Genomic DNA, 288358 nt, shown 5'->3' with positions numbered 1-288358 from the left:
AAAGACCAGCACTGCTGTAATCAAACTCCCTCGACAGACATGACGTTTAATTTAAAGCCTCGATCTACGTGGCGCAAGAAAAAACTCGAAGCCAGAAAAGCCATACCCGCAGCAACAGCAGACGGCCGGCCGGCTTGCAAATGGCCCTGTGGAAAGTAAAGAAATATCAAAGCGGGCGCCTCACTTCCATCACCAGGACGTCGGCTGGAGGAGGCAATAATCCCTCACAAAAGCTCAGATTAGAGAGCCGGGGCTATTAGGGAAGTGCGAGGGTCTACGCTGCTACTGGTTTGAAAATAAATCGACTTGAGATGCATATAGATGAAGCGTCCAATAACAGCTGTCGGCTAGTGCGGCTATTATATTCATAAAAGATTTACTTTTTGTTTCACCTTTTAATTTATCTTTCAGACTGCTCTATTTATGGACTTTATCGGCCAGGCCGTTTTGCATTTAGACACAATCTCGAAGTTGGGACCTTAAACACATATTACTTTATTGGTCATGGTGGCGGGCCAATGCATAAACACCTGAAATTTGATACACTGGGAACTCAGTTCCGGTACATCTGGGTATTGCAGGAAGTTTTGCAACTGGTCGAAGAGCTCCAATGGTAACTACTGTTTTGCCCGTTCCACTCCGTTCCTTATTTCCCGGTTAAAGAAAAAGCGAAATACATAAGTTTTTGGTGACGTCACCAGTGAGCCGAGGCTAATTTAGGGGGAAAAAATGCGTCGCCTCTCTTAAACGTTGTAAAAATGGCACTCCAATTTTATAGGGCCATTGGCGCTGCGATCAAAAACTCCTTAAAGTGGGCTGCCAGTGGCGACGCCACTTTGACCGTGCGGAGACCCTCACCGATTGCTCTCTCCATTTTATTTAACTGTATCACAGTCCTTAAATGAGACGGCTTCGTAATGTGCTCTGTGTGCTTTCTAATACCGAAGACGGTCTCTTGAATTTCCCGACTAAACTTCAAAAGCCAATCCTTAATATCTGCTCAGCTTGCACTGTTTATCTTTTAATAAACGAACTACCTTTCTTGTCGTTTAGTAAGCGTCAGCAGGGCTTCTCGTGCAACCGCCGGCTCCAAATTTGGCATTTGTTTATGATGTCAAAAAATGAGCACCTTTGAAAGGGTGAACCTCGCAGCATTGTGGTTGAATTGCATGGAGAAAGCGCTCCGCATTATCATGACTTAGTAGCTTCTAATCAAACGAAGATTCGCCCTGTAAAGTGCCAGACGCAGTGCCTTCAGCCACTCATCGTGCGCTCTCTTCGAGTATTAATGTTTTCACCGCTTACGGGAAGTAAGCCAGCTGTGTTGCACTACAAACCTTGCTGCGCCGCAGCATCTGCTGCTGCTTGCACCCAAGTATATCCAGACACGATCCACGCTCAGTTTCCATCCAATATTAGACAAATATACTGTGCGACGACTGCGTCGCTGCCGATATGTTCACTGTTTTTAATGCCAGCGCTGCCAGCATTGCCAATATACATTCACTCCCAACTTAGCTATAGCACCCCATAATAAAAAAAATTTGCCCAGACTTGAACTGGAACCAATACACTGTAGCGCAACAAAAGACGAGGACACAAGAGACGAGAGACGAACACCACGAGCGCTAACTTCCAACAAATGTTATTCTCCTGAAGCATCACATTTATACACCAGAAAACAGTAATCACATGTGCGAACAGTATCAATTCCTTAGGAATTGATTGATTGATTGATTGAGCCATGAGGAAGTTTCTTAAAAACAGATACAACCGGAGCAGAATTTTTCACATGTTGCCCAGCTCTGTGGTGACTTAGATCCTGGGCTGAGCGCATGTTTGCGGTTTTAATCCAACCGCCGCGGCCAAACATCTATCAAGGCGAAGCAGAGAGGCGCTCAAATTCAGCTTTTTGTGGATTTCTCCGCTGGTCTATGATCCTCACAAAACCTAGTCTTGCGATCATGTAAAAACTGATTAATGTACCTTTTTTCTGTATTTGGCATTGCACACCGTTGCCTTAAAGACGGAGGCGCTAATCTCAAAATTTGGGTTTTTGTTTGCATAATTTTATACGAACCTGCGTTCAAGTTACAGAACGATGGGTTTTATTTTATGCTAGCGCCTATAAGGCGCACCTTAAGTCACTGGAGACTGAGCATGATTGAGATGGTCTTAAAGAGACGCTAACCGAGCTGTACGCAATTTCTCTATCCTAGCTCAAACGAGAACGCAAAACGAAAGGATTAGGCGATGCATGAGTCGGCGCCCACAAGCAGACGATACCTGTGCTTTCCTTAATTACGTGAGCAACGAAAGTAACACTCGGAAATATTGATAGTTCCCCACAAATCCGATTATACCGCAGAGTTTTAGGCAGAGTGACGCTTTTAGGAAATGTCAGCGTGTTGTGCAGAGTTTTAAAAAGGGGTGGTTTGTTAGAGTCAGTAAGGTAAGACGGGGTGGTAATCGGTGCATTCATACCATTCATACGCGAGCACGTTGCCCTTGCTAATACTGCGCGCTTTCCCAGCTGCATTTGTGGCACAGTTACCACAATTAGCGTGTTAACCAAACAATGGTGCTAAAACTTTTTAATTTATGGTTTTTAACTTATTCGTTGATAAATACGTGTAATTGCCTATGTTCTGACTTCTCAACAAGTAGCCGCCCTTCACTCCTACAGTGGAACCTTTGCCAAGCAGCACAGTTAATCGGCCCTTGGGTTACGGTTTCCCCAACGAACAAAAGGTATTGAAAGACTGAAAAAAAGGCCCTTGATAAAGAGAATTATGGCTCTAGGAATGGCGCAAATTCTCCACTATAGCAGTAGAAAATGGGAACACTCGCCAAAAAGAAGAAAAAGGAAAAACAAATTTGTTTTTCCTTCCTTTTTCTTCTTTTTGGCAAGTGTTCCCATTTTCTACTGCTATGTTCCCTCCTCGCCAGACGGGATTCCGTCGAACCCTCGACTACGTTATTCTCCACTATACAATTTAGAAGCAAAACATCCAGTCTGATTGTTTTCGCAAAACCAATACCAGATATCGCTAGTAATTTTTACTGAAAACTCGGTCTGCGGGTGTATGTCTTTCACTGGCTCACGAGCATTCAGACTTGTCGGCGTTATTTCTAGAATAACCCGAAAATTTCTTTGATTTTAGTGTCTGCGCACTTTGAAAAGTGCTCTCGAGAGACCACGCCTAGTTGCTGCACCACTAGCTTGCAACAGCGTCTCTGCTAGCTATTCCATTTTAGACGCAAAATATTTAGCGCAAGTTCATCCGTATCCTTTATAGAAAACGCATTGGTGGCTTAGACGAATAAAAGGTCATAACCAGAATAGAAGAGTAACATGTCAGGAACATTAAAGGCCGGCTAAATACTCTGCTTTCTTTATTGGTCGCGGTGGAAAGAAGAGAAAAAAGAAGTTTAGAATGAAAGAGAGACAGAAAGAACTAAAGAAAGGAAGCAGGTAGGGTACCAAGAAAGAAAGAACCAAAGGAAGGCGCAAAACAATGAAAAGCAAAAAGGGAAATTAAACCAGAAAAGAAAATAAAGAAGGAAAAGAAAAGGAAAACAAAGGAAGATATATAGAACGAGATGAACAAGAAAAAAAGAAGAAAGGAAGCAAAGGAGGAAAAGTGAAAGAACGAAATAGATATGCGAAAGAAATGCGAAAGAGAAATAGAGAGAGAGAAAGCAACGAAGAGAGAAAGGGGCAAAGAAAGAAATAAAGCAAGAAAGAGAGACGGAAATAAAGAGAGAAAAAGATGTACGCATGTACTTAACAAATATAAACATACCACAGATTTCAGATTCTTAAAAATTGCGACGGTATTTTGTTGATATGTGATGTTTTTGTTTTCTTGCACTCATTATGTATTTCTGATTCTCTAGATGCACTATGTTGTAAAATTTTTGATCATTTTATACAACTTGATGTGTGTACTCTGCTTTAATGTATGTATAGTTCATTGTAAGTGTATTTTATTTTTTGTATTCAAATAGTGTGTACTTTTGTTCTCCTTTTGTTGTATCTTGTTTATGTTTATTTCAATCACCTTAAAAGTCTAAGCCACTGTATGTAACGGTTTTCCGGGCCCAGTCAAGCTGCGAAAGCAGCTTTTTGCCTGGAAATCCTTCCAGTTGTTCTGGAAAAATAAATTCAATTCAATTCAATTCAAATAAAGCAACGAAGGAAGGGAGAAAGAGAGAAAGTAAGAAGTGAAAAAAGAAAGAGATGAAGAAAGAAAGGAAGAAAAGAAGAGAGGAAGGAGGGGAGAAAGACGGAAAGGAAGGAATGAAAGAATATAGGACGTCTGGAAGGAAGGAAGGAAGGAAGGAAGGAAGGAAGGAAGGAAGGAAGGAAGGAAGGAAGGAAGGAAGGAAGGAAGGAAGGAAGGAAGGAAGGAAGGAAGGAAGGAAGGAAGGAAGGAAGGAAGGAAGGAAGGAAGGAAGGAAGGAAGGAAGGAAGGAAGGAAGGAAGGCGATGTAAGTGCGAGCGAAGTTAAATTTACAGCTAAATAGGAAAGGGTCGGAAGGACGAAGAGGGATCAGAGCCGAGGACTCAGACGACACGGTTTCGCCGAACGTTCCTCATACAGCTGTCGCTTTGAGATTGACTATAGCTAAATGCTCTAAACATTCACTGAATGCAGACTTGAAATTTTTGAGATTGTTTAGCTGCAGACGTCTATCAAATTTAGTGTCGCTAAGTTTCCTTATGAAACCAGTGGTCAGCTTTTTAAAGTTGTCTCCTATATGAAAACCCCATAGAGTTACCTTTGGATAATAATGAGTACTTTCCCAGCCGATCTTTTCCGTGCCTTGTGTTTGATACGAACCGCTGCCCAAGCCCTAAGCTATTTGAAGTTAATGCATTCTTAGGAGCGTAAGAAAGAAACATTACATTGCAGAAGCCATATTTTAAAGTCCTGCTTGTCTTACAATGTCCACCAACGCTGCGCAGTACTCAGTGATCTCGACGCTTTTCCGAACGAAAAATGTCGCGAGTAATATACGGCTCAGCGCTCTTCCCTTGAATTTTTCATGGCCTTCTACAAGACCTTGCTTCTTGATTTAGTGTATTAAGGTAAGGATGTTTTCGCTCCGGCTTAGGCATTCTGCAGGGGACGTTTCAAAGAAATTTAAAAAAAATGGTTGCGGTTGAAATGACAGCAGTGCGACATTTTCTTTAAGCAAGATATATATCGCTGCTTTCTGCAATGCGACACTCAATGCTTAGCCGCTTGTGTCGTGAGTGGTAAAGCTGATGCAAAATACGCAAGAATGAATAGCAGCGGCCCCTGCAGGAAAGGACCCCTTTCTAAGAGACCGGTCCGAGAATCGAAATACGTGAAAATTAATGGTCCTATACAGTTTAAAAGACGCACGTGAAACATGACCTTTGTTATTGCCAATAAAAATGCACAGACAAGGAATAGGAAATGCATCCTGAATAATACAGTCTAAGAAGATGCAATCGAAGGCAGCGTGCATAGTAGAACTTCTTTTTATCAATGTACTGATATCTTTATTTCAGGCTTTAAAGTATGAGAGGCTGCAAAAGAAATAAATGCACTAGGTGCGACAGCAGGTATTGCAATAACTAAGGTGAGCACAGTTTCTAGATGTTATTTATCGGCAATATGATTCGAAGCACTGGACATGAATATTAAGCATTTTTGGGCTCGTTCAACTGCGTTTCCCTTGTTTAATTTCTTTAAATTTGTGTTGCTGCGCGTAGTATCGGCGCCAAAATAAAGTTAACAACTTCAGCGACAACAAACAGAAAAACCACGTCTCTATTTGCTTCCACAAATGTCAGTGACACCATTTGGTAAATTTGCATTCCGGGAAAGCCAGCTCAACAAGCTTTCAAATGCGCATTTTCGACGGTCTACGTATATTTCACCCACACGGTCAAAAAAAAAAATTAAAAGTGGGCATCTTGCAGTGTTTACAGATATCAATATTTGCTATATTATCTTTCCAACTGATATTAACAATAACAAACTCTATTATCGAATTTTAGTTAATTAGTCGTCTTACAATTCACCTCTATCACGTCCATAATCCCTGCTTTGCTGCGGAATCGACCTCCTTAGATCCCACCGACGTATCCATGACAGTTTTTAAGATAAAATGTTTAAACTTAAAACGCTAAAATAAAAAGGCGTGCTCATAAAACACAAGGCACAAACTACCTGACCCACGCAAAAGCACAAGCTATCAAGTTCAGGATGCAAAGCAAAAGTTTTCGTGCAGACAGTTCTGAATATTTATATGAAACTAGTGTTCAGTTGTAGGAAGTTCAAAGAGAGCAAACCGTTCAGGATAGAATGGTTTCTTTTAGGCTTTGAAGGAAAACCGAACTTTTCTTGGAATTGGTTTAACTCAATGACGAAGTGTTCGCAGAGACACGCATCAGTTCAGGACACACCACACAGTTAACTGGTAAGTGATTGTTTGCTATGAATTTTTTTTGTGTGAAGCACTTAGAAGGAAGCAATGGACAACTAAGCGAACTGTAATGCTGTGTATTTGAACAAAATTTTTTCTGTAACAGATTTGGCCCAGTGTCATATCATGCAGAAACTTTGCCCTGTAAGGAACAAACCCCTCATTGTATTGCACATCGTACTACTCACTGTATTACGCAGTTGTTTTGTTCGCGGGTAACTTGTAACGCTTCAGCGTCGATCGTTTTGCTCTATAATAGTCCCGTCGGAGATATTATATGCAATTGGTTATAGTTGCTTTACGATAATAGTTTTAACAAAGAATCGCGCCTGTGCTCATATTATTTGCCGACAAACACAGCTAGTGCTGAATTTTTTCAGCTATTCTTTTCAGACGGAATCTATATTTCCGTTAAAATATAATGAAATTGTTGGCACCAGTTCACCGATCATGCATTATGTAAGCTATTTATTTGCCATATTTTCCTGAAATTTCAGGAAGAAGAAGAAGCCCGAGCTGAGACGTGTTTGTTCTGAGTTCCGTGTTTCATTCTCGTTTCTCTTGTTCACGGACATCTTCTGGAGGCTACGAACTGCCTTCTGTACCACCGGAGGTCAAGGACACCCCTCTGGACAGATTTCCGGCAAGGTGGGCGACATCTCAAGTACGAAAACATAACCGACAACCCCAGGCGCAAGCTAGGCTTAGCTCGGCGCTGCTGAGCGAGGCCGCGCTGCGCGCCTGTGGCATGGATTCGGCGTCATTGGTGGCGGCCACGCGGCCGCCTGCTACCTCCACGTCAGTGCATGACTCGGCGGCTACAGACTTGCCCGCTGGAGCGTCTTCCGATTCTGCGACTTGCGACATGGACTGCACCACCGCCCCCGTGTCTCTCGCATTGCCACAAGGAACTGTTCCCGTGGCTGCAGTTTCGTCTCCCCTTCCAGGGTCAACTGTACCGGTTGAGCCCGTGACACCTCGTCAGCTACCGCAAGGAACTGCGCCTGTAGAACCAGTTGCGTCTTCCTTACCAAGGCCACCCGTACAGATTGAACCGACTGAGCCCCTGCCACCTCAACTGAAAGCACAGGTGAGTAGCGCCTCAGGTGCGCTTCTACCGACCCCAAAACTGTTCCGCGTCACCATCAGGCCTACACTGCGGTTTTACATTACTGCCATCCCTCCCCGTTATGTTCAGGCCACTATTGATCACGTTCTCGGCTCGTCTAACTATTGTGGATTTGTTGTGCATCGTCCTTACAACACTATCACAGTGAACCTACCAACCTTAGCGGCCGCTGAGAAAATGTGCAGTGTGACGCAGGTCCCCCTGGACTCAAGCAAACATGTCCCCGTACAAGTCTATTATGCATCCGGGTCTGACACCCTCCGATGCATCGTCTACCACATCGACAGCACTAGCCCTCCCCAGGAAGTGAGAACAAATATCCGATGTTCTACACACACAGTACTCCATGCCCGGCCTATGGGGCGCCGGGGCACGTAACTCCTCACCCTTCAAGGCCCGTCCAATCTACCAGACTACATGACCTATTACGGCGGCATTGTCAAGCCGCAGCCCTTCCGTCCACGCCGTATCTTTTGCTACCACTGTCATAAAGAAGGGCACATGCAGACTACCTGCCCCAATCCTGCAGCAGTGGCCGATATGGACCAGACAGCAGGCCTTTGTGCCCTGTGCAAATTACCAGGCCACGACATTCGTTCTCCTAATTGTCCAAAGAAGAAGGCAAAGAAGTCGAACAAGCCGTCCGAGAGCACTGGCATCAGCACAAGCAATCGCTTCGCTGCTCTAGCGTGTGCTGAAGACGACTTCCCTGCACTTCCTACACCTGAGTCCCCGACTATCAACGTGCCTGCTCAGCCACTTTCCTACGCACAAGCTGTTCACCGTCGAGGAAGGAAGCCCACATCAACACGTAAAGCCACGGACCCCACAGACGAAGACACCGCTCTCGACAATGCCATCGCAGAGGCTCGTCGCCACTTAGAGGATCTCACTAAGCGTCGAGAACAGCGACGCTCACAGCCATCTCGAAGAAACATAGCGAACGAGCTACCTCCTCACGAATCCTCTCCAAACAGCACTGAGCCACATAACGGCGCCGAGGTCTCATCTAATGTGCACTCCCCGGCAGTGGAGAAAATAATGGCACTCATGCAGCAGTTGACCACCCTGATCGTTGAAGCTCTTCGGCCTCGCCATGGCTAGTGCATCATCTCTGGTGGTGCAATGAAACTGCCGTGGCTTTGCCAATAAGTCATCTGAAGTGAACATTCGCCTGCGTGACGGCAAACTCAAGGCCTGGGCCTTCCTTCTTCAAGAGCACAATTCCCTTCCTCGCCTCTCTGGTTTCTGCGCGTACCATTCTCCTTCCATCCCTGATCGCCGCTGCATCGCTTCCTCCCTCCATCCCGGTAAATCTGCAATTTATGTTCATCGTTCTGTTCCCCATACACCGATCGATCTTTCACGGTGGTGCAACACTCGCCAGGAGGTCGTTGGCCTTCTCGTAAAACCTGCACATACACCACTGATACTTGTATCTTTCTATGGTCGTCCGGGAACAGTGTCTCCCATCCTAGGTTGGATTCGTTTTCTCCGTAATAACTACTCGGGCACCCCTATTTTAGTTGGCGGAGATTTCAACGGCGCTCACACATCGTGGGGCTACCCTTTGGATTCCTCCCGGGGTGCTCACATTCATGGCACCTTTCTAGATCATTCATTTCAACTACTAAATCAACCGCAAACTTAACGCGCCCTCGGGGTGGTCCGTATTCGCCTGATTTGTCTTGGTGGTTAGGGCCCGGCTACCCTCGTTGGAATGTTGAACCAGACACTTGGGGCAGTGATCACAGCCCTATTTTAATCTCCATCACAACTTCGCGTCTCCGGAAAATACGCCGCAGCGTGCGCTTTACATCATGGGATTCCTCACGCGCAGATAATAGGTTGTCTACGCTGAACCCATCTACTGTTCTGTCTACCCTCTCAGCTGTTTTGTCGACTCATACATTCGCCACTACTGTAAATGAGGATGATCCGAACCCGGACATGCATCTCCTTAATCTCTGGTCTCTTCGTCGCAGGGCGGATCATTATGCTTCTCGTAATCCCGACGAGCCTTCAGCTCTTCCAGCTCTTCATCGGGCTACTGCACGTGCGCGGCGCTACTCAAAGCGACTTAGCAGACAACGCTGGGCTGCATGGTGTGCTCGCCTCTCCTCTACACAGGATAATAGACATCTTTGGCAGGTATTTCACGCCATGGAACGCACTTCTCAAGTAGCTGATTATACCGAAAGCATTCGCTTGGCTCTGAATGTGGATGAAACTTCATTTGCACAACAAGCAGCCCGTCAGTTTTTCTCACATCATGGTTGCCTCCCTACCCCTTCTCCCATATTATCGATTTCTGAGCCCCCCGATGAGGTTACTTCAGATTTTATCATGGCAGAATTGCTGGCCGCCATAGATCGCCTCAAAACAAGCACTGCTTCCGGGCATGACGGTGTACCTAACTCGTTGTTTCGCAACTTGGAAGGACCTGCTCTACATTCCCTCCTTGATACATTCAATGAGGTGTGGCATTCTGGAGTTATTCCTGCAGAGTGGAAACATTCCATCGTTGTCCCAATCCCCAAATCAGGTCAGCCGCCGGTTTCTCTTTCGGGCCTCCGCCCTATTTCACGTACGCCTACTATCTGCAAGCTTTATGAACACATTCTAGCAGCTCGCTTGTCGTGGTGGCTGGAATCGAATGATTGTTATCCAGAATCTCAAATTGGGTTCCGCCCTCACATTGGAACAGAAGACGGTCTGGCTGTTTTGGCTGCGGACGTACTAAACCATTCTCCCCATAGTCATCTTGTTCGTACGGTGATCGCTACTGACATCACAAAGGCATATGACAACGTCCTACACTCTTCTATTCTTGGCACCCTTCAAGATCTCGGTCTCCCGCATCGCTTTCTCCTTTCAAAGCGCTCATGTTTAACAAACAGAACCTTCAGTGTACGTATCCATGGGAAGCCTTTTGGTCACTTTACCTCCAACCGCGGTGTACCCCAGGGCTCCGTCCTCGCCCCCACATTATTTAATGTAACTTTTATACCTCTTGTCCGAGCCCTAGAGAAAATTCCTTCTGTGCGCGTCCTTGCGTACGCCGACGACATAACCTTGTGGTCCTGTAATCCAGATGCGTCTGTGCAACAGTCGGCGCTTCAGCAAGCGCTGGATGCCTTAACATCACGACTACCCCCTTTGGGTCTGACCCTCTCGTGTAATAAATCTTGTTTCATTCGCATTGGCAACAGAAGTGGCTTACGGAAAGCAGCACCTTTTACCTTCACGGTAGATAATTCTCCAATTCCTCAAGTTGAAAGTGTGCGTGTTCTAGGTCTTCTACTTCATACATCTGGGACTGGGACTCCGTGGCTAAACGCGACCCGTAGATCGGCTCACGCTACTCTCGGTCTGATTCGACGCATAGCTATGCGATCTGGCGGAGCGCGTTTTGATACTGCCCGTCAGCTCGTGCGCTCCATCCTTCAGCCGCGGATAGTGTACCAAGCGTAATTTCATCGCCTCACCCGCCGACAGTGGGACTCCCTTGAATCAATCAATCGGGAGGCTATGCGCGCCATAACTTATCTTCCGCGTATCACACCCATACCCATTCTGCAAGAGTACGCTCAACTTAATACATTGAGTGAACTTATCGACCAGCGTGAGGTAAACAGACCACGCAAGATGTCGCTTCAGCTTCATCGTTTACAGACTCTTCCTCCATGGTCATACTGTCAGCTCACAGACAATCGCCCCTCTGCTTTGACGCCGATATCAGCCGCCCATCTTCCTTCAGGGTGCATAATATACACCGATGCATCACACACAGCAGTGCAGGGAGTTACTGCAGTTTACAGTCCCTCACATCCTCATCTCAACTCCCGCGCTACATATAGCACGGATACTTGCTCCCCCCTGGCCTTGGAGCTTCAGGCGATACACAATGCCATTGCTTCCCTTCCACTCGTACCTACTTTCGATATTGCACACATTTACACCGACTCCCTTGCCACCCTTAAGCAGCTTAAGGCTGTCCGGCGCACATTCCAAGTTACACAATTCATTCACCAACTTTGCACAAAATACCCCTGTCCTGTGCGTATACACTGGATTCGCGGGCATGCCCAGGGTCCGCATAATATTCATGTGCATGCAATGACACACCTTCACACATCCGATATCCCGCCACCTTCCCCTCTTCCCTCAGATCCGTTACTGTCCCATGTTTCCGAGAAACAGTCTTTGCGTCAGCGAACACGCGCTCTAATTCCTCCGTGTTCGTACCCTCTCCCCCGGAGTCTCACTCGGGAGGAGGAGGTATCTGTGCGCCGTATTCGGGCAGGAGCGGCTCTGACTCCTTCTGTGCGTCATCGGCGGCGTGACAAACGTTACGAAGTGACAGACAAGTGTCCCCATTGTGGTGCTGCGCCCGACAAGTGTGATGAAAAACACTTGCTGTGGACTTGCCCGGCTACAGCTTCCGTGAGACTACGTTTACTAAGAAAGGTTGGCCTGCGATGGGACGTTGCAGACGACTATACCAAGTGGACTCTAGATAATCGCTATATCACGAACTTTTGCCGCTTTTTAAGCGAGGCTTGTTTCCACTCCTTTTTATAACTTTCTTTCCTTTTTCATTATGCCTGATGACAAACAGCTCGAATAAAAAAAAATTGCCATATAGCCTCCTTCTTTTCAATATAATATCACGTTGTGTGGCTAGGCGCATTTATACGAACGACCTTAACTGGCATAAAAAGCGGCACGCTGGGAAATGTTGTTTATCAGGAATACCAAAAAAAAAGAGTCTCATTCAAGAAAAATTTTTTGGAACGAAAGAGGCGTGATCCGGCTAAAGTTTGTGAAATGTTTTCACAGGAACTTGGGGAAGAAACTGGTAGTTCTACAGCAGCAAATATTTTTTGCGGTTTTCTAAAGAAAAGTTTCCGTTTGCGTTTGCGCAACACTACGGCGCTGATGTAGGCGAACATTAGTAGTTTTTCTTTGTCAAAAGCGCAGTAAAGAACAAAGTATTAGTGTTTGTTACAGGCAACTTAACAGAAATAAACCAACCAATGAAGCCCTATTGCTGCAAACACAATTATCTGCTGGCGGTGACTGAATTTTTTTTACAAATTAGCCTTTTTAGAAAACTTTTAGGGAATCCAAACGCACCTTGTTCACAACAGGGGGCGCTGAAGTAGAAGTGAGCTTTCTGAATTTTCGAAAAACAGATTACTCACATAAAGCTTGCAAAGCCATAGTAAGTTCTTGAATGCTGCCCGCAAGAGCCCAGCCTGTGTGCCCAGGTTACACAGACATTGGGGACCATTGGTGCCTTTTCGGACGATGAACATTTGCAAGAGAATGTCACCACTCGCAGATGTCTTGCATTTTAGTTTAGATATTTCTCAAAGAAGACTTAAGAAGCTTTTTTGCAGGGTTCCTAGATATGAACTGTGAACTGCACTATTTTGTGCCTGAAACAAATCTGGTTCATCTCAAAGGCTAACACTCACTTTTGTTTTGAATGAGTTCACAGTTCTTTTAAACCAAGCAGTTACACATAAGTATATGAGTATTAAAGAAACTGAGGTGATGTAATCAGGAGCGTCACTACTGCACCATCAGAGGAAACGTTGAAAAACTCATTTCAGTCACATTTACTGATAAGTCTCGAACCATGCCTCTTTGAAAGGTGTGTCGATAAACGTGGATGCTCTGATCAAACAATGAAGCAGAACGGAAAACATTGAAGGGTTTGAATCGTGGCTTTGTCCTTATACTTTTTCGCGTCCCATTATTGATTCCACCATGGACAACTCATGATTCTGACTTGCGTTCTCTGCTATTTGACGCCGAATACAAACGAAATGAAACCGGTCATATTTGAACTAGTGCGCAAAGACAGCTCTGAGAAAATTGTGAAATTGTCAGAGTTATCTTAAACTGCTTAGCTCAGCTTTTCAGTTCAAAAACACTGCTTAAGCATCATCTGCAGGTATTATATAAATTGTGACCTAGAAATTATGACATAGTTCCGGTAACCAGACTGAATTTCACCCCTGCGATTGCTCTCTTCTAGAGCGCTACTTTCACCTTTGCCTTAGATGTTAGTCATGCGAATGTCTACACGCGTGATTAGCTCATGACACAGAAGCTAATTTGGTCTCATTATCACGATGACAGGTTTTATAAGATATCATTGTTTGCTTGCTCGCGATTAATTCCCGATGATTTGCCCCGCCAATTCCAGACACATGCGACAAGACATACGTCTTCACTCGTCTGTGGCAGATGGTACCATGCTATGTCCAGCTAAACGAATAATAACCAAGCTCTGCCCACGCCTGCAAACATGAGAAGGCTATCCATCTAGCCCTTTGCGTCTCTTATAGCTTAGTTCACACAGATGTTCGGTGAGCAAAATACTACGCAGCAGGATAATTGGCCACTGGGAGAAATCTGCACGTCTGTTCCACTGCCTGAACAATCACTGGGGCTGGGGGGGCTGAAGGCATTGCTCCGCTTGTTCTACTCAAAAAGCCTGGGTGTTCTCATGCTACACTGAATAGAATTTTTTGGGCTATTTATTCCCCCTCTCTCCAAAATCGCCTCTCCTCTGGGCCCAAAAACTTTCTTCCCACAAAGGCACGCCTCCAAGATCAGATGAACACCACCTAAAGGCACCTCCTCGGGGCACCGGCGGCAGCTTCTGGCGTCTGTGTGGCAGAGCTTACGAGCGGTAAACATTGCGAGAGGGAACGCTTATGAAGAAGGAGGGTTACAGAGCTAATGATAATCAAGGAACAGAAGAGAAAGTTTTTCGAAAGAATATTTCTTTTCTTGTCATGAGATCCGAACTGCCGAAATGCACTGACAGGTTCACAACACGCCTTTACTTCTTCGGGTAGAGACGTTCTCAAATGTCTGCCGAAGAAATGGTGAGCTAAGGTTCAGGGTATCGGCCCTATTGAATCTTTTTTCTCTTTTTCATGCGCCTTCGTTAAGAGACAAGGCAATCCCACACGCTCGTCTCTCCTTCAAGATATTGCTTGTTCTTTTTTTTTCTTGCGTAATTTTATAAAATTTTCTGTATTGGAGTACTCGAGTTGTACTCCAACAGGCCTTGTTCTTCGTGTAATTTGTAGCACTGTACAAGGGTACTGCTACGGTCTAGTTGGTTGCACATAGCGGAAAGGAACAGCGTGATGACGGCCCCATGAATAGTGATCAACAAATGAAGTTTATTTTGGTGCTGCGCATATGACGTTTATTTAATATGAAACTACAGCTGACTATCTGATAAGTTCTCTCAAAAATGCACATCCCGTGTGCAGCTTCAGAAATAAATTTCGCTTCCTGATCGCGTCTAGTGTCGTCTCTTTTCGTCATTCCATATTTGCAGTGTGGCTTTGTAAGATATAGCACGGCTATAGTCTTCAGAAAATAGAGAATGCTACTTCTTTCAGCGCTTCCTGGGCATATCTTCAGAGGTACTGCAAGAATAAATTCGTGCAGTTGTGTTCGACATCAACATTCTTCGTGAACAAAACAAAAGTGAGGACCAACCATTTTTTTCGTTCTGTTCATGCCGTAATAAATTGTGCCCGTGTGCTTTCTGCATGGCGTGGCAATAAAATCAGGCAAACGTTCAAAGGGGCATGCACCGACAGCTACATCAACTGTGCCGTCGGATGAGTTACGACGTAATATCGGGCCTACACGTTATGACAAGCAGCTCGGTGGCAGGTGATACATTTTGGTAGCTATGTAGCGTGTTTCGGCCAGAGTCAAAGACCGAGCCTGACAAAAGGGTTTGTTGTTTATGGTGGTTTAACGTCCCAAAGCGACTAAGGCTATGAGGGACGCCATAGTGAAGGGCTCAGGAAAGAATCGACCACCTGGGGTTCTTTAACGTCCGCTGACATCGCACAGTACACGGACCTTTAGACTCTTGCCTCCATTGAAATTAGACCCCAGCGGCCGGGATCAAACCCACGTTTTCGGGTCAGCAACCGAGTGCCATAGCCACTGAGCCACCGCAGCGGCTTCCTGACAAAAGGGAAATGGCTGTCGGCGGCATGAAGTATTTAAAATGCAAGCAACAAGTGCTTAACCATCGTTTCATCGCTATTTTAGGATTGTGAATTGTCTGATCAAATTAAATTTAAATCAAATTCATTTTCATTCGTACAAAATACAAGGATAGAGCAAACCACAAAAAGCTGCTCCTTCCAGCATCCCCACTCACAACAACAGCGTTGGCCCACTATACATCGTCTCATTCACAGAAGTAACATGAATGTGAAATGAGTACCTCACAAGAGGAAAAAAAAAGCGTCAATGGCTACATACGAGTAAACAGGAAAGAAAAGGACCAAAAGATCACAAAGGCCGCAAAGAATTGGCATCATGCAGACACAGTCAGAGGCTTTTCAAGTAAAATTCATCACAAAAACATTTGTGTCAATGATTTCCTTGGCAGTTTGATGACATCAATAGACTGGCGGGCATATTTATTGAGGATGACTGGAAACGTGTAGGTCATTTATTGAAGCGAATAGCTTTTGCGGGGAGTTGGTATATGCCACATATCCGGATGACGCGTGTCTTATGCGATTGCATTTTTCTCTAATGTGGAAATACTTATGAAAAAGGAATTATTATTCCTTACTGCGTTGCGATACGATGCAGTCAGTCGATGCTTGCAACATTCCCAAACAGTAATGATTGGCAGATTTTTAAAGAATTGTTTTGTGTGGGAGTCATACGATACGTTAGCTATTATTCTTACTGCTTTCTTTTGTAAAAGCGACAATTTGTTTAAGTTTGTTCTGCTACTTGTTCCCCACACCAACTGCGCATATGTAAGATGTGGAAGAATTAGGGAATTATATAACAGTAGCTTTATCTTTTGGGGCAGTATATACCTACAGTTGCTCATTACGGCGATTGCTCGGTACATTTTCTTAGGGATTTTATTAATGTCGTCCTCCCAAGTCAATTGACTAGAAAAATGAACCCCAAAAACTTTCATGCTATCTACTATTTTGATCGAACGCTTATCGAACACAACTTTAAGTGAGGAAATACACTTGTTTTTAGGTCGATACAGGACAGCTTTAGTTTTTTCCGCATTATTATTAACGACTTTTGCTTTGCCCATACGGTGAAATGGGACAGTGACTCATCACATTTTTTTTTCCATTTCCTGTGTTGTCTTGCCTGCAATCAGTAGACTTGTGTCATAAGCGTAGCATACTAAGGAAACCTCCGGATTGCGAAATAGGCTGTACAAGTTATTAATATACAAGCAGAAAAGCAGCGGACCAAGAATACTTCTTTGTGGTACACCTGTTTTTATCGCCTTAGAATGTGAAGAAAACCTACCAATTACTACAAACTGTTGACGTTGACTGAGATAAGATGCCGTTAACTTATAAACAACTCCGCCTGTACCGTAAAATCTACTCCGCCTGTACCGTACAATCTCAGTTTCACAAGGAGAGTTTGATGCTGCCCAGAATCGAAGGCTTTTGATTGCTCTATATATATATTCCAAGTGTTATGTTGTCAATTAAAAAACTATTTATTTCTTTCTGCACTAGTATTGCTGTTTCTGCAGAACATCGTTTGCAAAAACAGTGTTGAAAGTCACGCAGCACGGCGTGCTTGATGAGGTAGCTGGATAATCCAGAGTCAATCACTTTTTCCATAGCCTTAGAAAAAATAGGCAAGATGTTGAACCGTCCGATGCGACACATTGGCTATGAGAGAGGCCGTAGTGAGGCGCTCTGGACTGCTTAGAACACCTGGGATTCTTTAACCTGTGCTGAAGTCGACCAGCACACACGCGCCTTTTAGTGTTTCGCCTCTATCAAAACGCATTCTCTAAATCTACGAAAAAGCATGTTCAACACATTAGGTTTCCTTAAGAGAGCGCAAAACCATACACTATAGCTTTCTACTTTATTCACTTTTTTACACCTGAGTATAATATTCTCTCAGGGACGCGATTTTTGCACGTTATATGTGTCACTTGCTCTTTTTGTAAAAGGGCTCTTCAGCACATTTTAAGTGTCATAGTACTGTTGCGTTTTTAGCATCACTTGCAGTGTAATAAGCTTTTAAATGTTTTTTCCTTGTTGCTGCTTGTACCTTCATTATTACAAAAAGAAATGCACATTCAATTTGAACAAAAACAAATAAATATTACAACAAATTTCATCAAAACATTTGGTAAAAGGCTTGAGGAGTTCATAAACTATGCGGTTTAAGACGAGAATGCATTCAATACAAAAATATAGTTAGGGAAGATACAACTGAATACTTCGAATTTTTATGTATAGCGGTTAATCTTTCTCCAGGAGGAAAGTAATTTGATGGACCAGAACGTATCTAAGTTCACTTTATTTTTTACACAAAAACTATTTACAGAAATGGTCCTTATGCGTAATGAAAACAGCACCCCAGGTAACTACACTACAAAACACGCTGCCACATTTAATGACGGTTACTAAATTTCATACATAAAACACGAACGTACTATCTTCCATTTCTTATCGTTCGAGTAGCGGCCTCCCTTGGCAACTTCGTTGATTGGCCTGTAAATCTCTGCGAGCTGAAAACCACTTCAATGCATTTTCCTAGCACCTTAAATTTCACAGTGAGTTGATGGCTCAATTATAGCCTAACCACGTCAAAATAATTGAGAACTGTTCTTATAAATGTCCTTAAGGCTTAAACCGTTGTGCTTCCTGTCAGGCGCAACTAAGTTGCAGGACAATCAAAATTTAATGTTTAATGACCTGTTTAGCCTGACTTCATCACCTGTATGCTCGTATCTGGAGCATGCTTTTTAGAGCGAAATCTGAGATAGCTTCGTACAAGCTACTTATTACAATCCGTTTACGCCGTACAAGGGCGCCTGTGTAATAGGTTAAACGTTATTTAGGTGGACGCCACCGCCACCTCCTCCCGTTATTGAACGTCCGTGGATCAGTCAGCAGGTCAGCTTAGGTGTGCCAATTCTAGAAAAAGAAAGGTGCATAATTATCTCACTTTGTAGGTGACCACGTATGCCTCAAAGCAAACGGGTGGTTTCAACTGCGAATACAACACCCCGAACTAGGCTCTCGAACGTGCTTCCTGGAAGCCAGCCGTGGGGTCCGTTAAGTGTGCTGCGAACGCGCTGAAACCGAAGACAGCAAGCGGAAAAAGGCTAAGTATGCTCCTGAGCATACAGAAGGCAAAACAAGTCTCTTATACGTCCAATCGGGCAGTCGCCAGTGAAAAATCAAAATGGGCCTGCCAAGCCAGGCCTCTCGGCCACAAATGCCAATCAGCTATCGCTGCGCGTGGACGGTAAGCTAACATCAATTTCTTGAATCTTTGATAAAACAGCACATCTGTTATCGCTAAAATTCGAGCGCTAATTTTTGCGCTATATGGATACGACCATTCAGTTGTTCTTTCTTGATGTCAGATTGCAATCATAAGCGGGAAGTGTTCAGATCACGCGAAATACTTCAGGCAGATACCCAATAAAGGTTATCGTAAAAACTCCCTCCAACACGTGAATATGCACAACAACTGCTAACTTTAGAAATTAATTTGCAAATTACAGGGAAGAATTAGAGTTTAACAAAAAAATATTAAGTAAGCATATGATACAGCGCTGTGTTCGTCTTGTGCAGTAAGACAAGCAAGCATAGTAAAAAAATTTACTCGACATAATAAGCAAGCACAATTTGCCTTCCGTTAGCAAAGCAGTTTTAAGTCTGACAGCAACGAGGTCTTGACTTTCTGCTAATTTCGGCATTGAACGGTAATAAGGTTAGGTAAAATTCTAAAAAAAAGCACAGGAAATAAAGACGCTGCAGAACGTATGCCCAAGATCATGCACCCGGAAAGAACTGTGAGAAAGTCTGTGGGGAGCAGGAGCAGTCGTAGTCTGATCTAGGTTATGAAGTTCTCAATAAAGTTGTAAAAATCAGGCAATGCTAATCTGCTCATTAGAGAACAGACGTTTCCAGACACCTAAGAATTTCTTGCGTAGTTTTTTGTAGATAAAAACATGCTAACATCAATAACCCAATTTAGTCGTCACTGCTGCACAACATGCCAACTTCCAGGTCTCGTGACGAATTTTTTTTTTATACTTGCATTAAACACGACAAATATGTTCGGTCTGGAAGCAATCATGAAAGACGCATTTTTCTATTTTTGCTTCAATTTTGCACCTTACCAATACTGAAACAAACATTTACAATTTATCGATACTTTCTGCTCCTGAAGCAAAACTTCTGATGCCCACACTACCATCCAAATATTTTACGGCGTTGTACAGAAATAGTGTTTATAAATAAACCTTTAGGCCCGAATTTCCGGCTCACTTACATTTACTTTTACACCACGAATACAGAAATATACATACCCAAAGAAGAATATGATTACCATGGCATAGATTGCTAATTCATACAAAATGGCATATTACTTGGAAAGTGTAAGCATCTGTGTACGTGTAAGTAAAACACCATTCCATGATGTTCGATGTGCAGAGCTAAGCATGATGCCGACATAGTAAAGATTACTACTAAAATGAAAACATGGACAAAAAATTGACAGCGTAGAGCAGCAGTATTTCTGAAGAAGAACCCAGAAGGAGCCCAATTTTGAATTTTTTGAGTGAATAAACTTTATTGAAACATCAGTTATTGAGTTGGCCTCATGTCAAGCTTATCGTTGATCAAGGTCCCTATTTCAGTGCTCCGCTGTTTTACACAAGCCTGTTGGCGCTTCTAACCAGGCTGATCTTAAATAAACAATTGTCTGCGTTGTCGCAATATATCGCACGTTCATAAACTAATTGCCTTCAGGTGCTAAAAGCATGAAGCCAATTTATTTCATTTTGAATAATCTCTATTTTAAACATCTCCCGCAGCAGCTCGTGCCAAGAACAGTTCTAAAATCCACCGCACATGAAAACACCTGATCTTTATGTTACGAGCCAAGAGCTCATAACTGTATCCTTTGTTTTTCTTCGCTACGCTGAGCTGCATTCTTGAGTATTTCTTCAGTTTAGAAAGCAAAGAAGTTTTGAGCGTTACTTCTCGCGCAATAAAAGAAACAAAGAATCGTTTCAGCCGACCGCACCGCATTAAGCGTAGTAAGCACAGCAAACTAACTAGAGCTAACTTCCAAGAACTATTCATGATTCAAAGATTATCTTGCTTTCGGAGTTTTTTTTATCTTTCCAACTTGCGATTAACCAAGCTTTCATCTGCTGGGTTTGCTGTTTTGTAGTCATTGAGCGGAGGTTCACTTTTAAGTTTTCCCCGTTAAGTGAAAAGAGGGATCGCGTAGCAGCGTTATCCTTCGGCTTTGGACGCTCGGCATGCGCCAGAATATTTGTTGTACACGGAAACTATTAAAAAAGGAAGTAGTCCAAAAAGCAATTCAAGAATCAAAAGCCAAAGTGCCGGAAAAAATTTGCATCTGTATTACCTGTTTGCGCGTCGTCGAGAGTTCTACAGTGCCAGGATGACAGAGACACACAATGACAGCGTTCGTTAAAATGCCACTGGTTTCTGAACCTGGTAGTGCCACTTAAGAATGAACTAAAGCATTATAAATATTTAATGTTTCGTTTCTGCGAGAAAATTAAAAAGAAACGCTCTAAATCTCTGTCGCACCCAAATGGGTCCGCACGAGGGACTTTTGATACGCTCATATATTTATGCGATCAAAAGGGACTAGATAAAGTCGTTCGATATTTGTTTACGTTTCAGGAAGGTTCATCCGCATAAAATGACCTTTAATAATATTTGTTTTTTATATAACTATATGAATATAGAAAGAGAAAGACAGAAACCTTTTAATGAAAAAGCAGTGCTTTTATCTGGCGGTTAAAAAGCGCTGGCATGCTACTCTGGGTGGGGAAGAGAATTTGGAAGATAACGACGAAGGAGAGCAGTGCGGAAAAGGTAAAATAAAAGAAAAAGAGGAGGAGGTAAAATGTGGCCATGAAATACATACAAAAGTGCATCGACGGAAAATAATGTAGCACACGAAATGGTGAAGTGCATAGTCCGACAAATGGGATAACAAAGTTCACAGCGTGAAGAATGCATGAGGGTAAGATTCAAGGTGAAATCAGAGCTTGTCAAGATGCCCAAGCTTCTTTATATACGCAAACAAGAAGTTCATTGGTCTATGTCGACTAGGGCAGGCTAAGGGACCTAAATCACTGTCCATGATTAGAGGCACATGCGATATTCATAGTACGCACGCGCGCCAGCATGATGCTGGCTTAACAGCGCAAACACACACAGACCAAGAAAGAGACAAGAGACACAAAATGGTGGATGTTTAACCACCATTATGAATCAACTCAAAATAGCCCAATCTGAAGTTCTTCTTCAGCATATGCAGGGCACTCAAGCAGAATGTGTTCCTGCTTGAACTCACAAAACAACACAAACAAAAAAGCAACCAGAAACGTACAGCAGCCAGTGTTTTACAAAACGCTACATTCTTCACTTCTTTTTTTTTTTGCTTGCCGGCTTCACTTGAACTCCCCTATGCTCTGCTCATGACCATTTCTGATCTTGCCTTCCAGTAAATGAAAACGCAGGAATAGATGGCTAAAAAAGAAGTGTACGAAGGAACACTTTAGTCACCAGCAATGCACAACTAGTTGGCGAGCAACTTTGCTGAAAAGGGCGCCCATCCTCGCGTGCAGATGCATCGCGCAAGAGCGATATTTTCCGCCAAGCATCTTACATGCCGAATCGGTAGTAGATAGGAGGCAACGCAAAATGAAAATGGAGGGTGCGAACGTTGACAGTATTAGCAGAATTAAAAACAAAAACAAGTGGTTTCGGCTAACTAATCCGCCGTCGTCAACGGAGATTACAGGCTGTCTTCTTTCCTGCCGGGCCACTCAATCAGCAGCCGGCTGTCTACAAGCACAAGGGGGATGTGCATCGAGCAAGGATGTAATAGGAAGCGATGTAGTAGATCCGGACACCTGTGTGGTGTGGGTTATCCCTCTCCCTTTCGGTTTTGATGGTGGATGACAGGGCTGGGCAGGGGTACAGGACCGAGCTTTGTTGCTTTTTGCGAGGCTGCCGCGTAGATTGAAGTTTCTACGTCATTAGAGCAAGCACATAATTTATCACTTCATTTGCATATTATCGTACTTACCTCGCGGCAAAAAAAAAAAATCTTCCCAAATTCTTCGCGTAAACTGCGTCATATTTCTGCTTCCACTAATCATTTTACCTGCAATTAATGCACAGCTTATAGGGTAGAATGCCGTCACTTGATTTATAACAGACAAAGTTTGTACGTACCTCTTAATCCTTTAATACTTTTTCAGGTATGATACGTGTTGATAATTCCGCAAGCGTTAACTCAGTGCGCAGTCTTGCCTCCAAAGTGGTGGAGCAATAAGGCTAGGAAGTTGAGATAACTGGCACATCCACACTCATTGGCATAAGCAAGAGTGTAAGAAGCTTCGGAATGAAGTCAGTGGAACCAGCTATGTGAATCCAAATGGACAGAAGTTGGAAATATCCAAGCAGTTCGCTTCAAAACCCAGTATAAGGAATGGAAATCACCTCTTTAATTAAGCCAGCAGAAGCGTAAAAACTTTTTTCTTTATTATAGCACGTGCTTGATCCCTGACTCCAACCTTAACAACACTTCATGAAAGAAATGTCAAGAAAAACGGGCAGTGGCCAATTCAGTCAGCGCAGTTGTGCTACCAGTAGAAGAAACTGATGCGTAATTATGTTCATTTACCTAGTACAGTAGAAAAAATTGGAGGCTTATCAAGGTTAAGCCCAGTGGATGCGAAGCATGTTAAGCAGCTGCCTCAGTGTGGATGGGGCTAAGTAACGGAGACGTGGTTTTAGGTTAATCATCGTACTTTATTCTTTGCAGCCCGACAAACACACTCTTATAGTCCGTAAATGCATGACTCTTGGTTTGCACGTTTAACGTCCTTAGCGTTTGGAGGCATCTTGACCGCATACACGCCCGGCGCAAAGACGCTGGCGCTGTTGCTGGCACAGAGACTGACGCGACGGCGGGCGCGCGCCGCTTCATCCCTGGCGTGACGTCACATATCACGTGATGCAGCGATGGTGGCGCCGTGCGACGGCGCGAACCGAAGCGTGGAGGCCTCCGCCGGGCGACGTCCGACGGCGCGACATGAGGCCCCATCTGCAGCCGGTGTGACGTCATCACGTGACGTCACATCATGTGATCTCACTTCAAGGTCAATGGTGGCCACCGCCGGGCGTCGCGCGAAGGCCCGAAACCTACGTTAATATGCTTCGCATAATAAAGAAAGTACAGGAGAGAATGCTCAGAAGGCAAATCATTGCAAGAGTATCGAAATCAGTTTGGTTTATTTGATTCTTGCTCCCGAACGCTATCGCCATTATCCCATCATATCCTAAGGTTCAAAAGTCACCGCATAGATGATCATAACGGCCACGTGTTTTTCTTTCGAAATTTGTCCTGTGTGCGGGCTTTACATGAAAGCGCCATTTTTTCTGCCCATTCTTTGCGACTACAGCGGAGATTATGCGTACCCTGCACGTGTGATGACCGGTATTCTAAGGCAAATTACCGCCAGCCGGCTGTTGAACGCATCGAAGTCTATGTTATATTTTTACAATCTGCAATTGCCACGCAATAAGACATGCTGTCATGGCACAGGAAACCTTGGCCACTTCAAGTTATTTCGAATAAGAGTTGACGCCGACACATGTGCGTATAGTAATATGATTTGGCGCTAGACCGTAATGACGGTAAGGAAGTTGCTGTGGAACACGACTTTGAGTGTGTGACCCGCGGCCGTCAGTACTAAAGGATCCTCGCCCTGTGTGTTTTTCCGCTCGCTTCACAGTCTGAAGACTTTCGGGTATCAATTGAAACTTTATTTTTGTGTCAGCTTTTCTGTTTCTAGGAAACACTCAACAACTTATGCTGTTATGGCTGGGGTTCACTCCAAAAATGCCCAGAAATACTTGCTTTCCTCCAAGGCATGTTTTATGCGACGGTTCTTCTAGGGCTATGACTACATTTCTTCATGTCTAGATCACGCAAACAAATTGAGAGCCTCAATAGTTACACGGAAGTTGTTGCTCATGTATTCTTTTCCGTGATTAGTCAAGGTACGAAACAACCTTAATCGGGCGGAGACTACCTTGTTATTCATCTGCATCTATAATGCTTTAGTTTGTTTCATTCCACCACCCTTCCCCATAACACCATAACCTGATGCTCCGGCCGCCGCGGTGGTTCAGTGGTTCTGGCGCTCGGCTGTGAACCCCCAAAAGACGCGGATTTGATCCCGGCCGCGGCGGTCGAATTTTGATGGAGGCGAAATTCTAAAGGCCCGTGTATTGCGCGATATGTGCAAGCTAATGAACCCCAAGTAGTTGAATTTTCCGGAGCCCTTCTTTGTGGTGTCCCTCGTAGCCTGAATCGCCTTAGGACGTTAAACCCCTTCATAAATAATGAAATGCTGCTGCGGGTACACTGATCAATAAAAAACATGTTTACTCAATAAATAAATGATATTAATAGGACTAGCATCCATGCCCGTCGAATGTGCCGCTTGAGGAAAATCATGCGCACGAGAAACGTGATTACACTTTGCATGTATTTTTGGCCTTTATTTAAAATTATCGGTGGCGAAGGTGCACGGAGCGGCCCTTGCTAAAATGGGAATGAGAAATGTTTTTTGATAGTGCACGATATTACGTTAAGCATACAAGTGAAAAGAGGTGCTGGTTATTGCATACAAGCCGGAAGCCGACTGACACGGAAAATAAGGAGCATAGGGGATGCTTTTTTTCTAATATGTAGTTTCCATGAACGCGATATTAATCAAAGCAGAAGAAAAAAACAATCACATGCCGCCGGTGGAGTCCGAACAAGTGACATCCAAATTTCGCGTCCGGTGTTCTACCAACGGAGCTGCGGCGACGGCTGCCCTATCTCCTGCATTCGGGGGTATTCATGTGTCGTGTAAGCGTACCTTGAGAGTGTTCACCAGCGCCACCCTCATCCGTGAGCTGCGGACGTTGCATGCCCTCTATGAATGCGAGTGCCACGTAGGAACGAGGTCGAACGGTGAGGGTGAAATCTGCGAGAGGACACTTTTATGCTACCAATGGCATCAAGGCTGCCAGATTGGAGGCTTTAGTTACAACTATTAACCCTACAAATGAAATGTGCTCGTTACGGCACACACAACGGAAGCGACCAGGCATCGAAACTAAGAAGCGAAATTCGAAGGTTGTGGGTGCCGATCTCACCGGCTGTATGTGGCAGTTTTTCTTCTGCTTTTATTAATCTCCCGTTGATGAAAAACTACAAATGAAAAAAGACATTCCCTATTCTCCTTTGTTTCGGTGGTTGTTGGCTTCCTTTGTGTATGATGTTACGTTGTACCGTTATGCAAAGGGAGAACGCCAGAATATTCCACGGGAGTTTTTTGACGAGTCTTAAAATCAGGAAAGTGAATAACCTCGTTGTTGCTTTCTTTTTCGAAAGGAGTCAAATGCGCTAAAGAAAAGCTGAGAAAAACACGAGATTTTTAATCCCCAGCAATGCATTGCGTGCGGTTAAGTGACAACCTTTAAAAAGGTAATTGTTTTGTCCATTTCATTTTGCCAGTTTTGAAGGGGAAGGATTTCTGGATCAATTTACAATTACACCTTAATTTCATACGAATCCGAGTTCAGGATTTGGCCCTTTTAGGAAAGAAAGTTAGTTGTGGGTTAGCTAAGGTTAAGGCTGCCCTTAGCGAAAAAGAGGATGTGCTAAAAATGCATTTCAAACGTACTGTATTAATTTCATATTTATTTCGCATTTTTTGTCCCTATGCTTAAACTGCAATACGAATGCTTTCTAAGTATACGAGCAATAATATTTTAAACGTTCTTAAAAATACGTGAAAAGTACATTTTTGCCCGCTTAGCATATTTGTAATGCATTAAAAATATAATAAAAATATACATTAGAAATATACTAAAAATATACATTTAATACATTAAAAATGTGTTTACTCGGGTGGAATGACACGGGTTAATTCTTCAACTGCAGAACAAATCGTACACGGGTATTTATCATTAATCAACAGGAGTCTGATATTATAAGGTCACGTGACTGTTTTACGAATTGGAAAAACAGCGCAATCAAAGACGAGACACAAGAGAAGGACAAAACACCAGCCCTTCTCTTGTGTCTCGTCTTCGATTGCGCTGTTTTTCCAATTCGTAAAACATGTACCAACCAGCCCGTATTTGCCCTCTTCTGGAATTCACGTGACTGAATGGGAACGGCATATACCTACACACAACATACCAAGACGACAGTCACACACCAAACAACAAATCCTACGACAAGCGCTGTACTTGGCTTGCCGTATATACCCAGCGAAAGCGACGCAGTATTTTGCACGGTGAGGCCTTTTTTTGCGCAAATACTGTGGGCTGCCAAATTATGGCACAAGTACCCTACTGGTCGCGTTCGAATCTGGGGTTAATTTAGAACGGAATTGCTAGTTGAAACTTGCGTCAGGCACAGGTCAGGAGTCGAACTGTCCACCAACAGATACATGGGTGTGTAAGGGAGCCGGTCTGCCCTGCCAGACGGGGTCCTTTCCGCTGGCTTATTCGGACCCAGAAGTACCCAAGGCGCTTTTGCTGGTATAATGCTATCACGTTCTCACACGGAAATGTTCGAATGACATTGAGTGGAATGACATTCGAGAATAGGAATGACATTCGGACTTGACGGACTGCCGCGGTACTGCACGACACTTTCGAAACGCATTCGAAAGCCTCAGCTCGTTTTCAGTGTACAGCGACGACGACGACGGCGGTCACACTAGTCCGACAACGACAGTATATATCACGCTGAACAATAGCATGTAAATATAGTGAAATATCTAGTTTACTATAATATGATTCTAGAGGGACATGTTTTTCAGGCCAACGACAACGACGAATCCGGTCGGCGGACGGTCAGCCTTGTCGGCGGCTGAGCGAGAGCACGGTGATGAGGCGGCGGTGTGCATATGCTCGCGCTTCTAAATGAGCGAAACGGACGGCTATATTTCACGTGTGCACACCTGAACACTCACCAGCGATAAGCGCTTGCCAAATAAATTTCAATCGACGACGGCTCTGTTCCCTTCCCCGACGACTAGGCCCAGCGAGTTCGCAGGGTTGGATCTGTGATTTTGGCGGTTGTGAAGAGCGAATCACAAGCTTTAGCGAATGCAAATGGTCACCAGGTGTAGTTTTGGCAACAGTGACCTGAAATCAACTATTGCTTACATCGCAGGGCACGCGTACGATGAACGGGAATCGCCGATGTGACCCAGACTGCCGAGCCGTGCTTTACGGCCAGCAGCAGTCGTCGCCGTCGCTAGCTTGTGGATAACAAGTTAGGCCGTTTCAGTTAAAGCGAACAGCCGCCAGACATACTTCCGAATAAAGTAGTTTAAAAAAAAGTACTGGCCACGTCGGAGAAAGCCGGGACAAGAAGCGAGAAGCGCCAGTCCTGCGCGATGCCAACAACCCGGCTTTCTGAGGCGTGCGATCACATCATCGCTTCCCCCTTATTGTCGCACTGCGTAAACAAGCACGAGTACAACCAGTAAAAAAGAAAACAGATTGTTTAATAGAACGAAAGCGCAGATTGCGTTTTATGTTATGTAAACAAGCGATGTAAACAACAGTATGAGTGCAGTCGTCCTCATCGGCGCACTACCGGGGAAATTTCATGCTGACGCGGTTAATATTCATTGGCGTAATTTTATCTTCAACACTCCCTTAGACAGAACACGTGTAGCATCGTTAGACGACATTCGGCTGGAAGGCATTCGAAGCGCCCGTGCAGCAGGGGTATAGGGAACGTGCGCTGCCCAGGTGGCACTGCAGTTATTCCACTGTTCGACTAAAAACTGCTGCCGTCAGTCGCTTGGGCCGCTACAAACGCGAGGGCACATTCTGAACGATTAGAAGCCCGCGTTTGGTTGATAGCACTGTCTGCCTCGCTTCTGTAGACATAACCCCGATAACTGACACGCACCACGTGTGGCTTCGACAGCGCGCAGAAGCTCACGCCAATAAGCTCAGGAAGGTGGCGTGGAATAGCACCAAGAGCGCCCCCAGAACTGCTTGCTCCTCTCGCTATGCTGTGTGTTAAGGCGCTGCAGTCGACACGGCAAAATTGAGCTGCGGTTCCCTATAAGTGGTGATCACCTTCCTGCTAGAAGTTACCATAAACGAAAGGATGACAAGAAAGGGAAGTTTTCACTCTTCGCTGAAACGTCATTTCGAGCCATAGATTGTTCCACGGTAGCTTGAAGAGTAATGGAGATAAGGTTACGCGGACTACCCATTTGTTAGAATTTAAATATACTTCAGACGGATTAATTGCGTATTTACGAAAGTACACTTTAAATAGATGGCCAGCACCAAAATGCGATGTCCCGAAACTCGATTTTGAGCATTAGATTGTTCAACGACAGCTTGTAGTGCGCTGCAAACATGCTAATGCGGACTGCCAATTTGCTAGAATTTCAGTGTTCTTTGGACGAATTAATTGCGTATTTACGGAAGTACACTTCAAATACATTGACGACACGCAAATGCCATTTCCCGAAACGCGATTTCGAGCACTCGACTGTTCAACGGCAGCTAGAAGTGTGCAAAGACGTTTAAAAGGACTGCCCGTTTGTTAGAATTGAAGTATATTTCGGATGAATTGATTTCATATTTACGAAAGTTCACTTTTAATACATTGACAAGATGCTAAAACTGCATACATATACGTTTACAAGGGCTGCCCGTTTTCTAGAATTGAAGTATACTTTCGATGAATTAATTTCATATTTCCGAAAATACACTTTTAATACACTGACAAGATGCTAAAACTGCATACATATTTTTTCACGTATTTGAAAAGTGCTCGAAGTATGCTTTAAGTGAGGTATTTTTGGCACATTTTAAAAATATATTTCGAATACCAAGCATGAAATTTCAGAAACGTATTTCCTACATATTTTTAGTCCATTCATGAATACAAAATATGTTTAAAATACATTTTAAATAGCCCACTGTATATTCCAAACGTATTAGTTTTTGCTAAGGGTGGATATCTCGAAGCGAAAAGCTCTCGCTACTTTACAGCCAACTCCCAAGCTACCACTTCTGGATCGGTGTTTCTGCGCCGTCTGACTGTTGCTTCTTCCTCTCCTTCCATGGCGAGTGTCTGCGCCTGTTCTATGGGCAAGTGCGCCTTATATACACCTCCTTTCAAATGTGCACTGCCCGCGGCTGCGGCGAAAGGTCAAATGGTGGCGAGGGGAAGAAGCGGCGGCGAACATGCGTAGTAGCGCGCGGCGGCGGCGAAAGGTCAGGCGACGGAGTCAGCGGAGGCGGCGGCGACGGTGGCCAACTCATCGTGCGTGACGTCACTCGGTTTCGCGCATGCCCAGGAGTGACAAATCTGGTCTCCGGCTCACACGAAGCGCAGTGTTGACTAGCCTAGTGAAGCTTTTCGCTTCAAAAACCTCCTTCAGAAGCGACGAGTGCGATAGAGTACACTTGAAATGAGCAAAATAAAAACCTACAGAACAATGATAAAAAGTTAATCGATTATTATTATGCTTCGGGTAAAACGCTGGAACTGCTTCTGTGTATGAACGAACAAAGTTTCTGGCGTAACAGTTAGTGGTAACGTGTTTCACTCCTTTTAAGCAAAAAGAAGAAAGAAATATCTTCAATTCCGTGAAAAAAGCTGGTGCTGTTAATGTGCGGGAACAGAGCGCATGCGTTCGTGGGTGAATTTATTGCATTATATATGGACAGCCCTTAATGCTATGGATCAGTTTGTAAGTTAAGAGAATGAGGGAAATGATGCATTTGCTTCGCGGCTGAACATAAATATTACTTGCGCTGTTGTTCATTGCGAAATTTCTCCTGCTATTATTTGGATTAAAAGATAATTACATACGGAAGTTGTCGATTGTAGGTAGTAGGGTGATTAAGCTGCCATATCCTCATTGAGGAGCACTAAAAAAACAAATTACTTTAAGCTTTCCTCCATTTTCTGTTCTTGCCCCTGTTTGCTTCTAACGTATGCACAGTCCAGTCCACAATGTCACAGAGGAAGCTACGGGGACCAAACTTCTCTCAAGCCTTAAATAGAAAAAATAAATATTTTGTACATATGTTACCACATGGCTCAGGTCTGTTTGAATATGAACCAAATAAAGCATCATATCTTCTCTACGGAATGACTGAGCAAATTACAAAAGTCGATATGTGAACCTCAGTATTCTAACAGCACCTTCGCGTCATAACAGGCCCTTCATTTCTCCACCTTTGTGTGCTCAATAGCTTAACCACAACCTCAGTTCTAGATGTATTGGCTCCATTATAGATATCACAACAGATTTTTTGCCGGATTGAGGCCCTCACTGCTCGATCACGTTCCACGAGTGATTTCCAATATTGCAGGACGTCTACGCGCGCCACTATTAAGAGGCGGGCGCTAGTGAAAAAACCTAACAAACGCAACACAAATACACTCCTCAGCATAAGGCTGAATCACCGCGGCTATAGCTCATTTGGTAGAATCCCGCACACGACATTAAGAGGATGTGGGTTGGGTTCTCATTGGTCGCTTGAGCTTACATTTTTCCTAGTTTCGATAAAGTATATACCCTTCTTGAAAGAGATCGGCCATAAAAATGTTTCCTTTAACGAAGCGTGTATACTTCGCCATATATACGTGTGTGTGCGTGCGCGTGTGTGAGCGTGCTTGCGTGCGTGCGTGTGTCTGTAATCAGCCGAAATGTTGCCTTTAGGCTCAGTTACCGCCATGGCCGAATAGATGAGAGAAAGGTCGGAAGATCGGAAAGGTGAAAGAACCATTTACTCGTACTTCACGACTTGGCCGCAGGACAGGCGCCCGCAAAAGCGAGGACTGCTGCTGACAGGTCAAATAAAAAGTTCTTTGACCCGTTCGAAATTTTTTTATTATGTATATGTATTGTTTTAACCACTACAAAGTAGCCTTTTCAGCAGTAATAACCTAAAAGAAAACTCGTCTCTTTTTCTGGTTGTATAACAATCTCTTCAAAAATTCTCTGTAGCAGAGACCTTTGCACTTATTTGGAGTGGTGGGTCATACTCGAGGAAAGAGAAGTAGATCCTAAGTAACCACCACATACACGAGGGGAAAGACCTTCAGAACGGGTAGGCCCAGAATTCGCCGGACCACTTTATTTGCTGCGTGCTGCTTGCTTTCAGAAGATTTAACTTTAAACCTCCGCTAAGATTGTGTCTTTTAAAAGAATATTTGCTTCTTAAATATCTCTAACCCACTACCATTTGCGGTAAGCTATATGCACTGGGATAATGAATCAGTTTTTGGAAAAGTCGAATGCGTTGCCCTGTCTCCAAGTCCTTTTTTCCAGTCATCTTTTTTTTTTGTAAATGTAATGGCGACATACTCTTGGCCGGATACGATTTGAAGAGCAAGCACTTATTTCTTTTTCTTCGTCTTTTCACTGCGTTTCTCGTGGGATCGACAATAGAAGTGGAGATACCAAGTTCCACCTGTAACAAGGCACCGACACTGGGGACAGTGTCCAGAAGAATCTCAGAAATAGAGAGATTTTCGTTTGCAGCGCTTTCCAGTTGAAGCCATAGCAAATTCGCAACCCGGCAGCTCATGTAAGGCTAGCTCAAAGCTACGCACATCCGATACTAGATAGGCCACCCTGAACACGCGGAGAAGACTCGAGGCCATCTTCAGTAGAATAACAAAGGCAGGGGGCTTCTTAGGAAAAATAAGAGCTTCTGGTTGCTGCTTATCTCTCTCCGGGGCTCTTTTCTACCTTTTATTTGAATGTTCTATGAGCGGGCTGTTTGTCTTCGTAGGTTCAACCCCCTAAGCAGTATGTTGTGAAGCGGAGAAGGTTCCAGTATTATTTAAGCCGTCTGAATGTCCCCTATTTTGCCCAAAGCGTTTGAGGTGGTTTCAAAGTAAAACTTTACCAGTATTTCTTCTCAGGGTGAGTTGGTAATTTAATACCACAAAATTGTTGTCAGCCACAAAATGTCTCTTCTCTACTGCGCTTATTATTGCGGGAGCATTTCTAGGCTATGTCGGCGGGGTCGTGTCATCAAAACAAGTCCGCAAAACATGTCCGTAGCAGTTGTGACGTTCTTAGAAGTGGTAGCGTCAAAGGAATGGCTGTGATTGATATGCTATGGTGTGAGGCTGATGCGCAAAAAACTGTCACTAAAATGATTAGCTAATTAATTGCAGCAAGTAATTAGAGTCAGAATGTATAAACTGAATGTCGAAATGGCGCGGACGGCAAGCAATAGCAGGAAATTGTACAAATTGAGTGAAAAAATAAAAGTTAGAAATGGATTGAAACAGGTCTGATGAATGAAATCTAAAGTAATCGATTATAAATACTTCATTAATTTCGAGCTTAGTTAAACAATTAGCAACAAAAGCAATGGAGGACTGAATGGATTGAACGGGAATATAGTAAGCGGATGGAAAAGCAATTAAGGCGTCGAATTTGAGCAACGAAATGAGTAATGATTCATCGACCAATCAGGTTAAAGCATCGATAATTGATCAATAATGTCACGTTGTAGTGACGGCAGTCCACCGGTCAGGAACACACCAACCAATCTTGGAAACGAAGCTCTTTATTTGGGCTGACTTGCGCCCGCAAAAGAACTGGATCACTCGGCGGCGGCGTAAGCAACAAACGTGCTCGTCGGTCGTTGAACTACGAATGCGCGCTGCTCGCGGCATCGTTCAATTTAAAGCCGGCAAGGAAACTTCGAGATAAGAGGTCGAGATCATCTAGAGTAATCTGGAAACACGTAGATGCAGCTCTTCATGGCTGTGATCAATCGAGATTAGTCCGGTCGTTTCTCGCGTCACGAACAAAAATGATAACACCCTTTTCCTGCGGCCTTGCGCGGACACTACAATGATACGTGGCAATATACTGGTAAACATTATTTGACCTATAATTAACCATTTCGCCAGTAATTAATCAATTGATCAATAATTAATCAATTAATCTATATTTAGTCAATAATGAGAGACAAAGGAGGCGACCAGTGCCGAGGAGGCGTTAATGCTTTCGCATTCTCCCCATGCGGGCCCCCGCAGTGATATCTTATTTTTTTACTAAAAGCGAAAATAATTTTCCGCGCCTCCACTATTCATGTACTTGTAATAAGGGAGTAATTACCCATTGACGTCCATCCAAGCGCAGCCATATGGCTACAAAGGAAAGCTATACAGCTTTCTCAGAAACTTCGCACTTAAAGGAAAATTCGTCCTGGGAAATTTTCTTTAACTACGAAGTTTCTGTGAAAGCTGTTTAGCTTTCCTTTGTGGCCGTATGGCTGCGCTCGGGTGGACGTCAATGAGTAATTACTCCCTTATTACAAATCTACTCCACCTTGGGGGATTCCCCTAAACATTTGGTCAACATTATTTTATGTACTTCTGTTGCTAAGGGCACAGAGCGGTCTTGTACGTTAAAATCCGTATAATATACCTTCAAAAGCCGAAAACATACAGGAATTTTGTTTTTCTAGGTATATGATGATGTTTTTTAAGGTAACAAAATATGTATCGCTTCTTTCGACTGTTCATTCAGATTGACTGGAGAAAAAGTTTGTTAAAGAGAGGAGCCCTTTCAAATATCGCGACGTGTTATGACCATCATTACCACACACGCTAAAATGTGCAGTTTTGCCCTAAACGCAAAAAATTCAGACAAGACACCGAAGGAAACAGCTATGGAAAAGAAACGGGCGGTAATATCAGCGTTGGCGCTGCCCTGCGCACGGCCACTTTCTAATGTCTCGCGTTCCTCGTTCTCAGAACCCTGAGAATTCTCGCTGTACTCGAATCTGCGGCCTCACTCGCTTTTTTGCAAGAATTCAATTTACACTTCCCGGAAAATATCCGCACTTTGGCCAGTAAAAAGCACATTGGTGAGTGGCATCAAGACATCGGCTATTGTGCGTTCCCTTAAACCCCTGCTAAATCTCCATCTCGCAGTGAAATCTGTGGCTGAAGGAAGAACGCATTTTCCTTATTGGTTCACCAATCTTATTTCAACAAGGATAAACGAAAAACCTCTGGTGTGGGACACATGTTGCAAGCCAGGCGAATGGGCGCTGTGTTGGAGAGTACAATTCAGCTCCCGCGATATTTCTGCAGCCACTCATGACAAGTTTCCTCGAACCACGGATTTCTAATCTAGGTGTTTCTGAGTGCCCCCCTTTGTCCTTTTCGGTGTCCTTTGTCCAAATGGTGTCTTCTGGATGAAGCTTCTTTGTAGTTATGTCATCTTGGTTGGCGTTGTACACGTTGGCTTAATTTTGTAGCTCCTTAACCAGTCAGCATCTTCGCTGCCTATTTTTTTTTTTGTTGCTGCGCTTTCTTCGGTAAGTAAAACATGTTGATGTTATGATGAGAAACCATTTATTACTAGCTTCGCATGAGAAGACGACACCAAAAAGTCGTTTACATGATGAGTAATTTGCAGCACATGTAATTTGCAGCACGGCATGCGTAATCGCAGAATTTGAAAAGCGTATTGTTATACACAAAGTACAATACTACTACGTTATATGCAAGCTGCATCTTGCACAAAAATGGTGTACCTAACGGCTCGCACCAATGAAACACGCAGTTCTTACCATCAGTGCTCAGTGGAAAATTTTCTTCCCCTTTGCCATTCCTACGGGCACAGCCCCATTGAGGCCCAGCGGGAGGAAGCTTTCTTTCGTGAAATAAGTTCTATCCGGGATATCAAAACTGCGATTTTCTCCTCTCCGTCATGATCTGCATCCACTCATGTGAAAATATTGTTTCCACTGCCCATTAATGAATAAGGCGATGGATCGTTGGAAATCTGAGGCATTTTCTGTTGCTACTGATTCCGCTGTAGCATCCTGCTTAAGAGTATGGCGCGATACCTTTGACGCGCAAAGTTGGTAGTCATTTCCGCTTGCGGAGACCCTTTTAATGGGAACACATTAAAAGTGAGACTTCGTTTTGCAGTCCGTGACATTTACAACCAAGCCGTCCGATTTAAGAGCGATGCTGAAAGCGACAGGCTGAAAGCGCAAGACATGAGGGATCCATCGCCATAAAGGCACGTTATATACCGTATTTTCCGGTGTACAAGACGCACCCTTGTATAAGACGCACCCGCCATATATGCAGGCTGTCATTGAAAAATTTGGTATATAAGACGCACCCGTGTATAAGACGCACCCCAATTTACCCAGTTAGGCTAGTGAGGCTTAATTAAACATGCTTATGCGACCATCGCAAAATGCACCGTGCGTGTGAGAAGTTCTTAAGCAACGCTGAGTGATCGAAAAAGGCAACACTCACGCCATACCAGCCCACGTCTTAGCACAAAAGAAAAAAAGCGAAAGAACTCTCTTTATGTCCATAACAATTTATTTTTACATAAAACCTTCAATGTCTTCATCTTCGGATGCGCTATCGAAAAGGCAACACGTCTGAAGCATTCTCTTCGCACTTCGTACTTGCAAAGGGTGACTAAAAAAAAAATATCGGCTTCTCTTGGCTTGTCTTGACAATGGCGAGAAGCGCGACTGTCGCCATCTTTTGGCACTTCACATTACCTTTGCTTGGGGCCTCCGAAACAGCCGCGTGTTTAAGATCCCGGAAGTGGTCAACCCCGCCGTTTCATGATAAAGTTCACCTAAAAAAGTTGCGCACGGCGGTCTCCGTATTGAAGTATTAACCATGTTACAACCGCGTTATTGGTAGTAATATTTTTTCGGTGAAAAAAGCTTGAACATGAACCTGAGTAATTTCTGAACTCGCAAAAAAAAAACGGAAAATTCGCATATAAGACGCACCCTTTTATAGGACGCACCAGCAAGATTTTTGAAAAAAAACCGCGTCTTATACACCGGAAAATACGGTATACGTTATAATTGTCAGAACGCAGTTGGCAACAAATCTGTAACACCATGCGAAAAGTATTAGTGCTATTCTGTCGGCGCTTATTAATGACTTTGTTGGCTTACGAATTCTGTAGACCAACACTGGTCACAGATCCGTGACGTATGCAAGATGCGATGGCGCTGGTGTCCCCGACTGGGACGGCTGGGTTAAAACTGGAAGTAGGCTTAGCGCTGATAGCAATATACGGAAGCAAATGTTTTCGCGGGAATTTTCTGATTTCACATGGCACCTACGATGTCGACCATTTGTGAAGAACAGTCAAGTTCATCCTTGCGCAGATTCTGAAAGTATGAAGCGCCATTTCTAAGGCCGTGTATTTTTAAAACACCGCGTTAAGTGCGCGTGGGGCGATTCCCGGCTGGGAGTACGGAACGGGAGCAGCGCCAATTGAAACACAAGCGAGCAAAACTTTCAGAAATATTTTATAATTTTATAGAGTACCCATGCAGGTAGCTGTTTGTTACTATTTGGCTAGCGCTTTAAAAAAAGTGCTAGAAGGCACGCTTCTTTATTTCGAAGCTACATTTATAAAACGCCACAATAAACGCGTGTTGGGATGCCGGATGTACACACAAAATGTGCTCGATCCACAAGGTGTTTCGTCAGCTCACGCAATCCGCTCGTGTAGACCGATATAATGCCGCGCGAGCTACCTTTTCTCACTTCTAGACTTCTTCAAACTGAACAGCAAAGGCATAGTTACATGAAAAAGCAGTTCTGAAACCCCTTCACAAGCGCACTAAAAAGAAGCATGTGCTGCAGCTGATGGCTACTCAGACGATACCTCCAGCCTCACGAGACTCCGGCGTACGCCTGTGCCACGTGTGCGCGTAATAACGGCGCCTTCCTTACACAGTGCGCGATTCGTTTACCATGCTGTTTAAGTACTGTCTTCAATTTAAACCTTGCTATCCTTTGAACTGTTACTATTTGTGAGGGAATGTAGCTCGTACGGCAGAAATGTCACACTACACCACAAGCTTGTACGATTTGCGGAAACGCCCAGCTGATTGAACGCCCTTTGGGACTATGATCTGTTGCATAGCGCGCATTTATCGCGGCGTTTTAAAAAAGCTTCGATATGACGAAGCCTACTTTATTGCCACACTCTTTCCTTAAAGCACTCGCCAAGCGTTACCAAACGGCTGCCTCCAAGAGTGCTCTGTCAAATGAGAAATATAATAATTTGCTAAGTGTTGCTTACATGCCTTTCAAGATACTCCAATGCGCACAGTTCGTGGTGTTTTAAAAATATGTCGCCTGCGAAATGACGTTTTATGCTCTTAGAACCTGTTCGAGGATGAATTTGGTGGTTCTTCAAAATGGAGGGCATTAGCAGTGCAACACAAACTTAAAAAAGTGTTTTGAAGAGTTTTGCTTCCATGTATTCCTAGGGATGCTAAGCTTACTTTTCACCCCGTCGGATCCGCCTGTCGCGAACCCCACCGCTTTGTTTGTAAAGAAGATGTTGGTCTACACTGACGTAGTAAAAAAAAAATGGCAGCGTTTTATTGTAGTTAAAACGAGTATACGTGCGAAAGCATGTGTTCAGCCTGATAAGCTCATGGTTTTGCTTTTCTGGGTTGTCGGCACGTCTGTCGACGATATGGAGTAAGGTTGAGGTTTGATCGAGGTTAAACTCAACTGATCTGTTCGTGCCGTAGATGGAAGTTGATAATTGAGGTTCTTCGGGTCTTGCTGCGGGTGGGGAGTGAGAATAACGGGAATGCACAGCTATATAACTGTCTCTTTAAGTAGGAGCTACTCCAAAGGAGCAGAACGAGAGGGAGGGATTAAAGCGAATTGTGAGAGAAGGCGTGTCGGGAAGAGGAAGGAAGGAAGGAAGGAAGGAAGGAAGGAAGGAAGGAAGGAAGGAAGGAAGGAAGGAAGGAAGGAAGGAAGGAAGGAGGGAGGGAGGGAGGGAGGGAGGGAGGGAGGGAGGGAGGTAGGGAGGGAGGGAGGGAGGGAGGGAGGTAGGGAGGGAGGGAGGGAGGGAGGGAGGGAGGTAATGGCTTAAGAAGGCGGGTGACGTGCCCGCAGGATTACATGCGGGGCGAAGGTGTGACGTGGCTAGAAACCGAAGCAAAAGTTGGTGTGCACTGGATTGTGTACCAAAAGCCAAACGCACACTTGGGAAATGAAACGACATTGAGGAATGCCGAAGTGGGCCCCAGTTTACGAAAGCCCTCCCTCAAGATGGCTCGAAGTTGGGCGTATAGAGGGAACTCACAGAGCATGTAAAAGTGTTTCAGAAGGGTCACCGCACTTGACGCACCCACAACTGGGAGCACCGCACTGGCGATGCGCTCTGTACGCCTTTCAAACACAGCCAATGCGCAAGCGGAGCAAGCAGGTGTGGAGGTTTCTGTGCGCCGGATTCGGGCAGGGGTGGCTCTGACCCCATCTGTCCATCATCGGTGGCTTGAAAAAGTTCTGCCAGTAACTGACAGGTGCCCTCACTGTGGCGCTGCGCCAGACGTTTGTGATGTGACGCGCTTGTTCAGGACATAACCAGTCATGGCTCCTATTAGAAAACGGCTCCTCTGGTAGGTAGGCCTCTGGTGCAACCGCGAATGAGATTATAAAAGTGTACTATGAACAATCACTTCAGTTCAGTTCAGTTTATTACCTTAAAGATCCTTAGGGGTACCAGCAACTTATGCTTCTACATCAGCGAAACGGTCTTGACTCCTTCTTTCTATCTCCTGCATTCCATTCCCTCTTACTCAACTTACGCCTCATGGCACACTTTTCAAATAAAAAAAAAAGTCACGACGAGTGACAGATGGCACGTAATGAAGGATACGGTGTGCAGTGCATAACACGAGAGAGTGTCAGTTTAACACGAGGCGCGATCGGCTGGGTCGTCCTTGTCTATGGGGTTTATTCTTGGGGTACACTTTCCTCTGCGTTTTCTGTCACTGCGTTCATCAACAGAGTTCTTATTTTCAGTGACGCGAAAACATTTGTACAAATACTTTATTTTCATGATTTACCCTCCTCCTATTTAGCGCCCATTGTTATTTGGATTTCCAGGGTGTGATGTCCTTGATCGGGTGCAAAAATTGTTACTTTCACCACGCACTAACTCTTTATTCTGAAAGTTACAAACAGAAACACTGCACGTGAAGACTTGGCGTCAGAAAAAGTGTATTTCTGTGTCATCTGTGAACTGCCGCATCTATGATCTTCCAGAAAGAACTGAACATAACTTCTTCTATTCTTAGGACGCAATTCTGTTCTGAAGTGTCCTGCAATGAGTCTTGAAAAAGCGAAGTTATCTGACTTCTCGTACCATCCGATAGCTCACCGGAGTGCAATATGTTGACGAAACTCTTGATCTGGTTGTTTCTGAGCAGACACAGCTTATGGAAAACTAGAATGATGAACAGGCATTATGAATCAGTTTCCACAAAAGTTCATTTTGTGCCAAGTGGCGGTCAATCTGAGGGAAGTGTCCGAACAGACCGACTTTAGTTGCGCTCCCTCTTGGTCACGTGCTCATCTTCGCCTCCTGTCTGGTGCTCCATACCCGCGTTACATTGGTGGTGTGGGGAGTCTACTTCAATTAGACTCAACTACACTCTGTCTAGTGCTCCGTGGCTCCTTATTTTTGTGGTCTCTTTCGGGACGTCTTCCGAAAGTTTTGTAAATATTTCATGCAAATTGAACAGAATTCTAGGGTAATAAATACGTTGTTTAAAAGAAATGCAGCGATAGCATAGTCATCACGTGCAGTGCCCAGCGAAGCTGATCTGTTCCTGCCACCACGAGTTCGAATCCCCGACGCCGGAATATTTATTATATATTATTTATTCAAGATCAAGGCTCCAGCAATGTCCTGGTTTTTGTACCTACCGTCCTGAATTAGAGCTTTAGCTCCAAAAGGACTTCATGTCAACATGTCTCTTCCAGCACCAAAATTTTTAGAGGTATGGACAACCATCGATAAGTAACGGCAAACATCAAGTAAAGAAACTACCGAATGCTTATACTTAAATTGCTTTCCTGATAGAGCAGTAATATAGAATTGATTCTTTTACGTTAACAATTTTCATCGCAATAATGACTCTAGTTTAGTTTAGTTTAGTTTAGTTTATGGGGTTTAACGTCCCAAAGCGACTAAGGCTATGAGAGACGCCGTAGTGAAGGGCTCCGGAAATTTCGACCACCTGGGGTTCTTTAACGTGCACTGACATCGTACAGTACACGGGCCTCTAGAATTTCTCCTCCAAAGAAATTCCAGCCGCCGCGGCCGGGATCGAACCCGCGTCTTCCGGGTCAGCAGTCGAGCACCATAACCGCTGAGCCACCGCGGCGGCGCAATAATGATTCTGTGAATCCATCGAATCAAGGGTACCGAGGTAGTTCGCGGTGGTATTGTGATCATAACGTAGCAAACACCATTAGTCGCAGTATGTGTATTCTTCCGGTAAAAGTTATGCAGTGTTCGGTGTGATCCCATCAGAACACCAATCTGTTTGTTTAAATCCCCAATTATCTTGAGCTAAATCTATACATCAGTATATATGTCTATGCTTCCTATAACTGCTCAAATGCTTGAAAAAGTGTAACATTAGATTTTCATCCAGTAGCTGTCAGAGAAACTGCGGCAGCGTTCGGCATATCATGCTAGTAATAAATCATCGGCCTGTCATGCGGTTCATCTGACGTGAAATATTGGAAAACGATGCACCAAACGTGGATCCTTTGCTGTTGAGATGTTATTCAGCCCGATTGGTAAGTTGCAGTCCTCGATTTTATTCCAGGGGCGGGCGTTTGACTAGCATTTCCTTTGCTACCCCGATAAGGCTTCGAAAAACACTGCCGACATACACTGAGTCAAAGCATTCGTAAACATTTTTTGTGCGTAAATATAATCCGGATGTCTCTCATAGCAGAAGAAAATTATATTACTTAGCCGGCATAACTATGCTGCAGGGTACAGCCCCCACATTTTCTTGGCTTCAGTGATGAGGCAGATAGCTTTGTTCTGTTCTTCGATTACATTTCTCACTGGCATGACAGAGAAATGTTATGTTTCCAGGAAAGGGGAAAATCAGCAGGATAACCCATGCAAGCATATTTCTGTCAGTTTTGATGGCAAACGCAGGTTTTCAAGCACGGCTCTGAATGTTAAAAAAAAAGCTTCTTAATTTCATACCAGGAAGTTTTGTTTGAGAAAAGCGAAATATCAACAGATTTATCATCATAGCTTCAAGGCGTTCACATTAACACACTAAGCGACTATCCATCGCCATGCGGGCTTTTACACATCTTCAGAAGCTGTAAATGTGTGTTTCATTAGCGAATATCTCTGCAAACAGGGGAGCTCGCGGGAAACCTCTAAAAAATACTACAGAGAATGTCTACTACATTTGAATCGGAGCGAAAGCACGGATTTGTGCTACGTAGAAGACGACGGTGAGCAGGCAGCGCCGCGGGACAAAGCAGATGGAAGTTGGTGAAGACGACGCTCTCCAATGGACAGTGCGAGAGTGTGATGCAGTTTAACAGAGGCGTGTTGGATTAGTGGCATGTTGAGGGGGAAAGAAAGCGGTGATAGCCTATTGGTCTCGCTGAGCGGCCATTAAACGAGAAGTGTTTGTTTAGCCATAGGCTCAATTCCCAGTCATGAATATTAACTCAATTTCTTTTTCTTTTTTTCATGGTTTGGCCACTAACTCAGCTGAAGATCAAATTATCACGGCCCGCGATTGAAGCCTGAGGTCCCGTAGTGAAGTTTGCGTTAGAAAACTCGCTCAATACAGGCATAAGTTGTTTTGGTTTATATATGACTAACTTCCCAAAGCCACTCAGGCTATAAGGGACGCCGTAGTGAAGGAATCAGGAAATTTAGACCACCTGGGGTTCTTTAACTTGCACTGACATCGTAAAAATCCTTGTCGAAGAACAGTTTACTAATACCATGACAATAAGGTAATCTTTGAATGCTCCATGTTTGTTCTATTAGCTAACCCGTTGAATACTTTTTATTGACTTCTGCTGTACTCTTTGTATGACGAGTGGTGCATTATTAAAACCGAAATAAGCGTAACTCAAAGATATTTACTGCAGCCCTTTCAATATTGTTGCAGGTCTTCATTCGCTGCCACTTAAGAAAACACTTTTCTTCATTCTTACGCTATCTGCATCTTTTGGTTCTTTGTGCCTCGTGTAAAGCATGCAGTCACATAACTCTCGAAAATTCCGTTAAGTGCGCGCTGCGTCATTTCATCGCTCCGAAATAAATTACGAATTATATACTTTCTCCAAACATTCCTCTTTGATCTACCTAACGCATGATACAATTGATAGGAGAATTTCTAATGAAGAAGCTTCCGTGCGGAGTGCAGTGAATACAGCCTCATCCCACGATCGCCTGCGCGCCGTCTTAACAGGGCGCGAGTAAGCGAACGCACTTTCAAACCGGCGCCCAGCATAGCGCAAGAAAAGCAAACGGGGCGCCGATGTTTACGGAGCGCGGGACCCAGAAACATGTTTGAGTAACACTTCGTTTACATCTTTCGCCAGCTGCCACGGATTCCTCTTTCAGACGCGGCACGCCGGGCGCCTCGACCGCGTTTCCAATATTACTCAGCGTGGGTTGAAATAATGCGCACCTTACGCTGGCTTGCCCGTGTGGAGTTAGTCGAGCTTGGCCATGATTTCATCCCTGGGAATTTCTTCGAAGAGAACGGGAAGGGTTCTTGACGCTGGTTCTTATCCCTCGTAGTAAACCCACGTCTTGCAGCGTATAAAGAATGCCAGATGCTCCGCGCCTCCCTGAAATAAATTATGCCAGAGCATGCATTTTACAAATCAGTATCCTTTCGTTGTAGAACCGCGTGCGTGGGAAGAGGACTGGCGTTCTGCCATAGTTTAATTGTGACACTAGTTTTCTGCACACTCGTACAGTAAATATGTCCGTTTTACTGTCTTCAAGGCGGCCTCATGGCGGATACTGAGGGACATGCTTAAGAAAGAGCGCCAACGTTTCGTTCCTTGAAAATAATTTACTGCAGTGACCATGCTCTTTCATTTAAAAAAAAGCATAATGTTTAGCTTGTTAGCACACACGAATAAATGTATTTCTTGAAAAGGAGAATCTCAAACACCGTACATCAAGATTAAGATGTATAAGGGCAAGCGCTGACTGAAACCTGAAGGAAATTGCAGAAATATGCTGCAATTAGCGGCCGCCTAATGTCCGATACCGAAGTTTTAATTGCAAAAAAGGAATCAAACTTGGTTCAGCTCATAAGAAATGGTCAAGTATAAAGCTCGCAAGCCGACGCAAGAAGTTAGTTTCGCACTTTTTTGTTGTTGTCGTCTCCAGCAGCCTGTCAGGTCACGTTTAATTCATTCCTTGTAACTACAACGTGGTTGCGGAATAAAGATTTATACTACTACTACTACGACGTGGTTGAGAGCTTTTATTTTCGGAGTGTGTTTTTACGAAGTCTTTTTTATGTGATAATGGTGTAATTTCTGCAGGTTAGGCACCTGTCAATGACCGGTTCCTTTTTCTTCCAGATAATTTGTGTAAATAAAAAAGAATGATCACAAGCACAATTCATTAGAACACGGCTTTGTCTTAATAATGCAGACGCTGAAGTTCTCAACTTTATCTCTCATGACTCTATGATATATAGAAGCTCGAATGAATAAATACCACTGAAAGGCCGCTGTGAAATGAGGCTGCATATTGTTGTTTGTGGAGTAGATTATGCTCTGTTTTTTTTTTAAGTGTTTTGGAGTAGAGCGTATGGTTCCCACTCTTTCCTCACGGAAAGGTTCAAAGTTTTATATTTTTTGTTGCCTTGCTTAACCATTGAAGTAATGTCTAATATATCCCTGATAGCTACTTTCCATCTGAGAGCTTTCTTGTTCCAACGCAGCTCGTTTTCAACAGTCGCTTCAAATTTATGGGATGAGGGAGTCATTTTTGTAGGCTGCACACGTGCCACTGGTATGCTGCTCTTTCGATGCAAATTAGACCCACGAAACGGCATGGAATGGCGGCGTAAAAGTGGGAATCGCTCGGGCTTGCAAATTTTCTCGCCTCAAAATTATAATGGCCAGACATAGTGTATGGGCTTTTCATTTTACTTTGGTTGACACTGCTGGGGTCAAATCTCAACGCAGCATGGAGAACAACCATAAAGGCTTTTACAGTCGCGCCGCGTGAGCGCAACCCGTCTTAACGGGCTGAAAAGCATTCGACCTCACATTTCTTCGGAAATAAAAGTTGTCATTTTAAACCATTCAGGAGGCTGTGCGGATATTTGCAAAACATCAGTTGTGAGTTTACAAAATCCGCCCCTCTGCTCCAGAACTGAAGCAACTTACAGTGTGAAACGGGGTTAACATCTCTCTATCTGATATTGCTCGTTTGAAAAGGCTGTCCCTGTGTCTCAGAGTTCTTGCAACTTAGTATGAAAGCAAGGATATTATTTGTTTCTGATAACTATTCCAACTGTGCTTTTTGCTCACTGAAGAGGTTAGGAAGGAAGAAGAAAATACTACAGGACTACTATCACAATCGAGATGCTTTAGAAACTGTCCACCTATTTACGCGTGATGGGTGGTGCGTGATGGGCGGTGCATATACCCAGCCTAAGAGGGTTTGTCCCTACATAAATTTAGTCGCTCTTATAAGGCATGATATTTGCAATCAATGAAGCACCACCACACGTAACGTCAATCAAGTTGCATGACACGGAAATTTGCACGTGTTCTCATGCTACAAGGTGAATATTACAACTGTGACTCTGCAAAACAGCTTTAATGCAAATTGACGTTGCTATGAAGTTGCCTCTCAGCCTCCGTAGATAATAGTTCCGGCTCCTACGTCCGGCTGCAGTGTCACGAGATCCCTTTGAACGAACTAACCTCAGGAACAAAGATTTCAACCCAGGTTACTCAACTACACCTCCTAAACTTGGCCACTTCTTGTCTAATAAACGTTCAGCCTTCTTTTAAAATGAAGTTCGTTATATGGTTCCTTCGCAACAAGCAGTTTGTTTGAGGCCAGCTTTCTCTGAAGCAGCCCAGACGTGTTTGGCAACAAGCAGTGGTTAATGTCTAAAGGGCGCTGGTCCGGACAGAACATTCGATTTAAAGATGAGCGTTAGCCGTGACGTTTAACTTCACGTATAGCTAAACACAAATATATTTGGGAAGCACAACTTATTTTGATTATTTCGATGAACTTACTGGAATAAATCAGGACAAGTAGGAATTATGAACCTTTGCTGAAGACTAGCCATAGGTAGCCTAGCGCGCAGTCATCCGGTTGTAAAGACTGGCGTCAGCGTGGGCTCGTCTGATGCAGTGGATTCAAGAACCGGTTTGTTAGCCGCCCTTAAAGCACTTTGAAGTGGTGGTGTTTACACTCTATGGAAATGGTGCGACAGGTATGCGCATCTAGGAGCCTGAGGAAAAACACTAGTCCACTTGAATTCGATAGCCTCTAAAAAAAGCGCTCCCCGACTAATCAGCTTCAACGGGAGTGAATTTACCTCACCGGGAAGGAAGACAAACTAGAAGGGTCCTATGATAATTAATCTCTACGAAAATTTCTTCGTGGTAAACCGCATCCTAAACGAGTTCACTCCTAGGGACCATAAACTAGTGAATAGACACCTTTAGCATAAAGTCTATCGCGTTACCGTTACTGTTATTTGAGTACTGGCACAACGCGCGCCGTCAGCGCGCATATTCAGATCATACAGAGGGCACCAGATGACGCCAGTTACCCGGCAGCTGCAACCTCGCCTGTCGCATACAGGCCAATCAGCGCGTGCGCACTAGCAGTGAGCTGGCTTCCAGTACCTCTGTAACGGTAGTAACACGACACATGATACGCTAACGGTGCCTACTAGCAGTAAAATCTAGGTGTCGTTAGGAACCGAATCTCTTAGAAAAAACTCTGCATGAAGTGATGTAGAGACGCCTAACCCAAGTGATTCTAAAGAAGGAGACTCTCTATTAGTTGAATTGGTGTTGTACAGTGTCATTATCACTTCTCAGAAACAGAAGGAAATAAGTATTGCATTTAATGCATTGTAAACTTTTTGAATCTTGCATGCATGCCCTTTTTCGTCTGCCTGTAGAAACTGCTACGTTTCTGTGGCGGGTATAAGCACTTTCAAAGGCGGAATATTATTAATGAAAAAATAATCAGGTGAGTAGCGGCAAATGGAGCAACATTATTCTCAAGGTTTTTCTTTCAGTACTCACATTATTCACGGGATAGGTAGTTTTTCTTTACTCCCCCTATACAATCAAGACTCGAAAGCACTCTCTCGAGTCCTGATGACATGGTTGTTGCTACACTAGTTTTTTGGGCGGGTGCATATGCTATAGGAACTTTTGAAGAAATTTGGTTTTTCCATTTTATTAAACGCATGCCAAAACTTTGTTCTGAGCTTTTCAGCAGATATCGGTTCTGAGCAATTTATGTTTTATTGCAGGAATGCATTTAACGGCTACGTTTCTGCCTCTGCTTGCCCGCAAGCTTTTGTCGGTTTATCCATACCACGAGAAAACTGGGCAAAATAAAACAGGCGCGAAAGAATATAGGTTTGAATGAGCTTCGAACCTTCGCCTTATATATACCTACCGTTCCTGCATACGCTCGACTATCGCAGCATTTCTGCCTTAATTATGGTATTTACTACAGTGAAATAATGTTCGATGTATATGAACTATTTACGAAGTTTCAAGAAAGTAGGAATTACAGGTCAAAACAAAACACGTACTGGCTGCAAAGCACTAGAACGGGGGCAAGCCTAAGGCAATGAGCGAGAGGAAGTGACAGTTTGGTCTGTTGTCTGCCTGGGCATATACTCGTATTTCCCTAACGTTAAATATCATTCGACTTAAATGAGATGTGATTGATACAGCAAATTCACAACTCCGATTCATTATGCCAGTTTTTCACAGACTGCGCAGTGAAATCGGAACATTTCGAGCTGTTCTTTGACGTGCTGAAGAGTAGTAAGGCAGCGTGTAGAAGGAGCAGTAAAGTTAATTCTGCCTTTTCAGTATCTGCAGTAATAGATCCCACAAGAGTATCGCGTATTTACGAGTGATGAAACAATTCTTACTTAGTGCCAGCGCATCACTGAAGTGGAATTTAACAGAAGACATAAAGATGTCGTTATTTCTCTAGCTATGCTTTAACGGGCAATGTCTTAGTGTGCGGTTTGTTGAAGAAAGCTTTTAACAAGGCGAGAGAAGCATTTTGCATACGTTTCAAATTCCGACATGCTCAGCGAAGTCAAAGTTTCCAGAGTGGTATATAGACAGAAAGGAGAACATAGAAATCTTACCTTCATGCAGGCGCTCCTGTGACACTGAAAATCAGGCGTCAGCAGAAAACAAAACCAGACAAACGCACAGCAAAATACACATCATGCATTAACTCTCATAATCAAGGACGATATAAATATAACAAGACTTCCAAGAACATCAGAATATAATGTCTTGAAACAATCGACGATCTATCAAGTGTGAAGAGTCCAAAAAAAAAAAAACGTGTAACTTAAAACATTATGTGGCATAGAAAGATGAACTAAACGAAGGCCACCAGCACTGGCAGATTGGAAAAGGTTATCACGTGTCTTGGATTCATTGGGCTTTGTAAACTTTCTTTAAAAATGTTTGTTATATTTTTGTATAATATACGCATTTTCAACAAGATCTTTCATTGCCAAAAAAAAAAATGTGTGCGTTGCCAAGTTCTTCCGGAAATTAATATTACGAGGCGCCACGGTGTTTTGTTATTGTCACATCACCAGATGAGCAGTTCCCTAAACTGCTAGCCATTCAGAGGACGTTCTACTTTAATTTAAAAGTTATTAACCACTCTGCACTATGGTTTACATTGTCTGCTAACCTTCTATGCGTGTAAAGAAAACTTTTTCGCCGCGAGTGCCAGTCATTTGAGCTTTGTTGTAAGATTCCGCTGCTCTAAGCGTCATCAAAAGAAGAAAGGAACAGCAAAACGCTGATAATTAAAAGTAGAAACACAAACTCTGGCTGACAACTGAAGGTTTTATCCAGTGTTCGGGTTTGTTTTTCCAAGCGTCCCTACGGGATAATTCACTCGCACGACAGAGAAAAATGCTTGATGTGAAGCACTCAATCCGCAGGAAACAAAACTATGCAGCATGTCGCGGCAGCACGGTGAAAGAAGAGGAATGCGGGCGGGCCTCTCGTAAAACAACAATCAGACAATCTCAATAAGATGAGTATTTTGAAGGGAGAGAAAAAAAATGGAGGTGTAAGACGCATTTCCCATCAAAGCAACAACTGCAGCCAAGTGAAAAAAGAACGTCGGGCAAAGCTGGTAAAAGTATAGCAGCTGCTTAGTGCCGAAAGTTGCAACCAGGGCGCCATGAACTCCTGGAATATACAACAACGCCTTCAAGGCAGAAAAGGAGCGTTCAGAAGAGAGAAATGTAGGCAAGACAAAACCGCTTTGAAGTGACAGCAGGATCGCATTCTCATGCAGCGGCCAAGCAAGAAGATGTGTGGAACGTTTTGTACAAAGGCATTTCCAGTACAGAGTGCAGTCAGACCTTCGTGACTCTCTTGGGTGCACGGCGGCGGGGGAATCTTTACCGGTGGATGAGGTTTCTCTTGAAGTTTATGTACACCACTTGGCCGCCGCCCCAGGAGGCGGCACGAAAATCAAGTGCACTTAAACGGAAGGAAAAGATTATTTTGTTGACAACGTTGGAAGTTTATGCATGACAGCAAAACAGGCGCATTAGGCATGTATTTCTCCAGGGATATAGTATGGCGTAGCATGGACGCGACAGCAATTTTTCCGCTTGAACTTTTCAGAACTAGCGAATATCGGGCATGAGCTTTTTCATTATTAAAATCAAAGGCGCCAAACCATACACACACACACACAGGAGAAGAAAGAAAGACGAGACAGAGCGCCTGTCTTTCTTTCTTCTCCTTTGTGTGTGTGTGTGTATGGTTTGGCGCCTTTGATTTTAATGATGAATAACTACCAACTAGCCGAACAACAAGTTCTTCTATGAGCTTTTTCGTACGTCGTTTCAACCTTTTTGAATATAATAAACGTGATGAAATTTTTGACGCACACCGAAAGGCACTTCCGTCTCGTTTCTGTTTGAGTATCTTTGTTCGTGAGGTACTCCTTTTCCATCTGCCGTAGGACTTCCGGGAAGCAATTTTTAATCATGTAGTAAAAGAACTTGCACGATAAGCTCCCAAGTTTTGTTTTTTTTCTGCCTGTTCACCCATACTTGAAGTACCTCAGAGCCCGGGAACGTAAACGACTCGTATAAAAGTGTGTAGGGCTTAGTGGCAGGCAGTAGAGTTAAGTGTGGAAGCTTGAAGAAGAGCTTTCGGTCGATAAGCAGCTTGGTAAAACGTGAGCTCTGCGGAACCCAAACCGTGCAAGGTGTTGAGCCATGGATACAGCGAAATGCTTTTCCGATTGCCGTAAGAAAGATGTTTTGTATTTTACTTTTAGAACGGATATTTTCTTGTTTCCCAGCACGTGCGTTGGACCACCAGGCAAACAGTTGTCGAGGCCGCATGCCTAAAAGCTCGTCTTTAAGTACGGATGATGAAGTGTACGAGCGACAAGTTAAAGTTACGCTTGCAGGCTGATGCAGGCACGGGGTAACAAGCGATGATTTCAGGACAACTAAAAGTATTGCTCGTTGCGGCATTGTTACAATTACGTTTATAATAGGCTTTACAAAGAGGAAACCTACCTCTGTGAATGACGAAGCTTATTCTCGGTGAGCGTTGTTACCCTGAACTACACTCAAACGTTGTTTTAGTGGAGGAAAAATAACCTGCACTGCAGGAACCGGTGAAAAAAACTCGCTATGAAGAGCATGTCGTTTCTTTCATTTTAATTTTAATGAAAAAAAACTTTAGGTTAAAAACGATGACACAATAATTTCTCACTAACCATTACCACTAAAAAATAATGATGGCCGATTTGCGTTGGTAAAAAAAATGTCAAATACACAATCTCCTCGGTTACAGTATTCGGCTCATTCTCCACTTCACATTCATAGATCCCTGGGAATCTTCATACCGCTCGTGGTGCAGTGGTGCAGCGGTTGAGGGTTGCGCCAGGGCCCTGCGATGGTAGGTGCTGCCGTCGATGAAGCTTGTGAGACCCAGGTTCCTCTTTCTGAGCAGCCTCTCGCTTCCAGTCATAAACTCAACTGCCCCTTGCCACAATGGACCGTTTACTGACAAAAGTCGCAATCACAAACCACTTCTCCGCTATGACCGGCATGGCTGATAACTCTGCATATGGCATCTGTGGCCGTGATCAGACCATACCTCATATTCTTTGTCAATGCCCAGCGTACAGATCTGCAAGATATTCTCTCCGCCGTTGGCTGGAACCCATCGATTCACACCAGCTAACGGAGTTCAATGTTCTTAGACACTGGCCTCGGCGATCATCGGCAGTGAGGGCCTGCCTAGCCCTCCAGCGCTTTTTAAGAGTCTGGGGCTTGCACGACAGGCTGCGACTTTTCCGAAGCCTTTCCGCCTTCACCTTTTTCTCACCTCTGCCTTTCCGCCTTCGTCCTTTTATCCTCTCATTCCTTTCCCCTAGTGCAGGGTAGCAATTGATTGTAAAACATTTTATTCGCCGGAAAGAGCTTGGTAAGAGGTCGCGTTAAGTGGTCTGTCTGTTTTCAGTATCTGCAGTAATAGATCCCAGAAGAGTATCGGGTATTTACGAGTGATGAAAGAATTCTTAGTGCCGGCGCATCACAGTAGTGGCGTTTAACATAAGACATAAAAATGTCCTTTTTTCTCTAGCTATGCTTTAACGGGCACTGTTTCTGTGTGCGCTTTATTGAAGAAAGCTTTTAACAAGGCGAGAGAATATTTGCATACTTTTCAAATTACGTCATGCTCAGCGAAGTTAAAGTTTACAGAGCGGTATATAGACAGAAGGGAGAACATAGAAATCTAACCTTTATGCAAGTGCTCCTGTGACACTGGTGTCTTGGATTCAAGTGTCTTGGATTTATTGGGCTTTGTAAACTTCGTTTAAAAATGTTTGTTTTATTTTTGTATACTACACGCATTTTCCACAAGGTGAGTGAGTGAAGAAACTTTATTTCCGCCAGAAGAAGACCCGTGCCCCTCCGGGTCCGCACGCAGGCGTCCGGGGAGGGGCAGCGTCGCAGCTGGAAGACTAGCAACGGTATAGTCGCGCAGCTTCTGCTGCCAGGCGGGTAGCGTATCGTTGTATGCTAAGGTCGGCACTTCTGAGTATGGTCTCCCATTCCTCTGCATTATTGATTCTGCCATATCCTGGGGCACTGGGGCATCTCCATAGTATGTGTTCGAGTGTAGCGGTATGCCCGCAGAACTCGCACACCTCCGCATCCTCCCTCGTGTCACCTCCTGTCCAGCTCCTCCAGAGCGGGGATGCGAAGTTTCTAGCTTGGAGTCTTCTCCAGTCATAGGCCTCAGCCGAGCTAAGCGATCTATCCGGAGGAGGATAGATCCTTTTGTTCTTTTTCTGAATGTCTGTGATGCTATTAAAGGTATTGGTTTCCCCTTTAGTGCTGAATTCGTATGAGGTGTCCACGGCTCCCCGAGGTAAAGAGGAGCGGGCGAGCCTGTGGGCGGCCTCGTTTCCAACCAGACCCGAGTGGGCTGGGGTCCAGATAATTAGAATATTGTGGGCTGGGATAAAGTCTTTTAGATATTTAGCCGCCATTTCGTGGATGCGTCCCTTGCTGTAATTTCTAATTGCGGCTTTGCAGTCGCTTACTACGTATTTGGTACCTGGCTGAGTTAGAGCGATCGCTATTGCAACCTCCTCCGCCACAAGGGGTTTTAAGTCAAGGTGTCTTACAACGCGTAACGTTCTGCCTGAGTCCCCGACGGCTACGGAGACGGTGTCTCCTAGCGTGCCTACCGCGGCATCAGTGTAGGCCACGGTTCCCTGTGGCATCTTGCCTAGCTTAGCAGTCAGCTGTGCGACCCTGCTTTTCCTTCTGCCTTTGTCGTGGATGGGATGCATGTTTCTAGGTATGGGAGCGATAATAAGATGCTCTCTTATTTCTCTGCCCAGATCTGTTCTGGTGTTCACTGTGCTATCTACGGTTGCCCATTTCGCTAGCTCTAGGTATTTCCTTCCTGCGGGTGTGGATGTTAGCCTTTCGATTTGCGATGTTCTAACCGCTTCAGTCAGTTCTCTCCAATTGTTATGCAGGCCCATTTTGTCCAGTATATCATTGGACGTGGAAATGGGCAGCCCTAGCGCTCGTTTGACACATTTTCTGATGATTGTGTCTAATGCCTTTTCTTCGGTTTTGTTTATTTTCAGGAATGGGGTTGCGTAACATATCCTGCTAACGATGAAGGCCTGCGTGAGTCTTAGTTTGCTGGACTCTGAGAGTCCTTCCCCCCTTCTAGATACCTTTCTGAAGGCTCTGACGACAAGTTCAGCTTGCGCTTTGAGCTTGTCTAGCGTACTTTTGTTTTTCCCTTTTCTGTTAATATACATGCCTAGGATTCTTATTTCCTCGACAGTTGGTATCGTTCTATTTTCAAGTGTAACCTCGATTGCCGGTATCCTTTGACTGCGCTTGCTCATTGCTACAAATAGCTCAGACTTTTGCGGAGAGCAGCTGAGACCCACGCATTTCGCATGCTCGTTAATGATATCCGCTGCCTTCTGTAGCTTTTCTTTCATTTCTGATTCGCCTCCTTTGTTTAGCCAGACATTTACATCATCTGCGTAGAGGCTGATGTTTAAGCCTTCTATCTCTCTAAGCTTGCGGGGAAGGTCCCTCATTACCAGATTAAAGAGAAATGGGGAGAGGACAGCCCCTTGTGGGGTTCCTCTGCATCCCATGGGGAACTCATCGGATGTGATGCCCTGAAAGGTAATGATAGCAGTCCTGTCCCTTAGGAACGATCGGATGTAGTTATAGGTGTTTTTTCCTACAGCTATCTCATTTAACCCATCAAGGATGCCGTCATGGCTGACATTGTCAAAGGCTTTCTTAAGATCTATACCTAAGATCGCCTTCAGGTTGCCGAGGTCCAGCTGATCTACTATATCTCCATAGAGTCTTAGCATTGTATCTTGGGTGGTGAGCCCAGGCCTAAATCCGACCATTTCATCTGGCCAGAGGCCGTTATCCTCCATGTATTTGGTCAGTCTGGTCAGGACGACCTTCTCAAGCAGTTTCCCTACACATGATGTTAGTGAGATCGGCCTGAGGTTCTCCAAGCTCGGAGGTTTGCCCTGCTTGTGTATAAGCGTGATCTTGGCCTTCTTCCACTCCTCGGGGACAGCGCCTGCTTTCCACACTTGGTTGAGATACCTAGTGAGGATATTTATTGATTCTTCATCCAGATTTCTCAACATTCTGTTTTCTTCTCTGTCGAGCCCCGGGGCTGACCTTCGTTTTAGCTTCAGCAGTTCCATTCTGACCTCGGCTCTTAATATGGGGGCATCCAACTCCTCATTTGGTTGTCCCTTATAGTCTTCATATTTAGCGGCCCCATGGGGAGCAATATACAGTGACTTGAGCGTGTCAATAAGTTGCTCATCTGTGCAATTAAACTTATACCTAGCTTTTATTTGCTCAGTTCTCATAGCCGTCTTAGATTTATTTCACCGTCTTAGATTTATTTTTATTTAACAAGGTATTTCACCGCAAAAAAAAAAAAATATGTGCGTTTCCGAGTTCTTCCGGAAATTAATATTAGGTGGCGCCACGGTGTTTTGTTATTGTCACATCACCAGATGAGCAGTTCCCTAAACTGCTAGCCATTCAGAAGACGTTCCACTTTAATTTGCAAGTTATTAATCACTCTGCACTATGGTTTACGCTGTCTGCTAACCTTCTATGCGTGTAAAGAAAACTCTTTTTCGCCGCGAGTGTCAGTCATTTGAGCTTTGTTGTCAGATTTCGCAGCTGTATGCGTCATCAAAAGAAGAAAGGAACAGCCGAACGCTGATAATAAAGAGTAGGAACACAAACTCTGGCTGACAACTGAAGGTTTCATCCAGTGTTCGGATTTTTTTTTCCAAGCGTCCCCACGGGCTAATTCGCTCGCACGACGGAGAGAAATGCTCGATGTGAAGCACTCAATCCTCAGGAAAGAAAACTATGCAGCATGTCGTGGCAGCACGGTGAAAGAAGAGGAATGCGGGCGGGCCTGTCGTAAAGCACCAATCAGACAATCTCAATAAGATGAGTACTTTGAAGGGAGATGAAAAAAATAGAGGTGTAAGACGCATGTCCCATCAAAGCAACAACTGCAGCCAAGTGAAAAAAGAACGTCGGGCAAAGCAGGTAAAAGTACGGCAGCTGCTTAGTGGCGAAAGCTGCAACCAGGGCGTCATGAACTCCTGGAACATACAAAACGCCTTCAAGGCAGAAAATCAGCGTTCAGAAGAGAGAAATGTAGGCAAGACAAAAACTCTTTGAAGCGACAGCAGGATCGCATTCTCAAGCAGCGGCCAAGCAAGAAGTCTGGAACTTTTTGTACAAAGGCATTTCCAGTACAGAGTGCAGTGAATACTTCGTGACTTTCTTGGGTGCATGGCGGCGGGGGAATCTTTACCGGTGGATGAGGTTTCTCTCGAAGTTTATGTAGACCACTTGGCGCCGCCCCAGGAGGCGGCGCGAAAGGCTAGTTCACTTAAACGGGAGGAAAAGATTATTTTGTTGACAACGCTCGAAGTTTATGCATGGCAGCAAAACAGGCGCATTAGGCATGTATTTCTCCAGGGATCTAGTATGGCGTAGCATGGACGGAACCGCAATTTTTTCGCTTGAACTTTTCGCAAATATTGAAAATCTGGCATGAGTTTTTACGTACGTCGTTTCAACCTTTTTGAATATAATAAACGTGATGAAATTTTTGACGACACCGAAAGGCACTTCTGTCTCGTTTCTGTTTGAGTATCTTTGTTCGTGAGGTATTCCTTTTCCATCTGGCGTAGGACTTCCGGGAAGCAATTTTTATCTTGTAGTAAAAGAACTTGTACGATGCGCTCCTAAGTTTTTTTTTTGCCTGTTCACCCATACTTGAAGTACCTCAGAGCCCGGGAACGTAAACGACTCGTATAAAAGTGTGTAGGGCTTAGTGGCAGGCAGTAGAGTTAAATGTGGAAACTTGAAGAATTGCTTTCGGGCGAGAAGCAGCTTGGTAAAACGTGAGCTCTGCGGGACCTAAACCGCTCAAGGTGTTGAGCCGTCGATACAGCGAAGTGCTTTTCCGATTGCCGTAAGAAAGATGTTTCTATTTTACTTTTATAACGGATCTTTTCTTGTTTCCCAGCACGTGCGTTGGGCCACCAGGCAAACAGTTTTCGAGGCCGCATGCCTAAAGGTTCGTCTTTAAGTACAGAGGATGAAGTGTACGAGCGACAAGCTAAAATTGCGCTTGCAGGCTGATGCAGGCACGGGGTAACAAGCGATTGAGTAAAGCAGAAATGTGGGCAAGTTGGTACGTATTCATTTTTGAAACAGCGCAACAAAGACGGGACGTGGAAACTGAAGGGTAAAGACAAACAGGCGCTGACTAACAACTGGGTTTATTGAAAAAAAAAACACACAAATATATAGACAGAGTTAGGAAAGATTAATCGCCACCATAGTCAACTCATGCCACATATGACGCCAGATACCCAATCTCCCCTTCGGAAAGGGCGACCGATGGGCAACTATATATTTGTCTATATATTTGTGTGTTTTTTTTTCAATAAACCCAGTTGTTAGTCAGCGCCTGTTTGTCTTTACCCCTCAGTTTCCACGTCCCGTCTTTGTTGCGCTGTTTCGAAAATGAGTAACAAGCGATGATTTCAGGGCAACAAAAAGTATTGCGCGTTGCGCCATTGTTACATTTAGGTTTATAATAGGCTGTACAATGAGGAAATCTACCACTGTGAATGACGAAGCATATTCTGGGTGAGCGGTTTTACCCTGAACTACACTCATACGTTGTTTTAGTGGAAGAAAAATAACCTGCACTGCAGGAACCGGTGAAAAAAACTCGCTATGAAGAGCATGTCGTTTCTTTCATTTTAATTTTAATGAAAAAAACTTTAGGTTAAAAGCGATAACACGATGATTTCTCACACATCAATGCCTAGTAAAAACAATGATGGTCGATTTGCGTTGGTAGGAAAAATGTCGAATGCACAATCGCCTCGGTTACACTATTCGGCTCATTCTCAAGTTCACATTCACAGGTCCCTGGGAATCTTCATACCGCGCGTGGTGCAGTGATGCAGTGGTTAAGAGATGTGCCAATGTTCTACGACGGTAGATGCGGCCGTCGATGAGGCTTGTGAGACCCAGGTTCCTCTTCCTGATCAGCCTCTCACTTCCAGTCATAAATTCAACTGCCCCTTGCCACAATGGACAGTTTATTGACAAGAGTGGCAATCACAAACCACTTCTATACTGTGACCGGCATGGCTGATAACCCTGCATGTGGCATCTGTGGCTGTGATGAGACCATACCTCATATCCTTTGCCAATGCCCAGCGTACAGATCTGCAAGATATTCTCTCCGCCGTTGGCTGGAACGCATCGATTCACATCCCCTAACGGAGTTCAATATTCTTAGACACTGGCCGCGGCGATCATCGGGAGGCCTGCCTGGCCCTCCAGCGCTTTTTAAGAGTGTGGGGCCTGCACGACAGGCTGTGACTTTGCCGAAGCCTTTCCGCCTTCAGTTTTTTCTCATCTCTGCCTTTCCTCCTTCACCTCCTTATCCACTCATTCCTTTCCCCCAGTGCAGGGTAGCAAATGGGTTTGACCTAACGCTTAAACTCCCCGCCTTTCCCGCTCTTCTTCTTCCTCCTCTTTACTGACAGGAGAGTGGACTGGTCGCCAGATATTTGTGTGTCTATATGTTGCACCCGGAAAGTATGAGGCCGGCACGATGAAGGAAATGATTGATTTACTCGCCGGAGTGCTAGAATGTAAGATGGCGTGCAGCCGAACGGTGCATCTCGCCGGCACGAGAGTCGAGCTCCATTCGGAGTAACTTCGGCGTCATCGTCCTCGGCGGCTGGTGCTGCTCCTGCTGCGTAAGGCCGCTGCTGCTGCTACAGTAGGCATCCCGCTAGTGATGGATTCCGGTGAAGCTGGAAATCGGAACGATACTTTCCGCTGCTGAGGGGTAGCGGGGAAAGATGGCGGAGGAGGGCAGCCGGCTCGTTGGAGCAGAGAAACCACACATGTAGGGCCAGTGGGCGGGGCGTCTTCTGTGAAGGCTGACTTCAAGCGGTCGATTGAAATGGTGTCAGTGCGCCCATAAATGTCCACGATGAAGAACTTCGGTGTTTTTTCGAGCACGCGGAATGGGCCGTCGTAGGGGTGCTGAAGCGGCTTGCGGACAGAGTTTCGGCGAACAAAGACATGCATGTGTGCAAGTCGCTAGTTCGGATGGAACGTGTGAAGATGGCCGTGAATGTCGTCGGAGATGTGGGGTTCGGAGATGACGGCAAAAATGGCGGAGCTGCGTCACGTAATCGGTAGGGTCGGAACTTGTGGCTGAATCGGTGGATTCGAAAAATTCCCCAGGAAGGCGCAGGGGCGAACCGAACACAAGTTCTGCTGGAGTGCAACGAAGATCTTGTTTTAGCGTAGCACGGAGGTTGAGCAGAACTAGTGGTAGGGATGCAGTCTAGTCGGTAGTGTCGAGTTGGACTTTGAGGGATGTTTTTATCGAACGATGGAAACGTTCGATCATGCCGTTGGCGATAGGCTGGTAAGCAGTAGTTCTGATTCGTGAAGTGCCAAGTAAATTCATAAGGTTATTAAAAAGAGAAGATCCAAACTGGGCGCCATGGTCGGTGGTGATGGTCGAGGAATCCCGTACCGGGAGACCCAACCGGCGGCAAATGTTCTGGCGATGGTGTCACTGGTGGCGTCAGGCAGAGGGAACGCTTCTGGCCAGCGAGTAAACCGATCGATGCAGGTAAGAAGATATGAATGTCCCGCGGAAAGTGGCCAGGGACCCAAGATATCGATGTGGACGTAGTCAAAACGGGCTGACGGCGGAGGTAAAGAGCCGAAGGAGAGGTCGTGTGTCGCTGAGTTTTAGACTGCTGGCAAGCCAGGCAGGCACGGGCCCAGGCGCGCACGTCCTTGTTGATGCCGGGCCAGACGTAACGTTGTGTGAGAAGATGCTGCGTGGCGCGAATTCCGGGATGGGAAAGGCTATGGAGGGCATCGAAGACAAGACGTCGAAAGGCAGAGGGGACCAAAGGGCGCGGAGTGCCGGCCGAAGTGTCGCAGATGATGGGAACAGGGCACGAAGGCAGGAGAACTGCACGAAGAACCAGCGAGCCAGGGTCCTTGCGAAGGTCCATAACTTCCGAGTCACGTTGCTGTGCTTTTGCACAGCAACATGACTGTGCGGTGATGGAGCAGAAGAGGCGAGGGAAACAGAAACACGCGACAGAGCGTCCGCCGGGGCATTGTCAAAACCCTGCGCACGTCTGATGTCGGTCGTGAATTCTGCCACGTACGAAAGGTGACAAATTTCACGAGGCGAGAATTTACCGCTTCCAGATTTGATGGGAAAAATGAGTGGTTTGTGGTCGATGACGATGTGGAACGGCCGACCTTCTAGGAGGTGCTTGAAATGCCGCACGGACATGTGCACGGCAAGAAGTTCACGGCCGAAAGTACTGTAGCGGCTTTCTGCAGCGGAGAACTTGTGTGAGAAAAAAGATAGAGGGCTCCAAGCACCATCCACGAGCTGGTGTAGCACGGCTCCAACGCCAGAGTCGGAGGCGTCGGTCATGAGGCGTAGGGGTGCATCAGGGCGCGGATGGGCAAGGAAGGCGAGGTCGGAGAGTTTCGCTTTGGCGGCACGGAAAGAATCCAGAGCAGCTGAAGACCATGTGAGTTGTGCGGAGTTTGGTTTCTTGCCTTGAAGCATGTCTGATAATGGTTTGATGAGTGCAGCACAGTGAGGGATGAAACGGCGATAAAAATTGATAAGTCTGAGAAATTCACGGAGCTTGCGGATTGAGGCAGGCTGCGGAAAATCTTGAATGGCCTGGACTTTTGATGGGAGAGGCCGGATGCCGGAGCGGTTGACACGGTGACCAAGGAAGTCAAGGTCCGACTTGCCGAATTCACATTTTGCTCTGTTGATGATCACGCCGTAATCAGAGAGCCGTTGAAACATATACGGAATAAAGATTCATGCCCACCTGGGCACTGTGCTCGCAACCCTTTGCGCCGGTGGACAGCCTGCCACGCAGCAGGCTTCAAACAAACGCACAACCTAATGATGGGATATGCCACTCAAACGGTAGCGCACTAAATAAGAATTTTCTACTATGCTTTCCTTGTTTCGATCGCTGTTTATTTCCTTATACATAACTCTTTCGTCATTTTCTTTTCTATGCGCCGCAGCTACGCTATTTATATTCTGGCATGTGATGCTCCTTCAATTATTTTGTTTAACTAAAGGAGCTGCTTGATGCAAACCTATACAAATATTTATCGGGCTACGGAAATGCAAAAATTCTAAACTCATTTTCAGAAAAAGCGCTCATATACCTCCATTACATAGACAACATTATTATGTTATGGGAACACGGATCTGAGACCCTACAAGCTTCGTCTTCCACCTTAATTCGTTCCACTGAAGCATTAAATTTACTGTCCATTACTCTACAACTCGTGAATTTTATTGACACCATAGAGTGTTTAGAAAATGGGCAACTTAAAACCACACTCTATGGGAAGCCGACAGAGCGACACAAATACTCAGATTTCACTAACTACCATCCAAGACACTCTAAACAAGGCACATCGGTACAACAGGCAACTCGCCTGAGAATATGTACCGACGACGACGACTATTTGAAGCACCTTCGCTTACCAAAAAAAACACCCTAATTGGCAGAAACCATTATCATATTTTCCTTAATAATGCTTCCCAATGCGTAACCACTCTAAAACGTGGCGAGGTGCTTAAAAATAAATAAAATCTAACAGCGAGAGGAAATGTTCTTCGATTTCAATCAGGCAAGTTTTGAAATTGGATGTCGTTCTATCTGCAGAAACCATGCGCCCTTTTATATCTTGAAGCTAAGAGATTAGTGCTGTCCCGTCAGCAGACTGCTTTTTCAATTCAGCTAGCACGAAAGTTTGTTTAAATATCACCAGCAAGTAGTAACAAACACCATACACTGTGATCATGTTCGGCACAAATAGCGGTGAAACACTGCGGGCTCGGCAGCTGTATCAGGAAATAATTACTGTATGTTTTAGCAAAAAGGCTGACCAGTTCCCTAACCTACATGATGAAGGAAACTGGATTCGATAACTTGACATTTGCACAGATGCCAAGCCCACAGATCGAAGGAGGTGAATGACGATCCTTCATAGGTGTCTCGCTGAGTGATGTTGCTGTCAATGACGCTTTGCAGTCCAAGCTGAGGGTCCAGTGGTTCATGTAAGGTAAAGGGGCAGAGAAGATCATGGCACCGATGAAGGGATCGTTTTATTTGGCGACACTCCAAGAAAACTCAGCTGGAGACCGGGAAGCGTTCAGATTCCGGGGGGTATCGATGAGTACGGGCAGCTAAAAACAAGCGAAGGCATGAAAGCGCACGTGCGTGATGAAGAAAGCCGGATTCGATGATAGCGCCGTGAACAGCTGCGGCTCCCACAATTCTTTTACAGGCAATCTATCATAAGCACCATCTCGAACACAGGATGGCCTTCAGACTATAGCTGTTGAGTTTCGCCTTTCAGTACGCAGTATAGATCATTAACCTCGTCTTATTTAGCGTAATCTTTCATGATAGACCACGGCGTGTGTCTGGCATAGAGCAGCTATGTGAAATAAATGGTGCCTAGTTAACGGAAGAATGCTCCTACATTTCAAGACGTGGCTCTTTGGGTCGATTGCAGCCTTAAAATTAATGACCAGATGGTTTGTCAAGTAGACTGCCAAAGGATGCTTGGTTTTTACTAATAAATTTTTTTATTATTTTAAAAGTTATTTGTAAACAGAACAGCGGTCAGTTCTTAGACGCAAGAAATGGCTCTGAATAAAAAGCGGTAGGGGTTTAACGCAGTTGAATCCAATAGACATGCGAAAGCAGGTGTTCATTCTTCAATTAAAGGCGACAGGTAAATCTCCGCCTCAAGGCTGTGATGCGATATCGGTAGTTGATTAATGGCCATATATGCAGAACTGGTGATTCTCTACTTCACATTCGTAGATGGCGGCCAGTCTTCGTACCACTGACAGTTCATTGGCGTAGCGCTTAAGCGATGCATCACTTTACTGGCAGGTAGATGTTTCCATCTCATCTACCGGTAGGGATTGTGTGACCATGGCGTCTCTGTTGCTAGGCAACGCACAAGAAAGATCGGTGGGTTGAAAAGATAGTTGGTTGGTGTTTGTGAGCCTATGAGTGTTTTCGCACTAAACAACACACGGACAATCTGTCTACTGGGTACTGGTGAAGTGGTCCTACAGTATTAACGAACTACATACATAGCTACATATGTTTTCCATAGTTCCTTTTGCTCACATGTAATATTATATATTTTCCATGTTGTGTCACGTCTAATTGCCAATGTCTGTATTTGCAGCCACCCCAGAGCAGCCATTAAAATAGCGGCCTATGTCAAGTTTCTATGATAAACACCGTCCAGGTAACTCTTCTCCGTTTTATATAAATCTGCGTAAGGCGAGGGAAGTAAGCTAGGCTGACAAAAATAAATGTAACAAGTTGCCAACGAAATGTTATTGAAAACACAGACATAGTTTACACCTTGAGCCATCATTTCACGATCGCAGCGCCTATATTGCGAACACTTTCATGAAAGGAAGCAAAATATCACCGTCTTTTGCAATAAATGCAAGAAAACTAAATAGAGCATAAAAACGAACGTTTACGCCATACCGAAAAATAAATTTTAGGGCAATATTTGCCGGCGTTCACCAAAGTGAGTAGATTTAAAATAACGAATAAATTACTAGTTAGCATTACTAGTTAGTTAGTTTCCGCAGAAACATCGTAGGAACAAATTCTTCCTGATCTGGGGTTACAAGTCATCGCATGTCCATCGCAGTCGCTCATCTGCTAAGCTAACAAGGGCGGCAATTACACAGCAGGGCGGGACTGAATTTATCAATAACTCGAAATGTGAACGGTACTACTGCACTCTTAGAGAGTATCACCAAAGGTGGAGTATACTTTTGCCAAGGAAGTAATTATTACTTAGCAACCACTGAAGCGGAACCATACGGGTACCAAGAAAAGCTATACAGCTTCCACGGTCCTAATTCTCCAGAACGCTCCACTGAACCGTTCACACTTCGAGTTATTGATCAATTCGCTTTCGCCCTACTATCGACTAGCCGTTCATGTTATCGGAGCTTTTTCTTTATTGACTGCTTAGAGAAAATAAAAAACAATGAAAAAAAAGAAAGCTGACCAGGGTGGTTAGCCGATAGTAGAACAAGCAGAGCGAGTGTCGCGGACAGGCGATAGTCCCTGGTTCGAAATCCGGACAAGAGCGAATGTTTCTTCAGCTACGGTGTTTTTGTGAGACCTACATACGTTTTCTTTGCAGCCGTATGTCTACGCATGACTGGATGCAAAAGAATGATTACTGCCGTAATGTAAGCTTAATTTGTTTTTCTAAATAGTCAACTAACTTCATGAATCATCTCATGTGGCTGAATTTCTCTGCTGCAAGCCTCTCTACAAATCCAGGCAAATATTTTGAGCGAGCAAAAGTAGCGATTCATTGAAAGATGAAGCATGCTAATATGTGTATTGGTTACGATGGCGTCTCCTGCTTGGTAACTTGGTCGTTGACACCGCAGCTTCTTCGTGTTCTCAAGCAAATAAACCACTGGCGGAAAAGACATAAAATTGGCCTGGAATATAGCTAAATCCTTGAGAAGCAACAACCACTTCAAAAATTGTTCTCTACGACCAGCCCGTAGTCCGACATAGAGCCGCTGCTTGCACTGTGGAGCTCGTAGATGACAAGGGACGCTGCCTTCCAACTTCGGGAGCTGAGCGAAAATTTCTGAATCTCATCACGTTTACTACAGTGATATAAATGCAGACCAATAGTTTGGACGGAGATAAAAATCAACCATGAACTTTAGCAGAAGCGCCAACAAGGCAGCAGGCAGATCGGCATTTCGGCAAGCAAGACAATTCGTCTTTCTTGAAGCTTTTGACTTGCCTTGATCCTACTTCACTACATCCCTGTGTGTGCACGTAATAACTTTTTGACGGTACTGAGTTTCAGCTTGTCTACCGGCAGCCTACACACCATGGACTCTATGCATGAGCTGCCAACTCCCACAAACGACTGAGCCGGACGAATTTAATCTCTTTCTACGTGCCGTGCCGGGCGCTGAATTTAATCAACAAGTTCGCTGCGGCAGGTAAACGTCGACGCCGGTGCCTGCACTTCCGCTAATTGCACGTCAGAAGCAGCGGCCATTTGCAAACTCTCCCGAGTTACTGTTAATCGCTTCCTCGTCGACCCACTAGGACGCCCTTGCCTGCGTGGGTCTCAGCTCATGCATGTAAAGAAAGTAATACCTATACCACCAGCGCATTTTCAGAAGAGGAGCGCGCATGTGAAGGAAGTATTTATTCCCGATGTTAAACAAGTAGCTTGCCCAATTTTTCATATAAGCGTAGCGTATAAAGCAATAAGAGAACTATTTGTCACAAGATTATGTTCCGTGCAAATAAAATGAAACATGGATGATTCTTTTTAGATATATAGCTCAAACTGAAAGATCCTTGCTTCATCAACAGAGGTATTAGAGGTCCTTGAAGTTACAAAAAATTTTCGAGTAGTAAACTGTGAAGCAATAATGCAGCAGTGTGCACAGATTGATATAGGGTGCCGATTTCATGCATAAGGACAAATAATATTTTATGTTTTCCTAAACAAACACGTAACAGTTTGAACAATAGTAGAATCTTTCTCATTTGATCTCCATTAGTCTAGAAAATAAGAGCAGTTTGATTAAATTGGGAAAATTAAACACTCAAGAAAATCATTTCGCAATACGCATTTGGAGAGAACCGCGTAAAAGCGAAAACGGGGGACGTCGCAGGGAATCGTGCTACATTATTTTGTGTGAGGAAAATGGCAGAAAGGTTGCCACTCGCAGGACATGATTGAGTGCACTGTCCGCGTGATGAAAGACCGTTCTTTTTTTTCTGTGCATTGCCATGAAAGGACAGCTTTTCGAGCACGTGATGTAAAGTTCTTTATTCTACAGGGGCGATGGAAAGAAATTCGAACAAAGCACAGCCTAGGCGCTTCGTTATTCGTATTTTTTTTGATCGCGCTTTTACTTTGGTGTTAGCAGAAATACGCTAGATTATTCCGTGATGCATTCTAGGACACCTTTAAGGCCTTTTTCTTACCACCCAGGTAAAAACGCTATGAAAAAAAATTCGAACCGCAGAGAGCGTAGGCGTCGCATTGTTCGCGTTTCTTTCCATCGTGATATTACACAGAGCGTAATTGCTGACTGAGACACATATTTTTTTCTTCTACACGCGCAAATTTTCTGCCTTGTAATAAATAGATTTTTATAGATCGATTTTTATTCCTCATGGTTGCACTGTCGAATATGTCAGACATCGTTCTTAAACGCTCAAGGTTAATTTAGTCCGCTTGAGCGTCTTTACCGTCCGCCTAAATGTAATTAACACATGTTATTGCACTTCAACCTTGTAAAGGTGACCTGCGTAGCTTGGAAGCAGAATCCATGAACTCATATCGGCATACTGTTAGGTCCTGTGTTTTTTTTATTTTTTATTTTACAAACGATCACTTGGAAAAAGACATCAGCATAGAAGTCTTTGTACGTGTCGTTCGTTGATCAGGTTTTTTTTTAATGAAAACGAGTCACTGCCTTGTTATTTACATGTAAACCAATTAACCCTGCACATGTCCTTAAATACTCACGCTATTGTTGTGAACGCTATATTTATTGAGCAAGCTTGACGGAGGCTTTAACGAATTTCAAAGCCAGTGAGAAACTATTAGAAAATGCTAAGAACAAACGGGAAAGAAGAGCGAAGGCAACGAAGGGCAGGTGGCGCAAGAAAAACCTTTCGAGAAAAAGGTAATATCAAACCATCAATTTTCGACCCTGAAAAAACGAAACGTCATGTGAAATGAAAAAATGTGCTGATAATTTACTGCGTTTAAATTGACAGCGCAAGGAAAAAAACCATTGAGCGCGCATTTCTTGCCTCAAAATTACCTCCGCGGCAAAAATGAACACAAAAAAAAGAACAGTACGCGCGTTTCTTCATTTTACAAATGCCTGAACGACAAGAACTTCACCTGCCGGCAGAGGAGTAGCCAGGGGGGAGGGGGGGCTTGTAGGGCGACAGCCGCCCCCCCCCCCCCCCCCCCCCGAAGTTTTTTCGAACTGTCATCGACCGCAACATGGACCAAGTACATATTGCGACTTCTGCTATCATAGTTTTGTTCTTCCCTGAATCGTCTGTCTTTCCGTGTGCAAAGTTTACTATCTGTGATTGCGCAAGATGTTTATTTGCCTCGTTTGACACATTCTGCTTAGTCACTTCTGCTGCTGAGATACGTATATTTGATACAGACATACGCGTATTTAAATATATTATTGCGAGGTTTTGTGGATACCTACAGCCACTTTTTTTCCAGTGACACCTTTTTGTCTTTTATCAAGTTCTGTCTTCGCATTTCCAATACCGGATGTTATCTTCGCATTTCTAGTGCATGTTTTGCAGAACTCGTTTATACATGTGCTCGCTGTTGCGACTAAAATTTCCGTGCAATTACCTGCAATACATGACTGGTGACAGCTGCTGCTGCGCAGTTCACTGGAACGAAGGACAGCGTCATTGAGATTTTTCCCTGCACGCGGCATGTGTACAAAAATGTAAAGGTTCTTGAACGATAAACGTTAATTAAATATTTGTCCTCGACTTCCTCAGTTCATGGCCTTTACGTTTTTTATATTAGCGGCACTGCTTAGCTGGTTTCGGATTGATGTGGTTCTAGAGTTCGTGTGATATTTTCTTATTAACTACGCAAAAATATGGAAGCATTGCTGCCAGTTACGTCTTCCACGATTTTAAGACATACGAATTCATTCTTTTATTTAAAAAAAATATATATACATCACTTGTCTAGACAGTGCGTAGTATTATCTAATGCACAATAGCATTGTCAAAGGCAATGCAGTTTTTATTCTTGCGTTTGATCCCTCCACAAATTCTATGAGCAGGCCACGCTGCAACATGAGCCGCCCCCGAACAAAATTTCTGGCTATGCCACTGCCTGCCGGTGCTTTCCTATCAAAAAGGTCGGTGATGCCCGTTCATGCTCTTGTAATGTGTGAATGGGTAGGATAAAACTGATACACAGATAAACAAACATCGCAAGATGGAAACAGTTCAGCACTGTAGCTAGTCCAAGCCGCATACCGTACATTCATGCCAAGAAACTCGTTCGCCAAGTGCGGCAGCCAGTGACTCAGCTTCGCTTAGAAAGCAAGGCAGCAGGAGACGAGCTGGACGGAGTAAGACTGCTGCCTTGAGTGACGCAAGCTTGTGGGTGGTGCTGCATACCCGCATCGGCCACATGGTTTCGATTTCGTGCGCCGCGAAGACCCAGAATATCTTGCCGCGTAGCGACAAGGTTGGTTTATGGTTGGTTTATGGAGTTTAACGTCCCAAAGCGACTAAGGCTATGAGAGACGCCGTAGTGAAGGGCTCCGGAAATTTCGACCACCTGGGGATCTTTAACGTGCACTGACATCGCACAGTACACGGGCCTCTAGAATTTCTCCTCCAAAGAAATTCTAGCCGCCGCGGCCGGGATCGAACCCGCGTCTTTCGGGTCAGCAGCCGAGCACCATAACCGCTGAGCCACCGCGGCGGCTCGTAGCGACAAGCAGATTCGCATTTCCGAAATTGCAAAAATAGGAATGAAAGAAGCCAACAGCCACAGAAACCAAGAGGCACAGGGGATTTTTTTAATTTATTTATTTATTTTCTTGTGGTATTGATCAAGTAAGAATATTACTCAATATGTTATCGCTTAAAGCTAATTGATTAGAAAAGCAGAAGAAAAAACAACCACATGCCGCCGGTGGGATCCGAACCCACGACCTCCGAATTACGGAATGGTTATTCCTAACGGTCGGCTACAAACCATTAATTTCAAGCGACCGCCTATCGACAATAGTTAAAAATTTAACCATCACAATTTAATTAACAACTTTACTAGTTACAATAATTCGGTATTTTTTGACGTCCGCCAGAACTACAATTACTATACCGCAAATAGTTTCCCTTTACCTCAAAAACCCGATTTTTAAAAAATACTGATCATAACCATATGCCACCGATGGGAACCGAATCCACAACCTCCGAATTACGCGTCCGGTGCTCTACCAACGGAGCTACGGCGACGGCTGTCAGATCATCTGCTTTCGGGGGTATTTATATTTACAAGTGACGCAACCTTGAAAGTGTTCTTCAGCCAAGATATCGTTCACTCACGCATACTGCCACCGCACTATTAACTTCCTAGATGTTGAGATTTCGGTAAAGGAGGGATCACTTACCACTAACGATATATAGAAAACCGACGGCCCGTCAGCAATACTTACGCTTTCAAAGTTGTCATCCTCGTCATTGTAAACCAAGTATTCCATACTCTCAGGCACATCGATTCAAATGTCTGCTCCCAAGCTCAAGACTTCATAAGGAATTCCAACCGCATGCGAGAAGTTCTCACCAAGCAACGATATCCCACGCCATTGTCGACGATGCAATTCTAAGGGCATCTAAACTCAACCGAGAGGAAATACTGGACGGACGTCGACGCAGCGAAGAACGAGATCGCAGGGCAAACTTGGTACTTACGTTCACAAGTAACCCCCCCCCCCCCCCCCCCTAACCTAAACAAAATCCTTAAAAAACATTTCAACATTCTCGAACAAAGCGAGCGCCGCGCCAAAATTTTCACTACTCCCCCTCGCGTAGTCTACAGGCGACCGAAAAACATTCGAAACATTCTAGTACACTCAAAAACATAACTACCTGGGGTTAGGGTGCCGACCCCGCGGAAAAAGTAGATGCCAGGTCTGAAAACATATACAAACAACAAGCTCTGCAATAAGCACAGCCTCAAACTTTAAATTGAAAATCAATGGCAACTTTAATTTTGATTCCTCCAACGTTATCTCCTAGAATGCAGCGTGTGCAGTATGCAGCCCATTGGGCAGACGGCTAACCCTCTACGAATTCGCTTTAATAACCACCGTTCTTATGCCCAAACTCTACCCAACCTCCCCTTATCAAAACACATTAATGAGAAAAAACACCCATTTGACGCATTTAACTTAACAGTCTCACAGGTGGGTACAACAACACCCAGGAACGGGTGCAACGCGAGTCATACTTTATTTATAAGTTTGGAACGATTTCCATGGCATTAACGAAAGCCTGGGCGTTTTTTCTTCCATCCGCCCCTTGCAAAGCCAGTGCTGACATTCTGAGTACCGGCCTGACATGCCTCGGCCACTCCTCCCCTTCCCAATTCTTTTCAAGCTCCCCCCCCCCCCCCCCTTCGCCTACACAGATGTCTTAACCCCACGGCGCACTCTTCCCTTCCCCAGTTCGACCATCTTCACGAGCGCGGCGCAGTCAAAGAACCCTCGCTTAAGCACTCCCGCCATTCATAGTGGCCTCACGCGACTTTTCTTACCCAAAGTCGCGTCTGTTTCCGGCTTTTTTTTTGTTTTTGTGGGTGCTTACATGTGTCCGCATCTACAGCCAACGCGTGTCTAGTTAAACTCCACTGTGTCCGCCTTGACTGATCCTGCCGAAGGAGTTCCACATGTCGGAAGTCCTCCGCCTTTTCCACATTTGTTTCGTTGCATTTTGTTTGCTCGTTTCCGTCAACAGCACATGAGTGCATCTCAGATCTATTCTGTGCTTCGGCCACTGTTGGTTTCCATACCGTTTACTCCCTGCCACTGTGTTGCGGCCCAAGGCGCCAACCATTCTTCCATCCCGCCTTTTTTTTTCTGCCCCTTTGTTTCCCGTCTTGCATTTCTCCCCGCGATCGCAGACGTAGGTGGCGGGCGAAGACACTTATTCTCCCCCCTTCCTATCCTGTTTTTTTTCTGTTTCTTATCCTTTTTTCTTTTGAGCCGTACTTCACTGCCACATCATTTGCTTTTTGTTTTGGTTTATGTGTGGGATACCTGTACAGATGTCAACCCTTTAAGAAGAGAGGAACCGTGTATCTGCGTTCCAGCAAAAGTGACCAAGAATTTTTTAATATAGGCTTTTTCAGTTATCAAGATAGCAACGGCGACGTTGTAATCCTAGCGTTCGCGAGCATCAGAAAACAAGTGAATTAAGTTGGCTAGTATGCTGGTTAGCTAATTTTGAATAGTTTATTTTTAACTATTAGAGTTAGGGGATTGATTGTAATAGGAGATCTGTAGAGCGCCACCAGTAGTATTCATATCAGTTTTTCGGAAACATTCATATCGGAAACGTGCCTTCCCTCGTGAAGCGCAGTCAATCACTGGCGCAAGGAATACGCGATCTTTCTGCTGTGTTGTCTGTAGAGCGAGCAATGGCGCCCGCCGGTGCTCTGACTGAAGTCGGCCGGGTTATCGCGAGCGGCTGCACGCGCTTCATTCAATGGGCGCCTGAGTTGGTTGTTCCAGGCCAGCACAAAAACAGAACGTGCGGCGTAACTGTCTGTGGGGAACACCGGTCGAGCTAAGAGGGCCCACCCTCTGTCCAGTTTTTAAATTGTTTGCACGCAGGTCTCGGCCTGACATGGTGGCACTTAGTGCGCGTTTCAAAATAGCATCTTCGAGTCCGACATGGTAGCTACCAACATAAGTACGGGAAGAAGCGGGCGCTTAGCTGCTCAGCTTTATGCTGTACAGATGTCCGGCTGCCGTATTCCTGGAGAATTGTCCTTCGAGTGTGTTTTTCTCAATTTTCTCTCCACGGGATCAGTAATGCGGAAGAAGCGGCGCCAAGTACGGGCTGACAAAGAAATCGACATATTGACTTTCGTAAGAGTGAAGCCGGAGGCGAGCATGAGAGAGATAGCTCAATGCGCGGGTGCTAGCGTGTCGGCTGTATGGAGGATTTTGAAAAATCATCGCATGCATCCTTTTTATGTAAGTTTGCACCAATGGTTAACCAGCACGGACTTCCAGCGACGTGAAGAGTTCTGCAATTGGGCACTAATCCAAACAGAAATAGACCCTGACTTCTTGAAGAAAGTAATATGCACAGACGAGGCACAGTTCTGCGGGACTCCGTTGTAAACGTGCGCAATGCACACTTACGTGCGCAATGCACACTACTAGTCGGACGTCAACCCTCATTAGCTACGACAGCATAAACATCAAGTGAGGTGGTCGCTGAATGTGTGGTGCTGCATCTTTGGCAGCAAAATATTGAGACCGTACTTTTTTGAAGGGCCACTGACTGAAAAATTTTACACAGAGAAAATTTTAAAGGGAGTAGTAGAGGATATTTTTCTTCGCCTAGATTTTTTGCTTTGAGGTTATGTGAAGAATGAAATATATGCGACTGAACCGGAGAGCCCTGAAAACCTCAAGCGGAAGATCAACTCTGCATGCGCTGAAATACAACCGCAGATGATAACCAGGGTTCTCGATTCTATGGGGCACCGCCTATAGATGTGTATTGGTATGGAAGGACAGCACTTCAAACACTTTATGTAGCACATATTTTTCTTGTTATGAGAAGAAGTTGATCAGTCTTTTTTGAGGCCAACAAAAAGTAAACAACATGTTATGTCACAATTTAAAGTGCTGTATTCCTTGTTAGTCTTAACTGCAAAAAAAAAAGAATTGTATTTTATTAAGCGGGCTAGTGTGCCTTTCTTAAACACATCACGTATAGAAAGGACTCATATCACTCCGAATTTGGCGGTGTAAAATCCCAATGAAGGTTAGACCACCTCATAATATACTTGTGGTCCTCGGCTTGCTAATTTTCTGTAATGGTATGGAGCATGACGCGCCGCATGCACACGAGGTAATAGAGCAGTCGGCGCTCAGCCTAGATGTGGCGTTTGCAGCCAACTTTCTTGCTTTGTGATGCGCGTAATGGCATAAAACTTGGACCCACAAGTATAATTTAGGCACACAATCTGCCTTATGCCGCATGTGGAATAGCGTAGTAATGTTATTTCCTTGTTTAGGTCAACTAACTACAGTTTATTCTCCCTCCTTTTTGATAACAAGTTGAGTAATATTTTTTAACGTAATTAAACACCGACACCACGGTTATAAGGGAAAATGGAGGACAAGGGTAACCCAGCAGTGCACCAGTCTGGAGAACAGGAGTGATCGACACGTGGCGCCCTCATGTAGCGCGGCACAGTTCGGAACTAAAAGAAGGGGTCAATTACTTTTGTTCCCGGTAGTACACGTTGAAATCACCTTTTAGAAAAGTTTAAACGGGCTCGCCTAAAACCGCATACTGTGCCGGCACTTTCCGCGAATGGTGTGGTACCAAAGGCGTCAAATGAGCAGTGAAATGCAGCTTAATATATATAAGTAACTCACACACCTTCAAGCCTATACCATCGACAGAGGACTACATAAAGAGCTACGAAAGAAGTCACATAAGTGGAAGAGGTGAGTTGATGTTTTCTCACTCAAGTTTAGCATGTTATGCAAGCTATCGCATGCAGAGGAGATTTACGCGCAACACACATTTAACTGCTGAAAACGGTTACTCCACCAGCACTAGAAAAGCATCTGGGAAGCAACGCATGAAATAGGATGCTGTTGTTTACTTAAGTTCCTGCTTTGAATATTACATCAGCACTTAAAGCATCACTCTATCATTGTTTACTTTAAATTTTGTAGATATGTTTATGATAAACTAGAACTTTTTGTAATTTTATGATGACGTAATGTTTTATTCTCCTCGTGTTATGTTAAGGAACTCACAAACAGTAAGGTTAGATTGCTTGCATGCCATATGACGCGTCAGGATGGTCTCGTGCACGGCTGTAAATAATGGCTGAAACGCACTGCGCAATAGCGGTTTTGGCCTCACCTGGCATTTTTGTTCGAAACCTACCACCTCTCTTTCAAAAGAAACTCGAGCGATGTGTTCCTGAAAATTGATTATAGAAATCAAAAACGCATCAAGCGAAAGGTCTTCGCTAAGCTACAGGCATATATGACGGCGCTCTTATACCTAGGTTCTTCTGCACCGAGCCGGCTTATCACCCAGGCAGGGACGCCGCTCGCTTTGTTTTGACGCTGGCACTCGCCGCGCGCTGAACGAAGCGCTGCAGCCGGTCGCGGTATGCCTGCTCAATTACCGCGCGTGATCGACGTCAGCCGCGTCACGAAACGAAAGGCGGAGTCATAAACGTCACAGGCACTGTTTGCCCGCTCAATTTGTGTTTGGAGGCTGCAGGCTGAAAATTTGCCTGCAGCTGTTACTACAGTGAATACATGGTGTGTTTCGAGAGGTGTGGTACGAACGTAGTTCTAGAGCATTGTTTTTGGTTAGACACGCAATTTATTTTTATCTGCTTACAAAAGCTTGCAGACAAATCTATGTGATACACTCGGGTTACCCTAAGGCTCGGAATACATACATGTCGCGCCATGTTTATGTGCCCTGCACGAAAACACAGGGAGGCCTCATTTCATTGCGTGTTGGCAATGCGACAGCAATCGAAGCTGTTTATGCCTTTGCCGGGAGTGAGTGGAGGAGCTTGTGATACGCAGGTTGCTCTTCCCGAGCTCTCCTCCTCACCAGCTGCCACCCAGAGTTCGCAAAGACGGAACTGATCCCGTGACGTCACTGCTCCTATGATGACGTCACTTCCTTGCAGTCCACAGGATTTCCCTCGACAACGCCGTATCATTGTCGCCGGCTTTCTGCCCTGATGATTTTTTGACTCCCATAAAAACTGAGTATGAACAATTAAGACGCCGAGCTACGAGACGGGAGGGGACTTCGCAAGGCAGTTACCGAGCCTTTCTCTTTTTTTAGGGGTGCTTTCACAATAATTAATCCATTTCATTTTGTCTTTTAATACGACGGCATTTAGGTTCTCGTCCAACGAAAAATTTATGACATCTCTATCACGAAATTCCCGAAATCGTCACGTGAGTTCACTTGACCATGTGACGTCATCACAAATTGGCTTGCGGTTCTCAGTGCTAAGCATGAAATATTATGAGAAAGCACCGTGGCACACGCATATTTTCGGGGAAGTCCAAACCTGTCCTGGCAGTGTCCGTTCTCGATTTCGAACATAGGTAAACTCAAGTGTCAAATTTTCGGGGATGAGCCACCCAAATTTCGAAGGTGGGCCAAATCCATTTTGTAGGTGTCAAAAATCAGTTCTTAACGTGGATATACTCATTTTTCAAATTTACAAGGCTGGGCCAAGACAATTTTGGGGGTATCCCAGGCTGGTTTCGAACGTGGGTCAACTCAATTTCCAAATTTTCGAAGGTTGGCCTCCCAAGTTTGGAGAGTAAGCCAACCCCATTTCATGATGTGGTCAATTCCATTTCGAGTCCAGGTCAAGCCTGTCTTCCACCCGATCACACCCAGAGTCACCGGCACTAAAATTAGGCCAAGGTGATTTCAGGCGCATATTTCGGTGTCCTAACCGTATTGCGACATGTCTCATGCACCATACTAGCTGTTGCCACCTTACCGTGCTGGGCCATAACCAATCTGAGCGTTCCTTGGTGTCTGGCACGTTTTTAAATCGGCAAAGGGAATCCCAAAGTCGAATTTCGGGTGGTCCTAATCATGTTTGGGAAATGCCTTATGTGCCATACCATGTGTTGCCATGCTTGACCTGAAGGGCTAGCCCAAAAATTGAGCTTTGCTTGGTCCATTGCCATGCACACACATTCCCAAACTGAGTCTGACTGAGGCTTCATTTCCTCCGCGTGAGACATCATCGAAGTTGTTGCGGGTGGCCCAGAAGGAATTTCGCTTTAAAATTAAAAGCAGTTGGCACCGACCCACTGTGTCACTGCGTACGAGCCTTTCGGGAGCTAGGGAAAAACAACCTGAGTCTCGCAAGCCCCATCGGTGGTTGTATTTGAAACCGTCACGTATTGGACAGGTCGTAACGTCATAACATCACCTGACCACAAGTGGACCAATCTAAGGACACGGCGAAATTTGGAAATCTGAGGATCCCTAAAGTTGGAAAGTTGGCCCATCCTCCGAAATTCAAAAAAAAAAAACCTGATATTTTTGAAGTAGGCTCCACACCAGAAAATGAACTAATACGGGTTGGTGGAAATTAGTTGGTGGTATAAAGGTGAAATACTGGGTCGGATTAGTTTAATCTCTCATGACAATGAAATAGAAGGAAGTCAAACATCCTAGAAGCTGATGACTCCCGCATACGATCTAACGGCAACGAAACCGGTTCTGACTGGATTCATGGGGAAAAAATCGCATGAACATGAGAAAAAAAGTAAACATCATAGCAAACAACCGAAATGCTATCGCAGTTTCTTCTCTAAGAACGTGATTAAGAAGGCCTCCCAAGGTTTCCTTTTCCCAGCTACCTTCACCTCTTTTAATGTTTTTCACCCAAGCATCCAGTGGTAACATCCTCTTCTCTTCAAAAAAACCTCGGTAATTCTTAAAACAAACGCCGGCGTAACACTAGGATACTGTATCTTGTTGCCCACACAGCCCTGTCTGCCCCTCGGGTGCCATTGCTGATTGTTTTCCCCTCATTGCAATCCGAGCTTACCGAGTAGGATTACGAATCTCAGAGAAGTTCCTAAGGGGTCATTGGATAAAGGTTCTTAAGGCATTCCCCGGCGCTTCTTCTGAGCCGTTCGCAAGTGGGCAATCAAGCATTTCGCAAGATATTGAGAGCTGTGCTCTGGACCTTAACAACCACCAGCCTTCTTTAATGGCAAAGAGGTCTGCGTACATTTCCCTGGGGAAACAGGGCACAGAAGGTAAAACAAAAGAGGCAAAAGCAAACACAAGACAGACCGAAGAAACAAAATTATCCAGATTGCCTGAGCATGCTACGTTACACCAGCTCATGGAAAGATGTGCAAAAGGCAAAAAAAGAGAGAGATAACTGTAACGGAAGCTCTTGGATCCATGCCCACACCCGCATTCACGTTTACAGATGCCTGCGCAATAATGTTTCAGTGCAACGTAAGCTTAGTTATTTGTTTCGGTGATAGACGATTTGGTTACGCACACTGCCTGACTCGTACTTTCTAGCAAACGCCGCTCTCCTAGAATGTTTTTTTCAGTCAGTTCTGGGTTGTTGAGACGTGTCAGATAAAATAACGCAATCAGGATCAAAGAAAATATACAGCGTGTAGCTTTTAACTTGATCAAAGCTACATGCTGGGTTTCAAGAAATGCTGATTTCATAACTGAAACCTTTTCAAAGAATGATAGAATGAATTTTGTGCTTAAGAAATCCTATACAAAATGCATGAGCGAAAAGTATACAGAGCCTGCCATCAGATAAAAATAGCTAGTGCCCTTTGCCGCTTGCTTCACGCGAACTTATGCGAATAAATTATTAACATTTCACCCAATAAGCTCATGTTTTAGCAATAGAAAAAAAAAACTGGAAAGTCTCAAAACAAACTGAACTTAACGGCAATTCCTAACATGTTCTTTTTATTTGTATTGTATTTGTAAAGATCTCGTAAAATTACAGTAGCGAAACAGAGCAGCAACCATCATGCGCTGACCATTCCTTCGGTAAGCCTAATAAACTACTAACAAGAATGCGCTGGCAAGCGCTCTTTCTATTTATATAGGCTGCCTTCGGAGGCTAAAATTAAGACACTATTTGAGTTCAAAATTGCGGTCAGGTAGGGCTGTTAGTGCGTAAGCACTAATCCGATGAGAACCAATCGCGAGTAAAATTGTCCGCTGTCTATTGTTTTCTGTTCGCCTAGCACGAGCGCTCCGTCCTGCAGCATAGGCCGCATTTTGTCGTCTTCTGCGTGGCAATGGCACTAACCGGTCGTTTTGACCCGAAAAAAATTGTCACTTGCGTGTCCGCAGCTAGCCTAGCGCGAGCAATCCGTCCAGACCCCCCCCCCCCCCCCCCCCCCCGCTCATCGTCGTCTTCTACGCAGCAAAAATCCGTGCTTACGTACTGATCGAATGTAGTAAAACATTCTTTGTAACTTTTCAACAAACAGTATCGTAAATATGGCTTTTAGGTGTTCTTTTCCTATGTAAAAATAATTGATCATTAGCGCTTCTTTTTATGTAGTGTTGGAAATGCTGCCTCTTTAGCTTATATCCTTAAGCAGTTTAGTACTGACAGTTTGCACCAAAACCCTTAACAGAACAATATTTTGCATGTTTTTTTTTTCATTTCTTACAGTTATTTCGTAGCATATCACTATGCCGATGTACAGCAATTTCGCGCAATTGCTAGACCTACGTTTGTTTGTTTCTACTCTTCGAGAACCAGAATTCAGCATCAAAGCTGTCATTTCGCGCGCACAGCTACCTCGCAGAGCTTCCCTCCCATTTCATTTCCCCTCTCTCGCCCTTACTCAGTGCCCTGAATTAGGACGTCGTTAGCTTGGGTAGCGCTAGCACTTCGCAGCCGGACTGTATAGGACGATGAAGCTGCTGCGAAAAAAAACATGCAGCACATGCGCTGCGTGATGCCGCGTGCTTGTGGGCGTGGCTGCATGGGCTGCTCTGCTCCTTCGTTTCAGCCCCGAGCGTGAAAACGCTCAGGATTCTTTACTATGCAGCTCCGACTAAAATGTTCTTTTCGTAATGTTAAAACTAGTTTGAATATTACTAATGTGAATATTCCTGATGGCTGCCACCGGTGACAACAGTGTGCAGCTGAAAATCCTGTTGTGCCTAGAAACCTGCCTTCCAAAATTATTAACAGTCTTTGGTGGCAGACCCTCTATTTATCCAAACGCACAGAAGAGCACCTTACCCATGTAGCGTTGTCAGAATGCACTTGTAAGAAAAGTGCCTCGACCGACTTGCGCTACTTGCAGTGCATATTACGGCGCCTTACGTAAGCGGCGCCGTACAGTCGGGACGCTGCTGCGACGTGTGTTGAGCCAGGCTTCTCGAAATCCTCGCAAGAGATCTTCTCGTCAAGTTGATGTCACATACGGGGCTTCTATCACTAAGACAGCTTGGATAATTATTTGGTGCCATCGGAGGAGCAGCTTCTCATCCTGCGAAACATCTACAGTTATTGCGCAGCGATGCGCTCAGCTGCGGACATCATAAGGATTGAGCGATCGTTTTGACAATGACAGTGGCGACCTCTAAATACCCCAGAATGAGACACGGTAGCCTGTTAGTGACAGCAAAAGCAGTGGAACCCCTGACAGGTGTCCCCGTAAAGTGACAGCCCGTCGGCACCGAGGGGATTTGAACGAGTGAGCTTAGGAGACGAATGTGGCCCGACAGTTGCCTAGGAGCGCTATGGAGATCTTCACAGCTGCCATTGACAATGAAAGCAAAAAAAAAGACACAGCCTAGGGCAGGACATCTTGTGCATTGAAAGAAATTTGTCGTGACAAATATAAGCTTAATAATCCCCAAAATAAATATGTGACAAAAAACGAAACATTTGTGAACAACAACAGTGAACAAATGAAGCAAAGTTACCTGCGGCAGGAATCTTCCTGACATTGAGGTGCCATCGTAGGGAAGCCAACGTTCTCGTATTAGTTGGTACAGCATACCGTCTTTATAATAGAATTCTTCGTCTAGCAGCCGCATTTTAACGAATCTAAGAAAGAGTATTTAGAGCACAATGGTTGGTCCCACTTTCCCGCCATTTTCGTACGCATAAAAGCTTTGAACAGGAAATCCAACACAAACGGCTTGTATGAGGTCAGTAACAAACGAGTGGAAAGTTCTAGAAAATGGGCAAAGGAGTTCCCAGACTAGGATTAGCTACATATTTGAACACTAAGCGAAATCAAGCTTAAAACACTTGGAATCCAAGTTGTGTGCAACTCTTTACGAGCACGTCTCAAACGCGCCCCAGACAAAGTAAACGGTAGTTCTTCGCATATGCAACCTTCATCTGCCGTTGAGTCCCCGCCTGTCGTGGCTTAACGATGTTTAGGTTCGAGAGCGTCCGACTGACTTATGTTCCTCGGCGAGTTGTTGTCGGCGCTACTGGAACACAGCCAGGACCAGCATGGCGGAGTTCTAAACTAGAAGCGAGGCTCTCAAAAGACACAACGGAACGCAAGGAAGCTGGGGTGGGCTGCTGGACAAGAGACAGCCTGGTGGGCTGCTGTTTACACCGTTACAATGAACCCCTAAAAGGACTTGAATTTTTTTCGCCTATGCTGATTGCTTGATAACTGAACTTTACTGAAATACAAATGCGAACATTTTTCGAGCGGATCTAATAAACGTGAGAATGCCACCGAAAATGCAAGCAAGAAAAAAAGTGCAAATACGTCAACGAGCACAAACGAGGTGCGGGGTAATCGCTTCAGAAGCTTTGTTTTTTTTTTCTCTCTCTTTCTAGGCGTAATATTCTCTGTCACCTGCAATAGTGCCATGTGATCATTCCGTCCCTAAATATTGCTGTTATTTTCCTATTTTCCTGCAAACACCGCGTGAGACGCCCTATGTAGTATAGTCATAAGTTAAACTCAGCTTGTGAGTGCCACAAACACGTATTTTGCAGGTCCTAACAACTCGCTCAGTTTTCCGGGACTCTCACTCAACGTGCATGTAGAGAAAAGAAGCGGACAAACTGAAAGTACGCAGATATGCAAACTCAATCTCGATTAGCGATTCAATATGTGTTAGGCAGAAATCATTTGACTACGACAGGATTTAGTGTGGTGGTTTGAGCAGCATGATGCTAAAAACTAAGCGAAAGTTGGATGAAATGAACAATTTTCCGCCTTAGAAACGGCTCAATGTATAGAAATAGCCTTACTGCTCATGACGCTGGCCATTCTTTAATTTTAGCTTTACCTACACCTTCTGCTGAGTGCAGTTTACCTTCATCCATGTGCACATTGCCGAAACGGTGATCGCTTTGAGAGGGATGTCCGTCAAGCTTTAGGAAGCGACTGGCATTAAGTTTATGGTGTTGATTGCGCCATACATTATTTTCAATTCCTGCTCTTTTCACACACCTTTATTCATGTTGCTATGAATAAACCCCTAACCTAAGACCACCCACTTGGGCCGCACCGTGCTACAACGACAACATCCTTTCCATAATCGACTGCCAGCTCACATGTTCTTGTCTTCTCTGCGCAGAGGGCGCCTGTCGTCTTCTGCGCTCTCCGCAATAGCGACGCGCAGAGGAAACGACGTAGTTGGGAAGCGTTAATGAGAGCTAGAATCGCAAGCTGAGACAGCAGCTCTGCTTGCCACCAGGGAAGGAAAGAATGAGACCCGATGTAATTATGCTGCGCGAAAACACATACAGCGCTGTTTCCTCGTACTGGACTCTGCTTAGTGAGAAGCGACAAGCGGGCAGCCCCGTCTTGAACCCCTAACCTGGTTAGTTGCGGTCAGAGAAAGCCTTTCTTTTCCTTCTCACAGCGTCTTTGTTTCCCCGTTTTTGTATACTGCAGTTCTTGCTCTAGGCTGCTTTAAGTCTTGACTATGCAATAATCAATGCATCACTAGATATCTAAAGCATGGCTCGGGTAACCTCTCAGTTTCCCGGGTGAAGCTATAAAAGAGAATTCTACAAGCCAGCATATCCACCTGAATATTAGAGAAATTTATGATGTATAAGGGTTAAAATTCCGCAATCGTTTTGTCTGGACGACCAGTATAGTTCAGAGCGTGAGGCAGCGTGGAGCTTTCCTCTTTCGGCGCGTATTGCTGCCTATTTTACTCATACGCTCGGATGGTACTGGCCACGAGGTCTCGGGAGCGCCCCTTCATTAATCTTCATCATCTATCTGCCCTTTCACCTCACTTAGCGAAGTACAAATGATGGCGCAGTACTTAGCGGCGAAAAAAGATAAAGACACAAACGACGGCTGACCGGATGGCAGCGGAACTCCCTTCCGGCAGTACGCGATAAAAACCGGTTCTCGTCAACAGCAGCACAAGCAGAAGCGCGCACAAACACCCCGGAAGAACTGGTGGAACTAGAATGCTGTGAAAGTATCTACTTATAACAGGTCAACTACGAGTATAAAACGAGTCGAAAGGAAAAGAATAACATAACTAGGGACTTAATATGGCGCTGCAAATAAAACGAAGCAAGTAGACAGGGTCCGATAGGGAACTGCGGAAGAATGACAAAAAGAGTGAAAGATGGAGTCATAGCAGAGGGGCGCTCCTCTTTAGGACGGAGAGAAAGCGGGCAATGTGAAGGCGAGAAGGTTGAGAGAGAGGGATCCTCGCTCCGGCAGCGCGGCGGGAGCGTCGGCGACGGCGGCGGCGTTAGCAGCGTCGGCGGCGTTGTGGCCCGCGGTCCGTGGACCGGCGCTCAATCGCGGGCTCCCGACTGCTCCTCCCGGAGGGCTCCCACGCTGCTCGCGCCGTCAGCGCTTGCCGCTGCTCGAGCGCACGCCTGACGCGATGCTTGCGTCGTGCCTCAGCGCTTGCCGGATCGTCGTCGTGATAGCTGCTCTGTGCTGGCCCGTTGCTCTGCCCCTGGTGCCAGGGTAAGTCTGACGGTGACACGACGATACCCCGAGGGAAGACGAGTAAGACCGCCTCTTTTGGGTGCCGCCTTTCTGCGTTGTCAAAGGGAAGGTTTATGAGAAGTTTCGTTCGAGTTGCGAAAAAGCGCCCGAGTAGAACTGAAGTTTGTTGTCGCGGTAAGTACGAACTTCCGCGTGACTGAGACATTAGGAAGCGTTGGCGGCAGTTTTTAAGTAACGTGCAATGTGACGGAATGCTGTCACCGTAGGTATGTGTATAAGTTCGACGACATCGAAAGCTTTTGCGGCCAAGTTCCCCTCTCACTTTACTTGTACGCTTTCCATCTTTTTGGTGCCTTTTAACGAAGCTACTTAATATTTTTATTTTCGGCTGTCATCAACGGGCCCCATCGTTTAAGCTTTATCTTTGTGTCGCCTCACTGAAGGGGGGCTGAGAACTTGAACTATATTTTCTGTACGCCTTCTACGAAATGAGAAGGACCAACAACTTGAAACTGAGTGTAACTACAGCAGTATAAGAGGTTGCATTTCTTTGGTCTGGGCTCTTCACTTTTGAAAACGCACCTAGCGTATGTCTTGTAAAGGGTATTAACTGCTGACCTTATACCAAATTATCTGCCTAAGAGTGTCACCAGCATAATTTTTTACACGAGTGATGGCAACTAAATGACAACATTTCTCAGGTGGCGAACATTCAAACTATTCTAAACCTTCGCGGCCCTCATGCAAAAAGCTTTCACTTGTTTCGTAGTGTGTGAGCAAGCGTATACAATTTAAGAAGAAGAAAAAGCACGTAAAAATATATTCTTATCACGTTTGCCAGTATGAGTGGCGCTCGTGGTGGCAATAGTTCTTAAATAGCCGGCATCTAATGGAAGAGGAGGCATAGGCTTATGAGTAGAGCACAAAAAAAAATTGAATTATGTCGCAGGCGAATAGAAAGTCATTAATTTCGCAGCACAATTCTCGCAAGCAGCGTATACAAGATACATTTTGGGGGGATATGTGTCAATTTTTCAGCCCAGTTTTGTTTTGTGTTTTGTGTTGTTTCAACATAGGACAACCTTGTGCGGCTATATGCCACGCATTGTGCAACACCATTTCCTCTGTCATCCAAAACGAATAGAAGATAATTTATTCTTTTGCCAAAACTGCATTTTCCTAACCATGCATGGCACAATTTAATTACTTATACTGGGCGCTAAAATGCCATGCAATAACGACCGCGAGACAAGTTGCGGCGCGCTCATTTCAAAAAGAAAGAGTATAATCTGTATTAAATTTGACAGCTGGTTTTGTTGTCGCTGGACGCCGAAGCAATAATCCATAATGTTTCGAAGAAACTATTCAAGTTATTCAGAAGTGTTTGTGTTCACGCCGCTGTAACGCAAATTTTTCTCACACTTGTAATCGCAATTTTTCTATACTCGTTACTTACAAGCTTGCATCACGCAATCTTCACGAATTTCGGAATTTCTATTGCTTCACACCTTTCATGCGTTCACTGAAGCTATACAGGTGCAATCCTCGCCGTCGATTATATTCTTAGTTTTTATCAAGAACTAAACTGTTCGCTTATACATCTGTGCTGTGAGTCGATTATTAAGAAGAGCTCGCGGTAGTTGACTAAAGGGGAAAAGATTTTGTATGGTTTACTATTTTTCCAAAATTCAAGCTGCTCGTTATGGCACATCACAAGACAAAAGAAATTCCAGGAATGCAGTGAGAATACTTTTTTACTAAGAAATGCATTGTTTTCTATTATTCATCAGGAAAGCACGTTCAAATTTTTTTTCATTAGAGAACGCATGGGCGCTAGTTTATTATTCACGATTGATAAATACAGATAAACAGTTTTTACATTCCGCATAAAAACAAGAAAAGAAAGTTTCCATATTATAAGCAGGTGCAGATTTTGAAAACTTCCCAGTCGTATGAGAGTTTTTCTGCTTTATTTTCACTTCATTGATATTGTCTATAACTCTGCCGTCGGAAAAAGGGTTGCTACCAACGTGTTCGTTTAATTTTCCAGAATATTCCAGCGCACCACACATGTTAAATTTACAAGAAAATATGTAAAGCGTATGCAAAGATACGTTAAGAAGCAACGAAAAAGCTAGTGCGATTGCTCTCAACCAAATAGCTGACACATTGAACTACTACTTTTGGGAAAAAATCATAAACCGTTGATAACCGTATTACAAGTTTTTAACAGAAGGAATACTAAAATTATGTGCTTAAACACAGAGCGTTTTGTGGAAGTTGCCGTTATCTGATATATGTGCGTGTGCACTGGTGAAAATAACCTCAGCACTCTACCATAAGAGATCAACATGTGTGTGTATATATATATATATATATATATATATATATATATATATATATATATATATATATATATATATATATATATATATATGTATATATATATATATATATATATATATATGGTCACGCGGCTGGCACTCTGCCGGCGCCACCTGGTGGCCGAAACTTGGCTCCCAGCGCATGGCCGAGCGTCGTCTTTGTTCTGCAGGAGCTCGGCGGTTCGGCGAGCCTCGTCCTAGGAAACGCTGTGCTTCCCGCGCTTTTCTGCTGCGTTTGTCGGTGACAATATATATAAAGTAACGAGTATATACAGTAACGAGCATATATATATATATATATATATATATATATATATATATATATATATACTCACGATCCAAGAGAAGAAATCGCGTTATTTCTACTTAAATAAGTCTCGCCGATGAAGTTGTTGAGAGAAAACTGAATGCGGGTTACCGTTGTCATCACAGGATACATTCTATAAAAAGCTGCTTGATAAGAGTTCATACTAGAAGCTGAACTAAAGTTGCGAAAAATGGTTGTAGAAATAACAATGTCAGCGTTTAGTTCAGAGGTGATGACGCTAAAACACGTAAATTATTTCTCACCGAGCTCGTTCTGTGCACGAAATCGGCATTGAAGGTGCAAGTGAAGTCTAAGAATCCGCGGCGATCAAGTTTACAACGCTGCGGTTGAGCTATCGTTTCCTAGATGCGACGCCGTCGACGTCACCTGTAAGATGATGAAGAGGAAAACTCAACGGAATAGGGCGCTGAGAGTGAAAGCGCTCCTGTAAAGGAAAAGGAAAAACGAAATACCAGAACGAGGAGAATATGGACGTCAAGGTACACCAAAAATAGTGCGTGGGGCGCAACAGGCACATCCTGTAAGAGGATGAGGGGGAAAGTGCTCAGAATTAAAGTATGGAGAGTGTAAAGACGTGAAGGTGAAGGACGTCATGCTGCGCTAAAAGGCGCTCGTTGGGTGCTATCGGTGCAGGGAAGTGCACTTCCTGCTGGTAGCTGATGTGAGTACTCGCCGCACATCATTGGCTGAAGTACGTGCGTCCAAGTTGGACCCATCAATAAAAGAACAACAGTTTCGGCTCTAATCGGTGAAAAAGGCGCGCGAATAAAACAGTTACCAAATGGACCATCTGTCTAGTTTCTTTTTCTTTCAGTTCGTGCTCTTAAAATATCTGATAGCGGAAATTATCACGGCAAATCAAAATTAGGAACTCCAATTTTTGCCGCGAAGACAGTCAATTAAGTTTTCTTGCTCACCAAGGCTACTCTAATCAGAAAGTCCTAACAGATCTTTGCCAGTTTTTTCTACCGCTGCATTTTTTGTAACATGACTTCAACTGCACCACTTTCCCGTGTAGTAGGACAACAAGGGAATTCGAATTTCTGTTTCTTCAACGAGGCAGAAGAAGAGGGCGCGGAAGTTGCGCCATCGGAAACGACATAAAGATTGTGGTAAAAGCGTTCGAGAAGAATTTATACAGAAACAAACAAAGGCGAGTAGAATTACAAAGGCAGATGCAGTTTATAGCTCTTGAAAGCGCGCTAAGACCACAACACACGACAGACGACACACACACACAGAAACAACACCCTTAACATTTTCGCGTCTTTCCAATCGAGAACAGGCACCAACTCGCCCAATAGGCTGCTATTGAAGTTAATAAAAAACTTGGTCGTCCTTCTTGTATATTTCAGAGAAAAAGCTCGTTGTTTTTAATTGTCAAATTTGATCACATCTAGCCTCCTAGACGCAATGTGTGTTTTTGTCAGTAAATAACCGGAGTGCCCCAATTAGCCCCTTTAGAGAGATTGTGAAAAGGTACTGGAGATATCCGAGCGAGATAAAAAGAAATAACTGTGTTTATTGTCACGAAGTTTGCAAGCTTATGAGAATACAATCTCACGCATTTTATTAATATAGTGCGACACTTAACAGGTTTCACAATGTGCGATATGCAGGACCTTTTTCGTGTAATCGTTGCTACAACGCGTCCTGTGCGGCACTGCTCAAAGAATTCACGTAGACGAATGGCGAGGCGAATGCGGAATCTCCACCACAAAAACCGATTCTTTTCGTTGTAGCACATTCTTTACGTTGAAGGAAACCAAAAGATTTCCGCATAAAATCTCATCCCAAAGCCTTTTTACACCTACTGCGGCTTAGTCCTCTCCAGCATGTTCATTCTTTGGCGAGTGCGTGAGACTTACGCCCTCTAGTCTCGGCATATTTTGAGGCGAGTCGGAAGATACACGCCGATAGGGCACCGTAGGCTGATGTGACGTGGCGCCTCGATGAAACGAACGTGACCTGTTTTCCGGAGGAGTCTCTAACGGGGGAAAGCAAGGAAGCGTGGCAAGGGCGGCGCCAGACCCTGCCAAAACATGTCACGTCCAGAAAACTCTCCGGCCCCTCCGAAGTGCCAGGATCCTCAACACTCGGGCCAGATGACGCTTTCTTTTCTTTAGGCACAGTTGACTAATGGTGCTTGCTGGGGCATAATTTTAAATAACATAATTTATTTTGGCCACGGATGTACCACGCCTTGTCACACCCTTTGTTCATCCGCATCGAAGGGTACGTTTGACAGTTTCTTAAAAATCTGTCAGCGTCAGGATTCTAACAACGAAAATAATGAGAGACTGGTGGGTGTCGCTGTGTAGTGGTCCATTGAAAATACCAGCGGAGGAGTAGGAGGATGTAGAAGAGGGAAGGCAGGGAGGTTAACCGAAAGAATAATCGGTTTGCTACCCTACACGGGGGGAAAGGAGTGAGGGGATGAAAAAAAAAGAATGAGAAAGGAGAGTAACAGAAAATTGAAGTCACTCTAAAACGTCACTCTTCGTTAAAGTCACAGCCTATCGTGCAGGCCAGAAGTTCTCAAGAAGCGGAGCAATGCCTTGCAGGCCTTCTCCCCCGACGACCGCCGCGGCCAGTGGCCGACAATCTTCATTTCCGTGAGTGGGCGTGGATCTAGGCGCTCCAGCGCAGGGCTGAGCAGCGAATGACTGACTATTGCACGGTGATCTCCATTGTAGTGTATGATGAGTGCAGCAGAAATTAAGAATTCAGCAGTCTTGTACCAAACGCCCGCTTTGCCATGGGCTTTGTTGGTGCTTAATATGCAACACATTTCAGAATCTGATTTGGGCTTCTTTATTTGTTAAAGATATCCGCATTTGATAAATGAGCTTAGAAAACAGCTCAACAATGCCCAGAATATGTCACTCTACTCGTAATTTGAACCCAAAATATTCTTTACTGAATTGTTTGATAGTCAACCAAGTTTTAGCATTGATATAGCTTTGTTTCAGGAGTAAGATTTGGTTTGACATTTTAAGATAAATTTTCAGCATAGCCTAAAAATGTTCGAATGCAATTTTGAAACAATTTTTCTTTTAACCACAAGCAAGCAAGTGAATTTTTCTTCCGTATTCTATTTGAAGCTTATCACTGTTGTTGCCATACTGTCATTTACACCTATTATTTTAAAATTGACGAAGAAAACAAACCCTCGTGTTCTTAAAGACCAAAGTGGTTTTTCAAGCTGCTAAATATTTGCAAGCAGTGGTTCCAACGGCTAAAATATTACAAAAGCTTGTTAACAGAATATTCAAAAGGCCACTCAGTCACAAATGCAAAACTGAGTCACAGCGTTTGTTTCTTCACAAAAACAGATGTGTTCCTTGTTTTTGAAACACAGTGTCAGAACACAGTTCATAAGGAACTCATTTCCTTAGTTTTAGAGCGCAGTGTTTGTTCATAAAAAAGTTTAAGCGCAAAAACAGGCAGCCGCAGAAAGACGGCACACATTCACAAGCGCGTAGCGCTTGTGTGTTTATGCGCACACATAGAGAGCGCTTGTGCATATTCGCCGTGTATGTAGTGCTGTATATGTAGGACTTGTGTATGTGCGCCGTCTCTCTGCGGTTGTGTATTTGTGCTACAACTTTTTAATAGATCACTACGCACCAACTTGCCCGAGAAGAAGTTTCAATGAAGTGTTTGTTCAAGGTGATACAAACATTGTTTAACATAGAAGCTAGCGCTAACGCTACCCACCGCACCATACAACGACTCTGAAAGACAGCAGGGATGGCCAAGTGAGGCACCCCTGTTTGCGTACCACAACATTGCAGAAACAAGTGCCTGGCTTAACGACGATTCACGGCTGCTTCTTGGGCTCTTTTAGAAACTGTTCTTGTAACCGAGAACGAGTGACGCGAGCCGGGTTTCTTTTTTTCCACGGAGTGCCGTACAGTACGGAGAAGAGCATCTAACACCCCCAGTTAATGCGCGCATATGCAACCACACCTTCCAAGAGGGAAAGGAAAAAGCGTGGAGCAGGCGTGTACGGCGGCTTCCTACAGGGACGCCGTTGATGGGAGAATGAGGTGCCATCACTTATTTCTTTTCTACCTGTAAGCAGCATCCATCGTTATAAAGCTGAGTGAGCTCCACGCTAGTCAGGTCAAGGATATGCAGATGGAGGAGCTCAGTCTCTGACATCTGATACGCTCTAACGCAGCTGCGAAAAGCGCTCTTTTGTCTATGCTATATTATACTGCGTAACTTCATGCATAAATTTCTTGGTACCTTTTGTACTGAACAGCCATGAAACGCCACAAGAAGAGAGAGAGTTTGTTTATATATATATATATATATATATATATATATATATATATATATATATATATATATATATATATATATATATATATATATATATATATATATATATATATATATATATATATAAACTTTTGAACACGTTCAAATCACTTAAACACACGTGGCTGTGGGCGTTTTGCCTGGCTGAACAAGACAATAGGCGCCGGTGCTGAACGCCTTCCATAGTCATCCTCCATCCTTCATTTTCGCAACCCGAGTATAGCAGAACTGAGCCCGACCGCGACAGCATCTATCACTGCCTGTCAGTATACTCTGCAAAAAATAAACACTGAACAGAAATTTTGAATTCTAAAGTAACAAGCAAAAAGTGTTGAAGGACGTATAGGAGCAAGGATGGCGCGAAAGTAACTAAAAGTAAATGATCTAATCCAGATAGAGCGCGCTTTGCCTCTCTCTAAATGACAAGCTTGACATGATGCAGTGTGCGGCTATCACTGCTAACGTCAGGCAATGTAATAAAATAAAGCATGCATAGCTGTAGTACAAACAGCCTTGTCTATGTCGTTTTCATTATACACGTCAGCGACATATATGTGAGTCTTCTAAGACATTACGCCTAATATAAGACTGGAACCAAGTATGTATGAGGCACCCAACCGAGTCTCTTGCCACTTAAAAATGTCTGCAAGGGATCAGGGCGTGAGGCAATAATGTGCGCTTTCGCATGCTGTACGCTCATTATTGATGAAAGAAGAAATCTGTGTTGCTTCGGTTCAACTCACTGCTGGCCGCGGGAGATGGACGTATATTCTGGTCCCCCTACCACCTACTTTTTATAGCTCGCTCCTACATCGATAATAAGCCTATTCTACACTGCTTGACGGGAAAGGACAAAGGCTGCTCTTTGTTGTGCGTGCCTTCCTCAGGTTATTTCCATTATTACACAATTATCGCAGTCAATGAGATACACGGTAATTTTCCAAAAATTCCGTATGTACAAAGCACTGTGTGCTTGCATTTGTTATCTTCATGTTTTAAAAAATTAGTACCGCAAAATTTCATTAGTGTGTCATTGTTTTCCATTTTTGAGCCACGCCGACTGGATTTTGACACTTGTTAAAATTAAAGGAAACGCCGCATACCCACCAGCATCTTTTTGCAGTGTGTGTGGATGACGTATCATTGCCATTGCCAACTAGAAATTACAATGCAGTTGCCACTGGAACAACACATGAATGTAATTAGATCTTTCACTACAGCGCAGTGCAATATTAAAAAAAAACTATCCGCCTCGTGAATAGGACTGTGTGTTAGGTGGAATATAAGTTTACAGCGCAGCGCAGTATTTAACAAGCTATCTGCGTCATCAACAGCCCTCGGTTTTAGAAGAAATATAAGTGTTATAAGTGTTTAAATAATTTTTTTACAAATTTTTAAAGAAACTCACTTTCCAAATACGTTCGTGCATAGTGACAGTGTACCAGTATTTCCTTTTTGGTGCGCGGTTTTGAATTTCCACGGATAAAGTAATAGGTTATCCTGATAAATCCTTCCAATGCTAAAGCTCCCGCGGAACAGGACTGAAAGAATGCAATGCTACCTGCAATACGGCTCTGAATGTTTCCACGTCTGTCCACTCCCTCGTATGAGGCATATGCTATCTTTGTGGACGCGGCAACAACAACAACAACCGATAAAAGGTATTCACTAGCCGCCGCGAAAAACACACAGCTATGATCTCGGAATCAAGTACGAAAGCCCCTACCTAGAGCCTGTCTAAGTTACAGCGTTATTCCACCTGTCTTCTTTAGGAAAAGGATATGTCACTGATGAATAAACGCAGGCATGTTACGATAGTGTAAGGCGTTGTCGTGATGGAATGGCATTGCAGCATTAGTGTTCCCTTTCTGCATCAGGGCTACTAACTTTTTTTAGAAGAATGCCCCTAGCGGTTCCCGTGGAGAGCTTGGGTATTTGTAGTTCGTTCATGACTGGGGGCCCGGCTTCACTTTACGAGAAAGCTCCGCCTGACACCGGCATTGTTTTAGCCGGTTCATAATGCAGCGGCCTGAAATGTACGCTACTTGGAACTCAACAACAGCGTCCATTATTCGGTCGGAACATTAGAGGCTGCGACGAATGTGAGGACTAGACTTTATTTTTATCTGTGATGGTTGCTGCTCCAATGTTTTGGGAAATTCCCCACGATGGAGTACGTTTGTAATTAGGGAATAATTAGTAGCGTCCACACGAGCACAGGCAACGGTAAAAAAGACACCTACGCAGCTTTCACAAAACCTTTGTGCGTGAAAAAAAAAAATTCGCAGTAACCAGGAAGCTAAAAAGTAAGGCTAGCAGGGAATAGGGTGAGAGAATTCATCCACAACTCGGTGTGGAAGCCGTGTCGGTGCAATGTTTGGGACAATCCTCCTAAGTGTGTTATACACGTGACTTCTGTGTGATATACAAAGCTAAAGTTCCGTCAAAGATTGCGTGCCCTTTAATAACACATTGAATAGCGCTACGGTGCAATAATCCTGCAAAACAAATGAAACATTTAGTCGATAATATTCACAAAATTTTTTCCTACCTCCTGCAGCCGTAGATATCAATTCGTTCAGCGGCTTTTGTTGTTAGATAATCTACAAATGCATTTACATTGAAATCTTACTGCTTGGAATACAGACATTCGAAAGAAACAAGAAGTCCGTAGGCTGGATGCATTCGTTAGAATAGTAATCGTGTGTCTTTGATGATGATATAGTTAAAAATGGAAAGGCGATAAAAATATGCAGCTAGCATCACTGAGCGCCAGACGGAAGGCATGAGCGCATAAATGTCATTCTTCTTAGCAAGAGTACGTGGCTGCAAATATTTCTGAAATTCGTGATGCTATATTAGTAAAGAATAGCGTGAAAAAATTTATTTTTTTAGAAATCACCAATATCGTTCAGTGAAGCTTGTTTACATTTCTTCGACTATACCACCACAAGGGGTGCTCTAGCAATAAAAAGAAATAATTCTGGTGCAATGACTCGAATGGTTCGTCGAGCTTTTGCAGCTTTTTCAATCCAGTTGCGAGAATGATTTCGAGGCATGGCGAGCGAAAGCTCTAAAAAGCAAAAACATCATGTGCCTCCTAAATGTGCTGTTCTTTTTACTCATCTAGTCGCAGCTGTTTCGTTAAGAAAGCGGAACGAGGTCATAACTTTCCTTTCGCACCATTGCTAATTATTTTGGTCCGAATGGATCACATGTTCCTGCTGAATGAAAACTCATCTGTGCAATTTTTTTCTAGTATATCGGGAGCCGGGAGAATAGGACGCGCCTTACAGTTGCTTCCCAAGTTCTGTCTTAAAAACATCCAAAAAGCTAGTGGCGCTGTTGCCGGCGCCGTGAATATGAGTGCGCCGTAATGAGGTACTGCTTGAAGAAACCTTCGTTCTGGCAAGTACTTACGCACTGGGAATGAATGGGCCAATGTAAGCACCAAGGTTCTGTTCTCGCTAGGATCTGTTGACCTCATCCAAATAAACTGACGAGCTAAGAGCCGTGTTTACTCTAACTAAGGGGTGGAGGAAATCTACGCATCCACTCTTGAAAGAAGACCCGTAAGCACTCCCTCTATAGCTCTCTTCTCCCGCTCCCGAACAAATACTACCTGACCTCTGCCTTTCATTCTACCGCCTTGTATGTCTCTCGACGGAACAATCTCCCGCTAGTTGCGAAACCTAACGACAGTAGGGCATAGTACGCTCTTAATATTGGGGGCTCCAGTGAAGCGGCGGCGCTTACGGGCAAACTCATTCAGCACAGGCAAATAGACGAAAACCTTTTCGCGAGGACACAAGCTAGAACTGATTACACTCATGTCTTGTATAAGGCCTACTCAACATCCTCTCCGTCTGTCTCCTCCACATTCAGTAGATACAATTCCCTTTTTCAGTTCTCGCCAACAATCTACTATATTTCCTTCAGCAATAGCATACAATCTTCGCCTGTAGCAACACTCCTGCGCCAACCGGATTCGTCCGGATTCGCTGGCGAGCAGTTACGTCATCAGAGACGTCAGCACACCGGGAAAACTTATTGGCTGCACGGATTTTACCTCAACATCCTGACAGGTACGTTCCTAGAATAGAAGTGACGTCACCAGACCAGGTTTATTTGTGTGAAGCCTCCACCTGCAGGTTTCCCAGCCATCAGGTGGTGTAAGGGAACAGCTCCGGAAGAGCAGCCTCAGTCTCACAAGCCCCACTAATCGCTTCCGCTAAAGCCATCAACAGCTTCGAATGATATCGCATTGATAACACATGATGAAACTAGGTGTACGCGTGTATTTATTTTGGCTATACGTACTGAGTTGGTCAAAAGCGACCAAGCCAAAGGGTCTGGTTTTCGGCATTCTATCCAGGCACTTAAGATACCATTGAAGTTATCAAGGTACTCCGAGATGAGCATGATTCTTCTCCTACCAGCGACTGAAATTTCCAGCTTCGAAAGTGTCGTAACTTCCGGACTGTGTTGCTTAAAAGCAGGCCCTGTGGCCTGGGAACGTTTGACCTGCCCTGTACTTACATCATAAGGGCATTATTGGAAAAAGGGCATTTTGAATACCATACTGCTGAGCATCAGCTGGTTAAAAGAGAAATCATGCGACAAAAACATTCACCACATATACAGGCTAAATGCAGTAAAGCAACATCAAAACGGCAATATCACAGCAACACAAGCGGTCGCATCGTAGTGTAAACAGTCTCGTTTCAAATTACGCGCCGGTTATAGGTCAGGAGTTCATCGACACGCAATTTTCGGTTTCTTTCGTCTCATGCACGTTATCTGCACATTTACATACTTTAAACCGAAATGGCGTAGTTAGGCAACTCCAATTACAAGTGTTAAGATCTTGTCACTTTGCCACTAGCAAGGGTGTCTTGGACGCTCAAATTGTTTCAAAAACAGAAACATCCGAAAAGAAACTGAGAAGGAACGTGTGGGAAGTCGAATGCGAGCGCTATTCGAAAAACACGCCGACGTTCCTGAATCCCCGCAGAGTAAAAGAAACAAAAAGCATTGAAAAGATTTTAGAACAATGGTGACACTCAATGCAGAGTACACCGGGCGAGTTGGAAATTTTCGTAAGCATACACCAGATAGCTCATAGTCTGGGCAAAGCGTCGTTTTGTGGGTTTACTGCGGAGAGAAAAGTGTGACATAATCATGAAGAAAACAACTATAGGCTTTTTTTATTGTGCAATACACTGGACGGTACAGTATAGCATTCCGTCTACCGAGCGTCAGACATGTAACACATGTAATAAACTTGCTTTCGAATTGCTTTTCATGCAATAAAAACATTTTTTCAGCATCTCTCCTTCCTGAGACACCTTTTTGCAAAGAATAAGGCGCTGTATTTTATGAGGTACTACTCAAAATGATAGCTGTGCCATTACCTAAACATGATGTACAAACGCCTCAGTTGGTTGTGTGGGCCGTAGCTGCTCGTAACTCGACTCTCTCAGGGGCAGAAGTGGGTCATAATTTCTTCTCTGGTTGGCCACATGCATACAACAGACAGGGCTGCATACGGCACCCATTTGGAGGCCCATAAAGGTTGTGCCGTGAGGCCTAAAAACTGGCGCGCTTCAGTCGTTTCATGATCATCCCTTCCATGCATTTTTAAGACTATTTTGTGAAGGGATATTTCTGACCACTGAGAGTGCTGTTAGTTATGAGGCAGACTTGCTACACACTGTTTTCTGAGCAGATTTTTTGGATAATCTGAATAAAATACTTCTAGTTAAATTCAGGTCCTTCGATACACTTTTACCAGACTCAGAGATATTAAACTAGAATGGCTTTTCAGCTAAGAAAGAATGTCCAGCTTAATAAAGTACTCGTACATGAAAGTGAGGCCTCTACCCCGCTCACTTCGTCAGCTCTGCCTCAGTATCCTGCAGAGAGTGATATCGCGCGCCAGCCGAATACCTACGCAGGCCACTGAATGCAAAGAATTTGCATATGTAATCAAATAGAGTGGGTTCTTACAGTTAAACGCTGCTTGCAGACATTCCTTATCGGAATGAAGTCCTTCAATGCTGATATGACTATAAAGTAATGACATCTATTGAGAGAAAGTTTGCGCTTTTCAGAACAAACGCAAAGCATGGGCAAGGAAGCGTAAAGGTATCGATCCTTTGATTTTTTCGAGTCGAAGGCTCGTTGAGTTTTAAACTGTACTGGCATAAAAAGCAGAAAACTAAAAGTACGACCTCTTTTAGGATATCGGTCGTTACGGTTTTAAGATCATGAACAATTATGAAATCTTTTGAGTAAATTTTACCAAAATAGGCTTTTTAGCGAATACTTTCATTACAAAGATAGTATTTTATTAATCACAGCTGCCGGCATATGAACGCTAGTGGAAAATCTAAAAAAAGGTAGGGTAACCTTAGGCATTACTGAGCATAAAATAAAGATTGAACCACGTGCACAAACTTCGCACTGAATTAGAAGGTAAATGTGGTATTGCTAAAATAATCTTGCAAGGATAAGCAGCTGACAGGTTGCCTAGGGATTTAGTCTAACTCAAAATTACAGAATGGCTGCGTGAGCCTTTCTTCACTTGTATTTAAGGCATTTTTCAATCAATCTCGGAAAATTTAAGGTGCGTTGACGACACTCAGCCGAATCTCGCACACTCTCAGGGTGCACTGTAGAGCAGAGACTCCTTCAGTAAGATGTGCAAATGAACTGGTCGCACTCACATTTGACTGACATGACGTAAAGCGCCATAACCATGGACAGTACCTGGGCGCTCGGGGGCAGATCATTCCTGAGGCTTCTCTATTGCCGGCAAGTAACTAAAACCTGGATTTGAAGATGTTATCGCGGGTATTCCTCCAAACGGTCAGGACACCGGCAAGCTTGCCTCCAAGAGGACATTCGTCTCTTTTACTGGCCCGTCGAAGTGCACACTAGTCTGGGCAGAAACTTGCTCCAAAACCACAATTTCGACCAAAAATGAATCACGCTCTTGAATAGTATAGTTTTAAATTGTTGGATAGTGAACTTAACATGCATAAAAAAATAAATTCGTTCAATTATGCCGGGTTCATTAGGAGGCAGACAATGTCTTGCTGGAGCTGCCTTACATGCCTGTTCACTAAAACAAATCAGGCGAATATTCGGGGACTGAAGTTTTTTCCCATTCACAAGGATTGGAAAATGTATTTATATTCGAAGTTCCGGCATTGTTCAAAGTTTTTCAGTTCACAATAAAGAACACGCTTTCGAGCGTGCGCTTAGAGTGAAAGAAACCGAGGAGAAAAAGTACAAACATTATTTTTGAGCGCCTGTGGGTGCCTTCCTGTTATGGTGCAGCACTTACTTCAGGGAGCCATTTTCTCGCACCACACATGTTGCCAGCACAGGAAAAGAAAATAGGAAATGCAGAAGTGAACCCTGGAAATGAACGTGAAACGCAGTTTCGTGCTAAAACCCCGCCATTCAAGATGGAAGAACAATCAACATAAAACCTTTAAATTATGGTCTGGTTTTAGCGACTCCTGATAGCAACCAAGATGGAAGAAAGCACAATCGGATGAACTTCTTAAACTTATAATTATCGTCATGTTCCCGCGGTGCAACTTCATCAGTACTTCTTTTTACTTTGCTTTCTCCGCACGAGGAACTGCCAGGAGACGTTACAGTTGTTTGCAAAAAACTGTGCATAAGCAATTTTCTTCATGGGTCTTCTTTTTTGTCTTGAAATCGTAGATAATAATACGCGATTACTCTGTGCGTTGTTTTTTTTTTACTAACAACATCTCCGCGTTCCTTTCAGGCACTGTTTGCTGCTTTCGCTCGGAACGTCCAAGAAAAACGCACTCGTCGCATAGTTAACTCTTGAGGTATAATTAATGATACTCGCAGGTGCGCTAAAATTTTGCTTTCAAATGTGTACACATTTCAGGCTCTGAAACGACAAGTTAGTTGATAAAGTGCTACTTAAGCTGGCAAAATTCATTATAGGAACGTCAAAAGCAGCGAACCACCATCAGAAGTCATAGCACTATTATATGCTTCCCTTTAAAAGAGGTTGGTAAGAGTTTTTCGCGGTGTGTGGATGTGTTAGAAGAAAAACAAGGTTCGAGGTAAGGCAAAAAATATTTATAGCGTGTTGAGGTTTGCGGGGTCGCAGCGGAGCACCAGACAGAGACGACCAGCGTGGCAGACTTCTAGTTCCGGACTGCCCGTGCCGGGCGTGCGCCACAAGCACGCGCTGTCCGTCTTTATTTTCCTCTAGCGCGCGCTGTAACGCCGATCTCAGCGCCGGCGCTTTATAGCGTCGCCGGGCGCTACAGGGCCCCCCGCCTAGACGGAACGGCGAAATGTACGCGCCGACGGGGTACAGATAGAGGTCACGCGATGGAGGGAGGGTCCGGTAAATTCATGTCAGGGTCCGGGAAGAGCCGTCGGGTGGAGGGCGCGGATTCAGGTGGACGAGCCTGGCTGCTGCGCAATGGGCGAAGGATGCAGGGTGCCGAGCTGACAAAGCATATTAGGGCAATGGAGGCCATGGTGGGGCCGTCACCGACTGTAGTGCTGCCCGCTGGCACAAGTGTCATTGGTGCTGGACTGTTGCAGCTGATGTCGGCGGGAAGCGGGCACACAGAGTACGCCGTCACAAGCAAGGGAGCGGTCGAAACGGCTCCGTGGACAGATGTGGTCTTTAGCGTGGTGTCGTGTCGCTGCTGTAGCGCCAGCTTCAAGTCGTCCAAATAGGTGGAAATGGCTGGCTTATAGGGCTCAGGTGCCCCTGATGTAGGGCGCGAGCAGTGCGGTCCGGCCACTAGGGTTGGCACAGGTGTGACCGACGAGACAACGGTGACAGCTGTGGTGAGGACGGAGGAAGTTGCTGGGTTCAATTCCAGGTGCTGGGGTAAAGCGGGAGTGGCCGTCCGGAGCGACTGGCCAGTGCTGATGCGCGGGTGGGCATGGTCGGGCTTGAGAGCAAGCGCTGACACTGGGTCAGGAACTGTTTCAGGCAAAGTGGGGCTGGAGGCGATCGCCGTGCTTGTTACTGCTGTCATCGGGTTGGCTTTCTCATCCTGCTCCTGATGACGAGTAGTGCTCTGCGGACCTTCTGAGGGGCTGGGAGTGTGACAAGCAGGTTTGGTCGTTGTCGAGGGCTCTTTAGCATCAGCGGGCGACGGCTTCAACCGCACAGAAGAGGCCTGCAGAGCTGTTGGCGGTAGTGACGAGGTAGATGGAGATGCCGGAAGCCTCGGCACGGCTGCTGCCGCAGAGTCGTCTTTGGCTGCAGGAGGCTCTGGAGACAACGCCACTGAAGCGCAAAGAGGCAGGGCCAGAGACGCGGGTACGATAGTAGCGGGAGAAGGACGCGAGGCGAAGCTCGTGCGGATCCCACCTGGTGTGGCGTCGAGAGAGACAGCCGGGCTGGAGACGCTGGACGGGAGTGGCGGCGATGCGGCGAGGGGCTGCTGAGGCGGGCCGGGTTCTGATGAAGGCTGCGTGGGCGCGAGCGAGGCCGGTGCAGGGCCAGAGGCTGGCGGCGGCGAAAACGGGTCCGCTGCGTCGTAGAGCGGCGGCGGAACGTAGTAGGCGCCGAAGTACGCCAAGACGGCCGCACGCAGCTCATCGTATGGCCGGCCGCCGAAAGCAGAGTAGGTGAGCCGACGCAGGAGGTCGGCCGGTAGGATGTCACAAAGGACTTCGTGTTTGAACGGCTGGATGGTGATGCCGTTCAGGTACATCGCAGCCTCCAGTTGGGCGAACCACCCGCCGACGCCTGCAGGCCGGAACGCCGGGAGCGGCGGGTCGAAACTTGGGTGCTGCCAGTACGCCATGCTGGAACGCCGCTGAGATAGAAGGCACGGTTCGCCAGGTCACCACTGTTGAGAATTTTGCGGGGTCGCAGCGGAGCACCAGACAGAGACGACCAGCGTGGCAGACTTCTAGTTCCGGACTGCCCGTGCCGGGCGTGCGCCACAAGCACGCGCTGTCCGTCTTTATTTTCCTCTAGCGCGCGCTGTAACGCCGATCTCAGCGCCGGCGCTTTATAGCGTCGCCGGGCGCTACAAGCGTAAGAAAAGCTTGTGGGTGATGAATCGAACTGATGCGGCGAAAAAGCAGCAGCATTCTTCTTTCACTCGCCAATCTATTCCAGTTCTGATCATACTCCAATTTTGACGACACAGCAGCGGAAAATGTGTCACCTTTTTTTACATCGCGGCGAATCCTCATACCACTACCAGCGCAGTGGCGCAGCGGTTAGGCGATGCGCCCCTGCACTGGAAGATGGCTTTACGCGACAGGATGTACAGCTCGTTCGGTCGAAAGCCGTCGCCGTTGTTTTTTAATAGATCGTCAATCCTACATTCGAATACAAGATAGAGAGCATGGTCCTTACCTACTCGGCACGCTGGGAACCCCGCAACGCGCGGTACTTTCCCCGCTGCTCTTCAATCTGGCCATGATGCACCTGTCGGCCCTGCTGAGTGGTGTCGGCGGCGTGCAGCACGCCCTGTACGCCGAAGACATCACTCTGTGGGCCACGCAGGGCAGCACAGGGGACATTGAAACCAGCCTGCAAACAGCGGCGACGATAGTAGACCGCTACGCCCGCCGCTGCGGTCGTCAATGTTCCCCTCAAAACTCGGAATTTGTGCACCTCCGCCCCTCACAGAAGTCCACAACTAAAATATCTCTTTCTCTTTAGAGTGGTCCCATACGTGAAAGTGATGAGAGACGGGTACTCGGACTCTACATCCACAAACACAGGCGGCCAGACACTACATTGGCCAAACTCCGTAAGGTGGGGGACCAGGTGGGCCGCATGGTCCGCCGGGTTTCCAACAAACGCGGAGGGTTACGAAGTAAGGATGCCTTGCGGCTGGCAAACGCCTTCGTAACTAGTCGAATTCTCTATTCGACTGCTTATCTCCACCTACGGAAACAAGAGGAGGACACCCTCGAGGTCATCCTTCGCAAAATTGTCAAACGTGCCCTTGACCTCCCCATCACTACTTCAAACAGCCGGCTTATGGCCCTTGGGGTGGTGAATACTTTCCGGGAGCTCCGGGAGGCGCACCTTACAAACCAGTACACGCGCTTTTCGCTAGCGGAGTTGGGTCGCCGCCTTCTTGCTTGACTCCATATCCAACACACCCCTCCAATTTAAGACAAGTTTCACTCCCAGAACTGTGGAGACGTGGCCTCCACGTGCGGCCTCTTCCAGCAAACTTGTCACATGAAGACCATAATGGTCGGCGCCTGGCACCAGCGGAAGCGCTAGCCCGACATTATGGCACCAAAACAGGTGTATACTACGTGGACGCCTCCGGCCCTCACCACGGGGGATGGTACACGGCCGCGGTAGTTCACAACAGCAACACAGTTAACGGCCTCACTTTCAGAGCCCGCGGTGCAACACAAGCAGAAGAGGTCGCGATTGCTCTCGCGGCCTCACATTCCGATTCAAAATACATAATCACCGACTCGCGAGGGGCCTGTCGGAACGTCGAACAAGGCTGCACTCCCTTCGTAGCCTATCGAATATACCAAAATTGCATACGGGACACGGACCTCGCACACCGTTACCTTATATGGGCCCCTGCTCATCAGGGGTTGGCAGGAAACGAGGCAGAAGACGCAGCCGCCCGCGCGCTCTCTCACCGGGCTGTTTTCTCCTCCCCACCTGATCAGGAACCCGATTTTAATCCGGTCTACACGTTCAAAGATATCACAACCTACTATCAAGATAGCCATCGCCTTTACCCTAGCCCATGTAAAGGCCTCAAGAAGGCGGATGAGCCGCTCCTTCTCCGCCTCATCATCAATACATTGCTGTGCCCGGCAGCACTAAAACATTTCGACCCCTCCTTTAGCGGCAACTGCCCGCACTGTAGTGTGGTGTCTTCGGACACCTATCACATGGTGTGGGCCTGCCCCTCCAACCCGGCTATTTCCCCCATCCCCAACCCTACCCGGGAGGACTGGGAGGCGACCCTGCTCGGCTGCCACGACTTACAGGGTCAACAAGCCTTAGTCGGGCGCGCTCGGGCGGCGGCCAACGCCACTGGGGTCCCATACTAGAGACCTCCACCTAATGTTTGTAAGAATCAGTCCCTTAAGGGCTGATCCAAACATACCTCTTGTCCCTTTTTAATATATGTTATCACCACCACCACCGCCGTCGTAGTTGTAGTGGTCGGCACCACGCATTAGGAAAAATCATATCATTCCAACCGCTTGCTGCAGAATATTCCGGACGGTGTCATATGATTCATCGTTTTGTGCAGCATAAACCTGCTAGTTAAGTTCAGCTTAGCTCACGGCAGGGATTCGAACCGGTGACCTATAATCGGGGACTGCGTACAAAAAAGTCATATCATGCGTGGTTCGGATGTCCACAAAGACAAGTGAGACCATTACTGCGTCATTTCCTTTCCTCAAAAAAACAATTTTCGATTTCTCCAACGGGCAAGGCTCCGCGCCGAACAGCCGATGGCGTTCCGTAGATTCCCTGGCAGCACTGGAACACGTTGTCGCGTTCCAATCTTAAAGGCGAAGCTTAAGCGTCCTCCAGATTTTTTTAACACAGCCAACGTTGGCGCTTCTGAGACCCAGGTTGCTCTTCCCGAGCAATACGGCAAGGAAAAGCTCTCGCAAACCTTATTTACTCTGAAGGGAGCTCTTCGGTCGGTGGTATATATTGCACGTAGGCCCGCTAGTGCATGAATCATATTCCTCTTAGTGATATTCATTTTTACTGACTGATTCTTTTTCCGGCCTCTTAATCCACTTCCTACCGAGCGAAGAGTGGAAGGGGAGAGGGAAACTGTTGACATGTGGCATATGGAGAGAGATAAACCTCCTCAAGACCACCTCGCAGATGGAGGCTGCAACGGGACGCCGACGCCGCCACATAATTTTCATTCACAAAGCCCTCCCATTGCTATCGCATTCACGCTGAACCGATCTGAGAAGGCTGAGCGCCTCCGCCAGATGGTGTTACCTTACGGACTGTGAGGCCACAAGATGCAGCGCCGGTACTGGAGGATGGTCGTTCCGCTCATTTTATTATGTCCCACTTTTATTTCTGTGGTTATTTTTAACCAGAGGAGTTTGACACCACGATCGTATATGCGCGCACCTTACACGGGCGCTTGTTATTGATGCATGTGTTGCGTTTGTCTGCTCAAAGCCCCCCACACTTAGTTTTTTTTTTTTTTATGGACACCTCTGTTATATATTTCATCACATTCTAATTTAGTTTTCCAATCTAGGTCACATTGGTGATAACGCAATTCAGAATTCTATGAGCGGTTTGTCATTGCATTGTTCTATTACTCTATATTTGATGTTTATATTGAGCACGATAAATAAAATGGAACTTATTTACAGCCCGCCGGAACCGCCGTCATGCATTAAGTCCGCTATAAAGGCTCTAAATGATCCTACTGAGCGGCCCTTCAGTGCAAGCCGGGCTTTGCTTCTGCCTAGATATGCATCGCCGAACTGCTTTATGTGAAGCTTTTAATGATGACCGTATGTATTGCTTTGTAATTTTTCTTGAAAAAAAATAAAAAGAAATTAGTCTTAAAGACTGTAGACCATGCTCCAATGACAACCATAAGATTGAGCGCGGAGCGTAGCATCTTGAACACGTGCGGCCCATAGCGCCGACGCTCTCGTCGGCTCACACTGCACGACCTCTCCCTTGCCACAGTGAGGCAGCGCCGTCGGATCAGCTCCTTTTCTTCCACTGTTAAAAAACATTTCTTCCTTGAGGGGAGAAGGTTTGAAGAAGGGAGCACGAATTATAACAAAGAAAACACGGTGCATCGCTCTAAGCGCTGAGTTGGCCCTCGCTCTTCTTATGTATGCGCTCGACTTCAGCAACGCCTCATGGAATGTAAAAAAAATTGCCAATGAAATCTTCAATTTACTCGGCACGTGGCAGAAAAGAGTAAATATGGAAGGATGAGATGTTGCTATTTAAGTAGAAATAGGGGCTTTGTGGAGAAATGTATATTGTAATGCGGGCTTAGAGGACTGCGCCGAAGGGCGCGTTTCCGTGGGGAACCGATCTTTTAGAGGCAGGATCTGCGGAAAGAACACACTGTCGTGCCCACCGCTCTGATTTTACACCGTATGTCACTGAGACACAAGCAATGCTACGGGTCCTTAAATAAGGGCTTCCAATTGTGCACACATTCTCCAAGGTAATAAAATTTTGAGTAATTTCGGAAAATACCCTCTAAGTCATACTGCTGTGGCACCACAAGGACAGAGACAGAGACAGAGTGACAACAACACAAGTGCTCAAAACATTGAAAAGAGCCCGTTGTACATGAAATAAAGTTCAAAAGGGTTGAGAATTGGGCGAATTTGTACGAATTCATACGGCTGTGGCACCGCAAGGACAGGGACAGAGACGGAGTGACAACAACACAAGTGGTGCCACAGCAGTATGAATTCGTACCAACTCGCCCAATTCTCAGCCATTTTGTACCCTCTAAGTGACTGAGTGACTGCTACACCGGACACACGCACACACAGTAAAATCACTCTGATGAACCCAATATGTAGGCATGTTAGACCGGCTCTCGGCGTTACATATATTCTCGTAGATTGATCTTTAACCGATACGAAGGAACTGAGGGCAGGTTTGGGCTCTCGTAAAAAGTATTACGCTGCGCTGTTCATTGTTCGGTTTTCTATGAGAGTGAAAGCTTCAGCTTCTAGCACAGCGAACTACATTAGCGTTAGTGGTCATGGAAAAATATAGCAGACTCAGGACAACAGACAAAGAAGACAAGGAAGGAAGCCTTAGTGGTGCTGCTGCGTGTGGCTGCACATCCTTTGTGAAATAATTAGAGACAGTGACGTCAGGGAATGTGTGGCATTTACAATAAAGTATTAAACCAAAAACACTATACGGCGCAACTTATTCTTCGCATGTCTATACCGAAAAATGGGTTGCTCATTGCACTCCTCAGGCTACCTTAGTAGCAAACTGTTCGGACACGTCAACACTTGGACCGCTGAGATGCTGACAATAGCGCCGAGAAATATAACTTATTTTTATTTGTAGAAAATCCATCCGGAACTACACTGTAACACAGGAAAACTGAAAAGAATCGAGGTTTTGTTAGTTCCAGACAGTTGGACCGTAAGAAGAAAGATAAACTGCCTGTACGTATTCCGTATGATGTACGCAAAAGATTACCAACACCTAATGTCAATGCTGAGCATATTATTTTCCCTGCTTTTGCTGCGTTAACGTTACCACTGTTTAAGCCTCAATATAAAAGGGAGGTAAATTTATTTTTCCCTCTTGGTTCCATGCTGGTTCTCGCAAAATTGGCGCCGCTTAACGAGTATTTGCCACGCATGACCCACTACAACAAGCTTTTGCTTCTTAACTTGCCGACACCATATTTAATAAATGGAGCATTAGCATTAATAAATGGAGCATTAATAAATGGAGCATTACGTATAAGTACTGTCGCGATGGAAAAAACGCTACAATGGGGCGCCTACGCGCTTGACTGTTCGAATTTCTTTTGGTGGTGCTCTTAACTGGGCGGTAAGAAAAAGACATTACAGCTGTCTGAGAATTCATCACGGACAACTGCAGCATCTTTTTCTCAAAACCGAAGTAGTCATGTGACGAAAAGAATTGCGAACAGCGGAGCGCCTAGGCTCCACTCTGTTCCCATTTCTTTCATCGCTCCTGTACACAGATATAAAGTACAGAATTGTCCGTGCTTACGAATGTCGCTAGTTGTTGATTTTCTCGCGTAAACAACCTCGCGGGCCGCTGAGGATAGTACCTGATGGCTAGGTGGCGCAGTAAACAAATTGTATTAGAGAAAGCGGTCTGCTCTATACTGCTCTAGTGAAAAAAGTGCCTTACCTTCACAGATAGCTATGAAGTGAAAAACCCGGTCAGTTCGTTTTTCTCAAGCAGAACCGCAAATGCACGCTTTATTTCTTGTCTCATCAGCACGGTAGTCACGATTGCTGTAATCTCCTAATGTTGTTAATGTTCCCAATTTTTTGAAGCAATAGCTGTTACTACTTGTCCAAAAAAGAGAACCCTACTTTACAAATACTGCAATGCTACGGTCACGAATAGTAAAAGGGGAACAACGAAAAAAGCACGGCATGAGGTGTACTAAAGCTTTGTAACTGGCGGAGAGGAACTTAGAAAAGTGGCTAGTTAGAAATGTTCGCAGTTTGAAGGCTGTGATGAAAATACTGATTTGGGCACACTGCCATAATGGGACAGACAACCAGCAAAGTAACGCATATTTACAGACCACACGCTTCATAAGAAGTTTCACTTCTCATAATATATGTCTTTGATTACCATCACAAACCGAATAGCTCTGCTGTTCGGTCTGACGTGATGATATATGATAGTTTTCCTGCATTATGTAGTAAGCATGGAACGGTATGGTGGTTTGAAAGGACGAGCTGATGGGCGAGTTGGTTGTACATGATATGATTGAAACAGCGCAAGGCCGAAGGCCAAAAAAAGAGAGCGGAGGAAAGGAGGAAATGGACAACACAGCGCAGTATGGTGGTGGACGCCCAAATTCGGACGACGGAAATACAGGATACGCAGCCTTCGGTTAAGATGGTATGTATAGAAATAATGATCATTTGATCTGTATGGAAGTCATACTGAACAATCACTAGAAGCTCCTTTTATCCTGACAGCCCTAAGCTTTATGAAAGGAAGAAAGAAGAATTGCACTTGAGCCCGGACCAACCTAAAGCCAGAGCCCTACGCAGTCGTTAAAGGTCGAAAACCATTCGCTTACACCCTTTCTGTTCCCTGCTTATTGTTTTATTGGTTCTTGGAAGGAAGGCAGACGGGGACATTGATCTTGTGCTATTATTACTTCATGTTTCGCCCGTTCGTGCGCATTACAGTTCATCCTCTTATCATCTCATCGAAGTTGAGCTGAAATCGATATTTTCCATCCTGGTTCCCAGATGCAGTACTGTTCGTAAGTCTGGTAACAGCCCCATGGTACACACGCTGTATTTCTGATATCACGTGATAGAACTTGATGAAACGACTTAAAGAAACTCACACTACCTTTATTTATCTAATATTTTTTTTTCGCATAGGGCACGAAAGTTTTTTATAGGATTTGTGCAAAAACGGAGAGTAGGCTTGAAATTTTATATTTAGAGACAGCATTTCAGTTACACCCCTGTGCTCAAAACGCATGCTAATGGAAAGAAATAAAGCTATATTAAGAACATTTTGGCTAGTGAAAGACACCAGAGCAAATGTAAAAATTCTATACATTTCAGCATTCAAGAAGTATGCGACGAACAAATGTTTACTCTGTTTACCGAGAAAAAAAAATTGTTTCACAGCTCTTTGAAAGGCGTTTTTGTAAACCGGAGACATGGTACTCTGCAATATATATTGTCATCAATGTCAATTTTTACATTAACAAAGAACTAACTGACAATATTATCGAGTTGGTTTAGAAATATGGCATCAAAAATTTTTTCCACCAAGTTTCCGCGACCAATTTCTATAAGGCAGTGCTCGGTTAATTTATTTTTCACAATTCACGCGTTTTAGGTGCGAAACACTTCGCTTATGGGCCGTCACTTGTGTGCATAGGGCAAAAATAGCCTTTAACAAATTAAAGTTCACTAAGGCTATGTTTAGCTGGCTCTCTTAAACGGTCCTTCCTGCATGCCAGGAGGTGGCTATTTGAAATATACTAGCAAGTACGAAAATAATCTGTAATTGGCAGTCCATGCATTTTTCGTGAAAATTCAATCCTAGGTAGACGATGGACAAGAAAAAAAGAACGCAGTTGGGAATCCGCGTCGAAAGGAATTTACAAAAGCCCGTCTTCGAAAACTTAGTTAACGTCACTGGTACCAGCTTCCATAAGAAATGACGACCCATCGAATGAGTATGTAGAGACAAAAATGCGATATTGGCTTCACATCGTTCAGCGCCAGAGAAGTCAAAATTGCCAGTGTGAAAGCTCGGGCCTCTTGTATACTGACCTAGCCCTGCAACAAAAACGTGCTTAACTGCCCGAAGTATGCTGTATTAAACAGCGCTGCACATCTTCACCACCACTAATCATCATTTTTAACATTATCATCATCGTGGGCGCCTTCTTTTTCTCATCGTCAGAAACATGTACATAAAATTATCAGTATTATTGGGGGAGGTCCCGATGTATACACTGTCCGAGATGCAGTCATCAGAAAAATATTAAAGATATTGGTTAACTTATGTGGAAGTAAAATATCAGGAGCTTACAGGAGTGCAAAAGAGCACATTTATAATGCAGAGCTTGCAAAGAAAAAGGAAAGATTGAAAATTCTAAACATGTAAACAATGTCAAAACGAAAAGACACCCATTTCAAAAATGTATCCTTAAGTCGCACTGAAAAAACAACGGATAAATACAAAAGAAAATAAGAGCGCACAAAAATGCACTAGCAGACTTTATTGAATGATAAAATGACTATTGAATAGGCCACCATTTGATTTCGGGAGCCAAAGAATTTCGTAGTGAGGCCAGAAAATATGACATTTGATCTCGCTACTTCGTATGCACTCTCGGTAACAGTAGGTGATGTTCAGCGGCGAAACTAGTGTCATTATTGTTAAAGATCATTAAGGACTCAAAACTTCTAGGAAAAGTATAATCATTAGACGCTTTCGCGATAATTGATGCCAACCTATGATGAAGCTTGTACAATAATGGGGGAATTTTAAGAGCGCAATAAAAATTAAGACATCTGCACGGTAATGGCTGACTGAATTATTCGGAGGACTTGATTTTGAAGATGGCGAATGCATCAACGATAAATGTAGTATGTGTTGCCCCAAGTCTATATGAGGGTATACGTCGCAATGTTCTGCAAGTTGTTGCTCTGTTAGTGCGAGGAGTACATTTTCTTGCATGCAGAAGTTTTCCGTATTGATTCTTTCCTTTCCTTTCTTGTTAGTTACTACCCAACTGGTTTTAAGAATTCTATTTAATCTCGCAGAGATAGATAGATGACGTACCTGCAAATTCCATGTTTTCTGCAACTAAGAAATGCAGTTGTTTAAGCACAATTGTGGCATACGGTATGGAAAAAGAACACATCCAAAAATTAGCAATCGGGACTATTCCTTCTCATTCAAAATGAAAACACTTAAATAGTAAAATAACTGAAAACTTGCGTTTCGCCGTATTTAAGCATATAGTGCTTTGAAACATGAACCAGCCCATTCTCTCATATTTCTACCGGGCTACTCAGAAGCCCCCAGCTCGACAGATCCTGGCGAGAGGAACGTTTTAGTACAAGCCCTTATATATAAGGCGTTCGAGAAAAACCATCTGTACCGATACATACATTGATATGGGAAAACCGGCGTAATAAGTCCAAAACATTTACGAACACCATCTGTTAGCCCTAGATAGGCACGTCTACAAAACCATCTGGAAACAGTTAGTAGTTCGTGGAAGATGAGCAAAAGGGGGAGCATTTTTGGGCACCGCAAACAATTAGCTCCGCAATCCTTTGGTCGCCGGATATCCGCTTGTTTTCTTTTTTTTTTCAGCGTCGACAACTTGCTACTATAATACCCGTCAGTGAATTTCGCAATCTGTAGACGCTCAGACAGCCCGTAAACGCCACTGTGTTTATCTGGTAAAGCTAGTAGAACCCATGATTTCGCCTAATTATTCCGGTGCGTACTTCTGCAAGTGACGTGTAATTGCTTTTTTATAGAAAGAACGACTACACAGTTCTTGTTGGCAGAAGGCGCAATCAATCACGTGCTACTAAATCGATACACCTTCGGAGGAAGTTCCTTGTGAGTGTTTTTCCAGGCTTTTTAGCCTGTATGGTAAAGGCAAAACCTCTGTGTAATAGGTACCTTCTTAATTAGTCAGCACTGCGCCATGATAATCTACGGTACGGCCATTCTTGACAAGTGTGGTTATGCAGTTGTTATCAATTGTCTTCTGAAAAGGAGTGATTATACTTCTTGCTGCGCAACGCACACTTTAAATAGCTTAGCTTGTGGCCGGAACACGGTAGTGTTATTAAGACGAGCGATAGGCATGCCAATTGTTTCTTAGTAGATTCGGCTGCAAAAAGACGTTATAAATTGTTTTAAAACAGTCCCCTCTTCGAAACAAAAATTAGCTTGTAAGGACCGCATGTTATCGTTATTCGAAAAAAAATACTAAAATTAAACTGTGTTTGATTAATAAAAGTGGAATATGCACCCTTATGGTGAAGTAATCTTCGCAACACCAGGAAGTTTAGACGTTTGCAGATAGCGCATTTTAAACGGTTGGTTATGACATTCTGGAACTTGTCTTCTTTGTAGCCCGTTCTGTGCGAAATACTGTCATTTTACTAATATTGTTAAGTGCAGCACCTGCTCCTTCCAGTTTACCTCGAAAAAAGCGTAAATACGAATAAAATTACGCGAGCAGTGACCGTAACACCGACAAGCACCAAGCGAACATCTCACTCTACAGCAAGCAGCCGCTGCTTTGCATGCCGGCAGCATGCACACCGCGTGCAGGTGAGGGTACCTCTATGTATCAACACGCAATTTATCCAAAGCGATGCAGTTTCCGACCGTCACTATAGAGGCCAGACATAAAGACCTTGGGCAGTGGACTAGCCAGATTAAACATATAGTCGTCTAATATCAAACGTGTGCTACACGGAACAGACTACGGTTACATCAAGTAACGAGCTCAGCCTCTTTTGGCTATGTTGTCTAAAAATTACCATGTTGAAAACCAAAGTAATGCTCAACAGTCTCAAGAAGACAGCACTTCAGAATTGGTAGCGAGGTGGCTGAAGTAGTAACGGAATACGCATACCTAGGGCGGGTAGTGCCAGCTTATCCGGATCATGAAACGGAAACCACCAGAAGAATAAGAACGGAGTGGAGAGCATACGGAAGGCTCTCAGATCATCAATGGCAGTACACAAATATCCCCCAAGAGAAAAGTGTACAACAGCTGTATCTTACTGGCACTCACTTAAGGGGGAGAAATGTGGAGGCTAACGAAAAAAGTTCAGCTGAAGTAAAAAAAGAAACGCAGCGGTCTACGGAAAGAAAAATGATAGCTGTAACGTTAAGAGTCCGGAAGCGGGCAGGGTGTGTGAGGGAACAAAGGCGGGTAAATGATGTCCTAGTAGAAATCAAAAAGAAGAAATAGGCTTGGGCAGGGCATGTAATGTGAAGTTAAGATAACCGGTGGTCCGTAAGGGTAGAGGAGTGGATTCCACCAGAAAGCAAGCTTAGCAGGGGGCAGCAGAAAGTTAGTTGGGTGGATAAGATTAAGAAATTTGCCGGGACACTTTGGTTGCAGCTGGCAGACGACAGGGTTAATTGAAGAGAAATGGGAAAGGCCTTCGCCCTGCATTGGGCGTAGTCAGAGTAACGATGATGAATCATTACTAGGAAAACTGAACTCGACAACAGGAGAATGCAGGCAATAAGGTAATTAGTTTTCATTTCGTTTAGTATTTATTGAATTCCTATTGATGTTGAGAATCTCAAATGTTATATGGAGGCTCGCAACAAACTCTCGAGACAATTGACTGTTTTGAAGAGCGAAATAAGATTCATAATATTTTGATATCTCATGAAAGGTTGATGAATGTGCATGATAGTGTGTCTGGTTGCAATAAGCACTCTTCTCCTCCTATCTTCCTTGTCTTGCGAAAAGCACGGCCCTTTGGCACACCCGCGAGATCTTGGCTGTCAGAAATATTAATGCTTGGCCACGTGCCTGTAAAGATTAGTAAGTCCCTGGAAGACGTAGACAAGAGATTAGAAATGATGCATCGCTTCGAAATGAAACTAAAGACAGTAATGAAGATCGCTGGCAAGGAAAGTGCGGGCTGCGCCGCATGTTGAGAGTGCTTTGCGGAATGTATATGACGGGATAGTTGCAATTGAACATCTTTTTGGGGTATGGGAACTCTCCTCATGAGTGTAATTTTTTGGACATGTAAAACAAATGTATATTAAAAAACATATTAGTGGCGCTATACATCTGCTTAAGCGAAGACACAAATAAGAATGCACATCCTTGATAGCAAAGCATAAAAAAACATATTTTTAAACTTATGCGATAACTGTCGCAATTACCATAATAGGTATCTTTTATACTATGGATCAAGAGGGCAAGAACCAAAACATTCGACTTCTTTCTCTACAGATCTTCTGGATGATTGTTGTAAGGTGGAAGAACATATTTCGTTCCTAGTTATCCATCAAAAGCAGGCTCGTAAAACTTGTCTATAGTATTAAGCTTTCTCAGTGGAATTGAAACAAGGCTTGCGATAAAAAGCAGCATATTTTTTTTATTCTAATGCTTTGGAGGCACCTCTTGTCAAGCAATAGTGTAAACGCTGATTTGGTCATCATTACTCTAAAATGCACAGAAGCAGGGATTCTGCTTTATGCGAGTAAAAGCAAAAGGCTTTCGCTCGTACTTCATCATTGCCTGGGAACGTTGTTTCAAGCAATACTACATATACAGCTTAGTGGAATCTCGAAGACTTTAATGCATTTTCTTTTTCTCTCTCTGCCTATCGTCTAAGCTTAAGTGTCACTAGGGTATATAGAACTTATGTGTTCAGAGCTTTATGCTTCGTTTCTTGAGGTCGCTACTACTGTCTCCTATCCAGGATGTTGGGTAAATCATAAGTCTGTTTCTGGTGCACGGGATTTACGTCGTTAATATAAATGTAGTAAAGGAGTAATTATTCACTGACATCCACCCAAGCGCAACCATACGGCTGCAAAGGAAAGATATACAGCTTTCTTAGAAACCTCGCAGTTAAAGAAAAGTTCATCTTGGTTCGGGATCTGACCAGGGACCAGGCCGGATTTTTCTTGAACTGCGAAATTTCTGAGAAAGTAGCTTTACTTTGCGGTCGTATGGTTGAGCTTGGGTGCATGTCAGTGAGTAATTACTCCTTTATTACAAATCTACTCCACCGTGGGGGTCCCCCTAAACATTTCACTTAAAATTAATGTGTCATGCTTGTTGCGTCGTTCTTGTACGCATGAATTCTAATGAAGTTTCCCTTCTCTTTCACTTGCCACAGAATAATTCTAGGCTGCAGTATGCTAAAACAAATATGTTAGCCATTGTGCCAGATGAAATTTTAATTTACCTATGCACCGCGATGGAAGCGAATGGGAGTGTTAAATATTATACAGTGAACAAAGCTTTGCTAAAAGGAAGAAGAACGGCGCCGAACATTCCAGGGCTCATGCCACCAAGGCAACAACAACAACAACATGACAGATGTGCAAGGGGCAGCGCCTAGCCCTTTCACAGTTTCAGAATGTAGGCACTTATTTTAAGGAATACCACTGTGTCGATGCATTGCTAGCCGCTCTGCTGAAATCCCCACTGAGAAAATCTACGGCTTAGTAAAAGATATAGTTATGACCTAAAGTCGTGTAGCGGCTGCTGTAGTAGCAACATTGTCTAGGAATAATAGATTCTTACAGGAAGCAATTTAGGAAAAGCTCTGTTTTATTTACAACGTAATCTTACATTGATGGGGAAATGGAAGCGTGGGGGAATTTTTTGGGGAGTAAGTAGCATAGATGTGTTGATAAGCACGTGCATAGAAAACAACATTTGAAGAGAACTTTCGTGTCGAAATACTGGTTGAAGAGCTTAGAGGTGAGAACATTTAGTGGTCAGAAATGAGTTCGGAACACTTGCGCGCAGTGTGAATAATTAATCAGAAACAAATCTGTAGCGGTACTTTTGGTCTCGGTCGATGCCAGTGCAGAAGTCCACTATGACGTCATGATCGACCGGCTATATTGAACTATAACATATCTGATGACATCGGCATCACTAGCAAGCATTGGCTCTTCCTCTAAACAACCATGGGGTTCGGTGACGTCACAATAATTTTGGCAAGTGCACCGTGACACCACTTGTTGCGGCGGAAGAGGCGTACGCCTTTTAGAGCGCAGCTCTTTGGCGTCCGTTCCTGGGTTTCGCGTCGTCGTCGGCGTTGTCGTCGGCCTCGTAACCAGCTCCGCCCCCCTTTCATCCCCCCAGCGCTAGCAGCGACCGACTGATACCGCTAGATGCCGCTGACGCCGCTAGAGAGTCAAGATAACGTGACTGCATAGAACACTGTCGCCGCCATGCAGAAAGAGGAGGAAAGGGTCCCCCCCCCCCCCCCCCCCCCTGTTCTTGTGTGGCGGATAGGGTGCTCTTCAGTTGCCGACGCGCCGGTTATTTCACGCAGGCCCCGGCACGTCGACGAATACGTGACCACCTTCCCACGGCTAGACCTGGTTCTTAGCGCTGCGGAAGCGAGGGTATCATATTGTTTGTGTCGGCATCGGCGGCGTTGTCCCTGAAACCAACTCCGCAGCTGGGGTTGACTCACTATCGAAAAGGTGAAACAGCTTATTTGCTGCGCTCAAATTTCGCATTAGGAAGTAACGTAATCGTCGGTAATTTTTGGACAGCGTTCAATACCCTATTCAATTATGTTTCACTCAACGCCCACTGCTGAAACTTGCCTGAAGGCGTCTCCTTGCGCTCATGAAACAAATCATATTATTTTTTTATGTCGAAATTTTTCATCTGGGCTCCTTTTAATGAGCAATAAAAATCTCGTTAAATATAAGCGCGAATTAATTGCTCTCCTATGAGGTCCATGCTCACGAAATTCTTGTCGCGAAAAAGGTTTTGCGATAGGTAGAGCTTCAACCTAGCGACCATCTTGGCTAATATTTAGAGCACGCCTCCAATAATCTTTTTTATACATACAAAAAAGCTCTTTCGATGACACCGCTGTTTCCTTTTAGAAGATGAGCTCGAATGGTGTAAGGTCGTCGCTTGCACCCGCTTGTACGCGTTTCTTTTGCTTGTGTTTTTTTTATACAGTTACGCCCCGAGCCGCTTCGCCGGGATGCCGGGCGTCCCGGGCGGGGAGGAAACTTTTGTCTTTTGTATGCTGTTTCGAGTTCTGTTTCGACAGCGGTACCCCCGAGCCGCGTCGGCGGGGTGCCGCGGGCCTTCGGGGGCGGACCTTTTGTTTGTCTCTTGTTTGTCGTGCGGAGCGGGCCCCCTGGACGGACCGCGCGTTCATCACCCGCATTTGAGATGTTTGTTTCCGCGGGTGAACTCGCACTTTGCGTGGAGTGAGCATTGAGTGTGCAACTGGTTTAGTTGGGTCTCGTTCTAGCACCGACATGTAAGGCGTCGTGTGTCCCCGTAGACGGCGCCGCTTCGCGCATGTGCGGGGCTCCGGATGCCTTCGACAGACCACACCTCGCACATCTGTTAGGTGCCTGGGTTTGCGTTGTTTTTCTTTGCCGTATGTCGCAGCCACTGGTCGTAAATTTGCGCTTCTCCGCGGGGACGGTCCAAGACCCAGACGCGCCGGCGCCCCAGCCCCGTCCGCGGTAAATGGATTCCCCGAAACCGGGGGAAAGCGTCCTTGGTAATATGAGAGCGCTGAACGAATACATGTTTTTGTGGAAGCCCAGCCACGGCCGCGAGCTCTGAGCGGGCGGCAGTTGAGGTCGGAGCTGGGTAGGAGACGGACTTCCTCCCGCATGCTCGCTTAGGACGACGGATTGTCTTAAGTCCAGGGGCGGCCCAGCTCGGTTATTCTTTTCAATGCTGCTGTCATCATTACAACTGTACTGTACCTTTTTATTGCAATCAAGTGTTAATTAAATAAGTGTTCTCAGTTAATCCGGCGGAATCGAGAGGTTCATTGGGCGAAGCAGGGAAACGGGACCTACTAAGAAGAAAGAAGAAACTACAAGCAACAACGAGTGAAGAAGAAGAAAGAACAAGACAGAACAAGAACAACATCATAATTGTTTTACTGGCGCAGCCTGCGACAGGATCGCCGTTTCCTGTCAGACTTCGGCGAACATCAGGCCTTTCGAGGACGAAGACGATCGGGCCGACGGACCGTGCCTGAGAAACGTCTCCGCCGGAAAGAGGACAGCAGCTGAAGAATTATCACAGCATAGTGGCCAATGGACCGAGCCAGCTGTGCTTGCCGTGCCGACGGACCGGCACATGGACTGCTGAACTACTAGCGACGCAGCAACAAGAGGCGTCCAGCACTGCGGCCAACGGACCGAGCCAGCGGTGCTGAGCGCTTCAAGGCTCAGGGGAAAAACAGATCAGCGCTGAGCGACTGACGACGCAGGAGCCATCGACTCCCAGCGCAGCGGTCGACGGGCGGAACAACCGGCTCTGGGTGTGTCAACGGACCGACACATTAGCGCTGACGGACTAGCGCTACAGCAGCCGCAGAGTTCCGGCTCGACGGACAACGGATTGAGCCAGCGGTGCCATTAAACCACAAGAGGCACATCAGCCGCTGACGGACTAGCGGTGTGCTTTCGCGTTCGCCCTGCCTCACATCGAGAGCGACAACAGAGAGCAGCGAGAGCTACGGGCGGCAAGGGACGGAGACTGTGCCTAAATTCGACCGGAGGGAGAGACGCAAGATCAACAGACGCGGGTGTCTCGGGGACGACAGGGCATGCAATTCCTGTAGGAAGGTGAGTGGTCTTTCTGCTGGTCCTCGGAACCCACTGACGCGGAGTTGAGGCGTTAAGGCGAGTCACAGGTCCTTTGTATGATCCTACGTAGCGGTGCAGTGGTTGCAAAAATGAATACCGATGAAAGTGGTAGTAACACCACAGAGTCTAGCATAGATCAGTTGACGGGGACAGAAAGTGTGATGGGAGTAGCGAAGGGGGCAGGTAATTCATCAGATTCGGATGTGGCCATGCGGCGGCTGGAGATGGAGATGGAATTGGAGTTGAGAAAAACTACGCTGCTTATCGAGCGAGAGAGAACCCGGCAGTTGGAGCTGCAAACCGGTTCAGCACAGGGCTCGCAAGCGGGCGGGCGGCAAACGCGCGAAGAGACGCTTGCATATTTTGCTAAGCGTCTAAAGAGTTTGCTCACCCAGATTCCAAAAGATCCAGAAGTGCCGGTATGGCTTGAGGGGATCGAGGACATTTTTCGCTCATATAAGGTGCCGGACGAGGTTAAGAGCCACTTACTTTTGCCTCTTGTAAGTGGGCGGATCCCACACCTTTTCTCCAAGCTCTCTACCGAAGAGCTCGACAGCTACGATCGGGTAAAACAGACCGTTCTGTCCGAGCTCCGACTGTCCCCAGGTGACTACCTCAGGCAGTTCCGTAGTGCGCTGCCGGCGCCAAACGAGACTTGGCAACACTTTGCTTCGCGAATTGAGAGCTACCACGCCTTTTACATGTCGGCGCGGGGAATTAAGACTCTCGAGGACCTCGCTGCCCTGAACGTGGCAGATCAGATAAAGCAGACGCTAAGCACCGAGGCCTACAAATATGTCAAGAGAGAGGAAGGAGACAGCTGGGTTAAGCCTCACGAAGTAGCGAAGCTAGTGGAGGCGTTCGAGGACTGTGAGGGAAAAGGATCGGGAAAGAGGCAAACATTCGCTGCCGAAAGCCCCTCCGGGGTCCACAAACCATCGTGTCCGCAAAATTCCGCCCCAGCTTCCCGAGAAAAGTCGCCTGCTTCGAAACCCTTGGCATGCTTCATTTGCAACGGCCCACATTTTGCGCGGTCATGTCCTATCAACCAGGGAGCTGGCAGTACGCAGCAGAAAAGCGTGAACAGGGTAGCGCAGGCTGATTATAACGTTGCTGGCAGCTGTAGCGGCGGAGCTACGGATATTGCCGAGCAGAGAGCTAATGTTGATGTTCAGTCCGGTGCGGAGACACCCAGGACAGAAGAACTAAATTCGCCAAAGTACGTTGACTTGAAATGCGGCGACGTGGTCGTGAGAGCGCTAATCGACACGGGCGCCGAAATCACAGTGATCAAAGAGGGCGCTATACCTAGCAACATGACGGAGGATGTTGGCAACATCACACTTGTTGCCGCGTTTGGTGCTAAAGTGGTAGCAAAACTAGCTCGGGTACCACTTGTCTTAACAGCAGGTGACAGTCGGCAGGTGAGAGGAGCTGCACAGCTGCTATGTGCCGTAACGAAGGAGCTGGCGTCGAAAGACGCTGACTGCTTGCTCTCCAAAGGGGCTTGGCACCTGCTTGAACGGACACGAAGCAGCGCTTGCAGAATGCCCGACAATAGAAGCAAGGTGGCGAACACCTTAGATGCGGGCAGCTGGCAGGTCGAAGAGTCTCCGTCGTCGGAGAACATCGAGACAGATCTGAGTACAGATGAGGTACGCGTAGCGGTAAACGAGACGCTCGCCGAGGAAACGAGACCGCCACAGAATCGGGTATCCTGCGAGGCGCAGCGATTGGACCAAAGCCTGGCAGATGCTTTGCCTGTGGTGACTGGAACCAAAAACAAGAGCCGCCATCGCCACCTGTGGTTTCCGAGGGCTGGTATAGGGACCACTTCAGTGGTTGTTGTCATGTAAGATGCATCTGCACGGTGCCATGGTATATGCCTTGCATGTGGCGACTACCTTTTTGTATCACGTAACACGGCACCGCATAGTTTTTTTGAAACAGTTGCATTCTGAGCATTGGGGTAGTGCTGACGACGACCTTTAATTATGTTACATATCGTGTGCAACAACGAGTGAGGTTGTTGCAACGATCTTAGAAGGGGCGTGTAAGGTCGTCGCTTGCACCCGCTTGTACGCGTTTCTTTTGCTTGTGTTTTTTTTATACAGTTACGCCCCGAGCCGCTTCGCCGGGATGCCGGGCGTCCCGGGCGGGGAGGAAACTTTTGTCTTTTGTATGCTGTTTCGAGTTCTGTTTCGACAGCGGTACCCCCGAGCCGCGTCGGCGGGGTGCCGCGGGCCTTCGGGGGCGGACCTTTTGTTTGTCTCTTGTTTGTCGTGCGGAGCGGCCCCCTGGACGGACCGCGCGTTCATCACCCGCATTTGAGATGTTTGTTTCCGCGGGTGAACTCGCACTTTGCGTGGAGTGAGCATTGAGTGTGCAACTGGTTTAGTTGGGTCTCGTTCTAGCACCGACATGTAAGGCGTCGTGTGTCCCCGTAGACGGCGCCGCTTCGCGCATGTGCGGGGCTCCGGATGCCTTCGACAGACCACACCTCGCACATCTGTTAGGTGCCTGGGTTTGCGTTGTTTTTCTTTGCCGTATGTCGCAGCCACTGGTCGTAAATTTGCGCTTCTCCGCGGGGACGGTCCAAGACCCAGACGCGCCGGCGCCCCAGCCCCGTCCGCGGTAAATGGATTCCCCGAAACCGGGGGAAAGCGTCCTTGGTAATATGAGAGCGCTGAACGAATACATGTTTTTGTGGAAGCCCAGCCACGGCCGCGAGCTCTGAGCGGGCGGCAGTTGAGGTCGGAGCTGGGTAGGAGACGGACTTCCTCCCGCATGCTCGCTTAGGACGACGGATTGTCTTAAGTCCAGGGGCGGCCCAGCTCGGTTATTCTTTTCAATGCTGCTGTCATCATTACAACTGTACTGTACCTTTTTATTGCAATCAAGTGTTAATTAAATAAGTGTTCTCAGTTAATCCGGCGGAATCGAGAGGTTCATTGGGCGAAGCAGGGAAACGGGACCTACTAAGAAGAAAGAAGAAACTACAAGCAACAACGAGTGAAGAAGAAGAAAGAACAAAACAAACCGAATAACAACATCATAATTGTTTTACTAATGGACTGGCAAATACCACCACAAAAACCATGACGAGAGTAGCTTTAATTCGTAAAATCACTTCAAAATAAAAACGTATCCTCCAGTACCGATCAAACTGGGAGGGGCGGGTGGATGGAGAAGAAGAGTTGAAAAACAAAACCACGTTTTTGATTTGCATGCTACATTAGAAGTGCTTGAAAAACCGCCACGCGCAAAATTAAAGAAAAGCGTAGAACGAGTAGGAGCTTTTCATGCGCTTCTACTTATACAACTTTCAAGTCAGTATGAATGTGAAAAGATCGTGAAATTGGATGTGATACTTCAACTAACTTGGTGTGCGTAGAAGGAAAGTCCGGAAGACATTCCATAGTTGCGACTAACGCAGCGTTGTACAAAAGTATCCTCAGCGAATGGCACTAATTTGCGTCTCTAGTCACTAGTATATCAGGAGCATTAATACTGACAGTGCTACAGCGCTCTCGCGTAAACAAGAAAGCACTATTTTTTCAACTTTTATTTAAACGAGCAAATGGAAATCACTAACATGAAATTTCATGCCTGCCTAGATGAGTTTACTTATTATAGTCAGCGGGATCTCTATAAAAAGGTCGACGCTCTTACAGATGTGCGCGCTAAACTGTTCACTTTATGTGACAATTGGTCGAATGACACAGTCGACCTCGAGAGTGAAATTTTATAATAAAAACCGCATGTACACACCCATAAGTAAATTCAGAGAGCGTGTGGTCACTTTTTTAATCGTTTCTCTTTCGATATAGGCCAGCAGCAATGAAGGAAATGTTCGTACACATTAGAACAGCTAGTAGCGCTCGCGGCTTCGCACTGTTACGAACCAGACGCCTTCCGCTTGGCGCATAGATGCACTAGCATGAACTCAGAATGGCGGTACAAATAGACAACCATGCGAGTCGATGCCAGCCAATGAATCAAGCGCACGTTGCTCTTCATTCGATGCTAAATTACAGCGAAGTCTGGACGATGGGAGAAATGCCTCTCGCTACAAATAAAGTTCATAAGTTTCGCTATTTAATCATAAAATCCACAGTTTGAGATGTCAATGACCAATTGCACGGAAGTGTCAGCAGGGTAGTGCAGGAAATAAGGTCCAGTCCGCAGACACCCCTACCTCATCAATGCATTTTTGTTTTAGAGATGAAGCGTATAGAGAACGCAGCACTACCTGCAGACGACGTTAGCGGTAGGGTAAGACGCCAAAGAAAATATTGATAGGATTAGAAATGTCTTTTGGAAATATTTAAAATCTTCATGAGAAATTAAAATGATTCCAGTGCTGAAATTTAGGTTTAGGTTTACAGTCAGCGACTACAGCTACATCGCAGTGCTGGACCACGGTGAACAATGTGTGACTCGTGCGCTTCAGAGAAAAACAATATTGCTTGCAGAAACGATTCGTCATAAAGCCACCTAATATATGTCCAGGAGCTTGCGTTTCATTTTAAAGCAGTACGGCCTTTATTCGCTTCCAGTAGCTCAATTACGCGGACTAGGTCTCCAGGAGTTTCGTTTATTAGGATAAGGGCCTTGCAACCAGTCTGAATAGACATTAAATGAAACGACAGCCTTTGATGTAGATGAATGATAAGATCCTTTTGTGATACACGTGAGAACAGACGCTAAGGTAAAATGCTAGCCTTTCATTTCCATGAAAAGCTCATTAAATTTTCTTGATGCCCATTATTGAAGAATAAGAGCATTAATTTTTGTCCGTCGTACTTGTTACAACACAACCTTCTTTTTGGATGTGGCTGTATTGTTTAGACAGCTGCTATACGATGCGCGTCTATTCCTAGTCAAAACATATACTGCCGGGGAACTATACAAAACTGCACAGCCGTACAAAATACAAAAAGGCATGTTTTCTGTACTTATGAAGATTCGTTACTTTCTGGACTTTAACCCCGTGATGAAACGTACTAGGACGAAGCGAAGTTACTTCTGAAGAAAAAGAAGGAAATAAAGAAAATCATAGCTGGTGCCAAATATTGCCGGCACGGATGAAGGAATAAAGATACCGGATGATCGGTTAATGAGAAATGAACTGCGATCGTGGAGCCGAAGTGTCGTCCTTGCCTGGTCGGAACGTTTTGTTTTTTTCTTCTTTTCAGTGAAACACTCGTGCTTCAGAAAATAGCGTTCGAAGCTGTCGAAGTGGTCGGCCAATGGCTTCTTGCTCTCAGTTACCCACACACAGTCTAGTTAATCTCGCTATCGGCGATCCAATTGCGTTAGTGCTTAAAATAAATATTTCATGGATCATTCTGAACCTCCCTGTATCTCTTGGTTCTATTTGTTTGGGAGTACTGAGAGCAAAGTTTGACCTAGTTTACGGCAGTGACGAAAGAATGATGCGCTCTCGAAAAAAGGAGCTGAAATTTAGAGCCCGTGAGAAAAACCGTGGTCTTCCATCACCAGAGGCACCCATATTTTAGTTTCTTTGGATGGCGTGTGCAACTTTTCTTGTTTTTAAACCGACCATCACAGCTTTCTCTTCAGAAATACTTTGGCGCAATCTTATGCCTTTCATTTCGTCTGTTGAAAGAGAATGCTGCGGCCCCTAAAGGGGAAAATATTAGTATTTAGGCCTACGTGGAACAAAAAAAAAAGCAAAGACTTTTTTTTTTCTGAATATAGCTACTGATGCGGTATTCAAAACACACTTTCTCATACTTTACTTGCGGTGTGCTTGGCGCTGTGTCTAGTACATTTTAACTAACTTGTTATCTTTGTTGAGACCTTGTAATTTTCTGAGGAGAAAAGGCCAACGGTTAACATTTTGAAGTGTTTGGTTTCTCTCGCACGACTTTTTATAATGATCGCATGAATGAACTTGGTACGCGACGTAGATTGTACTTCTTTTGGCGCCTGTACTTTGACCAAAAAATGGCAGCAGGAGCGGCGCTGGACAAAAAAAAAAGAAAGAGAGCAGGGAGAAGTATGCTACAGGGTGTTCTTGCCTTGCTAAATACTGCTTGCATTTGTCCCGACCGTAAACTGCCAATATCCAACTGCGCGTAAATTAGAGAGGGCTTCAAATATGTCACATCTGAAAGCTCAAGATAAAGTTTCTTTTGGGAGCTTTAGTATTTGTAGCAATGTTCCAAACAGCATGCTATGAGGCTTCGATGCGCAACATGATTATTGCGCCCCTTTTAGCAATTTAATATAAGAGGCCTTTGTCTCTTTTTAGCATGTAAAGCATTGAGTTTAGTGATAGCGAAAAGGTTTTAGCACTTGAGAGACAGGACACAATGAGAAATACAGTCGAGTACAGTGCTTGCCTCAAACTGTGTACTCACCCTGTCCTGTCTCTCCTGCGCTGTATTTCTTCGCTGTGTATCGCCAACTAGCCAAAGGTGCCACCTCAGCTGTGACATTAAGAAAACAGCGGTCTAAATGAACAAAAAATGCTTCACCGTAAGAGACAGTCATTGTAGCTACACGCATTATGAAAGTCATTTGCACATTTGCATATATAACACCATTCCCAATGCTCAAAAAAGGCATTTGGAAGAAAACGTCTACGTCTGTAGCGCGCAATGACATTACTCTGCGGGGAATAGAGATTTTGTTTTACCTTAGCCTTAGAACACGATTTTAGAGGGCGGGACGGAAATAAAGCCACACGAAACAAGTTCCAGCACTGCTAAGAAACAAATCAAGTTCCCACGTCACTCAACAGTAACTTTTCTCTGGGAGTATTTTGGAAAAATTCATTACTACATCAGTTCAAATAGGCAATGCCGAACACTAACCTAGTATTCATAAAATCAGTAAATCAACGATTACTATTGTTCGCGCCTAAGAAAGTTCTGCATTTAGCAATATAAACCAAAGAATAGCGCCCTGCGCATCATTATCATGAGTCCATGCCTCAAGGCGAAACATCGCGACATCGGTAAAAACGTGTTCTGTTGTATGCGAACTTCCAAATTACGTTCTACGTACGTTGCTAAATGCATTGTAAATTACGTAGCGTGCATCATAAGTAATTTATCATAGTTTCTGATTCTCTAATTTGATGAACCTAGCGTTAAAATATACTCCCGAATCCTGCTCCTTAAGATAAATTTTCGCTCTTGGAAGACTTGTAATCAAAATTCTTATTGTTATAGGGGTGTACCATATAAATTCAGTTTTCTTTACTTTGACCTCCCAAAGCTTATTTCATCAGGGTAATGACCGTTGATTGCTCTCTCAAAACTGCTTTCCACAGAACGTGCGGTATCTTACAATCAGATAAAAAAATAATTTTCATTAACTGTACCCTCCTTTTCATCTTCGTTCCTCGTCCAGCTATCACCACATTTAGATAAGGGATCTTAGAGATCACTTGCAAAACCTTCAGCGTTATTGACAAAAGTTGGATTGTTTAGTCTCACCGCGTCTAAGTTCCACCGAAAAGCAACACTGTCTTAGGACCGGCAATGGCATCCAGCATGCACCTTCTCCTACCGGTCAATAAAACGTTTATTCATCGTCGACCAGCCAGTCCACTTTGCCCATGCCTCTCAGGGTGCATTCTCACTACCAGGCGGTGCGAGACAGCAGTGACTCCCAAAGAGACAGAGTTAGGTGGGCTTAAAATTTAAAAAACGTGGCACTTTTTTAAATATGTACATTTCACAGCCCGTTTCAAAGTAGTAGCAACAATGAATACACCTTGCCTGTACAGCTTCGGCATCGTTCTTTTCTTTTTTTTTTGCATTTGGCAGCTTGTCAGACCAAGTCTAAGAAAAAATTTGCGATGTACGGTTTTGTGAAATGTTGAGGTGCAGTGTCGGTGCCGTGAATGACGCGTAGGAGAGTGCCGTGCAAGTGCAGCCAACTCTAAGGAAGAACTACATCCTCGCGCTGACTAGGACACGGCTTATATTGATAGGGTCCACGTCAAGAGAACACATCGTCTTTGACCCGACGGCACCTTTTTTGTTGTTATTATATCTGTCAGCGTATCAATCCTCGCAATGCTCAGTGTCAGTGGCTGTGCCTGCCGACACGACAAGCTGCCTGCCGACACGCTTAATATTACTGGTCTGCATGCTTTATGGGATGCTCCATTGCGCGCTACAGTTGTCAGGGAAGCCTATATCGCAAAGTTCAACATATCAGGGTTCACAGAAGAGAACAAGACGCAGCTCTTCTCCACTGTTTACGCTTTACCACTTCGCCTTGTCAGCCCCTGATTTGCCTGTTTGCTTCGACCATCGAAGACCATCCTACCATTTTGTTCCTGGTTGCATGAGTATGTTATCTCTAGCTATATTGAAATTAAGATGAAACGTTTGACGCAAATGCACAAGGAATGCTCGGAATCTAATTTCTAACTACACAGACCTCCGAACTCAATGACAGTTAACGTCTGGGCTAATGGACTTAGTATCTGAATCAGTAAGTCATCAGGGCTGGGTATCATCTGCCAAGAGCCACTTGACAAGTAGTTAGTTATCCTGTGGATGTCATAATTTTGTTTTCATGAGGATATATGGAAAGAACGAAAAATGAAAACTTGAACTTTTATAGTCTACAAAAAACACAACGCACCCTACAATATCTGGATGGCATGTTGCCTCAGCAGCCCCGTTAAAATTGACCTATTAAAAAGTTTTAATGTATATTGATCACTTTGACGTAAGCCACTGAAGATTTTACGTCATCCCATCGTTATCGGTGGAAGAAAGTGATGTTCTTCGATTTTCTGGCCATCATTAAGGACACACGGCTGGTCGTTTCGAAAGCTCTAATTTGCACCGTGCCGTAATGACCTCTCGTCGAGGACTGCACAGCTGTCATTTTTTCCTTCACCTGATTCACCGCGAGCACGGCGTCAATTTAAACTTCGCGTTAACTTCGTGATAAGTACTTACCGACCTGTTTATGATTTCTTGACCTTAAAAGCACCGAAAGTGTAAGCATGGCACTTCCTCGCAGTAGAGTTTACAAATTCTCGTTTATCCTTGCTTTGCAACTCAGTCGACTCTCTTCGCGTTTGGAGCGGTCTCGGCAGAGGGGATCACTTCTTTGTTCTTGTCTCTTCACCCATGTAGAGCCGCCAGGATATTAAAGAAGTTATCTTCTAAGCAAAAATGATAACGCAACTCATTTCCCTCTCTGATTGCTAAAACAGCGCAGAAAGAACACCCGACAAACGAAGGAACATGCACAACACTTAGTAAAACACGTTGCGGGGCTAGTTGGATATACATTTTCCTTTCTTCAAATTTAAGCAGCGCCAACTTTTAAGACGAATACAAAGAGGACATGACAGGACATGAATTTGAAGAAAAGAAAAAAAAACGCACAACACAAGCGCTGTATTACAGAAAAGCATCTCCTTTCGACTACCTTCCAATAACTGACTTTTTCGCCTAATTTACACCTTCAGCGGCTCCTCTTGGTCGTGTATAAGCAGGAGATAATTTCCAGCACCGACAGATTGTCTACAGAAAATTCCGCTGAAGAGTCTGTCGAAACCGGTTCATGAACGGCTGTCGAGGACTGAAACACATAGAAATTGACGAAGAAAGAATTTTTACTTTGACGCTTCCGCTGCACGTCCAGTATCCAAGAAAGCATCAACATGCCTCTACCAGAGTTAACATGCTTTTTCATCAGCTTAAAGATATTGAATGACAGAAAAGAGTGGAAAAATATTTTCGATCCTCAGTCAGAGCTCATATTATTCGCAGGGGGTAGGTATAACGTGTGCTCACTTCTGAAATTTCATGCTATTTTGAGGTTAATTTATTATGCACTGCGAGATACATTTTTTTCCTTTCAGATTACTGAAGTCAGTTTTTCAAAAGTGGAGATTTGCTTTGCGTATGAACCGGAAAGCGCTTTCACCAACGGCGCTAATGTATTAACGTTCTTCAGAAGCATTTCATCGCGCTGTAGGCAAGCCCGAAATATCTCAAACACCAAAAGTTCATGAGGAATCAGTTCGTCCTCGGCTTTGCGTAAAGACTCGCAACCAAATTACAATTCGCTTTATCGAATTTTCCGCACGGCAGAATTGACAACAGAAAATTTCAGCATTTAGATAACAGAGACAACTTTCATCTAAGCGAAGTGGGACTAGACAGTTTTTTTTTTTGATTGCCTGAGTGTAAGCTTCGGGGCTCGAAACCTTTCTTGTGAGATTAAACCGTGTCCAACATTCTTGGGAAAAAGTTTTGATAATTGAAAAACTAATTTACTGCTGTGTAGATATTTAAGCTAATGGTTCATTCTTGCGATAAGTAGCAAAATCATTTTTTATAGTGCTTCCATTGTTCACATCGACCAATTGTGACTGTAACTGGAAACCCATGGGCGAAGTCTTTCGACGAGAGCAAAAACGTAAATAGCAAAAAAATTCAAACCTGCCGAAGGTAGATATGCGGATATATTGATTGTTATTGCGAAATCTTGCAATTTAAGAAAAAATTGCGCTCATAAACTTTTTCGTTCTTTCTTTTCTTTGTCCTTCGTCTTAGCGCTGTTTTATCCAAGCAACATGTACCAACTAGCTCAACTCTCCGTTCTATTAAACTTTTTCCTGTTCAAATATGTTTTTGACCAGAATTGTTCGGTATGTGTATTGAGCCGATTCCGATTTTCTGCACTGCATTGCCTTTCGGGGGCATCCATGGCTTGCGACCAAACGCAGCGAAACTGTAAAGGCTAGCACGAAAGTTTAGCATAGCGAGGAATGCAAAAAAATGCCGGAATAATCACTGGAGTAATGAACTGAAGTTCCAAATGTCCTGGCAAGGACAAGCGGGGCAAACTCATATGATTAAAGAGGGCAGATGTTAAAAGCAAGAATTGACTAAAAATATTCGCCCACAATCGACCCCCGGACCTCCTCCCCCCGCCAAAGGAAAAAACCGTACTTTATCAGAGCGGAATGCTAGCGGTGCAGTACTGAGCTTGTAACTCGAGGTTGTGGTAGTAAAAAGATTTCCTTACACTCCTTTACATATATTGCTGCGTTCTCTTATAAAGCCACATTTCTACTTCCTCTGGTATCGGTATTTCTGATTAGAGGTTCACAGAGAAGATCCGTAATAGAACACATAAAAAGTTTCTCATCTCTCCCGTGAATTCCAATGGAAGCGTTTTTCCCGTTCATAACAAAGAAGGGGCCATATTATGCAACTTTCAGGTGCACAAAGTGGTTTTAATCCTTCAAAGCAGTTTGTGGATGAGTAGTTGTTGGTCTCACTCATTATGTGGCTCTGTGCACTGTTTTAAGGCTCTAACTACTGCCACATGGTGGGGATGGCAGTCAAGCAGTGAGCAAGACAGAGAATGACTTTAAAAAAGTCTTTAATTGCGGTAAGTTAGTCGACAAAGAATTGAACAAGTCGGCAGCTGCAATTGCAACAAGCCTGCTCGGTGGTCGTCCAACTAGATAACCACCACTCTTCGCCGCGCTCGATTTAAAGCTGACCAAAAACTTCCTAGATAAGGCGCTGAAGGAAACTACGATCAAGAATCTCAAGCAGCGTAGAGGCTGCAGCGATGGAATAGTCTGGCCGCATTTATCGTCACAAAAAGTGATAAAGACGCTTCTCATAGCTGCGAACATGAGCAAGGATTTCACAGCTTCGGGCCAGTATATTCTAAGACAGGCTTCACAAGTAAATATAACGAGCGCTGAAATGCGCAGCAAAGGACAGAGTTCTAAACTTTGTGTACTGTAAATTGCTACCCTGGCCACAACGCGACCAAAATCAAACTCATCATGCGGGCCTTAACTCTATACTTTACAAGCGTAGGCAGGAAATGTCTAGGGAGTTTTGTTAGCTTGATGCTTCATTCTTAGTGTGTTTTGACGACGCCATCAATGCTACTCTCTGTCACCAGTGGACACTTGTTGCGTCCGCTCCCAGACACAGAGCGTGTGGGTTTAGTGGTCTTGGTCTAGGAGGAGATGCACTCGATACAGAGTGGCAACGTTCGCCTGAAACCAGCCAAAAAGTGCCAAAGAGGGGTGGTGGTTTGATGCCCAGCTTTCATCAACTGCAAGCAAGATAAGAGATCAGAGTCAAAGGTTCGCAAACAAAACAAGCAGGTATATGGCAAACAAACGATACGCGAGGCGCGAGCATACACCGAACATTAACTTTACATCTCACTCATCAGAGCGGTGGCCACATGGCAAACCCTGGTGAATGTTGCCTAGATAGCCATTATAGTGAAAGGAAAGGATATCCTGAATATTGTGGTTTCTTGTGCGACAAATTAGCGAGAGTGACAATTGGGCTGAGTATCAGGCCAACCTACTAAACCCCCCGGCCTAATAGAGCTCAAGGCAATCAAGAAAAGCTCATTTTCGTGCACTGTGACCAACAGGAGAAAATGGGAATTTTAGGCTATCGCTTTCTGTAGCGGCTAAGACAGTGACTAACAGTTCGTCATTCCATACGGCTTGCTGGGTTTTTGTGAGGGCTTTGTCCAGTGCTGGGTAAAAGTGCATATCTTTGTGATAGTGCGTAGTAATGCCATGGTAAGAAACCGTACGCTCCCTAGGCAACCGCAGTTAAGGAGCGACCACAGTGCGGTCGACCAATTCTACGAGATTGTGAGCTGCCTCGTTACCAGAATTACACAAGTGTGCGGGTAGCCAGATGATTGGAACCAATGCTTTTAAGCTTCGAGAGGATCAAAGGGTGGACCCAGACCGTCGCGAAATTGCCAACTGCTGTTTTTGAACCGCTCAGGATATACGTACCCTCCCTTGGGGGCAATTTTTACCGAAATCTAAGCGCAGAAACAGACCCCTGGGTGCCGGGAAACTTTTCTCTGTCATTAAAGCAAAAATAACTGCTGTTACTGTTTTTTTCTGTTTTTCAGAATCGTTTTCTTGCCACGATACCCCTGCTCTTTTTTTTCTTCTGAGGGACATCTGTTCCAGGATTACCTAGAAAATGAATCTGAGAAGGGCGGCTGTTATCGCAGCGTGCAAAAGGAATTACGATGTCAAAACATTTAAGATTCTTTAAAGCGCTTTGCTCAGTTGCTGTTCGAGACAGCTTGGCGCGATTGAACCATAAATCTTCAAACGTATTGTTTTTTTTTTAAACAGACGCAAGCGAACCAAGCGGGCAGTTGCGTTCGGTCATTAATTACTCGATTACAGTTGCGTTTCAGCACAGGCACGTATGAAAGAAGGTAACATCGCTGCGTACGCTCTGTCTGTACGATATCAGGCACTAGCATTACGACCGATATTTCTTACTTTCTATAAGTTCCCCATTTTTCTCTCCGTCAAGGGACGCCACCCTGTAGCCATGTTTTTCATCCCTTTCGCTATTAAGCACTGGACTCAGTGCACTTATTGCAGAAAAAAAAGCAGATAACGTAGTGGCCCTCTGCAAAGGCACACAATTTTCTTTCATTTTTGTTTTTCAAAAGCTAAGCGGGAACCTGTAAACTTTAAGCTTAAATTATCAAATCGCTCAACAAGTCCGTGACCCTCTTTTGTTAAGTTAAGATGTTTTGTTAAGTTGTGAGTTATGATGGTTATGTTTCGCGCCAATCGACACAAAATGTTGCATAATGCTTTTAAGCGCGTGGCACCTATAACATAGCAAACAAAAAGATTCTTAGCCTTGAGAATAAATGTCAAAATCCGCGGCATTGCGGCGGTTCGTTTTTTTTCTTTTTGTGTGGCAGCATTGCGGATTCTGTATAGTTTGAGAATTCTGTAGCCAACACTAAAATTACCATGCCAGAAACTTTGCCTTTTCCTAGACAGTCGCAGCCCTTACACAAAAAAAAATGTCAGGTGTATCATTTGACCATACTGTTTGCCTTCAGGCCATACTATGATGGGAACTGCCACAAACTAATGTATACATTACACTTGTATATCCCGTTCCGACCCAGTGACCAACACTGGGTGTAACAAAAAAGCGATGAAAGAAAAACAAAGCCTAAATCAAAACTGAAACTCTTTCCACAGCATCCGGGAAAGTTGAAGACTATCTCGATCATGATAGTTTCCCTTTCAGCCGCATCTTCTTAGGAAGGCAGCACAGAGTAATGGCGTCCTCCATGAGCAGAGCGATGCGCGCAACCTGTTCAAGAAAGTAATTTATTTCAAAGTTTTCTCTATATTGCCTTATCCACCAGATGTCATGGAATTGTGGATGAGTAAATACACTGAGTGCCTCGTTTGTGCATTCGCAGCGCAATAAAACACTCCCGATTTAAAATTCCCGGTGACGACTGCGAACACAAAGCGCCTGCAATATCCATGGTGAAATTGAAACAGCGCACGGCCCAAGGCCTAAGAAAAGAGCAGACAAAAAGAAGAAACGGACAACACAGCGCTGATACCAACCATGCATAACCAACTGGTTCACCAGTTCATACTTTTTGCAATATTCCTTTGTGGCACGGTCGTTACAATTGTGCACTCGACATTTAAGCTTCTTTCTAGAAGCCTAAAGCAATCTTTTTTTTTCTATTTTAGAAATAGGTGATGCCAGCTAGATTTCCCATTCTTGCTAGGCAGAACGACAGGGCATTAGCGCCCTGAAAAAAGGATGGCTTTTTCAAGACAAGAAATGAAGATAGATGTCCCGAAGTTCAACGATGCGCCCCGGTACTGCTATCTGTTGCTGTTACTTATTTCTACTCTGATTTGGTTGAATGCTTCAAAAAACAATGGTGCAGCATAGTTTTCGTTTCCGAAACAGTTTCCGAAAAATGTTTTTATGAACACGCGTATTTGATGGAAGAATATGGCTGCAATTCCATGAGTGGTGAACAGGGCGTGCGTCACTTTGTAAAATTTATGTGCGCCATCTGTACGTACTGTCGCGATCACAATATTGCGGGACGTGGGAAAGCGCGGAAACCTGCGTTCTGCGTCACCTGGCGGCGTAATCCTTCTCCTCCTTTCTTCGCAGGCATCTTTGTACCTTAATCCTACGTTTTTCACGGTGGACGTAGATAAGAACCATCGCCAGGTGCCGCTTCAGTACCCGGCTATTGTCTGCTCCAGCCGCTGTGAAGGGTGGAATAGATAGTTGCCGCCTTTCAGGAAGCAGCGACTTTGCTTAAAGAGGAGGGGGCCTGCGGTGAAGTGTTTTTTTATTTGTTTTACTGCGTTAGCACTATCAGCGACACTTCTCCAAAACGGCGACTTGTGAAGGCTCCATCCTCTCTCCAGAGCAACTACTACCGGCAAGCACAATCACGGGGCATTAGCTTCGCAGAGTGTTCGACATGCGGAACACACCTGAGCGAATTGTTGCCGAGCAGTGTTATACGTTTACTTTTTCGGTTTCTTGTAACCGCATTTTTCGCGGAGGGTTTGCTATACCAACGCTCTTCGCGACCATAAGCCACCCCGCCATTCGGAGCTGTGCGGGCGGTTCGGTCAGTGCTTGCGCATTGAAAATTGGTGGGCACACCTGCGAGGAGCCCGAGAATAAACAGAAAACAAGATTGCACGCTCCCACTCTTTTACCAAGAGTCGCTGCGCCGTGAAAGGCGACACGCGTTCGGCGTCACCTATCAGCGGCTTAGTCAGATGCTTGTCAGATGTCGATGCGGCACCTGGCGCCAGTTCTGAGCAACGTACTGCTCGCGTAAGGTAGAAGTGACGGTACAGAGATGCCGGCAAGGGGCGAAAGAGCGAGGGTGTTCCGTTAGGCGGCGCAGAAAGCATTTCTTCCACGCTTTCCCATGTTCCCCAATAATCTGATCGCGACAGTACCTCACTATTGAAAAAAGAAGTTGTCAGTGTCTTAGCTCAGCTATGCAAGGTTATACATAGCGAGAGATACGGTATACCCCTGGTTACGTCTAGTTGTTTTGCTTATCGTCATGGCTACGTGTTACACATTAAAGACGCGACATGTGGTGAAGGCGGCACGTATTATACAACTTTATTGACTGCTAAAAAGATGGCCCGGAGATCCGTAAAGTAATACGTGGCCGTCTCAATGGTTCCCACACCGTACTGTGACTCGGAGGCGAGCGCCGTATGCTACGCGGTCGGCGCGCGGCGCACCAGCTGCGCGGCTCTGACCTCACTCGGCTCCTCGCGCATGCACAGAACTGGCGACCGACAGCCATAGCGAAACGGCGCTCCTCGCGCATGTGCAGAACTGGCGACCGACTGCCATAGCGAAGCGGTGCTCCTCGCGCATGCGCAGAACTGGCGGCCGACAGCCATAGCGAAACGACGAGACTTCGCGTAATGCGTGCAAAAGCCGTCCTGTGTGTGGGTGAAGCCTTCATCTGCCATCTGCTACTGTTGGCAAGCCTAGTGTGCTAGCATGAAGTTGGTCACTAGTGAAAAAGCCGTTGCGTGTCCTGGTGAAGCCTGGTGAGGCACTGTGAAAGAGGAAAACTGGTTTTCAGCAGCTGCAGCTACGTGGAAAGGTCAGAACAAGTACACGCCAGCTGCATCCAAGTCGAACTAAGGGTAGAGCGCCTGCTGCAGCGTAGAGGAAGGGATTAAAACTGGGTTTGTGGCAGCTACAGCTAAGTAGAGAGGCAGTAACTGCTTCCCGCCAGCAGTAGCTTACGTTGTCTGTAAAGCCGTTATTAGTGTCTTGAGCCAAGTTTCCACAGATATTGTGCTAGCGCACTTACGTCGTACTTAGCTTAGTGAAGTAAATCGGGCTGAATTTTTTTTAGCCATTCACGTTGTTTCTTTCTAGTATGTGATCCAAATACACATGGACAGATATTCAGATTTTTCTAGATAGTAGAAAGTAACGCGACTCTCAGAAGACAAGGAGTGCGGTAAATTGTCGCAATTATGAATAATGCGTCTACCGGTGGCTGCTGTGGGTTATAGCAGAACGCGACTAGATTTGGTATCCAGAGTTTACCAACACTTGACGCTTTATCCCTCCTCCCTAAGCGTTCTCCAGTATTTTGCGCTCAACCCTCCGATTCATCTATTCAATTCTAAGACCCTTTTTTTTATTTAAAAGCTTAAAAAAAATCATTGCGACGTCAATTGATCTACTCTTTATACGCGCATGCAAACTTTGTGATTTGTTCCATTGCGCCGCTATATATCTGCGAACCCGTCATTCCGGCGTTCGTTGCGCCCTAAGACTCGTGTTTTCACTTGTTCTGACCACATGTCTTTTAATCGACGTGACTCATTTCAGTGCGATCTCTCGGAACTGTCGGCTAATCACGTGACCTGCAAGTGGCAAGCAGACTTGTACAGCTGCGTGTTCGCGGCAACATCCCAGCGCAGGGCCATCTTACCGAGGATGATCACGCTCGCGGCGTTGGTCACATGATAGGCTTCAACAACGACACCGATGACGGGACTCCACCGGCACCTGTACAGATCCCGATTGCAGGGCTCCTTTTTCCCGGTGTAGTGATGGTGACGCAGCGGTAACGTCATGCTTAGACAATGTCACAGTACCGCAGATGTGCAGGGGACGTCAAGGTCACGTGATGTCACGTCCACACGTGAGGGTCGTCACGTAATGCGTTGACTACCCTCGGATACCGCTCAAGCGAAAAATTGGCGTTAAACAGCTGCCTTGTAAAAAAATGCCAAACTTTCTTTCAGGGCCACTCGGTACTAACGGAAGTTACTTTGCCGTCCAACCTATATTCTCATAACTTATAGGGCTTGAAATGGTGGTTTGAATCCAGAACTTGCTCTGTTTATCAGGCAGTCTGTAGGGAATACCTCACGAGGTATAGCGGCTATTCGCTAGTGAAGAATGTAATTCACAAGTTAACCATCTCCTTCGGGCCGAAAATGCGCCGTGTGCAAGAAACACCTCATTGTCACAGCGACGATATGTAAAAAAAACTGCTTGACGGAAGCCAACCAAGAAGCATATGGAATGGAATGTTTGGTGTGCACCAAAGGGAGATTAATAGAACAGGTATTTTAAAGATAATTGAATGAAGTTAAAAGTAAACTAACTTTTGTGTCTTTTGTTCGTTGGGTTAGTCGTCGGAAGCCTTAGCAACTGTGGCGATGCATTCACGCCCTCGCTCGGAGTTGGTTGTGCTCCTCGTTGTCCGTGGGTCACTGCTCCTTAAATGCACTCTTCCCATCACGTTGAGCTCATGTCGACCGAAGTCATTTCAATGGCAGTAGATGGATAACTACAGCAACACACTACTCAGAGATATTCGAGGCATCACTCTGTTGATGTGAGTCTATAATCCCTGATTTCCTACTTATGTTACTGAGATTCAGCACATCTTACATCAGATCCAGTAGCACGAAAGTGCTTAATTCTAAGGGGATTCTTCGGCCGATAAAGTTGCAGGAATTCAGTAAGCAAACATCAGGACGTGTTTGGCTCTATGCACAACCCAAGGGGTTTCAACAGGGAGCAAACAACCTGAAGACTATGTAAGCAGACGCGTCTGTTACAGATGGGGGCAATAAGCAACGTGAAAATACATGCTAAAGCTTTCACCGGGGAATGGGCATTGCAAGAGATGGATCGACGTGGAGGAGCATCAGCGGTTAGCCTTTCTAGTGGCCGATCGATTATCATGACAAGCGTTCCTGCACAAAAACGGACGAGCCTTGTTGTGCAGGAGTGATCAGGAACTGCACGCACAAGTGCCCAGCAGCCAGAAGAGTTTACAGAAGTTCCTAGGAAGCTTTTGTAGATGCGATGTGCCCACGAATGAGCGAGAGCCTCAGCGAAAAAGTTGCTGGACATCTGCTACTGTTCCCTGAGTTTGCTCTCCGTGTTGTCTGTTCCTGCCGCGCAGTACGTTCGAAGGAAGTATAGCCTCGCCACAACCATATCGCCTGTGTTCGATGGCTTACCTGTGACGCCGGTATACGGCTGTGATAGGGGCTCGCTACCACACACTTATACCCGGCGCTTTGCTGCCTACGCACCATCGGTAAATTTTAGGAGCTCGCCAAAATCCATACAATCAAAACTCTCATACCATAAAAAAAAACCTAGATGTGCTGAATTCTATTTGTTAAAAATTAAGGAGTCACAATTTTTTGTACCGCAAAAAATTTCTCAAAGTGAGCTTTTAATGCTTGGTGTTTCATAAATAATGACGACAGTGACCAATTTTTGCGTCGGTATGAAAAATATGGGCCCAAATTACAAAATGCAAAAAATTCATGTTCAATTCATCCTAAACGCGGATTTTTAGGCAGGGATTTGCGTTCTTTTTCTATAAGGTAATGCGAGCGCAATGAAAAGGCATAAATGAGGGCACTAAAACAATCTGAGCGAAAAGCATGTGTGAAATATATGCTATTGCTGGTGCAATAAGTCTGTAAGGAGAATAACGTCATGAGGACGTATGCGGGTCGGAAATGTTTGCAAGTCTAAAAGTACAATTTGCATCCTGTGCAAGAAGCACTCACTAGATGCAAGCTGCGACGAATCCTGAAGGACTTGAGCCGCTCGATATACGTTCACATATGCAGGGTTGATGAATATTATACCGATGACAACGAATACCCTGCTTCCCTGAGACCGCAGGCACTAGCATCTATGCATGCGACAAATCAGCATGGGCGATGAGGTTCCAGTTAGGCCCGCCGAATGAACTGGGCAACGCCTACGCTTCTGCCTGTGATCGTCATTGATAAGCACTTATTATTCACGCTGCACCAGTGAAATGTCCACCAACTATGCTCGAACTAACTTCGGTATTCCTTATTTGGCACTCTGTGATAATGAACAGGCCAGCAAAGCACACCTACGGTTTTTTCCTTTAATGAGTTAAGAGGCCCTGAGGTACTACTGTTGCGTCTGGTAAAGCATAGCAAGCATCTCTCGATACGTTCCTTAATCCGAACGCAATCTTAGCCCCAACTGCACCCAAACATAGCCCTTGATGAACATTCTTTAGATGTATGAGTGCCTCCCTGGCCAACCTCGAAACGAGGGAAGTGTTAAGCTAGAAGCCTAAGGCGCCAGTAGCTCCTTTCCCCCCTGTCGCCACTAACTGCCGTGTCCGTAGGAAAGTCTGGAGGGGTTAGAAATGGTGACAGCACGTCGCGCGCTTCGGACGCTCTCCAAGGCCGCGGGGATTGGGGAGCAAGACCGCGAACAGCCTTGTCGGGGTCGCAAGGGGCCGGCGACCGTTTCCCATTGAAAAGAGATGAGCGGGGGGGGGGGGGGGGGGGGGGGGTAAGTAAGGTCGGCGACTTCTGAAACCCCCGACTGTCTAGCTAAGCGGTGGACTTTACTGGCGCCTCGATAGATTGCATGTTCCAGGAAAATTGCGCGGTCCGCCGAGCCGGGCTCTGGCGAGGACTGGGCTCCGCCCACTTGTATCTACAGTGTCATTGCAGCGTATTGGTCGAAATTGGGCGAAAACAGATTTCCTAAAGCTCCGCCCATTAATCTAAGAGATTAAAAGCCCGCTGCAAGCAAAGAGCGAGAAGAAAGAGCGCGCCGAGTCCCAGTCTCGGCCGCTTTTATACAGCCTTTCTTTTAACCGCCTTTTTCTCCTGTTGCTTTTATTTTTAATCTCGTCTTCAATAAACTAGTTTTGTTGTCAAGAAGTTGGAGCTGCTGCCCCAACCGGCAAAGTGTCGCCAGACGAGTGGATGAAGCGGACGAAAAGCCCTTCGTACTGCTGACCGCATACGATCATCAACCAACGTGTCATCGTTATTCGTCGCCATCGGAGGGCATCTGACGAACCCTAACCGGCCATTCCGACGTTTTACGGAAAAACTGGACTGGGAGCATGTGTTTTTTTAGGAGATACGACGGCGCGGGTGACGTTGCTGTTTAGAAACATAAGCTATGTCTGCAAAAAAAAATAGTACGGCAGCAGTGGAAATAAAACAAGCAGTCGTAGTGTATCACAACACCATTAACACCATCATCAGGACTCTAGTCCTCCCCTATGTCCTTCTGTGTGATGTCGAGGACACTGCGGTTGTTAGTAGTCATGACTGTCTTGCAAGTGATTAGACGCTGTGGTTTCGTTTGTCACACTTGAAGATGGTCCAGTGAAGCGGATTAGTGAAGAGAGCAGTTAAGCCACTATCGGCTTAACAGTGCACAAACTCCTCAAGACTGATTCTAAATCTCATTTTTATGCAAAAACTGAATAAATAAATCTGCATTTTTGGAATTAAGCCTTTACATCGAAATTGCTCTCCCAATTTTAAAGTTTTGGCGTATTTCATATCAGTAGCAAACTGGAACCTTGTGTTTAGCTACCTAATTGAAACGATCGCCTTAAAGCTGCAGCAGAACTTTGGAGTACGGCGCAAGCACAAATTTCCTTATTACATACAGCAGTTTGAACGTCACAAATTCCCCTATTTTTCTCAATTTTGTCTTTCATTTGTTTCCTCATGTTATCTTAGTTCCAAAGTGGCAAAGCTTTTGTTTCGGCTTGCTCTTAAAGAAGACGTTCTGAATGTCAGAACAACAGCTTTAATAATATTGCATTATATTCACCTGAATTATCCGCCTCGCTACACTTCATCAGCGTCGTCCTACTTTCTAGCGACGACATGGAGCAGATTCACTTAAGCCATGGAAGCTTCAATTTAAGCGCTCGGATCAAAAGGAAACGCGCCGGGAGGCACCAGCTTGCGCAGCGCTCATTATCCTGCTTCTACAAAGTTCTTCACGCATAATCCCGCAAGAAAAGATTTGGCGAGGTTTTCTCCTCTTAAGACTTCCAGATTACAACGCTGCCTAACTTTATAACTTGAATGGGGGGAAATTAGCGAAACAGAGAAGCGCTGTGGGTTTAATGCTTGCAAGTCCGCATCCAGGGCTCAAGCAAAGCTGGGCATCTTAAGAACCTAAGATCTCGCGCTCGAGAAATTTTGCAATATAGGGAAAATGACGTAAAGGATTGTGTAGGGATGGGAACGGTAGCAGTGTCGTCATAATTGTCATCATCAGCCTGACTAAGTGCACTGCAGGATAAAGACCACTCCTATACTCACCTGCATGTAACCCTATCCGTCTGAAACAGCAGCCAGCTTATCCCTGCAAACTTTATAATCTCAACCGCCCACCTAACACTCTGCTTCCAACTGCTGCATTCGCCTTCTCTCGGAATCCAGTCCGTCAACCAATGGGATCATCGGTTGTCTTCGCATGGTGTCATATGCCATGCCTATGCTCATTTCTACTGCTTAATTTCAGCAGAGCTCCCATTTCCTCCTTGACTCGCTCTTCTCTAATCTGATGAAAACTAAGTCTCAACACTATGGGAAAGGAGGCCCGCTCAAGAAATACGGTGAAACAATCGGATATTGAAAGCGAATATACCTACTTAGGGCGCGCAATGATCGCATATCCGGACCATGAGAGTGCAATCGCTGGAAAATGAGATTCCGTGGAATTTTTTCCGCAGGTGATCTCGGGTGATGAAAAGTACCTTGACGCTCTCCTTCAATAAGAAGTTACATAACAGTGGTAAACAGTGCACGTGACGTAGAAACTCCAGGGTATAATTAAAAATGCCTAGAGCCAATCGTACACAGCTAAGCGACCGATGGAAGGGAGGATCATTGGTGTAACGTTAGCAGACAGGAAGTCAGGAGAGTCGGGGTAGCGTGTGTTCCAGCAATCCCACTAACGTCGGCTCAGTGAAGAGCAAAAATCCAGCAAACTCCTTTGTTCGCTCTGCTTCAGGCGCAGCGTGAATGGGAACGAATAAAGCGGGCCCGGAGACAAACGGAGGCCGCGTGGAGTCTCGTGTGCCGCGTGGGTCGGCGTCGCTGAGCGGAAGGTGTGCATTCCGGTTGATTGGCGATGCTATCTCTCGGGCGAATCAAGACGAAGTAGCCGTGGCACAGTTCGGGGCCTCTGGTTTGGTCTGCGCAGGACGTGCCTTCTATTACTTCACCGTGTCCCCGTTGGAGATGAATGGGGCACGGAGATGGAGAAAGAGCCTCCGTAGTACGAAAGGAGCCGGATGGCAGTACGAAAGGAAGAGAGCCGGATGCGCGCTCTTCTTCCAGCTGCTAGGGCGCACCGTATCTCGCGCCCACCATTAGCGAATGCCGACCTTGCTGCGTCGTCGCCTGTAACTGATCACCCACGTGTCCGTGCGATGCTTGGCTACAAAGAGACAGAAAATTGTTCTCGTGGAAGGTGACGAAAAAACGGCGAAAGTAGTAGATGACTGGGGCACCAAGACGACGACAAACCTAAGAGCGAGCGGAAGGGATCAGAACGGATCGGGCAGGCTTCGTCAGGAGGCGATAAGGCAAAGTTGCGAAAAAAAATATACGGCGGGATGTTCCCTCGGAAATGCTACACGGCTATGTCCTGACCCGAATACTGTTGGCGCAATACTGAGTTGCGTAATCCATGATGCCATTGTCTCTTCCTGGGATCATTCGGTGCTTAGTAGCAGTATACGAATCTCCGCACTGTTTTCGCCTTGCTTTCCTACTCCTAAATGCGTTCATCTGTTCCGCTGCAGTGAAAACAATGGTGACCGCAATTCTCTCGCGGCAAGTCGATTTTCTTTCAGGTTCGGCTCCTTCTAATTTCAGACGAAACAATCGCGCTTTACAATGTAATCGGTTTTATAATGACTGCGTTTTCCGCTCACATTCTTTGGAAAGACTAGAAATCCCAAATTCACTTTTGTTCAAAGTTTTCTCAAATATTGTTAACTGCACATTATTCCTTGTCACCGATAGGTTAACGCGGGAACCCGCTGATTCATGTCCGGCTTTGTAAGGCGTACTGATTTTCTGTTACTCGCGAGCTTTAAAATCTATCTCTGTGGTCTAGTGTTATGGTGTCATCGTGTGAACGGCAAGTAACAAAAAAAGTGACCCTAGAAAGAGTTTGTCTGCGCTCGATATTGTGTCTCCTCGCTGGAAGGTTGCCATGGTGTCATTATGTCGTTTCCTAGGAGAGTAAGACGACACGCCCCGGAAGGCGTTGCAGATAAAAAAAACCTAAGCAGTTGAAAAAAAAAGTTCTTTTTTCAGGGAGTTTAACTCGAGACCGCTACTTTTTTTCTCGTTAGTCACCAAATATCCAGTCAGGACTGATTTAATGTCGCATGATACGACTATGATCGGGTATTCCGTGTTCTAGGCACACCGTCATCGACAAATGAAATTGTCCTGGAGCTTTCACTGCTATCTCAACCGATTTTTGCATTTCTATATAAATTGCTCGCCCTCAAGGGGTAAGCCATCAGGCTATCATTTCAATGTGCTCGAGATACTGACAGTTCCTCTCTTAGTGTGGCCGTATGTCAAACCGAAGGTGAAGAGAGAACAGGGCGGAAGTAACGAGTACAAGTAGGTGATGACCTAATTAAAGGGGCAGACGTAAAGAGTGCATCACTAGATGGTATTGCTAGGCTGTTTACCTTAGTTTTTCTCCTCATTCCTTCTCCCCCACCTCTCGGACTTACTTTTAAATCCACTGTTGTTCGACACCGCAAGAGAATTCCCAAAGTGCCCGCACATCATATCTAGTGCCGACTGCGCTTTTCGAGCAGCAACAGGTATTTATACAGGGTGTTCAGGCTAACTTTAGCCAACGGTTAAAAAATAAGATATTTTAGGTAGGCGAGGGAAACCACTTACATACACCTACCAACCAGCTTGAGCACCTCAGGCAGTTTTTTGTTTTGCATTTAATTAATTAGCAATTAAGATAATGTAAGTGTATGTAAGTGGTTTCACAGGCATGCCTCGATTATATTATTTTTAACCCCCTTGGCTAAAGTTAGCCTGGACATCTTGTATACAGGTAACTACTTTATTTTGCTGTAATGTGCATGGCATACTGAATTTCCTAAAAAGAGTATATAAAGACCATTTGTTCCGCGAAGTACCAAATGAATAAATGCACATTCAGCTAAGCATCTGCAGAAGGCGTCAAAGCGTAGTTTCCGAATTCTCGACATCAAAACGTAGTTCACAGAGCTGCGGCACTAAAGAAAGCGCGGCCATTTCACCGTTTCCCAAGCCATTATTTCATGCTGCGCTATTGAAGCTACCGCAGCCAGTTGCGAAAATTCGTACTCCAATCGAGAGGATTAGCGTGATTGGTAACATGTGCAGCTCCGGGCCCGGGTTGGAATCGACCGCAACCTGTTTTGGAATGCGTGCGATTCAGAGGTCATCTGGAAGCGAGGAAGAGGGCATAATGATGAAGTGATGGGTTTAAACACGCTCTGAAAGGGGCTCTCAATATAGTTGCGATATGTCTCGGATCTAAAAAAGCCACTTTGCGAATATCCTCCGGCAAGAATTTTTAGTAGCGTTTTCTGCAAGCTTAGTTACATACAGTCAAATTGTGAATTTGTGATTTTCGCGCCTTTACCTCTCCTCTCCTCTATTTCCGCACGCTGAAAAGTCGGCGCTCTTCCGCCGGCCCCAAACGCTTAGCCCCATCACCGACTAGAGTAAAACGCGAGAGTTCGCCGCAGAGAACAGCTTCATGACACGCTGGGGCGGCGCGGCTGACTGGCCGCGGCCGAAGTGACTGGGTGACGTAGAAAAGAATATAACCAATAGCCACCTGAAACGACATTTTAGGATGCATGACACGAAGGAGGGCGCGAGTATGAAATAAGTTGCCGCAAAGGGCTCGAGAAATTTCGCGCGCAATTGTGGGTTCTCTGCTGCGTGGAGAAGTGTACTATTTGGTTCAGGTGTTCAAGAAAACACAATGTATTGATGAGCGAGTTTTAGTACTCTCCTCTGAAGGGGTTCAGAGCTCTTTTAAGAGCAGCTTGATGAGAGATCTAGTGCCCCTGTTTGGGGCTGACAAATCAAGCCATCTGCCGGTCACGGTGCTGTTGTGGGACGTCTTTCAAGGGTAACAAGCGACCAATGCATTATAGGCACTCAGTGGATGCGTGTATGGAAACATTTGTGGTGGTATAGCCCAAAGTACAAAGTGGAACCTCTTCCTGGTCTTTGGTGACGGCCTAAGTTAGATGAAACTCTAAACAGAGTTTTGCTAACCGTCAATAAGTGGACTAGCCACCTGACCTGACCTTAGGGAAGCCCAGCGTCCTTATTGACACCGCTGAGGACAAGATGCGTAAGGTGATCGCAAATTTTGATGGTCGTTGTTATATTGGCTTGATTGGGTGTTTCGTGGATATGAGCTCGAGAAGCTCGAGCCAATCTAAAAGAGGTGAGGTCAACATTGGAGCACAAAGTATTGGACTTATAGTTCTGCCCAAGAACTAGAGGCTCTGTTTTCCAGAGCTCACACTTTTCAGAAAGTCTCTCCGCATAGCGTCCTAGCGTTTCTGAGGGCAACTGCTTCTGTCGGGCCAGGTGTCGTCTCTACCACTGGTTCCGTGCCACCTGTCCGCATGAATGGGAGCCGAGACAAAGTCTCTCTGCGCCGGCGTTTTTATGGACTCTAGGTGTGACCGTGCGTTTGAGTTTCAGTACGGCATCGGTTCTGTCTGAATAATATTTTAAAATTACCTGCGACTTTTTGTGATCCCTAGCAAAATCAGCCGGCGCATAATACACAGCACTGTGAAATGTCCCCACTTGAGTCCTTGAATAAATTTTGTACAACTTTTACACGGGATTTTTCAAAGCACTAATTTAGTTAATCAGCCTATACCTCCATTCGTCCTTGAAAGAAAGAATCGATTACCCAGAAAAATAGATCATCCGGAAACAAGGATTGTGGCAACAAAGACAGGTGCTCTCCTCCTCAGCGCCAAGAAGTTTTCCCTTCGCAATGCTCGCGGAGAGCGAATCGCTGGCTTTAAGACACTCAAGAGAGTTTCAGTGCACACAAACATTCCACATACAAAAACGCGCAGGGTTATTAAAAGCCCTAGAACATCGCTTCCAGCAGTAAGAACCTTGTTATCAGCGCATTGAAGCCTATTTCAAGCTCGTAAACAAAATAAAACTCGCTGGCTATGCCAGATATGAGTGGGCAGCGAAAGGCCGTGGCAATAGAAGCTATCTTTTAATAAGAGAAATAGTTGAACACAGACGAAAAAACTTGAAAGAGTCTATTAGATTCTTTGGAGAAAGTCAACACAACATATTTGAAAAGCTGTTCCCATTGCAGATTTTTTATCTTGTTTTGTATGGCCATGAGAATTGATTGTTTCCAGTAAAAACTTTCTAGATATGCACTTTATAGTCAGCCTGTTTTGCCAGAAGAATAAGAGAGTCCGAGTACGAATAACCTGACTGCCGTCCCTCGATTTCAAGATGATGGCAAACATTGCTTACGCGCCGTGCAATAACAGCAAGCAGCGCGCTCTTCCTTCAGTGCGGACGCTTCACGGACCTCTTCATCCCACGTACCTACGAAGTAGAACAGTAGAGACCACCCTGGTTATTGAAAAAGTTTTTCTTTCCAAGTTGAACATTAATCTTTTTGCCTTCTGCTTTCTTGAAAGCCCTTCTCTTTCGATATGAAAAGGCTCCCGTCTGCTGGTTCCACCACTGTTGACACTTCTTTTTCTGTCGGGAAGACAGGAACGGACGTGATGACAGTTGTGTGTATCACGCCGCCAAATTTGCTTCAACACGACGTGCATTTCAGCAAACCTTCGAACCATATTTTTTAAGTGAGTATGTTTCTTCTTCGCACTTTACATTGCTTTTTACTGCTGCCTTATACTATTTTGACCCCGCCTTAGTAAAAGTTGTGCCTCCAGGGAGCGCTTTGTAACGAAGGACACCAAGTTTCCAGCACCGGAAGAAACAGTCTTGCTTTGCGATCCCAACCTACGCTCTGTTTCTTCTAGCCTTTACAGTAAAGAAGGCTGGCAAACTGCGTCCAAACCAAACTTAACTTCTTGTGAATAAAGTCTGTTGCATGCCGATGTGTGCCGCATCAATCTCTTTAATGAACAGTCGACGGTCCCAGGAGGTGATGTCTGCATTTCCTAACGTTTCCACGCACGTATTTAACAGCGCCGAGCCCAGAACATCAAGGGCCATAGCCCCCGCATCCAAAAGACCATGTCCCAACTCTTATTTCTTCTTCAAACATCTTTACAAGCCTAACAAGCTTAAATAAGTATGCAGAGCAGGGAAGCGCCGTGTAGAGATAGAGTCTATATATTGAGTGATGCGGATTTTGGCTTTCACAAAACTTAGATCGCTTGATAAAAAGACAGTGAAAAACAGCTGCAGCTCATGAATTTTAAAACAAAAGAAGTCACAGGAGACTGTGTGCAGTGCTTAGATAAGCTAGCGCACACGACATTACAAATCTGTTTAAAAGAACAGCTCTCTGCAGTTTGAAGCCGTCTTCCAAATTATTGATCTTTGTCTTTTTTTTATACGACAGAGCATTGCTCTGTTTCTTTGCATTTCAGTATGTCTGTTCTTTTTTTTCATGGCTCCCGAAACAGTATCGAACTATGGCTGATTTAGTGGAGCTGCCGATATCACATTTTGTGGTGTTTATCAGTATCTTCTCGCTCAAAAAGTCGTCCTCGTATCATGCGCCTTGTGGCAATTATGCCGATATATCTGGCTGAACGGAAAACTCCAACTCCTTTGATTCTGAACAGTTAGCGTGTTAAAGCAGACTTTATTCATTCTGTCACCGAATGAAGTTGCCTTGAATAAACAAGCTATAAAAATGTTCCGGTTTAGTGTTGAGGGGTGAGAGCGCATGAGCCCTGTGTTTTCATTCGTTTGTTCCATCGAATAAAGCGTTGTCCGCAAAACTTCCGGGCTCCCTCCTATTGAAAAGGAGTATCGCATACAAACCAGGCCAAGGATGACCACTTTGGAAGGGACAAAAAAAAAATCCTCTCGTCAAAACATCTCCACTACATCTGGCGTCTTCATTGCCGCTATTTTCTTTCTTTACCTAGATTTCGTTATTGTCAGATGGCACCCTGTTATGTATAAGCAAGACATCATATTCAGTGTGGCCAGATGGCATCAAAGCCGAAAACCAAATATTCGGCGTAAAACATATACTGAGAATAAAATCGCAGACACAAAGTGCAACGAAGAAAAGGCGAACACAAATGGGACCCTTCTAAACCTCTTTACACAGGATTTTTAAAAATTTACAGTTGAGGCCATCTGTCGTGCACGTGATGTTACTCGTAAACATCTCGAGAAAAGCTCTCCAGCTGTTGAAAATCGCTACTGCATAATTCAGCGTTGTCGTGAGGACCTTGCTTTGCAAGCAAGATACTTTTCATTGTGATAAAGTGCTCGACCTATTCCGCTGGTTTTCCTTTGCAATGATCGCACACATCAGCGTATGTTAGGAAGCCACGTTCGGCACGCACCATGTTAGCATGCCAAGCACGCCGTCAGGCAACACCACCAGCAGTGTTTTAACTCTATCCTGCGCCTTCATCGCATGAATTCAAAACTTGCACATTGATTCTTCCGATATCTCCTTTGTAATGTCTGATTGAGGCAGAATGGAAAGGGAGCGATAGGTACATCAGATAGAATTGATCTTAGAATTTCCTAAAAAGTAATTAAAGACGGTTTTCTTGTGGGGTTCTTCTAAAAGAAATTACTATTACTGTTTAAAACATTCTATGAAAAAAACTGCCCTATCGTTCCAACGAACAAAGGTAAACATCTACTGTAAGGATGCACCTTTAAGGACAATCTCGAAAACACCACGTTTATGTCTATCCAATGCGCCTAAAATCTTCATCCGCGGTAGGTGTGGTGGGGAAAATCGAGTCGGGTTCAATATAAAAAAATATTTTTTCAGCAAATTGTGCTAACTGAAACTGAATTCTAGTTCACCTGTTTGCCTCTGCGTACACTAAGCTGGAAATATAAACCTATAGATAGAGAAAACAGCCAGATTTGAACGCAAGATATAAGATGCAGAAAAATTAGGAGACAGATAGCCAAACGTGGCAACACTGTTAAAAACAAAGGTCTGCTGCGCTTTTTCTTTGAATCCGTAAAGCAATATGTCCTAAATAGAGCAACGGAAAAATGGCAGCGAATTGTTCCAAAAAATAAACAAGGAGGACCTCGCAACGCCGCAGCGTGCAGATGTGTGTGTCCCTGTCGATGGCGGCAGCTACGTATGGAATTTCAGGGGCATGACAATTTTAACCTGAGCGTGTTAGGAGCTCGTGAACTGAAAAAGCCGGCGTCGTCGGCATCGTCGCGTGCGTCGCCGCCTGTGTGGCCAGAGTCTATGGGCGCCATGGCCCCATAGCGTCCTTAGTGCCTCAATAGGAGCACCAGCGGCGGAGGCCTTGCGCAGTTTGAGAGAACGGAAGCTTTCCACTTCTCCGGGAGGCCACCAGGAGCGCTGTGAGTGCGACGTCATCGTTCATCCTTGAGGAAGCGGAGTCGAAATTTTTCATTGCGCACGGAGGCCTCTAGGAATAATGCGGAGTGATGCCCTAATGTGGATGGTGTAAGCAGCGGGGCTATCGAGTTTCCGTCTTAAGGCGCAGTTTAAGCGCCTTCCATGTTTTTTTTTGTGGTTTCGTGTTGCGTTTTGTTATGATGAATTCCCGTCACTTTTACCATGAAAAAGATATTGCACCGAATGCCGCCCTTATATCTTATACACCGTTTTTGCTCAGGCATCCTCTACCAAGTACTGAATAGCCGTTTTCCGATCATTCATAACTAGTTGGTATGAATTAGAAAAACAGAGCGACCCTTGGGGACAATACAAAAACGACAAGCCCCGATCACGCAATTAAGTGACGAAACCTGAAACTCCCTATTGCATCAATAGTACAAGCACAAGAAGGGCATGCTGCTTCATGCACTCGAAGAAAGTTTTGCAGTCTATGGAAATCACACAATAAGCAACCTTCCAGGTTTTTGCCAAGGACGTAGGGCCTTTTGCCTCATCCGTTTTCTCGCATTCAGTCATTGAAGAGTTCATGAACACATTTTTGGGGCCGTGAATCGAACAAGCTAATAACATGACAGTAAGGACATTGCCTTCATAGCGTAGTAAAGCAACGGGAAGTGTTTCACCTGTGAAACGTATATCGGTTTCAAGGTATTAGCTGTGTGATACTTACTGTACGGCACGCCTCAGATTATGAACCAATGCCTTTTAGCCAACATACTGCACCTGAGAGCTTCTAGTGTTTTCGTCATCCAGAGTCATGGACGACTGATATCAGTAAATATGACCCATGCCACTACCAGCGGAAACCACGCCACTACCTCTAGGGGCGGGGCCACTTCGAAGCTCGCTTAAATCGCAGTACCACAAATGGCTCGCTCTGCAATGCACCAGCTTCCCAGCACATACATACCCCGCGCTTAAGGCACAACCGGATAACGTTTTCCTCGGTCGTCAGAACAGCAGAAGAATTATCGGTCGCGACATTTTAAGCTCCAGGCTGCAGGAACGGCGATAGGAGCCGCTTAATCCAAATAAATTCTCGCTCGCGGATGCCGCCCTGAAAGCAGCAAGCGATTGAAACTGCGCTCTTGATGCTCCTGCTTCTAACACAGGCCACCTTCTTTTTTCCCCCTCAGGACCATGCTGCCTACAAAAAGAAATACCACCAGATTCAGCCTAATTAACAGGCGCTGTCTGCCGCGCTGCAAGACACGCTACACTGAGCCGGTCCGTTCGAAGAGTGCCGAGCGGCTAATCCCCTGCTGTGCGTCGACTTCCTTCTCCTATCGCAAAAGATTGAGCCATTCCAGGGGATATGGCAGGGTTAGGAGATCACCTGGGATTAGTTCTGCAGTCAGACGCGTGGCTTTTGCTGCTACGCGGTCTTTCCAAGTGAGCTTAGTTGCGGAAACCTAAAATTACTACTTCTTCGCTCAGGTTTCACCATCGCGTAAAGGTGTATCCGCACTGCGAAAAAGCTCTGAGCTATAGCCTCTCTCAGTTGCGGAATGTAGAATGTATGACGCGTTGCCAAAGCGCAGAACGCCCAGCTAGAACACCTCAAAGTACGCCCCTACTAAAGCACGCTTCGTACGCTCCGACTTTTGTCCGTGCAGAAAATGAGTGGTTAATATCAGCGCTAGCGAAAACGCGTACAAAAAAAGAGCGCGGCAGCACTGGCTCCCAAAGAATTAAGGATAGTTAAGTTCAGAGCGTTTATGGTACCTTTAAAAAAAGTTCGGTAGCATTAAGCTTCCAAAATTTGGTCACATGGTCAAGTTATTGAAAAATAAATAAATTTTAATACCCATGAGCCCTGCAGCGCGCTAATATCTGGCCTCACGAAAATTGAAGGAAAGTTGTGAAAATGACATGTGTATCTGCTGTTAGTGCCGTGATGCAATTACAAGATTTCAATTCCTGTCGTTACTTTCAAAACAAAATAAGTATACTTTAAAAGTTCCAGCAGTACCGTCAGCTTTAGCTGAAAAATTTATTTCTCCCACACTTTTCATCGCTCTTGTGGCGTATTCCTCCCAATCGCATTTGTAGGAACCAAGACGTTCTGAAGATGCCCCCAAACCGCAGGAAAAACCATTAGTGTAAATAAAGTTTTCCCTTCCTTAGGAATAATTAGGTATTGAATTTATTCGTACTTTATGCTATATTAATAAGAAAAGAATTGTAAAAAGAAAACTGTTCGCTAAATAAATGTGGAGAGGTAGAATATTTTTTCATTCGCATTTCTTTGTTTGATTTTTTATTTCTTGTCCGACAGAAACCTGCTTGATGCCCTCCTTTTATCGTGCCTGTTTGAAAACAGCCCATACCTCAAATCGCTGAGCGTGTGTCACCAGCTTCCAGGCGAATCAAGGGGCTCCATGATTCTAGGCTCGCCAAGGAGACTATTTCCTTACGACAAGCGTCAACAAAATTCAATTGAAGTAGTTATGACACGCTTGACCGGTGACGAGCTATGACAAAAATTTTTAGGATTTCGAGGATTTCCTTTGAACATGTGCCCTAAACTGGAGATTATAGAAGAGGAGTAGAGACGGTAGCGGAATAAAAAATCTATCTTTACTGCGCCTGATTTTAAGTTACCCTAAGCAGTACCCTGCAACTTTTCATGTTAACAGTCCTTAACTGAGGAAAAACTCGCTAGTAGTGTGTGCTTAGGCGGTGGATTAAAAAGCTAGAACAGGCATTCGGTCTTATTTTTCTTTCAGTTTGTCGTTGCCGATTAAGGCTAATGAAGTTTACGTACATTCATTTGCTCCTTTTATATTAACTTTTTTTTACTCCACCGCTTTGCCACTGACTTGGGCAGACGATGCAGTCACTCTTTGCCATCCGTGGCGCCAATAAAGTCTTGGTAAGTTCATACAATACACGGGCTGGATGGGCAAGCCTCCGAACCAGACACCTCGGTGGCACTTTATAGAAGTTTCCATGCAATGCGTGGTTGTTTTACTATGGTGACTACACGATGCACCTGTGCGTGTGTGAATACTACCCTTGTATACAGTTGTGAGTTGTATTTATCTATATAATATTTTTTTTTACTATCCCTCCTCAGATTATTCCCACATACCAAATATCCCCATTATTCTTCCTTTCATTTCTGCCGACTATAGATCAGGAATCCAAGACACAAGCTGCAGCTTCCAAGGTTGCCTAAAACCCCTTTGTAAGGTATCGGTAGCGTTCGCGGGGGTCATCGGAACGCGGCTGGGGCCACTCAAAGCGGAGCGTCTCCTTTCTTGGAACGCGGCCGCTCGCGAACGCGCCGGGAAGTACGGGTGTCCACCCGACACGCGGTACCTGGCACGAATGTCTATTTGTGTTTGTTTTTATTTTGTGGTGGAGAGAGTGCTTTACCTTGTTGAAGCCGGAGGGCTGGCCATGCCCTTGAAGAACCAATCATGTTGAGAGCACAACATGATTGGAAGTTACGAAATGTGGGCCAGGCCTTTAGGGCTTTAAAACCGGGTCCCGGAGCTGGAAGCGGGGTTCTGGGCTAAAGTGAGATGCTACGCATCTTCGGCAACGCCGAGTAGGGGCCTCCCCTAGTATTAGCCAGTTCCGCCTTTTTGTTGTTTTGTATATTTGTGCCGTTAATTTGTCTCTAGTGCCTGAACTTGTGTATCTATTGTAAATTGCTGTATATAAACTGTACATAAGTATTCCCTTTATCCCTGCATCTCTACTCATCGAGAGACCGTCTCTGACGGGGCACGCCTGGTGCGAAGAGCTTCAGTCTTCGAGTTGGAACAAACCGTCTCTGGCGGGGCACCCCTGGTGCAAGGAAAGAAGATAGAGAACCTGTGAAACTTTACTGGCGCAGTCGACGAGGATCCTGCGGCCATCGGTAGACGGCGCAGGAAGAAGATTGAAGACAGGGAGAAAGGCGACGACAGGGCAACAGGTCAGCGTTCGAGGCAGGACCTGTGGAGAGACGCCGGCAAGGATGCAAGGGCCACGGCAGTAGTCCAGCGACGCGGGACTGCATACGGTCCAGAAAAGCAGCGCGTCGATAACTTGACGGTCACCGGCGGCGGACCAGCGGCGTGCGACAGCTCAACGCAGCGTCCGGGGAAAGTGGCGGTGGACTCCGACTCCAAGGAGCGGGCAATGCGGATCGACGCATCGAGACCGTGAGTTTCCTTGGTCGCATTGTTCACGTCCCTGTGTTCGAGCCGGTAGGACAGTTGAGGAGTACAGACGGCGGTATGGAGGGCTATCCATGCCGGCCCTCACTCGATGTGAGGTACCAGGTTGAGTTAGCGAAGGCGGGCTTAGCGGACCTTCAGGCTCAACTCGCGAAAGTGAATGGCGGAAAGGCGGTGCTTCGCGAGGAAGAACCTCAGGATGTAAAGTATGTCTTGAAGGTTATAGAAGCAAGACGCCAGCAGGTAGAGCTCGAGATCTCTAAGATCAAGGAGAGCAGAAGAGCCAGTCAATCAGCCATGGAGAACTGCTCCGAGTCCCGAGATATGAGGCCGCCTGTGCTGGAAGACAAAGACTTATCCTGCTCAAGCACAGGTGGAGGAAAGAGCAGTCAGGTCGCTGTAGGTAATCAGCCGATATGCGCGGACGCCTCTTTGTTGGGAAATGCCGCAGAGAGCGAAAACGAGATTTCTGAAGGAATCACAGCTTCGCCACTGCGGGCGGCTAGCAAAGAAAAAGAGCAGCCCAATTCTGATGGTCTAGGGCCAGTCGAGACCAAATTGTCCGAAACCAAGCAGGAGAGTGATCTAATTCCTGCAGGCTCTATGACTAAGATTGTGACCTCCGACACGGAACTAGTAACCGGTGAAAATCTGGCATTGCTGCAAACACACACTGTATCGGCCATAGGGCATGAAGTGCCCCGTAGCGTTCCTGGTGACAACAGCTCTACATCCGAGGCAGAGAGCGGAGGTGGGCCCGCTGGGCCGACCGGGCAGAGCGCCGCGCAGTTGTCGAACGCACCCGGTGTGTGCCCGGCCAGGTCAGTCGAGGACCCGGAAATGAGTGGCGACTTGCCGCAAGGCAAGCTCGGGTCAAGTGACTGTCAGGGAGCTCATGGAGCCTCGGAGTTAGACGATGCCACGAAGCCGGCAAATGCCTATCAAGGAGGGAACGGCAACATCAGTGTTTGCTCGTGGAGGAACGGGGCAAATGGTTCCAAGCGAGGCGAAGTAGCAGGAGGCAAGGGCGTGGCTTTCAAATTGAAAGTCGCTGCGTGGAGAAGTACGTTCCGTGCTGCAGTATGCCAGATCAAGAGTAGCAAAACCGGCGTCAGTGGTACGGTTAGACAGGGCAGGGGCTATGCTCCTTATGCAGCGCGCGGCTCGTACCGGCGCGCCAGAGAGAGCGGGCCCTCAGGTGCGTCGTGGGGTCAAATATTTGGACTTATCGAGGATCAGGACGTTGTTTTCGATCCTGGAGGGCAGCAATTTTTGAATTCTTGCCCCGCTGTGGCACCGGCCTAATGAGCGTAGTAGCCATTGGGCGTTGATCGTATCGATTGAGACGCGTGGTGGCTCGAAACGCACACAGGGACGCTCGGTGCGACTAAGGAGGCTCACGTGGCCACTTACGGACGTCGTGCGAGTGCTACTGAACGCTCTAGTTGCGACTGTCGGTGTGTGTGTCGAGCAGGACGCGGGTGTGCATGCTGGTGAACTGGGTGCAACGCACCAACTTGGACGCTGTGTTACGGCGCACGGCAGGCATGCCACTGTGTGTATTTAAGTGTCCATTTTGCGTGATGTTGTGTTGGTGCCCGTGTGCATTTTGTTGTTTTTGGTTTTGTTGGTGCAACTGGTCGCAGCGCGACAGCTTGGACTTCGGTGAATGCGCTGGTTTTACAGGTGTGAAACGCGCATTTGAATGTGTACATTTTGTTTATGTTATGTCACCCGAAGGGTAGTTTCGTGTCAGACACCGATCCCTTTTGTTTGTAATTCTAAAAGTGCCATTTGAGCCCTTTGTAGAATCTTGGGAAGGGCGTGTAAGGTATCGGTAGCGTTCGCGGGGGTCATCGGAACGCGGCTGGGGGCACTCAAAGCGGAGCGTCTCCTTTCTTGGAACGCGGCCGCTCGCGAACGCGCCGGGAAGTACGGGTGTCCACCCGACACGCGGTACCTGGCACGAATGTCTATTTGTGTTTGTTTTTATTTTGTGGTGGAGAGAGTGCTTTACCTTGTTGAAGCCGGAGGGCTGGCCATGCCCTTAAAGAACCAATCATGTTGAGAGCACAACATGATTGGAAGTTACGAAATGTGGGCCAGGCCTTTAGGGCTTTAAAACCGGGTCCCGGAGCTGGAAGCGGGGTTCTGGGCTAAGGTGAGATGCTACGCATCTTCGGCAACGCCGAGTAGGGGCCTCCCCTAGTATTAGCCAGTTCCGCCTTTTTGTTGTTTTGTATATTTGTGCCGTTAATTTGTCTCTAGTGCCTGAACTTGTGTATCTATTGTAAATTGCTGTATATAAACTGTACATAAGTATTCCCTTTATCCCTGCATCTCTACTCATCGAGAGACCGTCTCTGACGGGACACGCCTGGTGCGAAGAGCTTCAGTCTTCGAGTTGGAACAAACCGTCTCTGGCGGGGCACCCCTGGTGCAAGGAAAGAAGATAGAGAACCTGTGAAACTTTACTCCTTTTATGTCATTTTCTGCTATATTTTATTAATCAAATGCAATCACTGCGACCAACACTAATGGTTAGATTTTGTGATCGCAAGATATTTCTGAAAGTGCTCACAAGTAAAGAACTTACCCTGACCTCTCGTGTCACCTTTCTTGACTGCACTCTAATATTATGGTTCAATTGTGATTTTTTTTAAATTTTGACGCAATTGATAGATATCCTCCACTGAGTTAAGCCAATAATTTTAAACCTGTCGTCATTTAACACTTTTTTGCCATTGTTTGTTTCCAAGTGTAATAGTTTCATCGGCTAATGGTGCGCCTACCACACAAGGCTCATAACATGGTTTATTGAAACTAAACAGATACATTTATCGATTCCATAAAAACGCTGCCGCAACGACTAGACGTTGAAGTCTAAAATCAAGGTCTGCAACAAAAACACACATACACCTTGGTAAACACAGAGGGCAGTCCTTCGTGACGATGATGACTTAGTAGGCACTTAAGCCCGAAGGTTTGAAAGTTACAGTATTTTCTTCAGTAAACTTTTTTCCACAAAATAAAAATTTTGAGCGCCCTGAACGGCACGTGCGATGAAGGTGCAACTGGAAACAAGGATCCCTCCTTTATGAAACCTCTTCGTTCAGTCCAGATGACTAAGTGGTTATATCAATTTTTGGCTGCTTGTATTTACGTTAAAAAAATCCTGGTATTTCTTCTCACATTCTCATTGGGAGAATGTTCGTTTTTATATTTTCAATAAAGGAAAGTAAAAGGAAGATTATGAAACGAAAGACTTCTATTTTAAATGATACAGTGTATACTAAAAGCTTTTCGAGCTATTTTGTTGACCACTGTCGCTAAGCGCCAGAAAGAAACTGGACATGATGGAACGCTATAGCGCATGCACAAACATTTGACGCTGGTACCGGTTATTGCGACCGATTATTACTTGTTCTCCAAACAGAGCAGTTGAGTGAAACAACGGCGGGTCTTTTCCCTTAAGGCTCTTGGCAGCGGCCAGATGGATATCAAGTAATTTAGGATTATTATTCTCCGTCGACCTCACTGCACATCCGTCACCCAAGTAGATGTGTCAATATTACCGAGTAAGTAATGTGATCGCGAAAGCGAGGAATTGCGATAGTGTTTTTTATGGCCACTACATGAGAGTAAAACAAGCATCGACCTAGCACACAGTAACATCTAACGACGTGAGAAGAGACGATTTTTTGTGCTACATTTTCTCTAGTATGCGCTTCCTGCGTGTAGTATAATTAAAACAAACATGCTTGTGAAAACTCGCCGATAACTTAAGGTAAAATAGTCAACTAAAAAAACCTGCGTTACAAAAGCTTCTGTTTCTTTTAAGTTGCATAGCTTATTACCGTTTCTCAGCTTGACCACTTCTCGGGTCACACTCAGTTCATCAATTAGTGCCAGCTGCGCAGTAGGTGCCCTTGACCTGCCGGTAACAAAAGACTGGACTGAAAAGGGGCCGCGGGGAATGCGTTTTCCTAAGCGCCAGGTCGTTTGCGTTGTTCGGTAGTCACACGCGGCTGGCACAAAGTGTCTGAAGGTCTGCCGCCCGCTCGCTCGATCCCCCGAATGAGCAATTAATCGAGGGTAGCGCGGTGACCCAAGCACCTAAAACACTCGTAATACACAGCTGGCCGTCGTCCATCCCTTCAGTGAGCGTTGCGTTCCCTCTTCTTAGAGGCCTCGACTCGTAGGCACTTCCTCGATGAGCTTGAGGGGTTTTACACAATCTTCGTCATTCATAGCCGGGATTGTAGTTTCACTCAGCTTTTAAGCAAGCTTTCCGGTGGAACCAAAAATTTTATTCTTAAAAGTATTCAAGGGCATGTGCGCTAAAACGTCAGCAGCTGAAAGTTCTGACTTTCACCTTAATCTTTGTAAAAATGCATTTCTCCGCTCCTGCTATAGTGTATTTCTGTTAGCCGAAATGAAGCTGTTGGGCCGGAATAGAAGTAATTTCGTGGTCACGAGTAGAGAGAGAGAGAGAAAAACGTTTAATGCATAAAATGGCTTGGTGGGCAGGAGCCCTTTTGCAGCCGCTCTTGCCCGATTCACCAGGGACAGCTGGTCTTCTGAATGTCAACTGTACAGCGCCGTCTTCCAGTCCTCAGTTGCAGGGTTATTGATTCTTAGCATAGCTAGGTTTTTCTGGCATGCCCTTACCATATGGTATACATCAGCCACTTCACCGCAGAAGGCGCAATGAGCATCGTGCAAATTTGAAAACATATTGCTCACGATTATTAAGCGATAGCGGTGGGCAGGATTGATTGCTTTTAAAGAGGAAACATATATTCAGCCTACATTTTGCCGTGAGTGGCATGAAGAGCACTAAAAAGACGTCCGAGTAGACCGAGACGTTTCCGTCATCAAAGGACACGGTGCAGTTTACTGTTGGCCGATGTAACACGCGGTCATCGCAGAAAAACACCGCGTGCTCTAAGCTACCCGTTCAGTAAAGAACGAAGACATTTACTCTGCTTTGTCCTTCTCGGCTGGTGACGCAACAGGTAGGCTTCACAAGCTTGCTTGGGGCCGACGCTTGATATTTAAATCCTGACTCAAGGTTGCCCTGGCCAGTAACGCTATGCAGGATAGCCCGAGTTTGGAAAACTCGGGATGTTCCCATGCTCTGGCGGCTCCCTCAGGTGAATGGAGACCTTAGACCCATGCCTCTAGCTTCATGTGCGAGCAAGCTCATCGCGCATGTTGTCATAAACCGTCTCATCCGACATATGAAAGAGAACAGTCTCCACCATCATGCCATGCATGGCTTCAGACCCAACCTTTTAACGGAAGATAGCACGCTACATATAAACGAAGACATCATTGATTTTTCGACCGCTCACCTCACGAAAGCACTTCATGCCCTACATTTTATCAAAACGTTTGCCAGTGTGCAACATTCTGCCATTTTGCAAGCATTGAGCTCACTGAACCCTGCTAGGATAGTCTTATGCCTATCAGACAGCGTTATTCATGGGTAGGACAACGGAGTTCCAAATCGGAGTAGTCACCTCTCCAACCTTCCCATTACGCAACCGAGGCAATAAACGTAGAATACGTGTTCTCGGGTTCTAAATGAAGCATACGAACTTGTGTCAAACAAATGGTTCACAGAACAAGGAATGATGTTGTGAAGAGTGCTGTACGACCGACTCGGCAAATTACACTCATCTGTGTGCCTGCGCACTGCGGACGCCTGAGGATTACGGCCGCGCACAACCACGCCCGAGTACTAGCAAACCGGGGAGGGGGCGGCTGCCTCTCATTCCGCCGGGCGAGGGAACGCATAATGACACCACGAATTTACGCTCCATTACCGGGGTTCACAACTCACTTAATCCCCTCCCCGTAAAGCACTAAATAATGCCGAGCAAGTCATTCGGCTACGGATTCAGACACTTTTCCGTAGCACCTCCTGTGTACCGTCATGCACCTGCGGGACTCTTACACAGCCTGCAAATTATGCAAACAACCTAAGGCGGATGTCAGTAGCATACTTTACACTTGCACTAAAAGTCCACCCCCTTTTCTGAGACTCGACGACCAGAAGAGATGGGAGGCCGTGATGCACAGCTCACAGTCGAAGGTTCACCTCCGGGTGGTGACCTGAGCATCAGAGGTCGCCAGAGCCCTCAGAATTCTGACTGTCTGGCGCAGCCACGAGGGCCCACCTTTCTCCTTCAACTCCCATTATCCCTATCCACACGCTAACTTCCTCTTAACGTTGCTTAATGAACGTTTCTCTACCACTACAAATATTGGTATCAAGATGTAAAATTCATTCCTCAGCACCCTCCAGTTTTATTGTGTTATAGCCAGTCACTCTGAGTTTATCATCGCTTGAGTGTGTTTTGCGGGCGGTCGACAAAAACGAATCACGTGATCACAGCGTTGGTTTCTTCTTTCATTTGTATAAGGTTGCACTGAGCTCATTCCCTGTGCCAATAAGTTACGGAGATAACAGTTTAGAGAATATTTATTACGTACTTTATGGTACTTTTATGCTACTTCATAAACATTTTATACAGTGCAATATACTCCCTGAATGTGCTTACAATAATTTGTAATTCATTATGCTGTCCCTTCAGCAACAAGGAGACCCTACACTAACGTAATCAAGTGTGGTGACCATGACTTTCCGCGAAAATTCCACGGAATATGTTGACACCTCTTGTCACTTGACCTGGCATACGGCGCATGTGATTTTAATGCAGTGGTGCTTCAGCATGTTAGCTTTGCGCTGTCTTGAGTAAAGTAATGTGACGTAGCGCCTACGGACGCGGTGGAAGAGATGCGAAAAGACACACGAGGTCTGTTAGAAAAGTATCCGACTTTATTTTTTTTTTGCAAACTCCTGATGGATATGAAACAAGCGCGCTTGCACCAGCCGACATTGAACCTTCGTGCGCATGTACGAATATTTCCCGGCCTGCCGATAGCGTCAGTCGCCGAGGCGCAGCGTTTGAGTGAGGCAGTGCGCAGTGCTCTCGTCGGTTTTTTATTACAAGGAAAATGGCGGAGCGACAGTAGCAGTGCTACTGCATCAAATTTTGCCAGAAACGGGACGACAACCAAGTGGAAACTGTTCGGAATATTCAGTGCGGCTTTCGGTGAAGATGCTATGAGCAGCACACAAATTAAACAGTGGTACAATTGGTTTAAAGATGGCCGCACATCGGCAGAGAGCGAGCCACGCTCCGGTCCGCCATCAACATGCCGAAATGACCAGGTCATTGCCGAAGTGAACGTTGTGGTGATGCGGGACCGTCGTGTGACTATCCGAGAAATTGTGGAAGAGGTGGACATCAGCAATTTTTCTGCACATTCCATTATCCCCGAAGATTTGGCCATGGAGAAAGTTGCGGCGAAATTCGTGCCGAAGCTGCTCACGGCGGAGCAAAAGCAGCTTCGTGTTGAAGTCTCGCAGGGCATGCTAGATTCCACAAACAGTGACCCCGACTTCATAAACACCATAATCACCTGTGACGAGTCTTGGGTGTACGGGTACGACCCGGAAACCAAATCCCAGTCGTCACAGTGGAAGCATTTCATGTCACCGAGACCAAAGAAGGCCTGCGAAGTGCGCAGCAAAGTCAAAGTGATGCTGACAGCTTTCTTTGACTCCCTCTATGTGGCACACCACGAGTACGCACCCTACAGGGTCAAACAATGACCAAAGAGTACTATAGGGACGTCCTCCGTCACCTACGTGGTGCTGTGCGGCGCAAGAGACAGGAGTTGAGGTCAACAAGAAATTGGCGCATCCATCACGACAATGCTCCTGCACATTCCTCGCACTTGATTCAGACTTTTTTGGCGAAAAACCAGACTCTTGTAGTTCAACAGACTCCTTACTCTCCTGATATGGCCCCCTGCGACTTCTGGCTGTTTCGCAAAGTCAAGAGGACATTCAAAGGAGCGCGATTTCGGACAAGAGAGGACATTATGGCTGCAACGACAGCTGAGCTAAACTCCATTCTGAAAGAGGCCTTTTCGGAATACTTCAAACAATGGCAGCACCGCTGGGAGAAGTGTGTGGAGTCCCAAGGAGACTACTTTGAAGGTTATTAGGTTTCCAACGCTCCAGTCATGCCAGTTTTTTTTCTTCGGCCAAAGGTCGGATACTTTTCTAACAGACCTCGTATGTTTCTCAGTGCTGCAGTTTCTATCCTTTTAGCAATACGTAAATTCGTTCGTTTTTTTTTTTAATCAATGCCTGCTTTTGCACGTTGCATGAGTGCGAAATGAATATATCGATGGAAAATCGACGACCGCCACCATGAAGCAGGCATGCGTGTATTAATTTCATCATTCAGATTCGATGTCACAAAACGGCCGTTAGCCTGTGGCAATCCGGCTTACAATTATACTGCGCTTTGCACTTCTACGGCAAGATCTGTAGCTTAGGTCGCATAAACTTGAATTAGGCTGCGGCCAGAAAAAATACGGTTAAGGAAGAGTAGGTATAGCCTCACTAGTGCCCACTTTGTAAAATGGCATTGGCAGCAGTTATGGGCCAGAGCTAGCTCACCTTTCTATGTTTTTATCATATTTCAGCTGTCCCACAGACCAGTGTTTCAACACTGCGCAAGACAGCCACTCTTCGAATCATATGCAATTAGAGCAATTCATCTCAAGTCAAACCATATAGAATGAAATCTTAGCTGTTTTCAAGATGCCTACCCTCAGGTAACCTTTTCTTGGGTCACAAAATTTATTTCACAAGCCAACTCTGAGTAAGCATACAAATTAATAGCAAAATAAAGGACTTTCAGAGCAAAGCTAGCAATGTAAGCTATGCTAAATAAGTCTCTCTATAATTTAATTATGCCTATACTCGCACTTCACATATCAAATGTTTCCACTGATAAAGATGAACAACTCGAAACTTTATTTGGCGGTGAATGGCGTATGTGCCTATATTCTGAAGTGTTTGATAATTGCGGGAAATTGCGTTTTTTAGATTCCGTGTCTATGCATCTCTGCAACACTTAAGCCTGTGCACGTACGTGGAGTCTCCTGACTGATGCGAGATAATCAATTTGATTGCTTGATTATGCCTGGGTTACACGGAAGGAACCTTCATTCTAATGTTTTTTTTTTCCGTCGACACATCCCAAGATGTGTGTAATGCCGGCGTGAGTGAGGAAAGGTTTCTTGATACAAGCGCAGTCGGCCACAGTCTTGGGTAAAGAGAACCACCACTTCTGCACACCACGTCGGAGACGTTTTTGATACCCCGGATCACAATGGTCGCGTTACGTCCAATGTATCGGTAGGCTTCCAGTCTTGTAGATTCGAAGGACACAGAGGACTTCCTCTTCGAATGTGACCAATTGAGCCACATCGCGAAGTGTCCGCAGAAGTGGGTCGTCGCCTAGCTCCTCGCGCAGCCAGCGCCCCGACGTTTTCGACAAGCGAAAATGACGCCGGAACTCCTTGTCAGTTATGTCGCCCAAAGACTCTTTGTCCCAGTTTTATGCGCTAGTTTTTTAATTAACAATGACGCACCAACTAGCCCAGCTTTCCGCCTTGATTGCAAAGACTCCGGTCCGCCATATTGACATTGAATAGGTTGGGGCAACCGAAAAGGAAATAAAAATAATAGGCCCCTGCCTGCACCGTTTACACACAACAGGCTTAACCCAATTGGAAAATAAAAGAGGATGCCCGTAGGCAAGTTGTAATTTGACCACCCGTGGGTGGAAAAATAAAATATTAGGGATAATGCTACATTAGCGACCCACAGCCGAGAGAGCGGGCCCGGGGAGGCTCCCCTGACCTCCCCTGGGAAGTAGCGGAAAGGGAAATGGGACGTGGGAAGGGAATGGGGACAGCGAGATTTTTGCTCTGATCCTTCAATTATCTCGACTCCATTACTGGCCCGCCTGGCCAGGGCAGGGAGAGCATCGAGATTGCCCAATGGTGCGGCCCCACTCACGGGATGCCCGACCACCCACCATACGCAACGGGCTCCGACCGTCGGAGACAGGAAAACCTAACACGGGGTCAGTAGCTACCTGGGGCTCCTCATCGCTCACTAGAAGGCTTTTCCCACCTGCCGGCTACTAGCCGTTGAAGGTTTTTCGCGGTTTTTCGGACACCGGAAGTATGTGTGATTGTCCACGCCAGTGGACGCCCAGTTCGTCAACGGCCTCGCGGCCTCAGAACCGGTCAGACAGTTGCCGCCGCTCGAAGTGGTGGCCCAAGCTACTGCCGTTGCAGCTGCCGCAGCGACCATCCCGAGTTGATTTAGAAGGCTTTCGCCAATCACGTGTTTCGCCGGAGCACGCCTGTCCATCAAAACCATATTTCACACCCCAGGCGTGGCGTGTAATTTTTAAGAGTGCACACGTTACGGTTGGGCCACGCCTAGCGAGCTCGCCAGCTCCAGCAAAGCGGGACTGAGAGACACCAACATTTTTGACCGTCTAAATATAATGAATGCAACAGACGGCATCACTGGTGAATTTAAGCATCACTGTCTAGAACACATAACATGTTTGTTCTGTTTGTTTTCTTATCACGGAATACGATGGCATAGAAACACTATAGCATGTATTCTAATCAAGTACCACGGAGCAAAAATTCGCAGGGTTTCAACTAAGGTTGAGCCATGTTAGACATGAGAAACCATGATTTGACTTGGTTTGGTTTGGCATCAGCCCATACTTGCAATCGTTGCTCACGTTATACAGTAGTGTCATCTGTTCACGTCGCGAAGCTTGATATATTTTGCACACCTTAACGTTGAATACGTCTATCATGTGGAAACCAAGCAGCAATGTCGGATGCATGGCTTCGCTTAACATGTCCAGGCCTCTCAGATGCCGCCATCAATTACTTACGTGGTACGAGTAGCCGAACGTATTTTGCACAAACTCTCTTTGAAACTTGACGGCAGGAGACGCGGCAATGGCCAACCGAATTTCAAAGTTTGCTGCGCCTTCATTCAGTTCGGCAGTGAGAAGTTGGTGGCACTCTTTGCGCCGAAATTCTTGCCTTGCGGGTTTTCAATTCCGCTGTTCCTCGAGACAAACGGCTCGCTGTTCTGGTGTTTCTGCCGATAATGCGGCCTGACGCTCCCGTCACTTATTCGCAAGTTATTCATTTGCGTATAGCCACGTCCTCGGGATCTGTAGGCTCACGTTGACGCCGTCTTCTTTCTCGGTCTGCATCAATACGGCGAAGTCAGTGGAACTCCTCCTCCCATATGTTAGACGGACTCGGCTCGCTTTCCATCATGGCGTGCTTTGCTTATCTTGATCTTGTTTGTTAACTCCGAAGATGAAAGGTTATGAAGATGGCTTTGTGCAAGGCGCTGCGAGAGAGGAATCATGCTTCACAGAATGACTGGAAAGTCTTCCGGCCGACACTGGCACAACCTCTGCGACTTTTTAATTGGCAGATTTAACCTCAAGATATTCTAGTTCATATTGAGGTGCCTGATGGACCCAGTGGTGCCAAGCACGCACTCTATGCTGACGAAATTATGATTTGGACCTCGTGAGGGTCAATTGGGAGCATGCGGAAAAGACTACAATGTGCTACGGACACCGTGCAACAATATGCTAATAGCTGTGGACTACAATGCGCACCCAACAAATCGAGTTACTGTTATTTAGGTAGAAAGGAGACGAGACTCTGCTCCTGTTATAGAATTTGAGGGGAGGTGCAAATTCAAGAGCTGCAACATGCGAAAATCTTAGATCCCCAAATAGACGCCAAGCGCAACAACGCGGAAGTGATTAGGCGATTGCAGGCAACAACTGAGCAAGTGGCGTGAATGTTTAGTAGGGTATCTACTCATAAGCATGGTCTTCAAGAAAAAGAAACCATAAAGTTAATACAGGCTTTTATTGTGAGCAGGATCGCTTACACAGCACCGTATCTTAAATGGAAGAAAAGTGAGAGGAACCAGCTGGACATCATAATACGGAAATTATATAAAAGAGCAGTTGGTTTGGATTCGTTTATATGGTTTAGCGTCCCAAAGCGGCGACTTAGGTTTTGAGGGACGCCGCAGTGAAGGGATCCGTAAATTTCGATCACCTGGGGTTCTTTAACGTGCGCTGACTTCGCAGAGTACACGGGCCTCTAGAATTTTGCCTTCATGAAAATTCGACCGCCGCGGGCGGGAATGAACCCACGTCTTTCGGGTCAGTAGCCGAGTGCAATAACCGCGTAGCCACCACGACGGCCAAAAGAGCACTTGGTATCCCGGTCAACGCAGGAGCTGAAAGATTACTACACTTGGGCATTCACAATACTTAAGAAGAAATTATTAAAGGGCATTCCATATCGCAAAGGAAACGGCTATCAGCTCGCCGGACAGAAGGGGACGTACTCGTTAAACTAGGGCTCCCATGCATTTCGTGTACGGAGGGAAGAAAGCAGTTGGGAGATCATCTTCGAAGCAAGATCTAGATGCTGCCCATTCCGAGAAATGTGCACCCCGAATATTCTAAGAAAAGAAGAAAGGCTAGGGCGAATGCCATCGTAAGAACATGGGGCGCGATGGAACAGGCAAATTACGTGGACGCGGCAGGGCCGCTCGACGTGATATCAACAATAGCATGCACGGATGCGCAAGGGAAATGAGTTATGGGGCATCAATTCGATGCCAGGGAATCGCCCAGATAGGGGGGAGGGGGGGGGGGGGGGGATTGCTTTGGCGATGGTTTCCAGGAAGGTCTCGTGTGTAATTACGGACTCCCAGACTGCATGTCGCAACTATAAAAGAGGAAGCATTCGTAAACATTCAAACAGAATACTCAGAAATAAATAAGACACGCACTTTAAATCTAGTCATATGTAGTTCAGGACACTCTGCGGATGTTGGAAATGAAGGCGCTCATGCCTCTGCCCGTGAGCTCTTACCTCGTGTCCCCCAACATTCACAGGAACAATTATTCTGAACGAATTTTAAGCTATAGGAATTTATTCCCATATTTGGGATTGACGAGGGAAGTAAACGCCTAACCGCACAAAAATCTAAACAGGGAGCAAGGGGTCATTTTAAGGAAATTGAGATAGAATACTTATATACACCCTGTCAAATTCAGCTATATGTCTCCAAATTTGTACGATCCGCATTGCGCGTTTTGCGGTGAAGTGGCTTACTTATACCATATGGTATGGACATGCCAGAAAAACCGAGCTATACAAAGAATCAATAACCCAACAACTGAGGACTCGGAGGTGGAGCTGTCTAGCTCACATTCGGAAGACGAGCTTTAGTTGGTGAACCGGGCAAGAGTGGTTGCAAAAGTCAATGGGCTCCTAGAATGAGGAGATACCATTTCATGCATTAAACGTTTTTCTTTTCTCTATCACATGCTTCACACAAAGCTGATGAGCCGGTTAGAGATTGTGAAGTAGTTATTTCGCTCTAAATGCTGTCGGCATGTCACTGCAGCTGCTTGCAAGGCGTTAGCTACGGACGACGACGACTAGGAAGCGGTTCTACAAAGCATGCGCAGCTTTCCAGCACCAACGTATCGCATAGTTCTGTCGATTGGCTTGGTTGTGCTGTCATCTAAGGAAGCGGAAAGGTTGTTGACACAATGCACGGAGTGTGCTCTACTGGCCTTCGACCTTTGATAGACAGATAATGCCCTGATTATGGGACACGCCGTTGGTGCACCCGAGAAGAAGCGTAGCAGACGGCTTCCCATGAGTGTGTATAGAAACAGCATGGATGTGGCGTTTTTGTGATTTGAGGCATTACGTCGATTACACCAGACGTAGCTGGCGTGTTGCATTGCGCAGCCTGCTGTGTTTGAAACGTGCAAGCGGCACGCACAGGGTGCACTGTTATTGACTTCCATGACTTTATCTAGACATTTTCTTGTCCGCCGCTTTCGCGCGTTCCGCGCTATTTTCAGTCACTGACTTCCGTCGAGTAAATCGTGTGAAACCTAGGGATGCGCAGAACCCGAGACATCCTCCATGCAGCCCAGTTTGGAATCAACGAGTCAGACAGCCGGGTTCCGTTTCATTGCGCCGCAGGAATGGAAAGATTACTGCCGCCGCGTAACGTTGCAGAAGCACCAACACCATTATTTTCAGGCGTTCTGCATAGAGCGGCAGCTGCCAAAGCTTCTACGGTTTCACAAACAGGCGTTGATGCTTCAACGAGTTACAAAATTTACTTTTTCTCGCTTATTCCGGATGTCCGTTCATGTTATCTCAGAAGTTAGCTGCGCCATGGCTTTATGGACTTAGTTTATAACTTGCATATACGAAGTTGTGACGGCTGATGCACAGGGAAGCGATGATGCGATTCCAGTGATGGGAAAGTAAGTTAATAGCAGCTATGAAGCTTTCAAATACGATGGCGGGGTTAAGAGGATCGCAGTGTGCTCAAAACGTTACCAGTGAATATACGCTTTCCTTCCTGGGCGCTGAACATAACACCGTCTTATGTTCTCTCTGCTGATGAGGAGAGAAAGTTTGCTGCATACTTTGTTGCTCCTCATAACTTCCACCAGCCACAACGCAATCCTGGCTGCTGTGGTAGACAGCCCTGCTTTTGTCGAGCCCTGCAACCTAAAAATTTATTAGTAGTGACGGATATTGTATGCACCCCATGAAATATCCTACGAGTGCATTTCTGTTTTCGCTGAAGAGTTGAGCGTGCGTGTGCTCCGCTTTATGATTACCACCCTCATGCAGAGCAGCCTGCGAAATTGAGCTCCACCTTCCCCACAACCACTTCCTGCCTCTGGCAGCTGCTGCTGTATTGAAAGGGTGCGATATGTGCTTCCTTAATGCCTTATATGTATACATGTAAAAAAAAGGTTTGCGATGCACTAGAGTGCCTATGCCGTCGCCCGTTGACGGAACGCAAAATACAAAGGAGGCACCCTGGTCTATAATTGCTAAGCGCTTTCGCATTTCAGGACGCCACCATGCTTTCTCGACGACAACTTGTGGCCTTGCCGTACGCACATCTCTAATTGACGTGCATAATGATTACTTTCTCCTTTTCATTTCCTTTTTCCTCTTTTGTTCTGCACCTCTAGTGCGAGCCAGTCATCTTGAACTTTCTCCTCGTGAACTTCTATTCCTTCCATCTTCAGCAAACTCGTTCAATTAAGACTCTTTATCACTTATCTAAAGGGGCTAAAGCTATAAGTCGTAATGATGAACTGATTCAGCGAACCGTGGGGCCTTCCACATAGTATGTATGCTTGGATTGACACCTAGCAAGCACATGCGTTTAGCGCAGCCCGGCATGATTGTGTTCATGAGCAGGAGTCTAAGTTTGATTCTGGGCAACGCAGCCGCTGTTGCCCAGAATCAAACTTCGCGGCACGTCAAAGAGCTCCACGAGGTCGATATAATTCGTACTACACCGTTAGGGTGTGCCTTTCTCATGTGAAAGTACAACGCATAAAAGTACTGAAAATTAATACCAAACTCCGATAATACTTTTGTTTTTTTAACTAAACTAAGTTCCTATGTCTGAAGTGGCGATGTCTATGCCTCTCAAATTCTTCTTTATTAGTTCGCAGAGAAGGCCAGCTGCTAACAGCGATGCTATTCGTTAGGGTGTCATGCAGTTCTCTGTAGGCTAATTCAGCCCACTTTATTAAACAGGCACTCAGCCCGTTAGGGCTTAAACCGGACCCTTCAGCGTACTGACTTCTGTGGACGAGGGAGCTGTCCTCTTGGTTAGCAGATTCGGTGAAATTACGAACGCAGCCGTCATTGGGAGGCTATTCCGCTCCTCGCCAGGAAGCAAACGGTCACAATTATTTTCCGTCAACACTACTGAGTGGCTCAGAAACTGTCTAACATAACGAAGTCACCACTGCCTCAAGCAAAACATCTTCAAATCAAACGGTTCGGATTTGACAGGCGCAATTTTGGCGGGTGGCTAGAACGGCAAGCAGCGACAGCCGGAAATACGTTACTCCTGCATGTCATTTGATGCAACCAACTCAAATACCAGTCCAGTGCTTTGGTGTACTTTTTTTAGGAGAGACCACGGGTAGTGTAGGGATAGGAGCTTGCTCATTTTTTACACGAAGAAATGCTCACGTGTCGTTAAACTCCACACACATATTTGAGAAGCAGAAAAATTTTCGAGAAGCCCTCATCTGTACCCGTATTTGTCTCAGCAAATAGCTTATGTGATAATTTTACCGACTCTGTGATTCTAACCTGTGTGTATCGGATATCACCCGCATCTCCGAAATGATTACTTGTGAACCGCATAGCATCATGCCGTTCGGCGTCAAGAGCAACAGAAAATGCAATCAGCTATGCAGTGAGGTGCGGGCAAGCGGAACTGTTTACATAATATTTTACCGTTGCCGGAGAGCTTGCTTTATAGCAGAGACAAGCTGCACAAGGTCTTTTGTGTAACTATTCCATAAGCAGGTGATGTACTTGTAGGAAGCGCGTGAATTTCATACGACATGTGCTGCAGTACAAAATCGTAGTTTGTGGTTTTATGTGGTCCATGGGTTTCTGGGTTTCTTTAACGTGCACTGACATCGCACTGCACACGAGTCTCAAGTATTTCGCCTGCATCGAAATGCGACCGCTGCGGCCAAGATCGAGCTCGCGTCTTTCGGGTCAGTAGCCGACACCATAAACTATTAGCCACCACGGTAGCTAATATTCTCTTTTAATAATACTGTTCGGTTTTACACCATAAACACAAACACAGAAAAATAAGAAACTTAGAAGAAACAAGCTTGATTTAAGCGAGAAGAATTGTAAAGCCTACTTGTTCCAAAACTGACCTCAGGAACAAAGGACCTATACCAGAGAGCGGAAAAGTTTTTGAGGTGCGAAAAAAGCAATATAAAACGCTAGAAAATGCAGAACCCACACTAGAAGCCCTCAATATCTTATATATAAAGCTGCATTAGAAAAAGAGAGATTGAGAAATCAATTCAAATATCAAAAGGCACAGCTAGTTCCAAGGCAGACGGAAAACGCGGCAAAACAATGGGTATTGGTTAGGGGTGTGCGAATATCAAATTTTTCGAATACGAATCGAATACGAATACTTGGTTCCGAATATCGAATCGAATATCGGATAATCAAGGACAGACGCATTCAACCACTACAAAACATTTATTTGAGCACCCAAGAACATCACAGTTCAACTATCGATGATTAAATGAGCACAAAAGGTGTGTGTGGCTGCACAAAAAGTATCAAAGTCTCGAACATTATTCTTAGAAGAGTGGAAATATCAGAGAAGATGGCTGGTACACAGCATTGATTAAGGATAGCTTGCCATCAGCACAAACGCGCGTTGCTGGGATGGACATAAAAGGTTGTCGTGAAGGAAAACCCGCTGCTCCACAGTGTCAGACAGAAGTAGTTCCCTTCTAGCTGAAACGCCATCTCCAGCCACAGAAAATGCCTTCTCACTTGGCACTGACCTGGCACGTGTTGCGAGGTACTTCGTGCACCGCTCTGACTGTATCAGCTTCGCAGGTATAGCCACAAAAAAGCTCAGCAGCGCAGTCAGCTATGGCATGGCCCTTGGAGGAAGTATCCTCGAAGGAAAAATTCCAAGGAAAAATTTTTCTGCATCCATGAGCATTTCTATGGGTGCCGCCATGTTGTTATGTCTCGGTCGATAGGGCTTGCGGACTGAAATGAACGCCGGTGCTCACAATGAATATTCGGCTAGATACGAATATTCGCGCCGGGTCGAATATTCGAAAGAACACGAATACTTGGATTTCGAATCGAATACGAATACTAAAAATATCATATTCGAAATATATTCGAAAATTTCGAATATTCGCACACCCCTAGTATTGGTAGAGAAAACTAAAGAAAATAGCACAAATAAGGCAAGTAAAATCAAGAAAAGACAAAACATAATAGAAAGGCAGAGCGCAAATGCCGTGCATTAGCCGACCCGGAAACGAAAAAAAAAAGGCTTGGACTGTAATGCCATAACCGACAGTCTAAAGCATACTACTTGAGAACGGCGAAGAGGGTATTACGTGTTTGGTCACGCTTAGACGCACGGCCAAGCCTGAGGAAGAATTTAGGGTGATATTAGGTAAACATAGGTTATCGCTTTCTGCAAAAGGTTTAGCCCCGTCGAGGATGATGTGAGAGAGTACAGAAACAGATGAGGAAGTTTGTCAGGAGAGCTGCATGATGAATAATAAGGACTGCCTGCTTGACCCTGCTGTTTTCTGTTTCCCTGTGACCATAGCGCTGCGAACATCAGTGTGGAAAGTGACGATGAACCATCAGTGTGTCTTCGAAGTCTTGCAAAACATTGAAGTTCTCAATGCAGTCAAAAGTGGAAGAGGATAGAGGATCATCATCGTGGTTGCAATCTATGCCTACATAGAAAAGAATCTGCTGGCAGCTGTAGCACATAATGTAAGAGATAAAGCTTAAAAAATTGGGGCACAACGCCGCTCAGGATTCAGGGATTTTATGGAGGGATAGACTGATTCTAGCAATTTACTGTTTAAACATTAGATTACGCCTTTGCGAGAATAAGCTTGTACTCAATGAGACCTGCTGAAACATGGCGCTAAACGTAAATAAGAAAGGGTCCAAGACATGGCGTCCCGCTATGTCTCAGGAAATTATAGTAAAAGGCTACTACCTCTTACATAACATGAGAATTAGTATGGATAACTCTTGCACTTTGCAGGAAAACTAGACCTTTATTTTTGCACGCTGTTTGTAACAACAAAATTGCTATTGCGATTAAAAAAACGCTTTCTCGCAGCGCAAAAAAATATCAAATAGCACCATAACTTCGTTTTCTTTGTTCATTTCCGCTTTAAAGGAGATAGTAACGGTGGGCTGCTGCGCAGTCTTGTCTTTACATAATGTCTGCACAGTCTTAATCTGTACAGAATTTATCGCTCATCATAAAATTAGTTTTTATTTTTTTACGAGGCACACCATCAGAGGCAGCGCTTAATAACCCGGTCAGCTAAACGTTTCACTAAACTTCACCGGCAGGGCTTGTGAACCTGTTAGGTTGCCCACAGTCCGTTTCGCCTTGCTGCCCCTGGAAAATATGACCTGCCTTCTCGGTAGCCCCTTGAACGAGAACACGGAGGGTAAACAACGGACTGACTTAGCTTGTTTTCCCCGAAATTGGAAAGGTTAGGCTGAGACCATTTGTTAAGAATGTTTCGTTGTTTTGAAGTAAAACTAGAATGCCGGTGAGGGGAATGACAATGAAACATGTTTGCTCGCACAACACAAGTTTGTAGTTTGCGTTCAAAACCGCAGTTAGGAAGGAATGCAATTTTGCCTTCAAACTTTTCTCATTACCGAAACTTATGCTGCTTTGACGACGAGTGGCATAAAGGTAGTACGGCAACAGGCAAGAGATGGCACTATGCAGTATTGACCGAGCCTCCTCTTATGATGCTGTAGCACGCAACGTGGGTAGCTGAATTTAGTCCATGGCGCTCAGCGTTACATGAATCTCATCTATTACGGAAAGTAAGATATCTCGTGATCGTGATGCAGACTGACTCCACACTAATTACATGCTAACAAAGAATTTCGTACATGAAGTTCATCTCTTTCTATCATCTGCTGCGCGGGTTTGTTTTTCGCCAGCCTTCTTTTTGATGGAAAAGTGCCCAGCCATTTTCATATTATAATCTCTCACTGAATCTTTCCAGAGGACGCATTGTATGAATGCGTCTGCAAGTAGTTGTTTTCAGCCGCGAAGCGCCAGTGTTACATGCAAGCGTTACAGCCATGTTTTTATAGCTCGAACTCTATAAAGCTTCAAGCCGTCTGGTAGTGTGCTTAGCGTCGAGAGGCCTCTTGAAAAAAATATACAAGATAGAAATGTAACTAAGTATATCAAAACTAAAGTGACAGTACGGCAGAGCGTTACCCTCGGCCGAGAAGCGAGTGCAATGATATATCGAAACAACTAAAAGGCGCAGAGTCATGCGTGTACACACGTGCGGAGAAGTGTCCCAGGGAGTCGCTGACGTTTGCACAGGCTAGCGACAACCCGCGGAACTGCCATTGCACATTTGCAGCATTGCATGTCTTTGGAACGATGGGGCTGCAGCGCTGATGTGTCGGCATCCGTAGATCGCCGTCATGCTTTTCCTGATTCGACGTTGAGGTCGCTTCCCTTAGAAGAAATGGGGACACGCACAAAATGATTGCGGACCCGCGCTGACGTCGCAGAGCCTCACGGTTGGTGGCTTCTAAAGAGAAGCGGAAGGATTACGAATGTTCGTTGCCACCATCCTTTGACACTGTAAAGTTACTTCCAGACACTGTAAGCGCTTCCTATTTTAGTGCCTTGAAGACCGACTTAGCAGTAATAAGAAAGAGAGAGCTGCCGAAATTTAGTACCTGTGAGCGCGCTTTTGTAGTTGTGCAGCAACGAGACGTAAAAAAAGAAAAAAAAACAAAAGAAAGAGGATTAAATAAAAGGAATTAAGATAAAGGATAGAAAGAGAGACGTAAAGAGAGAAAGAAAGAAATTAGTAGATAGGCAACATATAGGCAAAAAGGGGCGCTGTAGTGTAGGGCTACGCGGTAATTTAGACCACATGGGCTTCCTTACTGTACGTTGACAACAAGTAACAAAAAGCGTCCTTGTATTTCACCTCTATCTAAATATGGCGGCGATGGTCGAGATCCTAGCTGCGACTTCGGGGTGAGCAGCCAGATACTAAAACTACTGAGCTGCCGCAGTGGGTACAAGAAGAAAGGAAGAAGAAACGAGTGGAAGAAAAAAAATAATGAAAGGAGGCTTTCATAAACCTTTGACAGGCACCGTTCTTATACAAGGCTGTTAGCAGACAGTTGCATTTCATGATTCTATCTCTTTCTGACATTCTTAACGGGCACCTAGATGTCTAGGTTGCTCCTGCTGAATTCATAGTTTCGACTGGATAGATCGAACTTACTCACGATGCTTGGGGACCCGCACATCAGCTGAGGAGACTTTGGTTTTTTTTGCTTTGTTTTGCATCCCACTTTGGTGATCTTCATTAACCAGGTAATGACGCCTAAAACCAAAGTTTACCACCAGCAGCTAAAAAAAGCCCAGTTTGTGTGAAATGGTCTTACCATTTCGGCAGCATATAAACGGCTACTTAAGGGAATCTGTATATTAATCTCCGCCTTTATCAAATAACGTCCTGATGAAAGAAATAGCATGGGACATTGCGGGCTTGTCGATTAGCAGTGCATTACTTCAACCGAGAAACATATGGCTTTTGTACAGTACACAAGTCCGCCTACGGTCGTGGCTTTTATGTCCGGTTTACCTTCCCAAAGCTTCACGTGGGCAGTCGAATGGACCACAGTGAAGGGCTTTTAGATTAGTCTGGACCACGTTCGCAAACAATGCACAGCATGCTGTTGCGTTTGCCACTTGTATCGAAATGCGGTCGCCCTGGCCGGGATTTAATCTCACAGCGTTGTGCTCACCAGCCGAGCACCAAAGTTTGCTAGCCACCACGCAGGGTCATTGCATGATCCTAAGCGATGCGTTGCAACTCAAGGCAATAGAAATTTTCATCAGCACAAACGCAAACAGCGACGTTTTGTTGTTATAAATGGGCCGTATGCGTAGTGTGCTCATTATATCTATTAGCCCGCATACATTCATGCTGCTTCCTTAATTCAAGATAAAAACTGTTTTCTGAACACGCCGCTGATATGCTGGTATTAAATATGGTTCTCAGGAGATCTTTTGTTTCTATTTACTTTTCAATTGAGTACTGGCAGTATAGCGCGGTGTCGTACCGTTGGCATCGCAGGTCATTTGATATACGGTCTCAAAGGACACAGCGGACGCTCAAGTTATCCAGATTGCAATATTTACAACTAATCATAACAGCTTCTTAATATAAAGACCTTACCATTTTGTCTAAACAATGCTTAAATTCTTTCGCGCAAGCCATTGTGTGCGAAATCCATTTTTGAGTGTTTTATGAAAGTAAAGCTTAAGGTAGCCCGTGTTTTTGCTACCAAAAGGGCAGATGGTCCAAACCCAATCACATCATGGCCATTTTTTAGCTCTAATGCAAGCTTTGAGCTCGCTCAAAATTGATATGAAGATATCTTCAGGCGTATTTTCCGGTTTTCTAATGTTGTGCATATTCAAATGTCTTATCTTAGTTTTTACTTCAGATGCACTCAATACGGCAAATCAATATATTCAAGTTAAACACCTCGGCTTCTTTTTTAAATAAACGCCGAATAAACAACTTCTGCTGCATTAAGCACTGCACACGACTATGTACATTCACATATTCCTTGGGTGTTTCATACACCTAGGTTAGGATGTCATTTCAACTACTTTGCACCGCGGGAACATAACATTGCTTATTTTTTTAGAACGCTGATTTCTGTAATTTCATGAGGAAAAAAATTCACGACGCTTCAAGATTTCTCAAGCGCTAATAGGCAAGGTCTCTCTTCTTGCTTAAGCCTCGACTTATGCAGTCAAGTTTATATGCGGCAGAACATAAGGCAAAGAACTCTTTTCTTTTGAATCACTGCCTTAAATGCGATCTAGTTTCGGTTCTGCTTTATATGCTGGCTGTGCGCTTTCTAACGCGTCTTCAGCAAAGCTGATCCTAAGTGTAGCTCCAAAAAGACAAAGGATATGCAGGACTTCTCGCGAGATTTAAGCCTCTTTTAAGCGTGAGCCACACTGAGAAAATTTATACGGGAAAACTGTAAAGTACAACGTGGTAGCGAAATCAATTCTAAGCGTGTGCCACAGTTGGACAGTCCGTGTCACGCTGGAGTGTTTGATCGGCACAATTTCGCTCATTAAACCATACAGTCGCAGCTTCAACGATTTAGTGCCAACGCTAGCGCGGAAGTATACAGCTTCTATGACTCGGAAGCTCTACGAGCACTTAGCTCAGAGACCATGGGCTGCTTTCTGATTTGAGATTTTATTGCGTGGACAACACTGCTCGAGCGCTCCACACAAAGGTGACGTAGACTGTACATAACGGGTTTCAAGTAATTTAATACTCGTAATAAATTACATTTTGTCGCATTTTTACTCAGTTGATTGCTTTTTTAAACGGTAACGTTTCAAGTAATTCAATACTTTTTTGTGCATTTTACACCTAATCAGTCGCTTTCTTTAAAAAAACAAGTAGCCAATAGTACAGCTTTATGAACAGCAACCTAACGGCAAGCGATGGTGCTAGCGATGATATATCCTTTGTAACAGCGAGAACGGCCCAGGTGCAAAGAAGCATCTCCCGCGATCATGTGCGGATCACCACCGTTTATTACGGCAATTCTCGTGCCTGCTTCCTCCCCCCACACCCTCCCCCCGCCTACCGCTTCTCAGACGAGAGAGCAGGTTACCTCCAACTGCACCAAACCTGGCTGCTTCCACAAAGTCAGCGAAGGCAGGCATAGAGTACAAGAAGCCGCGAAGAGCAAGGATATTGTTTAAACCTGCACTACTCCTAGATTGATTTGTATTATCATAACGAAAAGTATGTGGACTTGTGGACCACGTGAGATTGTATTATGGAAAAACTAACAGTCCAGCAAATATGAGGACCAAAACGCTCAGACATGGCGCTCTGTATAGTATGTCTTTTCGTCTTTGCCTGTCTTACACTTTTTTCCAGCATTTGCAGCTGACTAGATTGAACTTCGACAACCGGCACCTTTAAGGTTCCATTAGAGAAGCGCTTAACATTGGAAAGAAAAAATCAGGAGTACGAAACTGGCCACTTACCAAACAAGCATATGTTTCCCAACACAGTGAACTTGGGCCTGTGATATGAAAGTGCAAGGATGAACTATTTTTATCTGCTTCCGTGGTGCATCCAGTTGTCTTGCCGCTAATACCCATATACCAGGTGTCCCAGCTAAATGTAACCAAGCTTTTAAAAAACACGGGATGTCCTAGCCGTGTGAAACCAAATGAGGGTTGTTTAGAGTCGCGTGACCTAGTCTGCAGTATTTTTTTCGTTCAAGGTTGACTAATTAGTTAAACTTAACTAACTTTTTAATTACTGACTTGAGGAACAAAGTGTGAATGGAAAAGTTGTAGATCGCTTTAAGAAACAGCTTACTGAGACATTTGCAGCAAAATAATATTTACGTAAAGTAGTTTTTTTACCGGCCTTCAACCATAACCCGCACAATAAGAAAACGCTTCCACATGACAACTGTGCCACTTCAAAGTCCCAAGACGCGCCTTAAAGAATAAAATCCGTTTTTTCTGAAGTCCTCTCCTTGATGAGACTTTGGGTGCACATTGGGGCAGAGAAGTGAGCGAGCAGCTGGTCACGTGGTAACTTTCTTTTAAGGCCAATAAATGAAGCTACGTAAATTGTAACTTGACGGAAACTGCACTACTAGCGGTTTTTCGAGGCGATCTGAAACATTTACATTGACACTTTCTTCCTGAAGTCAATAATTAAAAAGCTAGCTAATTAAACTTAACTAATTAATGAACTTTGAAGAGCGAAAAAAATACTCGTGAATAGGCCACGCGACTATGAACAACCCTCAGTTGGTTTGACTGGACTAGGGCACTTCGCCTTTTTCAAAAAGCTTTGTTACATTTAGCTGGGACACCCGGTATATGTGGAACGAACGTGAATGGCAGTAATTTTAGACTACTTTTCATATTAATTAGGGACGAGGTTCTCATGAGCGAGCCTTCGTTCCATGGAAACAGGTAACATTTTTAGATTTTCCAACGGAGCGTAAGTTGGTTTAAGGCTCTGTTCCCAAGAATTTCACCCCAGAAGTACAGAGCACGACGGTGAGGGATACGTGTTCTCATTAGAAAACCGGTGGGTACCAGGCGGAACTGGCGATCGAACCTAGCACCTTCTGAACGTGTGGTAGATGCGCTAGCGACTAGGCTGCCGCTAGGCACGCTCCAGTAACCCCAGTATCTACCGCGCTTTTCAAACGGTGCAAGCTATGGCATGGTCTCATTCTGGGCATTGCTGGGTACATGGCATGAAAAAGTAGCCTGCGCCTTCAAATCTCGCCACTGTGAGCGATACTCGTGCAAGTCTACTTCATCACGCATGTTTTAGTTATGGGCTGAAAGTATACTTCTCAAGATACCCTATTGAGCCGCCGGTTGGACAAGACAGTCAGAGGAAACTAGAAAAAAAAAGTTCGCGTTAGTGTACGGTGCTCGCCTTGTAGAGCGAAACTCAGCAGGAAAAAATTGTTTTCCATGCGACTATTCTAAGATTACTGCAAGCTCCTTCACAAGTTCGGATCACTTTATCCGCTGCCCAGAGCATTAAACTCGTCTATAAAGCACCCAGAACCTACCGCAACCAACCAAACTCAGTAAACATAGGCGCAAAAAGACGCTTACAGTGAGCGTCACGGCGGCATCGATTACCCTCCAGTGTCAGTTGCGGCAGTGGCCATTAAACGAATTAATGAATAAGTAGAAAAAAAACAGCACGATAGCACAGCTCCTCATGAGCAGGGACGCTGTGTGTGGTACATTTCCTACAAGGAATGCAAGCCCCAGCTGTCGGCAAATATGCGCAACTACGCAAGATATCCGCGCATTATAATACCAACCTGCTCTCCTGCGCATACATTGAGAGAGTGCTCAGTTCAGCTGTGGACATCTTCACAATGAAACGCGGAAAAATTAGCGACGACAACAATTAAAGCAACTCCAGTCGAAAATAACTCGTGTAGGTGAATACCAAGCCGTTATGCCGTAGTAGTTAATTCTAGCCTGTCTAAATTTTTGTTAAGGTCATATTTGGAAGGCAAATAACTCAATAATAATGAATTTATTTTTTGTAATTGTTGAAATACTTTTTGTGACTGTATTTGACCGCTGTTATATATATGGAGTAATTGCAGTTGTAATCGGATACATATTTTTATTTAACGCCTACAAGACTGGCGTGTGCACAGAAAAGATGTGAGTAAAATGGTTTAATTGTTTCCTATACCAGGTCGCTTAATGTGCAAAGCTTTTGCGGCATTATCCGCTTTTTTTTCTCATATTCTGACATCATTGTGGCCATATTTTGAACAGGTTCTGTGAAAAAAAGCGCCAAGAAAATTCTCGCGCTATCGCTAGTTAGACGCGGGCTCATTTCGCTCACAAACCATGAGTTCTATTCTTCTCAGTGTATTTCTAACACCAATCTTTACAAAGAAAACTGAATTTCTGGGGTTGTCTTTGAATGCAGTACCCCGTGTGTGAATTAGAAAACCGCAAATACCTTCCTCAACAAGTCTTTAATGTTGAGTCTTTCCTTTACTTAGCTGAGGAATTCTTGGAGGTGTTGCTTAATGCTCTTCAAGCATATATGAAGCGAAGTCCTATCAGAGTCGTGAACTGTATTGTGGTACCAAACAATCGTTTTACGGCATCAGAAGATACCTAACTGAAGGCGTTTCCTCAGCATAGTTCCTCCCTTAAAATTCCCCATAGAAGAACCGAACTTTCTTCCAGATCCTAGACGGAACGAGGCTGCGTATTTCGTTCAGAAAATAACGAGACTCAATCTTTACCGACATGCGTGTAGACGTATTAATGGCTCCTTTGAAGCGGCGTTTTTAACGGTCCTCAATAGTGCTGGACGCTCAAAGAACAATACAAAAAAGGCGACCAAACGTTTGACACCGGCCATTCATTCTTACTTTAAAGCGTCCTGGTAAGAACGTTTAAACCATTCTGATTCCGCCTCATTAAAAATGTCAGAAGTGCGAATTTATGGTTCGGCTCGCAGTACGTCGACCTCTGGATAATTTGGCCATACATCGTGGGGGAACGCCGTTCCCCAACCGAACGTCCTGATTCAGCCATTTTGCTCTACCTTTTTATGCGACCCAGGCCAATGCGTATCAGTAATTCAGATTTTAATGACCGCCAAAGAGGGGCGTTTCTGACGCTAAAAAGCTTGCACAGTCATTTATTTCGTTACCCCAGGCAAATAAAGATACGTTCCCAGTAATACCCCACATCATAGGTCAGATTATTGTTTTTTTTTTTGCTGTAAAAAAGGGAATACGCGCCTCATCTTCGACCCAGTCATTCTTCGCTCGAAGCACCATTCTTTTGTGATACAACATCGTAGTATCTTTTATTCTATAGGAAAATTAAAGAGTACAGTTCTGCATTGCAGTGTTAGCCTTAGGCATAGGTCTCTGCGTACTGTTTTTTTTACACATGCATTTTTTAAAACAAAACCTAATTTAGTACTATGAGGTTGCCCGCAATAGGATGCCACCAGCACTACATTATTTTCCTCATCGGTTTCTGCAAGAACAATGGTTGCTGGGTTGTGTTAATCGGCGCTCGTGCATGTATTTCATTTGTATATCAGTGGCGCGTGCTTCATCGTCTGCAAGAGGGTTTAAAATGGTTGAAATTCCGCGAAAGCGCCCATTCAAGGGCTCCCTGTCACTACGTGTGCGTGAAGCTGCTATGGTATTTATGCTATAATGAGTTTTTGCTCTCACAGAGACCCAATAAAGAAACTATTGCACACTAGCAGTGCGTCTCATCGTACTATTCGCATCACCGTTCGCAACAGTAGTGAATAAAATTAAAAATAAAAAGTTTAAATAAAACTATAATCTTCGTGTCTGAAGGTTGAGGCATTAGAAACGAGATTGCAATGGATTTCTTGACCGAAATGTTTTATCATTAAATTTTTGTAATATGTAGTATGTATATGTATGTAATATATATTTTTTTATTAAGTGCCTTAATCACCATTTTGGCATTGCAGCAGGAGGAAATTTATTCGAAAAACAGACCGACTACACAAGGCATTCATACACCCAAGGCGTTTCAGGTTTATGGCTTACGACTTCAGAACGTTTGAAGAATTCAAGAAGAGATATTGTATTTATTTAATCTTATGCTTCTTATACTGCACCCTGACACCCACGAGGTGCTGCAGAGGGGGCGAACTGTGAGACACTAAGGCTGTACATTGAAGCTGAGTGAAGGAGGCACTGTGCTACAAGAATATACAAAGGTTTTTGAGAAATATACTTTCAGTAGACAAGGGTAAATATTTCGCTAAGCAAATGGTGGTGATCCTGATTTTCGGTTATAAGGCCAGGGAAGTGATTCCAGAGTTGCAAAGTCTCTAGAAGGTATGTTTGGGAACGAGCATAATAGACATCATGAAAGCATACCTGAGAGATGATGTTTTGTCCGAGATAAAACGTGTCACGGTGGACAAAATCAGCTCAGAGCGAAAACTTTGGGGAGCCAAAATACTTTACGGCCAGCTATAAAGAACAAAACGTAATGAATTTTATTATGCTATACTAATCATTGGGTTCGTACGGTTCCGAATGAAACTGCTTTAAGAATAAGTATTTTTATGAACGACTTGCACTCTTTAATTAGATTTCCTGGCCTATCTTCCCAACCTGCTGAGGAGAATCCAATTTGAGCTCAAAATATATCTTATGTACCTTAAAGATTTCTTGAAGGCGTAGCAGAAGAGTCTTTTCTGATATTTTATAACGCGCGGTTAATATTACAGGTTATGTCACTGAAGCGCAATATCAGTGAACAATTGCACTGATAGGAATTTCCACTGATATGGTTGCGCTGAATTGCCTATGCTCGCATCAATCAAAGATAGCACCAGTATACAACTTCTTAGTGATTCTACTATTAAGAATATATATCAAGTAAGTACATAGCATCGAAATATATAGAATTGAAAAAATATATATGGTTCAAAGACAGATAAGCATGTCAGTAATATACCAGCCGATTTTTTAATGATTACAGACTTTTATTACAAAAACAGTGAGATATACACTGATATTGCCTGCGCAGATGGATTGTAAGGCAATGGGCAAATTTTTTGGTATTTAAATTTAGAGGCCATTCTTAACATGAAAATAATTTATCAAAATTTGAAAACTAGATTTTAGGGCACAAGATTGTGTAGCAAGATTAAAGGCCGTCCACTGCAGAGGCACGCTCAGTATTAAAATTTTCTAGTTCTGCATTGGGGTTTTAAACACTCAGCCATAAAATGCACAATTGAAACCTTGCTGATATCGTTTTGCTCCGTTGCACTTTGATAAAATGACATTGCTTGAATTTTTGTGGGAAAATAAAAAGTTTGTGCATTTTTTGTTGGAGCAAAAGTTAACTTGATTTCACTTGACTTTACAAAGGCTTATTATAAACAAGGTTGCGAGAAAACAACGCAATAAAGTTTGAATACCTTAATTTAGACCTTCCAATATCTCGATCTACAATGCCGATTCGGAAAATTTTAAAATTGGGCTCGGCTTTCATGATGACTGCCTTCAATTTGGGGATATAATTTTGAGCCCGATCGGCTATGTTCGTTAGGTTCAGTTGTTATTTTAAATGACAAATCATACATAACGTCCACCTTGCTGCATAATCCAACTGCAAAGACCACACCGCCGCAGGCATCAGGACTTTTAAAATAAAAATGTGTCAAGAGAAAACAAATCACTCGATATCTTTGCGAAAGGAGCAGTCCTTAGACGAAGAAGCTCCACGTAACATCAGCGCTAGAGGCACAACCCGGTAGATTTGTAAACTCAGCATTGCTTAGAAATTTTATTATAGGTATTTTCAGGCCACTTAAATGCAGTGCCAAACGATTCCGGCGGAATATGAGTCATGATTTTCGCATTGAACCAACGACGTTGAATTATGAGCCCCTAATTGCAAAAACCCTTCCAGCGGCTTCATAATAAAGGCCATTGTATGATGAATCTGTGCCTTCGTCATTTTCCTGTTAGCTATAATTATTCGTTATAACTCTAGGAAGCTGTTATATTATAATTAGCAGCTTGTCTGTCATGGTTTATTATCACATGCGGCTGTCAGTAACGAACCGCGATAAGAATCGGAACCGAAAGGAGCGATATTGCGTTGAGGCTTTCAGTTTCAGAAAGCCTCGCGCTTCTCGAAATCGCAAACTGTGGATCACGAATGACCTATTTAAAAAACTGAAAGCAAAAATAAGCCTTTAACAAGTTTATAACTTCCAATGGTCCAGGTGACTTACGAATCTTTAGGTCCTCTTGTAACCGGCTTGTAAAAGAGCGACGTTCGGCTCGTGCCTCATATTATGAAACGAACTGTTTAACACGTGAACATGAGAGCTGTAAAATCTCGCACTACTTAAACACTTTAATGAATCGAAAACCGTACCCCCTACCTGAAAAGCGCGTTGGCAAGAACGGAGCAGAAATCTGTAGCGACGCGCTTCCCGGTTGTTTTAAAGACCATTTCACCAGTATCTGTCACCAAACTTCAATACTGAATGCATGCCATTTCATTGAACTCACTGCACAGAATCGATATTTCTAAATTCTAAAAATGTACTTGGAATAACACTGCTTTTCAGTTAACTGAGTAACAGTAGTGCATCTGTTGTTTATGGAATGCAGATCAGTCCCGTCACGTATGTGCTTGACATTATTTCGCCTGTTCTTGCTCATCTTCACAATATCTGTCTTTCACAAGGCCAATTGCCGAAAAGAATTCAGGTGGCAAAGGTGCTTGCTCCGTTCAAAAAAGGTGTCTAAACACAAATTTCGAGCTATAGACCAATGTTCATACTCCTGATTTCCTCAAAAGGATCAGAGAAGATAATATTTTGTATCTTATCTCGCTTTCTTGATAAACATATTTTACTAACCCCGCATGAGCACGCCGTCCGCAAATGTCGACTGAACTGGCACTCTTTAAGCAGGAAGAAGAGAGAGAGAGAGAAATGGACGGAAAGGCAGGGAGGTTAACCAGGCGATGCCCAGTTGGCTACCCTACACTTGGAGATGGGAACAAAGGGGAACTGAGTGCGTGGTGGCTATAAGGTGCACCACATCAACCCACTCGTTTCTTTTGGTAGCAGTTTATGCGCCCCCTCATTCACCCATGTCGTCCGTCTTGGGAGAGGTAGAGCACGCTTTGATGCTCGCGCCCGGACTGCCCGCGGTGGTGGCAGGGGACTTCAACGCGAAGCACGAGGTTTGGGGTCCGGGCATTTGCGATGCGCGTGGGGGAGAACTTCTTGGATTCGCGATGGGCTCGGGCCTAGTGGTTCGCAATGATCCTGCGTTCCCCCCAACATACACAACAAAGTACACTGACAGTTGGATTGACGTTACTCTCGCCACTCCGAGTTTGGTGCTGGCGGGGGTGCGTTGGTCCGTTTCCGACGTTGAGACACTTTCAGAACATAAACACATACACGTACGCATTGGTGCTGGCGGGGGAGCCGGGGAACGCAGGCTGACTTACCTTGGGACGACACGACTTATCAGAAACATTGTAAACAGCGACTTTTTCAGGGCGGTTCAGGGTGCGCGTCTAGCTTCGGGCGCGGCATTGGATCAAGTCATGGGGAAATTTTATTCCGTTTTTGATCGGGAGCGTCGCAAACAGTCTTCTGTGCGCCGTGCTGTTTCGGGCGGGGCGGTGGTCAGGCAGGCGGAGTGGTGGACTCCAGAGCTTCAGGTTGAGCGCCAGCGCGTTCGCGCGCATCGGCGAAGATTTCAGCGATATAGGGCGGAGTCGCTCCGTCCGTGTTACCGGGCAGTCTTTAGCAAGGCTTTGGCAGTTTTTCGGAACCGGGTTGCCGCTGCACGCGAGGCCGCTGCGCGCGAGTTGGCGCGGCAGGCGGCGCTCGAAAATTTGTATGGCCGTCCATTTAAGCAGGTGTTCGGTCGGGTGAGGGGACCGGTGATTTTTCCTCCTCTCGCGCGGCCAGATGGCACGCTTACTAAATCCTTGCTAGAGACGGTGGAGCTTCTCTTGAGTGCTCAGGTCCCTTCAGACGACGTTGCGCAGGATACTCCCGAGCATGCGGCGATGCGCGCGGCGGTTTTGAGCTCCGATTTGGGAGGTCCCGACGACGTGCCCTTCACGCATAGAGAGACGGCGCTGGCGGTGGCGCGAGTGAAGATTGGTACGGCGTCGGGACTGGACGGGGTCACGCCGCGCGTGGTCCGTGAGCTTTGGACAAGCTACCCAAATTTCTTTTTGTTTATTTTTAATTCTGCTCTTAAGGATATTTTCCCCTGTCTTGGCGCCGCGGGCGCATAATTTGTTTGCCCAAACCGGGCCGGCCGCCTGATGCAACGTCATCCTATCGTCCGGTCGGGATGAATTCGACGCTCGGTAAGGTGCTGAATACGTGCGGTTATATCATTTTCTAGCTAGTCGTGGACTGCATCACGAGGCGCAATTCGGTTTCACCAGGGGTCGTGGGGCGGTTCACGCGCTTTACGCCCTGGTTTCAAAATTGCGTTCGTTGAGGGATGCCGGCCTGCACGTGCTGCTCGTTGCCATGGATTTCAAGGGGGCTTTTGATAGCGTGTGGCATCCTTTGGTACTGAGTTCGCTAAGCGAATGGGGGTGAGGCTCGTTTATTAAGCTTGGGTGTTTTTGAAGCGAAAGCTGTAAAGTCCTAGCAGGAGCCAAGGTCACCAGGAGGTCACATTCGACTTCCAAGCGGAGGACAGGTGGGGTTGTGTCGGCCACGTGATTAACCACGTGGTTCATCGCTGCTGCAGCCGCGCGCCCGCCGCCGCCGCTGCGCCGACCTTCATCTTGCCAGCTGTTGTCACGTGAGCCACATGACCCCGTTCGCTTGAAAAGGCGAAGGCGCCGCTCTCGAGCGCACGACTGGGAGTTTGTCGCTTTGGACGAAGCAAGTCAGCCGGAGCCGAAGTCCTCGAGAGTGGGAACTCGCCGACGTCGGGCTGAGTCTGACCATCCGGTCGACACTGCCAACCCTGCGAGGGACTTAGCAGTCGATGGCGAGCGTAAATGCGCTAAACGGGCAGCTGAAGACCATGAAGCGCGGGAGCTTGGAAAGCAAAGGAAAAGCGCATAATTGGCCCCTGGGACAGTGGACGCCTCCATCGCGCTTCAAGCTACTTGGCGGTAGTGACAGATGTGCGCTGCGCGCATTAGCACTGACAACTTTGTGGCGGAAACGTTCACTGCAGCTATAGGCCACAGCGTGATTTCACGCTGATTTCGCAAGCTGACTTTCGCTTGGATAACCAGTGTTAGCTGAGCTAAGCCGCAGCCATTTTGTTCGACTTGTCCAAAGCCTTCGATTCCATTGTTCATAAAGTTTTGCTTCATAAATTGGCTTATTATGGCATACTTTAATCGACTTATTTGAACATACTTGAGTCCGAGAAAGCAATTTGTGCATGTTAACGGCTTATGATTTAATGTACTCCCTGTTCAAGTAGGTGCCACTCAAGGAAGCATCTTGGGCCCTCTTTTGTTTAACATTTTCTTCAGCGATCTTATTAACACTAATACCGACACCACGTAGTACATTATGCATGCCGATGACACCACATTTCGCTTTTTATCTAAATCCCCAGCTGATTTTGTCCTGCGTGCTAACGGCGTGCTTTCTAAATTACATCAATGGTGTCTCGAAAGCGGTCTAATAATCAACACCGAAAAAGAGAAATACCAATGTCACATTACCTGGAGATATAATGCTTAACACCTCAAGAATTGATTTTGTACAATCAATAAAATGTCTGGGTATGCACTCTGATCACGATATGTCCTGGAACTCGGATAAAAGTTTCCTTCCTGAAAAACAGTCACAGGTGCTGAGTGTTCGCACAGGCATCTACCACAGTCCTTAAAAGTGGTCGTATATAATGCGCTTTTTCGCAGTCACCTTAATTACTGATGCCTCGTAAAAGGGCCAGCTCCAAACACAAACATCCATAAGCTATTTTCATTTTAGAAGGAAGTTCTTCGTGTAATATGCAATAAGATTTACCACTTTCCCTTCGTTCCTCTGTTGAGTGCGCTTAGAACACTATAATTGCCTGCCTCAATAAAGCATCGCTTAACGTCAACTTACAGAAATTATGCAAAAAATATTGGCGATCTCAGCTCTCTCGCTAATCACACAAAACGCGATGCCCCTTTCACAACTACAGCTCCCGGGACATAATGTGTTCTTTACCTACGTACTATATATTTTCAGCAAATGTGATGTCATCGCTTGACGATTTACTGCATCACCTTTCAAGATGTGATATCGATGTGCTCACCTGTTCCGCAAGAAATCTCTATCAAGTGTTTTTGCGCTCATGACTGTGTACGGTTTTACTTATACTTTTTGTAATCACTTTTAGGTTTTTTCATGCATTTCTTCCGATGTTCGTCTTTTTTTGCGCCACCTTTTTATTCAAGTTTGAATTATTTATTCATCAATTACACAGTATAACTTTTTTTAATTACCATCGTCAAGCATTGGATTCTCCTGCTGATCATTTCGACACCTTTTAATCTCCTTTTTCCAATTGTTTTCTTCAGTTTTCATTTCGTCAATGAGTCAATTATCTGCATTGATCTCATTAGCCCGTCATCGCATTTCACACACCAGTTAATAACTAAAACTACCAATTACCATGATACAATTTTATTTGCACAGTTCCCGGTTATTTCCGATTCGCGGCGCCGACTACTCCGACGGCTTTTCGACCGAATGAGCTGTAACGCTGTCACATAAAACGATATCAAGTTGCACTGCAAACGTTCCTGCAAACTTTTTTTCTTTGTGTTGCTCCCGTGGCAGATGCTCAGCGTTTCCTGGAAGTTATGGAGACTGTTCAGGACAGCATGGACCAGGAATGCAGAATAAAATCTAATAAACCAAGCTACAAAAATAGCTACGATGCAGCAAGCAATAATGCAGCAATTCTGAAATAAAGCTCCTAAAATGTGTTAACAAATTCTTATAACACTGATGAAGCCTGCGTTTAAGCCGCTGCATTGAAGCCGAAGGTACTGCCCTTTAATTTTTTCTCTACTCTTCTTATGAAGGTTATCTCTGCGAACGAGCGTTAAAACAAGCTCAAAAGGAAAGGCAACTCTGTGCAATGCAATCACCACTGCATGAAATAAAGCTTTAATCAGGTGCCCTGCAGTGTTTTGCGCGAAGGTGCTGCCTCAGAAAGAACTCGTCTTTCAGTTCAGTCAAGTCGACATATTTTGAATGCCACGTACATTCGCATCCTCCTTATTGCTTTTGCGCCCAGGTACAACCGCTTTTGTAGTGGTTGATTTTCGTTCATTTTTGCGGTCGCACAGCACCAAACCACCGCGGACGTTATGAGCCTCTCCCAGTCGTTGTTTACCACAATTTATCGCAGCTCAAACCCAAATGCACCGGATTGTACGATACTTTTTTTGTGCAACACTCCTTATTTTTACTGTTTTACGAGGCGAACGGAGCGGCCCGCGATAAGTACTCTTTCCTAATTCTTTTCTGCAGCAACTCGAAAAAACCAAAATACGTTTACTCTTTCTCATTTTTGTAAGCTTCACATGATGCATTACTTTCATTTAGACTCAAATTTCACGGTTCGCGGAACTCCCTGCTGTGACGTTGATAGCGCAAAAACTGCAGGGATTGCCTGCCATCTCAAACGATGCAGCAAACGTGGTTGAAAGGCAAAAGAGCGGTTATAATTCTTCAGAAAAATGACTTTCTTTTATTGTCGCGCCCATAGCTTTTGCTTACGACATGCACTGCGCTTCGTACTTCTTTTCTCTCAGCCCCTGTGAACCCATTTAAAGGCAGCAGTTAAAATGACTGGCGAGAAGAAACCTCACGCTTGAACTCTCGCCGCTGCGCGGAAGTTTGATAGCTCATTCATTCCCGTCCAGTGCTAGGCCCCTCCTGTGCAGGTTTTCATGCGTGCCGAGGCAGAAAGGGCGAATGCAAGCAAGAATAAACTCTACGTACACTGTCTGTTGACAGTGATTTCAAAAGAGCACGTGAGAAGCTGAAATGGCGCTTCACCACTGTAAAGGGAAACCAAAAAACATCAGCCCCAGAAAACAGCTCCTTTTATTAAGAAACGCAGATTCATGGCTTCTAATATTTACATGATAAACCAGTAGCGCTAGTTCATTGAAATTTTTTTCGCTTTTTTTATGTGTGGGCTGCCGAATTCACTCTGCGAAAAGCATATTATCGCTTGCACTTTACACTACAGCTTCGGGTCCTCTTGAAGATGAAGTGCCGCGAAATTGATTGTCTCATTTCCGTTTTCGATTGTTTAGCGAGGGTTGTAGGCGAAAAGTGGAACGGGGGGAAGTTTGCTTAACGCTTGAGCCGAATATCTCCTTGAGAAGAAATCCTGAGATTGTGTTTTTCACAAGTTACCTTGAAGAGTGCTCAGCCGCCTTGCGCTTTAAAGTTGTCGCGAAAACTGAGTGTCAAACCCAGAGCTACTCTCACCAGGAAATAGACGTTTTTCATCGTCCAAAAATACTTTTTCAGGGTCCTGTAAATCCAACTAACACTCATCACGAACATGGAAGAGTTGTAACTATGCATATAGCAACGTTTTCATTTGCTTGATATTTTGCCAGTATTTTGATGTCTTGTCGTTCCGTTTTCGACCGCAAAATTACAAAATACGAATTATTTTCAACCCTGGCAATAAAAACGTTTCCAGGCTAACGAAAATGACTTTCAGTTCCACAGCCTCAAGGACACCGGTAAACCAGGCAAAAAGAATATATGTAGAAAAGCACAGTGACGAAGTACATTCCATTTATTCCGTCTTCGAGGCGGCCGAGCTTCAATAAGTAGTCGAGCGAAAGCGGCACCCATTACGACTGTTTTCAGAAGAGGCGAAATGAAGTTGTCTTGCCGAAGAATTCCGTCACACTTTTTAGCTGAGACACGCCATTCAGCAGTTATCGTTTTCTATTCATTCTCGAAAACAAAAGGTCAATTTGTAACGCGTAGTCAAACACAGCTGTAATGTGAAGTATTTCCAGGAGAATTAATCATACAGGATTTATCTCCCCCACCACAGTAGTAGCGTGAATGGCGGATTTCCTCTTTCTGCATGCTTGACAACACTGTTTTTTACAGGCAACGTTGAGTTAAATTTTTAGCGTATATAAAAAAAAGTAATTTACCCTTTCTTAGCCCATATTTTATTCGCATCGTTTGTCAAGCACGCAACATAACTAAATAAATTATGCAAGTGCACCATAAATTGCATAATGCGTTGCCTTGCAGTATTACGTAAAAACGTACCCTGTTTTCAAACTACTCAGATCTTTTCTCCTAGCAAGTACACAGAGGTTGACTTTTCTTACTTTTTTCGTGCTCTATTTGCCCTCTGTGCGTTGCAGAATCTTTCGGAGCGAAAGCCACTTTGTATTCGTGTTGGCAATGCATAGCTTCCCAACTATTGGTTCCCTCCTTTTGTACTTGTTCATTACAGTTCAAGGGTGTCAAACCTCACAACAATCAGGTTTCAAAACTGTTCTTGGTTTTTAACACCAGCTCTGCAAACTAACGAGTTTCAGTAGTTTTGCAGCAGGATTAATCAAATTTTATCTCGTAATTGAGCCTTTCAGGATAATCACGAGCCTCGGAGGAACAGTCTGGCATTATCCAGTACGAGAACCCAATGACGCACAAGAAAGCGAAAGCAATCAACCATATATAGCACGTGAGTCTTATAAAGCTTTCCGTCTAATCCGCAATAAGGTTGTTTTAAAGGGCGCTTTGTAAATTTTAATATTCGCTGCGGTCTGCACACACCAAAGCAATATGAGGCATATATTGAAGGACTACTGAGACAGATATGCTAAAAGAAGTTACAGCCGTACGAGCTGCGCTAGTCAGTATGCTGAGTAACAATCGTACATTAAAGGGACACTGAGGAGAAATTGAAGTTGACTTGCATCGACAGAATACCAGCTCCTGATTACAAAAACGCCATTCATACTGATAACAAAGCTCTTGTAACGTTGAAAAGAGCAAGAACCAAAAGACAGGTATCGCCGCCACAGGCCAAACTCGCAAGTACAAGCTTCATGACGTCATAGGACAAAACAGTGTTGCTAGAACCAATAGTTCTAGCAACACTAGGACACGAGACGCCACGAATCACTGAGGCGCAGCAAATGCGTGCGCAAATCTCCTTGACGTCGCCAGATGGCGCCACGTACCCGACATCTGCGCGCGCTCCTGCAGCGCCGGAACCAATCAGCGCCTGCTCACAGCGGTATGGGGGCTCCCGGTATTCCGCTAACGGTAACAAGGTACACGGTATGCTAAAGGTGTCTATTTGCGAAAACTTCGTTGACGACTTCGAGAACGGGATCCATTGTAACGCTTGCAAAACGCCGGTGCAAACGTAAACGAAGCGACGGCCGCAATAGCCGATAGATGCCTTCAACGTGCGGCCGGCGGTAGCTTTCTTCTCGGCTGCTGCTGGGCCGCACTGCTGGCCGCCAGAAATCACGGAGTCTGCGTTACGTCATGTGCACGTCATGTTTCACGTCACTTAGTCCTGTGTCGTCATAGGAGAATCCCAAGTTTGAATCAGAGCGGCGGGAAAAACTTTTTCAACTTCGAATCCAAATTTCTTAGAAATAAATGCAATTTTCGCTGCCGGCCAAGTGGCAACAAAGCCATGAAATGCCGAACTATCGGATTTTGCTATAAAAATAATATTAATAGAGCTCTCCTCAGTGTCCCTTTAAGTAAATGTGTCTGGTCTCCACACCAGTGAAAGCAGTGCACAGGTGGGTTACGCATGACTGTAACCCGTTTCTGCACTATTTATTCACACATCCTAACTGCACATTTCCCCCTCTCCGCCTTCTCGAGCCTCTTCGCTGTTGCGGAAGACCTTAAAAAGACCCTTAAAAAGGCCTGAGGTAATGATCATCGAACTGTCCTGGTACTAGGGAGATATACAGATAAGGTCCTCAATTTTAATACAGGATTTGCTCTTTTTTCTCAGCGTCTCCAGTTCTTTTCCACTGTGCCGTAGGGCACACAGGGTGCCTACCGCGGAGCAGCGGTTCACAGTTTCACCGTAAACGCTTTCTTCCTCACGAGCTCGACCTTCGCTCCTGTCTCTGTCTCCATAACGTATGCTTTCTAGCTTCCGCTCTGCAATCGTGTATTCTTTGGACATCATAATCTGCCATGTTTCTTTCTACCTCTATCTCCGTTATTTCCATGTTCCGGCCTCTTCAACTTTAAAATTAGAGCTTTTGCAAAGCTTTCTGAGCACCTCAGCTCTATACGTGGTGGGTTAACAATTGCCATTCATTCTAAAGTGTTTTTTGTCATATCACCCGACAGATTATCTCATGAAAGGGTTCTTTTGCTTATACGAGAGTAAACGACTTCAACTGCACACGTCATTTTCTTTTCTTCAATTTCAACATTAGCTCGGTAATGCGTTCCTGTAATTCTCACCGCAATGTGCAAACTATTTATTATAGTTCTTTATTTATTTACAGATACTGCAGACCATACGGATACAGGGTACATGCAGGAGGGACACCTGTGAAAAAATATAAGTTCACACGTCACAACTTGCGGCGGTATAAAAAGAAATTCCGTACAAATCAATGGTGAGGAAAGGAAAAAAAGAAATAAGGCAAGAAATTTCGTAGAAAGCAAAAAACAGTGACGCAGCGGTTGACACCCCAATTATTGTACATTGTGGCTTGCTGCGAACGAAAGTATGCAAAGGCAAGGAATTCCGCTCACTGATAGTTCTGGGGAAAAACTGTGTTTAACGGCGTTTTTCTGGCGAAAACAAAAGGCTGGGGGTTTGGATATGTGTGTCTAGGTTGTCTGCTGAAATGTTACTTTAAACAAACCTGCAAGTTTAACTCCAGCTCACCTGAGAGGCACTTGTAGAAAAAAGCAAGCCGATTGAATTTTCGGAGAAATTCGAGGGAGCCTATTTTGTTGCTGCATCAATAAATAGCAAGAATTGCGTCTTTTATATTTGCTAAAAGTATGTCCAGCGGCTTTTCGTTCAACCTGCTCGAGCTGAAATATATTTTTCCTACTATGTGGATCCTATACGATGACATCATATTCAAGGTGTGCTCTGACGAAAGCACTGTAGGGTACAAGCATAGCTCGAGGAGATGCACCCTTAAGTTTGCTCTTGAAATGTCGCCGCTTTCTAGCAGATTAAGAGCAACTGGCGGATATGAAGAAGACAAAGTTAGCCTTTTAATAGGAAACACAAGGTAAATACACACCTATATTTGTCTCAAAATCTCGTTGCTAAGTGATAAGAAAAGGTTCTGACTATTTTCTTCCTAGTAACCCGGACAAGCACTGTTTTCTCGCTACTAAGTACGTTCCTCGATGCACAGGCATCTCATCAATAGCCTCCAGGTTTACTTGTATTACTATATGATCATCTGACGCTGTAATTTCTTTAAAACCTTGCAATCGTCCACAAAACATTGGGATACAAAAAATAACCCTGAATGTCTTGAGCAAACTCACTGATATAGATTGAAAACTGCAGTACCCCCAGACACTACCTTGGGACGCACCAGCTGTCACAGGCAGCAATTTTTTAGGACCGTTCTAGTATTTCAACAAACCGCTGCCTATCTCTAAGGCAGGCACTAATCCATGCAAGGTACAAGAAGGAAAGCGGATACTGTTCAACTTGTACAATAACTTGGCCTGTGGCGCTTTGTTGAAGAATTTTGAGAAATATAAAAACGCCACATCTAGCTAGCCTTTCATATAAGGTATTTATGACAATTCTTGAACAGCTCAGAAAGTCGAATAACATTCGAAATGTGTTTTCTGAAACTATTAAATTCGCCGAAGCGATAAAGCTATGAGAGAACACGTCTAAATTGCCTCCTTTCCATCGTTACTCTGCGTTTTTTCAACATTGCCTTGAGCATAGCAACTTAGAGGAATTTGAAAACATTTTCACCTCGCAAGGCACAAGTTCCTTCATATCATCGTTGCAATCTTTAGTTTCGGTATGTGAGCACTAGTTAATTAAAATACGAAAATACAGACGAAACGGAAGAAAACCTGGGTTCCGCCACGGCAGCTGCTTTTTACTTTCTTAAACACCTTAGCTGCAGCCGGCTCCCATGAAAGAGACAGGGGATATAGTACGCAGCGGAAATGAAGGTACGAAGAGTAGCAACGAGCGAAGTGCGTACAGGTTATAAGCATGCCAAATAACTCAGATATCACCATAATCAGCCTGACTGCGCCCACTGCAGGGCAAAGGCCTCTCCCCATGTCTCTTCAATTAACCCTGTCCTTTGTCAGCTGCGGCAACCCCATCCCCGCAAGCTTCTTAATCTCATCCGCCCACCTAACTTTCTGCCGCCCTCTGCTGCGCTTTACTTCTCTTGGACTCCACTCCGTTACCCTTAAGGACCAACGGTTATCTTGCCTTCGCATTACATGCCCTGCCCAAGCCCAATTTCTTCCTCTTGATTCCGACTAGAATGTCATTAACTCGCGTTTGTTTCCTCACCCACTCTGCCCTCTTCCGGTCTCTTAACGTTACACCTATCATTTCTGTTTGCATAGCTCGTTGCGTTATCTTTAACTAAAGCTTAACCTTCCCGTTAACCTCCATGTTTCTGCTAAGTAGGTAAGTAATACAGCTGTTGTATACTTTTCTTGTGAGATACTGGTGAACTGCCATTCATAATCTAAGAGAACCTGCCATATGCGCTCCATCCCATTCTTAATCTTCTGGTTATTTCTCTAACACGATCTGGATCTGCGACCACTACCCACCCTAAGTAGAAGTATTTCCTTACCACTTAACTCAGATATATATCTCACAAAACATAGCCATCCTTTTTCTTACGAACGTACATGTTCCGAGTTCTATAACAAGACCTTTTGAAAGCTCCAGACACCTCCATAATGAACATTCAGAAAGCCATTTAGAAGAACATTTAGATGCACACTCATATTAATATTCCTGTTATGCTATTTATTATTCTGTTTTCCTATCATGTTTGGCTCCAGCGATGTCAAGCCAACGTTGCCCTCTTTATCCGCTAGCTGAATCAGCACAGAAAAAAAGGCGGAATTAAACTGGAGACAAAGAATTTTCAAAGTATTATGGCTCACTCTTTGGCTACAGACATTAACGAAGAAATGCTTTGTTTCTAGGAAGCGTAGGGGTGCGATTGCGTAGATAACTTTTGCTATAGTTTGAAATTAAATGCAAGAGATATTCTATGCGCGCCTATCAGTGGCCTGAATATACAATTTTTACTCTCGTGATATCCTACTTATTTCGCTGAGTGCATTCATGCGCTGTTTTTTAGTGCACCTCGAAACAATTTGGTTCTTTTTTTCTCTATTAGCAATACAAGCACTTCCATATTATTTCTAGTAAAGCAAAAAAAAAACAGGCCTTTAACCTTAGTACATTAATACAGAAGCGGTACCGCCTAAATTGAGGCACCCTAAACTTTCTTTGCGTCAGCATTAATGTCGATGCGATGAGATCCATAAAAAGTAGCTTGAGAAAAGGTGGGGTGACGAAGTATCAAATTAGAACCAGCACCGAGCCATTCAATTAACTTGGATGCATATCTCTTTCGTAATGAACCTCGTAAGAATAATGCGTTTACCTTGGAAGGCACTGGTGATAGAACAACCTGCAGATTGGTTTGGAAAATTTTATTCTATTTTCAATGCAGCAGTGAAATCATGGCTTCGCAAGAAAGTGGCGCCACTCTCCAGTGGCCTCAGTTCTCAGCTCATGGCCACCTTAATTGCGAGCTTGCGGTCGACCGGAAATTAAACTGATGGGATTTCCAATAGCAATGCCCCTAAGTGAAGCCCGTTCGCAATCAGAGCAACGTCCGTGCTCCCAATTTTGAGCTTCTTACACTCCCTTTCAGTGCAGCGGCAGATTAAGAGCCGTTGCGAAAGCATTCATGAATTCTTACGGGCTTGAGGCAATAGAAAACTCTCCAAGGAAGAGCAAAATGTGCGGGTGCTGAAGTCATTCACCCAATTTTACTTCCTTGAAAAAGAGTCACTGTAATTGGCTTCTCCGATTTCTTTCCGTTCGTAGGAAGCACAAAAAAAAAGAAATATAGTGTTAAAAATAACATTTATCGAATAGCTTTCGCACACATTTCATAGCAGTTCTAAGGACTTTAATGACTTTGAAAGGTCTTTCTGAAATTGACAAACAATAAATCATGCATCGAGCCGCTGAAATTAGTTCCTGGCATGGGTGTTTTTTTTTTTAATCGACTTTTCTGTTTCTCGAACTTTACAGCAAAAACACTATATCTACCCATGCAAGATACGGAATTTTACGCAATTCACGTAATTATTTAAGTAGTAATTTGATTATTAATTTACGTAAATTAGAGTTTTGGAAGAATTTCGATATTGTTTTCCTGCCGGCAGCGTAATGAAAGGAAGAAGAGGCACACACCTTAATGATTACTGGGGAGGTTTCCTTTCTAGTCGCCCTCGCAGGCTACACCAGAAGAGGGTGGAAAAAATGAAACAAAACACATGCAAACAAAGCAGTGGCGCACTTAAAACACGCGCGCACACACACACACACACGCACGCACGCGCACGCGCACGCACGCACTCACACACACGCACACACACACACACACGCACACACACACACACACACACACACACACACTAGGCTTTCAAAGAGTTCTTATCAGACGTGTATTTAAGATAATTAGAGTGCTTTTGTTTCACATGATGACGAAGTCGTTCAATTATTTTCCATCAATGGTCCTTTCTAAGTAAACACTTCGCACATAACAAATTGGTTGGTTTTGGTTGGAACTGAGAGAAGGATGAAAAGGAAAAGTGCACGGGCCTGCCAACTGGCTCAAGCCGAGCCACCACCGCTGCCACGTGCAGATAGAAGAGAGTTGAAAGATAAGAGGACAGAGTAAAAGAGAGAGTAAAGACGCGCGTCGCAACAACCGCGTCCGCCGGAACGGACGCTGGCTGAAAAATACAGATACACGGCCGCAGCCCGAAGGCTGCAAACCCCCACATAACAAAAGCTGAAACAACTGGTGTAGCTTCAAAGAATTTGCTTGTCTGAACTGGGTCGCCTACTGTTTTTTGAAAAGAAAACGAGGCTGGTTTTTGCTTGGAGCACCGACAGGGCTTAAAAAACGAGCCTTGTGAGTATTGAGGCTTAAAAATCTTAACTGATCACCTTTAAAAGGAGACCACTCTTCCTGCCTGATTGAAAATTGTTGCGGATTTTTTTTTTCACAGTAAATATTTGTGAAAAGCAACCTTCGTTCGTAGTATATGAAGCCAGCCACTTTAGGCCTTCTGAAAAGCCGAGGCCCCCACCTGTATGTATTATTGTTCAACACTGAATTGTGCCAGGAGTCGTTATCCTCTCCTGTGGCAATGTATTAAGACGTCAGCTAGCATATCTTACATCCATTGCCTTACTTCCCCTCTTCCTCTTAATTTCAAGCATCTTTTAAACACACATTTAACCGGTGATGCTTGCTGTCCTCCACCTAACTTGACGCTCCATATACCAGTATCGTCTCCATTACTCGTTTTGTTGTCTATTTCTTTTCTTGAGTCTCCTTGAACACGCGAAAAATCGGCTACATGCGCGATTGCCCCTAAAAAAATGTTGGACTTCCATTAATCACCGTTTGAAATTTCCATGCTTTGGGAGTGCCTTGCAATTGTAAAAGGGATGTTCTCATTTTTGTCTACTGATTCGTAACTGCCAGGACTGCTTCTTGCCGAAATATATGTTCCATAAATATATCCAACATTAAAGAGTATTATTGTTTTGTTTAATAGTTATAACAACTAACAGCTCTTTGCATTGCTGATAAAGATGAACAATTGATCACTTTGTTATCTCACTTATTCCTCAAGAGAAGGCCATCTGTGAAGGCTGAAGTAGTTAATGTTCTCAATTTATTATGCGAATCATATTGCTAGAGCTACCACTCACGCCGTCGCCGTGGGACCCCCACGTGACACCGTGACGTCACACCACGTGACATCGGATGAGAGAGCCGGCCTCCACCTCGCGCCGTCGCCGTGGGACCCCTAGCCGTCACACCCGCGCATTCCCGCGCATTTCGAACGCGCGTTCACACTCGGTGTAGGTGAAACGCTCGCTCCACCGGGCAGTCAGACGCGGCTTCCGTGGAAATCCAGGCGCTCACCCAACGCGCGTCTCGGGGTTAGTCGGCGTCCCGCTGTAGCCATGCCGTTGTCTTCCCCCACGACGAAGGCTTCTAGTGGTTGTATTAAAATGACCAAGTATTCAACCAAGGAAAGCCATGTATTACCAAGCCTAGCCACTAATATGCTTCGCATTCCCCAGGCTTAGCCAAGCTGAGCCTCAGCAATTTTTTTTTCTATCCTTTCTTCTTCCCAGGTTACCATTTTTAACATTTCTCGCAGCCATGCCTGGAGCAAAAAAAAAAGGATATATACCGTTCCCCTCAACGATTCCTACCTTCGCATTCCTCTCTAATCGCTTACAATCTCTAAATACGTTTTTCTTCATACTTAAGCATGGCTCCTCATCTCGCGTTAGCTTAACAGTGCCTGCATGACTGCGCAACCAAGTTTGTTAAAAGTGCTTGGATCAATCTTTGCATGCTATCACGCATGTAACCCTTTTTTTATGTTCTATTTAGGTAGATTAGGGTAGAATGTTATTTTTCGTACAAAACTCATAGTTCAACAATATTATATACGTGCACCTTGATCACGACCCGCTTTTTCCTGGCACAACTGGGTGTACTGAATTGAGCCTCCCGCTTACTTTGTAACTGGTCGAGCTAAAACTTATTCAAAAGCGTCAATAAGTTATTTCATGCAAACTATTTTAGTTTTTTTTGCAAACCTTTTTGAAGACAGAATTTTTTCTTTGCTCTTGTAAGGACCTAACTTTTTCTTTATTTCGGAGAACCCCAGCACAGGTACATAAATGCCGCCAGCCGCTTCTATCAATGCATGCGGTAGAAAGAGTCTGTACGCTGTCATTTTTCATTGTAGAGATCTGAACGTCATACCGTTCCAGTCAGGGGCCCGCATTTTGTTTTTTGTTTTACATACAAGCTGAATATGGGAAATTGCAATGCTAATAATTTATTCCCAAATAGTTTTACCCCATCAGCAGATGGCTTCGGGAAGCAGAGACAAAAAAAATGCCAGCCGAAGCACCATTTGTGTAATGAAGCAATTTTGCTGCGAAAGCCTTTTGAGCGCCGAGCTTTTAGAAATGCAAATGGCAGGCGCCACTGTGACACACGTATGAGGAGCACAAGGAGTACTGATGTGTGACTGGTACCCATTGTTCAACTACTCAGCACTTCGAAATTTTAAGAAACTGATGCTCAGAAAACAGAGAAAAAATTCTTGCACAAAAAATTACTTTCACTGAATGCAGCACATAGTTTTTACTGTTGTCTTGACTGATGCCGAACAGGGTGCGGCATAGAACTCAATGATTTCAAGTTTCTCGGAAGTTCGCAGCAGACAGCATTTGCATTCCTTTGTCATTATTCTAGATAGCACGTAGAAAGTTTATTGGGCTTTGCGATATTTGTCGTTTTTTATGACAGGTAGAGCCAAATAAAAATGGGTATTGGTTTATTCTGCTCGGGACGCATGCTCTGCCAAAATCTACGGGGACAACAGCCACCATAGTGAAAACAACGAGAAACCAGAATGCATGTGTGCTTTATAGAGCATTCGCCCTTTGAAAACAGGAAGTAGCAGCAGTACTGAGGTCTCAAGGAAGGAAGACAGCCTCCAGTGACTATTTTCATTGCCCAATATGCCATTGCAATGACGCAGAAGCTACACAACTGCAGCGACTAAATAAATTTCGGTTTCTAGGAATGCAAGCTTCGCACTTCTGGGAAATCAGACAGCGCTAGAACGCTGTTTGGAGTCCTTTCTTCTCTTCTATGCCCATGTTCCCATTGTTGGTACACTTTTTATCGACAATAACACCCACCGAGCTGATTGTTTAGCTCGAAATAGTTATGATGAACGTAATAAGGCCTGCAGGATGGAGAATTTAATAAATTTCTGGTGATCTTTTTGGTGTATGTTTATAGAAAAATACATGCGGGAGGAATTATTTTTCTTGAAATTATTGTTTACTCGGGCTTAGATGCGAAAACATCCACGGACAACATAGCATGCTTTACAGCAAGCATCAGATTTTTGGTATGCGCAAACAGACGTATTTAAAAAAAAAAACGTGAAATTCTCAACTTGAATGACACGGAGTGTTGCGCGTTATTGCTTGGAGTTTCAGCTACGGGTTTGCAATATCTAGGACATTGTATTAAAGCACATATTTTCTTTGGTGTGCATGTGACTATCATTTTGTTACATGATGTGCATACTACATATTATACAATATATATTCGAAAATCTCGTCCTTCTCTTTTCAAAATGCTGCTTTTTTTTTAGTATAGGCCCCAAGAACACAATTATGCTGCATTTCATCCTTCGTGTAGCGCACTTCACAAAAAAACTTGAGCCTCTTGCAAGAATCCTACGCTCCAATTTCGAAATATATAGGTCGAATAACGAAATCAATAAATTAATCATTAGGTTTATCCAGAATGTTTGGTTGGTTGAGCTGCACAGTATGGAAGAAAAGTGAAGTCCAGAAAACCTCCTTCATCGCCGAGTTCAGAGCAGTCTGCACGGCATCAATTCCTTGGATCTTCGCAGTGCCGATGGTCTTAGAAGTAAAGCTTCTGGATCGGCTTCTAAAATCCATTCAAATATTTATGTTACGAATATCACTAGCTCAATTTTGTTGTTTCTTAAGATACAGCACCAACATTAATATCAATTAGTCGGCCATCTGAAAGTAAAGCATGACTTCTCGTTCTTCACAGGAAAGAAGGCCACACAGAACACATCGTTCGTTACACAGTGCGCTTCTACGACAATATCCTTGTTGCAATGTTTCTTTGGTAACTGAGCACTCGCAGAACAATTTTTTTCGTGAACAATGCCGCTATCATCGCAATGCCATCCTTACTTCGTCGTCATTGCTGTAATTACTTCCGTCTAGTATTTCTTCCATTGAGCGCTAAAAAAATTGCTTCAACTGTAGTTGGAATTACAGATGGGTTGACTGTGCAGCTACTAGGAACGTATGTATTTCTAGAAGTTCTTGTTATATCAAAATAAAAAAAAAGGTATCGCTGCCCCTGCTGCCACGATCTGGCTGAAACTGGTGTCAACAAAACAACGCCGCAAAGGAGGACAATAGATGCTGGTAGCAAGTATTAAAGAAAGAGATTGTGCAGATGTTTTAATATTCTTTAGCAGAGTTTGCGAGAATACTTTTGTGAGTTCGAAGAGTATTCGAGACCTTTTTCTCTTGTAGAAACAGAAAAGCGTGTGTGTTCCTATCATGCTCCATTATTTCGCAAGTATACTCACACTAAGACGACGGATATTCGGAGGGACGATGTTTGGTTTGGTTTATTGGGGTTTAACGTCCCAAAGCGACTCAGGCTATGAGAGACGCCGTAGTGAAGGGCTCCGGAAATTTCGACCACCTGGGGATCTTTAACGTGCACTGACCTTACACAGCTCACGGGCCTCTAGAATTTCTCCTCCAAAGAAATTCAGCCGCCGCGGCCGGGATCGAACCCGCGTCTTTCGGGTCAGCAGCCGAGCACCATAACCACTGAGCCACCGCGGCGGCGGGAGGGATGATGTAACTGTTGTTCCAAATATAAATCCTAAAACCTAACCTACCAGCGCAGCTGCTTACAGCAGGCATTCAGTCTACATAGTTCAGCTTTTTGAAAGAGGAATAATCTCGTACGTAGTGACAGAATGAGCCGCTCATAAGTGCACGGGAGAGACAACCGACTTCCGCCTAAGCAGGACGAGAAGTTGTGGAGGCAAGACCTACTTCATCCTGAATAATTATTTTCTGGTTGTTTGGTGCCTCTATAAGCTTCGCTATGCGAAGGTCAAAATTTATAGGGTAACCCAAGGAGTAGCAAAGTTTCGCTCCCGCATCTATTCAAGAACTTTCCGCACCGCAACACCAGGATGTATTGTTAATTGGCAGCGTGATATCCGTCGATTACCAATCAGCGATAATACTGCTTCCCGAAGGTTTTGCACGAAAAACTTCTGAGGTCTCTGAAACAACAAAAAATGAGTTGCTATCTAAAGATATGCTCCTTCTTTAGACCGGTCACGCCGCAAAAGTATGTTAGGACGACTACAAGATTCGTCAACTCCTCATAGTACACGGTCAAATCTGCGCCCATTTCTATCTACCTGGCACTTAACTTTTTACTGCATTTCGCTACCTTAAAGTTCTGCTCACTGACCGAAGTCACCGCATTATTAGCTTGCCCGTTTATCACATCTTTTGCGTTTGCTCGGGACTCACTGTATTGTCCAGTCAAAGATCACGCCTTCCTTTTGCCGGCGATTTATCAAACCCGTATGGGTGTCTTCTGAATCCTCGTGAGAAAAAAAAAAGTCTCTTTTACTTCAGCAATCTTCGAAGCAGAATTCTTCGTGTTATGGAGGTTCCTTCCAAAACGCATGTGCACTCTAAAATGATGTCGACTCAATGTTTCTGTCCAAATTTTTTACATTGGAAAAGCCAAAATTTCCGACAGCCTTGTTCTTTTGCTGCATTGAAACGAGAACGTATAAAAGCAAGCGTCAACTGGACGGCTAAAGCATAATATATATAAATCCCAGCACAAAAACAGTAGCCAGAATAACGTCCTTCAGTCCACCCGAGGCGTATGAATCGATTCTCGCCAACTGAACGGCTTATCTTTGGGCTCGAACGGTCCCAAAGAGGAGCCGAAATTGACTGTGCGAATCTTGGGTCCATTCTTCGCAGGGGAGTTCCATCCAGAGCTAACGACCTCGACATTCTGGACGAGCTCCTCAAGAACTATGACCGAAGGGCCCTGCCCAGCAGTCATCTGGGTGAGTTCGTTTTCTCCTGTCACAGTGCGGCTACAGATACCTTTTACATCAGCCTCGCTCGAAACTTGAAAGGATTTGTTAAAATTTTTCTTCTCGTTTGTCATTTTCGCAGGAGTCCCCACAAATGTGTCATGCGAAATATACATTCGAAGTTTTGGATCGATAAATCCCTCAAACATGGTAAGTTTTCAGGATTTCGTCGTGTCCGCTTGCAGAGAATGTTTCGTTTTCATCATGCCGGAAACATAATGACGCCAATTAACACTTCTTGCGCTCAGTCGGTTTAGAGAAATTCATGTCTGTGTGCGTATTTTGACAACAGCCTGCAAAAGAGAAGGTTGGTCTGATGGTCGTTGCACCTCCAAGGTACGTTTTTGTGGCGACCACCGCAGCGTTAGAAATGTTATTTTTTTTTACCCTCAAAATATTTTAAAGTCTTCGCTACCTTCGTAACAATTAAGGTAACTGAAACTGACGTCGTGCGATACTTTACTAAATCTTTAGAAAATGTACTAAATCTTTGGAAAATGCTTATGGCCGTCCTTCTTAACTCACGGAGCTTCAAAAAACAGGCAGCCCTACTTGGGTGTCTTGCACAGCTCAGTGGCAGCCAGGACCAGGCGTGCAATTTGATTTTTTCTTCTTAAAAAGCAATGCATATCTCAAAATAAAAGAGTGCACTTATTTTGCCCAAGCTAAAAGCCTTTACACATTCGCCGAACTCTTAGAATTAAGAAGAAACCAGTTTAATTCTTATTTTCTCACATGGGTACCCTTATGTTGAAACAATTTTTGTCATCCGTCGTTATTCGCTGTCGCGCACACTAGAAGCACCAGAGGGGTGAGCGTTATTTCAGGCTATCTTATTTTTCTGAAACCACGCAATATAAAGTCTCTCCATTAGTGCGGAGAATGTAATGGCAGCTGCGACGAAAAAAGGTTTCATTATTTGAAATGTTTTTTTTTTTGCTTTAAAACACATGCTGCTATCTAATCAGTATTGTCATAGCTATATTGCTTCTTTATTGTTCAGGAGCTTTTAAAAACATTGTAATCAGCGAGCGCACATTTTATGTTGAAGGTCAGAAATTGCAAGCTGATTGGCGTGAATTTAAAAAGGCGATCACTCTAAGGATTTTTTGGCATATGTAACAGTTCTAAAAACGCATATTAGCATTTGTTGGAGCATTTAAAGGGCTCTCGTTTTCTTCTGTAATTCTTAAAGATTACAATTATTTCAATAATTCCTATTGCCGGGCAGGCAACTAAATGTTTGAAATAGTAGCAAAATATGTTTTTCTCGAGTTTTGGCTTAGAATTATTACTTTTTAACATTTTAAACAGAACTACTGTAACACTTCACACTCCAGATCTACGCTGAATATACGACATCACTATTTCCTTTGTAAGAATAGCTTTTATGTATCGGTTTGTTCATATCCGAAATTCTGGGATATCAGTTCGATTGCGCTTCTAGTGGATTCGATGAACACATCAAACAGCGAATGTTCAAAAGTGTTCGAGACAAATCAAAATCGTTAAGAAGTTACCGAATTGTTTGCGAATAATTGGCACGAAGTACGGATCAAAGTGCCGTGGTTTTAGATCACTATCAAAAGCAGGGCCAGCGGGGCCCGCAGAGTATACTGCCGCGATCGGTCTGTGCAGACAGAAGGGTTCATCACAGCAACGCGGTCCATTCGTGTGGTGGCGTTAATAATTTCATATACATATGGCCTCCAAGTTTGCGCGACACGTCAGTGTTCAGGCCGGTTGATCAAACCTAGCCGGTGGTCCCGAGTCTTGGAGGCTATGGCTAAAACTCTCGTCGCCCTCATCAGATGTGATTTGGCGTTAGTTTCTACGCTGTCGTCTTCAGTAGCAGAAGGTAGTTTTCCTATACGTAATAGACGAGGGTCGGACAGTTAATATAGTTACTACAGTTTACGGATTCTTTAACGTACATCAGTGTCCGCCTTTCGACAGTTACAGTTGTCAGTCTATGAACTATAGCGTCGCACTGCATTACCTGTTTCGCATGAGTGATCATTTCATTCGAATATTCGCAGGAGTAGCAAATAGTCACACAAATATTTAATTCGCATTCGCTTCGATTCTTTCACTGTTGAAGCCGTATCCGATTTGGTTCTTTCCTGTACTATTCATATTCGATTCGGTGGTACAGCTAGCCTATTTATAATTGATCCGTTTCTAAAAAAGGCAAAGAAGTATGACGGCCTGTTCAGCAGCTGACATCGGTAACGATCTTTTAAGAACTAACATATAAAAAAATGTTGCTTGGTTCGCTTGATGTGAGTTATATTTCGAAGTGAAACCTCCTGAAGTAGTAGGTATTTCACAAACGATTGTCTCAGCAGCGGTGTGAGAGATATGGAAGCGCAAGTGTCGAAAAATCTTTTCTCGTGCAAACATTAACATATCTTTATCCGGATTACTTTCCCGCACGGTTTTCGAAACAGTCCAATAGGGACGATAGCAAGATATTAACCTTACATGTTACCAGATATTAAAAGTTCCGAGGCCAGAGAACTTTGCGCCCTGGGGAATTTTGTCCAACTCCGCACGTCTTGAACTATGGCTGGTCCGTGACGGGAATTAATTTAACACAAGGCGACTATCCTCCAGCTCCACATAAAATATCATGCTATCGTAATAAAATAGACTTGCTAACAACAACACAATATATAAATGCACGTCAGTATCTTTTACGGCTCAGCGCCTTGAAATTTTCCGCCGACAGCGAGAATTGTGCGTTGAAGGCTTGAACCAGTAGTCACTCATTATACCGGCGCGTCTTTCCGTCGCGCGTGCCTGCGTAATAATTTACACCCGGGAAAGCGCCGCAGCTGTGTTGAAACATACATGATGCCACCATATTGCATTACACGCCAACGCTTTACGCAGACGTTCTCGATGGAGCTGCGAAAGCGTGGCCGACGATCTCCTCGTCTCTCGCTTAAGTGAGCGTGGTCCTCTCAGGACACTAGAAGGGACGAGGAACTGGCTACTAGGCGCCAGGCACTCGCCATTCATAACAGTCGACGCCATGTAATCGAATGACAGAGTGGCTCCTAGAATTTTTAACACTCGAGTTAATGGCGACTTACCTCCATCGACGCCCTCGGCAATGCAGGCATTAAACCAAGCGTGCGTTGAACTGACGCATGCGTATTGTGAATACGTTTCTCAGGAGATCGAGCGGCCTTGGTTTTCGGGTTTATGAAGATCTGTTAATTTTGGAGAAGAGTCGAAATCATAACCAGGGGATAATTTTGTAGTTCACTACGCGCAGCAAGATAAAAGGCAAGATAAATCATGCAGAACACAACAAAGGCACTTACTTGCAACCGTTCGTTGATATACACGGCACATGATATGACAGTGATGGGGACCAGGCAGCTGGGCACAGACACGTATTCGAAAGCCAGCTGTTTATCTGACAAGTATTTGTCTACAAGAATTAGAGAGGTTCAAGTCATTCCTACACATCGCGACCGTGACCGTCATAAATAGCATAAATAGCATGCAACTGAGCCGCATGCTATTTACATACGGTACGAAACATTACAGGTAAGCCAGGCTTGTCTTGAGTCATTTATGAACACGGTTGAGCTGTGTTTTCTTCTTTGTGGTCCTTCCAGAACATATTAGACGCTTATTTCGTAAAGCATCAGACAGATCGCTTTTCATATTGAAAGGTTATGCGACAGACGCGATCGTAAAAAAATTAGAACATCATGAAAAGATCAACTTCACGGCAAAATAAAAACATGTCATTGATCTTATTACCTCTTTGCTACATAAACTATTCAACTATTTCTCTCGGACGCATTAGGCGTTGATCCACATTTTTTGTTTCTTTGTCTGCTTCTTTGGTCACATACGCTACGCGAGTGCGATTGAAAACTTGAACAATCTGTCCCAACGGTATCTTAAGCAAGATGGCGAACTGGGCGCGTTGTACATTGTTCATCTCAAGATGGAAGCGGGAGCCAAAACGACCACAAAAAGAAGACAATGGCATCAGTAATCTTATGACACATTTTAGCTTACAGTTAATACTAACCCGGGAAGATTTAGCCTCTTCATCCCAAATGTCAGACGCTGTTAGCACGACTTTTTTTTTTCTTTTCATTCGTCAGACTGGATATTGAGGGGTACCGGGAGTTGTGTCTGCGTTTGTACGTTCCTGCACACATGGTTAGGGGGCAGCCATTGTCGGTGTTGGTGAACAGACTTTGGATCAAAATATAGCTGCCCTGTTCCGAAAAGAATCCAGCGGGTGTGATACTGCAAACTCTTGAGGAAGGCAGTATTAGAGCGATGCAACGCCCGCATAGCGGACTGTCAGGAGCGGGTGGCGGCACTTCGGCTCGCGACAAAAAAGCGTTTAGGCAACGCTTCCAGCCCGAAAAGGGGAGAAATGACAAGGAGTGATCGCAATCTACGTGTCGTTAACAATCACGCTCACAGTCTACTCAGTATTGCGTCACTCGGAGAAAATCAAAATTCTTCTCCACCAAAGCGATTGTTTTTTCGCGCTGAAACTTAGCACAGACCCGGCATTTGTCACTAAGCATTGTTTTTTAGAGAACCTGTCCTGAATATTACCGCGTCGATCGGCGCCTTAACATGTAATGTAGAAGCAACACGTGGCGTTTTGTAAGCTCTCTGGGCTACGTCGAGAGAAGCTAGGGAACGATTGTTATCAGCAAAAAGGTGCGCCCCAAATGGTTCAAAATACGGTCTGGCATTTATAGTGATCCAAACGCATAATGACATCTATTTTAAGGCCCAGAGGGAAACAATTTGAGCACCACCTTGGCGCTGAAACTTGCACGTGCTATGTTTAGGTCGGGCTCTTGCCTGAATTTGTGAGATATAGTCAAACCTCTGAGGAGTGCGCGGTGAGGCTGAAACAAAAATGGCGGTTTCGCAACAGCTCTACTGGCAGCGCCGGCTTTTGTCGGTAGCCGTCGCAGTGGCTCAGTGGTTACGGCGCAGGCTGCTGACCCGAAGGACGCGAGTCCGATCCCAAGCGCGGCAGGTGCCATTCTATGGAGGCTAAATGCTAAACTCCTGTGACCCCAGGTGCTCGAAATAATCTGGAGCCCTTCACTGCGGCGTCTTTCACAGCCTCAGTCGCTTTGGGGCGTTAAACCTCACAAGAGTAAAACCAAGTCCTTGTGTGGTGCAGAGTGATGACAGCATACGAATGGGAGACGCGAAATTAAGAGCGCTCGCAAATCTTTCGGAGAAGAGAGATGACGCTGCTGATGCAGCTATTGCGAGACCTTCTTCTTGTGGTCCGGGGCATCGCCTCATAAGAGGTGGAGCTTCGATTAATTTTCATCGATTCATGCAAATGCCGGACCTCATGTAGTATAAAGAAATATTTGCCAACAAATTCCACCTCTGCGCTAAATCCTGGACCGGGAAAGCGAGTGTTTGAGCCGAGTTGAATTATTTTCGTTCTCCTCTGAGCGAACTGACACTCTGTATAGGGTCACAATCAATTACGGTAACGGTCAATGTGCTCAGCTTTTGTTGCGGCCGAATAAGATAATTAAACTTTCCTGGTGTCACAACCTCCAAGTCTGCAATTAAAGTTGCTGTACAGAACAAAGGAGCCGAACGGCTAACTATGCTAATGTATTCAGCTTAGCAATCTGGCAAAAAGCAGCTGCAGTAAAATATAGCAATCCTAGCACGTCAGCCCTGAAGGAATTAAGTTGAAATTTTGGCAGAGTGGGCAGCACTGCGTTCTGCCTGGATGCCCTGGCACGTTCGCTTTAGAGGTCGTGTGGCAAAGCCTCCTTAAAAGAAAACATAAAGGAACCTATAATTACGCCCCAAGGTAATCTCTGTGCATAGACAAATAAAGAAAGGCAGCTATAGGATTTTGCGTTTAATCGCAACGAAAAATTAAAGTAGTCGCTTTTATGAAATTCTTTTAGCCTCCCATTTTCTTCACTATAATCTGCTGCCGGAGGCTCTAGCAAAACAAGACGGAAATGGGGCGTATGTGGAACACGGCTTTGTTTTTCTCACGCATGAGCGCCTGCACTAAAAGCTTTTTGCCTGTTTTTGACCGAACGAAAAGTCTCTTGGATTAAAATGTAGAAATGCGCGGAAAGACGCCATTCCCGAAAAGCGTTTCATTTTCTTCAGCACTCAACAATGTTTGCCAGAATTTAATAGAACGTAAACACCATTTCTCGCTCGGAAAGCAAGAAACTTTGCAATGAAGTATTTTATTAGACGTCAGAACTTGTCGTTTTCGGCCAAAAAAACAAAAACTTGTTAAAGAAAAATGACAAGCGCTCTTTCAGGGTGGCTTGAAAAAGAAATCCGGCGCTCTACAAATATGCCGCAATGTGTGTTTCATTTCTAAAACCCGCCGAAAAAGAAACTGTTTTTCTGTGTGGCCGAGAGCAGCCCAGAGGCTTTAGCGGCCATTTGGCTGATTCACCTCAAATTCCAGGCACGTGCACAAACGACACAGCCCACTTTCGGCGACCTTAATCTGCCAGCGCTTTCGAAGTGCTGCTTTATGTTCGCAGAAACAAGAAGTAAACGAACAAGTACATACTGCCCACCATTTCTCCAGACTGGTTTTTAAAATTCTACACAGCCAGGAAACCCTTTTTGGAGCTCGCCAAACAAAAAAAAATGTACTGCAAAAAAAATTAAAAATGAGAGCGCTAAACACCGAGCTGTTCAGGTTTCCCACAAAAGCTTGCGTTCGAGCGAAGAAAGGCTTTTGGGCGTAGCTTGCGTTGTCCTCGGTCGGCGAAGCGAGCAAGTTTTGTGTTCGATGGCGTTCCCTTCCGCTGCACACACAATGCTCGATTGCTAGCGTCCTCGGCAGCGTCCGTCTCCCCTTTTTCCACGAAGCGTCGTATAGTCGTTAATTGCGGCCTCCATAGACTCTCCGCGCCTCCCGTCCTCATCCACTCCTCTTACGTCTTCCTTTGATTGAGGGCGAGTCTTCCAGGTCCGCTCAGTTCGCGATCGATCCATCAGCTCTGCGTTCAGTGTTTACCCTTCTCTGTTAAGGTTCTGGTCGAACGCGTGCCGCGGATGATGTTGGAGTCCGAGCCTCCTGTCATGAGCTCCGGCATCCGGGGATACGGTTGCTTGGTTCGCTTCGCTTACACGGAAACGTGAGCTGCCTGTTCACATGGCGCAAAAAAACAATGTCATAAGCTACACCAAAGACGCCTCTTTTTCTCACGACAACCTTCGGTTCTCCGGTTGCTTACAACCGGTGGAAGCCTTGACAGCAAAATGGTTGCGTAGTCTGCAGCCTATTGCTTATTGTTGTATTGTTTCGTAATATCCTTACCTGTGATCATCAATTATATTTCATCTCATGTATTTCATCATCTTTTTCTCCTTTACATTTTTTTCTGCCCTATTTTGGCCTCGTTCTTCTGAACTAGGCTGAGGCAAAACAAGGCTTAAAAGAATAGTGGGGGTTAATTAAAGTTGGCCTGTAGATAAGCCTGTAAATTACGAGATGAATTACCACGTTCTGATCAAAAAGCAATTACTTACCCTGATAAGAGAGGCTACACAAGCTAGAAGAGACCGAGAAGTCATTCGAAGGTATCACTACCATTGCCCATTTTGAGAGTCCAACTGCATTGAATTAAAGATAACAATTTTCATGCAGATCTTTGAGGCAAGGCTAAACTGCCACATTTTTTCTAACAGTGATCATGAAGTCCTTTTCGCTATTTGCGGCATGAGTCTGAATTCAGAGGCAGGAAAAAAAAGTTATTTCTTCAAATTGAATTCTATAAGCAAAATATGCGTCTTTTGCTGTCATGAAGAACAATGATTAACATACTCGCAAATAGCCAAATAATCGATTGTTATTGAAAACAAAGACTGGACGGACTGTCCTCAATGCCCCTTGAAAAAACAAATATGTCATTTCATGTGCATGGCGTCCTTATAACAATAGATTATCTTATTTCATAAACATTGATAGTAACCAACAAAGCACCACCACGATTATGGCCATAGTGTAGCTCTTTCTATCTTTGATATACACGAAACGCAGTCACATGCTCATAGAGGTAGCGCGCACGTTAATACAGGTGCTAGCGTATCAACGCATCTATAGGAGTTCGGTGGCAATAGATTTCGTGGAGCTTGCTTCATGCAAGTTCAATTCACTGCTAGACTTAGCTTCCCATTCAACAAAGCCAGGTATAGACCTTCTGGATTACTCAGAGGTTCACACAGCCTGGCTATTTTGGTACTAGTGCTGAAAGTGCTGCTATGGGAATCAATTTTCCCGGGTACAGTCATGCCTGCTTTGGAATTTAATGAAAAAGGTTTTTGCACTACCCCACTCGCTTCCGCTCATTTTACTTGTGTGCGATGAGCTCTGGAAACTCGTGAAATTTCGCTCTCTGACCCCTTTTTAGGCCGCTGCATTTGAGGCGTTTAGACAATGCCTACCTGAGCTACTTTGTTTCCCTAAGCTCAAAATCAAACGTCGCATAGATTCCTGCGAAGTCCACCTGAACGTCTGTCTCAAGGGACGTCAGCTACCAATATATTCAAATAGGGTACCCGATATTCATAGAAACACCGGATTGCATGAGCCAAGCCGCCACAGTAGAGAGCTTGCGGAAGAAGAGAAGACGGCGAGGTTGCGCCACACCTGTAGATAAGCCCAACATCCAAAGCTGCCTGTGAGGGCTGGCGTATCTGACACCTGGACTTCACTCTTCTCTGTACGAGTTCCGTTCTATAACTGCAGGTGCATCTCTACATCGTTTTAAGCAATATGAGAAAAACATAACATTGAATACGCTTTTTACCATGCCAACCATCAAGCTGAAAATAGTTTGTGCAGAGCACGCGTTAGCAGGTAACCAACAAAAACTGTTAGCAAGAAAACTGCTCCTTAAACACTTTATGTCGTTCGAAGCTGCAGCCGCGCCCCTAGCTAACACAGTGCTTCGTTACGATATCGTATAATCATCCGCCGCGATATTTAAGTGAATAAGACCTTGCTACTGAGCACAAAATTGCGGGATCGAATTCCAGCAACGCCGGCCACATTTCAACTGTGTAAACATGCGGGCTAGCTGGTGAGAATCAAACATAATAAAGCCAGCGAAAAAAAACGGGAGCACATGAGGAAGAAGTACACAGGGCAACGCAGTCGTACGTACTCATTTCCCTGTGTTCCCTTTTTTTTCGTTGTTTTCCTGTTCTTTGAGCCGCGCTTTGGTAACATCGAATGCAAAGTTCCCGCGTGCTGTGCCGCGTCATTCTAAGTTAAAGTATCCTCATGTGGTAAATATATTCCTAACAGAACCGCCAGGCGTCTCGCTCAACCTACGCTCATCTTAGGATCATACCATAACAGAACACTCTTTAAGCTGTTTAACTGGTTCGTAAGTAACGTTGTCAGATGTGATTGCATTGCAGTGGAATTCTTGCGGTACTAAATATGACCTTTTTCCCAAAAGCAACCAGGCAATAAAATTCGCTTCTCAGCCGTATTGTGGAGCAATTACGGCAACCTAAAATACAAAAGGTCCTAAATGGTGAGGATTTTCTTGTCTAACCCAGATTTGGAGCTTATGGGCTGTCATATGTGCTCCTCTAAACTCATAAGAAACAAATCCCATTGTTTGGTTATTTTTCGCAAAAGTGGGCCCCAGTATGGTACCGTCTTTGCCAAAGGGGAAAGACAGTTGTTTCTATTGCGATGCAATAGCGAAACCGCATTAAGAGCACGTGCGCCGTTTAAAGCTTTTGAATTTCAGGAAACTTCCACGTGTACCTCTATTTCAGTAACACTGTTATGATTTGTTGCTTCTTGATGATCATTCATTCCGCATGCAACGTTGAAGGCATCCTATGGTACACTTCCGTTTTTTCTTTACATATGTCGTACTGAAGAATTTACTGGAATAACCTAGCATCGCACGTTATAACAGAATCCTGAATATATATAATCATGAGCTTATAATGCACATAGTAGACTACTACCAATCTTTCTGCTTTGGCTTTTTGGACGCCATTTTTATTATTTCTTGTTTTTATTCATCCCGTCGGGTTATAAATATTTCAGTGCTGTGCTTCATGCTTTAGCAACACAGCCAACTCTGCCCCACTACTGCTGACATATCATTTATTTCGCGTGTTTCAGTGTGTTTCTTCCAAAGCTTATCATTCATTTGCCCACGGTGCCCATCCAATCGCACGCTTAACGAGTGAATAAATAAAAACAGGAAATAAAAATAAGTAAACAAATATGTACAAAAGCGCCTGCGATCCCGTGTTTTGCAATGGCACAAGTTTCACGCGGCATGCTATTAGGCTTTCTCGCAAAGGAATGTGTGAGAAACGTATTGCTGGCTCTAGAATCAGCCAAGGCGTCGAAAGGTGACTTGTTCTTTCTATCTACAAATTTAAATCTTTGTAAGGTTATCTTTTCTTTTGGAGCGATACAGTGGCTTCAAAACATTACGAAACAAAAATGCTGCTGTGCACTTGCCTGATGAGCTCAGTGACGAGCCAGTTGCCACACATAGTACTTTCCTACACATTAGACCACATTTCCTTAAAAAAGTCCTGTGACAGATGCCCCAAATTGCGCATTTCTCCGACTTTCCTCTTCTTGTCGCCGCTACCACCGTCAAAGGAAACCTTAAGTTAGTGCTCTACCAAGCGCCTTTACTGTGAATGTATGTATACTTAGCAAATGAAAAGCGCTTTAGGACGACGCTTACTAACAAACTTTCCCAAGCCTCCCTGAGCACATTTCAACTGCCCTCTGGCGTTCCGGCTTCTAGGAGTGTTTTTGAAGCAACTGTACCAAACTGTGCGTCAATCTTTATAAAACCAGTATACGGCGAACACTCAAGCTCCGCTATAATGGTATGACGTAATGACGCAAAAGGTTCCTCCGGTATCATGGGGTCCTCTTTGCACTTCACTTCGCAGACAGAATGTTTTTTATAGGTATTTTTTTTATTTCTGCTTTCTGCCATGACACACAGCAGGCTATCCTTTAACCAAGTCGAATGAACATTCCTCAGTGATGTGCGAGCCAAGAGGCAATGGTTCTAGTTTCGCCTCTATTGCTTTTCTTTTCAGTGCAATTGCTTTTTTTTTCAGAGGTTATACGTAGTATTGATTCAACGACACTTGCAGCAACGAGGAATTTTGTTGTTTCGTCATCACTTCTTAACGGTAGAGTGCTCGAATTACGCGCCTTAGGTCATGTGGTTTGGACGTCAGAACCCTCTCCAGGAATCCCAGTTTTCTAGACACAACACCAATTGTCACTACGCTACAGGATTTCCGATGAACGGCAACCTTAATTATACCGCATTAATTATATTTCCTGAGTGTAATGTCAGCACATTACTTCAAAACATGGCTACTTGAACCTGGGTGGAAGAAAAGGTGCTGGGTATCTTTTCAACCTACGAGTCGGCATCACACAAAAGCTCATGCCAGCTGCAGATTGCTAAAGTCTACTCAGGCTGAATAAAATATTGCCCAGAAGCTCGTAAATGTGCTTTTTTACTGCGCCAGGTGGTTATTGGTTACAGATGCGTTATTGGTTACAGGTGGTTACAGATGCACTATTAGATTTCGTTCCATACCGTGCAGCCACCAAGCTGGTGTCTTTCCTCGAACCGGAGATAGCGGATAATAGTGGAGGTTAATAGTACAGAAGAAATAGGAGAATATTAAAAAGAAACATTTGCAACTTTTCTTTAAGAGTCAGGTTATACACGCCATGTCATGACACTGCCTGTATTCACTTGCACAAAGGAAAAATTAAGAGAAGGCATCGTGCTTAAATTCTGAGCATAACTTCTCTTTTTCCGTGTGCAGCTACTAGATGCCACTTTGGACTAGCTAGCCGAAGTTTTGTTCCCATTTCTCAATAATAGCATTAACGCGTCTAACTCTGATCTCTCTAACGAAAAGGTAGTAAAACGATTATTGCACTGCTGCACACGCACATAAAGGAAAAAATTCCGCATCTCCTAGGAGGGGTCAATTAATTTCCTAATGGTCCAGACACAAGAAATTTCCCGAGAGCTTTCGATGCGGTCAAGCATTTCTCTCGAAAGTTAATGGCTACGAAAAGGGCATCTGAAAAAAAGTGCAAGAAAAATAAACCTAGGTTTCAAGCTTCTCACGTGGGCGTCGGCATCAATTGCAAGCTCTCATGGGATCTTTCCGCTTGAGCACGACGCCGTGACCATGGTGCAATTCGTTTATTTTTCACTTAGTTGCCAAGGGCTCAGCGCCTGGCGCAGAGTGATAGCGTTGGAAGAGAGCAAAAAGAAAAGCCACGCTCATCCTGCAAGTGCAATTTATACCTGTGCAGACCACCTTCTGAAGCTCTTCCTAGTATATGAACGCTCCTTCAGGACCAAATCGCTGTGCTTGACCTAATGCTTTTCGTTGGCGATTCTGGCATGTAATTTTTTTCTGCCACTCTTCATCGCAAGATATCTACTTGCTTTTATCTTATACAATATACTGATTCATTTTATTTTCTTTCCACAGGACTACGAAGTCGACCTGTACTTTCGGCAGTCATGGTTGGACGAGCGGTTACGAAAGTCCACGCTATCTCGTCCGCTCGACCTGAACGACCCGAAGCTTGTCCAGATGATCTGGAAGCCAGAGGTGTTTTTCGCTAACGCCAAGCACGCCGAGTTCCAATACGTGACCGTTCCCAACGTCCTAGTTCGCATTAACCCGACGGGAGCAATTCTTTACATGCTACGGTGAGCAATCAGAATTAATCCTGCGGAGTAGCGGGCAGCCTTGCACCCGGAAATTTTTTCTTACCTTTATCCAAGGTGTGGAGGCCTTAGTACGGCATGGTGTATTAGCTCGTGTTTTCTCTTTGGCGATCAACGAGCTGCAATGCATTGCACAAGGGTAACAGAAAGAAGCGAGCGTGGCACCTGAAAAATCGATGTCAATCTTACCTACTACGGCTGTGTTAGGTGTCGGGCTTGCGTGCGTGCGTACGTGTGTGTGTGGTTGTGTGCGTGCACACGCACAGATTATATATATATATATATATATATATATATATATATATATATATATATATATATATATATATATATATATATATATATATATATATATATATATATATATATATATATATATATATATATATATATATATATATATATATATATATATATGTAACATGTCGGACAAAGTTCAGCCTACAGCCACCAAAACCAAGGAGCACAGGGGAATGCTCCTATTTTTTTAAATTTGGTGCCGCCTGTGTGACCCGAACCCACGACCTTCGAAGGTATTTGTCTTGAAAGATTAATCGAAGTGTCATTTTGCCATTTATTAACGCGAAATATTTAAAAATGGAAACATTCCCTCATGCACCTTGTTTTCGATTGCTGTTTGGCTTGCTTCATATATACATATACCAATCGTATATGGTATATGGTACGTATATGATATATGGTAGTTTGTTATATGGTATATGGTAGACATGACGTATACCATATACGTCATGCAGTCATCACGCAGCCTAGTACCCGCGTAGTGCTATTATTGACTCATTAAAAGGCTAATGTGAATACCAGTTCAGTCAGATATTACAGTGGGTAAAAGATGTTTTCGAAGCGACCGTCACTCAAGGTGACCAATGACGAAGCGTAGAAAGCACTGAGGCGTTTCTGTATATCATGTGTTAAGCTGCACAAGCTGCGGCGACCTAAATAAGGGAAGATTTCAAGGATTTCTCACTTATTTAATGGGATCGGGGTCGGTATCCAGGAAGGTCGTAGCTCGGAAAAGGCGGCCACGCATATAGAAAGCTACTGTATTTTGGTTTGGTTTGGTTTGGTTTGGTTTATGCGGTTTAACGTCCCAAAGCGACTAAGGCTATGAGAGACGCTGTAGTGGAGGGCTCCGGAAATTTCGACCACCTGGGGTTCTTTAACGTGCACTGACATCGAACAGTACACGGGCCTCTAGAATTTCCCCTCCAAAGAAATTCCAGCCGCCGCGGCCGGGATCGAACCCTCGTCTTTCGGGTCAGCAGCCGAGCACCATAACCGCTGAGCCACCGCGGCGGCTACTGTATTTTTCAACCTTTGCCAAGCTCATATTTGCATCACAGAGATTGGTCAGCGTCTACATGCAGCAGTAATTTACTGGACCTTAGTAAACTTATAGGTCACAAAAGTCTTGAGGTAAAAAATTGGGTCAACTTCTTATTGGCACCCAATGAGTTTGGTTTCAGTGCGTCAGAAACGAAAAACGTAGATTAAAAAGCCATCACACGAGATATTTACTAAGGTAATATCTAATAGGGTCAGGACAACCTTCGACTTCAATCAGCCAAATGATCAGGCACGCTTTCCTAACGGATACTCGACAATAGACCCTATTCACGCTATCAATCAGGTGATAGAGAAGTACGCAGAATATAACCAGTCCCTATATAAAGCGTTCATTGATTACGAGAAAGCATTCGACTCAGTGGAAACCTCAGCACTCAGGCATTCCGGAATCAGGGTGTAGAAGAGTGTTATGTGAAAATATAGCTACCATTGTTCAACATAATGTCAGGAAAAAAATTCCAATAAGGAAAGGTGTCCCGTAGGGAGACACAATCTCGCCTATGCTATTCACTGCCCGTTTACAGCAGGTAATCCTCGGCCTGAAATGGGAACAGTTGGGGATAAGAGTTAATGGAGAATACCTAAGCAATATGCGATTCCCTGATGACATTGCCTTGCTAAGCCACTCAAGACGTGAACTGCAAAGCATGATCAATGAATTTGACAGACAGAGCAGAACGGTGGGGCTAAAAATTTACATGCAGGAAACGAAAGTAATATTCAACAGTCTAGCAAGAGAACAGCAATTTGCAATGGATGGCGTGTACTGGAAATAGTAAGAGAATATGTCTATTTAGCGCAGGTAGTGACAGCTGATACGGATCATGAGAGCGAATTAACTAGAAAAATAAGAATGGGGTGGAGCGCATATGGCAGGTTCTCTCAGATCATGAAAGGCAGTTTGCTAGTATCCCTCAAGAGAAAAGTATACAACAGCTACATCTTACCGGTACTCACCTATGGGGCAGAAAAGTGGAGGCTATCAAAGAGGGTTCAGCTTAAGTTAAGGACAACGCAGCAAGCTATGGAAAGAAAAATGATAGGTGTAACGTTAAAAGACCAGAAGCGGGCGGATTGGGTGAGAGAACAAGCGCGGATTAATGGCATCCTAGCTGAAATCAAGAGGAATAAATGGGCATGGGCAGGGCATGTAATGCGAAGGCAATATAGCCGCTGGTCCTTAAGGGTAACGAAGTGGATTCCAAGAGAAAGCAAGCGTAGCAGGGGGCGGCAGAAAGTTAGATGGGTGGATGAGATTAGGAAATTTGCGGTGATACGGTGACCTCAACTGGCGAAGGACAGGGTTAACTGGAGAGACAGGGGAGCGGCCTTTGCCCTGCAGTGGACGTAATCAGGCTCATGATGATGATGATGATGACACTAACTATTTTTGTCATTAATAAAGCGCGCCATAATGCAGGCCTGTACCACGAAGGCCTCTCCCATCAATTTCCAGTCAACTATATCCTCCTCAGTATCCCTGCGGACGTTGAACCAAGTATGAGTATGAGTATGAGTTTATTTCAAACAAGCATGTTTACATACATGTTTGGGGTGTATGGGAGTAAAAGGCGCTCAAGAGCAGCTTGACAAAGCTCCCATTACCCTTCTATACTCGGGAGTGCAGGGCAGAAAACACAGATTACACTAAAAAGATAACAGATAACAAAAATCAGCCAGAAGCAGTGCAATACAACCAAAATTGTGCAAATACAATACAAGACATTATTATATGTTCACTTTATAATGGTACTCATGCAACAGATATACAGGTGCATTAGAAAAAAAGTTCTTTTAACCTTTTAAAAGAAAAAGAATAGCTGCTAATATTTTGTTCTGTAACTTTAAATTTATTTAATGTGTATGGCAAAGCAGAGTGAAGTGTTTCAAAGCCATAGTTTGTGCGCGGATGCGGAACGTGCCAGTGTTCGTGGCATCGTGTTGTGTAATTTGAGGGATTTTCAATTAAGTTAGCGATGTCTCTAAATAACATATTGTTTTGTTTAACCTGAACTTTATAGGACCTAAGAATGCGAAATTCGTACATTTTTCCGATCTGCATGATGTGGTATGTTGAGAAATAGGAGCTAACGTGTGACATATAAGATACATGTCACATATATATCTACATATATCTTAAAAGATACATATATCTTAAAAGATACATATACATATATCTTTAAGATACATATATCTTAAAAAAACTTCTTAAAGAGTAGGCGTTGCAGAATCAGCCGTCTCTCTTTTAAGATTAACACTTCAACAACTCACGCTGCCTGTCAGCTCTCAATAAAAAAATATTTGGTATCAAAATTGTAACGTCTCAGTACTCTTTCTTCATTTTTTATTCAAATATGGTTTGCTTCACTTAAATAATTTAGAAGCGGTGATGAAATTCAGCCTTTTTTCATTCTTTAACAGTACACAAGCCTTCGTAATAAGTTCTGCGCCGTCTGAACATGTTTAAATCTTCAGAGAGTACTGCTGAATGGCCCCAGCAATTTTTCTTGTAGAAGGGCAGTTTTGTTACAAACACAACTGCCGCTGCCAATTAATTCCGCTCGCCCGAAGAGCTACACTTATAATACACGTGAAAAAAGAGGGCGCGAAAACATATCCAACGCTGAAACGAAAGATTTTTTTAAAGACTTTAAATTGAACTTTATTTCTGGCGCATTGAAAGAAAGGAAACTATGAGAAGCTACTTTTCTCTAAAGAAGACAGCACTGACACCGTGTTCTACGAGGGGGATCTGAACTGCCCTTTACATAACTCTGGAAGTGTGGTGCTGTTTCACTGTGGACCATCACATTTTTTTTTCTCTCGCTTACTAAAGAAACTTTTGTAATATTCATAGGCAGATACTTACACTTTATTTTGCTATTAGTAGCTAATAAACAGTTTTTTTGCGTATCAGTACGTAGTGGGACAACGTGTTCGGTGCATTATTTCGTTAAGTTTCACTACAATCGGCTTTCGTAGAATTGTAAAGAACCAGTGCGAGTAAGTATTTAATAACGCTCCATTCGAGCCCGTGCAAGCAGCAGCGAAATTTGGGAGAATACAGAGACCTAATTTTTCCTTACTGTACTTATTTACGTTGTAGCAGCTTTTACATCAAAACAAGACCCAAAAAATTCAGTACAGAAAATCTACCTTGCAACATTTTGTCTAACGACTTTTCCCCGTTTTCGAGCCAGAAATTTTCAAAATTGTGGGCGGCCACAACAATCGACGTCTGCTGCTTTGAGCCTTGTTCGTGATGTGTTCGTGTAAGGCCTCAGCATTTATTAAGGCGAAAGCCTTTAATGCCTCATACTGTCGTTAGCAGACGCGTCGGCAGGAGTGTCGACAGACGCGTCGGCAGGAATGTCGACAGACGCGTCGGCAGCCGTGTCGACAGACGCGTCGGCAGATTTGACCGCCTTCCGGCGTCACTGCTTAAAAAGAAACTGCGCCGAGGGTGGGAATCGAACCAGGGCCTTTGGCATTTGAAGAGATGACGCTGCCACTCCGCCACGAAGGCTCAAGGTTCCAGCATGAATAAAGGCGCATCTAGTGAATGCATAGGTTTCATAAATAAAATAAAAGGAATAAAGCAAGGAAAGGAAAATAAAAATAAGAAAATAAGCAAAAATAAGAACAAAATAATATGGGGTATGAAAATAAAAATAAGAAACAATAAAAACAAGAGAAGGAGCAAAAATAAAAAATATGAAAAATAAAAAAGTAAAAAAAAAACAGAGCGCCAGGAAACGCTTTCGCCTTGCAGCACTTTAGAGAGCCAAAGTGCCCCCTGAATATTTTGATTCCACCTTGCCGCATTCCCTCAAATTTATATTGCACTTTCTAACAAGAGTGAAGGTAGTAACCATCAGATTGTCAATTTATTTCATAATCAGAAACAACAGAACGCCTAGATGTGGCCTACTCCAAATGTTGCCTCCTTGAGAGTTAAGGGAACGAAAGCTTCGTAGACGCTAGCTCGTAGCACAGAGTAGCATTAGTTTCTCTCGTTTGAAAAGCACCACTAAAGCCTAAACTGTTGCTTGGACTTCTTAATATTTTGTTGCGAGAGTGAATATCAGGTAACGGTACATGGCTCTTGTCGCCTTTTAGTGAGAATGTATTAATATTCTACGTATCTCACACAAACAGATTAAAACTGCGGTTCTCCTGTATGATGGACCTCTACCGGTACCCTATGGATTCTCAAGTTTGCAGCATAGAGATTGCGTCATGTAAGTACTGAAATCTTTTTTCTTTACATTAAGTTATTTTAGTGCGAAGCTTACATTGCATTCCTTACGTCTATGCCACACGCAGTTTCCAAAACGACAGAAGAACTGCTGCTCAAGTGGTCAGACAGCCAGCCAGTCGTCCTTTTCGAAAATCTCAAGCTGCCGCAATTCGAAATTGAGAAAGTAAACACATCATTGTGCAAAGAGAAGTTTCATATAGGTAAGGCCGAACTCCTTTAAGCACCTATTGCCCTACGGGTGCCTTCAGTGTGTCGAGGTATGACGACATCTGGACGCGTATCATATGAGTGAATATTTCTTGTTCGCATAGCACAAAACTGCAATCAGGCTGTTTAGGATGTTCTGAGTGGGTCCGACGGACTCGGATTCACAGCTGCTATTCAGGGGCAAATCACCTAAGTAGCTTTGTTTTTTAAAGGCACCAAGTTGCAGTTTGCGATCAGGGTACCACCGCAACAGCGCATAAATCTCCTGGTGAACGACGTCAATGGCTAGAAAGTTCCTCAAAAAATGAGCTGTCTTCTTTCTTCAAAATAAATAAGAAGCAGTGGTCTTTTTTGTTCTAAATAATTAAGAGTCAGCAAGAGTCCAAACCTCGTTTTCTTACAGAAGCGGCTTCTGTTCATTTCATGTTTCTGTGCATTCCTACCCACTAGTCTACGTATCTCCCCTGTTTCTGTTTTTTTTTTAGATGAATTCATTCTAACAGAAAACTGGAACAATAGATTTCTCTTAACAAAAAAAAAATTGCTCGCAAAACGTGTTTAACCAATCTTAAAAGTCGCTAACAAGAAACAAAGTGTTTGTCTTTGTAATACATTAACTTTTCGCAGTAACCTCACTCATTTCATCTGGCGTGTGTTGCAGGATACAGCGAGACTTGTCTAAAACTGCCTCAATAACGCCGTAATATTATATATTATTGCCGTGCAAGAGAATGAGATAGACCACGAGCTGAGATGTTGCAATCGCCATTAAAGCCAAAACAAGAAGCCTGTAAAACCCCCGCATTTGTAGTGACGTCTCCTCCGTCAAAGCTTGTCTGTTTGCGATGCTGCTTTCGAAAAACACATGCGTTACATATGCTAATGGCACGCCAAATTTTAGATTTTGCCAGATCGGCCGGCGCGCCAAACAAGTCCAGGACTCTAGGACATCAACTTTAACTGCGAGGCAACTGTTTCATTTTGCCAGGCACTTTTATGAAAATATAGAGGGTAATGGTCTATTCTTACCTCCCCCCCCCCCTGCTCTCATCGAGTAGTCGAGACTACCATGGAAAACGAATGTAGAACGTATCTGACGATAGTAAATCATTAATAGCATAGAATGCAAACAGCCGGGTGGAGATCCGCAGTATGTTGATTGTTATAGTCGAATCTTACCACGTATGAAAGTGTGCCCATAAACAAAACAGCTGCCCGTTTTTAAATGCGCTTGTAAGGAATTCCTTGGTAGGATCTAAAATTTAAAACATTCTGTACGTATGCTCAAACTAGGGGAAATGCTGTAGCAAGCCGTGCATCTCTAGTACTCCATATAATCGTGAAGAAAAAGAGCTCTACACATCAAACAGCTGAAAGCGCTGTCATTAGGGTGAAGAAACTATGCATTATAGTGTGCCCTGGTTGACGAAGTTGTCAACGAGATAACCGTCTCTGTATACTTATATAATCAAGCTCAGAGAAACACCACTGCAAGCTGATTCGCATCAGAAACTACAGAGAATGTTTATTACATTCGAATCGGAGCGAAAGCACGGATTTGTGCTACGTAGAAGACAACACCACTGCAGAATGATTCAAACCCAGAACTACAGAGAATGTTTACTACATTGGATTCGGACTGAAAGCATGGAGTTGATTTACGTAGAAGACGACGATGAGCAGGCAGTGCCTCGGGACGGAGCAGATGGAAGTTGATGAAGATGACGCTCTCCAATGCACAGCGCGAGAGTGTGGTACAGTTTAAACGAGATGTGTTGGCTGCTGCGAAAGAAAAAAAAAAAGGCGATAGCCTAGTGGGCTCTCTGAGCCGCTCTTAAACGAGATCTATCCGCTCAACCGCGAGTTCGAGTCCCAGTTATAGATATTGAATGAATGTGCTATCTTTTTCATGGCTTCACCTCGAACTCGTATCCCACGCAAACTAGGTTCGTCCTCGATTTCGAAGCATTAGTCGCTGCGGGACGGAGCAGATGGAAGTTGATGAAGACGACGCTCTCCAATGCACAGCGCCAGAGTGTGGCACAGTTTAGCGCGAGGCGTGTTCGCTGCGGCGATAGGCTAGTGGTCTCGCTGAACGGCCCTTAAACGAAATCTGTTCGCGTAGCCGCGGGTGCGACTCCCAGTCATGTATATTTAATCAATTTCTTTTTCTCTTTATCATGGTCTGACCTCTAACTCAGCTGAAGGTCAAAACTAGGCACCCGGCGATCGAAGCACGAGGTCCCGTAGCGAAGCTTTCGCTTCAGTAAAAGTTCGTGGCGTGCTCACACAATCCAGACAACGTCAATAGTTTCTATCTCTGTGATAAAGCGCTCTCAAGTACCAATCCATTCCTGTGACTCCTCTATCTGTTAGTGCCTAGTAACTTCGTATAGTGGGGATAAGGCAAAGTGCTAGAGATGAGGAAGCCTTCTTCAGATTTGTCATGATGTTAGCATTGAGAAAGGTCGAGATGAAGGGCGCCCTTCATTCTTTCCCTATGTTCTTTTGCAACTGTTTAACAATGGGAACACCGCGAAACATGTGACACCACGCCCTTTTTTATTTACATAAGTATATTTTCCAAATTGCACGTTATGCGGAGTACTAAGAAAAGGTTGGTTTGTTTATGGGGTTTAACGTCCCAAAGCGACTAAGGCTATGAGAGACGCCGTAGTGGAGGGCTACGGAAATTTCGACCACCTGGGGTTCTTTAACGTGCACTGACATCGCACAGTACACGGGCCTCTAGAATCTCTCCTCCAAAGAAATTCAACCGCTGCGGCCGGGATCGAACCCGCGTCTTTCGGGTCAGCAGCCGATCACCATAACCACTGAGCCACCGCGGCGGCTACTAAGAAAAGCTTAACTAGACAGTGGGCGTGGGTTTCTAACGCCTAAGCTTATCGCAGTGAAGGCAGGTTGTCAACCACTGATTGCTCATGTCTGTCACACGCTCATTTGCTCCTTGTTACCTTCTCCGCGTATCGTTCACGCCATATAAGATGGTTGAAAGGAACGAATACACGTCTCCTCCCTTAAGTGTCCTTCAGCACTTCATGCTAGCGCGACAAGCGCAGTGCAGTATCGACAGTTGCACAGCATTGATTTTTTTCTTGTTTTTTTTTCTTTCAGGAGAGTATAGCTGCCTCAAGGCTGACTTCTACCTTCAAAGGTCTCTGGGGTACCACATGGTACAGACATATCTTCCCACTACTCTCATTGTGGTGATTTCATGGGTGTCCTTCTGGCTCGACGTGGACGCGATTCCCGCCCGTGTCACGCTGGGCGTCACCACGTTGCTCACTATATCATCCAAGGGCGCCGGCATCCAAGGGAACCTGCCGCCGGTCTCCTACATCAAGGCCATGGACGTATGGATCGGCTGCTGCACGTCCTTCGTATTTGCCGCCCTGCTGGAATTCACCCTGGTCAACTACCTGTGGCGGCGACCGTCCAGTAAGAAGGGCCAGTGCACAGACGTAAGGCACTACGCTTACTGTTTAGTTAAGCAGTCAGCAGTAGAGACACAGAGGACCAAGGGAGATTTTGTGGTGCCCAGTAAATTGACGTCATTGCTTCCCCACCCCTTAACGCTCTATCCCACTCCCACACTCGATCTCTCCGCTATCCTGTGGCTCCTAATGGCACCACTGTATTTTCATTTTGGTATGCCATTAATAACATAAGAATCGTTGTGACTCCCACTGACGTTGGCAACATGCAGATAGGCTCTCGAACTGCAGCGTTGTAAGGGACAGGAAACGCATAAACATGAACTGAAAATAGCTAACAGCAGCAAGCGCCGTTTCGTCGCGTCGTCAGCCACTTTGCAACATACTTCAGCGACAAATAGCATTTATGGCTGCTACAGAATGCGCACTGTAAAGTAAACCAAACCCAAGCTCAAAACAGTGGTATCCGCCGTCTGAATTGTTCCATTTGCATTCACGGGGCTGATCCGGCACAAATATTCTAGGCATCCAATAAAACGCGGTCTCATATTGCGACACGCATTGAGCGTCGACATGCAACTTGCGCCATATACGCTGGTCGTCCCCGTCGTCACATCGCCTTCTCCGCTAGCCACGCCTCGCGTTGCTCGAGCCAGGATCCCGAGGAACGCATCTTTCGTTTCCCGTCGTCATTCACTACATACGCTTCGCTTCACGTCGCTAGGAGGCGTAGTCATCACGCACAGATTATCCGAACTCCCTCTAGTACCGTCTAATGAGACTCCCGTAATTATACTGAAGAAACGTGAGCGAATATGCTGTCCGCTCACGAAGTCATTCTAAAGTGATTTCGTCAGAATTTTTAATTACTTAGTAAGCCTTAACCCACATTTCCAGTAGTTGGATCCTCAGGTGATCGAAGCAGTCTGCTAGAACCACGTTTTCAACCGCATTTTCCCTCTTTTGGTATATCTTGCTGCCAGTAATCTTTTCCTTTGAAAGTCGTGAAGACAGATGCTGTCCCTGCTCGTATCCAGGCCGCGTCTATTTATATTCAATATTTACTCTGAGCCTAAAATCCGTTAGGTACTACAAGAATATCCTCTTTGCTTTCGTCGTCGCATGTCTAGCTGAAATTTTCAGCCGGCGCTGAAATCCCTGAATGTAACTGGATTCTGGCACATGTCAAACTCGAAGCGCTGGGTCTCGGAGAACGCTAGAACTTATCTAGAATTCCTTTTAGTTTTATTTCTTCCTAGACTCGGGGGTATTACGGCGTGCGAGACAGGTTATCTTCGAAGCTGTACGCAATGAACAGACAGTCGCAGTGCACTTCAAACCTGTGCGGGGCATTTGCGATGCACGAAATGCTAGGAGGCAAAACATCATCGACTGCTCGGAGTATGAAAAGATTAAGAATTCAGGCTGATATCATTAAGTGCCGATTTCCATGTCACACGCGCTTAGAGCCTACAGCACAATAATCACTAGAATCGTTGAAGCGGCAACCAGTACTTTTGAGACGATTGTTAAATACACTGTAATTTCGCTCCTACTCCTTTTCTTTCTTTATTTACCCCTTTAGAAAAGCGAGAGTGCAACCATGCTCCTTGAGAAATGCATCCTAAAATAGTGTAACAATAGCTTTTGCTTCACTTTCGACATCGCAAGGGGACGCACAGCGCTTGTATTACGAAGCGGAGGAACACAAGCGAAATGCATTTAAAGCAAGGCCGCATCTGCACAGTATTCTGAGCAGCCGTTGTTACGGGCGTACAAATCATTCATGCTTTTTTGTTCACTACCTTGCTGTCAATGTGAGTTTTGGTACAAAGTACGGAGCATTTTGACAAAGTCTGTAGCCAATGGAGCAGTCCAGTCGACTTTTTAGTCGTTTTGCTTTTGGTACATCCTAGGCAGTGTAGGAGATCTGTTCAGAAATGCGCATCGCTGAACAGGGCTGCCGTAAAGGACATGCGAAATCGATATTTACGACGTGTGGTGCGCTGTACGACCTTCGCTGCTGAAGCGCCTGAATTGCCCTGTCAATCTGTTCTGGTTCCCCGTCCGAGAAACAAGCTTCCAATGGCTGAACAGGAAAAAAAAGAAACACCTACGCAGCAAGTGAGGCAAAAACTCGACTCCTGTGTAGGACACGACGACATCAGCTTTTTTTGTTTTTTATCTCCGTGTCTCCGCCTTCCCAGGCTTTGAATTCAATCGCCGATGCAAAGCTTTTACTTTTTCTACTTTGCATCGGCACGACCCTAACTTGCTCCTTCTGTTTCTGCAGCCTAACGATGTCAAGTAACTGGAAGCGTTCGAAAAAGGAATGGCATACTCTTTACTCTGTGGGGGCCATTTGTTTATCTTTATCTGCTTCGTAACACATTTTCCTTGGGTTTTGCACGACGCGTGATGAAACAGGCCATCTATTTTCCTGTCGCCATGGGTGTCGAGTTATCACCAATTATCTCTGAAACTGAAGAAAATGTAGTGGAAAGCCTGTGGTACACTTCTGAAGGCAGCTACCAGAAAAATTCATTTCAATGAGCAGGACTTGTGCTGAAGGGCATTACACATAAATAAAAAACCAGCGTCAGCGAGAACTTTTGCGTCGTATTCTACAAGGTCGTTGCAACTTGACCGAGGAATTGCAAGAAATCCCGCATAAAAACCACATGATTGCTGTCATGTTACTTCTAGATGGGTGTCTAGCGTCGATTGCAGAACGTTTCTTAAATATTAGCATCGGCAATGTGAACAGGAATATTTGTGGGCAATTTTCACTTTGCAGGTTCCACTGGGTGATCTCCCCAATGATGGCACAAAACACGAAATATCGGTAAGTGCTTGAATACTTACTGCTTACTGCTGTAAAAAAAAAAATCGCGTTAGAAACTCTTCGCAGCTTTTGTGCTCAGCGGTAAAAAATAAACAATGCCACAGAAAGCTGGAAGGTTTAGGCATAATTACTAAAAAATCTCAACTTTGAATGTTTGGCGTGCTCATAGGCTCCTGATTAAAGATTGCCTTTCTTTTCATTGCGCCAAAAAAAGTACTGTTCTTTCTTTTTAAACAAACGCTTTTTTCTTCTGTACTTTGCAGCACACAGACCGGAAAAACTGGGGAAAAAATAACGGCCTATTCTTGCATCAAACTGCACGACTCCGTAACTTTACGGACTTGAGTTCTCCGTGCGCCTCTATAAAGATGTTTGTGGTCATTTTTTAAGCCATTTTAATTTTTACAGAGCATAAAGGAAGCTTCAAAGCAGTATTTCTTTAGCCTCTCCACGTTTGCACTCGCAAAATTTGTCTCCTCTCATTCCTTTAGTGGTTCAAATGTCAGCCATTGTATTCTATAAATAAAGTCAAGTGTTCAGGAAGTACTTTCTCATGGTTTATGGGAGAAAATTCTGCCGTAGGCAGCTGTTTCGCTTAGGAAAAGGCGCTCCACACTTACAGCAGTCGTTGTTTGCCCTCTCTGAGTAATGACCCTGGCATGAGCTCATGCTTAAATTGCAAGTTTAAGTAAACGCAGGCTTCTTATTGCGCCGGCAGAGAAGCAGCAGCACGTTCGCCTTCCGTTGAAATAAAGAAGAAATAAATAAAAGATTGGGAAAGTCGCCGGAATAGCTGAAGCAAAAGCGAAGGGGCAAAGGCAGAAAACAAGGGAAGCTTGAACTTGCTGCGGCTCGGAGGAAGAAGCAAAAGAAGCAGCGAGGTTGCACAATTCATTCCGGCATAGCTCTCTTTGCTGATCGGAACAGCAAGCAGAACAAAGAGCCCCGCTGCCTCGATCTTTCCTGCGAATGGCGTCCGTCTTGCCGCTTCCTTCAGAACTCAATTTCTGGCCCCCGCTATGCTGACACACGGAATGCAAAAAAAAAAGAATAAATATGTTAGTGCAAGGCAATCTCGCTCTGCGCAGTGAACGACGACGCGAGGACCCGGAAGGGTAAAGAGAGAATTGCCGCCAGGAATCCTGAGAAAGTGGCGAGGGTGAAAGCGTGGATAGAGGAGGGGAAGGCGGACGGAGGAGGGGGCATTTGTAGTTGGTGTGTCGGGTCAAGCTGCCACGATTGTTCCTGCGCCTTCTGTTTCAGGCGCAGCTCGTGCTGGACAAGAAAGGGCACACCGAGGTCCGCACCTTGGTCCAGGCGCCGCGCAGCGTCAGCAAAGTAAAAGCCAAGCAGATCGACCAGCTGAGCCGCGTCGGTTTTCCCGCTTTGTTCCTGCTGTTCAACAGCATCTACTGGCCCTACTACTACACTAGGTCATAAAGGACAACTTTGCGTTTTTTTTCAATTTGTGTCTTTTCTTGATACACATGTCTTGGTTAGGGCAGAGGATTACTTTGACTCGTTCCGTAAATAAGGCGGTGATATATCATCCCCAGTGGACGAAGAGCCAGACGCGCTCCTCGTAGAGCGGGGTAGAGATTACACGTTACTTTGACGTCGGACTTCCCGTTAAGTGCGTTGCGATGTCTGGCGTCTATCAGCGGATTGCTAGACCTGAACGAAAAGCTTCAGGTCGCTATACGCTTTCTTTCTGTGCCTTTTACCTGCTAATCAAACGACTTTTTCATGGGAATGGGCACAAAACAGAGAAAAGTACTTAAACTTCAATAGGCTTTCTCAACAAACTTGCGCTCCCGCTCCATCAAAAACAAAGTAAATTAAAAAATGAGGCGTCACAAGAGGCAAAACAGGAATTTGGAAACAAACATCGATAAATAAAGGATGCTTAGCTTCAAGAAAAGACTACGCGCACTGAATAATACAAAACCAATAAGCTTCAAGTGGCCTAGTTTACTAAAAGCACAGTTCGTAAGTACCTCACCGCAAAAGGCTGATGGCAGTCTAGCTAAAATAAGCTCTGCTGCACTCCTTCGCAACGAGTTTATTTAGAAAAACGATTACGTGGTCTTCCAAACAGACCGCAAGCAATGCCGCACCTGCCGTTTTCTAACATTTCGTGACATGCAGTAATCAACGCCTCTTGTGGATTTTGCTCGCGAAGGCCTCCTGGAGACGGAGCTGCTTTACGACCAATTTAACTGCGCCAACTCGCTAGGAATTAGAGAGCTGACCGTCGCATTTGACCGCGGCCATCTGCAATTAACAACACTTTCGCCTGCGCCATATTATTTGCCGTTTCACGCCATTTCTGAATCACCACCATGAGAGGAAGTTAGTGCTTGGTTTTTCTGTCCCTCGTGGGAGACCTTCCAACACAGAGTCCATTAAGCGCCTGCAAATGACCATCCATTGCCTTGACCGTCCGTGAAGGTCATTTGTCACGGTGTCAGTCGTCATTTGTCAAGTGGAAGCTGTTAGTCATGGCTGCTGTGTGTAATCTGTTTAGCTTATACGAAGCAGAACACTCAGCCAAAGCCGTCCATTAGCAAGGAGTGAAAATCCGTGCTTTTGGAACGGCACGGAGCACGTAGTACCGTTCCTATACTACTAAACCAGTATATAATCATATAGTTGTCATTAAGGTTCACATAATGACGATCATTAAGGTTCACGTAATGACACGGTATGTAGGAAATCATTTTTTTGTGATGAAAAGCCCTGATCATCCGTGATATTGCTCGGACGTGTGATCAGCAACGCAATGAACAGGAGCAACAAAAAAGAGGACAAGCACATGCGCTGATGCACCTACAGCTGCGGAGTTATCTGGTCAACTCCCGCTCAAGAAACATTTACTGAAAATTGTCTCGGAAAGGTGCAAACCCTAATACCATACCTAATTAAGGCTATCTTTGAAAATTGTCTCGGAAAGGTGTAAACCATCACACCATACCTATTTACGGTTATCTTCCTGGTTCTTTGCAAAATCAATGAGAAGGTCAGAAGCTAAATAGTAATGAAATAAGGGTGAACGAGGGGGGGGGGGGGGGGGGGGCTTATTTGAAACAGGAAGTCGTCAAACATTGCACTCCGGCGCCAAAGTAACAGAGGAGCTACCCGAAGGGTAACGAGAAAACAGAAACGATAACAAGGTAGAATCCACTTTGTACGCTGCGTGTATCAACCGAATACCTCTCTTCCTAAGACGCCACGCGTTCGCAGCCTGAAGATGCACGGAGCAACCATATGTCGAAGCGGATCGAGGTAAGTAACAATGAGAATTTTTCACTTTCTGCACCCAGAAAACACGGGCGAAGTTTGTTTTATGCGCACGCTGCCCGACAGCAACCCTTTCGTGCTTCAGGTTTTATTCCACCTGAGCAGTAACGATACGAAACGAATAATATGCTCTTCACAAGTGCGCCATACATAAATCCAGGATACACACGCGAAGGAAACCTAAAGGCAAGATTTGGCTGACTAGGACTGAATTGATTTGCTTGGTCAAACACTTAATTTTTTGGCATATGAACGAATGACGAATGCAGATTCAGTCAGTGATTGGCCAGCACCTTTTGTAATATAATTTAGAAGGGTCAGGGTTCGGGCTAGTGTTCAGCGCTTTTGTTGTGTCCCTTCAATTTTGTGCGCTATGGATCCTCATCTTTTGTAATAGTTTCACAACTGAACTAGAACTTCTCACCATAGAGCTTTTTGCCGCCGTTGCCGTTGTTCTTCGGGAAGTCTTCTCCCTCGTACATGAAGTTGGAGATGACGCGCTGGAAAGCGTTCCCGCTGTAGCCATAGCCGTCTTTATACGTGCAAAGCGCACCGAGGTTCTCGGCATTCTTAGGGGCCACATCCGAATGCAACTCAATTACTAACCATCCGAGCGGTGAACCGTCGGCGCTGACGTCGAATAACACCGTGGGCAGACCCCTTTCCGGCTGTGGTTGCGAAGCTGCAACTGAGCGGACTAAGGGATAACTTGGAAAGGCCGGAATTCGGGAAGAGAAAATGGAGAAGGCGCTCGAAGGCTTTCGTTGCTTGCCTCGGTTAATCCACGCGTTTGAACCCTGCGTAATTGGCATGTGTGCTCCCAGACAAAGCGGCTCTGTCCGTAGCTGGGGCTACTCGGAGCTCACAATTACTTTCCAAGCGTTTACAGCCCAATGCTCAAATGAGTTGTGGGCTTATATGTGTGATGATTAAAATGCTTTAGCGCAGAGCATTCTGTCAGTGGCAGGCGCAGTCACGCAGATACTAAGTACGCTGTGCCAAATCAGACACCTATCCGTGAATCCTTAATAAGCATGCCCGAAGTGTCACCAGTGATGGAAGATAAGCGATTACGACAGCAGGGTTACCTCCGCCTGCGCGGAAGCACTGAGGAAAACACACAAAAAGGCAAACAAAAAGTCCTGCTGCTTCCTCCTCTACACACATGAAAGGTAGGCAAGTATAAATGTAGGATCCCCATGTCTCAAAGCATAAGACGCCATTAACAAAGTATCGACAGTAAAATCCGCATGTAAAAATTCATAAGATAGAACTGAAGTATTATAGATTACACTGCTTAGTTGATTGAGCAAACGCCTGAATTTCATAGCATCGTTTTAAATAAATTAATACCACTCAATATGCATACAGAATAACAGAACGAGTTTTTCGATATTTGGGATATTAGTGATGTACAATTGGAGTAAAGCAGCAAGTTCGGATGGTTGATGCTGGCTAATGACGCAAAGAACGTTAACTGCGCTAAATAGGCGGACGCAACCACGTAAAATGCCACACATTGCAGACTCTGAACTGATTTTATTGCGTTAAGCAAGAGGAACATATATAAAAAGCCGTAAACAACCACAAGAAAACAGAGCTGCCATGCAAAACCCAATCAAAGCGGCGACGCTGCAGCAACAATTTAGGTTTTGTCCAGATAGGAAAGCTCGCAGTTTGCAAGTGAATCAGAAGGCTGGCTTTGTGGCTTTTTTTGCATATTCCCCTTCCATTCCTCAGATGAATCAGTTCAAAGCGTTCGAATGTGCTGTCTTATACGTAGCTTGCTTCGTCTTTTCAGCGCGGGAACGTTCTTTCTATCATATACAGTTGTGACACATTTAATAAAGGTATTATGGTGCAGATGGGACAGAGTTTGGAAAACTTGCGAAAGTTAGTGGTGAGTAGAATTCAATAAATTAAATGCTGTACTTTAAAGCTGGAAAGAAGCTTGCTCCACTGAGCTGCGTAAAAGGTGAATGGAGATGTTAATAAGTCGTTTCATGCGAAAACATGCTCCTCAAAAAGATTAACACTTAGTAACCTGTAGCGAATATAAAGCGTTGGCTAGGCTAGGTTGACTGCACTAACATTAAGTCTGAACGCAGTGTATTTCAAAAATAAATCCATTCGCAGGATCAACTTTCCACCGGCCAAAAGACTCCCTACCAAATTATTTACATCGAAGAACAGGGTGTCTTGTAACCCCGCTTTGAACATACAATGGTGGAGACACTTATTAAGGCGGAAACTTGGGCTAGTTGGAAAGCGTTTGGAATCATATTTGCTAGCGCTTAGTGAACACACGGGACAAGAACACAAATACTAGCGTCTGTCCTGTGTATTTGTGTTCTTGTCCCGTGTGTTCCCTAAGCAAATATGATTCCAAATGGTGGAGAACAGGAGATGAACACACTCTTATGTATAGTCATTCACAATGACGTCAAAGTTAACTTCAGGCTTTCTGAAAATTTGCAACTGTCTACATCAAAAAAATGCTTTTGTCACAAGCTTCAATATCGCTCCGTTGAAATTACACAACTGCGCTTCAAGAGCTCCTCCGCCGTAACTGCCAGGTGATATCTTGAACGTTTACAAAATTTCATTTCAAAAGCTGTGAGAGATAGAACTGTGCGGCCTGTGAATGTCGATTTTAAAGCAAAGCAAACATTACGTACACGATATATCATAGTGATTAGAAATTAACTAAAACAACTAATCCACTTTTTATTTTTGAATTTAGGGTAAGATTATAGCGCAGTATTGAAGGCAGTCAACAGAGAAGGTAAGTTCAGTATTTAAATTTTGTTTGTCGGCAGTATGTATCGAAGTATTGAACGTCAAAAATACCTATTATAAAGATCGTTTATTCCGCTTTTCAGCGTTGCACGTTTACAAACTGGTGTCATTCGCGTTTATATTGAAACAAATACTTACGCCGTTCGTGAATTTTGAGACGTAGAAGCCATTACCGTGAGCTCAGTGGCAATAATACCCGCAACGATTGCATTTTATAAATAAGCATAGCGGAAAAGCCAACTCAACGAGCTCCGAAATGCGTATTTTTCCCGTTCGATATTTCGAGCGAAATTGCTAATAAAGAAAAGTGTGAAACTGGAATCTTCGTCGACGTTGCCGGCCTTCAATTTCGCCATATAATCTTACTTGCTGAAGACAAGAATACAAACGTTGATGACCTAACTGCAGCGATTTAGCGTTTAATTTTTCACCTCTACAACCCACCTAATGTCCACCTCGCTGTACTGTGAACCTGCGGGGAGCACACTGACGTATATGTAACAGTTTTTAAAACTAATGTCAGAAAACGTTAAAAACATCGCCCTGTAAATAACCGCGGTATGTTTTGCAGCTGTGCACTGTTTGAGTTCTAACCCGCTGCGGTGGCTCAGTGGTTATGGCGCTCGGCTAGGGACCTGAAAGACGCGGGTTCAATCCGGGCCGGGGCGGGCGACTTTCGATGGAGGCGAAATTCCAAGGCCCCGTGTATTGTGCGATGTCAGTGCACGTTAAAGAACCCCGGGTGGTCGAAATTTCCGGAACCCTTCCCTACGGTGTCCCTCATAGCCTGAGTGGCATTGGGACGTTAAACCCCAAAAAACTAAACTATCTTTTCCAGTTCTGGTTTTGAAGACTACATGCAAGAGTATGCACAATGAATAGCATGAATTGTGTTGTATGGAAAACATATCCTGGTAATGAAGCTCAAATCATCACGCCAAGCCTTCCGTTCCCTTTCGGCTCCCGCAAACACAATCAACCACAGCAACAAAATGCTAAGCAATTACTTAGTCATTATCTGTGAGCATGATATGAACGTTGTCACTGTGTTTTTGTTTGTTTTGATCATGGTTTCTACACGGCACATCTTCAAAAACCTATACGCTGGTGGTGGCACACAAGAAGACCAAATAATCGGAGACAAACTATGTGCCTCCCTTTGCGTCAATGCGCAAATGCAAACACAAAAACATCCTTTTGCCGCGTTTACAAAATAATTCAATTGCCATTCATAGCCCTTCCTTGCTGGATGCAGTTCTTTCGTGCAGCCAACCGTTGCAAGAATTAAATGAACGAGCATAGTGCAGCATCAGATCATCACAGATCGTATGGGCGAAAATGAAATAAAATGACAAAGAACAGCGTCGCTGTTTGCCAAGTGATTTGAGAAGAGCAACCCAGGCCGCTGAAGGTACCTCTGAAAGCACTTGCGTCATACCGATAAGGCGGAATTTATGTGTACCCCGGATTGCCGTTCCTATGCGTCTGCTCTTCCCGTTCGGAAAGGCAATATTTAATAATAACAGCGAAGTCGCTGAACCCACCCTTAAGATGCTGTAGTTCTTTTAAGCGTTAATACGTGGTCTACCTGCGATGGCCTCAATTCACTACGAAGGCATAGGTTTGAATCTCACGCGGCTCCTCGAGGGAAGGAAGGGCTGTCTCAGTGTAAATGGCGGCACCAAACATCGGTCACATGTTGCAGACGCAAGGCAAACAATGACCGTAGTACTGCGACTGTACATATTACATTTTTTGTGGCACAGTTATTAGTAGTAAACTGGCAGCAGGAAAAAAAATACATCCTCAAGAGCTGCAGTTGATGCTTTGAGCTGTTTTGTCGAGGTCTTCATGGTCCATACTAAAACCTGACTATCTGACATTATTTTAAGGTTCGCCGCAACGCCGAAGAAATCATGATTCGGAAGAGGTGCCGGGTACCTGAGAGTCGGCCGTTCTCTATAAGAAAAGTTGCTTATCACGCTCTTCCCTCCCGCACCTGAATTAACTGCTTTAGAGGAAAGTTACTAGTTTCTCTTATTGAGCTTGAAGCTGATTTCGTAGGAGGTATAGTATTAGTGCAACCACTCGGAAAGTGCATTGGTAGCTTTTAAATAGCATGCAAAACGTATCGGTCACCGATGCCTGATTCTTAACGGGTTCGTTAAAGAAAGAACTAAGTTATTTAGCGCTGAATGTACTGTGTAAGACAGTGATAATTCATTATGCAACTGCCAATGATACTTTCCCCTAGTTTTCTGCAAGTCTGGCCTGACTATCGATCGTATTTTCCCGTAGATTTTGAAGGTGAGCTCGCACTGTATTGCATGATTTAAAGAACAATTGCAGCGTTCCATAGGCACATATTTCTCTAAACAAAACACAACGAAATTAAATATTTTGAAAAAATAGCCCCTGGTTTACTTTATTAAACTAAACTTGACTTAGGTGCGCTAGCATGGTCACTTCGCTTTATTATGTTTATCTTTGTTAACCTTGGAGATTGCCCTGCGGGTGTTAAATGGGGGAGGGGGAATAAGTTTCGCGGCGATCAATTTTATTGATGCGGAGAAAATGCGAAAGCATACTTCCTTTCGGAACCGCTTAAGCGATAATGATTGATACATCATAGACTTTCGTTATATCCGTGTTTCTTATATGCGTCTTTCGTTATATCCAAGTTTTTTTTTGTTATAGCCTGCGTCGCTTTGGGATGTTAAACTAAAATAAACCAATAAACTTTTTTGTTATATTTGACCCTTTTCTCTCCGCCACCTCTCCCCTACAAGGCGAAATGGCAGAGTTCTCTCTATTTAAACTGTGGCAGGTGACTCTTCCGTTAAATAGCCCGCAGGCAAGACAGTTCTTTCGCAAACGAGGCACTTAGTCGAAATGCGAATTCGGTGCGCAAGAACTTCGTTTTTCACTTAGGTTTCCGTTTTTGGATTCCAGTGCTTACAAATGGAAGTTGATAAAGACGGCAACGGGCAAAGGACAGCCCGATAAACTTTCAGTTCTGCTAGCGGGATGCTCAGCTGCGGCGATAGTCAAGAGGTAGCGCGCCCAACTAGCATCACGGCGATGTTGCAGTGGATTAATGCACTGACCAACAAAGCTGATCTGTTCGCGCCGCCCGGTTTAGAAACCCATCCCAGCCTTATAGTGCTTTATTTCAATTTATATGTGCTGCGAGGCTTCATCCCGATAGAGGGTTGTTTATTTCGCTTGCGAGGTACTTAGTGCTGGCTGCATGAATGCGTATGCGCAACAATAGGGTACCTCAGCAATGTATCGCATGGCTCCTTCCTGGAGGAAGTGCAGTCTATGCAAGCTTAACACGCCTTTGGTGCTCCACTCCATGCTCGCAATACGTCAAGAGAGACATAACTAATGCATTGCGGAGCAAGGCTTTCTCGTTAGTCAGAAGAATACGGCACGTGCGTACAATGAACCCTACGGCAGATGACAGGTTTGATTGGAGTTAGTCAATGTGCGAAGTCTAGCAGAAATTCTTCGCAAACTGTACTTTAAGAATATAAACAGATTTAGCAGTTTGAACTTGATTAGTGCCTAAAAACTGATTTATTTACTTTAGTAATGGTTTTCCTCTACGTGACTACAATTTTTTGTTTACTTAATGTTTATTCTCGAATTATTTATTGCGCCTTAACTTTTAAAAGTATATACCTCATTTGTCTTTATCTCTCATTCAGTTTCGAAGTTACATGCAGTACATGTGATATAGAATAGACATAAGAAATAAATCTAGCGTTTTCAGTAGATTTCCGGATATCATTTATGTAAATAATAATGCTTCTGTGCTATACAAAAGCGATAACAACCTTCCTCACAGATGTTACGTTGTTTTGTATCTACGAAATGCATCCCGTTGGAAAAAAAAATATTTACGGAGCGCAAGGGTGGTTACTCAAACATCAAATTGGTTTCAAATTTATGAGAGAGAATAATCGATAAGGCCGCAATCCTTCCAAAAATTTGTAAATAAGCTTAATTTAATTGTTTTAGCACAGAATCTGCCTAAAATAATTTCTGCCCAGGTCAAGAGTGCTGTTTCAATTTTCCGTTGAGGTCTAGAACAAAGCTGAAAGTCTGCAAGCAATTTTCCCCAGTTCAAGAATAAAAATACTTTGGCAAGCATTACTTCTGGATGCCTTTTCAGAATGCAGGGATTGCTGAAATTGATCGGTGATTAGTTAAGAGATAATTATACTGAAACGAACAACACGGGCTCTTGAATTTCTTTGGGAAACGCATTTCTGTATAATATACTATATTTATTGTAGATAACTAGGAAGAATATTACATTTGATCGCTTATTTTAGATTGCGCATCATTATACCATCGCCATCTAGCAACTCACTACTCTTAATTGCGTGTATACGGGAAACAACTTCTAGGAAGCTGGTTTGGTTGGAGAAATAGGATAACGCCTTCCTGTTCTCTAGTAAAAACCTGGCATAGTGGCTAAGATCGAGATCCTCGTACCGAAAGGGTAACTGTGTGACAATTTCATTAAACGCATAATTCTGTGCCGTCTCCCCAAAGACTCGAGAAACAAATATGACCGGAGGGAGGATGGCTCCAGGGGCTCGGGTGCCACGTACGGCTGAACGCGCACCACACACTTCAAGAAGAATGTGCAAGGGTTCCCTTTGACACGTGCCGGGTTTATGGATTTTCGCTCGCGGCCACTTAGTGTGATGAATTTAAGCTGAATCTGGGTACAGACAGCCACTATCTTGTTGCAACCTTCTGTCGTATAGATAGAGACAAATCATTAGAGGCGCGCGTCGTGGTCACGTCCATGGTCGCGCACCGCCCCGCCTCGCGGCGCTTGTCACGCCGGACGCCTTCCTTATCTAACAATGGGCAGTCCATCACCGCCAAACACCACCCGGACGACGTAACGGCTCAGCGCTCTCCCAGTGACGTCACAGCGATGGGACCTTAACAGCGCTTCTGAGAAGTAGGTATTTTTTTACTCCACGTAGAAAACATTATTTAAATTCAGATGGTTGCGCATTTTGTTTCTGTGTGCAGAATAAACTGTATCTTTCGAACCAAATCTAACTTTGTGCTGATTTTGGCCCTATTTTACAACGAACATGTGTCAGTTCCCGCCCACGCGAGTGTAGCTGCTTCTATTTACAAAGCATAAACATTAGCGTCCCTTACATTGTAGCTCAGGTTGGGGCAGAAGTTCTTGAACAAAATGTTTTTAAGGTCCACAACACAGGCTTTACGCAAACTGAGCGATATGCCCATCTCGCAGACGTCAAAGATGGATCTTCATCTGGATGCATCTCCAATGCAAGTTCTGTGACTAGACAGCGCTGGTTCGGCCTCCTTAAGAACTATGCTTGTCTCAGCGCCTGCTCAACAACATATTTGTCTGTAAGCGTTTACAGAAGCATCTCTGAGAAACGGCTAATCTCAGCCTGGTTCGCTCACAACGTGGTAGAGCTTTTGGACTGCATAGAAAGTGACGATTTTGTCTGCTGTCAATGCCAGACGGCATTGGGTGCACTTCAGCGTCTTTGGAGTCACTTGGACTGCATACCCTGTCATGTACAAAAGGATTAACGTAATGGTTTATATCTTTAAAACCACTTCTCTTACAGCCACACCGTAGTTATGAGAGGTTCATTCCACGCTTTCGCAGATCGTCTCACTGCTCATATAAGAGGCTGTTCGTCAGGACGTGGCTACAACTTGGACAAGGTATTCACATTCGTAACCTGCCTAATGTAAACATGATATTGGCATCCCGCCACCTGCCTGTATTTCCCGAGGCCTTCCTCAAAGCTGAGTGTTCGAAACTTCCCCAAAAGGATGTAGGAAAGCTGCATTTCATCGAAGAATACCTGCTAACTTCAAGAAGCGCATAAATTGCAAAAATTAAGAAAGAATACGTTTACGATGAAACGTAAAAAATAAGAAAAATGGTTTTCAGGCAAGTAAATGACGCACTAACTGTCTCCATATCTCTGTGGACACCTGAACCACGCCATAAGGAAAGAGATAAAGGAGGGAAAGAAGGAAGAAAGGAAGAAAGAGGTGCCGCAGTGGAGGTCTCCGGATTAATTTGGACCACCTGGGGATCCTTAAAGTGCACTGACATCGCACAGCACACGGACGCCTTTTGCGTTTCACCTCCATCGAAACGCGGCCGGCGTGATTGGGTTCAGACACGGGTACTGCAGCTCAGTAGACGGCGCCTTAACCACTGAGCCACCGCGATTACAACGTGCCACTGTTAAGATTCTTCTGATTCTAAGATGCTAGCCGTTCCATCTTTTTGGACAGAAAAGTCATCTTCGCTTAATCCTCTAGAGGAGAAACCCCTCCTTGGAAAGAGGTTATAAAGCCTCTTTCATTTGTATGAAGTTTTATTATTCACGACCGGTCAACCATTTTCCTACAATCTGAATGAAACTCGTGATCACTTAAGAAAGAGTAAGTTATGTTGTTCTCCAAAAAAATGAAGGGCTTGAGGCAGGAAAACATAAAAAATATGCAAGGCAAGTTTCACATTCTGCCGCTGAAGACTCGACAAATACCGCCTCTGCCAAAAGTAACCGAGCAGCCGCGCCGGCGGCCAGAGCAAGCTTGCAGCTGAGTGACGACGCTATCTTCGGCGCTGGCCGCTGCTCCCCAGCTGCGAGCGTAAACTGGCTGACGTAAGCCTGCACCCTCGCTCAGTATGACAGCACTTCAAACGGGCGAAATTGCTGGCCGCACATACTACTTGCAAACTTCTTATCCAAGAAAGTAGGGGGGAAAGCGCGGGCTTATCCCACCCAGTTACAACTTGTAGCCGGGGGGCAGCGGCCAGTGCGGGTACCGCAGCGCCGCCGCTGGGCTGAGTGCCCAGTATCGTTGCCGTCAAGGCTGCTTGTTTACTTTTGACAAAGACGGGAGATCTATTCTTGATACTGTGTTGTAGTACGTAGATAGTCAATTACACTCAAGCTTTCAAGCATATCTGATTATAGCATAATTTGTTGGACGCATGGGTTGTGCCTGGCTAGATTTCTAATTGAACTCAAGACAATTAAAGCCAAGTTGGCTGATCTTTTTTGGTTGGGCCACTTGTTCCAAGTGGATTGAAGCACCTGTATAAGTACTGGATTTATTACAAAACAGAGCAGTCGTGGTGGTCCAGAGGTGCGTGGTTATATAATTACATTTGTTGGGAGTGATGCAAATGGAGACATTATTTTTCTGTTCACAGAATGGTGGTCACTCACTAAATACAACGACATGTAGATAACAATCTCTGGCTGTATATCACAGCCTACAGCAGCTTGTAGAGGAACTTTCCACCTGCTTAACGCACTCAAACAATGCCGACAACAGCGTTGATCGGCATAAAGCGCTCTGCGCCATAAAGACGAACACACTTGTAGCTACTTGGGATTAATTCAGTGCTACACCGGTTATGTGGCCCTCTTTCTAATGAAAATATCGTTTGATATTGATCTTGTTTACCATTGCGGTAGCGAAGTGCTGATGATCATCGAGTTCCGAGATCGTATTTTCCACGTAACTAAGGAATGTGTAGAGCCATCATGTTCTAGTTCTGGCTTCATACCGAAGGACGAACACATAGACAGGATACTGACATGGTGCCGCAGAGTGACGTAAGTACCTATAGCTGCAGTTGTAGTACTTGTAAGTTTGCGGCGGCATTGGAAAAAGAATACAACAATGAACAGTAAATTCAGCGCAGTATCGCCGCCATTCCTTCTCCATTGAAAGAAGATTCAGCTGCTATAGTAGTACTCCCTTATTGATTTCTTTCTACCTTCGGGTGGTGAAATTACAATTGCCTACGGGCCAATTCATTTATTTTGATTGGCTTGAACCCGCGATACAGTAGTGGTGCAGGAGAGGCTCATTTTCTTATTCATTTATTATGCCTCGAACTACAATTTATTCGCTGAAAGAAAATATGACTTTGGATTTGTCGTCCTGTGGTGTCCTGGAAATGTTGCTCTGCCGCATGCGGACAGAATCTCTGATGTCTTCATCTGAATCATCAAAATAGTACTTGAATCTCGTTGAAATTCTCAATGCTTTAGACGAATTCTATTGTTTGTAGTTTTATTTTGGCTGCACTGGATACAGGGAAGCACCTTGCCAGCCTTGTAAGTGGCTTCTTAGCCAGGAACAAGTCTACACTGACGTATGATTTTTTCTAAATTGGAGCATTTGACCCGCAGAGCTTCGGCCTGAACTGCGTTCACCAAAGTGAGTTATTCCCCAGCCTCAAATGCATGCTGGAACAGAGACTTCTGGCTTCTGGCTCGGCTAGCAAGGTCTATCAAGTTCATGGTTTTGTCAGCTTTTCCGGCAGTGCGAAATGTCTAAATCGACTTTGAAATTGCTATTTGCATTCCAGGAGTATCGCGCCGTATTCGCTTTGACTTTTTTTCCTCTCGTGCCCTATTTGTGCTTGGCAAATAACTAGGGACGTCTCTGAATTCTGAAGCCATAGCACCTTGCCGAAGTCCTCGATACGACCGATCTGCTTTCGTCACGAGACCAGTAGCGTCACGGACGTATGAAGCCTCTGGAACAATCTCGCCGTCTGTAAAAGGATGCTCACACATCTAAAAAGAAATACTCATGTTGTATATGTACGACACTTTATTACAAGCTCTCGTGAAAATATATAAGCAGACTTTACGGCCCGTGCTTCCAATCTTTCGCACCACTGGTGGCGTTCGAACTGCCAGCTACAAAAAGAAGCGAGGATTATAAAAACTGAACCAGCTCTCACGCTGAAATGCTCGGAAGGTACGCAATTTTCCAGTGGAAGGGAATGTATCTACGGTTGCTGCTGCATGCTATATTGCTGGAGCCTGAACACATGAGCATTTGGCAATGCATTGCAGTTTTCTAGCCCAGCCTCCAAGAGTAAAGCGCTTTCCATATTGCGAAAAAGTTCTCCCCTTTTTTTATTTTTCGCCGTCCTACAGAGCTTCAGTGTGCGCTAGGAACCGCTACTCTTGCCTTCTACTCACCAGATAGCGCTAGAACGCTTCCCCTCATTCGACCTACAATGTCTTACAATGCTCCCATATCCGTGTTGTGAAGACACCACTCTGTCATACCACCCCGCTAGTTTCATGCAGCTTTGGCAAGCACGTGTAACTGCGGCTATAGAGCTTGGTTCGCGCCTTCGGTATAAAAGTATGAGAGTGATATGTGTACATGTTCTCACACAGAGCGCTGGCACAGTGATGTGCACGCCGCTTCTCCCCCTCCACAACATTTTCTGCAGAGTAAGCGCGACTCCAAGCATGCGCATTAAACCCCCCCCCCCCCCTTCCCGCCCCGCCACACGACTATGCACTCCGTGCTCAACAGTCGCACAAGCAAAAAAATATTCCGAAGGGTATTACGAAACCTGGAATGCAAGTACAGCTGGAGAGAGCGTCCCGTTCGACTACGACAGGCATAACCTGATACGACATCGCTGAATGCAATAGTCCTACCATGAAACCTGCCAAAAAAGTATAGGTTATACCTCCAAATCAATTTCGTGTATATCTGGTATTTTGACCAAGTTGCAATTCTACGAATCTTTAGTGGAATACGGGCGAAAAATTAATAGCATACCTTCTACAAATTGAGCATGTTCTGGTTTGCAAGAAAAACTTCTGAAGCTATCCCGCTGATGTTCGCGGTATGATTATCGTAAAGAGCTTTCGGTCAAAAAAAAAAGTAACAGGAGAGCTTGGCGGCTTAGCCCAATAATAACTGGCAACTGACCGCAATTAGCGGTAGAGAAGTTTGGAGCGGACGAACGCCGCGACACGGCTTCATCATGGTCGCTCGTAGCTAGGCCGGAGACAGGCGGCGGATTTGCTCTCATTCCCGCTTGCGGTTTTGGGGTGAGAGCGTTCCCAGCAAAGATGCAGTGCTCTCTGCAAAGCTGTAAGCGTCCCCAGCGTAGCGCACCTGCCCAAGCGGCTTGGGTAACGTGCTTAGTTGATGTATTCGGTGCGACCGACTGGCGTCAACCTTCGGCTCAGAGACAGGCGTACAGGAACCGCACAGCTAAAAACTGCGATGTTTCTACGCCATAGCAAAGGGGCGGCCGGCAAGAAGGCGCACTCCGAGGCACTTTACCGGCCACGCTGCCACCTGATCACAAGGGGCATCGGTTGGGGGAACTGACAGGGCGGGTCACCCTAGTGCGAGGATCACTGGCGCAGAGGAACTAATGAACAACTTCCCTCGAACCGTCAATCCCCGCTGAGAAGCTGGCGCTCTCCCCTTCTCGCGCCGGACTGGCTTCAGTGGCCTCAATGAAGTGTGTACCGAGAGACCCCTCATAAGCCGAAAGAAAACAGAGCTCCTGGTGTCAATTTCGGCACAGTCATTAAGGTCGCTTTGAAATTTTCCTTGAGGGGTTTCTCATACAAAGTACACACAGGGAATTCCGTAGAAGCCTAACGCAGATTTGTTGCTCAGATTTGTTGCGCAAATGTGCATTGCGCACATGTGCCCCTCCAGGGCTACCAATGGCACCTGACACCACTCACGTGACTCGGCGTCTCGAAGCTCCCCATCCGCTGGTCTCGGATCCATCACACGGACGCTGCGATTGAACTCCACGCGTAAGGAACAGATTCACAAGAAGTCTGCGTCTAGACAAACGCAGTCTGCAGTCGCAGACCGACGGAAATCTTAACGTCGGGAGGAAGGGAGGGGGGAGGGGGGGGGGAGCATTCTTTCGGCGAGATGCAAGTGCCAGGGTGCTGGAAACAAGTGACATGCTTTCCAGACGCCGGAAAGCGGCGACAGCGGACGGGCCGCCCCACGAGCTTATATATTGTCCTGCAAAAAACGAGGCCACGTGTTTGTCTTTTGTGAACTGGGCGTTCCCGAACCGAGCTTTATGTCCAGCGGTTGAGTGCACGCTCCAACTACTGCAAAACACCCGGCACTTCAGCCGTCTAGAATTTTTTTTTTTTTTTTGCTTGATAACCTCAACAAACGAGCAAACACGTTCTCGCGCCTTCACTTCCTACGATCGGTCGAGCAGTTCTCTCATCTCTCGCCTGTCTTCGGGCGCCACTTGCGATGAAAGAGTATCTTTACGCTCCTTTGCTTCCTTTTCATCTGATCGCCGAACCATGCTGCTGGGCTCCCAGCGGACCCGGAGCGACATCTGGTGAGTGTAACTCAGGCGATAATAAAAGGACACACTGATCGACTGACATGCCCATATTCCTATAATAATGTTCATTTTCTTACAACGGGCTCTTATTAAGATGGCCTTAAAGAATACATATCGCCTTGGCTACTAAAAACGAGTATTCATGGTGCTTTTGTTGCCTGCCAAAAATTTGTTTAAAATAACAGTATTTAATCTGAATTGTGTTGTCTGTAAAAGTATGCATTTCTAATATTTAAACGCATTCCTCTGGAGTATATAACTGCCCTCCCAGTGCTGCACGTTTATTAATATTACGATGGTTTACAATTATGAACGCACACTGTGTCTAATCATTTCTATGCCTTCAAATTTCGACCGAGGTGAAATACAGACTTACTCCTGACACCAAACTGAAAGAAACAGAATAGGGAAAAAGTTTATCAACACATTGCGCTATTCTGGAGACCACAAAGAGCTTAACTCTCCACCTCCAACCCCACCACAATAGGTCTGCCTTTAGCGTGCAGGAATGACTAGTTTACGTAACTTAGCTGCGAGGTTGGTCGATAGCGATGAAAAATGGCTACATACAGCAGTTACTTAAGCTGCATCTTGGTAGTCACCAACTCACCTTCCCCCTGAATTTATCAGGCAGCGTCTCCACACGTGTTGCCCTATCGATCAGCCTTGATATGCTGTGTGTATTGTTAAAGGGGCACTGACGAAAAATGGAAGCGGACCTGTATCATGGCGCTGGTCCTTTCGTGTTTGTCTTTTTTTTTTTGTCCACGTTTTTTTGCGCCGTTTTCGTCCTGAATCATGAACCAAGTAGCCCAAACTAGAGTTCTTCTTGGGCCTGTATCAATTTTACATTCCTTTTTTGTCATAAAAAGACGGTTCTAAGCGAAAACGGAGATTTTATAAGCTAGAAAAGGCGAAGAACGAAATGAATATGCTACCATAATCAGCTGATTTCACATGTAAATTGCTTGAATCTTCAGTGATTTTTGGGTGCGGATCCCGGTGGCACTGCTACATTGCTATTCACTTGGAAACGGTTGTAACGCGTCCTTTCCGGTAATAGACACCTTTAGCATACCGTGTACCGTGTTACCGCTACCGTTACCAGAGTACCGGGAACCCGCCCACTGGCAGTGAGTACGTGCTGATTGGTTCCGACGCTGCGGGCGCGAGCACAGCTGCCGGGTACGTGGCGCCATCTGTCGCCGTCAAGGCTATCTGCGCATGCGCATTGGCTGCGCGCGAGCTCCCGGTACTCCGGTACCGGTAACGGTAACACGGTACACGGTATGCTAAAGGTATCTAATGACGAAATGAGTTGGAATTGACTGGCGGGAAGGCTATCAAATGCGATTTTGTCATCCAAAAATGGTTTATTTCTGTAGCAATTTGCGATGGTAGAATATTCAAGTGAGCTGTAGTACCAGGTATGAAGGATTTTGCAAAAGTAAATTTTTGGCTTCAGATGTGTAACATTGAATGGATACTCACGGCGTGGAAAAAATGTGGCCCAGGTTGAAAGAAATCATCGTGCAGAAAAAGATGATGATAATGTACGTGGAAAAAGGCTAAGCTGGTTAGTTTGCAACGATGAGATAAATTATCAAGTTCGGCGCGCGCGTTTAATGCTGTGCCGCTAGTAAACCTTGAATAATCCGAAAAGATAAGTCTAGTAGCACGGTTTTTCTATACTTCAAACTCATACATGATACATTTTTGATCAAGATCCCAGATGGCAGAGGCGTACTCGATTTTAGGTCGTATTAATGTTTCGTATGCTAGCATTTTGAGGCGAAAAAGGGTATGTTTGAGGTTTCGTATCACGAAACCAAAAGAGCGGGTCGCAGTTCTCATAATTTCGTTTATGTTGTAATTCCAAGTTTAGATGGACTGAAGATGAAGTCCGAGATACTTGTAAGTAATACAAAGTTTGACAGGTCTATTATAGAGAGCTTTACATCCCAGGATGCGCCATGACTTTCGAATCACTGACACAAGCTTTGTTTTAGATCTATTAAGTGTCATTAAGCAAGGTGAAGAGCAGTTGCTAATGTAATCAAGATCAGTTTGCAGACACTGACGGCCAGTTTCGTTAGCAATGTTAGGGTATATGACAAAATTATAGGCAAATAATCTAATCCTGTATGATACGGAAGTCGGTAAGTCATTGATGGAGATTAGGAAAAGCAAAGGTTCTAGAATGGTCGACAAATTTTTACAACAAAATAATGCGCCTGGGACATATATATTTCGACATTACTTTCATAGGCAACGTAAAAATAGCAGGTTACTCTAAACAGTTCACCAAAAGAGATTTTCTTTCTTGTTTATTGACGTTATTTCTTCATGTGCATTATTATTTCATTAGCGGCGATATGCGTCCTTGCAATACCTCACAACCTTTGCATTCTGCCTGTTGTTCATTCGACATGATGGCGATCATATCAAAAGCAGAACAGCCGTCGACATCGTTGGGCTGGATAGCTCTAGATACTACCATAGGCGTCTCGTAAGAAGCCACGTGTTGGCCGCACTTGTCTAAAGCAAGTTATCGAACTTATCATCAACTTCAAGTAAATCGTAAAAAATGGCACTGAAAAAGTTTCAAGATTGCGGGGGTTACTCAAAACACAAAAACTGCTGTGGAATAAATCCATATCATGCAGTTTTCTTACGGTGTATTTATCTTTGTGCTCTGAAACCCATCGTTCGCTGGAAATCTGGAAAAAGCAAATTTAACCCAATTTGTAACAATTCGTTGAGTAGTCAGGCAAAAAAGTGGTTTTAAACGAAACTGAATGGCCCTACGTCTACACTGCGTCTAGTAGATGCACTAAATTCAGCTGGAACTAAGCTGCATGCGTGAATTGTTAGAGCTTTTTGCGGCTTCGATTTTCCATCGCTTTCTCTGCCAGGATGAATGCAACAATACCTCGCCCGCTCCTTTCAGCTTCCAGCAAGCTTTCCTACAATCACTCCTTGCTAGGAGAAACGAAAATTCTCTTCCCCTGTCAGCTTCGACCGTGCTTGCCACACCCCTACCTGCTCGAGTTCTCCCCTCCCTAGTTTTCGCTCTCACTTGTCGGGTCCCCGCAGATGTCGACAAGTGCATTTCGAGGAACTCCGTATGCGGGGGGTCTCACTGGGCGCAATAACACAGGATGTTCGAAATAGGAATAAATTCCTTACAGCATAAAATTACTCACCACGGTGAACGTCACTTAATATAAACATAATTCGACAGCTAATTAACTAAAATTTAATAATTACCTTTTCAATAATCACAGCATGGGGGTTACTGCCAAAGTCGAGTTCGAAGACAAGACGATGCCATATCAGTTTTTAAAAGACACAAAAAGTGATTCTTTAAAGAACTGTAGCACGAGGAAATACAGCGCTTCTTATTCCATTCAAGACCGAAACTAAGAACAGTGCTTTATAATTTTGCAAACATGCACGCCGCTCTGAATTTCTTTACCTCAGTATATCGCGAATTGAAAATACCCTTAGAGCTGTCGTTGAATCTCGCGTTACAAGGTGTTATACACCGTATGAGTTTTTTTTTTTTTTTGCGCAGTTCTTCATATGCGGTCTGCTGACAGCTGCCAGCATATGCGGTCAGCGACGGTCGAGCCTCAACGAATTTTGCGAAAGAGCTGTTTATTATACTCCGTTTCATACATAGCAGTCAACGCGGCCAAGGCTGGGCGCCTCTTCGGGCTCCTCGTCCGCATCGCAATGTAGTGCGTCAAAAGTAAAAGTAGTAATCTTAAAATTAAAGTAAATGTTGGTCTATACTGTAGTACTTTCATTTTGCAAAAAAGATTGCTTTTTCTTTTATGTTCTTCAAAACAGTGTGCCTTAGTTTTTTGTTTTTTTTCCCGCCCCCTCCTGCATCAGGTTTTCGCAGCTAGGCCGGCCGGTCATGTTGTCTGCTTTCGCACTTCGTGCGCCCTCTTCATGAACCATATAACCTCGTCCTCGGCTTCTCACAATAACAATACCATGTGCAGCGGCAAGAGCGCTAACCTACGGCACCGCGTGTTGCGTTCGATGGCCTGCGCAGCGGAATGTTTGCTCAGGGCCCAAATGAACAGCTTTCAACAATCCCCATCTCACCGCACTAGCTTACACCCATAACACACCGAATCCGACATCTAATGCAAAACATTAATATGAACGGAACTTCAAAGAATTTTCCTTGTGACAGCAGCTCAAAGAGGAGACCTCCCGAATCAGACACTGCTCACTTTAAAGCCGCTGAATACGCCGATCAAAGCCGGCTTGCCGCTAGCCAAGGCTGCTCCGAATATCACCACACAATTAATTATTCATTGTGTGCCGCATGCAACAGTCACTGGACGCCCGAGAACAGCACTTCGCAATCACGTCCGTCGCCAATACACTACACTGCCTTTTCCCTTCGAAACAAGTAATCATTGCAGTGTTTCTCAAAGTATAGGCATTACAGTTTGACAGTTTCGACTTTCTACCTAATGATAATTATAAGAAAAATAAAAAAAAGATATGAAAAAATATAGCCAAGCGGGGAGTCGAACCTTCGCCCTTTGTAAAATGAACAGACAGGCGCGCGCTTCGTACCACTCAGCCATGACGCTTTTTTTTTTCTTTCATGGTATTTATTTACATGGTTTTGTATACAAAGCATATATATATATACATATGTGTGTGTGTATATACACACACAAAAACAACTATTTACAGAGCACCTAGGTAGGCGCTACGTGGCAGAAAAATAATAGTAACATATTGTAACTAAAAGGCCGGTAAGGATATACAGCGCATCAGGCGAGGAAACCAATCCGGTACAAAGTCCAATTTTTTGTAAATGTCCGTTACCTGCCGCAACATTCGTCTAAAGTGAATTCTGGGCGAAACAAGAGGTTCAACGTTGCGATCTTGCATGCGCGTTTTCCAGAGACTATGAAGTCCAATCAGAAGAATCATATCATAAGGATTCGAGTCAGGTTGGGAAAAAACCAGGTAGCGCACACGGTAGGAATTTAGGAGAAAATCTTTCTGTAGCGTCCTTTGCAACACATCCCAAAACAAAATCGCGTCTTTGCAGTCTATAAAACAATGTTCAATTGTTTCAGGCACATTGCACAAGCGACAGTTGACAGAAGACACAAAAATGTTTTTCCTGTCGAGCCACGTCTTGACAGGTAGAGTTTCAGTGTGTAATTTATAGAAAAATGTTTTGGTGCAAGGAGAATGAAGGACGCACGCTCGCTCCTGAACTCCCGAGATAAGTTCAAGCAACGCACTCGAAAAGCAGGCAACTCGCATGATGGCTCTTACACCTCGGATAATTCCGCCGATTCAACACCTGAACTCACCCCGTCATAGCTACGAATCTTATCATTGAATGCTCGTAGCCTTTTTAACAAAGTAACCGAGTTAGAATATGTATTAATTACAGAAAGTCCACATGTGCTCGTCGTAACCGAAACATGGCTAAACAACGGTGTGCCTAGTCACTGTATAGTGCCCCAAACTACCAGATGTTCAGATGGGACAGGGATACTCGTGGTGGGGGTGTTGCAATCATTGTCAAAAGATCTATAGATGCAGTAATGGTCGAGTGCACTTTGCCTGAAACAGTTTGGTGCAAAATTACTTATGCGAGTGTTCCTTACCTTGTTGGCGCAGTGTATAGGCCGCCTGCCACTTCACCAGAGTTTTTGGATGACCTTAATATGTTCTTATGCACTCACTTGAACCGTACCACCAGACTAATAATGACCGGAGATTTTAATTTGCCTAGCATTAACTGGGACAGACTCCTACCTGGGAACGCTGAAATTTCTAGTTCCGAAGCACTGCTGCAAATAATGTTTTCGCACAATCTTAAACAAATCGTGGAAGAAGACACGAGGGTAACACTCGAATCCCGGTCACTTTTGGACTTGGTGTTTCTTTCGGGCAGAGTGGGTGAATGTACTGTGTCTGTTAAAGACGGGATATCTGACCATAGAATGGTTTCTGTGCACATTCCGATCATAACAAACACTCGTGGCCAACCCTTTGTATCTGTGCAATTTAAGGCTTATAGGCAGGCAGACGACACATCCATTGAAGATTTTTTAGAAATGTCATATAATGAATTCGAACATGCCTGCGATTGTGAACCAGTTGAAGACCTATGGCTACGTTTCAAGAATATCATAAAACATTGCGTTGACAGATTCATTCCAACTCGAGAAAAGAAAATAAAACCCCGTAACCCTTGGATTAATCGACCTATTATACACATTAAGCGCAAGATAAAGAGGCTGCGCAGGAGAAAAGACAGCTCAGCTGAGGTATCGAAATTGCGAAGGAGTTTAAAAACGGCTCTGGTGGAATCAAAAGAGCATTTTTTTAATAAAAAATTAAGTAGCTTCGTTAAAACGGCACATCGGAAGTTTTGGTTTTACCTTAGTGGCAATAAAGAAGAAATCAATAGAATTCAAATTGGTGAGAACATAGTAACAGAAAAAATAAAAATAGCAGATCATTTCAATAACTTTTTCCAGTCTGTATTTTCTAAACCAAGCAATGATGACTGTGACGCGTACCCGCCTTCCTCCCTTTCATGTTCGATGGAAGACCTGGTCGTGACTCAGGCCGGCGTGTTTAATCAATTGTTACTTTTGGATTCTAAAAAGGCTAGCGGGCCGGATGGGATTCCAACCCAGTTTTTAAAGCGATACGCTGAGTGGATATCATTTTTCTTGACAATAATCTTTACAAAGTCCCTACACACTAACTCCTTGCCACAAGATTGGCGGTGCGCAGTCGTAACACCTGTTTTTAAAAACGGCGACCGACTACTTGGAAATAATTATCGCCCAATTTCCCTGACAAGTATCAGCTGTAAACTATTGGAACATATCATAAGTAAACATATACTAACTTTCCTCGAGGATAACGCGTTCTTTTATCAGCATCAGCACGGGTTCCGAAGAGGGCTATCTACCATAACACAGCTTATAGAAACGATACATGATTTTAGTTCAGCCATAGATGCCCAAGAGCAAATAGATGTCATCTGCGTAGATTTTGCAAAAGCATTTGACAAGGTTCCACACAGTAAATTACTTTTCAAGTTACACAAAGCAGGAATTAGCGAAACCATTCTTAAGTGGATTAAAGCCTATTTGAACAATCGCAGGCAGGTTGTGCATGTGGATGATTGTTTTTCTTCTACATTAGAAGTATTTTCTGGCGTTCCTCAAGGGTCGGTTTTAGCTCCATTACTGTTCCTAATTTATATTAATGATATTAACGAGGTTACCGAGTCTCCCGTAGAATTGAAGCTTTTTGCAGACGACTGTTTAATTTATTCTCGAATAACACAAGCTGTCAACCAAATTAGAATAAACCGTGTCCTTAATTCCTTGCATCTTTGGTGCGAAAAATGGGGCATGGAAATTAATTACACAAAATCAACTTTTACGCATATAACTAATAAGAAGACTGTGCAGTTATTTTCTTATAATGTTGGAAAAAATAATCTAAAAAATGTTGATACCTTCAAGTATTTAGGCGTCACAATTGCACATAATCTGCAGTGGCATAAACATATTAATAACGTGTGCTCGACAGCTTCCCAAAAACTTTACTTTCTGAGGAAGAAATTGGAACATGCAACAAAAGATGTCAAACTGATAGCTTACAAAACATTCATCCGCCCATCCTTGGAGTACGCTTGTGTCGTCTGGAGCCCGCACCAAAAAGTTCTAAAAGATAAACTGGAACGAATTCAAAGAATGGCTGCTCGGTTTATTTCGTCAAGATACAGAAGAAGGGACTCAGTGACGGAAATGCTGAACTCATGTGGGCTCGAGTCACTTCAAAATCGGAGAAAAAAATCAAGACTAAAGCTTTTCTTTAAAATAATTCAAGGACACTTCAAGATAAAATCAGATAGGTATGTTCAGCCTCCGGGAAGACGCAGCGCGAGAACAAGCCACAATCGATCAATCAAGCCTTACGACTCACGTGTTGATGTTTTTAGGTACTCTTTTTTTCCTGATGTCATCGAAATGTGGAATGCTTTGCCAGTTGAAGTTGTTGAGCAATCGGATGTGCACAAGTTCGAACGTTCTATCGATATTTTGTGTCGGGGCCACCCAACTTGATGTTATGAGACATGAATTTTTTCTGTTGTACATTGCATTTGTATTCCCTCCCTGTAACGACCCTCAAGCGGGGGTCAACAGTATCAATAAAAAAAAAAATTGGCATTTTACGCACTCGCTTTAAAACATCATGACCCATGAGCCCAACGTAGACGGAACGATACAGTGGGGGCGGGAAGAGCATGGATATCAAATCCCTGCACAGATTTTTGCGCGAAACAGAATATAAGTACTCATTTGAAAACCGAACTGTCAAAAAACGCACGGAGGCATAAACTTCCTGCATAAAGCCTAGTAAACGGGGTCGTTCAGTAAAATTGGAAGAAACTACTAAGTTCGGAAGTAGAGTCATAAAGTTAACCTGCAAGAATGCTCTAATAATCGGAAGGGAACAAGCACGAAAAAAGAAGAAACGGGCAACCAACTGTCTCACATACAGGTGCTCTAGGCCCAGGCCTCCTGCACAAACAGGCCTGAAAAGGTTATCACGCCGCATGGGCTCAAATTTGGAGGACCAAATAAACGTCGCAAATATACGATGGAAACGCTGTATGTAATGTCTGGCGCAGTGAAGGACCTGGAGTACGTAATAAATCCTTTTTGCCAGAAAGGTGTTGCAAGCCTGGGCTCGACCAAAAATTGAGAGGCGATGCGGTACAAACGTCTGAGCATAACGCTCAACAGCCGGAACTCGCTCTCTCCAGTAATGGGCACTGGATTTGTAGGCATGAAGTGGAACGCCAAGATATTTAGGAGGCACACAAGACCATTCTATGCCAGCGTACAGAGGTGGAGTTGTGCCCCATGAACCAAACCATAGGCCAGAACTTTTGGAGCGATTCATTTGAGCACCAGAAACGATGCCGAATTGATCTATTGTGGACAACACATCATCAATGCTGGGCTTGTCAATGCAAAAAAATGCAAGGTCGTCCGCATATGCCAGCAATTTGACTTCATTACCCAAAATAGGGAACCCATGGATATTACTGTTACGCAAAACACTCAAACAAAGCGGTTCCAGGTAAAGAGCAAAAAGTAGAGGAGACATCGGACAGCCTTGCTTCACAGAAGAGCGGATTGGCACAGGGTTCGAGAGCTGGCCATTAATGATCAATCGTGTTGAACAGTTGCTGTAGCAAAGTTGCACCCCTTTAAGTACAGTAGAACCCACGTTTGCTCGCTCTAGAAGTGAAAACAGAAATGAATGGCGAACGCGGCCAAATGCTTTCGCAAGGTCAATCTGAAGGAGGGCGAGCTGCTCATGACAGCTGGAGGAATATTCAAGTATTGTCCGCGCAATGTGAACATTACTTTGAATGGAGCGGCCTCTCAAACCGCAAGTCTGGTGAGATCCAATGAGTACCGACATTGCAAATTGCAGGCGATTTGACAAGACTTTAACAAAAATTTTGTAATCCACATTTTCCAATGTAATGGGCCGATAACCTTCTACGGAGCGCAGTTTTCCTTCATCAGTTGTTTTCGGAATTAGGACTGTGTGGCTTTTTGTAAAAGACTGAGGAAGGGCTCCTATATCGAGCCCCACTGTGAAGATCCGCAGCAAGACAGGAGTGAGAATAGATTTAAAAGCCTTGTAAAATTCGCTTGAAATGCCGTCAGGACCAGGCGTTTTTGAGACAGGTAACTGATCAATTGCATGTTCCACCTCTTCCTGCGTGAAAGAGCCGCTAATAACAAAACAATCATCTTCTGATAAAGGGCTCACTAAGGTGCTGAAATACGCCAAAATTTCCGAATTATGCACATCAGGTGAAGCACTAAACAAGTCTGTGTAATAATCTACAAATACGGTCATCACCTCATTTGTACTGGACACTAGTGCGCCATTGGACATCATCCCCGAAATAAACTTTGCAGTCGCATGACGGCGCTCATCAAGCAAAGTCTGTCGTGTCGGGTGCTCACATTGCAGATCACGCTTGGTACGAGATCGAACACGGGCACCCCGGTAACGTTCTGCATCAAATCGTTGTAACTCACTTTTGATACTAGCTAATTCATCCGTATATAAACCAGGTGCTTCACATTCCATTTCATACAAATTGTACAAATTTTTCCTGAGTGTCTGCTCCTGATGTTTCCTGTGAAAGGACCGCACCGAACCAATTTCTATAGCTGTAGCACGCACGTCTTGCTTAAACATTTCCCAAGCGGCAAACAACGGCATCTTGCTCGAGAGAATGGATTCCAGTTGCGAGCGGACACGAATGACAAACTCTTCATCATTAATTACTGAAGAGTTCAGCTTCCAAAGCGCCCATTTCGGCCTAAAATTTGAGCAAACACTGCCTCCGAGGCGAGCAACCACCATGCAGTGATCAGAGAACGAAACTGGTACAGTCTCACAGACCAATCCTTTGGAGACAAGTGAAAAAGATGCATAAATTCGATCTAGGCGAGCGTGAGAATGGCCCTGAATGCGTGTGAATAAGCGGAAACCAGGACATGAACTTCCGGTATCAATGAGCCCTGCATCTTCCGTAACAACAGACAAAAATTCACCGCTCCTATCCCTGGGTGTATCAGGACCGGCACGATCAGCTTGGTCGCACACACAATTAAAGTCACCCATTAGCACAACGTGCCGGTCACAGTCCAGTAAGCTGGCAATGCATTCAAAAAGAGTAATGCGCTGTGGCACAGTATTAAATGCATAGACATTCGTTAGTCGCCATGGCTTTCCATAGAGAAGAAAATCGCAGCATATCAACCGGCCCTCATTATCGACATTATAGGTCAAGCCCGAACAGGGGAGTGTCTTGCGCAGAAACAACCAGCAACCCGCCGACAAGCCCACAGCATGCGTTACGAGAACATTATATTCTGATAAAAAGGGCTGCAGGGCCACCTCAGTATCTTTCTCACTTTCAATTTTCGTCTCCTGGACGGCGATAACATAAAGGTGCCTGCTGCAGAAGAGTCGGCGGAGTTGCACCTGCCTCTGGCGAGACCTAAGGCCGCGTACATTCAGTGTTGCGAATACTAACTCTGCGGAATCAGCCATGATGACTTTAACTAATTATGCCTACAGTTCCATGTTCTTGTCGGTAGACGGCGATGCCGCCTGAGAACCACCGCCAGGCCTCCTGGACCGCGAACGTCGGCACTGCTCCTTGTGCCTCGACGCGCGACGCCGACGACGATGAGTGCTGCGCACCGGGTCCTCATCGCCACTCGTTTCGGAAGCGCAGGACGCTCGACGCTTCTGAAGCGGCTCGTCTGCGGAACCAGGTTCAGCGTCCGCTGGAAGAAGGCCCTTATCCGGAAGCTGCTGGCCAGCATTGACAGGATGAAGCGAAGTGTCCGCTGTGGTATCCGTAGTGGCCTCAAGGACGGCCACTGGTTCTCCTCCACCAGCAGCAGAATCCGGCGCCTCACACCGAGGCGGCGCTGCATGGTCATCCGCCGGCTCTTGACACTCCGCGGCAACACTTTGGGGAACAACCGGTGCACTGACACTCGAAGGCTCACCTACAACGGCGGCTGGCAAGTCCCCAGTCGCATCAAGTACTTCTGTAGCGTCCATGATGTGCTCCTGTAGAGCGTCGTCAGGGGGCCGCACACGATGCCGCAGCTTGTCAGCATACGTCACGACGCACTCCTCCGTTGTGTGGCCGAAACGCCGGCAGTCGTCACACCGCGGCGTACGACAGTGCCGACGAATGTGGCCAACACGGTTGCAACGTAAACACAGAGGTGGTCTGCCCGGAATTAGAACAAGGCTCTGAACGCCGCACACAGTCAGCTGATGCGGAACGTCACTAACTCCGACTCCATCAGCAAGACACAGGACGACATCACGGCTTAGAGTTCTCATCTGCTCCATGTCTGAAACTTTCCAATTTTCCGCCGAGATAGATGTCACCTTCCCGTACGCCTGAAGGGCCTCACGGATGAAGCAATCTTCCAAGCGCTCGGGAAGCCACAAAAGCTTCAGCTTCACCTCCTTCGGTTCCGGGTCAACAACAACGCAGCGGCGGCTCTTCACCAAGAGTTCGCCGCACGACACGAGCTTTTCTTTTGATTGCGCAGATTTGCAAGTCACCATCCAGACGTGAGACATCTGGAATTGTCCGATGGAGCTAATTTCTTTCAGGTCTATGACGTTTCGCAGCGAGTCTCTGAAATCCTGTGCCCTGTACGGGTGTCCGGCAAGATCTGCATGCAGGAAAACGGAGTCGGTCACAAGCTTACCGGTTGGGAGTCGGGGCAGAACGATACGGTAGTCATTACTGCCAGCAAAAGCCTGAGCAGTACCTCGGCCAGAGGCCGATTGAACCTTTTGTGCGGAGAACATCGAGGAACGCGTCCGCTTCGAACAACGTCTTCTTCTTTCTCCCATGCCGCTTTTTTAGAGCGCAGCTCTTTGGCGTCCGTTCCTGGGTTTCGCGTCGTCGTCGGCGTCGGCCTCGTAACCAGCTCCTCCCCCCTTTCATCCCCCCAGCGCTATCGGCGTCAGCGGCATCAGTCAGTCGCTGCTATTTCTTCCCTCCTCCCTTTATCGTGTTGTCCGCTTGCTGCGCGCGCTTCTGCCCCCATCATTTGCCGCTGGGTGTACACGCCGCCCCCCTCCCCCCTCTTCCTGCGAGTCTCCGGTTGTCAAAGCGCCGGCTCGAACTTAATTCCTTTCTTCGCTCCTCCTCCAATGCAACCCCTGTGCGGTGGCAATCAGAGAGCCAGATCGGTGGCGGCGGATCTGTATATGTGCACCGCCCGAGCCGAAATTGCGAATACGTGTGAAAAATAAAAAAAAATTCTGTGATAGCGCATACATGTGTTGCTCGATTTCTTTGCCTCAATCTATCGAAAAGGTGAAACAGCTTATTTGCTGCGCTCAAATTTCGCATTAGGAAGTAACGTAATCGTCGGTAATTTTTTTCTTTATTTTCGAGATTGACATGAAAACAATAAGACCACTTCAGCTACACTTAAGCTGATACGGGTGAAGTTAAAATTTCTTAAGTTTCACTAGATCATCTAGTAGTGTTACCCACTGGGGTGGGTCACGCTGCGCCTGGTAACTTTCCCGCAGATAAACAGCACTTTCAACAAAGTTCTCACGTGTACTACGAGTGTTTATATCCGCATGCCTTACTTGCATTCGCGTTTTCCACAAGCTGTGGAGGCCAAGAAGCATTAATAAGTCATAGGGTACCTCTTTGCGATCAACTGGTAGAAATATGATACCATAAGGGTGCAGTGGTAGTTCTTTCTTGATGGTTCTCTGCAGGACATCCCAGAAAAGTATGGCGTCCCAGCAGTCTAGGAAAACATGTTCAATTGTCTCCGGCTGCTTACATAACAGGCAATTTGTTGTCCATGGGACAAAGATTCCTTTTTCATGGAGCCAGGTTTTAACGGGTAGTGTATTAGAGTGCAATTTGAAAAAGAATGTTTTCACTGTCGGCCGGGCCGGCATCATTTTCACCCGTTTTAAAATATCCTGCCCTGGGCCTCCACAGTAAGGCGCACGATACAAAGGTGGCGGCAGCATAATATCAACCAGATGCTTATACAGCTTCTCTTTGGGAACGTTATACAGGTATTCTAGTGAAAAACGCACTCCCAACAACCTGAAGGAAAGGACAACCTCATGCAAATATTCGTTTACAGCACCACACATGTTTTAACACGATGACACTATGATTTCGGGGAGCAGCCTTTGCAACCGCCATGACGCGAGGCTTTTTTTTTTCTTCACATGGCATTTATTACAGTGAGGTAATGCTCTATGTACATGAACTATATACAAGCCATTATGAAAACAGTGTTAAACAATACACATTGAAAAGACCGTGCACTAGAAAAGGGGCAATGCAGAGCACATCACTAATAGTGAGTGCCACTCCAGGCGGACAGATATATCTTGCTTGTTTTTTTGCAGCGGACTACTTTTGTACCTTTGGCAGCGTTGACAGCTATGTATGAAACGCAGTATAGGTTTTAGAGTTCCCGTGCGCTCTGTGGTGGCCCTACGCCCATCACGTTGTGGAGCACTCTTCTGTACGTCGACGCCTGCCGCCCAAAGCTTTCGCACATCTTACGTTGCAACGCGTTAAAGTATCTGGCGGCTGACGAGACAAAGTTATCCATCAGCTATAAGCCAGTGGCGAAAGCCGCATGAACGGGACCGATTATCTTTTAATCTAATTCTAGCAGCGTGCCGCCTTAGATTTGAGTGTACGTCAAACGCTTCAGGCCAGAACACGTGATCCAGTCCTGTAACGCGCAATTGAAGAAAACATTTTTTTAGGACGCTTGTTATCTGAACGTGTTTCTTTTCGCAAAACGAAAGGTCCATCTCTGACTTTAACTATGCAGATCCATTCACCGCTTTTAGTTATGAAAAATCAATTTGCACATAAATAAGTTTCACATCATTGTTATTATTACTGCCGCAGTAAGTAATAATCCTACAACACTGCACGGCTGCTATGGCACTATCGGTACAAGGCTTATACTGTTACACTGTTATGCAGTATCAGTGACACAGCCCGTATGCTGTGCGATTTTAGTGCCCGTTTAAGAAGTACAGGTGGTCGAATTTCCGCAGCGGTCCACTACGGCATTCCTCTTAGCCTGAGTCGCTTTGGGACGTGAAACCTTCATGAACCAAACAGCTTCATTAGAGATCAGACAGCCTTCTTATGCGTGTACCAGATTTCCTCGAGATTTTTTCTTCGAGCGTGTCAATCGAACTAAGCCAAAATTCACTTTTTTGGTCATATCCTTAAAGCACAGAGAAGTGTGGCGCATGCATTTTGTAGCGTAAGCTACATTGCCCAAAGTCTCGCCGTTTCGCGTGCTCCATCCGTCGACGATACTGCGCATGCGCGAAGAGCGAGTGACGTCACTGCGCACAGCTGGCGCACCTCGCCGCGCTCGCTCGCCGTTGCCGCTGCTGCCGCCGGTGCAAGACCACGTCACGTCACTGCTCAAGCTACGTATATCCTGGAATAGCAGAGCGAAGCTATTAGCAACTTTTTTTTTACCTGCTTTAAACCACCATCACATTCGGAATACTTTCAGCGACAAGCACTGCACGAGTTCAAGAAATGCAGGCGTAGGGTTTGCTACGCAAAAGTACCTCGTGAAACCATGGACCCAAGGGTGCTCGTTACGGTAATTGGCCCTACGTACGGATACAGGCTAGGACACTCAGATACGAAATATACCCAGTAAGCTGGGCAGGAACGTACGTGCTGCACAATTGCAGCCGTTGAACTGTAAGCATCGCTCGGAGATGGAAGAGCTTAAACAGGGGTTAAATGTGACTTGCTCGCACTCTCGTAAAATAGCTCAAAGAAGGTGTGCTCTTGACGCGAACATCTGTACGTTCGATTAGAGACTTTAGGTCATTAGATCATAGCCCACCTCGAAGCCCTACGAGGCGAGACCACGGAGCACAAAGGCCTCCACACAGCTGTGAACCGCAAGCGTGAACTGATGCCAATATGTTCGCAGAGCCACTGCACTGCACTCGGAAGCCACTGCACAAAACAGATTGCTCGTGTGGCAACAAGCCCGGCTGCTCACCAAGTGCTAGAGAACAAGAACCCTTAAATGCCTGGTACAGTGTTTCCGAATTCGGGAGGCAAATGACACATTCGTACGAAGACTGTTGGGTTTACCTTTTAATGTGTGCACCCATGAATAATCACTTGACGCCACCGAGAACATCATGATCACTATTCATACTTTTTTTACTTGTAAGCCTCACAAGCTCGAGTGAACGGAAGGAAGACTATGGGAATTTTTACCACCGTCATTCCATTTGCGCCGGTGTAAGAAGAAAAAAACTTTTGCGGCTCGGAGCGATAAGCATATTTTATATAAAATCTCACTTATCTCTAAGTAGGCTATCCTATGTAGACCCATGAAGAGAAAACATTGATGCAGATGCACGCACCGAAATGTCTCCCCTAAGTGGGGAAATAGAGGTGAAAAACGTACTTGGGAACCGGATAAGAGCAGTTTAAAGAGCTATCTGCACCACCTCAAAATGCATGTAGTGGGTCTTAAGACACGCAAACAGAGCCATGAAAAGCAGCTTGTTTTGCCTGCATTACTCAAAGTGTCATGTTTTCCGAATCGTTTCCGTGTCTCCTTAAAACTGTCACCTCGCCAGCGCTTTTGAAGACAGCGTCTTGTATGCGGGCTTGTCAATGGGCAGCTGCCTACCCCAGTCGTTCCTTTGGAACATTTTAGTATCCCTCACATTGATTAATAATACATGGAGATGCCGCGCGCCATTCCGGAGAAAAGTGCTTTAGTGCGCCAAAATCCCCAAGCCACCGAGCCTAAGTTGTACTACAACGCACGATACGCGGCCTTTAAAGATGTTTCGGTATAAGAACGCCATCTGTCTCAAAGCTTTTCTGTCTCGAATAAAAGCTTCTTATCGCGCTGCCGAGCGAAAATTCTGTCTGGTTCTGTGCGCTCTAATGCACTTGGAGCGAATGTTGGATGCCGCTTGTTTATTAAAAACCACGCGTGGATTTTCAAGATGAAGGCGCCTTGAAGGCCGCTATGGCAGCTGTAGGCCCACAGTTTTAGGATCTGTCGGACTCTCTTACCTCCTGATTTTCGAGCTATAGGTTAAACGCTTGTGAGGAAAGCGTCCTAAAAGCGCGTTATCGTGCTACTGAGTGCCGTTTTTGGAAACGTACGAAAGTTCATCTGATCTAGAGAGGGAGGAGATGGGGAAAGACAGGAAGACAAAGGAAGGGTGCATATTTCGATTGCCTCTAATGCACTTGAAAAAGGGAAGAGATGCGCAACAGAGAAACATAGAAGAAACGGGGGAGTAAGATGGAAAGAATGCTAGTTAAAGACGTGCGCGCTTTAAAGTCACAATCTGTCGAAGACTCACTACGCCTCAGGAACCGACGCAGTGCTCGGCAGGGCATCAGGGTTGAAGATCGATGTGGCCAAAGTGCGAGGATGTTACTGCTTCTTCGGACGGGGATCGAGATACGCTATTCAACGCAAAACGCGGAACACACAAAAAGCGGCGTTCCTCTTGCCCTATCACAGCCACAGATGCCTCAAGCAAAGCGGTCACTCATTCCAATGAGGATTAAGTGCTGTTTATGAATACAACGACTAACCGTGCCAAAAAATTTCAAGGTCTAGTGAATTATGTCATGAGGTATATCATCTCGCAGAGGGGCAAAGAGCCCACCTACAACGTGAAGCCATGGCAAAGGGATCATCATCATCATCATCATCATCATCATTTATTTACCCTTAAGGGCCCTTGGCTTAGGGCACTACATAAGGGGGGGGGGGGAAGTCGTTTCATAATACAGTGGTAAGTAAAATCAACACGAAATACAAAGTACAGGGTTCATGCTCAACATTAACATTATCAACATTATCAAAAGTATTAACATAAGAAAGACACAGCAGCTCAAGAACAACTTGGAGAGAGATAAGAAAACACACACACACACCCATGCACACACTCAAAAACAAGACAAAATAACTCAGCCCTTGAAATGTGATGCTAATAACTGCCTGAATTTATTGGGTTCTATTTCAATAACTATGAAATCGGGTAAGTCATTCCACAGTGCAATGGAGCTAGGTAAAAAAGATTTATGAAATGAGTTTGTGGAGCCGTGAATGCGCTGCAGACTTAAAGAGCTAAAAAGTCGTCGTGAGGTGCGAAGCGGCGGGTGCAATACAGAGTTTCTTTGCTGTGGGAAGGTGTAGTACAATTTGTGAAACAAACAGAGCTGTGAAATTTTACGACGAAGTGCCAGGGGTTGCAAATCAAGCGATGCCTTGATAAGAGTTACACTGTGTTGTCTGCCGTACTGCGATATGATAAAATGGGCCGTGCGATTTTGGATGGCTTCAAGCTGATCGATTAGATATTTTTGATGGGGATTCCAGATCACCGAGTCATATTCGAGTTTGGAACGGATGAAGTTATGTAGGCGAATTGTCGGACAGAATGGGGTGAGAAAGCAAGGGATCGTCTGATAAACCCAAGCATTTTGGAAGCTTCTGTACAAATTTTTGCAATGTGCTCAGACAAGGTTAGTTTCTTGTTTATGATGATTCCAAGATACCTGTATGATTCTGTTTCGGAGAGTGGTGTGGAACTTAATGAATACTGATAGCTAAGGTTATTTCGCTTTCTCGATACATGCATGAACTTGCATTTGGAAACGTTTAGTTGCATGAGCCATGGTGTACACCAGGTTTCTATGAGGTTTAAGTCGCGTTGAAGCAGAGTCTGATCATCGGGAGTAGATATGCGGCGGTAAAGGACACAATCGTCTGCGAAGAGACGGATACGAGATGATATGCCATTGGGAAGATCATTTATAAATATCAGAAAAAGGAGTGGTCCTAGCACCGATCCCTGAGGGGCACCAGAGATGACAGTGGTATTTGACGATCTATGGTTGCCTATTACTGTATATTGTGAGCGGTCGCGGAGAAAGCAGTCGATCCATGATATGATTAAAGGGTCGATGTGGAGGCAGGAGAGTTTTGTCATTAAACGCCGATGTGGAACGCGATCGAAGGCTTTGGACAAATCCAGGTAAATGACGTCGGTTTGAAAAGAAGAATCTAAGTTTAAGTGAAGGTAATGAATTCGAAGAGCTGGGACTCGCAAGAATAGCCTAACCTAAAACCGTGCTGTTTTTAAAAAAAAAAAACCTTATTGTCGAGGTGTGACGTGATCTGCGAATATAATACGTGCTCCAGTAGCTTGCATGGAATGGATGTTAATGAAACTTTGCGGTAATTAGAAGGGTCGGATCGACTGCCTGCCTTAAATACCGGAGTTACTTACTAGTTTTCCAGCCATTTGGTATTTCACCATTTGAAACCGACTGCTGAAAAATAATTTGCAAAATACTGCTAGAAATGCTCACAGTTCCCTTTAATATTTTTGCAGTTATGTTGTCTGACCAGGGGCGCTTGACACTTTAAGGTTGTCGATGAGTTTAGTGATGCCCTCATGGGTTATAAAAGCTGGTGGCATTTGGGAAAAACTAGTGGCAGGTATTGAGGGAATCTGGAGCGCAGGTTCGTGCGTGAATACGGAGGAAAAATATGAATTCATGACATCTGCGCGCTCATTCTCAGGGACATGTAAGCCGTCTTGGTTAATCAACGAAATGTTTTCAGTACGGTTTTTTCAAGGAGTGTCCAGATTCCAGAATTTTTTTCGGGTTGACGTGCATTATGTTTCCGAGATCTTCGTGAAAAAATTTCTTTTTAGAACGCCGTAGTAAGCTAATGCATTCATGTAGGCACCTGCTATACATTTCCCATTTTTCAGCTGAATTCGTATGCTTGGCCGCACGATAGAGGCGCTTCTTTTTGTTTGCTAACAGTCGTAAGACGTTGCTATACCAGGGCTTGTTACAATAACCACGTATGCAGATAAGAGGGACGTGGGTTTCGACAAGGGATAAGATTTTGTTCTTGTAGAGCAACCAATTTTGTTCTACTGATCTAGAGGGTGCGGCTTGGTGGAAAAGGTGGAAAAAAGTTTCTAACTCGAAGTTAATAGTGCTAAAATCTGCTTTAATGTAGTCGCGAATTCACTTTAAGGAGCGTTGCTTGGTGTGGATGGGAAAGGAAAAATTGAATACAAGCACCTCGTGATCGCTTAGGCCGGTGATGCTTGTTAGTGACTCAGTTAACTCAGGTTTAGAAACGAGAACAAGATCGAGAATGTTGTCACCACGAGTAGGCACTTTAACTGTCTGGATAAAGTTAAACGTGAGCACTAAGTCAATAAAATTGTTCGACAGACCGGAGGGTGCTGACAAGGTTTCCCAGTCAATATCGGGAAAGTTAAAGTCTCCACAAAGTAGGAAGTTGGCATGAACAAAGCGGGAGTGCAGACAAAGTAGGACGGAGTGAAGGTCGGTAAGAAAGGAGGAGTCGCAATTAGGAGCCCGATAACATGCAACAATAATATTTGTACAGGTAAGAAGGGATAGTTTAACTCAAAGTATCTCGTGGGAGGAACTGACATGGACGGGAAATGTATGCAATTCAGATTTCGAGAGAACAAGGACACTAGCACCCCTTCTTCCCGCTATGTCGCGCCTGTAAGGAATAAAAAATTTCGTTTTGGAATGAAGCTCTGTGTCCTCGATATCTGAAGTCATCCAAGATTCGATAAAAATAGCAATATCCGCAGTGCTATCTTCAAGAAGGGATCCTACTGCTTCTTTCTTTGGGAGGTAACTGCGGATATTTGTCAATAATAGCGTCATTTTCTTAGAAGCCCGTGCATCTGTTTGATAATGACGATTGATGAGGACTGGCACGTAGACGGCGGAAAGGAGGTGCTGATGATGGCTATGACGACGACAGCTGTGTTACAGAATCGGTTGTGTCATTGTACATGTATTGCTTGCTACCAATAACAAGCTTGTTGAAATGGATTTTGAACGAAGCATTAGTTTGCTGAGCATACTAACGAAGTTTTTTACGGGCCAACCTAACACGGGCTGAATAATCTTCGCGAACATTAAACTCCGAGTTTTTAAGCTGAGATGTAGCTGAAAGAATTAATTATTTGGTTTTGAAACGCGCAAACTTTACAATAATGGGGCGATTCTTTGCTTCCATGTAACGTCCCATTCGGTGCGCACGCTCAATGTCAGCAGGATAAATTGGCACACCGTTTCTCGCTGCAGAAGGAAACGACATGCTCTTCAGATCGCGCCCACGTTTCGTCTTTTACATCCGAAATTCCAAAAAAGATAAGGTTCGATCTACGAAGGAGGCGGTTCTCCGCGTCATCCTATTTTTCGGCGAGCTGTTTAATTTCAAACGAAAGTTTAGTACTGTTCTGGCTTGTGTTATTGTGTGGGCAGGGGCTACTCGAGTGATCGTTCCTAACATTTCTTTCCAAATCATCGACACGCAGACAGATGATTCACAGATTCTAGTATGTTAGACTGGGCACCGCGAATAGCTGACAACTCAGTTATTATTGTGGCATGAGTTTGTTCGAGGCGAGCGAATGCTTCAGAAATAGACTCTAATTTATTTATTTATTTATTTATTTATTTATTTATTTATTTATTTATTTATTATACCTCAAATGCCCCAGTTGGGGCATTACATGAAGGGTGGGCTTATTAAAGGCTTTACGTTATTCTTTCGATGAATGACTTGAAGCGGTCTGGATGAATGCGGCGAACTGCTTCGGCAGGAATGCAGGAAGGCCGGAGGGAATGATACAGAGGGCTCAGGATTAAGTTCAATATCACCTGACTGGACGAGCATCAAAAAGACAAGGAATGCATTAAAGTAGTGGAAACATAAATGGCGCAGTATCCGGCGAACACAATCAAGCATTTCAGGGGGCCACGACACCGCGAGTAAGAACGGGTCATTTGAACGGAAGGATGCCGAGGACGGCAGGTAACTAACCTGCGTAAGAAGGGGCGAAATCATGACCGAGTTCCGAACGGTGAAGTGCCCCAAGTGGCTCCAGAGCAGATGCGTCTTTTCTAGTCGATGCGTATCTCCCGCGCTGATAGTTCCGCCAGGTTGCCAGGCGTTATACTTGACAGGGGGCGGGAACGGCGGTGGAAGGCAGGTTTGAGGTTCTTCGTGCTCGGTGACGGAAGGGTACCAAGGTAAGTCGATGAAGTCGAAGAATCCGAGGGGTTTGTTGAAACAGGGAGGCGGTGCCGTGATGTAGAGTAGAATAAAAGCCTGCGTAAGAAGCGGCGAAATCGTGACCGAGTTCCGAGCGGTGAAGTGCCCCCAATGGTTGCATGAGGAGCTTCGTTCCGGGCAGATCGGTCGGCTTCGTCCCCGAGGTGGTTTTTTTTTCATGCGGTAGTATCGAGTAGTCGTTTGAAAAGTATGTCATATTTTGGTGATGCCACTGAGGTAAATTTCTTCAATTTTTATACAAGTAATTCATGTGATTCGCGGCGTAGGGAAGCTAGCAAAAGTTTGGAGGCTGGCTGCATTAAAATCAGAAAAAAAAGCAATATTTCTATGAATCCCTTTGGATGATTAACTTATTAGCACCATGGAGTCTATATAGATCCTTATCTGTCGAGGAAAGGTGGAACACTGTATTCATCTTGATAAGGACGGGCACTGCAAAAATTACGACAGACATCGCTGAGTTCCTAGAAAAAACCTAGCCATCACTGTAGACGTCTATTCGGTTCTCTGGCTGGTATGCAGAAATTTACCATAACCTGTTCTAGAGCAGTTGATGATACACCTGATTTGTTCGTGACATTAGTTAAGTGAGCACTCGATTTGGCGGGTATTACTGCAAAAGCAGAAGAAGTGATGAGGTAAACGGCTTTGGCGAACGTGGTACACAGACTGCTAACGGGAACGTCTGCAAGGGAGAAGGTGATCTCAGTATGGTGGCGAATATGTGCTTTCAAGGTGTCAACCGTGTTCTATACAGTGATGGTATGTTCCCGAGAGACGAGAATTGTTCCTCCCGTAGAGACGCATTTCAGTTGGTTTAGTCCCGTCTGGAAAGCTTGGTGGTGGTGGTGTAAATTTACACGCGGGATGAGCCTTACAGAAGCCTGTCGACAGCTGCTCCACCTTAGTCACTGATTTGAATGATTGGACCTCTACCACTGTGCCGTAAGACCAGTGCCTTTGTGCTAGCATTCTTTGGAGAGTACTGGCGTTTTTATTGGTTGCTCAATACAGGGCGTTTATACCGCAAGACGCCCAATAGCAACTAATTTTACAGGTGTAGCGTCGAGCTCACGGGCGCTCCCCATCACTTATTTTCCTTCCAGAAAGGAGGAGAAACGCAATCAGTCTTTATGTGTTTCATGCATAATGTAAGGTGATCTATGACTGATTTTACTCGATGACAACTCCAAGCGATGACGCTTTTTGAAGTGAGCAGGAAGCCAAAAAAAAATAGGAGGGGATATACTTGAGCTCCGCCTTAAGGATATGACGCGACAGGGCCCATGGGTTAATGCCTTTAAATGCAGAATTGCTAATTCTCGACTGTACATTTATAGATCGCTGGGAGACTCCGTACCACTCCTGGCGTTGTGGTGCAGCAATGCGCTATTTCCCTGTCATCGGTGCTTGCGCTGCTGCTTTCGGTCGGCTTGTGCGACCCAAGTTGCTATTGCTGAGCAACCTCGCGCAAGCAATCATTAACAGCCACCTGCCACAGTGGGCAATTTGCACCAAACTTGAGTGGGCAGGTTTCGCTGACGCCGAAAGTTCGCGTTATCTAGGTGGTCCACCTAAGTTGCCGGAGCGGTGGGTTGCTCTGTTTGCTCCGGCTGCGAGATCGACGCCGATGACGTCGATGCCGGACAATTCTTTCCGACACGGGGGTACTAACTCTCTCGTATTAAGAAAAAGAGGCGGTCAGTGCACCTCGCATGGTATTCCTTGTGCAGTACGTTCTGCACAAACATAAACAATTTTTATATAATTGAACGCTCGTGGTTCCTTGCAAGTAACAACAGTACATAGGAATGACAGTAGTTCACTCACCGATTTCGGCGATGTTTGTGGAAGCCTGCTTCTGGCAGGTGGCCCAATTGTCACCGTGGGCAGGTAGGAACCTGCCTACCGGGTTGTGGTCAACCTGCTCAGGTTTACATACAATGGAGCCAATTTGGCGAGATACCGACAGCTGTATTGACATCAAATATGCGAGAAAAATTTTCCGACAGCATGGTAAAACAAAACTTCTTCCACAGCCCACTTTCCGGTGATCTCCTTCGTGACTATTGAAGAGACCTGCACTCGCTTCAGAGAACTTCTTGCTCGGATAATTCAGCTCTGTTGAATGGGGCGCACTTCGGTATCCCAGAAGCCAGAGGGAAGAAAGAGGCTTCTAATTTCTTTTTTGTGTCTGGCGTTTTCGCGTTCAAATGTTGCTAGGGATTTATTTTTTTTTTCTGGATGTAAAAAAGTGTTTCCTCCTCCTCCCAGGTAACCCCCTCTGAAATATACTGTAAAAAGGCGCAGTTTTCAAATTGGTTTAAAAATTACGCAGTTTTCAAATCCATTTAAAATTATCTGTAAACTAAACATTTCGACAGAGCTGCCCGTCTGGTTGGGTTTGGTAACTTGTAAGCCCTGACACGTCTCCAGCCAAAACTTTTTAATATAAAACCCAACGTTCCGTAACCGGCTCGGCTCCTTCTTAAGGAGTTACTGAGGGCTGTGGCTCTTTAAGTATACATGGTGGTGCAGCAGGAAGCGAAACAAATTACAAATTGGCATCCTCGGAGCATAAAAAAAATTACCAAAAAACGCTCTTATTCGAATCTTGTCACGCTCCACCGGTCCCAAATAATATCAACCGCACAAAGGGAAACCTTGCCTCTGTATACGCGCAGAGACTTCGCTCTGCAGCTCAAAGAAAAAGAAAAGGGCCATCGACCATCACTGCACAGCCCGAAAACGTGACTCACGGCCTTAACCACAAGTGTGAACGTCCTCTGCCCCTACCGGGCCCTTCGCATCACCGAATTCCTTTTTTTTCGGCCCCCTGTGGCACCACGCTCCGCCCTACGACGTAACGCACCCTTCGATTTTTTTTTTTTTTTTCATGTGCAGGCGAATGCCCGTATTGCTATGTAGGATAAGGTCTCATAGCGTCACAAGGGTAAAGAGGGTAAAGAGGGGGCCCTTAGTGAAGAGCGGCGGATATATTTCAACCTCTTACAGTACACGTGCGTTTTAAGTCAAAGTCAAAGTGTTTATTTAGACAACTGAATGGTACAGTTGCCTAGGGCGTAGTCTAAAAGGCAAATGTATGCCTGACAAAGAGTCCGCGCCCCTTCTTGCTCCCATTCGAGAGCACAAGACATTCAGCGCATAAAATAAACACAAAACGAAATGGAAATACAGAAAGGATTGGTTAACAATGAACTGCAGTAATTTCATCTTGAACATTTATGTACAGCTGGAGAAATACTATGAGAGACAACAGAATAAAAACGAAAAAAAAACGAAAAGAGTGGTTATGCCTGGAGTGACAACAGAGACATGGTGATGCAATTTTCGAAAGCTTTTAATGACTTGCTCTCTTGGATAATGTTTACAGCAGGATGGTGATCGTTTAAAAATCTGGAAATTCTGTAGCTAAGTTTCTCGGCGCCGTAGTTCGTACGTATTTTTTCCTTATTATAACTTATGTGCCGTGTGTTGTAGCTGTGTGCGTTCGTAAGATACTTATGACAAAAGGCGGTAGGATCTGAATGCATTTGTAGGTAAGTGGCTAACGCTATCTTTTTGTTTATAACATTCAACAGTGTAAGCAATTGGTGTTAGAGCGAAAGGTATACTTAACGACCAGAGCTGCAAAAGCTGTTTCATCACTGAATCCTGAGCTTAATAGACAAATAAAATAAATACTTTCGCGATCGGGTTTCGAATCTGCAGTGGCGGGAACTGACCAGCATCGCTGAGTAGTGCACGAGAGCACAATGCTTTCTCCGCAGCCGATCACATTTTGTGTTGAACTGCAACACACTCTCGCGCTGTGCATTGCACACCTTCGTCTTAATCAGCTTGCATATGCGGAGCGAACCGATCATACCAGCTTAACTTTGATCACAGCTTAACCAGACATGGCGACGACTCAGCAAAGCAAACCAATGAGCCCACTAGGCTAAAGACATGCTTTCTCACGTCCACTATGTTTAAATTCGGTAATGTCCTACCAGTTTTGACGGCAGGAATGGCTTAAAGATAAACCCTCCGCTTCGCTTGCCAGGTGTCCGGGGTTCGAATTTCTGTGCCACGAAATTCTGCACTGGATTAAAAAAAATCTCTGCTTGTACATGGAATTTCATAACCAGGCCTGGGGCGTGACCCCATCTCGGGGACCACAACCGACAACACACTCCCTCACCAGGTGAGAATTTGGCCACCCTGTTATATTACTTGACCACAACCTCTTTTATGAATACACCAGTCAACCCTTGACCCTTTGTCCCCATCGGCCGCGGTGCAACTGAGACGTGTGATGCAGCAGAGGGTGCTAGGAATTCCTGGCTCCGGAAAAACGTTCGCTGAAAACCGAACCCGCCAACGTTTAACGCTATAGAACCTTATCCAGTGCGGCTAGCCTTGCAGTGCTTTTGGAGGAACTAGCGGGCATTAAATGGGATGTCATAGGGCTTACATAGGTTTGGAGGACAGATGAGGCAAATACTATACTAAGGGGCGGACGCGTACTGTGGTATCATCTATTAGCTGACAGACGAGAACTTGGTGTGGGATTCCTCATCAACCAGTATATAGCTGACAACACAGAGAAGTTCAGTAGTACTAACGAGAGGGTGACAACTATCGTAATTAGGCTTAATAAGAGGTAGAAGCTGAGGGTGATGCGAGGCCTACGCGCCTATATCCAGTCATGATGACCAGACCATTGAAAGCTTCTATGCAGACGGGGATTCGGCAATGAATTAAGTTAAATCTCATTACACTGTACTGATGGATGACTTCAATGTGAAGGCCGGCAAGAAGCACGCCGGAGACCAAGAGGTAGGCGACTATGGCATAAGCTATAGATGAACCGAGGAGGAGTTAGTAGAGTTCGCAGAGATAAATAGTACGTTCTTCCGCAAACAACAGAACAGAAAATGTATTTGGAAGAACGCAAATGGGGAAACTAAAAATTAAATACACCTCATACTATGCGTTCACTCTGCCATCGTGCAGGATGTGGAGGTCCTCGTAAATGGCCGTCGTAGCATATCATAAAGTTTTTGAACTAGCTCAGACTTGAAGAGGGAACGGAAGAACCTAGTGAATCGGAAGCCTATTAATGATTTAGCAGTAAAAGCGAAAGTAGAAGAATTGTGGATGTCGCTGTGACGACCCCTCCTACTTAGCGGGTCCACATGGGATGGAGAGGCATAGAGAGACTGCTAGACTCAGTTGGAACAAAATAGATATATTAAAAAATAACATGTTAACGAGTTCATAACGCAGAGAATGAGGTGCCGCAGCTTACATGCCGCTGCTTTGACCCCGGAGTCTTTCTCAGAAGGAGCGGAGGGACTGCGGAGTTAACCTTGTTCGTTCGTCGACGCTCAGCTTCTCGCGAATCGCTTGCGCGCTTCGGGCCTCTCGGGCCTGATCATCACCCTACGGACCAGATATCCTCGTTTTCTCCCGCCCATTCGGGCCACCCTTCTTTCCAGACTGGAACGTCTCCCTTCCGTCCTCTCTGCTCCGGCGCCTGCGGCATTCCCCGTCTTCCCCCGCATTTTCCCGCCAGCTTGGTCCTTGTCTCCTCCGGCTGGCGCCACTGTCACTCTTGCGGGGCGTGTTTGGCCAGTTCAATGCTTGTCGGCGTGCGAATAAAATTGGCAGTGGTTTAACTCTTGTTAAACAGGGTAAATTGCTTTAGCAATGGTGCGCGCGTTCTTCTGGCGATTCTTCGGCGCGTTGCCTTCGCCTGGTAGCATTACAATTTTCTGAGCAGTCAGGTGTTGAGATTCATCGGTGACCGATGACGTGGAACCACTCTGCGAGGTAGAGCGTTGTCGCCGAGCTGCATCCTTAGCACGATGCTTTGCAAGACTTTCTTCATGCAGTTCTGGCGTCTCTTGTGCCCGTTGTCGCTTTCTCGCTTCTACCTGTCGCTGCCACTTCTCCTTAGAGGACCGCATAGCAAAGCATTCACGTTGTTGTTGTTGTTGTGACTGAGAGAAGGATGAAAAGGAAATTGCACGGGCCTGATTACTGGCTCGAGCCAAGCCACCACCGCTGCCACGTGCGGATAGAGGAGAGTTAAAAGATCAGAGGAAAGAAAAAAGGAAAGAAAAGACGCGCGCCGCAGCAACAACTGCGTCCGCCGGAGCGGACGCTGCTCAAAAAACAGATAAGCGGCCGAAGCCGCGCTCGCCGAAGCGAGAACAGATAGTCTTCGAAAGCACGTCAAGGCAAGCGCGCATTTATAGACGCTTTACAGCGCGGGAACATGGGCGCCGCCAGATTTGATCACGTGACCATTCCGCCACGTTGCTACGGGGTCCACAGAACGCCACCGCCCGTTCGGCTGTACGCCTTGCTCGTCGGTAAATTGGTTTTTGAGGAAAGGAAACGTATCTGTCGCGCATGTCTCGGTGGACACCTGAACCTCGCCGTAACGGGAAGGGTAGAAGATGGGAGTGAACGAAGACACTGTATTCACTAGACGTGCCTTTGTTCATTCCAAACCATCTAGCTGGCATGGCGGAGTGGTTAGAGTGCTCGTCTCGCACTCCGGAGACCCTGGTTCGATTCCCCAGCTCGACCAATTTCCTACTCGGTGTTATTTATTTATGTGGTACGACTAGAAATTAGACTAATTGCTTAACCGATATCATTCGAAATGCATCGATGCACTGCGCGCCAATGCTGCTAACGCCGGCTTCGAAGACCAGAAGTGGCGGACCTCCTAGTGGCGCCATCTGTCGTAGACAGAGCGAACTGCTCGGCGCTGCTGCCACGCGGCGCTCCGACGGCGCAGCCATGTGGCGGAGCGCGGCTGAAGCAACGCTGTTCAAGGTCATCCGTCCCTACCGACCGGGGCTACGCGACGAGGCGAAACCTACAGTGGTATTGCTAACGCAATAAAAGTTGACGGTCAGGCTGTCGGCCTTCGGACGCCTATAATGAGCTTTGGTCCCCGACACCCGACGATTCCTAGCGTTAATAATCTTCGGGGTCCCACAAGTGGAAGAAATCGATAAAGCTAGTGCCCCTCCGGAGATGCGCCACGGAGATGCGCCACTGCCACATCGCTGCATAACGGATATTCGGCGTTCACCAAGGAAGATGATCTTAATGGTCGAACAGTGAAAGATAACCATTACGGTGCGCGGTGTCGACGTAGGCGGTAGAATGGTTCGACAGGGTATCGGCAAACTATGTCAGGAGACGAAATATCTGATAAAGAAATGCCAAAGCTTGAAGGCGTCTAACCCCACAGAGAGAATAAAACTGCAGAGCTATCAAAGTCAATAAATAAGCGCAAGTTAGCCGACATGCAGGGAATCAAGTGCGCAGGGAATCAAGTATGCTCTAAAGAACAGAGGTAGCCTAAAAGCTTTAAATTAACGAACGGAGACCATAGAGCATCGCAGAAGACATGATTCGATTATCAGAGGGCTACCAAGTGTATTTACGGATATTTGAAGCCTACCACGGGTTAACCAGCAATATTTTAGATAGATACGCTTACCTGAGATGTAATTTCGCTGCACATGGGCGACTGAAAAGAGATGTAAAAATTTCAGCTTTTTCGCTTCAAAAATATGCCTCAGCCTAAAGCGGGCTCTCTTAAGCCCCAGTGCGTATGCACATTCTCTGCAGCTCACTGGCGAGCCAAATGAGGGGCGCCCGGAGCATCCGCAGACCAAGACACATGCCAGCAGATCTTTTGCCCCAGCGCTGCCGTGGCCAGTCGTGACTGTGACTGTGACTGCGTCCTTGACTGTGTGACTGCGACTCTGTCTTCACTGCGTGACTGTGTCCTTGACTGAGTGACTGTGACTTCGGTTTTTTTCTTTTGTCTTGATTATGTTTTTATTTTTCTGATTTTTATTTTGTGGCCGGCGCTCAGTGCTTTCTTTGACTGTTACGGTGACAATGACTTTCCAGTGACTTGGGTTTTCTCTTTTTTTATTACTATTATTTATTCCGAGGACTGCACGCTTTGCTTTGGCTATCTGCCTGCGTCTAACTTATTATGACGAGATTTTTGTTTTCTTTTCTAATGAGTTTTTTTTAATGCTCTGTTTTTCGCTTAATTTTTTTTCTTATTTAAAACATTCTGTTATTTTTCATTTATTTTGAATTGGCGTTAAGCCTGGCAAAGCATTGCTGGTCCAGGCATCCTCTCTCTTTCTTTTGTGTTTCTTTACCTCTTTTTTTGAGAGGACCAATAAAAGGGTAAAAGGGCAGTAGGGACGTCGAGAAGACGATGTAGAAACAGCGACATGAAAGAGCTTACAAACTGAGATCATAAATGATTAGCAATAAGCGCGCTGTGTTATTCCGGTATAGGTTAAAATAGCGATCAGGATCGGTTGTACGAAAATAAGGAAACCTGCCAAACTGGTGACAGGACAGAGATAAATAAAGCGGGAGGCAGTGCGGGACGCAAGACAGCCAGTACAGCGCCTCTTGCCACATAATCGCATTCTTTCGGCGTTGTCGGTGTTGTAATCGAAAAATTACGAAGTGACTCTAGCAGGTGGTGTCCAGAGAGCAACCTAGGAGGTAGGTGGGCCACCTAAGGCCCGTGAACTTGCGGCGTCATACCAACTTGCCAATCGGATTGCGAGTAAAGCGCCCACCGCGGCAGGTGGCAGTTAAATTAATGTTTGGTCGCTCGGGAAGTGCACCTTGGGGCGCACAAGGCGCAAGGCAGGGCAGAGGCGCATCGCTTAACCGCCGCTCCACTGCGCCAGGAGTGGTACGAGGGCTCCAGATATCTATGTATGCAAAGTAGAGAATGACTTTCTGGATATCCTCGAATTTATTTTGCTCTGGGGTCTTTGTGATAGGACTCCGTATTCTACACATTAAGCAAATCACACACTCAGTGCCCTGGTGTCGCTGTGGTTAGCGCGATAAAAGTTCAAGGCGCGATAAAAGGTTTGCTGTCATATTCCAATCTCTTACATTGTGTCCAAAGCAAGACAATTATAGGTGCTACGAAAACTGCTGCTGCACCTTCTTCTCTAAATCGTCCACGGATATAAATAATATGTTTCGCTAATGGACATGGCAGTCCCCTGACATCAACGTCACACTTACACAATGCAACATGAACCAGTTAGTAGGAGCCCTATTACTGAGCACTGGGGACTCTACCGTTTGATACCTTCACACCCATCTTTTCGCGCCTCTGCCATTTCAGAGAATGAAGGCTGAAAACAAAGCTGATTTAGTAAGAATCTCTGTGCCCTCCAAGGCACTACGTCCTTTTTGCACGCGCTCTTTATTACGGACGCTTCACTGGTGAAAGAAACAATTATTAACATTTTGCCTGGTCCCATCACAGTATTTTCAGAGCTCGTTACTGACTGAACAAGAGAAATCAGTCCCATAAAAACCTCTTTTAAATGCTCAAAAAAATATTTCAGCGCCTTTCCTTCCGTAGCGTGTCAGCCGTCGTCTGCTACGGCTGGCACGCCACCGGTGGCGTCACCATCGAAGTGCGTCGAATGGAGGAGTGGAGCGGAAAACGAGGAGAGCAGAAGGCTCTACTTACCCAGAGAGGGATTTCATGAGAGTCAGGCAAAGGGCGCCATCTCTAGCCTACTCAGCCAAATTGCCAGGAAGGTACGCTTCCCATTCGCTAGATGGCGCAGGTGTAAAAACTTTGCGAAGAATCCGTGATATACATATATATTTTTTTAATTTTTTTCACTCCACGCGACTCAATGGAGCTTTTAATTTAATAACATCGATGCGCTGTACGAGAAGCGCCTTTTCCTTCTGGGTATTGTTGCAGTTTTGATCCCATCATGCATTGCATCACTAAAAAACAAGCCAAAGAAAGTGATAGGGGGCGTTTAGTGGGACAGACGTTTAGAGGGGCCTGGTCAATCGGTTGCAACCAGCGTCTCCACATCGGCGGTCGCGGTTACTGCGACGCGCATCTTTTCTTTCTCTCTTGCTATCATTGCTATCATATGTTTCAATCCTCTTCTGTCTGCACGTGGCATCGGTGGTAGCTCAGCTGCAGCCAGTAGGCAGGCCCGTGCAGTTTTCCTTGTCATCCTTCTTTGTCAGTCAGTCAGTCAGTCAGTCAGTCAGTCAGTCAGTCAGTCAGTCAGTCAGTCAGTCAGTCAATCAGTCAGTCAGTCAGTCAGTCAATCAGTCAGTCAGTCAATAAGAAGGGATAGGGGAGAACTTAAGGTATCTGTTGTTTCAGCCACCGCCTCCGCTTCGGCGGTAGCGGTTGTTGCGGCGCGCGTCTCTTCTTTCACTCTTATCTTTTAACTCTCCTAAATCTGCACGTGGCAGCGGTGGTGGCTCGGCTCGAGGCAGTCGGCAGGTCCGTGCACTTTCCTTTGCATCCTTCTCACAGATAGTAGATGAGTCCTTTAGAGAGGACTCCCGCTCCACATAAGTACCGCGGGTACATCCTTCTCACAGTCGCAACAAGTGGTCTATAAATCCTGGTTACCAGGGGCTCCGGAACAGGGGGGAAAGAGGGAAACAGCTTTCAAGGAAAGAGGAGGAAATGTTACAGCAGTGGAACTGTGTTTCGTGCACAACGGATTCCGTAATTGGACAAAGGCTGTTGAAAAATTTCACTGTCATGAGAAGAGAGCCAATTTCAGTGCGTTTCCACAAGCCGCCAACTGTCGAAAGGGAAAGGAATGAGTGTAGTGCAGCTATTATCGCAACACTGCAGCAGACAGCAGAAGGAAGCCAGGCAGGCACTACGTGCAATAGTGAGTTCGGTGCGTTACCTATGCCGCACAGATCCAGCCTTACAAGGGCAAACGAAGGACGAAGGCAACCTCCTTGATCTGCTAGATGAACGATCTAAAGACGCGCCTGCTTTGAAGAAATTGTTGGAGAAGCGAGATAAATGGCTGAGCAGCCACATACAGAACGAACTCATAGAAATTATGGCGCACAGCGTTTAGCGAGGCATCATCAAAGACATCAGATGCAGTCCGTTTTGTGGAATCATTGCTGACGGTACCACCGACGTAACAAGCAATGAGCAGTTCACATTTTGTGTGCGTTGGGTATACGGGATAACACTGGAAGTTCGTGAGGAATTTCTTGGCATGTACAATGCACCAGACAGCAGAGCCGAGACGTTGTATAAAGCCTTGAGGGACATTATTTTGAGCCTGGACTTGGACTTTTAGAACCTAAGGGGGCACACTGTTCTGACGGGGCCGCGAACATGGCAGGCAGATTTACTGGCGTGCAGAAAACGATTACGGAATCTGAACCAGGGCCAATATTTGTGCACTGCAGTAACCATTGCCTAGACTTGGCACTCCAGGGGGTCGCAAAGAACTGCGATGTCATCGGCGACGCTGTCAACATTGTGAAGGATGTTTCCAATGCAATACTCCAATCGAAGAACAGGAGGTCTGTTTATTCGAGCGTTGTACTTCCCCCGGGTAATGATGCCGGTGAGCAAGATTGCTCTAGGCAGAATACCCTATTGCTACCACTGTGTCCAACGAGGTTGACAGTAAGAGTGAAATCAATGGAAAGGTTCGTTGAGAACTATGAAAGGGTGCAGGCAACTTTGCAGGAACTGGTGCAAGCTCAAAGCTCTTTCAGTGGCACCGGCAAGACATCCCCGAAAAGATATGAGAAAGTATTAAAGAAGTTCGAAACTTTATTGGGCATCAACCTTAGCCCGTGCAAAGAATTAGCGAGGATGCTTGAATGCCCCGTTTACCGCGCTGCTGGAGCAAAAGAAGCAGCACAGGCTCTTTGTGACCGCTTGTAAGGGCTGTGGTCTGACGCCTAATTTGACGTCATGTGGCAGCAGATGAACTCAAGAGCAACAGAGTTACGTCTAAAGGAACCTCGAGCGCCCAGAGTTTCGCAGTCACCCAGAAGGCTTCAATTCACAGACAAGCCTGACGAGCTTGCAGCGATTGACGGAAAGTCATTACAGAGAAAAGAGTTTTTTGCCGCTATCGATCGTATTACCACTGAGATCCGACGGCGATTTGAACAGCCCAGAATGATACACTTCATTAGCCTCGAGCGCAATTTTACAGACGCTGCTGAAAGTGGGAACTTCGCGTCAAACGACCTAAATGAGTTTTTAGGAGCACACGCTGCCGATTTTGACATCAGCAGGCTTTCAGCGCAACTTCTGCTTCTCCCAACGCTCCTGCGTTACGAGGGTTCGGTCGCAAGTGAACGCATTTTACAAATTCTCCAGGGGAAGTCTGCAGAAATGCGTAATATGATGGACCAGGTGGTCCGGTATCTGCAACTCGTGTTTTCTGTGCCTGCGTCAGCTGCTTCAGGAGAGCGATCTTTCAGTGCTCTGAGGAGAGTAAAAACATTTCTGCGCAATCGAATGACGCAGAGGAGGCGGACACACCTTCTCTTCGTCCACGTGCACAAGAAGAGAGTTGCGGACCTGCATTTGGATGCCGTTATGAAAGAGTTCGTACCTAGAACGGCAGAACGAACAGCAACCTTCGGCCTCCTTTGAAAATCTCTCCTGCCCAACGTCTTGTCATGCTAGCCTTGAAGCTCGTCAGTCTGCGATACTAAAGCTTTGTACCTAATGCTTACTTTCATGTCTACTTGCATGAATATATCAGTTCACATTTGCTTCAGAGCGAGCGCGAATTCAGAAATACTAAAAATGTTTTTTTGTTTCGCAGCTTTCGAATCCCTTTACTCACTTGCGCGGTAGGCGCAGGTTTCAGTAATTATGAAATTTCCAACCATTTTTAAAGTGTTTCTACCAATGTAGAATAAGCGAGGATGCAATTATGTACGATTGAAACGGGTACAATGAATTAAAACCTTCATAATTAATAAGAATAAGATGTTTGCAGGAGTCAAGTGGATGCAGCTAGCACAGGACCGGGTTAATTGGAGGAATATGGGAGCGGCCTTTGCCCTGCAGTGGGTCTAGTCCGGCTGATGAGGATGATTATGAAGCAAAAACAATACTTGCCCTCCCCCCCCCCCCCCCCCAACTCTCAAAAACGTTTCGGAGTCCCTGCTTATTACCATGATCGCATTAACATATGATTCTGCTGTATGATGTGCGGGCTCATTATGTAATTGCAGTTAATCAAGGTTGATGCTCAACCCTCCATTACGAACTCTGTAAAAGCCCACGTACAAAAACTTTACTAGCCCCTGAGGCGTATGCAAAAACCCAACGTATGTTCGGATTTCGCGCTGAGTACGAACCACGAATCGAAGAAATCGATCCCACAACGGCAGGCCGAGAAGCCGAACCATGTGGCGCCATCTGTTTTGAACAGAGAGAGTGAGTGTGACCAGCGCGCCATCTGCACAAATACTTTGAAGAATGAACGCTACACGAGTGCCAATTTTTTCTTCAGTAACTTGCCGACTTGTTTACAAGAACACTGTTCTTTTTTTGGACCGATTTAAACATAATATATTAACCTTTTCCGAAGTAGGCAAAAAGCGCGAATACTTCTTAAAATGGCTGCTTACTATAGCGAAACCAGACATCAAATCTGATTGGAAAAGCCCGCTACAGATGACGCCACCAGACTGCCATACCAGTAATCTCGCAGTCATTGCTAGGGAGCAGAGTTGCAAGATTTCATACTTTGGCAGATTGGATACTTTTGTGACCTTTCGGCTAAAAAATTCTAAAATAAGCTACTTAACTATTTTCAGGCTACTTTGAAACAGAAGACAAATCCGATTATTTGAATCATTCTCCAGTCACCCAGCTGGTTTCTATTCCCGCCAGAACGACTGAGTGCGCCTTCACGGATTTTTTTCTGGCAGTTTATCAATAGTAAGAGAACTTAATAATAATGGCATCTCTTGCCTAAGACCGAAGGTATCGCACGAACTTTAGCTGAAATCATGTCTTAACTCCGTTAAGTGATTCACGTTCCTACATTCAGTTAAGTTATTCTATACTTGTATTTTCATCTATAAGGCGCCTAAGGATTTCGCTGGTCTCGTACGAAGAGCTGCTTTTGATGTCCTCAGAACCTAATTTTATACATGGTCCGATTGAGTCCATCAGATTTAAATTATGTGCTTAACTTATCAGAAGGAGGTCACTGAAACTATAACCTGCTTCATCCTGTGCAGGTGGCTCAGATACTTTGATTTGTTGGTCAGAGATACGTCCCTGAACATGACTGAGCCGGTTCTGTGATGCAAAATACTTTGCAAGTCTCTATTACTGATACAATCAAGCTTTTCCAGGCTACCCCTATCGGTTTCATTTGTACAATGGACCGACACGCAGCTTCGAGAAAGGTCGATCAAATATTGTATTCAGCATGGCCTTACCGAGATCTAAAGCCTTACACTTCATAGGGTTAAAGAATGGATACAAAGTTCGTGCGCACTCTAAGCGTCTCACCAGAAACTTGGTAAACTTCCCTTTAGCTGGGGTCATAACCGATAACATTATTAAGTGATTTAGTGATTATGCAAAATAAAACTGAAACCAATACCTCCCAATAATCTAGATTATCTTGTTTTTTAAACTTAATGCAATAAAATGGATTTCCGGCTTTTGTATTTGAAGGACACAGTAACTTATTAGGTTTTAAGTAGCGACAACCAGTTAATATTAAAACGCTTTGATTCGCTACAACCTTAACATCAACAATATCTTTAAAATATGACCTTTATAATTCGGTTTACATTACCGTGAAACCTTGGCTATTTTTTTTATTGTGACGTGGTGTTTTGGAGAATGGTTACTTTGTGTATTTTCAGAATTATTTTGTCACAATTTGCCTTTGTGACCTGGTACGCTTCATTGCGAATACAATCCTGAAGCATGTTCCTGGGGTTTAGGTGGTAATATGCGCAATAATACTGTTATGATGCACAGCCTGTTCGAGTTGTCGCTTTACAGGACGTTAATTGCTCGCCCGTAAACACCCAGTTAGTTTACTTTTCGCTATATCATAGAGAGTCCAAAAATGTATTATTGTCTTGAAATTATGCCTGCCTTGCTAACGATGACTGTATACGAAAAGTTACAAAACTGCGAAGCTTTCAGTGCGCTAGCACTAAAGGCTGCACTCAGTGGTTTCCCCGATCATTGCCTGAAGCCTGCTTGACATTGATATAACCTTGGAGGACCACATGGGTGGACCTCTGCGGGGAAGGTGAGCCACTTAGCTCAGGCGGTCTTGTGACATTACCACAACCTGTCCAGGGCAATGTGAGCCAACTGCCAGCGTGACAGGTGGCAGTTCAGTTATTGATTAATTACGAGAGGTCGCTTGAGAAGAGTAACCTGGCTCTCACAAGGCCCGCCGGTGGCAGCATCTACCATCGCAGGGCAGTGGAACATGCTGCAACATTGCGCCAGGACCGATAAGACGGCTGCCAGGGATCTAAGAATTGGTTTATTGGGGTTTAACGTCCCAAAGCGACTCAGGCTATGAGGGACGCCGTAGTGAAGGGCTCCGAAAATTTCGACCACCTGGGCTTCTTTAACGTGCACTGACATCGCACAGTGCAGGGGCCTCTAGAATTTTGCCTTCATCAAAATTCAGCCCTCGCAGCCGGGATCGAACCCGCGTCTTTCGGGTCAGCAGCCCAGCGCCGTAACCACTGAGCCACCGCGGCGGGGCAGAGGATCTAAGTATGTAAAAGAAAGAACTACCAATTCCGCATATATGGGCACTAACCAATTAGCGCTATCCGAACCCCGGCACCTAAGTAAAAACCGATATGCTGGCGCACCTCACTCGCATTTGGCCTAACCACTTTCGATCGATGGTGATTTTTTTTCTGTCACGCTTTTTTTTAGCATTGCTCTTCAAAGAACTTACAATGCAATCTACAGTATTTGTTGGCGCCCAAGTGTTCCTTAAACATGAACATCTTTTTTTTTTCCTTATAGCCAAAGAGAATCTTGTCTTGGCACTGCTCATGGTCCGGGGAGACAGCGTCATTTATGGTTACAGGATACAGCCTAGCCTAAACCATGTTCGTTTTTGATTAGGTTATTTGGGGAAAGGAACTGCTATTGCAATGCTATGACCATTATTCCTTGTCCACGGAGGAAATCGAGAAGTTTTACCGAGGGTTATTATTTTCGTTTTCGAATGATTCTGCTAGTGCAGAGCTTAGACAGGTCTGTTCGTTGTTAGTTTTTAATTTCAGCATAATTTTTCCACTCTTTAACACTGAGCACAAATGTCGAAACGTCTTATTCGGGAAATTTCAGAACGTGGGATGATTATTTCGCGTATCTGAAAGGATCCCAGGTCATGCAATTTGGGAATGCCTTTTTGGCAGCCTCAGTGAGCATTAACAATTTTCACGATTTTTGTAAGGCTGAGACTGCAAACAGCGATGCTGTGCGCAATGCGGATGACTTGCATCTGACCCAGAATGGAGTGAAAACAGGAAAGAAAGATCAGAACAGAATGAAATACTGCATCTTCTCAAACCGGTGAATGCTAAAGAAAGCACACGCCATGGAGATATTCTCATCTTTTCACGGGGCATTAAATCGTCTCCAAGGATTTCTCCTTTCTTCTAACCCTTCTGATCGCGCGTCCCTTTTTTCTTTGAAGCTCTTGCCGTCCCCTACTAGCGGTGGGCGTACGAAGCGAAAAATACACCTAGGAGTGAAAAGTAAGCTTTGTAGCGTTCATTTGGTGGCCGGAGAAAGGCTTCGCTTGCATTCCTTCATTTTTATTTTTCATATTGTCTGCTCCTGTATCATATTCTTGATACTTCGCAACCTGTTTTGTAGCCTGTGTCGTAAGTAGCATAGAGATGACGTCGTATCACTAAGAAAAGCGAGGTGTCGCAATATGTAAATTCATACCCTCCTTTCTCATAAGGCATTCGTATTGTAGATGCAAAAACGTTATTCAAAGAAGCGAGGTGATCTGTCTTCTTACGAAATTTCACTTTGTGAACCCAGGTTCTCAACGCCTTCACCTACGACTGAATCTAATATTTTTGTTCTGCCCCTCGCAGTTTTTGCCACCATTCTCAGTCGCACGAACAATGGTACCATTCTTCCAAATACGTAGGATTTTCAGAGCTCCTTGGCCCACTTAGGCTACGCCCTGCTGAAAATCGCGGCTTATGGCCAACTGCTGGAGCCGAAGTTAAAAGGCAGGGTTAAAGTCGAACAAATGGCGTCGGGCCATTTCTTTGATGACATTATATGCCGCAATCTGCACGGCTGATGCATCCAGTGCGCTGTGGTGTGAGCTGTTGGAGATTCCGTGCTTAAGATGCTTGTTTTAAGAAAGCCGATAGCACGAGCCTTCACAGACATCGCAAGAAGTCGAAATAACATTGGCGCGCGTTGAAACTAAGTTTGCGTGAACTAAGAATAAAAGGCAGCCATTCAATACAGCGGGCTCAAGAAAGCAGAGTGGTACTTACTATTACCAGTAAGAGTGCGATTAAAATACCCGCGCATGTATATGTTCGCGGAAACTGGAGTGTTATCTAGCTGGCAGCTCGACCTATCACTAAATGTAGCGAAAGAATTCGCAATGTTCGAATCAGCTAACATTGCTAAAAACAAGGTCTTTCAAGCTAGGCGTCTGTTCATTTATCAATAATTTGGTGCTTTTAAAGGGTCTATAGGTTGTTATAGCAGTTCTCGAATATTATAAGCGTTTAGCATAGCCCGTACCAACTCTGATGCACCCTATCGCGTATCGCACCCCCTGAGGGGGTCAGATGTCTTCAGGTGCAGGCTAGATGTCGCCACACCTGCTGCGCGGGGACTATCTGCACATGCGCATGCTCAGTGGCTGCGCCCGGTGCGCGGTAAGTGCTGGCAGTTGCGCTATGCGCACCGCTAAAAGCATCCAGTATAGATAAATACTGAAAAGTGTGTGCGGCATCTAGACTAAAAATGCAACGCCGTTACTTCTCTGCAAATGATCAGTCGTACGTAAAAATACATTTTGCATAAGTGGCAAAACTTTTCAGTGCCACGTTCTGCTCTACGCTTGAGACAGGCGCACGTTGTGCGGAATGGGAGATGAATTCAGTCCTGCACTCCGGGTTTTAATTAAGTCCTAAACTTACCAGGTATCAAAAATACTTCTTGCGCTGACATCAACAATTTCATTCCCGTTATTACATCTACAAACGCGGAACTGCGCCCAAGCAATACGGATTATTTATTGGCTTCAGCTGACTAAACAAAGAAACTAAAGACCTAGAGAAAATAATGAGAAATGCTTCGCGTGAAACAAGGTAAAGACAAGTTTAGAACCGGCCTAAAACGTATCACGCGACTATTCCCCTTCAAAACATTTTACACTACGCTTTTCAGATCAGAGAGCAAAATAGCATGGGTATGTTAATGATCTAGCAGAGTGATAGCAGCTGGTTTAATAGCCTAGAAAGCGAGTTTGTAGCTAAACTGGTCAGAAAGGTTATCTTTTATGGCAGCCATCATAAATAAGTGCAGGAGTTAGTCAATTACTTAGTGAGTTTTATGTTGCCTGAAAGAATGAGTAAGCAAGTCAGGTAGCCAATGACTTAGTGAGAAATTTTGTAGGCGAGTGAGGCTTTCAGTAAAAAAATAGCCAGAGAAAGAGTAAATAATAAGATACATAGCGAACAATGGCGCAACATAATAATTACCTCTTTTCACTACCGATTCTCTAAGGCAGGGGTTCTCAAACCGGGTTCCGCGGAACACAGGGGTTCCGCGGGCTGTCTTCTTGTGTTCCGCGAGAACCCTCACCGGCCCTGACCCGGCAGCTGATATGAGACTGGCTCTGAGTGCTACTGAGCCACGCTTTGACTTGCTCTTAAAAGGGAAGCAGTACCACCCATCACATTAGTATTTGTATTAATCTGTGCAATAAACATTTAACTTTTGCAACTCTCTCTTTGCAAAAATGCACTCGACAACATTGCTGGTAAGTGAAAGCGGGGGGGGGGGGGGGGGGGGGGGGTTCCCTGGAAGTGATTGAAGGCTTTTGGGGTTCCTCCAAGCAAAAAAGTTTGAGAACCCCTGCTCTAAGGTATCGAGAAATGGTTTGGAAAATGTGCCGAAACATTCTAACAGAAATTGACAAAAAGTTTATTCCCTTCAAATATCCTGTTCGGCTCAAAAATAACAGTGACACAAATAAATTGTCGTCTCAATTTGGAAGAAGGAGAGTTATTTTTTGTTTCCTGGAGAAAACCTTGTCATCGAGGCTGGAGTGATTACAGCAAAAGTAAATATAAGTGCGCTGTAAGTGTGGAACGTGTCGGCATTCTCATATAATGTTCAGCTTCCAGTTTCCTGTACAATGGCATCTACGTTATCACTACTCTTTACTTCTATTCACCGCACCACAGTACCTGAATGTACGTAGTACTAAATATTCAAACATAAAAAGAAAGATCAATGCCGATGATTTCTACCATTTGCACGTATGCATAGTGAGCCTAATTTTCCCTCGGGTAGAGAAATCCTTTACAGCGACAAAAACACATCTCGCATACGCAGAAGCCTTACGCACTGTATCATCAGTTTCGAAACCCGTGGCCTCCCATTTCGATTTATAGAAACGTGACTACTGCACACCCTTTGTTTCTGAACGAAATCTGCTCCGCAAGCCCCGTTGGGCACCAAGAAGTTACACGATCGCAACAAACTACCACATCATTCGATGGCCCATTTCAGTACGCCATGCAGAAGAACAGAACATTCGAGAACTACATCTCGATTATTGCCTCTTTTTACTTTTTTGTTCGTTGCTTTCATGCTCGCTCTTAACTAGATGCCGAATTCTGTTCGGTGCTTTCTCTAAACACGTTTTAAACCCCTTGGGGGAAAAAAATAAGAGTTAACTTCTGATTCACATGCTGCCCTTCTTTGTCTCGCGTCTAGCCTCCTTTCTTTCTCGTTTCACGGCCTCAATAGTTACCAGCTTCTCAGCACACGCACGGTAGAATCATCAGAGCAGCGAGCAGAGAATGAAGATGGATATCGCCAGCAGTCGTTACGGCGAGCGTAATGATAATGGAGTGCGTTCCAGCACGCGAACGCTGCCTTTGGTGCCGCGGTCCGTTGCTTTTTTGAAAATTACCACTGAGAACGGGAGGGCCAACGCAAGTCCGTCTATACTCTCCCACCCTCTGCAGCCCTTGAAGTTTGTTGAACACCAAGAGTCCCTAAAACTGGCGCAAAAGCAAGCAGGAACAAATATCGTATTCGTCCACGAGGTCACGGTTTGAAAGCATTTAATGTGGTAAGCGTCGCATCCAAAGTGCGTCAGGGTCGTTGGCTATAGTTGGCTGTCGGAAAACGGCGCGGCACTTTGTCGTCGTTCCCTTTTCTTTTGTCATTCATGACGACTTTGTTGAACACGAACGTGGTGTTGTTTAAAGTAAATTACTCCGGCGCTAAGCGCGGAACACTGGTTTCAGTGCTCTGATGTAGTTCTGGTTAGTGCCCAGCGGGGACTTATATAGTTAATGATGCGGCATTTGCGGCGCTTGCTCCGAATACGATGCCAATCCTAGTGAAGAGAAAAACACACGCGGTCAGGGTCGTCTGAAGTAGGTTATTACCCTTCTGAAGGAATGATAAATAAAAAGCAAAATTTTTATTTTATTTCCTAAAAATGAAATTCTAGGAGACTGGCGCGCAGAGTGCTCAGTTCACTGGCGAAGCGGCTTCTGCAAACTTCGCCCATTCCACCAGTCTCTGCTGGTTTCCGTGCTCTAGAGCTGAACAGTATCACCTTCCATTGCTCCTATCTGGAATTATGTATGGTGCCTACCGTTGTATTTATTTGGCAGGCACGGACAGTGTGATACACTTGGCCACTATCTCCGCAAGCAGGGCAACGACCTATACACGCCATGGGGTGGATATGCTGTGCAGATAGAGAACATCGGTTAGTGGCAGTTCGGAGCTGGCGCTGAATCGTAGCCAGTTCCTTAGTTAACCTAGAGTGGGGAGATAGATAGTGTTTCGTAGCCCTCCTGAGGTGCTATAAGATATCGCCGTATGTCTGGCGTACCGGTAATAGTTCCAGCGCCTCGGGCTTCTGCTACTATACTCCTCGTAACCTGGAAAACGATGTGTGGTGAAGCCTCTGAACGCAGTAACGTTATGCCGGAAATAGCGAGAAATAAAGAAGTCTTTCAGTGAGGGTTACTTTGGCCAGCCTGGAGGAATAAAATAAATATTTCCACTACTTAGTTTCTAACCCGCGGCGACGCAAACAGATCAGCTTCGCTGGGCACTGCTCGAGAGCACTGTGCTATCACCGCAGCCGATCACGCCTCGTCTTATGTTGTTCTTGTTAGCCTTTGAAAGTCGGTCACAGCACTTTTCCCGAACCCGTTGCGTCTGGGTTGGCTCAACACCACACCGCGCTATTTGATCGACATGCAGTGACTTTAGCGTTACGTAACTGCAGCACTCTATGGCAGACCGCCCCGCTGACTGGGCCCAAAACAGTGAAATCATGAGCGACCGCACAGGGGCGTCACACGCACTGTACCAATAATATTAAAATATACGTCATTACTTTCATCACCTCGAAATGCTAGGGATGAATCTCGCATTAAACAGCTTATACCTTCTAGTGAGTGTTTTTTAATGCTCTTAATCCGCCAGCACATACACTGCTCGATTCTGCTTTGGTAGGGTAGACTGATGATGAATTTGTGCCGTGGCACGAGGTTGTTTCTTCCACTCAAGGTGGGGCCAAAGACCCATTTCGTAAGCATTTCACCTTAGGGTGAAGCCGAACACCAGGCAGGGTAGATCTTGCACCCATTGCATCACCGATGGGTACCCGGCGGCACTGGGGATCGAAGACCGCACGTCCCGCATGCGTGGCGGATGCTCAAACGACTAGGCCACCGCTGCGGTAGTGTAAAGTGCTGGCAAGATAATCCAAGCTATGTCTAGATTTCGTGTGCTGCTCAAGCGCATTTCATGCAGTACAGTACTCCTGTGTGCACTAGTTACCTGCTGCTAAATATGACGCAGCAAGAAAAAAGCGCTTCGCTTTATATTGCCGCAAAGCTTCGTAATGTGTTTTGACTTAGGTGGGAAACCGCCGGAATGCGGCTTTGTGGAGAGATATGCGACGTGATTTGTCTACATTGTTTGTAGCCGCGGGCAACTGGTTATGTGTTGTTGTACAAGCCAGATTATACATGCGAGATTATCGCATGTACTAATACAAGCGTTATGTAGAAACTTATTCATCATGTTTAAATTGAGTGCGGCTGGAAGCGGCGGCGATTTTGTTCTTCTTCAAGTATCGAGCACCTTTGTTCCCATCGTTAGCTCCGAGTTGTTCTGTTCTTTGATGGCGCAAGTCAGCCCAGTAAATAGTTTATTTTAAAGATATGTTAATATTTTCCTGACTGGTGAACTGCCGGCTCCACCACGTCGCAATATGGCAGCCCTCTTCTTGCGCAAATGCAATTAACTCTTTATTTTGTGCTGGCAAATGACCGTGTTTTATGGGTTTTGATTAAATTTTTGTTCCATGAACTACAAGGCTTAAAAGCTACATTAACGCATAAAAACGTCGCGCACATAGATTATGTAGGTTATCTACTTTCTAGGCTGCCCTTTTAAAGGTAGTTGCAAAATACATTAGTGCAATGACTCAACATCAAGAAATTACAGTGTAATATCATCAACAGGAGCTAGATCTGTAAACAATTATTTCGATTTGCTGATTTCACTTCTGTCCCTGTATATTCCCTGTTCTGCGCCTACTGCAAGGGCATGTGGGCCGACAAGCAAGTACATAATTAAAAGAAATGTCTCGTTGTAAGCCTCCTGATAAGCCATACTTAACTTGTCTCGCATGAATGAAGGGAACAAAATCATAGGATGTTTCATTTCTGTATAGAAGAGAACAAGACAAAAGCTTCAAGGAAAAGAGGGCACTAAAATGTTTTTATCCTCACAGGTAAGAAGCTCATGCAAGATACGGCTACTTAGCTGCCGTTTACCATGAGCGAGAGAAAAAAAAAACAAATGCAACGTTAGGCAAACACTGCGAAAAAAAGAGAGAAAAAAAACAGGTGAGTCAAAGTAGCACATAAACAGCGTTAAGTGATCGCCCACTAGAGGCGGCAGCTTAAGATCAATGTCCCTTTAGGCAAGCTGGGAAGTCGAATGCCTCTTCCCAAGTGAGCTAGACGACTCGATAGGCACTAACTAATGCACTGGATCAAGGTGCGATAGCTGCCGCAGGCCGGCGACCCTAATGAATTATACATAACAAGCCTCACTCGCGCCGCGTTTGAACAGCCTGGCACGGAGCTTCGGCAGTGAGCATTGGTGGGCCTAGGCACGGGCTAGGAGCGCGGTTGAAGAGCGATTTCGACTTGATTAGGCGAGCGCCGAAAGCGTTTCATTACACCGAGGCCTTAACGCAGTGACAAGTACCGGCACACGGCCGATGAATTGAGTAGGCCCTGTGATTAGGTTTACTGGCCGGACCTTCGGATAAGCCCTATGTTCTCAGCCGGGCGGCCCAAAACAATGTGCGTCTGAAGACTTTAATTTACTCAAGTGACGCTACGGTCCGGCGCTCAGTATTTAGTGAATAGAGGAGATCTCGGCTCATCATCGACGAATGTTCGTGCGTCGACAAGAAAGCGGGGTTGGTATTTGATTAGTCTACTCCTCTTGTAGATTGCGCCAGGTAATCTGTTGACTTCTGTGCGCTTAACTCTCGGTCTCACCAGATCAAAAGCCGCTAAAACAGTGTTATGGGAAGTTTGGATTAGTTTTAGTACATTGTGCGGAGGATTAGCAGACGTCCCCGTTCTGTAGGCTTATACAAAGGCCGTTTTGTGTGTTACCAATTTTTCCAGATTCTTCTTTTACGTGCGTTGTCAAGAGAACTTTTTTTTGTTATAACAACCGGACCAAACATTAGGTAACGCGGCTGCTGTATAAAAAAATTTGACAAAATAAAATACGAGCACATGACCTCAGTTTTGGGGAAATATCTTATTCGCAGCTCCCGTAACACTAATGAGATGATTTGATATATCATTATTAGAGACTTTGTGAAATAGTGTCCTAGAGTGTGCGAGTGTATGCAGTGTGTGGTAACGGTCGAAATATTGCCCACTTATTCCACGCAATTCAAAGTTTGTGGCATATTCGAAGCCTCCGGAGACCACAAACTTGAATATAAAAATCGTCAAGAAAATAAGTCACTCCTTTTTATTGTATGTCCAACAGATGCTTTTCGTAAATTTCCCTATTAGAATACAAAGTTCTATTTAGCAATGAAATAACAGTGGAAATGCCCATAAGAATATTGCTTCTAATTTCACTAAACATGCTACGATGACTGCCTGCGTTGTACAAAGCACTGAGGAGCACTGACAGGTGCAGATCATTAAGAATAGAGTGACAGTTCGGTATGGTTTGGTACAGATAGATAGATAAATTTATTTGAGTGTGCCTAAACAGATAGTTTGCCTGATACGAGCGCACACTAAGTCAGATAAAAACGGGTCACGAACACAATACATAACAAAGACAACTTAAAAACATTCATTCAGGATGACGTATGAAAACCAATTTAGGCAAATATGTCCGTGCTTACAAATGTCGAATTACATGTGTTCTGCAAAGCGCCATTGAACACATGACATGCATCATAGGTTAAATGTGTCAGAACATTTGGCGGCTTTTGAATGATGCACACGAAATCTCAATGACATCCATAATTGTTGAGATTCAATGGAGCCACGTACAACTTTTTACAGAAACTGAATGTCACGCACGCATGAGTCGCCTGTCGAAAAGAGTAGACATACTGAGCTATGCTAAG

At 44.9% G+C, this 288358-nt stretch overlaps 3 protein-coding genes across 3 annotated transcripts; 2 read left to right on the top strand and 1 right to left on the bottom strand.

Annotated features, from left to right (window-relative positions):
• Positions 1-81172: 81172 nt before the first annotated feature.
• On the top strand, positions 81173-225849 carry LOC149339226 (glycine receptor subunit alpha-2-like). The gene is made up of 9 exons (XM_089550429.1): positions 81173-81433; positions 199333-199421; positions 199534-199601; positions 212010-212233; positions 217775-217857; positions 217943-218077; positions 221220-221566; positions 224337-224384; positions 225648-225849. The coding sequence occupies exons 1-9, from the start codon at positions 81348-81350 to the stop codon at positions 225822-225824; spliced, it is 1257 nt and encodes a 418-aa protein (XP_089406555.1). The 5' UTR covers positions 81173-81347; the 3' UTR covers positions 225825-225849.
• Positions 225850-252894: 27045 nt separating this feature from the next.
• On the bottom strand, positions 252895-254197 carry LOC149339225 (uncharacterized). Its single transcript, XM_089550897.1, has one exon. The coding sequence runs from the start codon at positions 254164-254166 to the stop codon at positions 252895-252897; it is 1272 nt and encodes a 423-aa protein (XP_089407023.1). The 5' UTR covers positions 254167-254197.
• Positions 254198-275571: 21374 nt separating this feature from the next.
• LOC149339224 (uncharacterized) lies at positions 275572-276054 on the top strand. The gene has a single exon (XM_089550428.1). The coding sequence runs from the start codon at positions 275572-275574 to the stop codon at positions 276052-276054; it is 483 nt and encodes a 160-aa protein (XP_089406554.1).
• Positions 276055-288358: the final 12304 nt, after the last annotated feature.

The sequence above is a fragment of the Amblyomma mixtum genome, chromosome 6, assembly GCF_055824585.1.
Source record: "Amblyomma mixtum isolate Tamu chromosome 6, ASM5582458v1, whole genome shotgun sequence".
NCBI classification, from domain to species: Eukaryota; Metazoa; Arthropoda; class Arachnida; order Ixodida; family Ixodidae; genus Amblyomma; species Amblyomma mixtum.
The sequence above is the reverse complement of the archived record's forward strand: the minus strand, read 5'-3'. Positions and strand labels throughout refer to the sequence as shown.

Excerpts from the sequence above, each read along its gene's own strand:
- LOC149339224 (XM_089550428.1), top strand. The coding sequence starts at position 275,572 with ATGATACACTTCATTAGCCTCGAGCGCAATTTTACAGACGCTGCTGAA.
- LOC149339226 (XM_089550429.1), top strand. The coding sequence starts at position 81,348 with ATGCTTGCGTCGTGCCTCAGCGCTTGCCGGATCGTCGTCGTGATAGCT. Across the intron at positions 199,422-199,533 it reads CCTGCCCAGCAGTCATCTGG|GAGTCCCCACAAATGTGTCA; the intron begins GTGAGTTCGTTT and ends TCATTTTCGCAG. Across the intron at positions 218,078-221,219 it reads CAAAGAGAAGTTTCATATAG|GAGAGTATAGCTGCCTCAAG; the intron begins GTAAGGCCGAAC and ends TTTTTCTTTCAG.
- LOC149339225 (XM_089550897.1), bottom strand. The coding sequence starts at position 254,166 with ATGTTCTCCGCACAAAAGGTTCAATCGGCCTCTGGCCGAGGTACTGCT.